The sequence below is a fragment of the Sceloporus occidentalis genome, unplaced genomic scaffold (assembly GCF_023333645.1).
Source record: "Sceloporus occidentalis isolate IW3139 unplaced genomic scaffold, rSceOcc1.0.p SCAF_23, whole genome shotgun sequence".
Lineage (NCBI taxonomy): Eukaryota > Metazoa > Chordata > Lepidosauria > Squamata > Phrynosomatidae > Sceloporus > Sceloporus occidentalis.
Window position 1 is genome coordinate 11,953,047 of NW_028317003.1, and position 209,454 is coordinate 12,162,500.

Here is a 209,454-nt window from a genome sequence, read left to right on the forward strand (position 1 = left end):
CACTTTACAGATCCCTGGTCAGACTAGTCCTAGAGTATTGTGTAAAATTCTGGAGACCACATTTTCAGAAGGATATTGACATCTTGGAGAGATTTCGGAAGAAGAAGAGTTCAGGCTACCAAAATGGTGAATGATTTCTAGGATAAAAAAATATCAGGAATGACAAATGGGACTCAAAATGTACATGTGACAGAATGAGCTGTCATACAAGAGCCCAAGGTACTCAGAGATGGCTCCAACCTGGCTGCCAAACAGGCAGGAACTCCATTGTGTAAACTAATCCCATTAACAGGATGGCTACCAGGGGGATATTCAGTAGCTAAAGGGGATTAAAGGTTGGGTTGTCTACATGTACCTGTTTATCAATGTTGATTTATGTTAATGAAGTTCTGTGTCTATATCAGTCTATGTTTTACAACAATAAACTGTTCATTCCTGCTGTACTCAGTTCAAGGTAGTTGTGTCTACTTATTGGGTACACATAGCAGGGTTCCAAGGTGTGCATGCTGGCTGGTGCTGGAAGTGATTCCGGGGACAAGAGGAGGATACATGTGGGTGATCTCTTGGTGAACCCGTTACAGTAAAGCTTAGAGGAAAGAACATTTAAATAACTAAATGTTTAACAAAGTACAAGATCAAGGACTGATTAAGACCTGAGTCTTACATCACAAAAAACTAGATTGGTTGAATGCTATCAAATTCTATTTTCTCTCTCCATTCTCTCTAATCGCTCTTCCATTTATCGCCTCTTTTTGGTCTCCTCTCTCTCATTTCTCAACTTTCCTCCTTGCCTTCCTCTCTCTACTCCTTTCTCTCTATTAAACCAAACATTTTAGCTTTCACCAATAAACCACACTCATGGTGACACCCTGATAATGCCCTAGCCACACTCACAGGTAATACCTCTCAATTAGTGTTCAGGAACTAGCTCAGCAAAAGGTGGTGACTCTGGATGGCTGACCCAGAGACAGGTCACTTTACCCAGAAACTCCAGGTGAAATCCAGAGTTCCCAGGTATGAATAATACTATAACATTTTATGTAGATTGTATCTTATGTAACACATTGTAACAAGGGTGCACATTATAAATATGTGCAAAACAACATGAAGTATGTATGAATATTTCTACAGTTTGGGCTATAAATGAAGCCCAAATTTTATTTATTTTTTAAAACCTAAGGCATAAATATTGGGGATTCTGTCTTACTATATGGCCATATATTGCTTCACTCGTCACTACGCCAAATCTATCCAATATAGCCATACCAAATTAGATGAGACTTGCCAAATTATGCTTTTTAGATGGCTGTTCTTTTGAATAATATTCGCTGGGTATGCACTGAACAGGCTCCTAAATGTCTATGAGTACATAGTCTATGGCTAGACTTCATAACGTACAGCATAGAAAGGAAAGCAATACATTATTAAAGAGTGTACGCCATGCTCCCATAATCAGCAAATGAAAAAGAAAACATGGTATTCAATCTCATCTCGCAGCTATAAATATTGGTATGGACAATGTTGTCCCTGTTACTCAGCAGTTTCATTAAATGTAAAGACACAAAGTAAGATGTAGTTCTCTGGGTATTGTGGAGAGGTATATATACAACAGACCTATTAACTAGTTAAGAGGTTGAGTTTTAGATGAGGATAGATAGATAGATAGATAGAGACATTCTCCCTCCACTTACATTTACCTGGCAACGTCCTAAGGCAGGCTACCCAGAGCTATCTCTCTTGTGCCGGATAGGTTTCACATGGGGTGATGAATAACCATCTGTTGGGGTGCTGTTAGCCCCAGACAGTCTTAAATTGGCAAGGAGAATTAGCGGAAGTGGCCAGGGAGTGGACATGGTCAAGCATTGCTTCCCTACATGGAGTAACAGGAAAGGGACCTGGAGACCCAAGGAAGGAATGCATCACACAGGGAATCCAGGTCTAACCTGGAGAGTTCGCAGGGGGCATCAAATATCCTAGAATTAGTTTGTCCTGCAAAAGGGAATTTAAAGGCATTTATTCCAATGCCTATTTACAGCCCTGGTTATAAGAATTAAGCAATATTGTACTGTCCGGCACACAGTCACTATCACAGAGATTGGTAACAGGTTTTGCATTACTGTCTCACTCAAGCAACTGTAAAAAATCCAGGATGTTGTTTAGTCACTCAACTAAAATTTTACATTTTGGAGTTTAAGACAATAAATCTTAGTATTGCTGTTTGTGTATCTAAAAGAGTAATATTTTTATTAGAAACCATTTATCCAAGTGTGAGCTTAGGGTTAATGACACCTGGGTACAGTATTTCTTTGGTCCCCCCATAACCAAAACACACACCGTACTCCCACATGTTCACGCTAACATCATACAGTAACACAAACGCTAACAGTAAATATTAACACACACACAGTATGCTAAAAAACACACATATGTGAACAGCATACACTTACACATACATGCTGACACCATATACTCACACACGCTAGCCCCATACACTGACATATGCACACTAATGCCATACACTAACACACCCCATCCCTCTTATCTCACTGGAGCCTGGTCCTCATTAAGCCAGTTTTTCATTGGCAGGCATTGGCAAAGGAGGGCTCAAAATATACAGCTAAAGTGGCAAATAAAGTAAAACCAATAAAGGCACCACAGAAGGGAAGCGGACATCATGTAAATGCTAACTACTACCCCCTTCCCAACCCGCCAACCGTCAAACCAAACCATGAAGCTTAGGTTCTCCTGACATCCTAAATCACTATGTTACTTTTTAGGAATAAGAAAGCAGATTTATATTTTTCATTTTTATGGGATTTTTACAAATGTGAATGAAACACTTTTTGTTTTATTCAGCTGCCAAAAAACTACTTTAATTACACAGACCACTGAGTATATTTTATATGCCAGGATCTATTTATGCTTAATATTTTACCAAATGAATATGCTGAATATTATTTTTCTTTGACAAACATACATCAACTCAGTTGACATTATTCCCTTAAATGTCCTCTGAATAGATTATTTGAGAAAAAGACTTGCGTTGATATTGACCACAAAGATCAAGCTTTTCGCCCTGCAAATGATTTATTTTAATTTAAGGGACTTTAGTAATTCTTCAGGAAGAACTTCATTTGGGTAGACCTTTGGAAAGAAGCCTGAACCACAATCGCCCCAGTCACTCAATGTACAATGTGTTGAGAGAAATTAATTGTTCAAATTCCAGTAAAATAAATTGAGTGGAAAAGTTTGGCACCTGAGCCAAGAAACACCATAGCAACCAGAATTATATTGTGAATTATGTGCCGTGATGTACAAAATTGATATCCCCCTGGCTTGAATTGCTGAGTTTGTTCCACAAACAGGGTATGCAGCATGATCAGGATATTTTTTCAAACACTTGCAAAAAGTACACCATATGGAGTCACATATTTGTTTTGTATTGTGATCGCAAACTCCCATCAGAATAGGTGTTGTAGAGGTTACTGCCTGCACTGTGCAAATAAGCTTCACATTGTTCCGATTTTAATATTGGCATGACGTTAATTTGTAAATATATTAACATTTGCTGTGTTTTTTCTTTTGGATACAAAAATGGCTACTAATAACAATTTTAGCAAAAAGTGGACAGATGTGCAAACAATTAAAACCTACTTTAAGCTAAATAAATAATAATTCGCTAACAAGCACTATATGTGGTTTTATTACTGTTTGCAAACATATAGATACATGCACATTTCTTGTACATCAATTATAACCACAAGGCTTATGACTATACCTGGGAACTTGTGGGCTCCGGCTATCAGGAGCTTTCCCTTGCAGGAAGCGGCCAGGTCTGCCCACTGATGGCGTTCTTGCTGACATTGCGGGAAACACCCTCATTTAATGAGAAAATGGCCAGGGGTTGGGCGACCCAGAGGATTTGAGTGTTGACCTGTTCCCAGGTATGCTTATGCCCTACCAAATACAGGAATACCCCGCTTTAAGGACAGTGATTTTAAGGAGCCTTGTGGCTAAGGACATAGTGGCAGCACAATTATTCCCTTATTCATGTACACTCTCTTCGTGAGAACAGGCATATAACAGCATGACGCCAGAATGTTAGTCCATCTAAAAAGTGCAGTACATGCACTGATATGTGAAAAAAGGTAGTGCTTCACTTGTTCGTTTTACATACATACTCTGGACCCCATTGTTTACGTTAATGTGGGGTATGCCTGTATGCATGTCTCTGCCCATAGTGTTAAACTACATTTTAAGCTCTGCAGCTTTGATATTTGGTGTTATTTTCCACAGACAATGTATATGGAAGTTTGACTGAGAATAACTAGCTGAGATGCAGGAAGATAGTGACAAGCAGACTATAAAGGACTTGGGGATCTTTAGGGGTCTTCTGCAGGAAAGAGATCAGCAAAGATTGAATGAATTACCCTCTTAACCCAGGATAAGGGCACCTAGAACATCACCTGGACATAGCATCAATGGTGCTATCCAATAAACATAGCATCAATGGTGTTTAGTGTGACTCCCTCTAAGGACATTTATGCATGCTTAAGGGGCTGAGCACTTACAAACACTGACCATAACGCATCATAAAAGAAGCTTTGTTCAAAACTCTGAAAAACAAACTCAAAGACGCCTGCGTGAGGAAGTTCCTCCCTTACCACTCCTTTTTGTATGAATGGCTTTCATATGGATGATGCATTGAAGAACCTTGGCATCTAATGTGATGTGTTAAGGACAACTGAAGAGGGAACAGGTGTCAGGAAACTGGGTCCATACGGACGACTATAATGACCCAGCGCGCCCAAAGATGGAGTTCAGGAGTTCAGTATGCAGTAGCGGAGTCTCTGGACAGGGCCTGGTGCGGGACGACTGCACTCACACGGGTGATGAGCATCTAGGGTTGTGCAGCCACACACCAGCGCCCAGATATAGCAGCGGATGTAGTCCAGAACGAAGTTAAATCCTGCAGGCTCCCTGGAACAGGCATGAGACATTACACAAGACTCATGTGCAGGATGCTACAGGCTGGGAGTGTGGAAGCTAAGCAGACGTTATAGAAGAAACATAACAAGCAAGGGATAGGGAGACCAGGCAAGAAACATAATAGGCAAGATATACATGATACAGGGCACTACATGGAACAAGACATGAACAGGACAGGACACCCCTCTACCGGGGATAAGGGACAGACTGATACACAAAAATACAGAAACTAGCCTAGGACTGGTTGATAACTATTGGAGATTCCGTCACATCTTATGGCCATAGAATGCTTAGCCCACCACTACGCCAAAGTACTCCAATGACGGTGGGTCCTAACGCTAATCCCTGCAGACAGAGGTACGAAACAAACTAAACATGTAAACCAAACACATAACACTGAGACATACCTTTAGACTGCAGACTGGGACAAACAGAACGCACGGGAGGGGCACACCTTATAAAGGATACAAAGCAAAAGCAAAGAGCTGAAGCAGAAGCAAGGAATGGGAGATCAGAACAGTGCAAAAGGAAATCCAGGAATGGATTCAAGCAAAACAGGGAAACTGAAACAAGAGTGAGATATGCAGCTCCGCAGCCTGGGTAGGATCATGACAACAGGTCAATATCCAAGACTGTCACAGGGTGATTCTTAGCTTACTTACAGACTATTCCACCATCAAATGTCTTGAGGAGGACCTTGGCATATCTCTCTTGCCCCATGGTGTCTACAAAAAATGTTTTGCTTACTAGGCACTATATTGCATACATTCATGCAAAGGTGCTGTGCAGAGAACACCTAAGTGGATAATAGATAGCATCCAGTCAGCATTCCTGTCCTTGTAACATTAGGCACTCTGGTGGCAATATGTGGAATTGCAATTAACATCAAAGAAAAAGCTTTAGGCAGTGCCAGTGACAGACTTATGGAAAGAAGTCACATCATGAAAGAGTCAGGTATTGAGTCAATGTCAGCTCTCCTGTTTATACTTGGCAGGCAACATGTTTGCTGCACACTAAAAACAATAAGCATCCAGACATGGTGATACTGCTGCCTAAAGTTCTTGTTATTCTAGGACCCCGGTGGCTGTATGTGGAATTTGGCAGTGGCCCATAATTATGTCAGCGCAATACTAGACCTCCCTTAGCTATGGGGTATTTCCCTTCCTTTTATTACAGCTCTCGCCCCATATGGGCATTATTATTTATTTTTACTAACTGCCGTATTTGGTCTGGTGTCCATAAAAGTCCATGTGTTCCAGCCATAAATCTCTACTTATGGCTACACAATGAGACTTGACATGATAAGTTTGTCATGATAAACTACTGCTGCATATTTTTGATAGAAGAAGAAGATTCAGTATTGGGAACTAGGGCAAAAAGCGTTATTTAATGCTTTTATTTTTCTAAGTTAAATGCCAAGATGTTAATTTTGTAAATGGTAGTTTAGCAATTTTAGCAAAATCATGGAACCCGTGTTAATATATGAATGATTTCTGCAGGTCCTCAGAACATGCTATATGCAATCCATTGTAAGATTTCACAAGATTTGTAGATAATGACCACAGAAAATGACAAGAAAATTAGTACTGATGTACAAGCTAGAACATTACAGTGTGAGATCAGATCTGTTGTTCTATGCTTTTAAATTTACCTGAACTACATATTTGATTTTTGGTTTGTTTGAAATGCTTGTTAAGTTCAATAAATGAACCATGTGTCTAGATAAGGTATACTACTCGATGACAAAGCTAGCTAGAGCTCTTAAGGTTTGGTAGCAGTTGCACACTAGCCATAGTGCACATTGTATGGACAATTCCTTCCATTGGTTTGTATAATCAAGATTGTGCTGGAGCTGACTAGAAGAAAATATACCAAATGCAGCGAGGTGTGATCAGGAAGAGGTAAGAGATGGGGAGAAAGGGCAGTGTGTGTGTATATGTGTGTGTGTGTTAGTAAGCTTGTGTGTGTGTTTGTGGGCAGGTGTACGTAAGAACAGTATAGGTATTTGTAAGCTGGTGTGTAAGGGCAGTGTAAGTGTGTGTGTGTGTAAGGGCAGTCTATGTGTATATGTGTGTGCAAGGGCAATGTATGTGTGTTTACGGACAGGTGTGTATATGGTTGGGTGTTGTGTGTAAGGGCAGTGTATGTGTATATATGTGTGTTTATGGGCAGTCATGTGTAAAGGCAGAGTATGTGTATATGTGTGTTTATGGGCAGGTGTGTGTAAAGACAGTGTGTAAGGGTCCTGGGAGGGAGAATAACATTAACAAAAGAATATCTACTGCTGTGGACTACTCTTCCAATGATACTCAGCCAGCATTATGGGGGACACCTGGCTGGCTGAGAATCATGGGAATTGTAGTTCATAGCTAGTATCCGCAGCTTTACTGTTGACTGCTCTTCCCATGAGGCTCAGCCAGCATCACGGAAGTAGTATGTCTGGCTGAGCCTCATGGGAATTTAATTCAATGTGTTGGTTATTTTTAATATGCATGACTGTGCTGACAAAAATGAAGCGCTTTTTAAGTGGCGATGCGAGCGCGATATTGTAAAGTGTAATTGCGAGAGCGATTTAAAAAAAAAAAATGAAAAAAGTGTCCCTCTTTCACATTTTGAAATGTTGGGAGGTATGCGCATACCAACCGATTTAGGTGGGACAGTCCCGATTTCGGGTCTCTGTCCCGCTGTCCCACCTATCCCATCCTCTGTCCCACTTTCCAGGGGCAGAGGAAGGGTGAGGCGAGAGCGATACTCACCTCAGGTGCAGCTGCGGGTGGGTGCACAGACGCTCGATAAGCAGCTGCAACCTGCAGACTAGCTGGGAGATTGCAATCTCCCTGTAGTCGGCTCAACTTCAGACCTCTCTTTACTGCTCCCTAATAACTACGCGCAGTGTATATGTGTGTGTAAGGGCAGTGTACATGTATTTGTGTGTGTGTAAGGGCAGTGTACGTGTATATGTGTGTATGTGTAAGGGCAGTGTACATGTATATATGTGTGTAAGGGCAGTGTATGCGTATATATGTGTGTGTGTCAGGGCAGTGTATGTGTATATGTGTGTGTAAGGGCAGTGCACGTGTATGTGTGTGTGTAAGGGGAGTGTATGTGTGTGTAAGGGGAGTGTACATGTATATGTGTGTGTGCAAGGGCAGTGTATATGTGTGTGTGTGTGTAAGGGCAGTGTATGTGTATATGTGTGAGTAAAGGCAGTGTATGTGTATATGTGTGTGTAAAGACAATTTATGTGTATATGTGTGTTTATAGGCATGTGAAAGGCAGTGTGTAAGGGTCCTGGGAGGGAGGCTAACATCAGCCTTTTTTAATTTAAAAAAAATCTCTGTTGCTGTGGAATACTCTTCCAATGATGCTCAGCCAGCATTATGGTGAGCACTTGGCTGGCTGAGAATCATAGGAATTTTAGTTCACAGCTAGCATCTGCAGCTTTACTGTTGCTGCACTTCCCATGACGCTCATCCAGCATCATGGAAGTAGTATGTCTGGCTAAGCCTTCTAGGAATTTAATTCAATCTGTTGGTTATTTTTAACATGCATGACTGTGCTGACAAAAACGAAGCGTGTTTTAAGTGGCGATGCAAGCGGGACATTTTAAAGTGCAAAAGCTAAGCAGTATATGTGATCATTTGGGTAGGTGCCATGTTGATGTCCAACTCTCAAGTGTTTTGTATGGCCCACATCCAACCAACAATTCCCATATGTACAACTCAATTACATTCTTAATATACACTTGCTGGTATCAATTAGAAAAAATTGTCATATCTGTAAAAAAACCCTACATAAGTAGAACCCCTGATGAAGCCGCTACCTGGGGAAACTCATGTCAGAGATGTTTTCATTCCCCTTATTCACCTGCCACGAATATTACTATCTTTTTAAAGATTTAGCTAGGTGTTGATAGGCAGGATTATAGTGAGTTTTGGTTTTCTGCCCTACAGGTTCTCAATTAGGAGACCTGAACAGGGGAGACATGTTGATGTTACAGACAGGGAGATTGTGAATGGGGTTTTTATCTCCATTAGTTGGTAGTTTAAATTTCCTGGTTCTGCAACACCTCTAGCTTTAGGGTTATTTCCTTGCTTTTTTTCCCATTCACATACATTTATTTTAATATTTATAATAAAAGTTATATTTTATAGAGAGTTGGGAAGACCACATATATTTTTGGTAAATTAGTTTCTGGTATTAATGACGTTAATGTTAACGATACAACTTCTGAATAATATACTGGTATGGCCTATCCAAGTCAAGCTGGACTGCTGTGTGATTTGCAAACTTTTTAAGATAAAGCATTCCCCCCCAAAGCAGATTTTTGTCAGTGCTCCTATGCTTCTGGATGAAATTATATATATATATATATATATATATATATATATATATATATATATCCACAGTGTATGTTATCATACACAATAATCTTATATCAGAAAAGAAAACCCAGTAGCAGAAAGTTTCATTGCCATAGCATTGTGCATGAGGAGAGGTCTCAGGAAAATGATGCAGCTAGCCGTGACATCATAATGCTAAGATGTGTTGATGATGTACCTGTAGTTTAATGGCCTTCTAAATTATGTGACGTCACAATGACCTGTGATACAGGTGAATGTGAAATCCTAATGCATCGCTGTATGTATCTTTTTTATTTGTGGTATAGAAGTGCTATGTTAGACTGTCAGATGTTTACAAGAAAGAGGTAAGGTGATATTAGTTAACACTTGCAATTTCTTCTACATGATTTTCTACTATAATTGTTTTCATCACCAGCAACAGGACAGAGTGGCAGTTTGTCAGGACAGTGAGAAAATGTCTCAAAGTGGGACTGTGCTGTGGAAAACAGGATATTTGGGATGTATATACTGTTGTTTTTACCTGAATAAAATATATTTATTATATTTTCAATTGAACTTTGTCGGAAACCCCAACCTAATAGGAAAAGAAGGCATGATGTCTGTGTGGTTTACACCTGCCCATACAGGGGCTGTAAATATCCTTAGCAGGCTAGGTGGTTCAAGCAAGCAGGGTTTTATTAACTGTGCCTTTTTTTTCTGAAAAAAAGCTGAAATCTTTTGAATGCTATTTTTTTTAAAAATAGATATTTTTAAAAATATTTGTATTAAGAAAGAAATTAATCAATAACTTTACTGAGGTCCATCAGTACTGTTCTGTTTTACCAGACCAATCTGATTTATGGTAGAAAAAACATTAATTTAAATATTAATAGTTAATTGTTGGTTGCAGGTCAACAATTTGCCTGTTAATCTAGAGATTTTGGGGCTGAATCTGTAAAGAGACCTTACCACGGCTAAATCAGGGATGGGACAGTGGGGGTATTTTCTCACATGCTCCTCTGTGTAGGGACCCCCAGCCTCACACACAGCAGAGTAGCACAGAGGCTATCAGTTTTCTCAACGCATATGAGAAAGATATAAAATAATATATGATTAATGGTTTGCAGAATATAAATGATCAGAAAGGGTAAGTAACCCCTTAGATTTTATGCTCTCGAGCGGAGCCATCCTAAGCCCACAAAACTTTGTGTGTAAGTACTAGACTTGGGCACCAGGGGGCTCTTCTTCGTGCTCATCTTCGGCAAAAAAAAAATTCTTCATATCCTGCAAATATTCGCCTGTTCCTGTCTTCTCTTCGGGCGAATATTTGTGGACATTCTTCGTGTTCGTTTTTTCTAAGTTTTTTACGGTTATGGGGTTAATACGGGGTTAACGCGTACCGCAGCAGCTCTGGCGCCAGAAGTTTAAATGTCCGTATCAGCAACTCTATTGGAGGCCCCCTGCTGGCGACCAATGAGTACACTACCATATATAGCTAATATATTCTTGGGTAGAATATTATGCTACTCAATGTAAAACCAACAGAGGGCAGCATTCTGTCCGAAGATATATTAGCCATATATGATAGCGTGTTAATTTTCACTCGCGGACATTAATTCTGTCTAACTTGCAAACTCTTTTTTTTCTATTTATTTTGGGGTTTTTTTGTATTAAACTGTTAGACGAAAGGATCATGGGAATATATTTTATTTGAATAAATGCAAATGAGCACACTGCCACATATGGCTAATGTATGTTCGGACAGAATGCTGCCCTCTATTGGTTATACATTGAGTAGCATTGTTCCATATGCTTGAAATCCAATGTTATTATGCTACTCAATGTATCTTACCAACAGAGGGCAGCATTGTGTCCGAAGTTATAATAAGTTATTATGCTAAGTTAAATGTCCGTACTAGTGACTTTGTTGGCCGCTGGCACGGACATTTAACTGACACAGCGGGGAGACCAGTGGTGTCCCCGCTGTGTCAGTTAAATGTCCGTACCAGCGACTTTGTTGGTCCCTGGCACGGACTTTTAACTGTTGCAGCAGGGTCCCAGGTTTGTTTTTTTCTGCATAGCAACTAGTGGTAAGGGGCAGTGCGAGTGAGCCTATTGGTCGCTTGCACGGCCCTTTAACCTACGGATTTCTGCTCCCGTTATCCAACGCAGCATCGCAGGGGTTAATGGGAGCGGAAATCAGGAGTTAAAAAGGCCGTGCGAGTGAGCCTATTGGTCACCTACAGGGTCTTCCTTTGGCATCAACCAGGCTCACTCTCACTGCCCTGTAACCCCTGATGGCGAACCTGCGGATTTCCGCTTCAGTCAACTCCTGCGATGCCGTGAAGATAAGGTATGCTAGATGGGGAAGGGACCGGGGAAATTAGTAGACGAAGGCGAAGACGATCACGAAGATTCTTCGTGTGTGTGTCTTCGTCTTCGCCTACGGAACGAACAAAAAAACGGACTCTTCTAGACGAATGCACAAGTCTAGTAAGTACCATACGGCTAAATGGCAAGCTCAACGGCAGAGTTCTCAACTCCTGATGTGTTTGCATGTATTAATGTATATTTGTTATGTATGTGTTAACTGATCTAATTCAATTTTATAGCACTGCATTATTTGTTGGCGCTAAATAAAAATTTAATAATAATAACTTACTGCAAGTGATTGTGATTAAACCAAAAGTCCTATCAAATTAACGACAGCCAAATCACATTAGCACTTAAGTCGCATACACTCACCTACAGGAGAGGTCAAATGTGTGCAAGTTAAAAAAGGTATTTATTAACATGCATTTTCTACAAGTTACAAGTGCAGGGTTGGAACTAAATCTCATTCCTGGTGAATTTAGAAGTTAAACTTCTAAATTTCAAATAAAGTCTTGAATTAAATCAGGAACATCAATCAAGTGCTTGAACATAAAGGCAATCTAATCATAATTATGCAACAGAGAGACCCCCTCCCCCAACAAAAAAACATACAATCCCCACTGGATTACAGAAAGTGCTCTGGCTGCTAGTTTGGCTCATGTGGTGCACAAACAAGCCAGCTATGGCACAGAGAGCCCCCTAGTGCATAGTAAGACCAATTACACCACAAACATTCTAACTGGGTACAAAAACCCACAAAATAACTTATTTTCTTTTACTAAGTTCTGCAGAAGCAGTCATTACACTGATTTCCATGAGTAATCTTTTTGGCCACTACAAAGGATAAGGTGGAGAGAGATTAATGGTAACCACCAAGTTGTGCCTAACATCAACCTATAATCCATAAACTCTGCTCGATTATGTCCCATTCAGCAAACCAAGACATTTTGGACAATGCTATGCTTCCAACTTTGTGGGAACAGCTTGGGTAAGACGCTTTTCTATTCCAGCATGACTGTGCCCGAGTACACAAAGCAGGGTCCATAAAGACATGGTTGGATGAGTTTTGTGTGGAAGAACTTGACTGGCCCGCACAGAGCCCCATCAAACACTTTTGCGATGAACTGGAACGGAGAAACACAGAAACACAGAAACACTTCAAAATCTTGTGGAAAGCCTTCCCATAAGAGTGGAAGCTGTTATAGCCGCAAAGGGGGGACCAACTACATATTAATGTCTATGTATTTAGAATGCAATGTCATCAAAGTCCCTGTTGGTGTAATGGTCAGGTGTCCCAATGCTGTTATCTATATAGTGTATCACTTAGATTCTGCCTATGAGGGCAAATTTCTTTTGCACGATGGAACCAACAACCCCAGATGTGCATTTTTCTATTTCCTTTAAGCCTGGGGTAAACTTTCATGTGGTGAAGAAAAGTGAAATGGTGCTCCATATGGTAAAGCCACAGTGGAAACCATGTCCCCAATCGTCTCCTTTCTCTTCTTCACGGGTGTAACGGGTTCACCAAGAGAGCTGTAGTAACTCCCAGAGATCACCCACATGTATCCTCCTTTTTTCCCCGGAATCACTTCCAGCACCAGCCAGCATGCGCACCTTGGAACCCTGCTATGTGTACCCAATAAGTAGACACAACTACCTTGAATTGAGTACAGCAGGAATGAACAGTTTATTGTAGTAAAACATAGACTCATATAGCCACAGAACTTCATCAACATAAATTAACAGATACATGTATTCAACCCAACCTTTAATCCCCAGTCAGCAATCCTATTGATGGGATTAATTAAACAATGGAGTTCCTGCCTGTTTGGCAGCCAGGCTGGAGCCATCTCTGACTACCTTGGGGCCTTGTATGACAGGTCATTCTGTCACAACGGGATATGGTCTTTCATCCCAGACCAAAGTCAAGGGAAAGCTATATCTTCTAGGGCCGCCTAGGGCAAATCCTGTATGTGGCACCCCCCAATTTAAAATGTAAAGACACCCACAAAAAATTAATGTTGGCAAGAATATGTATTTCACAAATGTGTAACCTGTATGTCAGTTCCAAACTAGAAATTTGAAAAAAATTAATTATTAATTTATAAATAAGTTTAAATAAATAGCATTAAATAAATAGCATTTACTGATATGGTACAACATAACTCCCATCACTATATACAGAAATTAATGGTGCTACAGCCCATCATTATACACTGAGCCAGACATTGATGGTAGTGCAGCATAACCCCCCATCAGTATACAATGAGCCAGACATTGATGGTAGTGCAGCATAACCCCCATCATTATATACTAAGCCAGACATTGACGTGGTAGGCCTGTGCCACCTCTCCCCCTGAAACAGCCTTCCTGTGCAACCTCTGGCCCTCTAGCAGCCTGCCTCTGCCCCCCAAAACAGCTTGCTTGTGCCACCTCTGCCTCCACCTAAACAACCTGCCTGTCCCCGTTCTGCCCATAAACAATTACCTATTCATTCACTCATTCATTCACTAATATCACCAAAGACACATGTTCACACACTAACATACCCAGATATACATGCTAACATGCCCAAAGACATATGATCGCATACAAACATACTCAGACAGACACACACTAATATACCCAGGCAAACATGCATACACTAACTCCCTACTCCCAGAGCATGTCTCATCTATCCCGGGGGGCAACAGGGCAATTGTTCCACTCATGTCCAGGAGGCTCTGCAAGCAATGCAGGCTTCAAAGAGACAGACACCCAAGTGATCCCATCCACTCAAGTTCACCCATCCACTTAATTTCAGCCAAAAGAGCAAGCAGAAAATAAGTTACTGTCTCCATGGGCCTAGGCACAAGTGAGACAAGGAGGTCCATGTCTGGCCTCACATTAACACTTGTGTTGGACTTTTGGCTAGGATCAAGTGAGTACCCGTGAGCGAGGGAAAGCTTTGTCCTCTGGCCTTAAGGCTGGGATAGCCTGAAGCCCCCAGGTAGCTTCGGAGCCTGCAGACAAGGTCCATGTCTTTGGCACATGTTGTTATAAGTGTAACTGTGAGGGTCACACAACCTGCTTTTTTAGCCTGGGTGGTAGAGTAGACCTTGCTCTAGAACCTTATGCAGAATCCTCATTATCTCATTTACTACCCAGTACTCACAGACAGGTAATGTCACATAGCATAGCAAATGGGTATATAGACAGACTCGATGTCATTTTATCCATTTCTGTATTCATGTTTCATGTGAAATTACGATGCATTACAGAGCCATTCTATACCACACATTTTCTTGATTTTGTACATCAAACTATTTTTTCTTATAGTCTCAAATGCACGCATAAACATTGTAGCCCTCCTCCTACTAGCATTTAGAGATATTAACTATTACGCACTAAAATCTGTTACGAATTCTGCTGGGTCGCATTAAAATAAATATGTAAATCTAGATTCTGCACCACATTAAGTCACATTTTTGTGGCTTAAACAAGGGTGAAAAAGTTTTTTGGCATCACTCGCTTGTACTGGATGATTTATTTGGTTCTCACAGCAAATCCATGTACGTATGCGTTTCTATTTCATCTTTCTAAAATCTTTGCATCGCCATCTTCTCTGTTATTAAAGTAAACATAAGTGTGGGTTTTTGGAACGTTTTAAGATTGGTTTTAATGCCTTGAAACTACTTGGCACAATGTTCACTGCTACAATTGGTTTCACTTTAATGATTGACATTGCTGCTTTCTGTACAGTCTTTCCCTCCCGTGTTTGGTCACATTCTTTCTGATTAACATAGAATTTGACGGCAGATAAGAACCATTCGGCCCATCTAGTCTGCCTGCTTTATCTGTTGTAAGCACTCAGACTTTAATCATTCATTGATCTTGTCCTAGATTCAGGATAGCTTTATGCCTATCCCAAGCATTTTACCCTTATTTCACTATATTAGCCTCTACCACTTCTACTGGGAGGTTGTTCCGCTCATCTATCACCCGCTCTGTAAAGTGAAACTCCCTTACATTACACGTATACCTCTGATCCTCCAGTTTCATAGAATGACCTCTTGATCTACCACATCTTTTCCTTTCAAATAAATGTTCCTCCTGCACGTTAAGTGGTTAAATAACTGTTTCTATCATTTGCCTTCTCCTTTCTCTCCTCTAAGCTATAAGTATTGACATCCAGTGGTCTTTCCTGATCATTTTTTATCCTGCTGATCATTTACCATGTTAGTCGCCCTCCTCTGAACCCTCTCCACAATGTCCATGTCCTTCTGGAGTTGAGGTCTCCAGACAGGGCCAGCCCGACAATGGAGCCGAGTGGGCGGCACTTTTTTTTTTTTAAAGCGGAAGAGAGAGGGGCGCCGAGTGGTTTTCGCCTACCAAGTTGTCAGTACCCGCTCGGCGCCCCTCTCTCCTCTGCGAGCCCTCTAGCTCGGTCTCGGCTTGTAATGCTGAGCACCGGAAGATTACGTCATTTCCGGCGCTCAGCATTACAAGCCGGCACCGAGACCGAACAGGGAGACTCGCCGCAAGACTGCTGACAGGTAAGTACAAGGGGGGGAGAGAAAGGGTAGATAACGGGGGGGCGGCAGGGAGGGAGAGGAAGGGTAGATAATGGGGGGGGCGGCATTTTAAACTTCGCCCCAGGCGGCATTTTGTCTTCGGCCGGCCCTGTCTCCAGGGATCTATAAAGTGGTGTAATCCCCTCTCTTTTCATCCTGCTTGCTTTTTCCATCACCTGATCGCATGCATTGCCTGCTTACCTTTATATCAGAAAGTGTCTGTTAATGGGTGAACACATTAAATCTGAGCGTTCCATCTTTTCTCCCAGTAACTTGGACAGGGGCCATATCATGCATGAGTGTTGGCCCTGGAGTCCAGCAAGCACCAGATGCCAACACAATGCATGAGAACAGTCTCATAACCCAAACGTCACAGGCTGCCACATTTCTAGAGGAACTTTAAATGTAACCCATAATCTCACCAATATTTGTATAAAAAACTCATTTAAAATTTTTAAAGGGGAACATCCATTAAGAAGCTTACGCTGATAGGCTGTTGCCATAGAAATAGAAATGTTTGTTATTTTATGTGATTAAATAGAGAAAAGGATACAATGATAGATCTGATACAAGGTTTATTTGTTTACAAATATAATATAATAATAATAAATATAATAAATCATGCCCTCTTGAGTGCCCATATTTCTCTAGCAGGCAATTCTGTCAGAGCAATGTATGTACAGTATGTATGTATATACAGTATGTATATGTATGCATGTGTGTATGTACGTGTGCATGTATGTATGTACAGTATGTATGCATGTAGGGGCCACACGCCGACTGTGATAGATAGCGTGGGGTTTGAATGTTCCCGGGCCGCCGCAGATGCTGTGATTCTGCCCCTTTGAGAGGACATTGCCCGGGATAAAGCATGCCCAGAGGCCATATAACGTGAAGGAGCCTGCGCTGGAGACGTATAGAAGTATAGGGGGTGCAGCAGCAGCAGGTTGCAGCGGGGAGAGCCCGAGTCAGGTGGAGGGGCAGAGCTGTCAGTGTCTCCGTCCAGCTGTGAGCGCTGCGCGGGTCCCTCCTCCTGTCCCAGCTGCAGCTTCCCCCTCCCCTTCTCTCAGCTGCTCCCCACCGCCGCCTCCTCCGCTCCCGACGCCTGAGCTGCCTCCTCCCCCTCTCCATCCATCCCTCCCTCCTCCAGCACCGGCTGCCATCCTCTCTCCCTCCATCTCTGTCCGGCTCCCACCCCGCAGCCCTTACGGGACCTCCATGCCCACACCATGATGACAGGCATCGCCGCCGCCTCCTTCTTCTCCAACGCCTGCCGCTTCGGAGGCTGCGGACTCCACTTCACTACCCTGGCCGAGCTTATCGAGCACATCGAGGACAACCACATCGGTGAGTACCCCTATCCGTGCACAGGAGGGACCCTACCGCAACCTACAGCCCCTGGGTGCCCACCTGGCCCCTGCGGGCTGCGAGGTATTCCGCCGCCGGGGTGCACACTTGTCTCGGAGAGAAGTGCTCCAAGGGGGCTGTCATGCTCACGGTACCCCGGTGCCCCTCAGTAACCTGCATCCTCATGACTCCCCCGGGAGTGCGATCCGTGCAGCCCGTCCAGAGCCGAGCAGCGCGAACACTCACCTACCCACCCCCACTGGTAGCCGTACAGCTGTGCACTGCACCCCTTCCTGCGCGCCCTGCTTAGGTAAAGTCTACGCCCCCCAGGCTTGGGGGTGATTTCGGTGCCGGAGCCACCCTTGTTGCCCCCCTGATGGCGGCAGCCATTGGTGTCCTGCGTCCTGTCAGCTGCGTTGCTAGGTGTGGTGGGTGCAGGAGACAGGCTGGAGCTGTCACCTCTGACAGTGGCTGCGCCCTGGGGCAGAGTGTGGGGGCGGGGAGGGCAGCGGCGCTCTGCGGGTCACACATGGGGAGGGGGCACAAGGTGTCCCAAAGCACTGTCGCCCCCCCTCCTTAACCCTTTTGTGGCCAAGCCCTGTGGCACCCAAATGGTTAACGGTAGTGGTGCGCGTGTTCCCTGTGCTGCGCACTCCGTATGCCAGCGGAGGGAGGACGGCGGGTATGTGCGCCGGTACATGTATGCGTGTCCCTATGCACGGGGCCGGGGGCGGCTGCCTGCCTGCCCGCTCCGAGCGCTACAATATCCGCCGTGCCGCTGCCATTAGAGGCTGTGTCGTGCTGGGGCTAGGCCCGAGGAGGAGGAGTAGCAGGGGGTGTGTGGATGCATGTGTGGGACCACGCAGTGCCCCGTGTGGGTGACACAGTCTCACGTGTGCCGATCGTGTGTATTCCTGGGGCGGAATAGTCTAAGTCATGGTGACGATCCGTGTGCTCCGGGGGAGACCTCCCGGTTTGGGGGAGGGGGCTGGGGATGCAGCCCAATGGGCTAATTACTCTTTTACTTGGTGGGCTATAACGGGGACTGTATGTGCCTTTATGTTAAAGGGACACTACAGCCGTCATATGCACTTAATAGCCCTTTATGTCATTTCCCCTTCCAAGTGCATCAGGGGGCATTTGCCTTCTAACCCCACCCCAGGCTATCTGCCCTGCAAGCACATCTCCTGACATCTACCTACAGTGAGCTCCTGCAAGCGCTGCAGGGGCATCTAATGAGACCCTGTGCGGCATTTGCAGCAAGTGGGAGCACTTTCCTGCCAGCGATTGGCTGCTCCAGGAGGAGGGGAGCTGCAGCTTCTTCTAAAACGTTAATACTTATTTTTTCGGGTTTAAAGAATACATGTGTAATTGCTTACAGGGTACCTTATCATGCATGACATGTCGAAGGGTTGCCTGGGACTCTAGAGCGTCCCTGTAACATGTAATAATTAAATGACGCAGAAACAAAGTGATCTTGTTCTTGATAGCGTCGGGGAGCACTTGCACCGCAGACTTCATAAAGTCACAACTTAAATACTTTCTGTGCAGCATCAACACTGCATGTGACTCCCATGTATGTGTATGCGACCGTGGCACACGTGTTGCCAGTTTGCTTTCACCTGTTCCCACCGGAAGCCGTGTTAAGCAGCATGGAAGCCGTGTGGCTGTAAGGGATACGCATCAAACAAACAACAAACCAATTGAACAAATAGCAACATCTCAATTAAAACACAAGAGCTAGAATTTGGTTAAAACAGGCCTTTAATTTAAGTTTCCATAAAACAATAATAAAAAATATGAACCCAACCGTACATAACACTCTAAGCACCCCAAACCTATCATTACCATTTACCCCCTTTTTGGGCAGCAAATACCGGTATCACCCCAATAAAAGACCTGATAATATTTCATTTTATTATTATTATTTTTTTATTTTTTTTGTTTTAAGGGATGGGTGGCATTTTTAAGTGGTTATTGACTGATTTGGAGAGTCGGGATGTTTCATATCGCAGTCAGGACTGGATACCCCGTGAATTTCTCCTTACAGATCAGCCAGTGTGTGACGTGGATATGTAGGGCAGGAAGATCATTTAGGTGGCCGTTTATTTTGTTTTAGTAAATTAATGGCTAAGGCATTTTATTTTTTTCCACTAATTTTAACCAATTATAATTTTGCATGGGTTCCAATGTATTGAAGTTACTTGTGTCCATTATGGTACAGTATATATTGCAGTACTTGCATACCTGTTGGGCGCAGGTTCGGGGTATTTGCACCATTCCATTGTCCAGGTGTTTGCCCTTATATGGTTCTATTTAACTATTGCTGTGCCACTCTTCTTATGTTATAGAATGAGAGAATGAGCCTGGTTGCCTCTACTGAAAGCAGCCAGTAGAAGTAAGTGCGCTTGCTGCACATGCGCTGCTGTGCTTCCATTGAACAACGGAGGCCTCTATTTCTTCAATGGGAATATTACAGCCCATGCGCAGAACCTTATTCAGCCCTTGGTCTTGTCTTTAAAAGTATCCTGCAAACCATTCACCATTTTCTCAAGCCTCAAATTATCCGTTTAGCGAGTGTGACATCACAATGATGACTTAATAATTGCTGGTAAGGCCTGCAAGGAAGATGTGGTGGTTGCAAATGTGGAATTATTTTAAACCAGCCTGAAATATTGTATATAAAATGTTGAATTTTCAAAGATCAGATGCGCCTTAACCGGTTTCAAACAAACAGGCATAGGATGAACAAGATAGAAACGAAGAGTCAGTGGTCAGCCCGTGCACTGGGTGAGTGGAGAAATGGGTAGAGGGACTAAAGAGACAGATTTTAGGTTTGGGAAATGGTAAACATTTAGCTTCAGTTCATTTATTTTAACTACCTATAGATTTAGCTTTGTGTCATAGATATGTGGAACAGCCTGCCAGCAGAAGTGGTAAAGGTTAATACAGTGAGGGAATCTGAACATTCATGGGATACGCATATGACTGTTGCATAAAAACAGTGTGTAGGACAAGAGTAGTGAGAGTCTGACAGCGTCATGCCTCCATCTGGGCCACGCAGGGCCAAACCTAATCAATTTGGTAAATGGAGCATCATAGTTTTCAGGGCCGGCCCAGAAATGGAGCCGAGTGGGGCAACTGCTCCAGACGGCACTTTTGAAGGGGTGGCACTTCGCCGCCCCAAGCCGCTTTTTTTTTTTAAAGCGAAAGAGAGAGAAAGGGGCGCCGAGTGGTTTTCGCTTACCAAGCTGTCAGTACCGCGCCCCTCTCTCTCTCCTCTGCGGCGAGTCTTCCTGTTCAGTCTCGGTGCCGGCTTGTAATGCTGAGTGCCGGAAGATTACTTCATTTCCGGCGCCCAGCATTACAAGCCGGCACGGAGACCGAACAGGGAGACTCGCCGCAGGACTGCTGAAAGGTAAGTACAATGGGGGGGGGGTAAGGGTAGATAATTTTAAAATTATTTTAAAATCCGCCCCAGGCGGCATTTTGCCTTGGGCCGGCCCTGATAATTTGCTCTCTTTTTTTTGTAATTTCAACATCTGTTTCAACATCATCTAGTGGTTACGCTGTGAATAACCACGGGTTCCACTTCAGCGAGGACATACACTGCCGTCAGGCCTATAGATGAAGACTATATATATATATATATATATATTTACTCACAGAGTCCATTGCACACCATTCCAAATATTCCAAGCCCGGTGCTAGTAACCAGCAGTTTCCATGTAAAACACTTTCAAAAAGATGGTCAGCACTCCAGGTCTTTAAATAGACAATTTCATTTTATTCAAAGTCAAGTCTGACTTGACTTTGAATAAAATGAAATTGTCTATTTAAAGACCTGGAGTGCTGACCATCTTTTTGAAAGTGTTTTATATATATATATATATATATGTATATATATATATATATATATATATATATATATATATATGTATATATATATATATATATATATATATATATATATATATATATATAGTGCATTAAAAGGGACACTCCAGCCATCATATATACTTTAATGCAGGGGTTCTCAAACTGCGGCCCTCCAGCTGCTGCAGGACTACATCTCCCATAATGCTCCTTCAGCTAAGGGGCTGGCTGAGGAGTATGGAAGATGTAGTCCTGCAGCAGCTGGAGGGCCGCAGTTTGAGAACCCCTGCTTTAATGCATATGATAGCTGAGAGGTCCCTTTAAATTTTCATTGTATCCCTTTTGCAAATGCATGGGAGATCCATTTAACCCTTTGTCTATCCCCCAGGTATTTGCTGTGCATGTGATATACTTACTGCCAGTCAGCTCCAGCGCTAGGTGTGGAAGTCTATTCAGACCCCATGCATGGAAATGCTTCCATTGATTTCCGTGGGATCACTTTCCTGCCTCTAAGTTGAGACACTGCAAATCAGTGGCAGGAATTGTTGGACCAGGGAGGAGATGGCCGGGTTGATATTTTTCAGGAGTCTGAACGAGGCACACACATAAAGATCATTATAAAATGGAACAAAAAGTTAGGAGCCATGGTAACCAGAATGCTGAGATTTATCAAGCCCTGAAATAATGGATTTTTAGCGAATAGGCATGTTTTCTCCCCCCCCCCGTTTTATTATGATATTCTATATAAAAATGTAAAACGTAAGTGCTCTTTGTGGGCCTTCCTTGAATATAAATCTAGAGTTTATCCTGAAAAAATAACCTGAACATTGTCCTAAATTGAATGATGTTTTGTAATCAGCCTAAAGACCTCATATATGGTCAGACACTAGCACTTCCATACTTTCCTCTGCTGTGGTCGCTGGCACCCTCTGGTCCTCGCTGGAGTATTTGGGACCTTATTGACAGCCCAGACCTCCTCTGCGTTATCCAGTAAAACCCAATCTTATAATGAGGATCACCTTGTTGGGCCTAATCTACAAAGTCTAGTAAAAGTTTTCAGAATTGTATTTTTTATTCTTTTTTTTTTATATTAGACATGAAAAATTCTATTAAATATCTTACCGAGTTAACAAAATGACCTCAGGTTTACCTCTGGTAAAACCGCAAAGGAATGCATGAGGCCTTAACATTCCACCTACTAACATTTTGTGTGCTTAATGGCAAAGAGATACTTGAGGGAAAACTGTGAATATATCACAGATTACCCCCAAACTATTTTCTGCAGAAAGCTTAAAGTGTGGTTTAAAGACTGGGCCACCCACCAGAAGCTAATGCTACCAACACTGGTTGCCAGTGCCCTTCCTTGCTTTGTTGTATATGTATGGCCTGTAGTCACTGGCCCACCAGAGACAGATAACATGGAGCCTATACGCTGGCCACACTCAGACAGGCTGCGGCCCACATGTGATATGACAAGTCAAAGTTCTGGCAAGTTGGTAGTGGGATGGCCATGTCATTGAACCTTTCTACAGTGATCGCAGGACTAATTACATCGTCACCGACACACTAAAATAGTGTAGTTTGTTTGTGTAAAATCAGCAGTTATACAAAAAATCTGACTTTTAGATATTGTGTCCCCTATACTACTATTACCCATGCACCTACATTATTAAATGTAAATTATATCGGAATATTTTCCATAGCATTCACTAGAACATGTCCTTAGCATTGCCATCAGGCTTACATTTAGCTACACTGCTATACATGTTTTCTAAAGCAAACTCATGTATAATGCATGTTTAACTTAGTACATTTTAAAGGAAAATTTAACGCAGATGTCATGTCATTTTGTACTTGTCCAGGGAAGGGCTGACACCTTCTGGCCCAATGGGCGGTTAAATTCAAAGGGCCTTCTGGCCTCCCTTCCCCAATAACTAACATATACACACACACTATAACACACACATTAAACAAGGGATAGAAAAAAATGCCATCTTACGTCTATTTGTTTACAACTACATATATCTAGTTTTGATATTGTGCAAGACTTCGAAACATAGAACTTGACGGCAGATACGAACTGTTCAGCTCATCTAGTCTGCCCATTTTATGTTACAGTTCGGAGAACATCTAAAATCTTACAAAAAACAAAACAAAACAGAAGTTACCACCTCTTTATCAGGAGCTGAAATCTGGGTATCTACTGAAAATTGTGTGTGTGTGTGTATATATATATATATATATATATATATATATATATATATATATATGTTATTATTGAAACCATATTTAATATTTTACATATTTTTTAGTGTCACATTCTACTGCTACAGTTGTTTGCCTAAGGCTATGAATACACAGTGTAATTTGGCACAGCAGCATAATCACTGTGACAAAGTACACGGTTTGGCTCAATGGAGTTTATTCACTAAAGGAAGTGGTGACAGAAGAGTTTGCTGGATAGTTGTGGTTCCAACTCCTTGGCCTCAAAATACATTATGAATAGCAAACCCCAGCGAGCTTCTGCTTGATTTTAATAGAAGAAAAGAAAACAGAAAAGACCTATTGGGCAACCCTGAGATTTTTTTACATTGTTTTGCTAGTACTCATTTCACCATCCGTGCTTCAAATTCTGTAATTCTTATTTGTTTTTCAAACTCCAATACTTTGAGGTATAAAACTTCCCTAGTTATAAAATATCTTTTGCCATGCATCTTACTGACATACTCAACCATAAGTCATTTTCTGTGTGTTGGCCAGGCTTGTGGTTTAGAATGTCCTTTCTTTGGGGGCTATGCTCCTCAAGTCTCCCAGTGTCAAGGATTCCTTGCAGTTGATGAGGCACTTGGTAGAAGTGGCTGTTCCCCAGAAGATCAGGCAGAGATTCCCTAGGCCTGACCCTGGCCCCTCTTGTGTTGTACGTCTTCTATGTTTAGCACCTGGGCATGATGTCATATGCTGGCACCCCTCCCACTTAGCGAGAAAACAGATACTACCAAGGCAGCGCTTCATTGAATAGTGTAGTAACAAATTAGTTTAATATTACTTATTTTGTTGGGATTTCACAAATACACTAATGAGCATCTCTGAGATGTTGCATTGATCGCTCGGCTGCTCCTGGACAAATGTCTCTGAAGCAGACCATGACTCGCGGTATTCTTTATAAAGATAAACATAAGGCATTGTCATACATGCATATTGCATGATAGCTGCTGTGCTGCTAGATGGTTGGCAATTAACAGTTCGCTTCCCACTAGCTCTAAGAGCTAAAAGTGGATGTGTCTACCTCTCAGCTACAAACTACACTTTCATCTATGTAATACGTAGATTGATAGAGTAGATGTTAACTAGATCCCCTCTTTTGTTTGTGAGCCAACGGAAGCAATCAGCAGAACAGGAACAGAAGACTGCTCCTCCAGCCTGGGTCTCCAGCCCATCAGCAGTCAATTGGACAGATATACAAAGTTAAGTAGATACACCTTGTTTTCTGAAGTCCCCAATGGAAAACGTCGGCATCGAACTTATGAGACGTTACTGGTTCTATAATGTGTGACAGATCTGATTGAATATTCCAGGGTCTTATAATGGTTGTAGTCCAGCTCTAGGAGAAAACTGCTCTTCATATTTTTTGAGCCTTGCTGCAGAATAACTTTTCACAGAGCTTTGTGGTCAGCTGCTGATCTAAAGTGATAGACTTCTTAATCAGAAATCTCGTAGCATTTTGAAATCAAATCAGGAAAGTGGTATTGAATCTTTGTAACTAGGTGAGTAACCTTAAACCACAGTGCTTCTGTGACAATTGCCCAAATTTACCAAGCAACATGTCACACAGTGCCAGCTTTGCACACAAACAGCTTGCATGTGCCACCTTTACCCCCAAACAGCTTGTCTATGTCATCTTTGCTTTCAAACAGCTTGTCTATGTCCCCAAAGAACTTGCCTGTGCCACCTTTGTCCCAAGGGAGCTTCTCAGTGCCCCAAACAGCTTGTCTGTGCCATCTTTGTCCCCGAACAGCTTTTCTGTGCTATCTTTGGCCCCAAACAGCTTGACAGAACCCCCCCTAAACAGCCTGCCCATGCCATCTTTGCCCCAAACAGCCTGCCTGTGCCACTGCCCACAGCACTTACTTGCAGGTCAATCTTCCTCCGTGCTGTGTGCACATTGATTCAGTGTGCAGGAAGTGGATGTGATGTCACTTCCTGCCTGCTGGATCAGTGAGACACAGATGCATCACGCACTGGAGGTATTACTTGCACCTAGCGGCTTTAAATGGACGGACAAGGGGCTGTGACCATGTTTGTTATGCCCCTCCTTGTGCCACAGTTGGTGGGGGGGTTACATAAGAATAAGGGCCGGGCACAGAACCTGTACAGTAGTTTGTTATGCAAATGTTTAAAGTGGGCCACGTGAAACATATTTTATGAAAAAAGAATATATTTATATTGGAAACTGAAATCTACATACCAATTCAATTAGCCAACATAATTTTTAGTCTCTTACATCAGAGCATAATCTGATTTTAGAGGAAAAAGTAACACTACAATTACATTGCAGGACTTTTTTTGTGTGTTCATTTTGTGATGGACACATATTTCACAGCACATGTAACATCCTGCCTTGCAGCGTGTAACCCACATAACTGAGTAATACATTCTGCATACAGCAGGGGGCAGCACTTTACATGTGTTGCCTGCAACATGGAAAATGTACTATATGTCCAATGTAGTCATTATCCAGTTTAGTTACGTGTCATTTTTTAACTTTAGTTCAAATGGGGTTGTATTTTTAAGACTGCCTATGTAGCCCAACCCAATACCAATATCTGCTTCTGTATCATCCAATTGAGAAGTCTGCATCTTTTTTATATTATTGAAGTTTTGATTTCAGAGACTATAGTAACTTACAATAAACTTTTGAGTTGAAGAAAATACATTAGAAATGTGTTACTGATATTCAATTCTGAATTGATCTCCAATTGTTGAAATGGCTCCAGTTCATTAAAAAATAATAAATTAATGAATATAAAAATAAGAATATATTAACTGGATACAATATGAAGAGAAAATACTCCTAACAAAAACAATAACCCCTGGCCTTGTTTCTACCTTATTGTGAACCAATTATTTAGGGCTGCAACTCACGATTATTTGGTCGATTATTTTTTCGATTAATGGGATAAAAAAATAAATGTAAATTTTTCATTTAAAATAACTGGATGTTAAAAACAAACACAGAATTAAAAAAGTTTGATAAAAATGCATTTTTTGTTTTTATTTCCCAACCTGCCCCCCCAGTTATGCAAAATAAGTTAACCTTATTTAATTAATTAAATTAACCCTCAGTCCTCAGCATTAACCACAACTGCCCCTAAATTAACCCTAAAGACCCAATCAACCACAACTGCCCCTAAATTAACCCTAACAACCCCATCAACCATAACTGCCCCTAAGTTAACCCTGAAAACCCCATTAACCATAACTGCCTCTAAATTAACCCTTAAGACCCCATTAACCATAACTGCCCCTAAAATAACCCTAAACACCCCATCAACCATAACTGCCCCTAGATTAACCCTCAACACCCCATCAACCATAACTGCCCCTAAATTAACCCTAAAAAAACATTAACCATAACTGCCCCAAATTAACCCCCACCTCCCCTAAGTTTCAGCAGCCCAAATATTAATGTTATACTCACAGTTAGATGAGTTGCTAAACCATGTGGACGGGGCCAATCATCAGAGTGATGGCAGAGAGGGACTGTAAGTAGTAACTGCTGCTGTGAGTCACACTGAATGAAACGGATTATAAAACGAGGGGTATTTTTCAGAGCATTTGCTCTGTACATGAAAATGAAAGGGAAAAAATAAAACTATAATACATATGATTGTTACAGTAGCAAAGCCATACATTTATAATTAGATATCCAAACATAACTACACATAGTATATGATATACCGTATTTGCTCGATTATAAGACGACCCCCCAAATCTGAATATTAATTTAGGAAAAAAAGAAAAAGCCTGAATATAAGACGACCCTATAGGAAAAAAGTTTTACAAATGTTAATTCATGTAAACTATTTTTTTTGAATAAAAGCTTGAGAAGAATATTTTGGTTTTATTTCCTTCTTTTTTCCAACCTGCCCCCCCCCAGTTATGCACATCTGCCCCAGAAATGCCTTATACCCCCTATATGCCACTGTGCCCCATGATATGCCTTTTAACCCTCTAAATGCCACTGTGCCCCGTGATATGCCTTTTAACCCTATATGCCACTGTGCCCCATGATATGCCTTTTGACCCCCTATGTGCCACTCTGCCTCCAGAAATGCCTTATACCCCTATATGCCACTCTGGAATTTAGAGGGTTCAAAGGCATATTATGGGGAAGAGTGGCATATAGGGAGGTTTAAGGCATTCAGGAGGCAGAGTGGCGTATAAAGGGTTAAAAAGGCATTTCTGGAGGCAGAGTGGCATTAAGGGGGTTAAAAGGCATTTCACAGCACACTCTGCCTCCAGAAATGCCTTATGCCCCCCATTTAACACTCCCCCCCCCCCCCCAAACTTACTGGTGCTTCTGACTTCCCTGTCATGTAGCCGGGGCAGCGTGTAGATCCCACGCACTTCCGCTGCAGCAGGAAGGAGACGTGGCTAGCAGCAGGGGTTGTCTGCGTCCATCGCGCAGACCTTCCCCGACTGTCAGAGATCAGAGTTCCCCGCACCGGTGGGCCTCCTGGATCCAGGAGGATCCAGGTCCCCTGCAGCTGCGGGGGATCTGGATCTTAGTCGTCTCATAGTCAGACCTATTTGAGGTCTGATTATAAGACGACCCCGATTATAAGATGAGGGGTATTTTTCAGAGCATTTGCTCTGAAAAAAGCCTTGTCTTATAATCGAGCAAATACGGTATATAGAAATATTCATTACTGTTAAGTCAAGAAAAAAAACGAATACACGTATCTCCATGGAGAAATCTGCATCTTATCGTGTAAGCAACAGGACAGAAAAGAAATAATTTGGTAAGAACACCATCAATGTGACTTTTCATGGAGTAAGAAAAGGAGTTTTCTTTCTGTTGGGTTTCTAAACTGAAAGCCTATTTGTCTGTGTATTTGGAGTTGCACCAGGTCACAATCTATCAGATCCAAAGTGTATTACTAGTTTCAGATCTGCTGCACAAATGTAAACAGAACGATTGTGCAGTTAGCTCTGCCTTCCCCTCTGCTGAGAATTTCATCTCCCATATGGTTGTCATCTTGCATAAGGTAAACATAATTAATCTATACAGAAACAACTCTACCCTGCAAGCCAAATCGTTAAAATTTGAGCAAATTCCTGTTTTAATATTACAAATCGTTTTCACAGACACCAGTATCATCATTAGTGTTCATATGTGGGAACAAACCATTTCTGAAACTCCAGCTGTTGAGAGTGACAACTCCTATCATTCTGATTCAGAAACGTTGGATCAGAATAACGGGAACTATAAACCACGGCAGTGGCGTCTCCAGGTTTCATATTTAGGGGGGGCACATGGGGGGCCAGGGACCAAAGTAGGGGGGCCAATTATAAAACGGTACATATACACTATATATATATATATATACACACATACACACACGTTAGACGTGCATTTTTAACTACATAATATGCACTTATCTCTTTGAAGTAAAGACTGTGATTAAAATATGATTTCAAAATAACAGTAAAAGTTATTTTTCATTCTTTAATATTAGCCCCTGCTGACGATATATATAAATATTAGACCCTGCTGCAGATATATAGAAATATTACACCCTGCTTCCGATATATAGAAATATTACACCCTGCTTCCGATATATATTAATATTAACCCCTGCTGCGGATATATATTAATATTAGCCCCTGCTGCGGATACATACTTATATTATACCCTGCTGCCGATATACATACAAATTATACCCTGCTGCCAACATATATTAATATTAGCCCCTAACTGCCGATATATAGTATTAGTCCCTGCAGCCAATATATATAAATATTAGCCCCTGCAGCCAATATTTATTGATAATAGGCCCTGCAGCCAATATATATTAATATTAGCCCCTGCTGCCGATATATATAAACATTAGTCCCAGCTTCCGATATATATTAATATTAGCCCCTGCAGCCAATATATATTAATATTAGACCCTGCTGCCAATATATTTGCCACACTGACTGCAGATCAGGGGAAGACAGTGAGAGTCAGTGCAGTGTTCCCTCCTTCTGACTGCACCGTGACATTGAGAGGTCCTCTCCCCTGTAATCATCCCCAGAGTCCCTTTGTCCCCTCATTCACTAAACCATAGCGTTCTTTTACTTACACCCTGTAGTTCAGGTATAGATCAAATAAACACATGGAAACAGCACATGCAACTGAATGAGATTAAAAAAAAACTTGTATTTGCAGGTATACATAAATAATGTATGGAAACTTAGCATTGCAGGTATAAACCAACAGAACACACAAACCCAGCATTGCAGGTATAGATCAACTGGAAATCACATGTACACTCAGCACTGAAGGTTTAGATCAAATAATCAACACATGGAAACAGCACTCCAGGTATTGATCAACTGAATAAGACATGCAAATCCTATATTTGCAGGTAAACATTAATAATGTATGGAAATATAGCCGATACAGATGAACAGAATGACACAAAACCCAGCTTTGCAGATATAAATCAATTGGAAATTACATATAAACTCTGCATTAAAGGTATAGATAAACCCCCCTAAATTACAGGCATAGATCACTGGTCACAAAGTGACCCCAAAGCCAACCCTGGTGTCCACGCTGCCCACATAGAACCTGACCAGCACCTAAGTTACACATTATGTCAACTTTGTCCCCAAACAGCTGAACGTACGCCGTTTTTGTCCCATAAAGACCTCTCCCTCCCAATCTATCCTATCTACCCCCTCTCCCTCCCTATCTACCACAACTGCCTCTCTATCTACCACATCTGCCTCCCAATCTATCCTATGTACCACCCTCTCCCTCCCAATCTATCCTATGTACCCCCCTCTCCCTCCCAATCTATCCTATGTACCCCCCTCTCCCTCCCAATCTATCCTATCTATCCCCTCTCCCTCCCAATGTATCCCATCCACCCCCATCTCCCTCCCAATCTCCCACCTCTCCCTCCCAATCTATCCCATCTACCCCCCTCTCCCTCCCAATCTATCCTATCTACCCCCTCTCCCTCCCAATCTATCCTTATCTACCCCTTCTCACTTCCTACCTCTTCTGACTCTCTAACCCCCTCCTAACTTTCTAACCCCCCCTTTGAAGTTCACTTACCTTGGGCTTGTGCAGCGGTGAGATCGCGAGGTCTCTGTATCCCTGGTTCTGCCGGCTTCACTGCTGGGCGCCGGATATGACGACATATACCGGCGCTCGGCTTGAAATGCCGGCACTGCGAACCAGGAAGAGGCCTCGCGGTCGCGGAGAAGAGTAAGAGGCGCCGAACGGTTGCTGAGAACGTATTCCTCAGCAACCGCTCGGCGCCTCTCACTCTCTCCTCCGGGTCTATTAAAAAAAAAAAAAAATAGCCGGCGTTTCAACTGGGGGGGCACACCGGGGGGCACAGCATGATGTAGGGGGGGCCATGGCCCCCTCCTGCCGACGCCACTGAACCACGGTAGTGGTTGCAAGATGGACCCAATCTGTGCTGCATAATCCATAATTGGTAAACTGAAATGAGAAGATTTAAGTGTGCTTTATGCAGAGGCACACGGCCCGTCTTGCAGGAGAAATGTTGGGTCAGATTAGCTAAAAAGAACGGCTCTAAGAACATTGAGACTTTAGTCCCGAATAAGTTTTCCCTCTGGAATGAAAGAGTTATTCATAAATGAGGTATGCAATTAAGTCTGCAATACCACCACCTTGTCAACCACATTATCCCTAGTTCCATGTCAATCTTGGTGAAGTGACTGTAATTAGGACAATTTAAATAATTATACTTAATAGGGCATTACATATTATTCATTGATGAAACGTCCTAACATTTCTATACTGCAGATTTATGTCTCGGTTTAAAATGTAAGCGCATATTGCAGAGGGCTTTTTTCTGGCTTCTCTGATTAATGGCTGTGGCTAACAAGGATGGGCAAAGGAGTATATTTATCGTAGTCCTGTTTAATAATATATAGATAAACCAGTAAATTTAAAGGAAAAAGAGAATGTAACTCAGCATATATGTGCTATGTGTCCTAATTGCCCCGGTTTACACAGAACAGTCAAGATATTCATGCACTGCATCACATAGCTGCCCCGCTGTCCTGCAGTGGGTGTCATGGGCCGGTTAAAGGCAAAGAAACAGACCAAGACTCAGAACTTAAAGTTGTGAGGGGTTTTAATGTGTGGACATTAAAGCACCTCACAACTTGTGCTGAGCCTTCGTCTGTTTCTTTGTCATTAATGGTCCAAGTAGAGCCCGGCTCGTGCACCTGTTGATTAACCACCTCTATTATTGCGGGCCGGTTAAGGGATCCTCTGATCTCCCTTGACTGGACCTTTGGAGATCTCACCTTTTCTGCGCCATGTTGGATCCCAAACAGCTTGCATATATCACCTTTGGCCCTAAACAGCTTGTCTGTGCATATCTTAGCCCCAAACTGCTTTTCTGTGCCATTTTAGCCCCAACTACCTTGTCAGTGCCATCTTTGCCATAAAAGACCTTGCCAGTTCCATATATGTCCCCAACAGCTCATCTGTTTGTGCCATCTTTGCTCCAAATAGATTGTCTTTGCCGCTAAACAGCGTGTCAGTACCCCAAACAGCCAGCCTGTGCCATCTTTGCCACCAAAAAGATGAGTAGGAGAGAAAATTCTGGTGGAGTAACAAGAATAATGTGTTGTTTTGTAAACAAGACTAGTTATAAATGCAGATTCTTTATGTGTTAAGTTGTGGTAAATTATTTATGAAATAAATAAGTAAATATATTTTTGAAAGTAGCCTTTTGTATCAACACCACAGGATTTAATTACTAACAATGGGGATTAAGTTACCCGGTCAAATTCTGCTCGAACCAAAAGCCAGCTAAACACCTCCTGACCTTCTGTTCTCAGACCTGTGCAACTGGTCAACAAGTCTAGCCTGATCTATGTGGCAGATCAGTTCAGATTGTGCCTCACATGGCCGGATTGCCTAGCAAGAAAGTTAGGCAAAGTTCTATCCCTATGGATTTTACTGAATACATAACACATTCATGAATGCATAAGCTCATTCTTTAACTGAGCTCCATTGCCAAAGGAAGATACTATCTCAACTGTGCTTTTTCTAACTTACAACTTAATGACTATACTGATATAGCCTGTATGCACTCACGTGCTGAAACTTGCAAAACTATTTGAATATTCATTATTATTTGAGTTGAATCTGAACAGGTGCAAAATCTTGTAAATGTAAAAGTTCCAAGTCCAAGAAAATTCCCAGAGTTCTACCATAAGTTTTACTCAACTGCATACTCTGATATCCTTTACTGCAATTCTTCCACAAAATGTAAGAAACTAAATGACAATGTGATGTCTTATAACCTATGGAGAAGCATGGAGCAAACCCATTGTGCAGTTTGTAAAAGCAGTTTTTAAAGAAAAAACCCAATCACAGCTCAAGTTTTCTAAAATCTGTCTTGGGGGTTCCCGATGAACTTTGTTCATGTGAAATGCACTTGCGTCATTGGAGCCCGTTTTTTTTTGCAGTTCACATCCGTCTTAAGAAAGTAGTGGGCAAAAGGAGAAAACAGACCCAACAGGGACCAAGACAAAACAATATGTTGAAGAATCTGCTGGTCAGAGGCAGCTTTACTCCCACACCTTTTTTTTGGATGACTTTATAGGGAAGTGGAGCGGAAGACAGGAAATGTTGGGATACTTCAAGATGCCCTAAATTATGATTTGTTGATATTATTTTTTGAGACATGGATCCATTTTAGTTTGTTTCACATCACACAAAATTGAGATATTTAGTAAAAAACACAGCTGAAATAAGGCAACATTTGTAATAAGCATGTTTAAATTGAAAAGAGTTTGAATTACACTATTTAAAATGATGTCCCTGGAACACATATGCTTCACATTTTGCCATGTAGACACAGCAATTACCATTTAATTTCATACCATTTTCTCTCCAATGCAAGTAATGATACAAAATACAGCAAGCTAGATTCTGAAAGCATTGGCAGATAAAAAAAATGTATATAGCTGGTTTTTTGATAGTTCTAGTTTTTGTATAATATAATGTTTGCAGTGAGCTGCATATTAGCCATTTGCATGTGTTCTACCTCTGCTAACTTCCTGCATTTATCCCCTAACAGAATTATATATATATGCATATGCATTATGTTTAACCCTTTCTTTTTTCTCTTAACCCCTTGATGACAATTGACGGTCCGGGCACGTCACGTGAAAACCAGCGGTTAACAACAAGTGACGTGCCAGGGCTGTCATGACTTCAAACGCGTGCAGAAAGTGATCTACATTTGCTTCCTGCACCCAAACGATGCTGCTGTAATGCCTCAATGTCAAGGCATTCAGCAACACCAAGATCGCCATGTCTGGCCCCTCCCCGGGAAGTCAACATCCGCCATACACTGTATGGCCAGCTTTAAAGAAACTCGGTTTGGGTTACAGTACAATTTGGCAAAATTAAAGTAACTCGCATAGGTGTGATTTATAGACCCCCAGGACAAGTAGAAGAACTAGATAATCTACTAGTGGAGGAAATAGCTAAAATCACAGTGAAGGGGGATGTTATAATCATGGGTGACTTTAATCTCCCTGATGTGAACTGGAAAACGAAAGTAGCTGGTTGTACCCGGAGTGCGGATATTCTAAACTCCCTACTGGGATTATCTTTAAAACAAGTAGTTGAGGAGCCCAACTCGTAAGGAGGCCATATTGGATTTAGTGTTCACAAATGGAGATTTGTTAACAGATATTTCTGTAGGTGAAAGTTTGGGATCTAGTGATCATCAGTATGTGTGGTTTAATATACGAACAGTGACTGAGTCACACCACACAAAAACAAAAGTTTTAGATTTTAGAAAAGCTGACTTTTCTAAAATGAGAATATGTATAGAGGAGTCATTATCAGACTGGCACAATTTAAATGGCGTTCAGGAGAAATGGGATTTTGTAAAAGCTGTATTGTTGAAGATAACAGAAAATTGTATTAGGCTGGTCAGTAAGAGTAAAAAATTAAAGAAACCGCTGTGGTACTCTGCAGAAAAGGCCAAAATCGTAAAAGACAAGAAGTTAGCCTTTAGTAGATACAAAAATACCCAAAGTGAGGAAGATAGACAGATCTATAAAATTAGGCAGAAAGAGGCAAAGAAAGTTATAAGAGCTGCCAAATCACATGCAGAAGAGCGAATTGCCCTCTCAGTAAAAAATGGAGATAAAACATTTTTTAGATATATAAATGAGAAAAGGAAAGTTATACAAGGATTAGTTAGACTAAAAACAAAAGGAATATATGTAGAAGAGGATAAAGGTTTAGCTGACTGCCTCAATGAATATTTCTGTTCAGTTTTTACAAATGAAAATGAGGGAATGGGACCTCAGTTGGGAAAAAAGACTGAATCATTTGAAATATGTGAGTTTATCGAGGCGGAGGTTCTACTTCAGTTGTCTAAGGTAAAGACAAATAAGTCGATGGGGCCTGATGGGATACACCCCAAGTTATTAAAAGACCTTGGTGGTGTACTAGCAAAACTGTTAACTGATTTATTTAACGAATCATTGGTAACGGGAGTTGTCCCTGGGGATTGGAAAGTAGCGAATGTTGTGCCCATTCACAAAAAAGGCAGTAGGGAGGAGTCGGGCAACTACAGGCCAGTTAGTCTTACATCTGTAGTGGGTAAATTAATGGAAATAATGTTAAAGGAAAGGATTGTTGAACATCTGAAGTCACATGGGTTTCAAGATCAAAAATAACATGGGTTTACCTCAGGAAGATCATGCCAAACAAATCTTATTGATTTTTTTGATTGGGTGACTTAAGTAATTGATCGCGGTGGTGCAGTAGACATTGCGTATCTGGATTTCAGTAAGGCCTTTGACACTGTCCCACATAGAAGACTTATAAATAAACTGCAATCTCTGGGTTTAGATCCCAATGTTGTTGAATGGATCAGTGGCTGAGTGACAGACAACAGAGGGTTGTAGTGAATGGAGTATATTCAGAACAAGGTCTTGTTTCCAGTGGGATACCTCAGGGATCTGTACTTGGACCCATTCTCTTTAATATCTTTATTAGTGATATTGCAGATGGCCTTGATGGAAAGGTATGTTTATTTGCTGACGACACAAAAATTAGCAACAGGGTTGATGTTCCTGGAGGAAGAAGCCAAATGGCAAACGATCTAGGAAAACTGAAAAAATGGTCAGAGCTGTGGCAATTGGCATTTAATGTAGATAAATGCAAAGTAATGCACCTGGGGCATAAAAACCCAAGGGCAGAGTATAGAATATTTGATACTGTCCTAACCTCAACGTGTGAGGAAGGGGATTTAGGGGTAATTATTTCTGAGGATTTAAAGGTAGGCAGACAATGCAGTAGAGCAGCAGGTAATGCGAGCAGAATGCTTGGTTGTATAGCGAGAGGTATTAGCAGTAGAAAGAGGGAAGAGCTCATGCCGTTGTACAGATCACTGGTGAGACCTCACTTGGAGTATTGTGTACAGTACCGGAGACCGTATCTCCAGAAGGATATAGAAATGTTGGAGAAAGTGCAGAGAAGGGCTACTAAAATGGTTCATGGATTACAAGATAAACCTTACCAGGACAGGTTAAAGGATCTTAACCTATATAGCCTGGAAAAAAGACGGGACAGGGGGGATATGATAGAAACATTTAAATACTTAAAGGGAATCAACAAGGTAAAGGAAGATAGTTTATTTAAAAGGAGAAATACCACAACAAGAGGACACAACCATAAACTAGAGGGGCAAAGGTTTAATGGTAACATCAGAAAATATTACTTTACGGAAAGGGTAGTGGACGCATGGAATAGCCTTCCAGCAGAAGTGGTAGATGTTAATACAGTAAAGTCATTTAAGATAGGCATAAGGCCAAGCTAGATATAGGATAAGGGCAAGTACTAAAGGAAAGTACTCAGAGGTTGGGCCGACTGGATGGGCCTACTGGTTCTTATCTGCCGTCACTTTCTATGTTTCTATGAAATGGGGGAAAAATTACCAGATTTGGAAAAAATGGCTTTGAAATAGCAAAACGCCACTTGTATTTATTGCCCCATAACGTGCAGAGAAAAGCAAAAAACATAAAAACATTGGTTATTTCTAAACTCAGGACAAATAGTGCAATCTATTTAGAAGGTTTTTTTTTCATTTGCTTTTATAGATGAGTAAAAGATTTTTTCAAGTAAAAGTCAGAAAAAGTTCTTTTTTTCTAAATGTTTCACCATATTTTAGTAACTAATATGATACAATAATAATATGATCAAAATAATGACATCTAAAGAAACTTGTGTGGGTTCAGTAAACGGGAAAGAAGAAAATTACACCTAAACACGAGCACCGCAGAAATGTTAAAAGAGCCATTGTCACAAAGGGTACAAAAAATAAAATCAACCATTGTCACGAAGGGTACAAAAAATAAAATAAGCCACTGTCACGAAGGGGTTAATGAAGACAAGTGGCAGCAGCACATGGGTTCCATGTATATTACATATATATACACAAACACCTTGCACACATCCTGTTTAAATGTATTTATATAAATTTAGATTAAACAGGATGCATGTAAGGTGCTTGCGCATAAATGTAATATACATGGAACCCATTTACTGTCGCCACTGCCTTTCTTTCATAAGAGAAAAGAAATGCTGAACATAATGCTCTCCCCATCTCTCCTCATTATATCTTCCCTTTCTTCCGATCTTTCTTATTTTTCTCCCCCTTCTATCTATCTCCCTTTTTATCTCCCCCTTCTATCTATCTCTGCCCTATAGCTTTCTCTTTATCTCACTACCTCTTACTTTTCTTACAGGTCTGAACCTGTAGGTTTCAGGGTGCACTGGTGCTTTAGTACTGACCAGTACCTGGGAACTCTCCGGGTTTGACCCAGAGATAGCCGGGTGAACCACGCTTCTCCGGTTCTCCAGATCAAGACCCGAATTCTCCGGGTCGTGGGAGCGGGGTCTTGACACGCCCCGCTCCCAGCCCACTTTCCCTTTAAATGGGGGTCTTTCCCGCTGTCCTCAGTGGGACTTCACACCGATGTCAGGGGGTCCTCCCACTGACTCCAGCGGGACCTCACGCCGACATCAGGGGGACCGCCCACCAACGTCAGCGGGACCTCCCACCGATCCCACTGGGATATGGCATGTTATTCTAGCGCACATCAGGAATAGCTGGCATTTCGTAAGGGACCACTCACTGGTTAATTTTTCGAATCGGACCAAAATAAAGGGAGCACTACCTTTATTTTAAGACAATTTAAAAAAAATCAACTGGTGAGGCAGGAACTTGGCCGCGTGCCACAAACAGGAGTGATCTTCTGAAGGAAGGGCACGTGGCTGACAATTATCTTGTTCCCTACTCTCAGAAGATCTAGCACAGCTTATTCTGTGCATAAAAAAATATATATATATATTTTTTTGCATTTCCATAAAGCACTCACTTCAGCTAGTTCTCAAGTGAAGTATGTGTGAAAATGTGTTTATCTGTTTTGCCTTTGGTTTTCCAAAACTATGCTGAATGTAAATAAAGAAATCTTACTAAACTAAAGAACCGTGGCTGTAATCCTGACCAAGGACGGATGGAATTCACATTCCTGAGACCCCCTTAGACCCCATACCACTTACATTATTTTACTGCCTGCTTGCCAACTACTGTGATGAGAACAGACTAATGGTGAGTGAACAAACATACCAATGGTCTCCCACACATCAATGACCAGATTTTCAGTTTGAGCAGAAGTACATGGAAAGTATCAGAGGGTTGCTTTATACTTATGGTCTCTCTGAATTATGTATTTTGTTGTGCACTAAGGTCTGCAGCAAAATCATATAGCACCCCCCATGAGGAATTCTGCCAAAACCTGGTGGGGAGTAACATATCCTTTCGTAACTGCTTGAAACATTATTAAGAATAGCATTCAGATTAGGCAAAACATACAATTTTGCCCCGATCTGCATTGTCAACCTTTATATTTGTTTTACAACATGTCCAAAAGTTAAAATGAGGACTGCAGACCATGAAGGAATAAAAGATAGCGGATATCCCCTATCTTGCCAGTAGGTGGTGCTGTGTTCCATTTACATTTTCCAACATTCTTTGTATATTAGACATTAGAACAGAACTTGATTTAGGACACAAATATTTCTTAAAAAACTTACAAAATAATATTTTCATAAGTACAGTTGTAAAATTGAAGGTCACAATTACTATCAGAGACCACTTTTTGGTAGATTTTCGTGTCCAGTGAACAACAAATTGAAATAATAGCAAAGCCTCATCAGTAGTGACCTCACAGCATTAACTACCAATACTCAATATTAATATGATAAAACTGATACAGTTATATGTTATTGCTATTGTTCTCATTTTATTTATATAGTGTCAACTGATTTCCCACAGCTGGTAGGAGAACTAGACTTATTTTTGTATCACACTTCTGCCACCAGTTGGTTTGGTTTGGAAAACAGGGACAGGAGTTTAAATTAAATGAGGTACAATTATAATAAATTTGGTCTGATATATCCCCCATTGTGACTCTAGGGGTAACAACACATATTCAAGAGTTTAGAAAGAACAGATATATTACAACTAGAAAAAAGCCCAACTGTTTCTGCATAAAAAAGTAAAAATGTTTTAGATCCACAAAGAGATAGTACAAAAAGAAGAGGAGATACCCAGAAGCTATGCTATAACAACCAAAGGATGGGTTGGTGAGCCCGTCCATACGCAAGCCACTGTCTAACTCATTCCAGCTTGGAGTGGGATTAAGGATTTTAAGTGCTCTAGTAACGGGTCCCTATGTGTATCTTCCAGACCTGGAAACCTGTGAAGGACTTGGATGTAAAATATCCAGTTAAATCCAGTTTTAAAAGACGTTATAAAGAAGTTATATTCACAGGTAGCAATAAAAGTCTTCAAACAACTTGCAAGTGTTTGGGAAAAGTAATATTCTGCTTATAAAATGTGAGCTGTGTGACAGTGAAGCACGGCAGGAAATTGCAAACATCTATTATAAAAAAAAGAGAGACCACCTCACATTTTCCACTGTTGAGACAAAAGTATTGCATATCATTTCCAACATATCACTTTAAAGACCTGGGCATCAAACATTTATTGAAAGTACCTAACAGAATTCCAAGAAATATACAGTTGCTTACACTTAAATTGGGTTATTTTCTAGGAAAAGTCCTATTTTATATAGAAATCACTGATATTGCCATACTAGCCCAAGAGAAATTGGAGTCTTTGGTTGCAGTTGAAAAAGATGTAACGTTACATAACCGTTCAGGGCCTAAGAAGTCTCTTCTGTAAATGCTTTCCATCTGAAGAAGAGACCTCTGAGGTCCTGAAAACCTATGTACTTTACATCTTTTTCAATGCTCGCCCAATAAAATGTATTGACTTTGAATAAATACCAAAAATTTAAATGTGGTACATCCCAAAGGCATAATAGTTGCCCTCTTCCTTATCACATACTTATGCCCCCTTATCTGGATTTCTAAGTTGCTACTATGATAGGACTAGGTTGAACACGAATCTTCATACTTACTATTACATCTTTTAACTACATTTCCATTATACAAAATAAACAATAACATGATCATTAACAACATACAATATCAATAATGAGATTAACACATGCTAATCTTATTATTAATATTGTATATTGTTAATAGGGATAAGATTAACAGATGTTAATACATACTGGTAGAGAATGAGAAGAGGGTCCTACTCTTATAACTTAATATTCTATTATTAGGTTGAGGAGGATTGAGAAAGAAGGTGTCCATCCATTGTGTGGCCTATTTTCTAAAAGCAATTGTAAGGTTGGCAATACGGTGAATATGCCTGAAAATATATTAAAGTCGTCTGTACTGTTAACAGATTAACCAAAACATAAGAGGGGCAGTCTTTCCCCTTCACTTTTTTACGTGGGAGTGATGCATTCTGTGTAGGCTTCGCTTTAATGTAATTTCAGTAAAACATATTTTCACAATATCTTAGTGTTTACCATACAACCATACAACATACCTTAATGCACATCTAATGCCTTTTTGCACAGAGGCTAAGCGTATGATTGAAAACAGTGGCACCCATTATGATCTCTGCATGGCAGTTTGCTAAACAGGTTTACCACGTCAAATGGCAGGAAAAGAGGATTATGGCAGCCATGAAGAATGTTTGACACGCAGGTCGATTAACCAAGGTTTGAGTTGTCAGTTGAGTAACCTCTGTAACAACAACTTTTGACAAAGTCAACTTCAACAGCAGTTTGTCTACTCACAAAAAACAAGTTGCTGTTAAGTCTGATATGTTGGGAATCATATCAAGTTGCCATTGGACTTGACTGCAGTTGAGTTGAACTTGACAGTTGTCAAGCTAATCAGCTAATCCGTTAGTTGTTGTGTGGTGCAGTCCTGTTGGGTTAACGTAAAATTAAACTTAACTGACAGCCCTTTCAACTTCAGTGAAATGACAAGTTGCTATGATTTTCAGTGTGGTATCGTAGCAGTAGACTAACTTGAGTCAAGTTGACTTTCACCAAAGTCAAAACGACAGTCAAGTTCATGGACGAATTGCTTTGCTTAAACCAACTCAAAGCCGCCCATACAACTTGACTGTCAACTCAATGCAACTCAAACCTTAGAGAACAGATCCTGAAAAAGCACACTGCCGCACGCCCTTCAATACATTGTAGCCAATATATTTAAGTCATGTTTTTATGTCTACAGTGAGCAAAATGTAGGATTACACTTCGTGCTTTATCAGTAGATTAAAATATTTTAAGTATAGTTATATTCTAAAATGTTCCCAACCTGTATTTTGTTACATCGGTATTTGAATTATTTTAAAGCCAGTGATGAGTACTGAACATGCATGCAATTTCTCCGTACATGTTTTAAGGATTGTCCTCTTATTAACCGTGTTATGACTAAGCATGTGCATTGTGCAGCCCAGATCTCAATGCACATAAACACCCGTCTCGGGGAATATGACCCATTGAAAGATAAGGATCAGAACAGGAATGGCAGACATTTATTGCTACTCGTACATAAGTTCATTCAAGAGTCAAACTGTAGTGCCAAGACTTCTGTATGTCCATAAACACACTTGTATCTGTATCCCCCAAGTGATTTCCAAAACAATAGCTAGATCTGCCAAGTATACTGTAGCCCTGACATACAGTGTCACTCAGCTGCAATTAATCTGCCTGTCCGAGAATGGATCTCATAGCATTGCTTTCTAGAGTGTTAATCCTGATAAAGCAGCTCTAAGCTGCCAAAGATATGGGTCAGTTGCCCTTGGAAAGTTAGGGAAAATAGATCGCTTTACATTTTTAAGGATATGATTATAAAAAGTAAAGTAACCTTTAGGGCACCGTCTGCTGGCAGTGACCGTTACATTCTTATACTTAGGCACTCAGGGAGCATTGGAGACTGATAGGGAAATAAATGTTGTTGAGAATACTAGTGTTTGGTGCCAGGTAGGTTATTTTTTAGGTAAAACAAGATTCTTCACCACTAGCATTTTCTTTGATGGAAATGTACCTTCATGCTAAATCTTTTAATGCCCCCCTAGCCACTTGGTGTTTCCCCTTTTTACTTGATGGTACAGCAACATGTAAAGCAGGCTACTATGTTGTTGTGCTGGGTTGGCTCATTCTTGAACCATGCCTCTAGGAAAGTATACATTGGGAGCAAAGAGAATGCATGAGCCTAGCTCAAGGGCATGCTGGCTCGGGGTGCAACCTTATTAACCCCCTAAGTAAAACTGAGGCTGCTTGCACAGCTTAATAGCAGCTATTAAAGAAAAGCCTCCTAACAAGGTATGGGGGTGAAGGGGTAAGAAAGGGAGGGAGAGAGTTTTTGTATGCTTGTATTTTAAAGTGAGTGTGTCTGTTAGCATGACTTTATATGTGTAAGTGTGTGTTAGCATATATGTGTATTTGTGTGTTAAAGGGAGGGTCTGTTAGCATGAATGTGTATGTGTGTGTTAGAGAGAGTGTGTTAGCATGAGTGTGTGTTAATGGAAGAGTAGTGGTACCTTTGCAGTACCTTTGCCCTTGATCCAACACATAGACTTTTTCACTGCATTAAAAAACATGCAGCGCCTTTAAGACACGTAGCACCAGGGTGTAATGTCATATACTAACGCAGTGTATGGAGTGTATTCAATGCCGTCTTATAATCAGACCTCAAATGTGATACGCACAGACAACCTCCACTGCTGCCGGCACTTCCACCGGGGCTTCTATGACTGAACACTGGAAGGTCACGTCATCCCGGTGCTCCGTCATAGAAGCCCCGGCAGGACTAACGGGCAGCAAAGGTTGTCTACTCGCATTGCGCAGACTTCCACCGGCTGCCCCCACTAGACATTACGAGGAACGAGTCTGGGGAAGCATTGGTAAGTTGGGGGGGGGCAGAGTGGTATATGGGGGGATATAAGGCATTCCTGTAGGCAGAGCGGCATATAGGGGGTTAAAATGCCTTTCTGGGGGGCAGAGTGGCCTAATTGGGGTTAAAAGGCATATAATGGAGGCAGAGTGGCATATAGGCAGGTATGAGGCCTATCTGGGGGCAGAGTGGCATATAGGGGTCTATAATGCATATCTGGGGGGGGCAGAGTAGCAAGCCGTGGGGCAGATGTTCATAACTGGGGGCAGGTTGGCAAATAAAAGGAAATAAAAAATAATATTTTTTCTCAATAATAGTTTATTATTAAATATGACAAATAGTTTACATGTGAATTAACATTTACTAGGAAAACATTTTTACTATAGGGTCGTCTTATATTCAGGCTTTTTCTTTTTTTCCTAAATTAATATTCAAATTTTGGGGGGTCGTCTTCTAATCGAGCAAATACGGTAATTGCAGTAATTTGAGGGTTAATGTGAACCACGTACAAATAACCCTGCACTGTTACAAAACTTTGTACTACGTAAGAAAGCAAATGCAGCACTAAGCTACATCATTCAACACTAATGCCGCTTTCATTACAGTGATATACAGGAGGCATGCCATTCTTTTGGCAGTATTTTCCCCTTTATGTCATCAATAATATAATTTAACTTGCCCATTTGACCATTACTATTTGGTAACTATGGGTACATTATTACTAGATATCTAAGCTGCAATTTTATAAGTACGACACCAGGGGGCAGCAGAAGATAAGATTTGGCAGGAAAAATACTGTGTCTTTCTGATACAATACACCATATATCAAGCAGTCTGGCTGTAAAGAATCAGCAATAAAAATAATTTCATTTGTTTCATGTTGTAAATAGTATAACGAGAACATGAAAACTATTAGGAAGTAATGTATTGTTGGTCAGATTCCTGGGTTCTGCTTGACAAGAAAAACATTAATTCTAAAAATGTTTAGCTATTGTAGCTGATGTGGGAACGGCTAAATATTATTGCCCCTGCTTTTGTGATAACTTTTTGTGTTTCATGGTTCATGTTTGGCTTCCAGTCAAGATATGCCATATGCCTGTCCCATGCATGTCCTCACTGTATTGACCTCTACCACCTCTTTTATCACACCTACTTATTTATGCATTATGGAGCATCACACTTGGCAGCCCTCCCTAATCTATAGTTAAATCTCTGAAAAGGTCTCCCAACATTAACTTTTTATAATGCAGGGCCAACATAACCCTTCTTGTCTGGCTCAACATAATGGAATGAATGTAACACATTGGAATTGGCTATTCATCACTAAAATGAATGTTTATAAAAAGCTATTTAAAAAACAAATAAATATATATATATATATATATATATAAAACACCTGTTCTTATTTATATATATATATATATATTTAACTAAGAACAGGTGTTAGCAGCGACTAACCTTGTGCATCTGTGCTTTTGTTTTGATTTTGGAATTAACCATTTTTGTACTAGCAGTCCTTGCAAATTATATTGCATATGGTTTTATAAATGTTATTTCTAATCTCCCACTTCATCATGAATAAAATCAAATAGAAAGGAAAATTAGAGGTATAAAAAATAATTGTGATCACTGCCCCCCAGTGGACAATATTGGTAGTTCAAAAGTTTTCATGATCTAAATGCTTTATATACCTTATGTCAGATGCTAGGTTAGATGCTAAGATAGAAGATGGATTATATATATATATATATATATATATATATATATATATATATATATATATATATATATAGCTTTGTGTAGAAATGCCGTAGAAGTTTGTTGAGAAGTCTATCAGGCCCGGTGCTTTGTAATTCATTAAAAGCCTTTTTGGCAATAAAATATGAATCTTTCCTAAAACACTTGTTTTGAAGTGCACTAACCTGAACTCCTTGGAGTAGAATATGTTTTTTCTCATAGTTATTAAACGTGCTGTCATTTTGTGGCTTTTGGAAAAGTTTCAGATTTTATCCCGTGGTTCTGCCTATCAACAGCATTACAGCATATTTTATTCCTAGTTAATGAGATGTCAAATTTATGGCTGCAGTTTGGATGGATTCGCTGTTCCCGTTTTGTTCAGCAGTGAGTTTCTCGTACATAAAAGCTTCTTATTACAGAAGGGAGTAGGTACTGTGGGACTGGTAATTGCCCCAACGAAATTGCATCTCTGGTCCCAAACAGCTCGATAATAAATGCAGTCTCATGGTTTATGGCGACACAGGGCAATTTGTTTTATTTTAAGCTTTTTATCTGATCATTTCTCCCGTAATGCTACAATTAATTAGGAAATAATGCGCAGAGTTCTCAGACCCATGGTTTTAATCCTGTCTGGCTTCACACAGGGATCAATAGCAACCTGCTAAAATGGATAGTGCTTTCACTGCCGTCATCTGCTTTGAACAGTCTAGCTCATTCTGCCTCAAAGCAACATGTTCTCAAATAAACGCACGATATTCCTGTATAATGATACCTCGCCACTGGGTTATTGAATTGTACTCTGCTCTTTAGGAGAACATACAATTAGAAACACCTTCCCTGATCTCGAGCCAAATTGGTACGCAGCAAAATGCCCCTGAAATGATTAACCTGCCAGCTTCAGATGTCCTTAAGAGCTACAGCTCTGAGCACTGGGAGTTGCATTTTCGGCTGAAGGGTTGCAGGCCGCCCATTAATTAGTGTTATCTTATTAGTTGTGTATATTAATACTTTGATATGCAATATAAGGATACATATATATTAACCATTTTTGACAGTTGGCAAACATTCCATCACAGTGAATTTAAGTAAGGACTGTTTTTCTGTAATTAAGGTTTATTGCCCCAGATTTAAAAAAATTTTGCCCCCCCCCAAAAAAAGTTTGGGTGTAACTTGAGATGCATGATAACACTCAGGCTCATCTTTTGAACAACTTGGTTATTATAGGATATAGCAAATCTGATAAACGCATTTATTCTTTAATACCCTTAGCCCTTTTTAGCATTAAAAGCATTTGCCTTCAAGGGGTTAATTCCAACAACTCTATTGTGTGTGTAGTTGGTTTTATTATTTATTATAACCCTTTGGAGCTCAAAATGGCAATTGGGATAACTATGGTAGGTGGGGAAGGATTGATTATTTGCACCCCACTGACACTGAGACTATGGCCTCCGGTTATTCTCTTTTGGATGAGGTCTGGGTAACTATTTATTATCATGTAACAATGATATAAAAAATGGGATTGTAACAAAATCGAACAAAAAGAAAATTAAAATTATACAGACTAAAGTAAAATATTGTAATAGATTGTTGTTACAGTGTTTCAGTAATTGGGCATATTTGAACAAACATGTACATGTGCAAATGTTTTTTTTACAGATGCTTTGGAAAAAGGACTTTGTCTAATGCAATATATTTGATTATGTTTTGATATTTTTACACTTAAAAATAGCTGTGTTTCCCACCTTTTTAAATTTACATTTTTTTTTTCAAAATAATGACTATATGGTTCTGAACAATAAATAAATATAAATTAAAAAGACAAATTAAATTCTTAAAAAAAATGTTTTTTAACTTTAACTGTTTTAATAAGTTTCAGTTTACATTAGTTCATTATAGGAACAGTCTTTTTAACATTCTGCTCCTTTAAATGAAAAATGTATGAGCCCCCCAGCCTTCCCTTGCTCTTCAGAGCTTTTATGTATGAAACACTTTAAAGGGGTTTATCAGTTCACCTCATTAAGGTTGGTGAGAAACCTACATGCATACCCTGTCTTCCAAAATAAAAGGTTGAAAGATCCTATTTTAAGCTTTGAGATTCTGCAGCTTTATTTCACTCTAGTTTGACAGATAGCAGAAGGGTCGCAATAGATCAATAGAGTCTATCCCAGCTCTTCTATACCAAACCAACGAGAAACCCCAAAGTTACTAAACTGGATACATTTTACAAACCAATTCTTGCTTTATATTGCGAAGCCAGAATTTTCTTGTAAAACCTTTCCAATTTCTTAGTAAGCACCCCCATAATATCATGTTCAATAATACGTATGGAAATGTCTCTTTAACACATGGATCCCAAATCTGCTCATGGGGAACGGGGCTCATGAGATTGCAGTAATGATGAAGACCATTTATGAACATGTTTCCGCTGCAGGTGTGGGCAACCTGTCTGGGGTCTCTGACACCTTCTAATGTGCTGATTCTGCAAATGGCCTTTATTATTACAGGTTATATTGCTTTCTGTGAGCTGTTTGAGATTTTTTTTTTACATATATTCCCCTTCCCTCGAAGCAGCCCCAGATATTTGCACCGGTGTACGGCAGAACCTTCAGCCAAAGAAGGCTTCTTGTAAGACCGTACATCTCAACACTTCAAATGGTTCACGTGCCATTGTGACCTTACACAATGTAACACGTTTTCTGCTGTTTTATATGTTATTGTGACATTTAGGGCCATAGAGCACAGCAAGACGTTCATACCCACCACACCTTCTGATTTTCTAGAAAAAGGGATATTAGGGAAGTAAAAATGGGATTTGGTTTCAAAAGAGGGACACTTGGGAAATATGAAAGGGTATTTTTCCAATCATACTTTCTTCCTTGTCTCTTGATCTGCAATAGATATAGTAGCTGTACCGGGAACGTTCATAGGATCTCCCTGAAGCTACACATATGTACCATATATGCACATATGCATAGATTTCCTGGTGTTTCCATAGTGGATTATTCTTGTATATTTGGATCACATACATACATACATACTTACATATAGACCACTTAAAATACTCAGGCTAGCACCGTTTTTGGAGCAAAAATGTACGTAATGTTTTCATTGAAAACAGACTTCTTCTTTCTGTAGAATCGGATATCTTGCGTCACGTTTCTAGGCGCGTGACAAAAGCTATATGTATTATTTCTGTCTTTTAAGGAAACATGCACTGATGCTAGCATTAAAATGAACGAAGCATCGGGCGATGTAGCATAATTCTTTAAAGGAGATATTTTCCAAATGCCCAATAGGCCACATGGTGTCAGCTTTACTTTTACAGCAGCCGGCGAGTCGATCAGATAAAAAGCTTGTCAAATGAATTGGTTATTAAAAGCAGAAGCAGAAAATGCTAATGTTTTCTTTACTGCCGGTGAGTGCAGGGGAGCCTTTCGCCTGCCTGTTAATTATTTATGTTTCTTAACATTTAGATTTCATGTGGGATTTTGCAAGAAAAATCAATTGTGAGGCTGGATTAAATAACCTTGCAAAAATGCCTGTGATTATTATATCAAAAACGTAATGTGATCTTTTAACATGTGCTCCAGTGCGATGAAAGGGGTTCTCTTGTTTACAGATGCAAAAAATAAGTCTCTGAATGCCATACTGTCTTCTGCAGCTGCTTCTAAAAGGGTTTGGGTTTCTTTAGCAAATTTAATTTTTTCCATAAAAACAAACAAACTGATGTAACGTTACTTTGTTCACTATGGAACATACATATTTTGTTGTTGTGGTGAAAATGTGAATATTATTATTAAAATTAATGATATTATTATTTAGCATTGTATACATAACTGTTAACACCAAAATTAAGAAAACAATAGGTGAGAATCCTAAATTTTATTTTTTATTTTTTAGGATTGATATAGTGCTATCGTATTCCACAGCACTGTACAATGATAAACATACATATAAACATACATATAATAATAGGTCTGGTACATTTCTTTTGATGACATTTATGGTGCAGATCCGCCTTATGTGAACCAGGATCTGCGCGGAATCTACATCTCCTGTGATTCTTTAAGTTGAATTATGGGATTTGTAGTTCACCAACAGCTGGAAAGCTGCATTTTGAACCCTTTCTCTAGTTCAACCCAATTTTAAAATCAATTATAAAAATATATTAGGGTATATAACATTTTTGGCAATATTATCATATAATGGTGTATTTTATTATAAGCAGTTTTCCATATAGAGAATCAAGAATTTAGGTACAGGTGAATGATACATTGGAAGGCAAAAGGGGTTAAAACATAATAGAGCAGGTGAAAATTCAACATATGGAAACACAGAAGTATTAACTCTCGAGAACCTGTTACCTCTCTAACAATGCAGGGTGATTTGATCTTGTAACAGATGTCTGCGGAAAGGAATTGATGCAACAAAGTTTTTGCCTCAACGGTCAGAATATGCAACAGCTCAAAACATGGAAGCTAATTTCCTCTCTGGGCTTGATCGGAGTGGAACGTACCCCCAAAACCCAAAACGGAAGTAATAAAATTCAAAAACTTTTTATTTTTATTAGCACCCACAACAGCTGCACCTGGCCATCCTAATTGCATTCACCCAAATCATTATTCAATGGCCTGAAGTTTAGCCACCGACAGCACTTATTAATGAACAATTGGAATTTACTTGTAAAACAGAATTATTGGAACAGTGTGATATCATAAAGAGCGAGGTGCTGACATCTCCCGATCGCTAGCATGCATGCACTTTATTGGCTAGATAATCCATCAGTCATAAATCAACATCGATTTATCAAAGTTCTAAGCAATATTTGGAAGGATTCATTAAGATGTTTTTTTTTTTCTTTTGAAGAATAGCATGATATGTTTATAGGATCCTTCTGCATTAATAAGTTGCACAAAACTGGGAAAAGGCAGGCGACGCGGTTGGTTTAATGGGTTGATGCTTTAGCCAAGTTGTTATCGTTGGTTTCTGGAAAGATGTCAAAGCTCAGGCCGTAAAAAAAAAATCCAAAAAATTCCCTCTTTGGATCAATTGTGTGAAAAACCAAATGCATTAATTTCGTAAGACCTCAAACTTTGTGTGTGTCAATACGATTCAAATGATTAATGGTTACAGACTTTTACCAAGCTCATAAAGCCAACCTGATTTATTATGTTGATGATGACATGATGTATTTTAAGGACAGTGAATTTAATGCGTTGTCAAAGTTATTTCTGAAGCTTGTTTTTAATGTATTCCTTTCCATTAGTTTTTAGCGCTTTTCCAAATGTGAGCACAAATGACATTTAAGTTGAAAAGAACAAAAATCTTGGGCTTTTAATGCCTAATGCTTTGATCTGTAGTAAGTGATTGTTATATTCGGTTTTATCTGACTGCATCGCTCTTAATGTTCTGAGAAATTAATAATTTATTCTGTTACTTAGTGAAGCACCGATGTATGGATTCTGCTGTGTAAAATGTCAAAACTCGTTCTGCAGCTATTGTTTTTCTCTATTTTTTTTATGTGGCCACAGTTAAATATTAATAGGCATGCTGCCAACATTTCAGGTGTCCAAACTGGGAGACCTTTGTTGAGGATGGGACTACCTGCCCATAATACCCAACAACCATTTCGGCTTCAGAGCGTTGGCAAGATGGCCATGTGGGAGCTGCAATGGTGATCTCAAACCTCCATCAATTTCACAGCTCCCTTGGCTGGTCTGGGGAAATATAAAATAAATGATAACATTATTTCATTGTTATTACTAGTTTGTGACATAGTAGAGACTAGCAGTGACTCTCCACTTCATGTAATGTAGTAGGTTACCCAATACTTTTATAATGAAGTCAACAAGCTCCAACCATTCACTAGTGGAGTCCGGTATAGTAGCTGCAGTCATCTGTAGACATAAAATAGACTCACATTTTTTTCAATGCCAGTGTAGTCCTTGCTCTGATCACCCTTTAATAAACGTGTATATTTTCTCATGTATCTGACTCTCTCCAGGTTTATAAGGGTACACATTCTAGTTTTTTTCTCCTGGGACAAGTTATAGTCAGACTGGAATTACTATCCGATCCTGTAGACAATCATTGAGTGTGTGTTACCATCCTGCAGATGGGAAATAAAAGCTCCATACGTCTGGAACTGTGCCAAGGGTTTAGAATTGCAAACATTCCACCTCGGAATGCTGTTGCAGGCTGGGAGAGCCACAGGCTACCACAAACTGCCATGAGCAATGCCATTGAAGTTTCACGCTATCTCCATAAAAGAGTGGAAATAACAATTAGACAAGCAGTACAAAGACATTCAAAGAAGGCATCCGGCTCGTGGGTTAACTTGGCTAGGTGAGTTTGAAAGCATCCATTTAAAAGTCATCTTGCACTTCTTTTTAATTGGCTTCAAGGCAGTTGTTGAACATTTGGCCTGATAAGAAGCTTTCTTGGCTTTCCCAAAAGCCATAAAATCAGCAGAGCCAGGCATCTGTTTAATGCAACAGTGGCGATGTGGGTTCTGTCACCGAGGTTTACGTTAGGCAGAGTTTGTCCCTTAAGGCAGATGTAGCACACAATAAAAAGGGAATTCCTAAAACCTAGGTTCCTGAGACTTGGGCAACCTACAGCTCTTCAGCTCTTGTTTGATTCCAACTCATACAGACCCAGCTGGTGACCATGAATGAAGGCTGTTTATGAAGGTTACAACCAACATGTTGGTTGGAAATGATGGGCTTTTCAGTAACACTGTGCCATCATATATGGCACTGAGGACCTCAAGTTTTTAATAGTAGGTCCTCTATTTTCTAGTAATTTAGGCAGGGATTAGTGCATTCTTGAAGAATTAATATTCACTAGAAGCACTTGAAGAATGGGGGCCCCAGTTGTGTCAAAGTCCAAATTACCTACTAGGTAACTTGTGATGTCCATGATACCATAGAATGTTTTTTGATACTTGAAATGTTTTGTATCTAAATATGAATTAGTATCAAAGGCACAGGCTCTCTGTTTGACAGTAAAAGGTCCATATTGATTATAAAGATTGTAAAGCTGACGTTGGAAGAAGTGTCTATTAGTGATTTGAATTCTGAGTCAGGGTTAGCGTGGGTGTTCTGTAATAAATGTTCGGCAACATGTAGCACACAGACAGCTTTTAATTAGTTTTAAAGCTATTTGCTTTATAGGGGAGAGCTGGAGATTTCTAAAATTGAAATGAGCTTTGGAAATGTCCCCACAGTGTCATAATAGAATTCACCTGCCCAACATGGGATTCATATTGCTCCACATAACCACTTTATTATTCTCAGAGCCTGCATAACTCAAATGTTCAAAACAGACTCATAATGCTGCACCTTTTCAGAGGAAAACCTCTAACCTCCTGGCTCTGCGTTTTTATTTCAGAATATGCGCATGACGCTCCCAATGTATATGTATATTAAACATGCTGTTTCACTACTGCATTTCACACGTTTATAACTAAACGCAGCATTAGGAACATCACTTTTTTTTATGGAGGGCAGAAACACAGAAATAATTCTTTAATTAAGAAAAACATTCCAATTTTTTTCTGGGAATGCTTGCCATACAATACAAAATTGGGCACTGATAAGCTGTTGCTACATAACAAATTCTGTGTTGTTCTGTGTGATTTAACCTTTAGAGGAAATAACATGGTGGATCTGCTAAGGTGTTTAATGTGTCTGAGATCTCAATTAATGCTTTGTCTAAGTGGACAAAAAGGGAAATGGATGATTAGGTTCTGCAGATCTCTGCTTTAAGTCGGGGCATTTCTTCAGGGTATCATTCAGTGACTCCCCAAGTGGTCCTGAGGCACTGCAGACTTCTTGAGCAGGACAGTTTTCATGCAGTGGGCAGATTAAAGGATCTTCCCTGACCAGTCCACCAAGCTGATACTAATATGTCAGGTGGCCAAATGGGGACACCTGTGTTGAGGTCTGTGACATAAGGTTGAGATTGGTGGGACCAACCCTGTAAGTGGCAACAGCACAGACCTCCATTGATTTTTCACCTCCCTGGACTGGTCAAAGGGAGATCAGAGGATCTACTCAACTGGCCCATGCGCCTCACTGCACTTAAAAGTGGGACTGATGGAAGGTATGGTGAGTAGGCAAGACGGGATGTTGGGCATAAGAGAAATAAAGGGATTACAGGTGTAAAACAAGAGAAATTCAATCGAATAAATAAAGGGAATTGTCCTTTTTTTGAGGTCTCCAAAGATTATGTAACTTTACATCTTTCCAGTGGCATGTTGTTACTGCACCTAGGGCATCATGTCTGGGTGCTAGTTGCCCCTGTGCTTCCTTGAGGAGCTACTTTGTTCTACCGCATGATCTCCCTGGTGTGCCACTGCTACATTCCCATCTGAAATACACAAATATCCCTTTTTGTTAGCAATACTTTCAAATTGCTTTGATGGGAAAATCCACATTAACATTAAATAGATGATAATTTGAACATTCCATTTTCTAGAACGTTATGTTACTTCATTGTTGGTAGCCATGTAAGACTTACAAACCCGTGTGTGCTTTGAATGTGGAAAAATTACTAGTAATGAGGGGTAATTTACTGAAGGCCAGTACAGAGTTCACTGGAGACTAGCAAGGTACAGTTTGTAGGTTCCCATGTAAAGGTAGTCTGTTCAGCCCTTCATCTTTCCGAGGTCGATAAATGAGTACCAACAATTGGGTAATAACAATATCTATTATTCAGCTGCCGATTCGGTTAATTCCGATAGCATGCACTAAAAAAGAGCTCCACAGGGAGAAAGGCGCTGTATAAATACTAGGTGTTACTAGCTGTTATGTTCATGTTACTAAAACTATTTGCTGGCTGTAACGTGTATAGGTGTGTACAAATAAAACAAAGTCTATTTCTAGCAAGTCTATGAAAATAAGTGATTGTGTGACCCCCATCTTTTTAATGAGGCGACCAGTTGTAGATCTTTCCGTTACGAGACACTTCATTACTATGCGTGTGCTTTATGCATTTTGCATTAGAAATTGGATCTTTGACCCTCTCGTCCGTAAGTTTTATGGCCACGGAGTCCTGACAGTGTTGTATTACCATTAATAATCTGTAATTTAGGACCACAAGATCCCCAAGAGAAAAAATTTGCAAATAGTAAGTTTGAATAGGCAAGTCAAGCCAAAGGTATTGCACATGGCCCACAGCTCCCACATGAAAAGATCCACTTCCTGGGTGGTTTTAAGAGCTAAGTGGGATACGACTTGGGTTAGATAACATTTGCACTTCAGCGGCTGTTGGGCTATGACCCCCAATAATGTTTAGCCACCCAGAAGCATAAATAAATATTAAGGACCAGTTTTCAGCAGAAGGCTTGAGAACGTCACGTAGTAGGTAGACACCAGCTATGCCAGGGATGTCCAAATCTGCCCTCTTTGCCCACAACACAGTATTCTTCAATATTAGACAACACAGTGGCTATCATTTATAATGATGCTTTTATCCCACATCTCTGTCAAAGTGATGGAAATTTATGCTTGCAACAATTTCTAACAATAAAATCTAAGAAGATTAGCAGGTCAGCGACAACAGTGTCAACCCTCTAAACACGTTGGATTTCTGTGTGTGGTAGCCAAAGCACAGCCTAGTTCTAAAAACAATGTTGGCAAACTAACACTATGAATTGTCATCTGGCGGTATCACAACTCAGAACCAAAAAGGTATAAAGGCAGCACACAAGTCTTAATAGATTTTTATATGGTGGTTACCCTAATGCCTAGTATCACAAGCATTGTGACTGCCCATGCTTTATGCCTCCCTACATGAAAGTAAGTTGATCTGAGGCTAGTAATGAACAGCCCTGAGCTAATCCATTATTCTTTTATGTTCCTTAAAAAATTCAAGATAACAATTATGGTTTTCCTTCCACTTCTGGTTTGAAAGCCATACTACATTACAGCTATTGCTTTTGACACTTATATATTGATTATTAGTCACTTTACATTATGCATATCCACCATTGTTCTGCAAAGTCAAGACGTCTTGACATACAGCGTCACCAAGCCACGTCTGCATTAATCAGGGTTTAACTACAAACAAACAATTTTGCGAGTGATTTCTCCGATGCCCTCGCAAGCTCTTCCAGTTTTATGAGAGTCTCCTATAATCACAACTAGCATAAATAATGCATGGAATGCATGTGCATTTTAAGAAGAATTCTAAAGAATGGGGTGTCAGAATTCTACAACAGTTTCGATTTTATCATTTGTATTTCACCCTGAACTTTTAGCCGTAGCACCAGTGTTACGGGTGGTATATGTTTTAAAACTGATATGCGAATGTTGAGTTTTTATTGTCACGGTTTTCTGTTTGTGTTGCTTTCAAACCGTTCATTTATCTGTTCCTGTGCTTTGGATATCGTAAAAATGTCACCAACGTGGTTGAACATTAAGCACCTTTCCATTTTGCTTTGGGCCGTTGAAATAAATGCAGACCAGGTGCTCTTCTTGTACTAGGAGGCCTTGATGTGCTGCAATAATGAGCTGGGAGGCGGAAGCTGTCAACTTTCAGCTGGCTTGGAAAATGCAATTAGAAAACATTTAAAGTCGCCAAGGGACCACATCAAGTAGATGCACTTTTTGCAAACCAAGGGTGCCATTTTTACCTGTATTGTACAGTAACAGCATGAAAAGTATTCTACAGACGTTTTCATTTTTAATTGTCATAAAAACTGGATGCCTTTCCACATTTTACATGTGTTCATTAACATTGCATTTATGTCTACATTAAAAAAGTTGGGTATACTACCATCGACGTGCATTTATGTTGGGCCCAGACGCCAGCAACCCCCACTCAATAGTCTCCATCATTACTGCTGACACTCTTAAGAGCGACAAGTATAGCTTGCTATAAAACACTATGCAGGGACATTACCCTTTTTTGACCTTAGTATTCCAGCCTGCATGACCGTACCTACGAACTTCGTGGATCAGAATATCAGGAAACACTTAGTCTTCGGGGGGGAGGTTTGCTTAGCGGGGTGGCTAGCTGAGTATGCGTGGGTGGGGCTAGTTTGTGTAAGCGGCTTGGAGACAGAGCATGGTGGCCCGGGGAACCCAGAGACTCTGGGGGGACCCCAGAGAATCCCCAAGTGCGTGTATTGGCACCAGGTACCTTTGGGTTCATTAATAAGTTAGGAAGCCACCTGTGGAGAGGACAATGAAACTGCATATAACTGTAATAGTATGTTGGGGAAATTTCCTCAGCAGATCTGACATTTTATTATGTCTATTTCTGAATGCTTTTTCTTTCAGTTTCTATGGTAACAACCAATCAGGCCTTGCTCATGAAAAACTATGTATGAGGCAAACATGTATGAATACATTTAATAAGATGATGGAAGAAGTGACCCTATATAGGATTCTTCAAGATTTATCACAATGTTACATGATAATCCAAATGAACGTGTAGAGTAACAAACCAAACCATGTTGTCACTTATTGTTCCCACAACTATCAAAAATGCTAATATGTCCAATTCTGTTTTTTTGTAGCTTAACTTAGAGTAGAACAGGGACATGTAAACAGGTTTTTGACATTTTTGTACATGGCACTTTGTGTTTCTTTTTTTTTTTTTTTTTTTTTAATGTCTGTTCAAACCCGAGGGCAATTCCAAAATGGAATGTTAACCTGATTCAGCCAATGGCCTTCAATGTTACTTGGCCAGTCTGTAGAGGGAGGCCTTCCTTCAGCACCCTTAAGAACATGTCCTCCTATCATTCCTACCTCTCACCTGCTGGTGCTGCCTCTTCATTATTCAGCTCTGCAGGACATGCAGGTCTTGACTCACACAGATATTATCCATGGTACTCCAGAGGAAGGCTTTTAGCTGAAACGTTGAGGGTTTGTCCTGTTTTCTATATGCCCTTGTCTCTATTCTATACGTGACCTTTTTTGATTGCGCATTTTGCTTTGTATTTGTTCAATGTATGCAATTGCTGGCTTATTTGACAATTTTGGTTTTGGTATGTATATTTTTGGAATGATAAAACATTTTCGTATAGTTTTTATGGTTATGCAGCTCATCTTTTATTATTTGATATTGATTTTGCAGTTATTGGGGAGAGCTAGCACCCTCTCTTTTTGTTAAATTGTGTTGGGATTGCTTTACCATTATTAATAAATAATTATTATCTTCGGTGCTGTCTGGGCAGTTTCTGTATACCATAAATCCTTCTGTTTGAGTGGAAATTGGTAAAGTCTGATATAATTGATAATTAAACGATAATTAAACAAACTCATATGTTTTATAAATAGGAAAAACATTAGGCTTTTGGCATATTGGAACATAATTTTGGGTAAATGAAAAAAAACCAAAACAGCTGACAAATACAATTACTTACAGAAGGATAGTATGATAGACACAAGCTACAGAAGCAGAATTAATAGCCTTAGAGGCCAAAGGGGTAGACACATGAGGCATGGGATTCTCAAGGGATACTTAAATTCCCTGATGCAAACTGTACTATTTTTCAGCGGGATCACTCCAGGTGACTCAGTGTCTTTCAGGGACATGTCTGCATGATAAACAATTGAATGATACCACTGCCTTTTCATGAGAACTCTGAGTGATCTCAGTGGGCATAGTCATCAGTGATGTCATAAGTACCTTGCTGCAATACGGAAAGCACAGGAGCCTAGCACAAGACTCAGTGACAGCCACAGGATGATATAAGCTGTTCCCAGTGGCTACAGACTGCATAAAGAATAACAAACCATGGTTTGAAATGCCTTGTGTAACATCTACTTTAACATCATAAAGTGACATCATAATGTAATATTCAATAGCTTTGGTATTTAGTGAGATGCTGTGGTTTATAAAACTTGTTTTAGTACTATTGCTGTTATTAGGCATGTGATTTGGCTTGTGACTAAAATATTTGGTGCGTACATTTGCATTATAGTGCTCTATATACCTCAAATGCACAATATCTATATAACCAACAGGACGCTGTGTGTAAATTGTGTACTCCAAACACATTCTTCCGAATGCCTTATTGGGGTGCATAAACCATGTAACAAAACCACGTGAAAAACTCTCCCCAGACGTGTCTGTAATCAAATGCCATAAAACTAAAAGTGTTCCTTTTTGGCCAAATGAAATGTTGGAGATACAAAAGTTATCTTTTATTATTTCCTCAATTAGCTGTTGATCAAACCCCTCTTCTTTTCTAGTTGGTCTATAAATCGCAGGCCATATAAGCCTCTAGGTTTCCCAACAAACTTGGTGGTATTGTGATTTTTTCCAGCTGCACTGTTGTACTGTTGGACTACTGAACTTCCGTGTATTTTTTTTTCTTAACATAGATATATATACTAGACATCTTTAAGCAAACAAATTAAGTTGCAAGATAGTTTTTATGTAATTTCTATGTGCTAAAGTCAGACAGACCTTTGCACAGTTTGAAAACTCCATGAAATACTGCAGGACCTGATTTTACTCTTGCTGGTGTAAAAGTTGTTATTTTAAACTCATCCTAATCCAATAATAGAATGCCAGAAGTAATATAGTGTGCGACTCCGATTAAGCCTAGATTTTTGCTCTACAGCACTAGTGGGGATCAAACACTCATTTTTGTAGGGTCCTCTTTACTTTTTGTTTCTGTGTGTCCAAACATGTAATACACTACTTTTGTCCTTGCACCTATTGTACAATGCTGCAGAAATTGAAATAAAATGCCTTAAAAACCTTTAATCATACCTTAAAAACTATATCAGATGTTCTAAGCCTATAGTATGTGTACCTCCTAGAGTAGTACTTCTGAGGACAGGTGGTCTTTCGGTTTCTATTTGATTTCCTAATTCCATTGAAGGGTACTTAATGAGTAAACTATTTTTTTTATAAAATTTCTTGCTAGTGGTACTTGCACCAGACCACCAACATTGCACAAGACCACCAAGCATTAGCTAAAACCATTCTTCGTTTTTCTTTTTGGGGGGTAAAGAGGTGTGTGGTGGAATACGCTGAAATATACTTCCATAAACCCCCACCCAGTCTCCTTTTCCATTTTAGATCTTCTACTGCCTTTGTTCAGGACTAGCCCAATATATGATCAAGTTGCCTGCCTTGACATACCGGAGTACCCCTAGAATGCACAAACCCATATGGCCAGTTCTGCTTTTGTGTATCGTAATCCTAAAATCAGGACAGATTTCCTGAAAACAAAAAAACATACCAGGTGACCCAGCTTTGATCATTGGTCATGGTTGGATAGTCTTAGGTTCCCCACTTGCTAACTGTTGTCCTGTGCTCTGCAGACATCTGATGCATGCTTAGGACATTGATGTTTATGAGTTGCCTCCCTTGCTATACTGTTCCTAAAAGGAGCTTGGCTGGCAACCATACCTTCACATTTTATAAACGGCATGAGACTCCTCAAGTAACCAGCTAATGGTTCTTCACAAAGATTCTATTGCAGAGACTTGGTGACAATCAATTGTTCCTACTTGGCAGGTGGTAAAGAGATTTTAATTGCCACCTCCGTTTATTGAGTGATTTCTGTATACCAGTGAGAAAACCACAACAGCCGTGAGATTAAAAAAACCCTGAATCTAAAAGTGAAATCTTTAGAATTTCCAGATATGTTGCAAACTGGAGAGACACTGTTAAAAATCACCACTGCTGACTTACAAATATATTCTAAACCATTTATGATGAAAGGACATCTTTGTGTTCCGTGTGTGGTGCTGGACATAAAATTTAACAGTAAACAAGCGTTTATGAAACAGCTTAGGTGTAAGTGGTAGAATCATAAGTGGGATGAAAAACATCAAGTGTAGCCAGAGTGCTCTTTGACAACCGGTGTGGTATTTAGCACATAACAAGAGAGTGATTTTTGTGGTGTTGTGTGGATGTTTCTCTCGTTACACTTTGTCATGACATGGTGTCTCGCTGGAATCCCTGTAACTCAAGACCCGTAAACTCTGAAGTGTTTATTTTTAATAACGCCTATACTTTAGAAAAGGAAATTGAATTTTTTTTATAGTGAAAAAGTGTCTGATCATAAAACATTATGTTGGCACCCTGCTCATTCTCGGGTGGTGCGGAATATAGATGTGTGGAATTTGCATACCCTGTATTTATTTTGTAGATTAAACTAAAAGTTATTGCAAAGTCGGAACCACGAAAGAAAAAAATTAAATCATTGGTTGTAAAAGGAAACCTGTTCAAAAAATTATTTCTTGGGTCAATTTTTCATTTGAAAAAGCTTATAATGAAAGGTCTACATGTAAATGTTAAATGAAATTTAAAGAAATTTTAGCGATACAGATTTCCTTTCCAGCCTACCCATTCGAAAGCAAAACTATAACTGACTTTTAATATTTAAAGTTGCGAAAAATACAACTCTATTTCTACTATATACCGTATTGGCTCGGATATAGGCCGCCCCCGTATATAGGCCGCACCCTAAAAGTTTGGTGCTTTTTCAAAGAAAAAGTTTTTTTCTTTAAAAAAGCACCAAAAAAACATGTTGCCACTCTTTTACCCCCCTGAGATATGCTGCCACTCTGACTCTCCCCCGAGATATGCTGCCACTGTCCCCCCCCCGAGATATGCTGCCACTGTCCCCCCCCCGAGATATGCTGCCACTGTCCCCCCCCCCGAGATATGCTGCCACTGTCCTCCCCCCCCGAGATATGCTGCCACTCTGCCCCCCCCGACTTACCAGAGCAGACTCCCGGGTGTCTTGCGGGGCCGGCGGGGGACATCTACGCAATACGCGTATACAACTTTGTATACGCGTATTGCGTAGATGTCCCCCGCCGGCCCCGCAAGACACCCGGGAGTCTGCTCTGGTAAGTCTTGGGGGCAGAGGTAAAACGCATCGTGCGGACGGTCACCGGGTAAACAACCTCCGCAGCCGGTGCCCGTCCGCACGATGCACTTAGACAACCTCCCATGCCGGCACCCCACCCGTGGAAAGTGCTGGCAGGGGAGGCTGTCTGAGCGTATCGGAGAGTAGGATACGGGTCCCCTGCACCGCTGCGGGGGATCTGTATCCTAACCCCGCTGCCCGGCTTAAAGTGGGGGAAAAAAGTGCGGCCTATATTCGAGCCAATACGGTATATATATATATATATATATATATCTTGAGATAGAGGTGTTAGTCCCGTAGTCTAAATTAAAAAAAATGAAACGAGTATTGCAATATAAAATAATACCTTTTTATTGGACTAACATTCCATTTTAAGGACGAGCTTTCGAGAGTATAAACCTCCCTGTACTGAGCATTGCTTTTGACTTGACAAAGAGGGGCTTATACTCTTGAAAGCTTATCCTTAAAATAGAATGTCAGTCCAATAAGAAGGTATTATTTTATACTGAAAAATTTATTTTTATATAAATATATATATATATATATATATATCTTTATTTACAGAATTCTGATACGTGAAACCCCGATCATGTAAATATAGTATTCTAGGACACAGAAAATAAAGCCTCCTAAAAGCTGCTGTTATACAATAATACTATAACCCTGATTATTAGTAGGAAACCATTATTCATGTGTGATCATGGCGGTATAATTTCTGAATGTAGAGGTAAAATGTGCACATCTACAAATGAATAGTTATGAGTACAAAAGGCGACAGGGGATGACACTGAGATAGTTTTATGAATCCCAAACCCTAAGCAAAGCGAGGATCTGCGAGACAGACTGTCTGCCTGTCTTTTATGTTACCGACAGGGCTTACTTGACTGCAAGGCACCAATGTGATTCATGGCCTCTTCCTGGGATTCTCTCTGTACCTGAACATACATATTTGATGATATTAAACTAATCTGTTTTAGAAGGGGCTTTACTTCACTATAACACTATTATTATTATTATTTATTGTTTTATATAGCGCCATTAAATGCCGTAGCGCTGTACAATGGGTAGACCTAGGCTCATGACTATCGTTCTGATCTCCTACACAACTGGGACATCAGGGGATGAAACAGGGACAGGGGGATTAGGGACTGTCCTCCCTAAAAAGGGTCAGTTAGAAGGTATACGCAGAAAGGTCTGATGGCCTAAAGGTCACATTTATTAAGCATATTTTGTAAAATCTTAAGAACCATCCGTGATGACTTACATAAAATCTAGGTATTCATGATTAAAGGGCAATATTTTGTTATTAATGTTCTATAATGATGTTCACATATAAACATATTACTTTGTTTATTAGCATACAAAATTCATCATTGATTGCTTAATTCTCTGCCTGAGTTTTCATTCATATTGAAAGGAAATCAAAAGATCGCATTAACCTAGTCCTCTACATTAATTTCTTACTTGTCTGCTCTGCTTTTTATGTAGATATATTAATTCATTTTTATACATCTGTTGTGGTTAAGGTGTGGATCCCCCACCAAATAAATAAAAGGCTATGGTTGTCCTATTTGACCTTGTTCTGCCCACCAGCAGGATGCTTCATGTGCACCTGGTGGTTCTGATCATCCTACGGGAGTTGGTTGACTTTTTGCCAGTCTCCTGTTGCAGTTTACAGTTTCAAAGCAGAGTCTCGAAACAAATGATTCATATGACCCATTATAGATCCTGATATTTACACTGGAATGGTTGTCAAGGAGGTAGCAAAATGTTTTAATCGCTGTAGGTACTATAATCCACTAGTACAAATGAGGAGGCTAGTCTGCTTTAGGGTCATTTATACACTAGGCTTGAGATCCCTAAACCTTTTACCAGGCTTTTGGATCTGATAACACTGACATTGTTAAAACGGTCTCAGACCCAGCACTTACTGGATAACCATCTTTAACGGTTCCCTGCTGACTGAAGACTGCCTGTTTGCCAGCACAATATGTTTTATTTTGTGAGGCTTTAACAATTTAGGAACTTGGCCACCAGAGAAATGCCAGGAGGCAAAAACCAAAAACAAAGTCACAACTCACATATACAACTCCCATTTAATTTTGACCCGACTCAAAGACCACCTAAAGGGAAAGGCTTGTGAATCACACTGCTGCCCTAATTAAATATCCTCTTCCCTCTCACCAACAGAATCAGACAGCATAATTCTCCTTTTCTTCTGGGCGGCATATTCACTTAACCTTTTGAACAAAACACATAAAGTATTACTTATTACTATTATTTTAACATACTTCCTAACTGTCCCTCTTTAGGAAGGATATTTTGTCCCACTTTCCTCCCCTGGTGTCCTTCTTTTCTAGAAGCTCAGAATATTTTCTGGGTACATGTGTATGACAGTGTTCTACACCCCTAAAGTTTCTCCACTCATCCCATATCACCTCAGTTACACATCATGATTGATCACATATCAACTGTGTTTTTCTGTTATGCGTAGGATAACTGTCTGACTATAGAAACCTCTGATACTCTGATCTCCTACCTTCTACCATCAGTGAAACCTAAAAGTCCACATGAGTATCAGAGTTCTGGAGTGTCCACTATTACTGTGCAGCGGGTCCCTGTGAATATACAGCAGTGGTGGCACCAAATAGATGGTCTGGTGCTTGTGTAGAAATGTTCCATGAAGTGGATGAGCTCTTTATTCCAGCCAACAACACTGGAAGTAAGAGACTCATCTCTTGAGAGACAGCCAGGGGCAGGGCTAGGTTCTGGCTACAGCCAGACTAATTCACTCCAAGAAAACGGAGGCAGACAGTGGCACATCACCAGAATGTTTTAGTTATTTGTGTGTACTTATTGTATATTTAAAAGTATTGTTCTGCTTAATCAAAATGTTAATTGAGCTGTCTGGTATGTTACGCGAGATCTTCTTACTAAAGATCTGCTTTTTTATTTTTTTTACGTATAAAAAAAAGAACAGCAGATTCTATAGCAACAACCTATCAGTGCCTGCCTGTGTGTCAAATGAAAATTGGGAGCACTTTCCTGTCACTGATTAATGAGTGGTACGATCCATTGGAACATTGGCTCAGGTCAGCTCTTCTGCTGCCTGCTCCTTTGCAGTCCTCACCCAAGGCTTGCGTCTTAGGCTGGGAAATGGTGTCTTACCGTGTACTCAAACTCAGAGCACGGAATGCCCGATCAGGGGGAAGGGGATTCAGCGGGGTTTGTTGAGCACTGGGTTAGTGGATAGAAGGAATTACGATTGGACCGTTACTTTTACTGAGTCCTGTAAATTACAGAGGCTTATTACTCAGCTATTTACAAGTTAGTCCTTACTGAGATAGCCTATGTTGGAATTGTGTCAACATATGTAATGTACAGCATTAGGTTTGACTCTTCACCTAGTGTGATGATTCCCTATCACTTTTTAATGAGGACTCGAGGTGGAAACCGGACTAGAATGAGGTTGTTTCCTACCAGGAAAAAGGCACCGACAACCCTGTGATGGACATTTGACTTTTGACGAAATGCCCCATATGAAACAAGGCATGTGCCAAGTTAGTATTTATATGGAGGTACAAATTCCACTGTTGTGTACAATACAGAGATACATTGGCTCCCAGGGGCCTATAATATATTCAGGGTGGTTAGTCATGTGGCAAACTTAAATAGTTCAAGCTGAGCGTTTGTGTTGCTTGTGTTGATACTTTAGTGGTAGCCGGATTATGGTTCGGGCAGCCATATTTTTTGTTGGCTCTGTTGGCATAAACTGTGCCTGCCTGGATCAAAAAGGCATTTCTTCAGTTTGTTGAGAAAGGGTTTATTTTGAAGAATTCTGGCAGCCGCAGGTTGCAAGAAAACGTGTTCCAATTTTTCATAAGGGTCCTTTTGATCTCGGGCTGTGCAGCTGCGTTTTTCACCCATAATTAAGCTTTTATTAGTGCCTTTCTTGTGCTTCATGGTGTCTTTAGTGATGTGGGAGGGGGTGTTGTAGCTGCCTTTGTAAATAAGACTACTATAACCCTACCTTGAAATTGTTTCTGTGCTTCCGTTATTGATTTTGTATGTCATCTAATAGCTGAGCAGGAAACTGAGTGAAGTAAGGATGGATTGTGATGATTTGACACAGGAAGGGTTTTGTTACGGTCTGTGCATTTTTCATGTAATGGTCTACCATAGATATCAACAGTAACAAGAATGGAAGCGATGGTTAGATTACCAGACGGCTCCTTTAACTTTTCTCTGGTCGTCCCAAACAACACAGTACATTTTTCTTATCAAGATATATACCCAGTTCCTTTCCACACAACATGCTGATTGACCTCCTCCTGCAGTTCAAAATGAAGTAGGAATAAGAGGCCTGGTGAAAGAGAAAATGTAAGGTTCACTGCGAACCCTTTTGTCTAAAACTCATTCTTTTCAAAAAAATGTTATTGATCATTTCTGATCTCATCCCTACCACTGCAAAAACATTAAAATATTGGGAGAACCTATAAACATATTAGCTAAATGCTATAAAGTGCATTTATGAATCAAGTTCATATTGAATGTTGATAAACTTGACTCATATCTGCCATAACTGAATAGAGACTCAACTATCCAAATTCAGGTTACTTTATTCACAAAACCAATGGCCAAGAAGGGCTGTGGCCTTTCCAAATCATGGAGCACAGTAAAAGATGACCTAACCATGATACCATATCGATCTCAGTTTCGATCGAGCTTTACTTTTATTCCTGTTATCTTAGCCAGTACCTTTGGCATGCCTAGGAACTGAGGTGTTCATTATTGAGTCACCTGTTTTTAAGCAGTAGTTTCCCTCTAAAACTTAGAAGACGTGCGGGATTTCAATGTCCACCGATTAATTCTGAGGTTCAAGGTCTGATCTTGAGCGTTTACAGACGTGGCTACAGGCGCTAGGCTGTCATGTTGATTGCCAAGTGGCTGACCCAGCTCTGTTCCATGCAAACCTCATATAACCTCTGGCAAGCCCACTGGTGCAAGTCTCTTCCCTTTCCTTGCGTTTACCACCAATTAATGTCCATACCTATACAATTTTATGACTCATAAATACCTTTATTTACTGACCAGCCATAAAACTAGAGTGAAGAATTACGCAGCTCAGTAAACAGGCTGAAAACTTTGATGAATTCCCTCCCAAATTGCTGTAATTTATAATATATAATCAAGCAGGCGCACAGGAAAGGAAGCGTCTCAACATATGGATTCACTTGTAATAAATTTCATAGAGAAACAAGGTCTGTTTTAAGTCTTGCAATAGATGTTCGGCTGTTGCCTAACAGAGGCCCCGCTATGTAATGCCCTGGCTTAGTGGTCACGCTGATGTGGGTAGGTTGTGTCTGCAAGTTCTCTTTCTTCTAAATAATCCAAGTATAATAAGCAGAAACACACGTGTAACTCCAAGGAGATACACACATTCGTACCTCAATGAGAATATTATATGTATTACTGAGCTATGAAATGCTTAAGGATTTAGTCTACTTTTTACATAAGCATTGGCTCCTCCAAATATCCCTATTATCTGCTCGGAGCTATCTTGTGTTTCTGCAACTGTCATAAAATAAGGCAAAATAAATTCTAACAAAGTAATGGTTTGTGCAGTATTGCATCACCGGTGAGCTTGAAGCCCAAATGCTTTTCCTTTCTTGTACTGTATCAAGCAGGTCCGGAATACTAAATGACGTGAAATCAAATAATCCAATCAATGTTGAAATCAAATAATCCAAGCTCATAGTCATAGTTATTTGGTAAACAGGTATGCATGTTGTCTTTATTAATGTTGTAGACTCCTTATAACATCAACGGGCGCCACTTAGATATTCTATTCCTCTTGAGATCTCATTGGACCCCAATTATTATCCTTTAATTCAGATTGCGAGATCTTATAAAAGTAGCAGACAACAGGAAAAAAAATAACTACTGCTGACCATAGTTTTTGAGCTTTGGCCATAAAAATAGGGCCAAAAACACTTCCCAACAACAGTATTTCGGGAGCATTTTTACTCGTTATCGTTGTGTCTGGCTGTAATTATTGTTTCACACATAAAAGTAACATGGGCTTCTAAATTGTTAAGAAAAATGTTGTATCTCCAACTGTTTCAGTTCTAAAACAAATAACAGTCATGCGAAGTGGTGTACGCAACATACATCTGTCTAATCTCATTCCACGTAAGCGATTAGGTGTCACGCTAAAAGGAGCAACTTGAGATGTACTCCAAACTTTACTCAGTGCTTTTCTATAATCCAATAAGTACCATGTAAATCAGTAAAAAATAAATTATCCTAAAATAATAAATAAAATGCATAATAATATCTATACTAAATTATCAATTCTAAGCATATGGTTTTCCGTGATGGCCTCACTTTATTAATTTATTGCCCTTGTAAAGATTTGCAATTTTAAAGGTTATCATGCTGACATTATAGCAATTTATGCTGCGTTTTGTGGACCTGCTTATGCATTTTACTTGGATTTTACTTTACTTCTAAATGTTTACTGATATTTTTTCAGTAAGCATGTTAAAATAACAGTGCCACTATGACAATATATAAGAACATGTCTTCACTTGAACTATGCATTATGTAGGGTCAGCTCAACCCTTCAAGAAATTTGCCCTTTATAGTGTGTAATGAATTTATGAAGTTCAAACCACAACTCTCCTGGAAGCTCTACTGGCAATGTCCTCTTTAGTGAATAAGCCCCACAGTCATATCACTGCCTGTTCTTGTAACTTGAGGGTTAAGCAGTGAACTTTGTGTTGAGCAGAAGTGAATTCCATTAAACTGGAAGCCCCAGAGCCCTCTGCGTGTGGATAGTGTGGAGAGGGAGTTGGTTTGCCTTGGAAATGTTGTTGGTTACCAACCAAAGTAGACATAGCAGGGTTTGAGGGAAATGACCAACGCTGCAGGGAAAAGTGTGTGTTCCCTGCTTCATTCCCAGATGGGAGCGAGCACTTCAGTTCAGTTCTTGCTTCCTGGTGGCTGGCAGAAGAAGCAGGCACTTAATCTACTTTTAATATACATGTGTGGCTCACCACAAGCTGAAATACATAAACCCGAAGTAACGCATTGTAAGGGCAGAAACATTTGGCTGTGTTCCTTTTTGGGTTTTAGGAGTGAATGCCAGGCCTTTGCCCCGACAGTTCTTATTGTCGGATACAGCCTTTGAAAGTGGTCCCGTTAATTCAGTTTGACGGCACTTTTCCTTCTGTCAGCAGCAGCCGTGATATATTATTGCCGTCAGCAGGGAGAGCGTGTCGTGGTTCCCTGTATTCCGTCAATTCTTTGCTGTACAGACACATTAAATGCAAAACTGGCAATACGATTTACTTTAAATGATAGAAATGACAATAGAAGGGCAAATTAACAACGGCAGATGAGTTTGCGGGTGGTGTGGTTACCACCATGTGGCCCTTGTTATCAGTTGGGGGATATGGTGGCAGCTTTAAAAAGTGTTAACACAAAACCCAGGCAGTATTTTAAGGTCTAATGATGAGTAAAAGGAGCCAGAGGCCACAGTTCCATTCTACAAGATTGATAACACAGCTGTAGATCAATGTATATGTGGGCGATATGTATAGATTTATGGCTACTCATGGTATATAATAGGGTAATAAAAATGCAACATTATGCAGAAGTAAGATATGACATGGTGAAAATGGACTAATATAAGTCCAAAGGGAAGCAAAACGGTGACTTAGAAAGCATCTTTACAAATGAATCACATTCATCCACTCCTAGAAAATTATATATATATATATATATATAACAAATTTGTATTGTACAAATTTACCACAGGCAAGAAGAAATGGAGACAAAATATATTATTTGTATGTTGAATATTTAGACTTATCAGTGGTAAAATAATCAGTTTTTGGGATTTGGACCCAGTTAATGTGTATGAGAGTTTATTGGGAAAGATCGTCCGCTCCTTCGTAAAATGAAATCTATTAGAAGAGTGGAGGAGCTGGTACTCAGCGCAGGGAGGGTGGTCTACAGCATGGCCGCAGCTGGAAACAGATGTCTGACTTACCTAGGGGCCCCTGGTCTGCGTGAGCTTAGTGTCATCATTTTAGGAATCCAAGGTTGCATCTAGTTCTGTTATAATTTCCTAGGTCCAGCACTCCCACTCTTTTACAATCTTGAGTAGTTTCAAGACTATAGAGATTGGTACGAGTATTATGGCTGGGCTATAGTATCTGTAAATAAATTAAAAAGTGTAAAAAACAGCAAGTTCCATCGACCTGTACTTCAGAAGTTTAAACTAGAAGGCATTTTAAGGCTGGTGCGTTTAATATTAATGCGATCCCAATTTATGACCGAGAGACGCTCCAAGCAAATGTCAGATGTCTGTGACAATACAAAACACGAGTGTTAATCTTTTTCTTGGCAGATGATCTTTCCCCAAAGTGCAGAGGAATGTTTTGATGGGCGCATCGGCCGGTCGGAATTATTTTACTACAAAAATTACACCTCTCGGTGAATATAAAGGATGAATGTTTTCATGCCTGGTTTGAGCCTATGGTTCAAAGGAATAAAAATTGATTTGCTAGCGAAAAAAATGTATGATTTTGCCATTCATATATTGGTATTGACTACATGATAGGATTTATTAAATGAAGAGATTTTTCAATACCTGTTTTATGGTTTTCATTTTTTTAATAATGTGATGTGTTTAAATTGGATTGCTCTAATGATGTAGTTTATATTGCAAGCTATGGGGGTAATTCTTCATCATAGAGTGAAGGCAAAGGGTTAACTAGGTTACTTCCTGTAACATGTCGTAGCATGTGTTGTAGGGTCCCTATGGTCCAATAAAGGTCCGGGGGGGTGGGTAAGGTTGCGTATGGAGCCCTGAATCGGTGCCCAGAATAAGCTTAGGAAGAATTTAAAATTTTGCCTATTTGAAAAAAAAATCTATATAGTTTTTGGCAAGTTAGTGACACGTTATCTTGGTTTCTTTTCCAAGTTATGCTTAATTTCCTGTAATTTATTTCCAGTGTATTTTAAACATTGTATATAATTTCCTCTTATTATTGTCTTTTATTGCATATAATTTTCCCTTTTTACTTACCTGCTAGGTAATCATCATACCTGGGAACTCTCTGGGTTTGACCCTGAGATTGCCGGGTGAGTGTTGCTCCTCCGGTTCTCCGGGTCAACACCCGAATCCTCCGGGTCGCGGGAGCAGGGTCTTGACACGCCCCGCTCTCCGCCCATTTTCCCTTTAAATGGGGGTGTTTCCCGCTGCTGACGTCAGTGGCACGCCCGCCGACGTCAGCAGGACCGCCCAGTAATGTCAGCTGACGTCAGTGTACAGTCCTGGCCGCGTCCCGCAAGGGAAGGCTCTGGGTATGGTAATCATTGTTTCTATTTTACTCCCTTGCTTTGCTTTCGTTAAGCTTTTCCATAGAGCTCAGAAGACGGCACATTTCTACAGAGCTGTTGCCAATTAGAATTACTTATAGTGGAATTGTTATCTGTGTAAATATATATTGGAAATTGAGGGAGTGTGAACCCCTATAATAAGAATCTATAGATTGTAAACTCGTTTGAGCAGGGACCCCCTCGCCTTTTGTTTCAGTATGTCCAAATTGTTATGTCATGCACTACTTGTCCCGTTGTACAGCGCTACTGAATATGATGGTGCTATATAAAGCAATAAATAATAATGTGAGGGTCCTAAGGAGGTATCCCTTACCTCATTTCCATTGACGAGAGGACGAAGTCATCCAAACGGTTGGTATAAATAATGTCCAATAAATGGAATGAAACCTTTCAGGAGGATATCATCCTTTTTGTCTGCGGCAGTCTTTTACACATCACAATCAATCAGCACGCCTCGGATCACTTAGTCTCTGAGCTGAACTTTCCTGCTTTTGACTATCCAGGTTGCTGTAAATCATAGGTTTGCTTTCAAGCCAGGATTCGTTTGAACCGTCGTGTCAGATCTGTGAGAGTTCAGCATTTGCGGTGAGTGACATGAGGTGTACTTGTGCCAGACATATCATATATATTAACATTCTGCCTGCTCTTTTCAAATGAGATAAACGGAGAGGTGAAGCTCTTTATTCAGGACATAAAAACAGACTGTCTTGCCGGTATTGTTATCATGAAAAGCATTCATTTAACTCCTTTATAGCTGGTTTTCTCATTCAATCTATTATTATTATTATTATTTATTGTTTTATATAGCACCATCAAATCCTGTAGAGCTGTACAATGGCTAGACAGGACATAACAAGTAGCATGTAACATAACAATTTGACTTATTATTTATTGATTTACTGTATTGTCTTGATTATAATAAATAGAAGAGTATTTTCTCACTCTCTTACACTCTCACTCACACTCTTTCGCAGTGTGCTCTGCTTCTTCTCTTGCCTCTTCTTGTTCTTCTGTCTTCTGTCTTCTTTCTTCGTCCTCTTCTCCCCAGTGTTTCCACAAAAGGGCCTCTCCCATGTTCCTCCAATCATGTTCCTCCAATCATGTTCCTCCAATCATGTCCCTCCCGTGTTGTGCACCCTGGCGCCACCCTTTTGTGGAAGTAATCCAAGAAGCTGGAATACGGCGGACAGATTGACCGAGAAAGAGAGAGCGTTGTTCCTGTGAGACCTGAATGATTTTTTCTGCTTTGAGCTTTCCTGTTAACACTATTGGCGATGGATCGATCAACTAAGTGGGATGACTGCTTACTACTTCTAAGAGGATGTGTTAGTTCTTACCAGGTTAATTTGTCACAAGGGACATCTGTGGGACGCTTTTTCTCATACGGAGAGACTGAACTCTTAGAGGGACTGAGACCATGTCTTAGTCTTCTCTACTCCGTACTCTTTACGGCAAATTTATGTAACTAAAAAGCTCAAAATCCGTTTTGGTTCTATTCTGAAAACCCAATAATTTATTAGAGACTTTCTGGAGCCCCTTTATCCTCAAGCGTGGATCAAACTATTATCTTTACTGTTAGACCTAGTAGCCGTTTAGTAACTTAGTTAATTCTAAGGAAAGCATTTATTATATATAAAATTATAAACTTTGGGTTTTTTATAGCACTAGATGTTCTTTCACGTGCCAGTCAGGACACTCGACATCCTCCAAAAAGAGCTGGCACAAGAAGCCACATAACACCTGGCAGCGGTGCGTGTCTCTCCCAGCTCCGCACCAGATGGACAAACATAAAACGGTCAGAATTTTCCTTTAAGCTTCTTCCCGAATGAGCTCACCACAAGCTTTTGTGTGATATCCCACAGAATCCTGTTTATGATTTCAGGCTCTCACATTCATATTTACTTATTTCCCCAATGCTTCCAAGTAGCCTTTTTACGACTCATTCCAAATGTAGATACTTGCTTTTTATTTTTTTAAAGCTAAAGTTCCTTTGATTTGGTAAAAAGTCGAAAATTCGTACAAATAACAACTTCTTTTACAATTTATAAAGACACACATAGAATACATTTTATTTTTTCCCCTTCCTTGTGCAGTCACTTATTATATTTATAACACTGCAAATAGTAACTTTTACACCTTAATACCAAGATTTGCTGGTGTGCAGACAGAAATGTTATTTCAAGTTTTTTCCCTATCATATTGAGTACTTTCCAACATCTCACTTGAATGAAAAGCTACACTTTTCAATTAACCCCTTCACCACAAAGCAGGCTCACAATGCAATGTCATTAATGGGTTTAAGGGGTTAAGGAAGGGGATGTTACAGATAACTTTCCAGGTGACTTATTTCAGAGCATGTAAAGAAATAAATATTTGTAAATCAGAAAAAAAGAATACAGCTATAGACCGTATATGTGATTTTGGGGAACATTGGTGCTGTCAACATTCAATCTTGGTTTGCGACATCATATAGCGAAATACTTTTTGGTGGCGCCTCTCACACCGAGTATCTTTTAATACAATCCATTAACATCCATTTATTGTTAAACTGTTTATAGTCGTCAGAGTCAGATAAAGAAGAAACAATACAGAGAGTATATTTACAATGTGCGATCTTGGTGAGTTATGATCCTATTAGCTGTATAAAGATGACAGAAAGCAGAAACATTCAACGTTTTAGCCTTCCATTATTAAGCGCAACATAGATGGCGCGCAGGAGGTTAAGGCTCCTTTTCCCTTGCTGCTTTCAACATCAAACACAACGTGCACTCTGATTGAACCTGCAGTGTCTAGAGTGCCTTTCTGATACAGAAAAAAATGACAATATTTTTTCTTTACAACCAGCCCACACCAAAGTGTTTATTTTCTCTTAATAAATCACACTTTGTTGCCACTCACCCTTTTCTCCAGTAGATGGCGCAATGGTTTTTCCTTAAGCGTACAGGCAATATACTTCCTTTTCCATCTTGTCCATGGCATTTTTAAATGCGTTCCTTATGGGCGTTGATGGCCATAAAAATGATCATTTCAATCTGGTCCTCATGGAATTGAACTTGACCTCTTGCTAGGCTCTGGAATTCCAGCTCTCACAAACACACACATATAGCATGCCATTTGAATCTGGGTACTAAGTGCTTTGCCTTTTTAACAAGAATGAGTCAAAAAATAGTGTGTGCAAATTCAATCTGGAAAATAAAGACTAGAAAACAAATGCTCCACCAGGACATTGTAACCATAACTATGCAGTGTCTTCTTCATAACATCCATTCTTCAATATGACTTAATATAAGAACCACTCTTAACACGGAGCTGTTTTTTTTTTAAACGTTGTAGCCTTTTTAAAATTTAGCCAGTTTGGTTATTTCAGTGTCTTTACCACCAGTCACCTTTCTGCCAGCCACATCTACCCTATGAGAATATATTGCCGATTGTGAGACATGACATAGCAAGATAAACTTTTATTATATTGATTTATAGAGTTGTTTTCCATGAATATATTTAAGAAATCGTAAAAGCGAGAAATAGCTGTGTGTTGTATGTAAGGGCATACAATTTGAGGGGAACTGGAAGAAGTTTCAGCGCAACGATGCCAGGTAGTTCTTTGTGTTCTGTTAAATTGGTTAAATGTTAACTGTGTTCCATTAAATGAGTTAAATGGAAACTGCCGGCATTGCATCTTTTTTTAAAAATTTTTTTAGCATAAATTGATTTATTTAAACTACTTATAGCAAGCACTTTTTTTTTCCCGTGAATGCAGTTATTTGGAGATGTTCAGTTTAATGGTTCGCCACAGGGAAGATAAGATCTGCACCACAATGTGGCACAACTATAATTAATCATTTTCGACATCAATCACCAAGTTAACAAAGGTATCAGAGATAACCTAATGGGGAGGAATAATCGTGCAGTTCCTGAGGACCTGGGGAAAAGTAACAGATCTGCTGTAATTACTTAAGAACTATTTTAGGGATATTTTCTTGTGGAAATGCTTGCTGCTGGTTAGCTTTATGTTATTTTACCAGAACTTTTACAATAGCTAAAAAAAATGCTTAAATTGTTAAACGATAAACTGACTTATTGCTCTTATTGTAGGACATGGCTTCGTATTCAGTGTTGATGCCCAAGACATTCTTTCCCAATGATATTGCAGCAGCCTTTCCTGCCACGCGCATTATATTTGACTAAACTGGAGGCTATGGTTTGTTCTATGCTTTGTTCAGTTGCATTCTAGAATAATAGGGGGCCGCAGGTGACTTGGTAGGTTTGTGTTTTGAAGAACACTGTAGTTCATTTAAGCTTTATACTTTAAATGCTTAGGAGAAGTAACCGCGGTTTTGTGCCTAGGGGCACCTGGGATATTAATTCATCTCGGCAGAAATGGTTGGGCCACCTCCACTCAGTGTGTTAACTGTACCCTGTCTCATCAAGATGTTTCCTTTTAAATCTGCAGCGGCATAATGTTACAATTACATGCTGCACGGAATGATGAATGTCTTCTCTTAGTCTCCATAAGGGACTGCTCCCCTCCGCAGGTGTTCGACAACGTATATAACTGGAAACGTCAAACTTTCTTCGCTTTAGGCCGTTCGCCTCGATCAGAAAAAGATAAATATGGTTTTACTTAAGGAGAATAATTTGTCAATATAGGATAAAATGTTGTAATTGCTGTCAATGTATCGTCATGTGCCTGATGTTATCATAATGAAGTACAATTTTTCTTACGGCTTGAGACTTTTAGTACAAGAAAAATTGTCAGAGAGTTTTAGAACTAGTTGTCCGCACCTAATATTTAATACGTTTTTCTAGCTGCGCCTGGAGCTGTCTTCGCTTGAATGTTTGGTAACATGCTTTTCTACAATTTATGTTCTCCAATTTCCGTGAGTGATTATATGGGATTGGTATTTCCAGTTTCTTGAAAGAGTTGGGCATAATTCATCAAAGGTGATACACCCTATTTACCAGCCAGCTTCAGGAATTATTCCAACACTTACAAGCAGTTGGTAAATAAGAAGTATCCATCAACCTTTCAGCCGCTCAGAGAAAAAATACACTGTGTGGTCCGCTTAACCTTCCCAGCGCCACATGGGGTTCATAACCTACTTTTGGTGAACTGAAACCTACTAAACTGTGAAGAAATCGCTTAATACATTGAGGGAATTGAAACATTCAGGGGATAGGCATAAGGTTGTCCCATATATAAAACAAGAACATATGCCAAATGAGGTTTGAGGTTTTTACAGCCCGAAAAGTAGGGCAGGGATGGATGGGCTGAAGGGTTTTCATCAGCCGGCAAATAAAGGGCAATACATGCCTTGTTCGACATTAGTACATTTAGAAAAGCATGGTACATGCTCTGTGGCTTTCTATGTATGTATTGAAGGTGAAGGAATTAAGGTAACGTCCATTTTCTGCTTGTAGAAATCAACACAGCATCAACACATGTTATCATTATGTCCATGGGAATAGTGATTAGACACAAGTGCATTGTCCAAGAATGACTTGACGTCATGCATGTGTGTCTGATTGTCAGTCATAAATCTGGGGGAAAAGTGGTTTGATTTACAATGTCATGCAAATATAAAAATATTTGTTTTTTCTTTATTCTGTAAAGTTCTGACCTGATGGGCTAGTGTGTGGAGACAATTGGCTGCTCGTATGTGAAGATTTTGGCCATTTGTTCAATCTACGTAAAAATTGGCCAATTCCTTCCAGTGTTTCTACAAGGCTGCCTGGTCCTGCTCAGTCCAGCTTGATGACGTATTATTGTGTAGGCATAGGTTGGTCCTGAACTCTGCTACAAGGGAGACAGAGACATACAAGTGCTTCCAATGACCATGCCTGGGAACTCCTCAGGTTTGACCCAGAGTCTCCTGGTGAAGCTATGCTTCCTTGGGTCTCCCAGTCACTTTCCTTTTTCTCCAGCCAAGTGAGTGGCATTTGGCCACATCCAGCCCAGTCCACACCCACCCCAGTCCACACCCACCCCAGTCCACTTCACCCCTGCCCACATAAGGTTGTCCAGGGCCACATAAGGTTGTCTAGGGCTAGCCCCACTTCAATGCAAGGCTACCTCTGCTGCCATGCATGTCTAGCTCCACCCCCTCATGAAGCCACTCCCCCAGAAAAGGAGAGCTCATGTAGCCTACCCTGGAAAGCTCCCAGGTACTCCCAACATCTGTGCACCTGCATGCGCAGTACAGTAAAGCATAGGTTGTGTAGATGAACGGCATTAGTGAGGCAAACACGTTTAATAAATGCAACATTCTGCGGTTGATTTTATTATTTGTTTTTATAAGTGAAATGCAATCACCTCTCCATTAAATACTTCTTTTCGACCCTTCACAATATTTTGCAGCGTGTTGAAGGTTTGGCATAAACCAAGGCCTTTCTCCACTGAATTCATTACCCTGATGCTGTTATGATTATGCCACCCATACTATCCTGATGTCAAGCAGTAAAAGGGATAGCAAAATGTTGTAAGCCAATGAAAACTTCTGTATTTCAAACAAACGATGCCTCGTAGTGCAGAATTCTATTAAATAATGTTAAACTCTGTTCTTAACGGTAATTGTAAATACTTGTTATTAAGCCAGTTATGGAACTTCACCTGCATAAGTAATTTTATCGAACGTTCGTGTGCCTGTGGACCCCCTTATAGTTATTGACCCCCACCTTGCCACACATCCACCATACGCATTGCCACGCCAATCATATCCACGCCTTTGTGCAGGAGCTGGAACTGCTGCGTGAATACATTTAATAGTCTGCTTCACCTTCTACAAAAGGGCGTCAAGACCTTATATGACACACAACTGTTCATTTTCCTAAAAGTTACAACATGCAAATAACCCATTTATCCTGGTATTTGTGGACACAATTCAAAGCAAATGTAGATAGCAAAGAATAATTATGGGCTACACAAAGTTTGGCGTCATTGAAATATTGTTTATTCATATATCTGGATATATAAACTAGAATTATAATACAAGACAAAAAAAGTAAATTTATTGCTGGAATCGAACTTATTATTTATATAAATTTCATAGTATAATAATACCCTAGAGCAGCACTTATGTCATGCTGGAAGACAAATTTGCTCTGAGCATCCGGTTTATCTTACCCGTGAAGCGTCTTCTTTCTGGAAAACTTGATACACTGACAGTAATATGTTACCATCTTATCGTGAAATCACTTTTTTATGATAAGCTAAAGAAATTCCCTTTAAAAGCTGAAGGGGTCTCTTCTGGCTGGTCTGGCATAGAGTTATCTTTATTCAAAAGCCCAGGGCATTTTAACCGCATCATTGAGGAAAGTTCAATGAGGACTCATTGAAGGAAATCATTGAGAAAAGTTCTCTAACCGCCTCCTTCTGTGTTGGATATTTTTGGACTTATTTGTATGTTGGAATGACTCAGATTTCAGCTGACCTTTATGAGGTTATGATGATACCACTGAATATATTTGTTGATTCTTCTGTGTAGAGCACGTAGTCACTGTATGGGTGAATATCTTAAAGGGACACTCAAGCTATCATATGCAATTTCATGTAGTTCCCGCTGCAAATGCACAATGAAAACATAAGAAATAAATGATCAACATACATGCTCATAATGAATGTATCTACTGGGTGTAATAACACCAAAACACAAAATACAATAAATCAACATACCAATAGGATATGCAAACAATGCAAACCTTTGCTGCGGTAGGATCCCTACCCAGCCAAAACATTGGAGGATCTCAAACTGGGTGTCCGCCTATTCTGTCTTTGTGTATATCATATTTGTACACTATATGGAGAAAAGTATTGGGGTACCATTACACCAACAGGGACTTTGATGCTGGAGGGGACATACCAAGACATTTTGGAAAATGCTATGCTTCCAACTGTAGGAACAGTTTGGGGAAGACCCTTTTTTATTCTGGGATGACTGTACCCCGGGCCACAAAGCAAGTTCCATATAGACATGGTTGGATGGGTTTGGTGTGGAAGAACTTGACTGGGCCACACAGAGCCCTGACCTCAACCGAACCAAACACCTTTGGGATGAACTGGAATGGAGATTGTGAGCCAGACACCCTCCAAAATCTTTCCAGAACAAAATCTAGCTGCAAACGGGGGACCAACTACATATTAATGTCTATGTATTTAGAAAGTCCCTCATAAAAGTCCCTCTTGGTATTATGGTTAGGTGTCCCAATACGTTTGTCCATAAAGTGTATGTTGGAAACCTTTTTTGATTTATTGCATATTGTGTTTTGTTGTTATTACACTATTATTATTACACATGTTGATGTGTTTTTTGATTGAAGCCCTATACCTCTCTACATTACCATTATATGAGGTGCTTGGAGGGCACCTTTAGGCTTTAGCACCCTTTTTATTTATATTAGCAACAGTTGGAATGCAGTTCTGCCTTTGATAAAAGATAAACATAGAACAGTAAGTAAATAGTACTAGAAAATATGTATAAAGGTCCTAGAGTACCTGTTGCTACATGTACCGGTTGAAGAATTGAGCATCACTCCGTATTACAAGGATCTAATGGACCTCTGGACACAGAGCAGTGGGAGATATCAAGTCATACCTATCTACAACGTTATCAGATGCTGCAAGTCAAAAAGATATGAAAGCTGCATTTTATCTTCTCAACTCTTCTAGGAGTGAATGTCTTCCAAACAAAAAAGGAGGAGATATCCACAGTATCACAAACATCATAAAAGCAGTTAGAACTGGGTAAACCGGCTGGGCTTAAGGTAGAGCCATGTTGGCTAAATAATAACTATTCTTCTGTCGCTGGTATAAGCTGGACGGCTCAGCCGCCCATAAAGATAGTTAATTTAAGGTGTTGGTAAACTATATACCCCTTAAAAACAAAAGTGTCCCTTCTTTCACCATCATGTTTTTAAAAAGTAGTATTGGCATGCAGCATTCTTATAATATATATGAATGGTGAGAAATCTGAATTATGGTGACTGGAAAGTGAATTAAAATCTATTGATTTAAAAGTCAATTAAGCCATGCTAACAGAAACACACATTGCTAAAATAGCAAAGTTATCTGAAATCTAGGTTTTAAATTAGTTGTTTCAGATCTACCAAAAAATCCATTGTAATGTATTACCGTATAATTTTAATATTATCTATAATGTGCATACCACCCCAGTGGTATAAAAGTGCTTTGTAATTCATTTAGTTTGCAAAAAAAAAATCTAATTTCTTAAGGAGAAGCTGCAGCATGTTTGCAGCCTGAAGTTTGGCCAAACACATCTCCTACACTGCAAATAGTTGGAAGGGGGGCAGCATGAAAAGTTAAAGGGACTACTCAGCTTTTATATGCATTAAAATCCATATGACGGCTGGGGCGTCCATTTAATCCTTTTTAACTAAAATCTTTATTCAGTAGCAACGATATTACAAAAATAATAAACAATAATAAAAAATAAAAAAAATCTCCCATCTAAAAAGAGGGTTAAAGCAATCACATTTTCAGCATTTGAAGTATGCATCCGTAGTGTACAGTAAAGAATTGAAACATTTGGCGTGTGCAGAATTCAGTTTAGCTTTGAACTGAGTCACAATCCCAGTATTAGCCGCGGGCCTCATGTTTTCCTGTAGAAGCACACTTTGGGTGTAGTGTTGAAGGAAATGGCCACGTGTGTTCGGTTCTCAGGAAGATTATGTACTTGAATTGTTATACACACCCAGCGGGAGGTGCTCTGGCTTCTAGACTTTCTAGTGCGTTATAAAATAAATCTCTGGAAACCAGCCCTTTTATAAATGAACTTGCCAAAAGAATGCGGCCGTGCACGAGAACTAACGTTCTTATGCGCATTTGCTGTTTCTCTTTGAAAGGTTACTTCTCTTGAGAGTTTGGCGGTAATTCTAAATTATGCATAAAAATTGAAAAATTATACATTACATAAACAATATCATTTTATTCAACTAAAGGAAGTAAATGGATGTCCCATGCCCAATGCGGACAGCATTTATGTGGTTAAACCCTTATCCAATCTGGGGGAACCAGAAAGGTTTCAGTGAAGACTTGAGGGAGATTAGTCAACTTTAGACCTCTATCCTCTAGTCGATATTGTTAACTTTTAGCCCAACTAAATTAATTTATTAAAGCTACCCATAGCTTTTGAATGGTAATCGATTTGTATTGATTTAAATATGGCTGACTATTTGTCCTAAGAGTGGTAGAAGTAGCATGCCATTTACTGTCCTGATGTCATCCCCTTTTCTCCCTTCCACCCTTTTAAAGGCGTCCAAAACGAATCAGGTTCTAGCAAATGTGAGGAGAGCTTTAACAAAGTGGGAGGAGTTAGCCCCAGCAACAGGAAGTTAAGATGTGTGATGTCAGTATAAAGGAAGAGGCCTTCTATTACATAAAGAATTAGCATACATTTATTTACTGTACTGACATGCTAATGTAATTTTTGGCAAAGGAGACAAATCCAACCATATATTTAGCAAAGTTCAGCAACAAAAACATAGTTATAAACATCATTAACCATAAATTAAGTACAATATCAGTATTTAAGTATAGTGTATATTAAAATGACAATATACAAAATAATATATATATATATTTATAAATTCAAGTAACCCTGTAAATCAGTGTTCTATAGATTATTATAGGCTAGTGTAGTCTGATACAGATACCTATTAATAAAGAAAAAGTGATACATACATATGAAAGATCATTTATAATGAACAATGTTTTAAAAGTGTTCTTATCAATATATCAGCCAATTGAATGATCTAATTAGGATTATTCCATTGTTACAAGTGTTCAAAACTTTGTTTTTTTTTATGTATGTATAATATATAATATAATATAAAGTGAGAGTTGTTGCTTTGATTTACTGTAAAATATATATGATGTATGACTCAACATAACTGGCTTTACCTTGATTATCCCTGACAATTTACGTTCAACTTATGTTCAGGTCTGCGTGAGTAAAATACTGATGTGACTTACCACTAGATGGCAGTATAGTACTGTGGGCAGAATCATCACTAAATAATGAATATATGTATATATATAATTATAGTATATGATATCTTTATAATATTGCGCCTAATATGATAAATTGCGCCTTTGATAAATTGCGCCTTTGATAAATGTAAGGTTTTTGGCCTTCAATATTTAGTTCAAAATGTGAGAAATTCAAAGCATAACTGCATCATACTTTGCATTAACAACACATGCGAAACCTGCTCCTGACAAAACCCTGAGAAATTAGGATTACCGGTACATGACATTCATAACAGCAAAGAGAATAGACCTGAATTTAGTTGTTTTGGTTTTCTTTCCGGCAAATGGTAGCTGTTTCTCGAGACTTAGAAATATCTGTACTGTTGTACTTCACCTGACAGCACAATATACCCATTGCTGGGAGATGTCTCTTTGAAATGTAATCACAGCAAAACACTTTTTTTTACAAAATATGCATATTTGTTTTTGTTTTATTTTGTTCATAGTGCCCATGAAAAATTATATATTCATAAAATCAACAGGAATATATGCTAAGCATACTACTAGGGATGTAACTTTATTTCAGTAGTCACATTTTCTATAGATTATTGCTTCACTATAATACATTTAAAAAGAAAAATTGCTAATATTTTCCGAAAATAAGGAAAGCGTTTATTTTTTTAATGGGTTTATTTTTTCTGCTGATGCTTGTCTGTTTTGAGCCAAATTATCTCTCTGCCGCTAATTAAAATGGAAAATAAAGATACCTTCCTCTCATGACTCCACCTGTTATATCCTATGTTTTTAGGAACATCTATATATTTGAATACATTCTTTAAAACAACATAGCGCAGAATATATAACAAAAAAAAAAATCTGTAATATCAAAGAATCAGGTACTTTTAATAACCATTGGAGCCTTAAAACCCACTACCAATATTTTTTTCTCATTTGAAATACTTCAATACTTTGATAGCTCCTTAAATATATGTTTCTGGAAAATTTTACATTCCCCTCTATAGATCCCATGCTTGTTCAAGTATTAGAATCGCAGAATTTGATGGCAGATAAGAACCTTTTTCCTGATGTAGAGAGCCCTTAATCGGTCCTTGGTCTTGTCTTAGATCCAGGATAGCTTTATCCCTACCACTTATCAACCACTCTTTCAGTAAAATAAAATATCTTTCTGGCAAACCAGCATATAAAAAACCTAATAATATTAATGATAATAATAGTAATAATAATAAACATAACATAATTACCAGCAGATACGGGGCAAGCTCCTACTAATATGAATGGCAGTAGGTTTAGAAATGTAAGCCTAAAACCTATCCTGGTGAATAAAATAAATATATAACACATTTAAAGCCTTGTGTATTTGAATATTTTTATTTATAAGTAACATTAAGTTATTTGTTTTTGCAAAGCCCTAATAAGTTTTTTTTTTGTTTTGTTTTTTTTTTTAAAGCCGAACAAAAACATAAACAACCTATAAAAGTTTGCTGACTGGAGTGTCTTTTAATTTTAGTCCCGTAAAATGACAGCTGCCATAAAACTTACACTGTCAATCTATCTGCACCTGGTTACCGCGATACCCTGCTGCGTGCACTAAGCTATGTAGCAGAACACGGCTGCTGTACATGGGAAAGACATACTGTATTACCAGCTACTTCTCTGCACACACTGGGCCATTGTATCCAGCACAGAATTCCACTTTAAACATGGAATAGAACTGTCGGCTGAGTCAGTCTATTTAATCTGTGTACTATATTTAGTGAGCGCTCGATCGTTTCGCTTAGTATAATAATGTATTATATTTGGGTAAGAAGCAAAATCTATGTGTGCATTATACAGCATTTCAAAATTACCCAAAATACCCAATTAAACAAATTGTGTGGGTTGAATGACTGGTTAACCAAAAGAAAAAAGGAAAATGATATATGATGATGCTTGTGATATGAAGGTAATAAGCAGGACACTATAGGATACTTATAAAGGAACCTTCAAGCACACAAACACATACACACACATACACACACACACAAATATTTATGTGTTATTGGTTTACAGCACACATGTTTTAATACATATTTGAAATAAAATTACTTTGGAAGAACATGTGATCTCCAGAGAGCTAATTATGACCAGTTTCCATGTCACATGCTAAAATATTTGTATTTAAAATATGTGTCGTTGCAAAAATACAATTCATTTAAAGTGTATGTTTTGCTGAATTGAACATTGAGTCTTGTTAAGTTTCACGACGCTACAAGTATCCAAGTGATATCATATAAGTAAGTCAGGTTTGCCTAAGTCTTAATTATTAATTCAGATGTTAATACCTATTAGTTTTTATTTCGCAACATCTACCAACCAGGACATAAAGCCTTGGTTACCTGCAGGTAATATTTTTATTTTAACAGCAGACTGGTCAAAGGAATTACATCCAATAAACTAATATTAAGCAGCCATATTCTTGGAATCCATTTTTGCCATGTGGTTTTGTTTACTACCATTATCTCGCCTGTATTTCTAACAGATTTCTGAACAGAACTCTACTAAATGGGAGTTTATTTGCCTTTATTTTAAGTTTCATATACTATAGAAGCCATCATTGTGGCTAACCAGGACATTGCCCATACTTCACATCCTTTATTGTGTTTTATATATATATATATATATATATATTATATTTTTTTTTGTTAGGTGTTGTATATATCTTATGCTATTTACAATCATATGTTCTACTGCATAATAATGAATACAAAAATAATGTTATGTTTCAAGTGACAAAGAAAAATATGTTTTCTTTTCTTGGGTACATTGTAGGGGCTAAAGATCTAAGCTATATTAAAATACACAGATGATTTACCCGGCTTGTTATTCCACCTTAGTTCTGCAGGTCTTATGTTGCCTGGTCTGATTAATGAATGTTTTGCCAAACTGAGTTGCCCATTAATAAAAGCCATGGGCCACGGAGATAATTACAAACTTTAAATCAGCCTATATTAACATAAGCTACAAAAACATTACACCATGTAAAAAGCCCTAATGATCTCCTAGTTAGCGACTTACATGTTTCATTCTCTGAGAGCCGCGTTGGCTTCCGTTCAGCTTTTGACCTTTTATTAAATTTGGTTTACGTGTCACGCAGAATTATAACGATGTTGCTTGTACACTGAGTACAACTCAACGGGGAAATTTTCTTTATCTTTTTAAGAACTGTAGCCAACAGAAGAACATTTATCATGAACATAGTAGATGAGTATGTGCATTGTGTGTGTGCTTTCGGCATAAATTGAAAATTATATTGCGTTCCACAAATAGAAAATACTTCATAGTTTAATTTGTGATGTAACGCATCACAGTACTTGACCAACATTACATCTTTAAAAGTGTTTTAAAATATTTTGCTCTTTTTTTTGTGTATTATCTATTTCTCTTTTTTTCCTTTTAAAGACATGGAGGTATTTTTCCAGAAAACGCCCAAATTTTCTTTAAAAATAAAATTGTATGTGTACTAATCAGATATCCACTGTCCCCGTTGTGTTGTGTACATGATGATGATCTGTCTATAGCACCAACATGTTCCATAGCACCACATAATGGACAGACACGAGATGCGGAGGCTTCTGTGAGCTTGGAGTATAAAATGAAATTATACCGCAGTGTTCCTGGCTAGTCAATACTGCCTTCATGCATTGATTAATGTTCGCTTGCAATGCCAGGCTCTTGCTGTTGTCTTGAGTCCTTGTGTTATTAGAAATAATATGCACGGGTTTCCCTAACACACTTATATTTCATTTTAATTACATATTTGAAGCAGCAATGACAGCTGTAAAGGTTATAGTTAGGAGGGATTGTTCTTACGTATGCAGCAGCTCATCTCATTACAGCCGGGTAATAATTGATATCGAGAAGTCTTGTGGAACAGCGTGGACGCACATAATTTGATATGATGAAGAAATTTTTCTTATCATTAAAGTGACAGAAGATGAAAAACCAGTGAATGATTTACCGAGCGTGATTTAAATAATAGCATAGCTCACGTAGACTTAGAATAATTTATAGAAAAAGTCCCGGGGATTTTGTGTTTCGTCGGGCTGAAAAGTGCAGCGTCAGGCTGTTCCGCTGTAAGTCAGGAAATCATTAGAGATAACTACATTTATCATTATTAAATTAGCTCAACCCAAGCGTGTGCAATTGTTGTCTAGAGCCGGATTTGTAAACTACACCCCCCCGTTCATTTGCACCTGTATATCTAGAACAGGACAGGAGAACCTGATTCACTTGGATGTTGTAGGACCACAACTCTCGTTGTCTCCTTGGAAGATGGGAGCTGTAGAATCGCAGCAGCTAGAATATCTGTGCTTAACATATACCCTGGCTTTTTGAGTAACTGAATGTATCCGTCATGTTGCTTGTGAAAAGTTTTGAGTATCACATGGAGAAAGCATTTTGATAGGCTTTATTTTTTCAATTAAGCTTATTAATATCCAGAGGATATTGAAGATGCTACAGCCCATTGCTCCAATGGCATTGGCAGATATATGCTATCTCTCTGTCTCGTTCTCATTATTTCTCTCTCTCTCTCTCTCTCTCTCTCTCTCTCAGCAAGCTAACCTCAGCTCAACTTGTAAAGCCTGACCTTGTGAAGCTTAGACAGCAACAATACTCAAACCAGAATACCACTTAATCGCATTAAGAACCGACGAGAGTTTGTAAAAACTCCATTGTGAGCCAGAATATTATTGTTTAATTGATGGATATAGCTTCATCGCTATTCCACTATATTCCGAGCTACAAGATCAACCGCTTTTAGCCAAATTGTTTACAAACCTTCAGCATGGAAGGAGTAAAGTCATTTGGAACCTTGGGCAGGGAACAGATACAGCTCGACAGTCAATTTCAGGCAGTAATATATGGACTTTGGAGCCCGGTTGGCAGAGTAATAAAACAGACTGAACTTATGAGGAATATGTGTGATTCAGATGACATCTTTTTTCTAGGTAGCTGGATTTAGAGGCAGCAGTCCTGCAGCACCCTGGTACAGGGCACAGTTTGATAAAATGCTGAATGAACGTTATTTGCAACTGTCAGAAAGCACAAATCAAGAAAGTAACAAAAAATGTATGTTCTAGAGTGCACATTATTCGTTAGCTTATTTTCCATTGCTGATATATATATATTTTTCTTGCCATGGTGTAGACAAAAGGGAAAATATACAATGGGATGCAGAGCCGTATTTAATCAGGATTCTAATGCAGAATTATTAGGTAAATCCAATATTGCTGTAATGGATCGTGTTTGGGTGAGATTAAATGAAAAGTCCCCAACCTGTACATTTGGATGAAAACATAAAAAAAGGTTTACAAACTCTGTTAAAGGTAGAAACCAGCAGAAACGAGATATGTTAGCATGTAACCCGTTTTATTGCATGGAGTTGATGTCCATTGACATATAATGCCATGCAGGGAGATCTGTGTTAAAATGACTTGTTCATCTGGGTCCTTTCAAGACTATCATTTTAAGTGTACTTGTTTAAAAGGTTACACCTCAGTATCATTTGGTAGGATTAAACTGAACAATATATATTTAACCAAATGCAACAAAACGCACAAACTGCAGCTAGTCTTAATAAATAAATTTAGGTATGCTAAAAGTTCTAAAGATGATATTTCACCTTTAAGACATAAAATGAAGACCTTCAACTGTTCAGTGCCTAAAAAAAGAATGTTGGTATACTATACTTTGTGCTTAGACCTCTTATATTGTCAATTAAATAACACATTATTAATAGAAATGACTTAAAGGTAGTGTCTTCAAAAAAACCTGATTTTGTCCAAAGGGTAATGAAATTGAGGGAATGTGACTTGTTAACAGATGTTAATATGCTTACTTTCTTTGTTGTCTCAATAGAAACTTAGTAAGAATTTTCTTTTCCGTTATAGACACGGATCCGCGTGTGCTGGAGAAGCAGGAGCTACAACAACCAACATATGTGGCTTTGAGTTACATCAACAGGTAAGGCATTCATAGTTTGGAACTTCCCATGGGGCTTCCTGGAACTCTCGCTCTTCTGGGGCAGTTGCTTCACAGAGAAGGAAGAATAGCCACATGTTGGGGTAGGAGTAGCCCCATACAGCTTTCAGTGGGTGTGGAGTGGGCATGTTGTGGGCAATTGTTTAGTCCAAATTTACAACCTTAAAATGCCATTCCTAGGACTGCCAAATGCCCAAAGCTTTCCCAGACATAATTTTTTTATGGGACCCATACAACCCCACCAATAAAGAATACATATTAAAGTACGCTGTAAGTACTTTTATATGCATTAATGTATGTATTGTATGGAAAAATATTAAAAGGCTTACCTTTAGAAGAAGCTGCAACTTGAGAGCTGCAGCACAGTGTCCCCTCCAATGACCTACTTTGTGTCACTTTTGGAATCCATTAAAATCAGTGGGGAGCACTTTATGTCCGTGTGAGGGAGAGCGGTCTTGTAAGAATCACTGGTGTGCGCTGAAGCTGGTGGACGGTGATCGTAGCATGTAGACAATTGTCCAGCAGGAGATGTGTTCAGTTTACATCTTAAAGTGTCCCTTTAATCTGTAACGTTTTGTTTTTTTATTTGAATAAGAGAGCTGCATAATTAAACAGAGCCCTTAAGACTATTTCTATCTATGTTACTGTAACTATTGTACTGGACAAAAATAGATAAAAAAAGGAAATGTTAGCCATATATAAGAGCTGGACTGAATTTGTTTGACAAGAGGCAGAAACCGATGGATCAAAGCCACGCATCCCTCATCACACCATAATTCTTGCTTCTTCCTATTTCTATGCTTATGGTGACCATGCTGATCGTGTGTTTTTATTCACAAACTGAGATTTCTACACTGTGCTATCTGAGCTCTCTCTGTAGACATGGCCGTAGACAAGCCTTAGAAGATAAATTTGAACAAGATGTGCAAAAATGGATTCTAGGGTTAAGGAAAAGTGAAACAACTCATGTTCCAAAAAGATTTATGTATATGACTTTATTTTCATTTTTTAAGACAATATGAAGTCTACAGAAATGTATAATTCCTGATTTTTTTTCATCTCAGTAGTAAAGATCAAAACAAGATTAAATTGGGCCTAATGGAGAAAATGCTATATAAATATTGTGTAGTAAGTACAATGGCCTTTTTATCACTTAATAAAAAAACACATGGGGAAGGTCCTGTGTTCTTCAAATAGTAATCATTGATGTTTTTAGGTTTCATTATATGATATTTGTATGTGTAATCTGCCAGTTATATTTTACATCACACATAAGCCACATTTGTAGGGTCTCTGGGAGATATTAAGGAAGCGCTATTATTATGGATTATCATTGTAATCTAACTATATATATATATATATATATATATATATATATTTATCATATCTAAACGGATGTCCCCTAGAACAACATGACATACCTCCCAAGTATCTATCTCTCTTTAGGTGAGACTTTTGGTCTCTTTTGGTCTTCTATCCCCCATCCATCTTTCCTCCTCTGATGTCCCTATTTTCTATTATCTCAAAATGTTTGCAGGGTATTGGCATATCCCAGTGAATTTGAATTATATGGTTTTATATATCAGGACATAATAACATTAATCTGTTCCTTACCAGGTCTAAAAATTAGTTAAATACAACCTGAGATGAACAACAACACATGACATATTACATATTGTCATGATTTATTCCGCTCAAAAATAAAGCCGAAATGCAGAAGCCATGGGCAAATGTGTAGAAGCTGTTGTAGCTGCAATGTAATACCCATTAAATTACATCATTATTTTTTATTTATATAGCACCAACAATTTATGCAGCAGTTCTTACAGTACATACATTCAGAGCATATGATAAAATAAGAATTGACAGACTAAAACAAAGAGTGTCCTGCTATAATGTTATGTATGTAAAATACATGGAAATATTAAAACTCTAAGAATCTTTAGGTCAAATCGCGACACTAGTTGTTTTAGAATGCTACTACTTTGTAGTAACCTTTTGTATAAGTATCTGCTTTTTTATTTTATTTCTTTCTTCTTGAAACGCACCAACCATACCATAAAACAGATTACCAGCAATATATGGATCATAACATCTTTGGAAACAGAATAATGTATATTTTAGTAAAGCATCTTGGAAAATGACAATGCTGATTTCGATAAAACATTAATGGTTAGAGTGCACTTGGTTTGGTTGCCCCAGTCTTACTTCTGAAAGTTTAATTAGTTAATACCCGAGGGCAATGGATGAAATCTGTTTCAGCTCAAGTAGAGACTCATTTAAACTTGATAGCAAAAATAATAACTTTCCATTAACTTTAACATACATTATAACATACATTCTAAGCCAACACAATGGCCAGACTTTTATAAAAAAAACCCAAAGATTCAATGCTAAATAAATTTTCAGCCACATTAGTCATCTTTCTAATGCTTAGCAAATTTCACCAGTTAAATGCGCAAAATCGGTTCCATGAGCTTTCTGGAATGAATATGTGTAATGCAGTAATATGCTGTTCATTTTGTTAAGGCAAATATGGTTGTAAATCACAGCTCTGTCCCTGAATAAAACCTTACACAATCCTAATTGCTGAAGCTTAGTCGAAAGAAGCACTTTAATAGCATTAATTAACCAATATCTTGAAGGGATAATTACTGCTGTATCTTCAATCATCTGTTTTGTGTCCACCTATTCAGCCAGGCCACTTTTGTTCAGCACCCAGGCAGTATTATCAAGGTAAAGATTCTTTAGCGCTCGTATCGGCTTAATTTACTGTAGAAGAGGACAGAGAGCTGGAGTGACCAGATCTCACAGGTACCACCTAACAGTCTCAGTCTTTGTGGAACAATCCTGATTACCAGGTACTCTCCAGCTTTTGAGGGCAGTGGCAATCACAGGCCAGCCGAGGCTGTCTAATCAAAGGAGGTCCGTGCTGTCTTAACTATAAATTTTAGCTCTATAGGAGACGTTTAGTGTCTCTTTAGAGGACATTTGACTCATTCAACCATCAAAATATAGGAATGACGTTTATGATGGCTGAAGTGACCCAGCATATTTGGAGAACCGTGTCCAGTCCTGCCAAAATCTTAAACTAGACATGCATATGTTGTTCTTTTGTATAGACCATAGTGCTGAATTTAGAAACTTATTCCACTTTGGAAATCCATGTACATCAAGCAATATGAGTCATTAAACGAGCTATGCCACCAATGATCACACAGGAAAGGGACTGTGCCAGCGCTGGCGGCCACACTCAAAACATTTAAGCTGAAACCGGTTGCCAGGGTACAAGTTGTGTTAATGATTTCCCAGTTGCAGTGTAGTAAATAAACTTATACATGCTGAAAGTACTTATTAGTATAAGATTGTGTTTAAGTGAAAGCACAGCTGCTAAATTCTAGAGCTTGGTGGAAGAAAGTTTGAAACAATGGCTGTATTCACTAAGAGCTGAAATAACCCAAGAATAGTCCCAAGATTCGGGATTCGCCCCTGAACTCCCAACAGCTTGTTATGTCAGGAGATGCTCGTCAGCTAGTGAATTTGGCTAGTGCCTAATTTTGTCAAAAGTTTAAAGCAGGGTTTTAGTAAACACACCCCAAATTAGAAATGTAGACGCTGTAGGGTACTACCTGCACTGATGAGCCAAAAACAATATACAGTGGCTATGAGAAAAAGGATATGGGCTACTTTGGAAATGCAATACATAATACACAAACTGTTAATAAAGATGTATTTTCAGAATGTGAAAGTATCGTAAGAATGCGGCAGTTGGCCATTGTGTAACCCAAGACCCGCAAGGCCTTGTCCTTCTGACCCAAACTTGTTAGAGAGTGTCCTTTCCAATCTAATCAGAGAATGTGTTCTCAGCAACATGGCCCCTATAATGTATTATTACAAACAGTAAGAACACTATGCCTTTACAGCCTTGCAGATATTTAGGCTCTGAAGGTTAGCATGAAGGCTGAGACCAAGGTAATATTATGAAAGTCCATAAAATTTTACAACATAGATATCTGAACTAAGTATATGCTGTATGTACAAACACGTGGAGGTTCACCATTTAATAATAACCATACCTGGAAACTCTCTGGGTCTTATGGTTATTACTCAAGTCTCAAGTGGAAGGAGCAAAGTCTCATTGACACAGTCTGGATCTGACTCATTAATACTCTACATTATGATATCAAAGACTACTAATTAGTGTTTTTGCTACCAGTATGTCTTGGTTGATATCCCTCGTTGATGTCACACAACTCATTGTAGCTTTAAGTAATGACAAAGTTTCCATGAGAGCAGGTATTATATTCATCTGGTTAACACATTTGATGAGTCTCTACATAGAATCTGCATGACTCACCATTAAATGGTTGATAGTTAAAGAGTCTCAGAATACCAGTCATTACATTTTGCCATGTTTGTTCAATGGCCAGTTCGGGCCTGAATGTAACATCCTTTAGGTGTCTGCTCCTCTTTAAGTCTATAGACACGCATGTTAGAACATTTCAGTGATAGCCTTCATGGCCAAATGGGTGTCCATTGTATATGCCTGTGCCCTGGAATTCTCCTTAACGCTGCTGTAACTGGCAAGGTTTACACTAGGGTTCCACGAGCAGAGTACCCTATCTAGGACCCAAATCCCTCTGTGCCTCTTTCGTCTCCTAACATCCCTCTTTTCTAGGAGCTCAAAATGTTTGGCTTATGAGTCTATGGTAGTGTCGTACATCCCTAAAACCCATCGTAATCTGTATATAAACTATGTAAAATATGGTTATATATTAACATGTGTAAGGAACATACATCATTCTTCTTAGAACCACAATAATAGGCCACAATGAGCATGTAAAAACTCTTGACTCTGTCCACTAGCCATTCCTTTAATAACACTCCTAAAACAAGAGTGCTTCAGTAGGATACCTGATTACTTAAGGCTTCGATGGTTGTTAATAAAATCATAAGGTTGATAAATCTGAAGAGAATCTGTAGAATCTATATGATGGTCTGGTTAAGGGTCATTATGTTTAAGCAGTGGCGACTCTAGAAACAATATATAGGGGGGGCACACAAGATACCACAGTCAAACTGGAGGGGCATTAATAATTTCCACCATTAAATCATACCACTGAAAAAACACACACACATATATATATATATATATATATATATATATATATATATATATATATATATATATATATATTGCATATAATTTGTTCTCCTATATAAAATCCCAAATAAATTCATTAGTATAGATCCTTATAGCATGTTATGGACTCATATCTGGGATTTATATTTCCATGGCAGTCTGTCTTCAGTGTGCACATTCTCCTTGAAAGGCACATAAAATATATTTAAACACTGCAGTGCTTCTTGTAATATTTTACTATTTCCATAAATTGTATGGCACTAAAGTATAAAACAACCCTTGGTTTTTGTAGACTAGCTGTAGTGGATCCATATAATCTGTACACATTTATAAAGTCCAGTTGCCTGGAAAGGATATAAAATAAAAGGTCTTAAAACACAAAGCACTCCTAAGGTCAAAGTGCTTATCTAAAATTCACATTATTACGCTATATAAACTGGGAAAAGTAACTATCAGGTACTGTCTTATCGTCACGTCAGCCGTGTCCTCACCAAAACTATATCGACTGAGAGAGGCAGGCTTTAAAAGAGATCTGTCCCCATTAGAACTTTTAGCGTAACCAAGTTAATTTATTTTATAAAATGCGCCACATGGAAGCTGACATCTGTTTCTGAAACTGACACCAACAGCATTATCTGATCAATTCACTTAAAGCATTGTAGACCTTGAGGATCTAACCCTTTACCCTGAGACTGGGGGCGAAAACCCTGAGACTCAGGGTCAGACCTTGAGGGTTCCCAGGTATAAAACTTTGCAAAGCACTTTTGGGATTGTATGAGGTGACAAGCAGATAAGGACACAAAGTATGTCACTTTTTGATTCATTCCCCGCTGTTTGGATATGTCCCTCCATACAGGAGCTGCGTAGACCGGAGAGCTCTTGCTGGATCTCATCAGTGCATGATAGGAGCAGCTCAGGCGCATGCTAGTTAATGAACGGCACCTGGTCACATATTTATGTTTATAGCTGGCAGAAAAGTGAAGACAGCTCTACACAGTGCAGCAAGCAAGATAAATAACTTTTATGCCAATATGGACATGCCTGAACCAATCCTGCTCTAAATTCACCATTACATTATATGTGCTTAAGTAGCGTGTACAACTGTAGGATCTGGGAAAGCTGTGAATGCAACAGTTTAAATAAAGCCCTTGGGATTTAGTCCTGAGGAGGTCTACTCCTTCTTGTAAGTGGCACCATGAGGACAAGCAGACAGTGCCAGCTTTTCCATACGATAGCTCAGGCATTTGCCTGCAGTGCTATTTTTATGGGGGGGACTGAAAACACGTAAACGTAATGAATCAAACAGCCAGCGTTCCAAGCTCAAACCCAGGAACTCCGGCAGATTGACCCCGACGTTCAGCGTTTTTACTATACTTTTCAAAGCATGAGGATGAATAAGCGGTGGCTTTGTTCACGTTCTGCACTGAGCAGATACCTTTGCGGTTTATGTCGCTTACTCATGAGCCTGGCCTGTTGGCATGAGAGCCACAAGGCGTAAAACATAAAGTCATTTGCCCAGCTTGTGTCCTGCCATGGAGGTGAGAAATCAACAGAGCTCTATGCTGTTGCTCAGATCTCCACTTCAGATCCTGCTTCGGGTGTCTCCCACCAGCTCACGTCTTGGTATGGTCCTGCCCCTTCCACCTCATGCCACCCCCCCAACACAGGTATCACAATTTATACACCTGAAATATTGGGTGAGATATGTGTATTTTTTTCTCCGCTTTGGAAATATGTTGACTAACTACAATTCTATATTTTTTTTTTGCTGTGTCGTGTGAGGAGTGGGTCAGAAACTACATGTAACTTTAGATTGTAAGCTCGTTTGAACAGGGCCCAAATTGTTATGTTTTTTACTACTTGTTATGCCTTGTCTACTCATTGTACAGCACTACTGAATATGATGGCGCTATATAAAACAATAAATAATATGTGGCACTGGAAATAATACTTTCGGCTGTAGCGTGACAGCCATTTTGTTTTCCTGGAACAAATACATTTCCTGTGTTGCTGGCCAGTCTCTAAGCAGGGGGTAGGAAAAAATAAACCACGAGGGAGAGTAAATGTGTTACTGACCTCACTGTTCAGCAGATTCACAATTTAATGCAAATGTCGCGCTGCGTTAAGCTGTAGTTATTAAAATGGCGGTGGCTACGCTGATGCCGACAATTGGCTTTATCGTTACGTGATGGTAATATTAAAAGGTCAGCTCAGACCCACACAAAGCACCTTATTTATTTGTGCCAGGTGCATTATAGGAAATTATGTACAGCGATAGGCTCTTGTTTTTTTCCGCGCATGTGATAAAGCGCTAATTGAGGAGAAAAGCTTTTTTTTATTAACTAGCCCTGTTACATTAATTAGCTCTTTCTTTGCATTTTTGTACTGAACTTGCATAAGGCAATTAATCATAGCACTAGCAAGCTGTCAGGGTCACACAGAATATAAACTATGAATAAAATATTAAGTGCAGCTTCTTCCTGAACTGTGCATTATATCTGCTAACAACGAGTAACTAGAAGGCAGCGTAACTTAAAGGGGAACTGCCGCCATTGCTTTTACTAGTATCAAAATAAAAATCGCGCTCTTTTCCATTTAAAAACTGTTTGCAGGCATCTGCGTATTAGTCATTTTTTTGTGTATTCCAAATCTGTTATCTTAGCCCTATCTACAAACACCCTGACTCCTTATCATACTGCCTTATGATTAAAAAATAGAATGGGTCAGTTTTAATCACCCAGCCAGACACTTTGACTAATGAAAGTCTATGGAAGAACGGACTTCATTAGCACTGCCATAAAGAAATTACTGTGTGTGGTGGTTGAACTTTAGCATGGCCTTCGTGTCAAACGGATATGACAGAGCTTGTCTTCCATTCAGTATTAGTACTGTGGTAACAAAAGTAGTTTATTGTCAAAGTAGTTTATTCATTGTAATAACAGCTGTGAGAGGCAATGGCGCAATGTATAGTGTAGCCAGAAACTCCGCTATCAAATACCTTTTAGTGAATAAATCCCAATGGAGAAAAACACAATATGGAACCAGAGACACACGGTGCATACAGAAGAATAATGACATGTGTACATACAGTCTAACGTTGTTACCATTATTAAGAAGCCCCATACCTACAAGTCTGGATTAGATAAGGATAGTGTATATATATATATATATATATATATATATATATATATATAGAGAGAGAGAGAGAGTTATATATACACACCTGTTTGGGGAGTGTCCCTTTCCTGGGACAGAATGTAGGCTACGTAATGAAGCAGTTGTTATACCCAGCAGTGATTTATGACACCTATTAGACGGTCACCTTTGTTATACTAGAAAGATTTTATAGAATTAGTGTGAGTGTGAGTCAGTGTGTGTTAGCATGTGTGAATTTGTGTATGTGTGTTTACATATGTGTCCCAGAGTGTATGTTGGAGGTAGGGCAAGGGGCACAGACAAGCTGTTTGGGGGAAATGATAGGAAAGACAAGCTGTTTGAGGGCATGTTTTTTTTTGCCCCGGGCCCTATGGTTTCTGCTTATGCCCCTGCATGTAACTGTAGCCTCTCCATTATTCTTTTTTTCTCAGCTTCTCTTTTTCTTAATTTTTTTATATTTTCTTAATTTACAGCCAAGCAAAAAATTGGGTTTTTTTTTCTAACTTTGTTATTTGTACCTTGCTATTTGTGATCTTTGGGATTTATGTGAAGCCATGTTAATAAATTCAAAACAGTTACTGAAAATATGACTCGGAGTAGTTTCGGGATGCACCAAATTAAATTCTTTCAGTTCTAGAACTGAATGTCAAGTCCACAGACTCATAGCTTTTTGGTTGATCGCCAGGAGAATTTTTACCTTAAAATATGTCATTATTGGAGAAATCTGGAGGAGCTCAATGTGGGGAATTTGTGGAGACCTCAAACAACAAGACAGCAGAGTTTTTGCTGACGAGACGTTGGGTTTGGGACTGTTTGGGTATTGTAGATAAATGTTATGTTACCAGGATAATCAGACTGTGTGGCGAAGGAGTTTACTTTTCTTGGCCACATTTTGCTGGGAAACTATGGGCAGAGAGAAAAAAAAGAAAAAGAGCAATGTTTCAAGGTTTGTCTGTTTTGAAAAAGAAAAGCGGACATGTAGTTTTAGACATGAAAGTCGACTTTGTGCTCAAGCAGTGATGTGAACAGCAGGTAGTTAAAGTAAGAACAGGCACAGTTTGCGTCCAGATTGTGTTAAATAAACACTAACGCTTCAGGGCTACAGTGCAGAGGAAATGTTGCTTAGTGTTGTTAGTTACTATATATATATATATTTTGAAAGTGTTTTATATATATATATATATACATACATACATACACACACATAAATATACTTAAATATATTCAGCTAGCAGTGCTTCGACTTTCCAATATCTATCTATCTACTCTTACAATATTTCTGCAAAATGAGGCCTCACAGGTCTTTTAAAAAATCACAAATAATTTGCAAGTACAGATTAAAGTTTCAGTTCACACAGTAAATATATATATATATATAAATCTAGATCTTTGAGCCCCTTCTTGAGACTTTTACCAAGAGAACCTGATTCTCTTAATAAAAATCCCCAAGAGGAACTGAAATGTTAAGTTCCTGTATACCACCATTATGTTAATGTAGATAATTTCCACTTGAAGTCACTGGTGCGCTATTCTTTTTGATTATATATTATATATCTATATATACAAAATACTTTTCAGAAAGGACTTTCTAGCCAAAAGTCTCCATTTATTCAAAAACGTGGAATAACGTAGTTACAATTTTGAATGTTATATGTACTTTGCCACCATTCTTGGTTAATTCTGTGATCATTTGAGATTGTAAATAAAATCTTGCTTCGGAGACGGCTGTTTTTTTATAACATGGTGTGTGAGGCGCTGTATTGAACTGGGATTTTAGCAATATTGATAATCCCCTGATTTATACCATTTTACAAGCAATATGTGATCTGCTCGCTAAGCGATAAAGCTGGATCCCTCTGGTCTTATTATGTTAATATACCCCAGAGGATTGTATCTGTACACAGGATTAAATAATTGTGGCAGGCGGGATTACTCACTTTGAAAGGTAATTAAGCACACGTTCATCTAACAGAAGAATGTTTTCAGGCTTTCTACCATTAAATGCATGTATAGACGCCATGCCTGTTTCTCTACCTGTCTCTTCCAGACATTCCTTGTTCAGTTAAACCCATTCATCTCATCTAAAAGAAAATCATTAACCTGCCAATGTTTGCTAAATATAACAAATCTAAACTAGTATAAACCCATAATATTGGACTCAGCTCTTGTCCAGAAATACAACAAATAACGTAATTCTATTTATTTATAGGAAGCTATCATTATACAATATACACATTTTTGTGTAATTTGTGGGGATTTTCTTCCAAATTATTTATAAACTTGCATCATTTGATACTTCATTTCATTATGTGATTATTTTTAATAATCATGATGTAATAATTAGAATAATAAGCACGGGGAAGCAATATGCTGATGCTACCTTCATTTCCTGTCATGATTCATGCAGCAGCAGGCTCAGAAATTGACAGGTGTAAATATATATTCCTTTCCCCAGCAGGCACTGGACACATGCATCTGTATGTAAAATTCTAAAAATAGTATACGTTTATATATTTTTAGGAACATTCCTACATATGTATATTAGCTTTTTATCTGTTTTGTTAATTTCGTAGGCAGAGCTGTAACAGTTGAATCTTTTTGTCTCTTTGCTAGACTGCATGGCATGCACTTTTTGTATTTGCTGAGTATTTATTTCTTTGTCGCGGACAGCAGAATTATTTATTTTTTTCATCTGTTAAGATTTGTCTCCGTCAGACAGTAATGAATCCACTTCTCACACTATTAGTTGCTTGTTAGGAGTAAAAACGCCTTACAGTCGCCCGGAGCTATTATTTTGGCTGATTGTACATTGCTTCATAATTAATTTACACTTTATTTCGACGGTTTAAGACAAGCTATTGGTGCGAAGAACTGGAGTAATTGCAGACACGGCTTGCGGTACCCAGCTGAGATTACAGAGAATCGGAGAACAATTCATTATCACACTTCCTTTTGTAGGCACTCTGTTTTAGTTATTGTTGCATTAAAACCTAGAATGTACCGTAAGTGAATAGAACATTTTAACAATAGCAATCAATGATTGCGCTGAATTATACAATAGCAGGAAAAACACTCACTAACAAACGAAAGACAGAAGAAAAGGGATGAAAGCCCGGCACCCCAAATATGTGGGTAGTAGCGGACGTTGCTTTATTTAGAGAACGACCTCATATTTACGCATCAGGGTAGTTGTTCCTGAGCAGCTGTAGAGCCTCAGACCGTTGACCCCTGTTTTAGAGTTTGGCCCTTGTTAGTAAAACGTATTAGTCTTTCGGCCATGCAGATTAAGTTACCACCATGTGCTGGGGTGTTTACATACAACAGTGGTATCCACATGCAGCTCTTGCAAATCCCATGATTCTCAGCTAGACATTTAATATAGAAAGCTGAAACATCATAAAAGCAGGGGGTACTTATAATTGCAATATATTGCAAGCGCAAATAGGAAATTATCTATCAAGATTATTGATACATCTACTAGACAAAGCTGGCCTATAGTATTTCTAGGTAATTATTGTGACTTCATTACCGAAGAAGATGTACGCATTCGGAGGAATTACGTGTCTCGTGACAATCAGCCGGATCGGTCCACCCAAATATCTTCTCAAACAAGTACTTGATTTGTAAGATTTTGAGAAGCTCTGATTCCGCTGCCCGTGTCAATTTAAATGTCAATACAGAATTCTAATGTCGGTATGAGTACATCAGGGATACGTATTTAAATAATTCTAAACAAACTCTCTATATGCTTCTAAGATATTTAGCTTAAGTAAGGAAGAGAATGTGGGAATGTAATGTGTCCACCATCTGCCATCAAACAATTTAAATGCAAGTGGGGTAAGCGATGTGGCTAAAGGCAGACCTTTGATGTGATGCTGTGACCTATTGATAACTATTTGGAAGAAGAATGTATTTTATTTACATTTCATGCTGTCTTATGTACATGTAATTGTGACATTTAGAGCTGCAGATCACTGCGATACACTCATACCAATCAATCCTTTTGAGTTCCTAAAAAAGCTGGACAGAGGGATTTAGGTGCCTCCAAAAATTCTCCATTCCAAACAGGAAAACCTAAAAGGGATGTCACTGTGTCCAAAGAAAACGGGACAGAAAATTATGTATGGCCAATATCTTAAAAACTGCCATATAAAGAGTTAAACGTATCACAAGGACATGCGCTCTATTGTTAATTGATTTTATTTCTTATATAACAGCTTATGTATGCAGTGGCTTTTAGTCCCAGTGTTGGGAGTCCATGACGGTGACCTGATGTCATACGCATTGTGGCCTGCAGGGGGCACTGTCGTATTGTGTTATGCATAGACATTTCCTTCAGGTTGGAAGGGGGAAGGGAATGGTGCCTCATAATTCTTCTAGCAGTCTCGCTTTAGTCTGGTAAACAGCCTAGAATTGTGGGCAGTGTCCGTTCTCTAGGCTGTGCACCAAGTATGAAATCATATGAGTCAGTCTGGGCTACAGCTGTCAGATGGTAATGGTTTTGGAGCAGCAGCAGGAGTCTACAGAAATAGGCATTTAATTGTCAAAACTAAAACCGCTGTATTGTAATGTTGTTCTATTGCTTTAATTTCAATAATGTAGCCGAGTCGTTCATTACGGCCTCGTCCCTGAGCAGTTGCATTGTTGAAATGTTAATATCCTTAAAAACATAAAAGATCCAGTGCTGTGTACCCAGCTCCAATTAATGTTAAATGAGTCAGATTATATTTTTCCATTATTCCTGTCGCTGGGTTCTCCATTAGTGTTTTAATAAAGATTGCCGTGCATTGATTTTTCCATGTCTTAAGCCCTTTACTGTATTACTTTGTGTGCCTTAGCAATCTGGCTTTAAAAAGTGAACGTGGATTACTTAGTGCCCCTCACATAATGAAAAAAAATTAAAGAAAGAGAAGCAAATGAAGAGCTGTAGATCCTGCTGTCTGACTAATAGAAAAAGCAGACTCTATGAAAAGAAAGATCAATCCAGCTGCTGACTACAAGTCCCATCAACCTACAGCGCAACTTCCGCTACCACAGATGACGTGAACTATAGCTCCCATCAACTCATTTTTGGCTGATCTGATGTCCCTCTTTAAGACACTTGCGCCACAGGTCTTCCTGAGGACTTGATGGGAGTTGTAGTCCTGGAGCTGCTAGTAGGCAGTATTTCGAGTGGCTTCTCTGGTGTAGATCTTCTTATAAAACAAGTGATAAATATGTACCCTAATGGTGTGTGTATCCTTGAAATATAAACAGTGTACTATCTGCATTATGAATAAAAGTGAAGCTTGAAACCAGTTTAATACCTGTAAAGAAAGTTAATTAGTGCAAAACGCAGCCCGGGGACCAGCAGAGTAATAAGTCTACCTGCTAATGCCTGCCTACATTATCTCATCTGCTCCCAGACATTGCTCAGCTAAAACCTTGGGATAATTGCCAGAGTCTCGCAAAGGCTTTGCATCGCACATCAAACAGCGATCGGCGCGCTATTTTCTCTTTCAGTCTCTGCTTAGATAATAAAATAGTAAATTTCATTTAATTAGGATCACTCGTCAGGTACACGGAATCAGAGTGCACTGACACAGTCAACCAAATGATAAGCCGCTTTTAACATCATCCCGATGGATGAATATCAATATATCTTTTTTTTACGCTAATATTTCTTAACTGCTCTAAGAATTCCACCACCAATCCAGTGGCATTAAACGGAGTGAAACAAACCTGCAAGATGAGAAAGAAAAGTTTGTGGACGATTTACCTTAAAACTGTGTTTATGGAGCCGTTAAATCTTAAAATTATTTGTAATTCTCTGAAAGAAGCCAAAGTAATTTTTTTGAATTACTGGAATTTTTTTTTTTTGGACTGATCAGAGTTCAACAAACAGTCTGTAGATTTATTTATATTGGTAATATATCTCTATTTTCACCTTACATTATTTGCATTTTTTTCTTGCTTTAGTAATAAAAAAAATAAAACACTGCCAGCTTCGCCAAGAAATGGAGACGGGTTCGAGGAATACAAATTCTTGGTTGCACCTGCTTTGCAATATATATTGGTTTATTTTTAGGGTATCGTTGCCAGAATCCCTCTGTCCTTCTGCAACCTTGCTGTGTCTACACACCAGAGATTGGTAGCTCTCCAACTCTCCAACAATGCTTAGTCAATGCCTCCCAAAAAACACTGTGCCGATGAATACCGTTGGAGTAATAGTAATGGAAGCGCACGTTCTGCCCCTGGACTAAGCTACTTGAGTTTTTAAGGTGTAATTTGCCTTTTTCCTGTATTAAGGGTGCTGTTCCACTTGCACAAAAAGGGATTGGGTATTCTGCACGTGGATTAGGTTTCTAATGCTATGTTTAGCAATACTTAGTTTAAATCCAAGAGCACCGTTAAGTGTTTTTATCTTAAAAAGCCATAAAGAGTATTTTTCTGACATGTTTTATGATTTTTTAATGTGGGGAAATAAAATGAATTGCATTTGCGATTGTTGTGGCAAATTCCTTCAGAGCTGAGATCCCATGGACAGTTTTCAACTTACCTTCCATTAACAAGCAAAGCCAAACTGGATCCATGTTAATGAACATATCAAATGAAAATACTTGTTGTTAAAAGTCAATAAAAATATATCAAAGTTATGTTGAAGAGCTTTAGAAAGGAATGAGAACCTTGACACCGCATGTCTTAGTCTGAAGCCCTGTACCAAAGAGCTGCGTAAATTGTTGGCGCCATATAAATAAACGGTAATAATAATAATAATACTATATCTTTCTGTCGTAGATTTATGACCGATGCAGCTCGCCGTGAACAGGAAACCCTAAAGAAAAAAATTCAGCCAAAGCTCTCCCTGACATTGTCAAGTTCCGTGTCCCGTGGGAACATCTCCACTCCCCCTCGCCATGGAAGTGGCAGCCTTACCCCGCCAGTCACACCACCTATCACTCCATCATCATCATTTCGCAGTAGCACCCCCACAGGTAAGGCAAAAAAAAATTACGAATTCTCTGCCGTTCCGTGTGAAATATTCTGCTTAGAAGAGCTGCTTAGATTTCTTTTCAGGCTAATTGCCCTCTATAGCAAACTTGTGTCCATTGGCACATATGACCGCCGGCAGGGTTCAGGGACATTAATGGTAAGAATAAAAACCAAACACATCAAAATCAAAACTTATTTGATTAGTAAAACATGGATATTTTTACTTTGTGACTCAAATCATTACTTCATTACAAATGACACATTTGTACACAATGTATGAGTGTGTATATATTGTGTGTATATATATATATATATAATCTGTTTGTAGACAGAAATCTAATAAATCAAAATAAATTATAGTGTCGTTATAATATTTGCCCATTTGGTGCATAGCCTCCCTGTATTAAAATGGGAGATTGAAGAAATCAGTGAAACTGACAGCTACGTTTGTGAACACTGCTTCTTACCTGTATGAAAACAAATGTAAAAGTAAGATTTCGCTTTTCCAGTTAATATATTCATAAAGCTAGAAGCATAATATAACTTGGATTAGAACTGGTTGAAGTTAAAGTTAAATTTAAAGTATATGCACATAAACCTGGTTTAAAGCATGTAGTACAGTAGCCGTCTTCAATGGATGGCAAAGCTTTTATTTCCCCAGCTTTTATCTTTTTATGTTTAGCAGTAGCTGAGTTGTTATATTGTTGCTTTATAGTATTTAATAGTCCCAATAAATGAAGGTTAGTGTGGAATGCTGAATTGGCAGTATATGACTGAGTGCCAAAGGTAAACTGTATTTCTCAACCCTACAAATATGTTTCTTTAGAAAGCATCCTGATGATTCAGTTTTTATGTACTGAAGGTGGAAAAAGAATTGTCTTCTTCTAACTTACCTCTAAAGGGAGCAGCTAACTGCAATTCTTATATATTTGTGATTAAAGGAACACCCCACCCGATTCTCCATTGAAAGGGAATTTTCTTTAAAAAAATATTTTTCTTTGAGCATTAAATACAGTATTGTATACAGTAACGTGGCTTAGCACTGAAGTAAAGTAGGTTTTTTTTCATTTTGTTCCAATAAACGATATGTACCGTATTTGCTCGATTATAAGACGAGGTTTTTTTCAGAGCAAATGCTCTGAAAAATACCCCTCGTCTTCTAATCGGGGTCGTCTTCTAATCAGACCTCAAATAGAGGTCTGATTATGAGACTAAGATCCAGATCCCCCGCACCGCTGCAGGGGACCTGGATCCTCCTGTCTCCCCCCCCCACACTTACTTACCGGTGCTTCCTGCTGTGTTGCCGGGGCAGCGGGTTGACGTCTACGCGATGCGCGTAGACAACGTCCGCTGCAGCCGGAAGGAGGTGTGGCTAGCAGCGGGGGTTGTCTGCGTCCGTCGCGGATACCTTCCCCGACTGTCAGAAATCAGAGTTCCCCGCACAGGTGCCGGAACTCTGATCTCTGACAGCCGGGAAAGGTATCCGCGACGGACGCAGACAAACCCCCGCTGCCAACTCCACCTCCTTCCGGCTGCAGCGGAAGGAGACGTCAACCCGCTGCCCCGGCAATACAGCAGGAATTTGGAAGCACCGGTAAGTGTGTGTGCGTGTGTGTGTTAAATGGGGGACATAGGGCATTTCTGGAATGCCTTATACCCCTATATGCCACTCTGGCACTTAGGGGGTTAAAAGGCATATTATGGGGCAGAGTGGCATATAGGGAGTTATAAGGCATTTCAGGAAGCAGAGTGGCGTTAAGGGGGCATTTAATAGAGCACTCTGCCTCCTGAAATGCCTTATAGAGTGCTCTATACAATGCCTTTTAACTCCCTTAATGCCACTGCCTCCTGGAATGCCTTATACCTCCCTATATGCCACTCTGCCCCATAATATGCATTTTAACCCCCTAAATGCCAGAATGGGATATAGGGGTATAAGGCATTTCTGGAGGCAGAGTGGCACATAGGGGGTCAAAAGGCATACCATGGGGCACAGTGGCATATAGAGGGTTAAAAGGCATATCATGGGCCACAGTGCCATATTGGTGTGGCAAGCCTGGGGGCAGATGTGCGTAACTGGGGGACAGGTTGGAAAATACAAGGAAATAAAAACAAAAAAATATTTTTCTCAATCATAGCTTTTATTTAAAAAAATAGTTTACATGAATTAACATTTACTGGTAAAACTTTTTTCCTTTAGGGTCGTCTTATATTCAGGCTTTTTCTTTTTTTCCTAAGTTAATATTCAGATTTGGGGGGGTCGTCTTATAATCAGGGTCGTCTTATAATCGAGCAAATACGGTATTTTCAGGCCTGCGGTCACCATTGTTGTCAGTTATGTCATATATAATATTTCCCTGCTCAAACACCGCACTGAACCGATTTTGTATGACAATACTAATGAAGTCCTTTTCTACATAGAACATTTTCCACCCTCTGTGTGACTAAGACTGGGACATTCTGTTTACAACAAGGCAGTAAGATAGGTCTATTCAATCGATAGCAAGTTGGCAAAACATTGCCAAAAGTTTGCATTGCAAGACTTGAAGTCCAAGTGGAAGTCCAACTTGCAAGTTTCCTAACACCAACTCACATTTGCACTTGCATGATCACACATTTATACACTCTACCATAGGAGAGCTTGCATATTCACAGCGTTATGGAAGTGTTTGTTCCTGTTTGATCAGTGAAATACCACACACACATGATTTAGGTTACAGAGAAAGTCGCTTCTCCTGTCCTGGATTCAACAGGGACCAGGTGGTCAGCCTGAAATCATCCTGGTAAAAAAGTTGTCCTGAGTGCACTCTTTAAAAAAAACAAATGATCTTTTAAGTAAAGCCTCCAAATAAATATAAAATATGCAAGTATGCAAGATAATTGATGGCAATAGTATCAATAATTGGTGCAATTATGTTTTAATAATTAGAATTTATACCCAGTTCTTCTTTATGCAAAGTAGCCAATACTAAAAGGGATGAACTTAATAGAAATTAGTGGTCTGGAGTCTTTTAGAAGTCTGGACTGTTTTGTACATTTTTCGTAAAAGAATATGATAGTGGTAGATAAGGGTTACCCGTGTTTGCAAATCTTAACAGAGGTCAGTAAAAGGTCCATGAAGAGAATCAGAAGCCAAATCTAAACACTCACAGCCACTGTTTGCTCCAAGTACGACAATTGCATGTATCAGAACTCAGGGATATCGCCAGATGTCCACACAAGGCTAATGAACCCACATGATTATTATTATCAAGTAATTTATTAAACTCCTTAATGGGAGATGGTGTGTCCAAGGAGTAGTTGGAATAAATGAGGCTTCAACATGAGTGGTCAGGATGTACATGAAGACATGAGACAGAATTCTTAAAAAAGGGTAGCGTAGTCCCTAACTATTAATCCAAATATCTCTGAGGACATTACATTGTTCTAAATAAGTGACTAAATAATAATAAAAACACAACTTGCATTGTTATTTTGAAGGGGAATATAATGAGGCAACCTACAATACACATCTTAAAACCTGGTACTTGTGTTAGTCGCTCTGGCTCTTTAATCTATAAAGATTATACCATATTGTTTTTGGGTCATTCTACCAGTGCTGATCAAACACTAACCTGAGATTCCATAAGGAATAATCCAAAACCTGCATTGCTGGGGATCCGACTCAGGAATGTTTAGTGTAAATTCTCTATTACCAGTGAACCATGCAGTTTATTTCAATTTTAGGAAAAAATATACCGTATTTGCTCGATTATAAGACGAGGTTTTTTTCAGAGCAAATGCTCTGAAAAATACCCCTCGTCTTCTAATCGGGGTCGTCTTCTAATCAGACCTCAAATAGAGTCTGATTAGGAGACTAAGATCCAGATCCCCCGCACCGCTGCAGGGGACCTGGATCCTCCTGTCTCACCCCCCCCCCCCCCATCATACACACTTACCGGTAGTGATGTCCGGATCATGAACGAATCGTTCATTTGATCCGGTTCTTTTTAGTGATCCGGATGAGTCGGTTCACTAGACTGAACGATTCGTTTGTAGCGGTTCAGTCTGTGAATCATCATGCAGCTGTAACCTGATCCTAGAGCTGTGAGTCATCTGCAGAGCACTCTGGGGTCAGGTTACAGCTCATTAATTCTCACAGGAACGATGACTCATAGAGTCAGAGATTCGTTCAAAGAGTCGAATGATCCGAAGAGTCGAATGAACCGAAGAGTCGAATGAACCGAAGAGTCGAATGATCCGAAGAGTCGAATGAACCGAAGAGTCGAATGATTCGAATCTTACAGGGATCCGGATCTTACAAGGATCCGAATCTTACAGAGATTCGAATCATTCAGAGAAAATCACTGATACCATACTTTTATAAATAAATACATTAATAATGTTCACACTGCCCCCAGGATTTAGATTCCCCTGAGTTTACCCCCCTTTACCTATAACTGCACCTACAGTTAACTTTATTAAATTAATTAAATTAACCCTCAATCATCAGCATAAAATTAACCCTTATACCCCATCAACCATAACTGCCCCTGAAATTAACCGTAAAGATCCCATTAACCATAACGGCCCCTGAAATTAACCCTAAAGACCCCATTAACCACAACGGCCCCTGAAATTAACCCTAAATACTCCATTAACCATAACTGCCCCTAAATTAATTGCATGTACTCCAGATAAATTACCTAATAAATTGGTATGGTTGATGGGGTCTTTAGTGTTAATTTGGGGGCAGTTATGCTTAATGGGGTGTTTAAGGATAATTTAGGGGCAGTTATGCTTAATGGGGTCTTTAGTGTTAATTTAGGGGCAGTTATGCTTAATGGGGTGTTTAAGGATAATTTAGGGGCAGTTATGCTTAATGGGGTCTTTAGTGTTAATTTAGGGGCAGTTATGCTTAATGAGGTGTTTAGGGTTAATTTGGGGGCAGTTATGCTTAATGGGTCTTTAGTGTTAATTTAGGGGCAGTTATGCTTAATGAGGTGTTTAGGGTTAATTTGGGGGCAGTTATGCTTAATGGGGTTTTTAGTGTTAATTTAGGGGCATTTATGCTTAATGAGGTGTTTAGGGTTAATTTGGGGGCAGTTATGCTTAATGGGGTGTTTAGGGTTAATTTGGGGGCAGTTATGCTTAATGGGGTCTTTAGTGTTAATTTGGGGGCAGTTATGCTTAAAGGGGTCTTTAGTGTTAATTTGGGGGCAGTTATGCTTAATGGGGTCTTTAGTGTTTATTTGGGGGCAGTTATGCTTAATGGGGTGTTTAGGGTTAATTTGGGGGCAGTTATGCTTAATGGGGTGTTTAGGGTTAATTTGGGGGCAGTTATGCTTAACGGGGTGTTTAGGGTTAATTTAGGGGCAGTTATGCTTAATGGGGTGTTTAGGGTTAATTTGGGGGCAGTTATGGTTAATAGGGTGTTAAGGGTTAATTTTAGGGGCAGTCATGGTTGATGGGGTGTTAAGGGTTAATTTTAGGGCAGTCATGGTTGATGGGGTGTTTAGGGTTAATTTAATGGTGAGGGTTAATTTAATTAATTTAATAAAGTTAGCTTAAGGTGCAGTTGCAGGTAAAGGGGAATGTAAATCCTGGGGGCAGTGATTATGAATGTATTATTTATAACAGTATGGTGACATTCTCTGAATGATTACAATGCCAATGAAGGCAGAGAGTCGTTCAAAGATCCGGATCTTACAATGATCCGGATCTTACAATGATCCGGATCTTACAATGATCCGGATCTTACAATGATCCGGATCTTACAGTGATCCGGATCACTGTAAGATTCGGATCCCTGTAAGATCCGAATCTTTGAACGACTCTCTGCCTTCATTGACATCACTGGAGGCAGGGGGGAGGATTCATAATGAAAGGGGCGGGGCCAATCGTTAGTGTGCCTGCACGGAGTTACTGGAAAACAGTAACTCCGTGCAGACACACTGAGTGATCCGAAGATCCGGATCATGAATCGGATCATTTCAGTGAACGAATCGAAATGATCCGATTCACTTTAATGATCCGAACTTCCCATCACTACTTACCGGTGCTTCCTGCTGTATTGCCGGGGCAGCGGGTTGACGTCTACGCGATCCGCGTAGACAACGTCCGCTGCAGCCGGAAGGAGGTGTGGCTAGCAGCGGGGGTTGTCTGCGTCCGTCGCGTAGACCTTCCCCGACTGTCAGAGATCTCTGATCTCTGACAGCCGGGGAAAGTATACGCGACGGACGCATACAAACCCCCGCTGCCAACTCCACCTCCTTCCGGCTGCAGCAGAAGGTGACGTCAACCCGCTGCCCCGGCTGGAAGCACCGGTAAGAGAGGGCTGAGAGGGGAGAGAGGAGAGAGGAGAGAGGAGAGAGGAGAGGGGAGAGGGGAGGGGAGGGGGAGGAGAGAGGAGAGGGGAGGGGAGGGGAGGGGGAGGAGAGAGGAGAGGGGAGGGGAGGGGGGGGAGAGAGTGTGTGTGTGTTAGTTAAATGGGGGCATAGGGCATTTCTGGAGTGGCGTTAAGGGGGCATTTAATAGAGCACTCTGCCTCCTGAAATGCCTTATACCTCCCTATATGCCACTCTGCCCCATAATATGCCTTTTAACCCCCTAAATGCCAGAGTGGCATATAGGGGTATAAGGCATTTCTGGAGGCAGAGTGCTCTATACAATGCCTTTTAACTCCCTTAATGCCACTCTGCCTCCTGAAATGCCTTATACCTCCCTATATGCCACTCTGCCCCATAATATGCATTTTAACCCCCTAAATGCCAGAATGGGATATAGGGGTATAAGGCATTTCTGGAGGCAGAGTGGCATATAGGGGGTCAAAAGGCATACCATGGGGCACAGTGGCATATAGAGGGTTAAAAGGCATATCATGGGCCACAGTGCCATATTGGTGTGGCAAGCCTGGGGGCAGATGTGCGTAACCGGGGGACAGGCTGGAAAATACAAGAAATAAAAACAAAAAAAATATTTTTCTCAATCATAGCTTTTATTAAAAAAAATAGTTTACATGAATTAACATTTACTGGTAAAACTTTTTTCCTTTAGGGTCGTCTTATATTCAGGCTTTTTCTTTTTTCCTAAGTTAATATTCAGATTTTGGGGGGTCGTCTTATAATCGAGCAAATGCGGTAATATTCCATTCTTCATGCATCTTACACCTCTAAAAACCCACAGGAGCTGGTCTGTGACCTGTTGGGGGGACGAGGAGTGAGAGAGGAATAATTGAACAGTCTTATACCAGACATGCTAAGCCCTGCAGATTGGAAAGTTTTATCCCACGTTGCTTCCCCTAGAAACTGCTACTCAGTCTCGCCTTTTCATATCTGAATATTTTCGTCATAAATTCATCTTTTTTTGGCCTCTAAGCATCGCTACGAATCATGCTCATTCAGGCCTTTGGTATTTTTTTTTAATGCTCTGTGTGCGATATATAATGACTTTCATATTCCAATGTAAACATTTCCTTTCCTGTAGAATGATTAGAATTTGGAAATTGTTAATCATGCAAAGAAATTTTAGCAGGACTCCAAGTAATATTTGCCAAAATGTATATATTTTACGACCAAGACCCTCATCGGATAGTTTTATCAGTTTATGCAACATAATTAGGAAAATGTTATATGTTTTCACTTTACTGCCAACACTTGATATTCCAGTACCACATAGTGTAATCTGAACATAGTGAAAGGGCCAGAGTGTAGACATAAAAAGTGATGTAATGCTTCTTTGAAAGAGTAGTGGATTGAAATGTGGCCTCTTTAAAGAGTTAGCATGTATCAGTGTAGGAAATAGGGTTATTTATAACAGTACAAATCATACAAAGGAATTGCATGCCATATGGAATCATGTAATAATATTACTTTATATCCAATGCTAAACATATTCTTTCCTTCTAATGTCTTCATACTCCATATATTACCCTGAGGAGTATTCAGAATCCTCCATATCAGTTTCTTTAATCTCCAGGGAGGGGAATGGTTTTGGTCACGGCCACTCCCTGCTCAGGTTCTACCTACTCCCTGCTCAATCAAAGTTAAGTATCGCTAGTCCTGGTCCTGTTGCTACATGTAGCTAGCCCTATCTCTTGAAGGATTCCACTATGCTAGAAGTGGAAGCGTTCTGGGTAGCCTTCAGCAGGAAGCACCCTGGTATACCCTGAGTGATATTGGGACCACTGGTGTTCCAGAGACCTCAGACTGAGAACGACTATTTTATAAACCTTTTATAAACCTTATTCTAAACTTGATGGTTAGGCTTGGAGTTGAGGTACTTGAAAGGCCATCTTGGATTCACTAAGGTATACAATGTATATTGGTAAACTAAACAAGACTTCCTAGAACCTTTTTTTTGTCATGACATCATACAAGTCTATTGTAAAATAATATGGCTGTCTCTTCAATGAAACACACGTGACTACAATAAACGCATTAAAACAAAAAGATGCAATGGCTGATAGTTTTACTGGGTGATTAATGGAAGAGTCATATAAATTAGCGTTTAGCCTCTCATTAACATTTTATTTATAGTGTCTCTGCTTCTCTGAATAATTAATTGCCTGGCTGAGGAACTTACCACAATAAATGAGGAAGCTTGACATATTCTTTCTATTTTCATGTACAAACAGTATATAATTCTAGCTCTTCATTCTTCATTTTATGCAAATGATCTAAGCTTCCTTTGCTTATCATGTCTGTTGAGACATTATATTACAGCTGGTGTTCTAGCTTCCAGTAGCATCATCAGTGATGGCCCTCAATACTGATGCATTTGTCCCACGCATTGAAATAATAACAATTGTGTGTTTCTATCCACATACCTACATCCTACACACACACAAAACATGTATATGTGCTACTATGCACAATGCACATTTACTTAGTACAGCTTTTTTTTAAATCTCCATTAGATAAGCCCATTGTCTATAAATTATTAGTAATTGTCTTTTCCTTGTTGATAAAGAAGTTGGAGGTGGATTTAAATTATGCTAATAAAAGTATTATTGAAAATTGAAAGTGCCGGTATATTAAATAGAAGAGTGAAAGACTCCCCCTCTCTGGTTCTTATGTTATAATTTGGATGGTATGGGTCCTTCACCAATGAGATTTAGGAATGTGTTTTGTGTGCCGTTAAACTTTTTTTTAAGTGCATGAAGACTTAACGTTAATTCTTCTTCTGGGTTACAGTTATATGAACCAACAGAAGAGCAGCTGAATTGTCTCAGCACACTCTCTGCTCCTTTACAGAATGAGGCCACTTTTTTGTTGCAAACTAGAAATAATAACATGTCAAAACCACCAGAAGGCTAATGGAGTGTAAAATGAAAACATCATAATTCTGTCCTGGAGATTTAAAGTTCAAGTCTTTATATAAATGTCACTTTATCATTTGTGCCAGGGAACCGTCTGCCCCTTGTTCTTTTAACCCCTTCTTTAAAAGCGTTCCTAGCAACACTGACATGCATATTTTTGCAAATTATTTTAAAGTGCACTCTGCCTAATCATCTAGTGTGTCTGCTTCTTCTCTGGCAAAAGTATATATATTTTTTTACCAGTGCTTCACATGGCCAATTTTAAAGGCCTATTTAGTCTAATTCTGAAATAACCTTTTGCTAATATTTTGTATGTAGTCCCCTTTTTTGTGCACCTGCTTCTTGCGTCATGAAGGGATGGTGATTTAGTGTCCTTGGAGGGGCTGAGAGTAAAAAAAAAAAAAAGGTTTTATTGATTACAAACTACACTCAACACCCATGAAAGTAAAGCTTAAAGAAAAGTAAAAATTGAACTGATGGCACTCACTGGTACATTGTATTGTAAAATACCGTATTTGCTCGATTATAAGACGAGGTTTTCTTCAGAGCAAATGCTCTGAAAAATACCCCTCGTCTTATAACCGGGGTCGTCTTCTAATCAGACCTCAAATAGGTCTGGCTATGAGACGACTAAGATCCAGATCCCCCGCAGCTGCATTTGAAAGAAATGTTAACAGAAATAAATAATGCATCAACTAGTCTTTCCCCATCATCGCTTTTAGAATTGGCCGTTATATGTCTGGAGTGGTTACTATTAACCCTACTGATCAAGACTGGTATTTAGCTTAGAATAATATGCTGTTGTTCATCTTGTTCCAATATAGTTATTCTAGTGAACTAACAACCCATTTATGCTACGGGAGCAAATAGTGTACATAAGAAGTACGTTTTTCAGCCTAGTTGGTGTTTTAATCCATGAATCACTGTTTATATGGCCTCTAAAAGCACATGATTTGATGTCCTTTGGGATTAAATAATTAATGGCACTGATTGTGACATTGGGTGGTGGGCTTTGGGCAAATAATGAATGGATTCCACGTTCAGAGGACCATAGTACCAATACGCTTGCTGTAAGGGTGGAGAGGAATTCAGTACCGACTACTGCCTCATTCATCAGCAGGCAGCTTCATATAACCTAAAGAGGTTGTTTTCGAAGAGATGTCAGTTTAAGCTCATAGAGTCTGGGTAACACTTGTATAAGTGTTGGTACAAGATAGGGAACTGAAAGTTTGGGTTTAAAGCCTTTTGTTTATTGTAGCAATATAAATGTGTACACATACACCGTGGAAGAAACTTGTGGAGTCCAAGACCACCCAGGATTCTAAGGAACATTTGGCATGGTCACATTTTCAAATGCCTTTCAAAATAAGTTGTTTAAACGATCCAAATGCATCCATAGCAGCACCAATGGGTGCCAGACGCCAGCTCAGTACTAGAGTTTAGATGCTTTGAAAACCCTTAAATGATAAAATTAGAAAAGGGATCCTACTGCTACTTGAAATCACCCCTTATTAACTGATTAATGTTAAAACCTCTACATTACTCATTTACCTCCTATAATGTCCTTCTAATCATCATAACCACTGGAATCACCTGACGATAAGAAACAAATTTCACCAAAAAAAAAAGAGTTCAAGAAAAAAGTGATTTAGTGGCTGGTTTATTTGGAATATAAAATATACTCTTTGCTTCAATATATTTATCAAATTAAATTATATCTTATTATGATTTATACACATATCAGAAGTATATCCCACACATGTGTCCTTTGTAAAGAATAAAAACAATAATTCTGCATTAGTGTAGGTCATAATCCAAACATGTTTGGGATACCTTTTTATTGGACCAGCGTTCACTGTCGTGAATGTATATCTTACCCTATGAATACTGGTCCAGTAAAAGCTATAACAACCTCTTTGGGCTATCGTATATGGGACATATATGATGTAAGATTATTTTTGTTTCTTTTGAGATTGTATGCCCTGGAGTAAACTCTCCTATAAACCATTAGATAGCGGATATATTTTAATATGTTTCTTACCATGGTGTATTAATTTACCATGGATTAATATAAAACATTTACAATATGATTAGCTGCCATTCATGGGAAAATTCCGTTTGGCCAACTATGTCGTATAATGTAGTTACCAGTCATTCAGAGGCATCATATGAGCACTAAGGTATGGTAATCACAATTTGTTGAAAGAAATATTGAACTTGGCACCACAAGTATTTACTTCTCAGTTGACTGCTATTAATTACAAGCATATGTTCTGCTGTACTAACTACATTACTACATGAATGGATTATTCTCATGATGTTCCCATAATTCTTTCCTACAGTATTCTGCTCAGTCTTTGACTATGACTATGTTAAATACCAGAAAAAAGAAAACTATATACGGTATATACTTACTCAAGCATGAGGAAAAAAAATGATTAGACTTGGAAGAAAATGAAGAATTCAGATCATTCTCTATAATGGTTAGCTGATAGCACAACGACATGTAGCTGAGACGTTTACTGTTATTACATGAAGGAGATTTTTTTCCCACAGATAACATAATAACAACCTCGCTTGTTATTAATTGTAATTAACAGTGAGAGGCATTATCATTCTACTACACATTTATGGGTGTATAAACGTTATGGAGAACCCATAATTTATTTCCTGTAATCGCTTAGTTCTGTATAATTGTATCAGCAAACACATTTAATGGCAAAGACGGTTATGACCAGGCAGTTAACATGTCCTCAAAATGTAAGCGTACTAAATATTTAATAAATGTAATAAATAAGGCAACTTCACTCTACTGTTGAGCATTTAGCGTGTTTACAAATGTAGAGGAGATCGTTGAACGCATTGCAGTACTCCAGCATATAAAGGGTTACTGGACGCACAGTATACACTCTACAGCAGTGACGGGGATTCTCAAGAAACACTTTTAAATCTCCAGCAAGTCTGCTCAGGCATTATAGGGGGCTGCTTACACACAGGTTTATTGGAAGAAGAAGCTGCATGCGTAACATACCAATATATTAATAAAGAGGAATGCAAACCATAATTGAGCCTGAAAACCATTTTATGTATGTATTTGCTCTTTATTATTTTTTTATGTTCAATTGTTAAGTTATAATTTCTATTACATTATATCTGCCGTCACCAAAAGGGGCGTTCCGTGCGGTTTCCCCCTCCGTTTCCCATGATCGTTCGGTTACGATTGCATTGGAATCCTAACATCAGACCACATGGGATTCTATCGTACTTCCTGTGCTCTTGTTTTAGCGCGCTGCCCAACAAGTAATCCCAAAATAGCACAAAAATAAATCTAGTATCTAGACAGAAATTATTATTTCCACTGAAGTCCAGAAATACAACAATGCACTCAAAAGAATGCTTAAAGTGACATTCCTTTTTCATTACCATTTTCTCCCTCTTACAAATGTAAGGAGGGATTCTGCGGAATATACCCCCATATATTTGTCTCTCCCCCACCCCAGCCCATAGGCCTGCAGGAGATGAGCTCAGATGAACACATCTCTTACTTGCCAGTAAGCACACGTAATATGTCACCACCAGCCAACTCCAATGCATTCTTGCATTGAGATACTGTAGAGATAGTAGAGGGAACAATATTTTTTATTTTTGCCCTACAGGTTAATGAATTGTGTACTTTGTGGTTTAGTGAGTTGAGGTAACATGATGTCCCAATATTGAGAATGTGTACATAATTCACTTATGACACCATGTGTGAATTATGATTATCAAGTGCCATACCAGGGGAAAATAGAATAATACGGTATTTGCTCTGGTTTAGGGATTCCTTCAGAGCCCGTTGTCGGTTGTTGTGGTTTGGGATAGCTATGATAGGCTAGTGGTGTTTATTCAGAATATTTTTTGTATAATCGTGTAACATTTAGGTGGTATTCCATCTAGACAGAACATTAATTCCACGCTCTAGTATGTTACGCAAAATTTTAATTTGAATCTTTTCTTTGAAGGTTTGATCACTTATAGATAGCTTCAAAACATATTTTTGGAACAATACCTTTGAACAAGTTTTCGAATCGTCAACCAGCATTCAATCGCTACAACATACTCCAACTTCATGAATTGGAACATAATTTGTTCAAGATAATTCCTAGGATGCCATTTTTTAGGGTGCACCATGCCATAAAATCCAATTTATCACATGATCCAGGGCTACCCATGCTAAGGAATTCCTTACAACACAATAAAGTGATATAGTGATAATAAATCAATTTTGCTGAAGGCACAACCAGTGGGTGAGATGTTGGTTAAGATGGACAAGTTGGTTGCATATTAGGATCTGTACTAAATATTTGGTTTAAACCGTCATTGATAACTCTGTTTATGTTTTTTCTTCTATTCAGATTATTTAGCATTTTATTGATTAAACTTGGTTTTGTACAATATTACATCTTTAAAAGGAAACCGTCAAGTATACATTTGGCCAAACTCCACAGGTGATGTCTCATTGCCACAGTAGGGAGAATCCTTGTAGAACAGACATCCAAATCTCTAATTAGTGTTTCCAGTCATATGCAGCACTGACATCAAAGGACTTCAAGTAGAATTCTACTTTCAGGGCTTTTTACTTTCCACTCTTTATGTTGTGCAGGATACATAGAGCATATGGACCTGGCTGCTTACCCGTTACACAAAGACATGTTTTTTCCCTTCGTTTGATGAGTGTTTTATTTAAACAACCTTTGAACAATGCAGAAGTTAGGACAATGTGGAGAAAAATGTAATCATTACTTTGCTTATAATACTTTTCCTTATATTCATGTAAATTTTTAGCCGTGGCGCTAGGTTTACATACAGTAGGATTTAATTTCAATGTACACCTATAAAAAGTGAAGTTAGTTCTTGAAGATGCTTGGGTTTTGGGGTCAGGAGATATGTTAGTGCGGTTGTAGGGGATCTGCTAGGTACACTGTTGAGATATATAATTTAAATTGTGGAAGATATAGTAGTTATAATAGGAAAGGTGATCTTTGCTGTTCTATTTAGCCCTGGTCCCATACACATGAAACCTATAAAAATGCACTGTTATGACTAATGTGCATTAAAATGCTGCATAGCACAAGTAGCATGCAAACACGTGTATATATCCATTTGTTAATATTATTTGCTTTTGCTTGCCTGCCAGTTAAGTAACCTGCTTGCTTATGATATGGCACCCAGACGTTGTGAAATATTCTATATATTTTTCTGTAGAATTTCAGAAACCAATAAAGACACAATTTAGACACAACATATTTGAGGATTTAAGATTTTATGAAACTTAACATTTGTATTAATCTAAATATATTTAAGTAAAAGTGTAGTGTAAGGCGCTCATTCTTCCCCAAGCTACATGTTCCCATGGCCACATAGCAATCTTAAACCAGTAAATGTAGTTACACCAAACCACCTAGCCAAATGCCATTGCAGAAAACCAATTGTCATTGACGTTACCAAGAGCAGGGTTTAAATTTGACTTTATTACACTGGTAATATATTAAGACCTGACTGGGATCACTAGCTGGTTCCTGTTTACGTTGATTATTTTGGAACAACGGCATGAGATCGGAGAGAGAAGCCAATGCATAGTGGCACAATTACCAGATTATCTAGAACACGTTAAACCCAATCCGTGCATTCCTTTGTCCCTCTCATCCCTCTTATATTGCCTGTAATGTCAGCTTCATTTTAGATCTGGCCAGATTAAACATACAAGAGCCCTATTTTCTGGTAATAATTAAATGCCCAGATCCATGTGCACACTTGTGGGACCTGTGCCATACTGAATTGAAGTATTAGAGCAGCTGACTTTCTTATGGTAGCACCAAAGCGGTTAGATTTAGCATATCTTCTCCATCTGATTCTTATTCAGAATCTTCTCACACAAGCACAGGTTGATCAACAGGTATTTCAGACATGTTATATATCAACTATTGCATAACATTACATTTATTCATAGAGCACCAGCAGATTCTGTAGCGCTGTTAAAATAGAGGGACTGTGAAATCCACAGACCATTAAAAATAACAACATATAAAGTTGACAATACCACGAGAACAACCGGTACAGAAAAAGACAGTCCTGTTCATGGGAGCATACAACCTACTACAACTATTCAAGCAAATTCTCCCAACACCAGTTTCAGTGCTACCTGAGCATCATTAATTGCTGGAGGGACTACATTGGCATTTGCTCCATGCTGTGAGCTAAGCTAGGTATGTCATAATTTCTTACTAAAAAAGACACGTAACATTTAAAGCACACCTTTTATATAAGGATGTACATGGAAGAAAAATTATATCTGCATATAAAATCAGAAGACTGTAGGGGGCAAACACAGACGCTATTAATTTCCTTGTGGACTGCACTCATGTCCATCGCAGATGATCCAGTCTGCCCAGTCCTACTACTTGCTTGCATGCCTCAAATCCAAGGTGGGCAACTGTTCTTTTTGCTAAACAGAAAAAAATTATTAATATAATTACAATAATATTTAATATTATTTTCTGATCTGTGATCATTGTAGAATCCTAGTAGGTATTCAGCAAAACCAGTCAACGCACCGTGCACCGTCTGCAATATGCCTCTTCTAATTGTTTCTGCGGAGTCTGGTCTATTTCAGTCATACAATAGTCTTCCTCTGAATTTCTGCAAATGGTTGAAGACGTCCTCGTAGTTTTCTAAACAATTGGACGGCTTCTTTATATGAGGCTGGGGAGTTTGTAAATAATCTTATTCAAAACTGTGTTTCTGTCTCATAATTACACTCTCCAGTAACAAATGCCAAAACCACATTAATTAGGGGAGTGCTTCATAGGAGCGTACAGTATAAGCTTGTAACAGATGTTCATTTTTCTCTTCCCCAACTGTTTTTAATTTTTGGTGAGTGTTTGATGGAGGGGGTGGACTGGGGATCGTTTAAACATTTGCCAGAGTGCCATTAACATGCCGTGACTGAGGGTGGAAAATGTCCTTCTTTGTTTTTCCTTAGCTATACCATGTTTTTTTCCTGCTTATGCCATAACGTGGACAAGGGATACATTACACTGGCATGGATTTTATAGCCACAAAGTTCAATTTTCAGAAGGGAGAGGCCTCCTGTAACTTGTGTCTCCTGATTTTATGCCTGTGAAATAGAAAATCAAGCCACTTAACACTAAACAGCAGCTTAAGAACAGTAATAAAGTTTTACATTTTTATTTTTACCATTTGTTTAAAGAATCAGTATATTTGTTGTTATTGCACTAAGTTGTAAAACCTTTTAAGGTTAACACTTGGAAAATGTGTGTTAAAAATGGATTGTTATATAATATATATATATATATATATATTTATACATTTCCTTGTTTATGAATGAAAATAATATCAAATGGATCAGAAATACAGTGTAGACGTTGTTAAAGCTGGAATATCTTCATAGGCGTACAGAGGCCATTTATCACTCTCATCCATCCTGTGTTTCAATGGCACCTTGTGATGGCTAATCCATCGACAACTGTAGAGCTTTGATTGGGGAGTAATGAAGCACTGCAGAGTATTACTGGAGGAATCTTTTCCGCAAACTGCTCTAGCCTGGGTTGGTTCACCTGGTAAACAAACCTAGTGATGATCTGGGTAAAAATACAATAAACTTACTCCCCTCCACCCTGTTAAGCAATATTAATGAATAAGGAAGTGAGTGGTGTAGTAGTGGTACCAGTAACATGAAAAAATCATACTAGGAAACCAGGAGGCCTGAATTTATCTACGAGGGGACTCATTTACTCGAGTAAAAGTTGTTTTATGCTACCATAGACATAATTGTTATTTTATATTCAAAAGAAAAATGGAAATAACAATATTATAGTGGACCAATGTGGAAAAGGATATAAAGTCACATCTGAAGAAGAGGCCTCTTAGGTCCTGATAGCTTCTATAACTTTATATTGTCCAATGCACAACAAAAAGTCCCAATAAAAGCTATAAACTTCAACTAAAGACTCTATATTCAGAAGAGCAGGTAGAAGGGAATTCTATGCCAGTAGAGCATAAACAAGTATTGCATGTGATAAAGTGCAACATTTTTAAATGTATAGCTCAAAATTATTCACATCCTTAAGCATGTGAAAGAAGAACCTTGCAAAACAAATTATTTCAATTTATATGGGAGTGTTCATCATTAGGAGGTTAAAGCCATTGCAAAAGTTGTGTGGCTGCCAGGAAGGAGATGTAGAGAAATGTTACTGCCTCATGCTGTGAAAGAAATGTTTCAGGAAGCAATTACAGACCAACCCAAGGCTTACATCTGAAACACTCCATGTCATCATCAAGATGCAATGTCTCAAAGAACACCATGGAATGCATTTGTCTGCTAGGAAGAGTCCCTTTCTGAAGGAGCCGCAAAAGAAGTGTCTATACTTTTGCCAATTGTCAAATCTCAAATGTGGGACTAATTTGAATTATTATATAAGTAAATAACTGTTGTGGCTACCAACTTGTTAACTTGGAGATGGACCCTATCTCAATGGCCTAATATATTTTCTAAATCTAAAACCTTGTTGCTCACCCAGCAAATTCAATGCATAGTGATCAGTATGGTCCACCAAATAATGAGCAGACACCTAAATAGGGCGGATCGCTAGGTGGTGGGAATTCTTCTTAAACACAAAGATATATCGGCTCTCTCTGTTGTGGAATCCTTCATTGTCCTAATTTTGTTTAACAAAGCAGACATGCAGTAGTTCATGGCCCCACTTTCCATTGTGAAAAGCGAATTTATCGCATGACATTTTACATCCCTGTAATATTCATAGCCCAGTGGATTTACAAGACCGTGTGGTGTTACTGAGAGTATGATTAACAGCATTTTAATTCAATGGTAATATTAATTCATGCAGAGGCTGAAACAGTATGTTTGCTTAGTGTGAGCTGTCTGTACTCGGTCCCAAAGACAACGGGGATGCAGTTGTACAAATTATTAATTTATAGTAAATGAACAATATAAAAAATTACAAGTTTAACACACATTAAGACGTATTGGTACAGAGGGAGACCCTGTGAGCTTACAATCTGTTATTATTTATTAGGAAACACTTCTAGGATAATGACCCTCAGGGGATGGCTTAAGTATTCCTGACTGAGATGATGTTCAAACAAAGCAATACAGTCATTTTTTATGATTGGACAAATTAGCATTCAAAATAAGTAGAGATCGAAGATTAATTACATTGGCGTAATTACATAGTATTACAATTGGGTCAGCATGTCAAGGACTCTGCCTCATCCACGTCACCTGCCGCTGGTGTTGGTGGAAGGTTAATACTCAGCACACAATTTATTTAACCCTTATAGATTATAAATATATAACTCAGGGCCCTACTTTAAAGACTACCCTGGATTTTCATTTTATGGTTGTGTATCCCCATCTCCAAGTTCTCATAAAAAATCCCATGGGTGGTTCACTAAATAAGGAGTTGGCAGGAGAGTTACAGTTTCAACCCCAACACTTCTATACCTCTATACATTATGAAGGACCGACCCTGACAAGAAGGGTTGAGCTGGCCCTACGTAATGTATAGTTCTATTGGGGAGCAGACTTTGAAGGAATCTCACCAAGCCAAATTAAATGTCACCGAGTTAAAATGTTCACCTCTCTTTCAGACTGCCTTGCATTCTAGGTTACCTAAGCTTCAAATAAGTTGGCAATGTAATGTAAAACATCATCTATTTAGGATCACAAACATTCTCTGACTTTCAATTAACTCATTTTTTGTGATGTGAACCATATACTTTTTTATTAAGGCTTCTGTTGCCACATTACTGTTTAATCTAACTCTGAGCCATACACAGACAGCAGGACTTAGTGTTTTGATCCCTGCATTGCTTTTGATTACAGCGCAGTAGTAAAACACCAGCATTCCCAGGCCTCCCCCTCCGGCTCCCTCCTTCCGACAGTTTGATTAATTCACTTAAACACAAATTGAAATGAAAAAGAGAAATTAGCTCCAGGTGTCTGAGCACCTTATTCTGTGCTCTTTGAATAAGCCAGGGCAGCCATACAATGCCATTCATTGCCACACCTGAGGGACTATGCGAAGCAGCCATAATTGCAGTAACTCTTATTAATGTTCTGCCATAATTCCTATTAATTCCAGGGGGCTAGTAAATGCATTAGGACTTGTCAACATATTATTTTACACGGTTTATGATCTGTAGAATTATACTCTTCAGGATTGGCCAGTGCAGGGGGAAAGCCTTAAATAATCAGCTCTGGTCTTGTTAGAGAGAGAAAAGCGCTTTTCACTGTGGTCAGCTGCTGTTCCCAAGGTGTTGAAGTAGCAACTTTAATCAATACCCAGCACTGTCTACAGTGTTTTACACAGAGGAATGATTTTATGCAACTTATGCTTTTGCTTTAAAGGTGCTGTTCCACTTAAAAAAAGGTTATTTGAATATATTAAGCAAATAAACGTTAGCAAAATTTGTCATAATCATATACAAAAAAACTACACAGAATTTTTATTTTCCTGTGGCAGCAACCTACACTATATGGACAAAAGTATTGGGACACCTGACCATTACGCCAACAGAGACTTTTGCATTCTAAATACAGAAACATTAATATGTAGTTGACCCCCCCCCCCCTTTGCAGCTATAGCAAATACTCTTCATCTAGGAAGGATTTCCACAATATTTTTGGAAGTGTTTCTGTGGGAAATTTTGCCCAATTATCCAGTAGAGCATTTGTGAGGTCACTGATGTTCGATGAGAAGACCTGGCTCGCAATCTCCATTCCAGTTAATCCCAAAGGTGTTCGATGGGGTTAAGGTCAGAGCTCTGTGCGGCCAGTCAAGTTCTTCCACCCCAAACTCATCCACTGTCATGCTGGAATAGAAAAGGGCCTTCCCACAAAGCATGCATTCCATTAAGTAGCGTTCATCTGCCAAATCCAGAGCCATCCACCAGATGATGAAGCTTGATTGATCACTCCAGAGAACACTTTTCCAATGCTCCAGAGTCAAATGGTATTGTGCTTTATACCACTCCAGACAACTCTTGGAGCGCCTAGTGATCTTCGGCAATGAAAACCCATTTCATGAAGCTCACAGAGCTTGTGCTGGTGTTACTTCCAGAGGCAGTTTGGAACTTTGTAGTGAGTGATGCTGCAGAGGATTTCTACACACTACCCTCTTCAGCACTCAGCAGCCCTGGTCTGTGAGTGTGTGGGGTCTACTGTTTTGTGGCTGAGCTGCTCCTACTACCAGACATTTCCACTTCATAATAATAGTACCCGGGTCAGATCAGGCAGGGCAGAAATTTCACAAACTGACTTGTGGCAATCATATTCAAAGTCACTGAGCTCTTCAGAACAACCTATTCTCCTGCCAATGTTTGTCTATGGTGAAGACTGCCTATATGCTTGATTTCATACACCTGTTGACAGGTGTATAATGGGTTAATGAGTATGGCTGAAACACCTAAAATAAATACAATTAGGAGAGGTGTCCACATATTTTTGTCCATATAGTGTATTAGTGTTTGGTTTTCTGTCAGATTTTAATTAACAGTTCCATTAAAAATATGGCATGTCTTGTCAGTATCTTGGTCTGGAGCATTTTGACACAACACAGTTAATGCATCTACATTGTTAATGCATGGATACACACTTTTCCACTATAAATATTCATACACTTGTGTAGCATATATACAAAGTGGCTGTCACGTGTTCCTTTTGGGACACTGGATATTGAGTAGACTTCTCATGCCTTTGGGTGTTTTAGAAAAGGTAAACTTGAATGTTGGTAAGAATTTACTGGTTTAACCTTTAAAAATTTGGTAGGGGTATGTAGACTACAACAGCAAGTGCAATCTATGAATATTTTTACCTAATTACCTAAGCATGCTTTACAATATGCAGTATTATAGTCATCGTTGTTGACTTTACCACTTTTCCTGACTTGGTCTTTTCTTCACCAGGAAGTGAATATGATGAAGAAGAGGTAGACTACGAAGAGTCAGACAGTGATGAGTCGTGGACAACAGAGAGTGCCATTAGTTCTGAGGCTATCCTCAGCTCCATGTGCATGAATGGAGGAGACGAAAAGCCATTTGCCTGCCCTGTTCCTGGATGTAAAAAGAGATATAAAGTAAGATGGATAAACAGATAAACCTCATTTGAGGAGCACATTTGTTAACCACATTGGGAACATCAACAGTACTGAGTGTTGGGTCAAAGCAAATGTATTTAAAACCCTTATGAGTATTTAACTTCCAACAAGTTGCTGATTGTTGTTAATAGGTTCAAACAGTCTTTGTAAGTATGTGGTGTGGAGAAGGGAGATAACTTCCAGACAGCAACTTGATTAGCTAATGCTTGCTGTTTGGTCCTGTGATCTCAGATTCCATGAGGTGAAACTTTAATGTAGAAAGGTATTGCCATTAACAAGGGATACAAAGTTAATAGAGAAGCAGATATTTCCGTTAAAAAGAGTGTATTGCTAAATTGGATTCATTTATTTAGAAAAAGACACATACAAGTGACTATCACAGAATATAAATAGGTCTATATAAGTCTTAATTTAGGAGAAACCTTTACCCCAAAAACAAAGCAGGTAACCACAATCTATTGTAAATAAAGGACCTGTACTTTCAACATAAACTGAGAAGGGCATCAGGGCAACAGCTCTACCAAATAGACTATCAAGAACACTGAATGCAAGGGGTGTAGGGAGTTTTGCTGGCTTCTATGCCTCATTCCAGAAAAGGAAGTTTAGCTGACCACATGCAATTCTATAAGGGGGTTGCAGATGCTCTAATAAGCAAAGATCCAAGTATTGGAGCAGCACCACAGACCGATATATGTCTCCTTACCTTGAATGAAGGGGTTCTACGGCTGCTGTTCTGGCAGTAAAAGAGCGCCACTGGAGGCAGATCATAATACTTTCATGAGTCTGTGGGCAACTACATGATATAATAGCAGTACCACTGCGTTTGCACTGGGTAGTAAACAGCAAATGAATATATCACTAAGTAACAGTAATATAACAGACTTTAGCATGTACCTTACTATAGCTGCCATGCGTAATAACAATCCGGCGGCACTTGAAAATATGGCAATGCAGTCCCTTCCTGGTTCAGCCACATGCCCCTTAAACATAGTCTTTTCATACTAGTGTATATTTGTCTGGATTTCAGGATTATTCTTCTACGATTATTAATCTCGCTTCTAATTTAATGAAATACTTTTTTTGTGCTGGGAATGGGCTATTGGTTTTACTTGACATTGTAAAAGGCGCCATTTGTTTTTTCTGCTAGGACAACGTTTGCAGTTGTCCCTCTTTTACCTAGAGCGAAATTGTATATTTAATATACAATATATATAATGTGTAGAAGAAAGAGCTTGCAAATAAAAGCACATTAAAGCTGCAATTAAAACTTTTCCCTGAGCCCCTCCGCCGGCAGAGCCGCTGTATGTGTATAAGCCGCTTGCAGTCTCTTGACTCTCTCACTAACACTTGTGTCTTGCACCGTGTTTATTTCTGTCCGCAGAAACCTGTTAATAGTGTGAACATATTTATAGTGCAGGCAGATACAATAAATGAGTGTTAGCCGGGTATCACATGGCACACCCGGGCACTCTGCTCTATAGGGCTAATTATGCCACAATCGATGATTCTGGGGGAGCTTTTCCTATTTAAGAGCCTACGAGCCCTATAGACATTCTGGAGTTTAAGATCTCCAGAAGAATAGGGCTTGTTTATGAGTAAAGTGTTGTCAGTGGGAGGGTGTATTGTAAAAGCTGCAATATCTTAACTCAGGAAGCAAACAAGCCATTGTGATTGCAAGAAGGGTCCATTATCCCAGGGGGCATCACTGCACCACTGAGAGTTTCTTTAGAAGAGAAAAGCGACCAGCGGAGGCCTGTAATTTGCTACATCCTGTCTGTTCTCTGTTTGATTGCCAGCCGGCCTTTTATTGCCCAAATAAGCGCACTGTTCCTGCCTGCTTTTCCTATCACACCACCTTCATCTCAAATGTGCAAGGACTGTCTCAAGGATATCTTGCACGCCACTAAGTCAAAAGGGAATGAAATTAATGACCCACGGGAACATAGAGCAAGAAGCAAATAAAAAGTAATGATTCCGAGACTGGAATAAATAGAAGGTGCCCCTCCCCGCTTTTTTCTCTCCCCCAAGGCTTTCATGTGAAATATCTTGTCAGATGCCAGATACAATATTCCGGCTTTTTTTTCTGGCATAAATTATATTAATGCCTCTGCCATTTGGAACGACATGCCTCTGCCCACCAAATATTTCAGATTGTGTAGTGCCAGGAAAAATCTAAAAGGAATGGTCATGTCAAAGTGTAAATGCAATATGACCGTTTCTTCATGCTTAAATCAAGCAGTCCCCTCCCATACTCTGTGGAATGTTCCTGATGCCCTGAATCCTGCCATTAAGGGAGAAACCATTAGGCACATGGAGGTGCCGTCTGCCAGGAGTTGAGCTGTAGCGGCTCGACGCTGTTTCTGTAATCACCATAGAAATGCATCAGTGAAACACACACACACAACCACACACACACACGTATCACTGTCACTTGTATTAGTATTATGAATTTATTTATTTTTATTATGACAGTCATAGACATTCCTGATTCACATAGGATAGGCCAGTGAAGGCAAACCCCAGCATTTACAAATGGACTACGGCATTCCATCACCATTCTCCGTCTATATATATATAATATCTTTATTGTGACTCTGTGTTAATAATCTGTTATCGTATGCAGGGCTGCAGTTCCTGCATTAAATTCACGTTTCCAGTCCTAGAATCAAATGTACATGGTGCTGCAGCTATTCCCATTCACATCACTGTGTTTCATACTTGGCCTGATACGTTGATTACAATGCAGTATTCATAGAAACATAGAAAGTGACGGCAGATAAGAACCATTCGGCCCATCCTGTCTGATCAATAAGGATTACAGTAAACCCAGAGAGAATTTGCATGATATGCTCTGGCTATACCCTTGGCAAAGGTAAAATCATTGCCGGGAAACATCTCTGATGAACACTTTGCTTATTGTGGGACGGTTTCCTACAGGATAGGTCCTGACCTCAGTGACACCATCAATACAGTTTTGTAGGATCCCTCTTACAAAGATAGATGTGCCAAAAATTTACAGACACTAGACTAATTTTTTACATTTCAGTTTTGGCATTGCCATAAAAATCAGCTTTTCACAGCATGTAAATAGTCTTTGTGATCAAGCAAAACTTCACTGAAAACTGATGAAGTTAGTTTGCGATATTTCCAGAATGAAAATCTGCAATGTTATCATATTCACCAATTTATCTGGTAATTTATCCACAATGCCAGCTGCAGGTGACATCATAATATGGCTCCACAAGTATTACTTTTAGAGCTGTAGGTCACTCCAATACACTCATACCCACCAATCATCACGAGCTGCAAGAAAAGAGGGCGAAAGAGGCAAGTTCAATAGCCATTGAATTAAAGATGTCTGACAGTGAGCTTGAAGAGCTAGGTTTAATTACTCATGTCCTGTCTCGAACAGTTTGGTTATCTTTTTCCATTCATTCATAATTCCTCCAAAGATAGGTCCCGGGCATTTATAGCATAAGATAACAACACCTAAGAGGAACATGTGATTCCCTGGGTGAGAGTTTTGAATTCTTCGTTAATACTTTATATAATATCATGTATCCCATTTTTTTTTATTGTATCACTGATATATCTATATGATATAAAACATTAAAAAGCAAGTGACGCTACTAGAAATATCTTTACCTTCAAGAACATTTCCCATGTGGGTTAGTGTGCTGTCAGTGTTAAGGGCTCATTAATCTTTGTTATGGGTCAACTAATAAGGTGTCCAAAATGTTATGTGGAGTAGGAAGAGATGTTATTACAGTTATTTATGTTGATTATATATACATAACTTAAATGTAGTGCTGAACGTCGAGAAATATTACACGTTTAAAGTATGTGTGTTATTATAGATATAGAAATGCTGGGAAATGGCCTGTTGCTAAATGGAGATACAGAATTCAAAAGGAGAATAGAATGTGTTTTATTGAATAAAGAAAAAACAAACTGATATATGCACAAAATTCTACAAAAAATAATACAAACAAAAATAAATGTTTAATTCTTCGAGTGCGCACATATGCATGTATCTTAGAGAGGACTTATTTATTGATGATATCATGGAATCTTGTTTTTTTATGTTTTTCCCCTCAATTACACTCAAGCAGGGGGATTTTGTATTCTGTACCATTTGTCCAGGTCATATGTAGTTTATTAAGCTGCTTTTTTAACCCCTTCGAGACAAAGGCTGATTTTACTTTTTGTACCCTTTGTGACAATGGCCTTTTTAACATTTCTGCGCTGCTTGTGTTTAGCTGTAATTTTCTTCTTTCCCGTTTACTGAACCCACACACATTAGATATTGTTTTTTTCAGGACAAGAAGGGCTTTCTTTAGATGACATTGTTTTGATTGTATCATATTATTTACTATTAAAAAAATTATAAAATATGGTGAAAAATTTAGAAAAAAATGACTGTTTCTAACTTTTAGTTGAAAAATCTTTTACTCATCTATAAAAGGTAATGAAAAAACCTGCTAAATAGATTCTACTATTTGTCCTGAGTTTAGAAATACCCAATGTTTTTATGTTTTTTTGCTTTTTTCTTCCCATTATGGGGCAATAAGTACAGGTAGCGTTTTGCTATTTCAAAGCCATTTTTTCCAAATCTGGTAATTCTTCCCCCCATGTGCCATTTCGGGTATCTTTGAACCCGGCCAATGCAATTTACCCCATCAAGTCATATATTTTTGAAAACTAGACAGCCCAGGGTATTCCAAATGCTAGTATTTTAACTCTTTCCATGCACCATATCTACCACCAGTCTTTGTCAAACTTTATGGTAGTCATTTTTTTGCATTTGTTTTGTCATACACATTTTACTTCAGGTATGAATTAAAATGTTCTAGTTTATGTCACTATCACAAAACACCCCAATATGTGTTCAGCAACATCTCCTGAGCGCAGCGATACCCCACATGAATGATTTTGCCTGGCTGTTTGGGGGCAAAAGGGCCACATTTGGGGCATGCGCATTTTTCAATGTTGAACTTTGGCATTTGGGGATCCACTGCCCATGCCCTATTTGGTACATCTTTGAGCCGAGCCATTTCAGTGTGCCCAATAAACCCATATATTTTTGAAAACTAGACACCCCAGGGTATTTCAAATGCTAGTATTTTAACTCTTTCCATGCACCATATCTACCACCAGTCTTTGTCAAACTTTGTGGTAGTCATTTTTTTGCATTTGGTTTTCCACACACATTTTAATTCAGGTATGAATTAAAATGTTCTCGTATATGTCACTATCACAAAACACCCCAATATGTGTTCAGCAACATCTCCTGAGTACAGCGATACCCCACATGAATGATTTTGCCTGGCTGTTTGGGGGCAAAAGGGCCACATTTGGGGCATGCGCATTTTTCAATGTTGAACTTTGGCATTTGGGGATCCACTGCCCATGCCCTATTTGGTACATCTTTGAGCCAGGCCATTTCAGTGTGCCCAACAAAACCATATATTTTTCAAAACTAGACACCACAGGGTATTTTAAATGCTGGTATTTTAACTCTTTGCATGCACATATTTTACCACCAGCATTTTTTCAAAGTTTGCAGTAATATTTTTGTGTGTGTATTTTTCCCACACACACCTTCTTTATGTATGAATTTACAGCTCCTGGTATATGCCGCTGTCACACGACACCCCATAATGTGTTCAGCAACATCTCCTGAGTGCAGTGATACCCCACATGCATGGGTGTGTCATTTTTTGGGGGAACTAAAAGGCCACATTTGGTACGTGTGCATTTTTCTAATTGGAAATTAGATGTGTGGCCATCCTTCCCCCCGTGTTAATTGGGACGTTGTTGAACCTGGCCCATTCAATTTACCCCATCAAATCATACATTTTTTAAAAGTAGACACCCCACGGGCATTTAATATGCCAGTATTTTAACTCTTTCCATGCGAGAATTGTTTTAAGCTAATATGCTAATTTTAGGACTTGCTCACAAAAATATATTTTTTATATATATATATTTATTTTTTTTATTATTTTTAAAAAAAAAAAATGTAACATTTTTTTTCAACTTGGAGGTTCCCCTGATAGTGACATCAGTGGGAAATGATTTTTACATTTTACTGTTTTTTACTATTTTTTTATTATTAATTTTATTTTATTTTTTAATTTATTTTTACTAATCACACTGTGATTAGAAAGCTGGGCTCCATTGACTTGCATGGTGAATGCAGTACCTGTATTCAACCTGCAAGTGGAGCCAAAGTTCTCTAGATGGTCTGGACCATCTAGCGAACTTTTAAAATTTGTGGTTCCTGTTATAGGACGGCGGCCATCTTCCTTGATGGCGAAGATTGCCGGCAGCTGCGGCTGTGACCGCTCTCCGGAGCGGTCACAGCCCATCAAAAGGTTAGTGTTTGGTGTCGCTGGATGCCTCCTGATCGAGGCATTCCAGCGACACCATTTAAGTTTAGGAGGCGATCGTCGATCGCCTCCTAAACGCTTTTAAAACGGGCGTCCGCCGCCATACAAAGTATGGCGGATGTTGACGCCCCGTGGAGGGGCCAGAGATGGCCCCTTCGTGCCGATCGCGGCGTTGCTGAATGCCTCGAGGTCGAGGCATTCAGCAACGCTTTTTGGGTGCAGAAAGCGATAGTAGATCGCTTTCTGCACCCGTTTAAAGACGTGCCGGTCCTGGCACGTCAATTGTCATAAAGCACATGCTTTTCCGTGCCGTGCCAGGACCGGCAATTGTCATTAAGGGGTTAAAGCAATACCTCTACCCTCTGTATTTTGTGGTTCCCATTGAGGCAGAGACGATTCTTAGGTGTGCCATTCACACTGTTGCCACGGTCCGGCAATTATGGTTATAATTTGAGGAGGTATGCTTTATGAATTAGGTCTTCCATGAATTAATTCTTCGTGTTTAGTTTTAACTGGATCTAGTTATCTCACTTTTTCTTCTATGCATGTGTGTACTTATATTCTTTATACCCAGCTCTTTAGCCATCATTGAATTATGAATTTACTATTCTATTCAATATGGAAAAAAAGAAACTTTTTTTATGGCTGATTGACATTAGGGGAACTTTAATCCTACCATGAAATTTTCAATGTACCAGTCCAGAGGAGTAAAACCATCATTCGGGATTTCCAGTGTTTTATCCCTGTTTGGTACCTTCACACCTTGGCGAACATTAAAAGTTGATGTTAGCACAGTGGAAAAAAGAGGTAGCAATTAATTACAGCGAGGGAATTTATTTCTCTGTTACTCACATAGATCCGGCCTCACCTTGACTGTGCTTACCCCCTGCCTGTTACTTGCATGCTCTATGGCTTTTATTAGGGCTGAACTAAATCTTGTCTTTAGTCATAATTCATTTTCACCCCTTCTCCACAGGTGTGGCTTCCATTGGCAACATGACCCACAAAGACTCACTCATATACCTCTGTTTATTTATTACCACATCCGAGTTTCTAGACTTTCCCTTATGATGTTTAATTTGGACACTGTTGCAGGAGTTCTTATAAGCCACGGGAAAATGACGAACGTTTAATATGTTGCACCGATTTTTATACTTTTGAGTCCTACTGGGCTCAGATGTTCAGTGGGTTAGACAGGAATCTTCCTTCTTATACCCAGTCAAGGGCATCGCAAGGACCCACCGCCAGTGTGGGGAAAAAGGACTTAAGCCAGTTGTGGCCCAGATCTGGCTCGTTCTGCTTTTTCTCTGGTGGAGCTAGACCAAGCCAGTCACTCAGACAGCAGGCCAGAGAAAGAACAATGAAGTCTCCGGATGTTTATGAGTCAGAGGACCATGTGATTAAAGCAAGGATATGGGCAAATGGCTTAACAAGGACAGAACAATAAAACAATCAGCACATGTGGTGAGAGGCAAGTCTCAAATGACTACCTAAAATAGAGAGCTCTTCCGAATAACCAGTAACATGCCAGAATTGCTGCAGACTTTCCTGTTTGACTGTATCTGTAAAGATCCCCCTCTCCTTGAGGTCCCTGTGTAGGTCTCCCTGCATCCGACCACATATGTGCTATCAGCATGCAAAGTGATCAGAATGGGAAGAGAAAGCAACAAAGATGGAACCACCTGGTGACATTACTATGACATCATCAGGCGTGATCCTCTGGGGTTAACAAAGGCCCCAAATGGGATCTTAAGTCATGATGTCCAAAAAAGCTAGTAAAGAAAAGTGTCCCCAAAGACCCCACACCCCTAGAATAAAACGCTTTGTAAAGGCCATTTACTGCTCACCAACCCAAATGTACTTAACAAGAACCGGCTCTGTGTGTACAGAGTGGAGGGGACAAACGTGGGTCCCCTCTTGTGGGACTTCACACCCCGTGGAGATTTTCAACCCCTTCCTCCATTCCTTGGCCAAAAAGTTAACAGGGGGGCCAGGTCTTCTTGTCATAGACAAATCTTCATGAGTATTTCTTCTTTAAAAAGAAAACTGTAAAAATCTGAATAATGGGTGTTATTTTTTTTTCCTTTAGCCATTTTTCCTTTTTAATAGTAACACATATGATTGTGATTTTCTAATAACCTAAAATGCTTTTGCCTCCTAAAAATTCATATTAACGCAGTTCTACTTTGGAATTATTTGCATTTACTTCTGTTTTACTGTTTTATGTGACGTGTCCATACATTTGCTGCAAAAGTTAAACACTTTTATTTCAGATTTATGTCAGTAGTTTCGTATGCCATTTGGATATATATCGTTTTAGGAAATAACAACATAGTATAATAAATACCCGGGCTGACTACCTGCCAGGAGGATGCCTCCAGCAGCATTAGTGAACATATTGCACTAGTCTAGCCTGGTCGTCTTGCTTTTATGAATTATTTGAATTTTTGGCTTAGCACTGACACGTATGGCTGCGTTCATCCTGTATCATCACTGGTATCATCACTGGTAATGATTAAGCCGCATCTCGACAAATTCCTATATGAATGGTGTGCGCAGCACATGATGTGTGAACAAGTACCCTTTCACAACCAGAAACAAACAAATAAAAATCATCGCATAGTTATATAAAAAGGACAAAACGTTCTGCTAATGTGACATTATGTGCAATAAACTCTGCAGATCATAAATGCCACTCGCTTGTTAAGTCTGCCCAGATGCAATGATTGCTCAGCTCAATTATTTTACGGCTCTTATCAATTGTGGCCTCTGACTCAAAAACAATTAAGTTCTCCTCTAAAAAGGAGAAAGGGGGTTGTAATAGTGGCTTGATTGTGTGATGATGCTTAAAAAAATGGGTTGTTGGTTAACCCCCTACTTAGCTTTAGGGTTACGTAGGCTGTGGAACGGCGTCCCTGCTAGAGAAGGCATATGTATTTTTTACATTTTGCAGTTCTGTGCATTGAATAAAACAGGCAGACTACATTGGCCACATGGTTCTCGTCTGCCGTCAAATTCTAGGTTTCTGAGCAAACCTATGCAAGATTTAAACAAGTAATATATGTGTATGCCCACCTTATGTGTGTAACGTGGATAAACGTATGTTAGCTTTCAGTTCTCAGGACTGGCATGATTGCTCTTGCCTATTCACTTATCTCTACCCTGTGATAGAAGTTGCAGGTTGCTTTTGATTGGTTCAGGCAGCCCTTTTAAAGTTGGAGAACTTCAGGACAGGATATTGATTAGATGCTGGCCATAGATCTTCTATGATGCGAACAATGACACGGATTACCGGATGTATTAATTAGCATTGGTTATGCTAAAAACACCCCTTTAACCCCTTAAATATATGTTGAGACTGTAGCCTTATTCAAAAACTACCCCCCTCCCAAAAAAAGTAAGCTTCTGAAAAGAGCATAGAACCTAGGCTGTTTCACGAGGGCTATGACTATTCATGCATCCATGTGTGCATTATTCCAGCCATTTATTTATTTATTTTTTACTAATAAACCTGGCTTAGGCACAAGTAGTTGAAATAATTTTTACACTTTTAAAAAAAAAAATTACTTTTTTAAAGTTTTTTCCCCCTGTTTTTGAATTATAATGCAAGACTGTTTATCAACATGCCTAGAGACGCCAGCTGTAGAAGTCTATCATTTAGAGATGTAGTGTTGTATAACAGTTGGGGTATAAAATGTCCAAAAGACATGCAGACTATGCTATATGACACATATTTAAAAAAGGACAGCTATACCTTCTGTTTAATGCTATCCTTTATCTGCAAGTCATTTTTTCGATAGCAGGTAGAGACAAGCACACTCTTCTAGCAGTTGGTTATCTTTTTGGTAACTTGGTTTGTCATTAGTACTAAAATCGTGAAAAAAAGGGGTTTAGTATTTCCAACCAACACAAAACACAGAGACCATTCCATGCCAGTTGTTTTTTTGGTTACATATCCATTTTAAGTGCAGGAAAAGGAAGCAAAGCATCCGAATGAGGAGGGGGTAAGAAAAGAAGAATGTTCCAACTTTCTGCACATCATTGATATTGTGAACGCTGACACAAGGCAGCAAAATCTCAATGAGAAAGCATTGTGCTTGGTTCTGCTCATTTAATTGCGTTATAGTTGAGGGGGGATTTCTTACATGGTTTTTAGAGTCTTCTGGAGAGGCTAAGAAAAATAAAAGTTCCATAAATAGTATCCCACCACTGTCCCAATGACGTTTTCTTTTAAAATACTGCTGCTCTTTCCAACTCAGAATTTCAAAACTGGTCTTGATAAGTTTCTTGCTAAAGAAGAACTGTAACTATCACATCTTTGAACATAAGTAAGTTATTTTATTGAAAGGACCTATAGTTTTTTTCTCAATAAGTAGAGTTGTTTTGTGATATATTTACATGAAAAGTTTACCTTGTGGTATGTGATAGGTAGCAGCCAGCTGCATTATCTAAATTTACATTCTGTCTTAATATTTTCTCTCTCCTTCTCACCCACCCTTAAAAAGGAGACTGAACCAAAAATATCAGCAACTTAGGGCGTAGATACATTAATTGGGCCATAATCATGTAGATCCTGAGCATGGGAAGCTGAAATACCTTTTGGCCATATTATACTTATTAGGCGGCTTTTTAATAGATATGTATTGTTTATTTTAATACGTAAACACCATTACATGGGTTTATTAAGTGTATAAAACTGTACTATTTGGGAAAAGAGATCCGCATATAACATTTTGCGTAATGATGTGACCACCTAGGACCTGTTCTTTGTAAAGAATGTTACTGTTAATTGGTCTCACGGCCGATTCAAAGCTCATAATGTTAATCCTCACTCGAATCTGACAAACATCTGTATTTTCTCTTCTCACCCACAGAATGTAAACGGTATTAAGTACCATGCCAAGAACGGCCACAGAACACAAATACGAGTCCGTAAACCTTTCAAATGCCGCTGTGGAAAGAGTTACAAGACCGCTCAGGGTCTCCGGCACCACACAATCAATTTCCATCCTCCTGTCTCCGCTGAGATTATCAGGAAGATGCAGCAATAAAAGCTGAAGCTGTGCCAAGAAAACCTCACCAGCAGAAGCTGATTTTGAAAACAGCCACCCTTCTTTTTTGATTTTATTTTTTTTTTGTAAAGAAAAAAAAAAGAATTTCTGTTGTATTTCAGGGGAAGCACTCAAGTCCTACGAAACCCGAGTTTCAGTGCATGCTTTAATCAAAGAATTCCGGTTCTTTGGAATGGTGTCTGTTCATATAAGTCATTCTTTTGTACATTTGCACATTTCTGATCACCATACCCATTAGATTTTTGAGAAGGTGCTAAAAACAAAACAAAACATTAAAGACAAGGCGTACGCTTTGTAAGGGGGGAAACAATTGTTGCCTTGTCCCCACAACAGACATTATTAACCCTTACAGTACCGAGCAAGAGAGGGCAAAACGGTTGAGCGGTCACACCCAGCCCCCCCCCCCGGCACTCAGAAGGTATTATAGTAAATTAGGTTGAATGGATGTATTACTTAGTTGTGATATTTCGTGAATGGGAAGCAATCCTGGCATGGATATCTGGGCACGAGCTCTTTAAGGTGGCCTAAGACCGCCTTATTATGAGAGAGACGTCTGCTGAGCTTCACTAGCTGGTAAGACTAAGCAGCGCAAGGGCCGTGACGTTCATTTGCTCGAGTTCAGCCTTTTCTATATCGATCGTGCAAGCGTGTGTGACTGGGAGTGTGGAGCCTTAGCACCTTTGAGAAATCCAGGCCTTGTTGTCACTGACCGTTTCGTAGCACATTAATCTCCTTCGTTGTGAGAGTCCACTGATGAAAGGAACATAATGTGCATTTAATACCAAATTACCACCACTTTCAGACTCGTTAACCTGCCTTACTTAATAAACTTAGTATGTTTGGTAGCAGTTGCGTAGGTAATGGAACTATAAATAAGATTGTTTTAACATATAAGAAAAAAAAAATATTTTCATACTTAAATAACATACATATAAAAGGTTGTGCTTGCCGTATTTCCTATTATCTTGCTTATACTATTTTTGTTACCAGCTTAAAGTGCTACAATTCTTGTCTGCAACTAGCAAAAACAGAAAAAAAAAGACAAAAAAAAATAACTTCAGTGTTACAACTGGTTACTGATTTACAGAACAAGGTCTAGTAATGGGTTACAGCAAACTTTTTTTTATTTGTGGACCAGGTCGCTAGGTATTTTCTCTTTTTTTTTTTTACCTGCCCCCCCCGAATACGCTACAAAATAAGGTTTTCTGACTTTATGCATCCTTGCAGGTTTCGACCAAAATTTCAATGTGAACTGTACCATACTTGGTATTTTAATCAATGAAATCTGGAGGCCATGTTTGTTATTCAGTGCCAAACTGAGCACACCTTACCGTACATAACCTTTTTCTTATGGTAAGGTGTATACATGTGTAGTTAAAATTTTAGCTTTTTACCGTTTAAAGCATTTTTGAATGAAAGTGAAGCCTTTGGTAGGAAGAAGCTGGTCGAGCCCCTGCATTGTATTTCCTATTCATCACACAGTAACACAACACACCCTTTTATACCACAACCTAAAATCTCCCCTGCAATCACAGGGATGAACTGAACCAATGACTCCAGCAAGAGTTAAAACTAATGGACTCTGGAGTCCAACAAAGGTTACAAGTTTGCCAGCATCATGGCATATTAAAGGGATCTGGGTAAGTTTGACGTGCCATTTTCAGGTTACCTAGTTAGTGATGACAGCCCGAGACGGGGTTATAGTATCTACGCCCTATCATACTTACCGATGGCAAAAAGTATAGATCCTTAAGTACTCACATTAAGTATTTGCAATGGTATGTTTACAGTTCAGAATAATGTATAGGTCACGCTGGTTCCCCACCCCCCGAGATCCTGCCTCCCAATCCTCATTGGGTGAGGGATTGCTCAATTACATTAATGAGAAATAACATAAAAGTCATTGAATAACCCCTAGGCATTCGGTTTACTGAATATCACAAGTAATATCATTTTGGAAGCAATCAGTAATATTTATTTGTCCTCAGCCACAATAAAAGTGGAATACTTTACATTTTTTTAATTTAAATTATTAAAGTTAGCCTAAATTTGTGAATCTTTTTGTTACGGATATTTTTTGCTATTTACGACGTGTCCACTTGATGCAAACCTGCAATGCTGCTTCAAGTGTAAATTTCATTTTTGTTATTATTGGTTTACCTTATTTGTAAAAATACAACTCTTCATCCTAGGATGGGGCTTTAAACGCACTTTGTAGTTCTCTATTGCCAACAAAGTAAATGCTGCCTGCATTGTCAATAAATGCAAATATTGTGTTGTACATGTAGGCTGCGTCCCAAGGGTCTCAACCCATTGAATGAAGGCATGGCAGTTGGAAGGGAATTTAAAGTGGTTCTCCTTTGATGTTCACAGTCGACTTTTTTAAAGTCACTTTTTGTTATTGTACTTTCTTTTAGACTGCCCTGTAATATTCATTTCATTTATCTGTTTAGCCTTACAGGCCACTTTGGTGAAATGACAAACCATATAGTTGAGCAAAGTGGTGCCTGCCACAGGTGGTTGAAGCCAAGGGTCACCTGTCTTGCGTTAACATGTCTGGATCGTGCTCTACACATATAAACGGAGCGTTCTGAAAACAGCATTAAAGACCATTCTAGATGTGGGTTAACGGAGGGGCTCTTCTGGAAGTTGAGCAGAGCCACACTGTTATAACACCTACTGAAGGGAACCTAAATGAAGGATAAGCAGCTGAGGAAGACCAGTCTTATGATGATGGTGTTGAAGATGAATAGCTGCTAGGAAAGACAGTATATGTAAAAATAAGTTGTGGGCAGGTTGACCCATTTTCACCTTTTAACTGGGAACCATTAAGGAAAATGTGTAGTTACATTACAGTATTGCATTAAACTTATTAAAGCTCTACAGGGTGCATTTGATTTATTATTTCCCAGTTACAAGAAACCCCAAAACAATATCTACGTAAATAACCTGCTATTGTGTTTTGAAAGCGGTGTTCTCTCATCATTTTAATGGAGCAGTCGGCCATCTTTCCAGGACGCACATACGTGTCAACCTAAAGAGCTGCTCTGCAATGGGTGGGATGTGGCCAGTCGGCAACAAGTGAGATGTATGTGTGTCCTGGATAAAAATGACCAATGTGGTCATTCTAGTTATCTACCTAACATATTTGCCAATTTCATACAGAGAAAGAGAGTCTGGCCTCTGCTAACAGATATTACCTGTGAAACAAACTTTAACCAAAGTCAGCGGCCGTGTTGGCTAAATAATTGGTAGATAATACAAGATTAAATGATTACACTAGAATAAGTATCACTGTACCTGTATCTGTTGCCTGAGAAAATCAATATTTAGACAACAGGGGAAAAATGGGTATTTTTTGAAAGAGGTGTCTGGGTGTAAATCCGGCTATGGCAATTACGCTTACACGCAGAAGGAAACCATACTTAAGGCCGTGCCTTAATAGTTCTTTTATTTGCACAATTCCTTCTTTGCTTGCAAGTCGGTTCCAACAACTAAAACCTTAAATACGTGGTGATACGCGTACCCACCTCTGTAAGCGTATCAGAACGCTAATTTTATAAACTAGTAAAGCCGGTCTGAGTGTTTGGATAAAGAAACACAAAGCAGGACCTTGGCTCGAGTAGAACGATCCAGACGTGGATGAACGACTCACAATGCAACAGGCCCTATTTGGCTATTCACTATCTGCTGCAGAATTGGCAGCACTTCAGAAACAACAAGTATCTTTCTTGGCTATGTTCTTTATATTCAAGGCAGGATGTTAGCTCCTCGGCTAAACAGTTGTAAAATAATGTCATTGTTGCATGTAAATTCTTTTCGGCTATAAAACTGAAACTCCATTTTCTATTTACCTACTCATTGTGACAGTATTATTAAACAGGTAAGGATGGGACTATTTTGTTATATGGTGTATAGTGAATGTATTGTACTGTGTCTGTGAAAAGTGTGCTTAAATTATATTTTCATATGTTGTTTTTTTTTGTTGGGGATAGAGTACATTAAGTCTGAAGGTGACAGAGGTTTTATGTTTTTGAATGGAAGGCAACGTAATGAATCAAAGCTCCTGTCGAAGCTGCTTATAAATGTAAATCAAAGTGAAAATAAACTGCCTCTGACTGAGAACTGTATAAATGCCTCTTATTTTTGGATGTATTTTTTGTTTGTGGTCTTTTGAAGATGACTTTGGCCTGCACATGGTCTCAGAAGAAAGACTGAAAAGGAAACTAAACACAATATAGTATATAGTATGTATAGTATAGTGCATGACAAGCGACCGCATACATTGCCCACGTGTTATAAGACAACTGGAATCAAAATCTTCAAGAAACACCATAGGTGGCTCCTTTGGAATTGTTCCCGCTCCCATAAAAATCTTGATTTATTCACTATGGATAGAGTTGGAAGGAGAGCTGTCGTTTCATCCCCTGGATTTCACATTACGAAAGGGCAACCCAGGTGAGTTTTGGGACGTATAAAGCACATTTAAAACTGAGAATTCTTGAAAGCCACTTCACTGATTGAACCACGTATAATGAATGCAGGGGGAACACTTCCTACCAACTCTTGCCTTAGTGAATAAACCTTAACATGATTTTATAGACTGGTTGTATTTACTCAAGTCAGAAATATATGCTCAAAAACAGGAGGTCTTAAAATTGGCGTGGTGTGGGTTGCTGAAGTTTAAATTCATATAGCATTGAGCGAATATTATGAAAACTTGCTTAATGAATGAGGGCAAAAAAGAAGGATGACACCAGAAAACAACAGCTATCACCCATGGGTTTCTACGTCATCATCATACAAACTTAGGATATGGCAACGGAAGCCTTACCCCACCAAACATAGTAATGATCTGTAGCATGGGCGCCACCATTGTCTGTAATCTATAGAATGTTTATTTGAATAGCATGTAGAGTCAGACAATCATATTGTCTCCTTATAGAACTGCAGCTTCCTTGCGTCATTAGCGGTTGCATTTAAAAAAAGTGGCTACATAGGTAGTGTGTATACTTCCCAGATGCCCTGCAGCCCATTGTGTTGGGTTAACTCATCATGACTCCAGGCAACAAACAAGTGATTAAATACACAGGGAATGTCTGCCTTATGAATACATACTCACTGCAACTATTCAAGACAGGTAAATTTTACTAGGGCTGCAACTAACGATTATTTTAATAATCGATTAGTTGGCCGATTATTTTTTCGATTAATCGATTAATCAGATTAAAAAAAACAATATGCAAATTTTATTTAAAATTTAATGAACTGGATGTTAAAAAAACTTAAAATTTACATTAACATTCTTATTTTGTTATGATGTAATAAAAAAACAATATGTTCAAAGTACAAAAACCCAAACACAATATTTATGAAACAAAATAACCCCAAACATTCTGAAAAGAGGTGGACTATTACTGTTCAAGAAACTTTGCCCCAGCCCTGGCACTTTGCACCCAGCACTTTGCACCCAGCACTTTGCACCCAGCACTTTGCCCCACCCCTGGCACTTTGCACCCAGCACTTTGCACCCGGCACTTTGCACCCAGCCCTGGCACTTTGCACCCAGCACTTTGCCCCAGCCCTGGCACTTTGCACCCAGCACTTTGCACCCAGCACTTTGCACCCAGCACTTTGCACCCAGCCCTGGCACTTTGCACCCAGAACTTTGCACCCAGCCCTGGCACTTTGCACCCAGCCCTGGCACTTTGCACCCAGTACTTTGCACTGTGCCCCTGCACCCAGTCTCCAACTCTGCCCTGCACCCAGCCCTGCCCCCACATTCTGCCCTGCCCCCACACTCACGCCCTGCACCCACACTCACACCCTGCACCCACTCTGCCCTGCACCCAGTCTCCAACTCTGCCCTGCACCCAGTCTCCTGCCCTGCCCCCACACTCACACCCTGCATCCCCACCCCCACTCTGCCCTGCACTCAGTCTCCTACCCTGGCCTGCCCCCCCACCCCCACTCTGCCCTGCATCCCCTGAAACCCCACCCCCACCCCCGCGAATCGCTCTGTGCGAACGGAGCCACACGCAACTAAAAGAAGGCGGAGAGTGCAGCGGAAGCGGGGAACGCTCGTGGAGGTAAGTAAAAGGAGCCGAGTGCTCCAACAACGAATCGATCACTCGATTAATCGATAACGGAAATCGTCGACAACGATTTCCGTTATCGATTATTATCGATTTTATCGATTCGTTGTTTCAGCCCTAAATTTTACCCTTTAAAGTTGCATTCTACCCCCACCCCCTACTTGACATCATATGCAGTTTCTTGGAAGGCATTTTAATGGGATGACTTCATATCATACTATTACAATAAAAACAGAAACAGACATATATTGATTTTCCTTTATTGAAAACAGGATTGCAACAGAAGGAAAATTTGAAAAGTAAAGAGATCATCAAATACAGACTACTATTGTAGACATGTACTGTAATATTGATGCTGCCATGGAACACATTTTCGCACTAAAATCTGAGACAAAGCAAAGATTCCTTTTAGAACAAAAACACGTGAAAATTTAAATAATTTCTAATTTATAAGCTGCACGAAAATGTATTTTGTATTCTCCAATAACTTGCTTATCGGGGGTACATCATACTGGGATTAGGTTATTAATCAGCCACCAATTCCAGAGCGTTTCTCCGGATTTTGGCTCTTTCAAGTGCTCGTGATAAAACGATACTTTGCAGACCGTTAAGGTTTCTTTGCAGGTAGTTAGAAAGTACATGGTCATGGAATCCCATGGGGGTATATTATATCAAACGTCTGCTTGGCTACTAATGTGTAACACAAAGCTGGAAAGAGTTATTAGTGAAATGCATGCTGCAATCTGCCACCACTGGGGTGAAAATAGAGCCTTTCTACCAGTCCCATGCAATCTGCTGTAAGGGCTTAAGCCATACAACCTCGTGCAGTTCTGTTAATAGAAAGCCGACACATACCGATAAAATCCATAGTCCGTAGCATGTGAGATTACAAGTGATTTACTTAGGACTTGCAAAAAAAGAAAAGATTATATTGCTAGGCTGTTCCAATTATTTAAGGTGCACTTCTTACAATCACAAAGCTACTCAGACACTGACTAGAAATTTAAGACGCTCCCATCAAAGTGTGTCTGAACATGCCTCTCGAAGATCTGCTGGTCGCAGTCTGGGGGAAACTGCTCACTGCACATGGGGCAAATCTTCCAGTGACTCTCCACATGAGCTTCAAACTGGGTCTGATCATAGTTAGGAGGAAACACCACAGAGCAAAGAGGACACTTCTTCTGCATGGTAAATCTGGAAAACAGAGAGTTACGTCACTAGATGAACATAAACATAAACAATCGGTTTCATGACACACTGGGCTGGACTCAATGCTGGAGATAAATATATAAACAGAAAGCAACTACACCAGAACTGACAAACGCTTTTAAGTGAAGGCGCACATCTAACAGAAGTTACAGGGAGCAGCCCATGCCTCCATAGTCACAGTCGATACTCGAAGAGATCTCAGTTTAACTGTAATTACCTCGGATCAAAGCAGAAACCAGATTGTTCCTGTCCAGAAAAGCTTGGAGGATCCTGGTCAAGTTCAAAGAGGACATCATCCTTAAAAGAAAAAAAAAAATATTGAGGATATACACATCTGTAAATAAGAACACCATATTGTCACTCTACTTCGGTGGACACAAGACTCAATACCCAAGAAATGATGTCTTAGTTTGAGACAATATATGTTTTTGGAACTTTGAACTGCGTGGCATACTGTTGCGTGTGGATATGAATCCATTTTTGTTTCCTTGCTCTGCATTAGAGCTGCTGGAAGTCTTCGGTTGGCACTAGTTATATGTTAGCATGTTCTGGGGAGCACCTAGCTATCCATGTACCATGGCCAGGTGACCTCCAACTCTTTGCCCAATGTTTTTGCTTCTGGGAACAAAAGTATTGAATATAATACTATTATAGTGACAGAAGTTCTTTTGCTCTGAGCAATAATGAAAGTTGGAAAAAAAGACTAAAAGAAACAATTATTTTAAAGACTGGGCTGATTCCAGTAAGTCTTATTCCTGTAGACATTGGGTCTACATTATTTTTGGCAATGTAGGGGACACGGAATATTGAGAAAACAGCTTAAGCCACAAGCCATCTGTGTTATATCTTTGCATGTGATACTTAAATGATGCTACATGAAAAGACTGGAAGAAGAAATGGCTGGCCTTTACAGAGGGAAAACCTAAGCATTCAGTCGTAAGACCTAACTGTAAAACGGATCATGTCTTGCCTTAAGCTAGCAATAACCTGTCACATCTCAGTACCATGGCATGAAACCGTATAACTCTAGTAAAGCAACATAAGACACACAAGCATATAGCATACCTCCCAACTGTCCTAGTTTCCCTTCCCAGTTTTTAGCCACTGTCCCAGATTAATGGCCCAATTAGCGAGATCTTTTGACCTCCCCTGAGTGACATTTCTAACCTGAGCATCACAAAGCGGTCCTTCAGGTAGCAAAACACACCACCAGTGGCATGACGTTGGCAAAGTCTTTGGACATATGAATGCCAGCAAAAAAAACAAACCCAAAACCAATCCCTTAAATGCAGTAATTATTTTGTTAGTATTCCTTAAATTCAGTTGATAAATTAAAAACACAAAGTTTGCATTTATAGAACAGTCTAAGTGCCGCGTCGGAATAAGTTTACATGTAGGTGTATAGTTTATATGGATTAACTGTGAACCTAATGCGGCTGCCATTATCTCCCTGCCCATTTCTACTAATCTTGATATAGGACAAATACTATTATTAATAATAATAACCCTTGTGTTCCTTTAGCACTGTAGTAGAAGTAGTAGAGGGGTCTTTATACGCGGCAGGAACAGTAGAACATTATGCTTGTACGTATCTGCCAAACACATCTGTTTGGCGGTGTTTCTTGCAGGAGCTTCACTCGCTCCAGCTATGGATGCGAAATAACGGTGTCTAGCTTCGCACATCCACCAAAAAAGCAAATGCTTTCATAATGCTTTATAAATCAGATTGAGTCCCTGACTCTGTTAACCCCTTAAACACCAGGCAGTTGAACAAAGCATTGCTTAGCAATATAACCTGTTATAACCTGTTAATGAGAAAACCGTCATCTTAAAGTCTTAAAGCATAACTATATTCATTAATCAGAAATATGCGGCGCTTATGCGTTCTGTCTAAGAGCTGTGTTAAATGTTTTGAAGATATTTACTGTTGCAAGTCTAAGGGAAGCGGAGATCTTTGGGTGTTAAGTGGCCAAACCACCATAGTTAGATGATTTCTGTCTTGGCCTTCTTTCTCCTCATGCCACAAATAATCAACTCAATGGCAAGGAATATTCATGCTAATTAGATACAAAAAGAAGCCTGCCTTGTACAACAAGAGTGTCTAATTTGTGTATATATATATATATATATATATATATATATATATATATATATATATGCGCTTTTTAAATCTGTAAACTCTATTACATATACTTATTTAGTATTCAGAGTTATAAATTGTAGGATCTGTGAGAGAGTAAGTTGTGTTCTGTTTTTCTGCATATGCTGGTGCTGTGTACAGAAGAAAAGCCTTCTTTTCTTATTCTTTCTTGACTTATTACACTGCCAAAGCGGTGCCAGCACAGGAACGCAGACCCATGGAGCAGTTTCGCGAGGGTTTTTCTGAGAGCAAAGCGTACAGGTCAGAGAGAACGCTCCGCTAATTATAGTGCCCCAGATGACTAGGAGTAGAGACTGTCTGCCATATGTAGTCTCTGCCAAAAGTGGCATGATTAGGTATGCAAACAAGAGTTACAGGGTTAGTACTATCAGGGAGCTAACACTTTAGAGGCAGCTCTAAAACTTGTGACAGCTTCCTAATTATCTTCACGGGGACTCGGAGGAACGAGGGAGGCTTTTTTTCCTCCATTATGGCTGCTAAGTACCAAAGCTAAAATCCTGCCTGTCTAAGCACTGTTCGGTTTCTGCAAAAGGTTAATAGCAATTAAATGCAGCAAACTAGAGTAAATGAGAAGCAGGTCATGATACTGCCGTACTGCAAAGAGCACAACGCTCAGAAGATAAGGATTTTTCATCGGGAGTGTCTAGTCAAGACCGTGAAGCCCTGCAGCAGAACACAATGACATTTCAATTTGATCCAAAAGTACTACTCTTAATCTAAAAAAGAAAAGACAAAAAAACCCAAAAACTACTTGTCCCATGTTCCCCACAACCAGGTCGCAATTACCAACTGTGTCCATATGACAAAGGGAAACTATTTCACTAATCGTCAAAGGGATTAAAGATCTGGACATTTGCAAAACATTGAGAGCTCTTATTTAAAAAAACTATTGGAAAAGTGACGGTTCTAAAAGTGGTTTATTCTCCTAGATATTAAACGAGTCATTGATCTGTGGCTATACTGTAACCAAGAAGAAAGCTATAAGTTAGGAATGTTACATTATATGGATTTCATTTGCTCCTCTTTTTTTCCCCAGACACAAGATAAATGCAAGTTTCATTCTTTGACAAACTACATATTAAAATACGCTGATATTTGGGTGTCACTTCTTTCAACCCCATCCCTGGACTTGTGATTTAACTAGACTCACATGCTGTCCGTAAGATGAAAAACATCTGCTGGGCAGAGGCTGGAGCCTCGGCCGTCGTCTCCTTGCTAGCAATAGGATGAGCTCTGGAACAGTCATAGTGCTTTTGAAAATTAGCTACTTTTCCCTTCATGGGATTTTGAAGTCACTTCATAAATCCTGTTACTTTAGCCGGCAGATCAAAGATTTTTGGACCATAAGTTCAAGCAACAAAATATGAGCAACGTCTACAGAAATAGCAGAAAGGGGAATATTTTTCTTTTCACAATCTCTTATCTGAAACTGATATGCACTAATACACTAATCTGATAAATATAATACAAATCTAAACCTCACGAGTTGGCAAATTTACAGCCTGCTAATGTTTCTCATTGACCAGGCTTACGTTATTATCGTCTGGATCTTCCAAGCCATCCGGACGGCTGAGGTTGCGAGCAGGTTGACTACACACAACTCTGCCTTCCAGACTCCATGAGGGTGGCCTTGCTGGTGGTCCTACAGGTTGAATCTGGATTTCATCTGGGTTAAAAGCACCATCTGCTCCATCTGAGATGAAGGAGAAATAGAGATTTTTTTTTTTGAAATAGAAAACATTAAATGGAACAAAGTTGCTAATGCTTTTAGAATGTTTTTTGGTGTTTAACTCCATCACCTCTATAATAATCCCGATAATCACAAAGCATTTAAATAATCTGTGAAACACAGCAGAAACTGCCCCAAAACTTCCTCTCCACATATATAGTGAGTAGGTGTCTGTCTGGCATAAGCTCTACTCCAATAAATCCTCAAAAACAATGCATTTTTACTACAGATATATATAAGGTCAGAGTCAAAGGGTAGTTTAAACGTTAAAGATTTGGATTCTTTTATAACCAAAGGCTAGAAATGACTATGTTAATTTGCTACACATTCCCCCTACCTCTTGTTGCCTGCGTTGCATAAGGATTTCCAAAGTGCAGAACAGGTCCCTGGACAGGGATGACGGGCGCATCTCTGTGTTCTTCACACGAAGAGTTAAAGAACTGCAAAAACTGAGAGCCGCTTGGTAAATTGTGTTCAACTGCAGCTCTTTCCGACAGCTTCTCCAAATTTATTTTAAGCTCCTATGGAAAAGGCAATAGCACAAAGAAAAAGAAAACACATTAGGGGATGTACGTGATTTCAAGGCTTTAAACTGCATTTCCTAGAATATATTAAATGGTTCTGCACGATTCGGATACCGCTAGGATACCATACGTGAGAATAAACGGAGGCATGGCGGAATATATAGTAACAGAGTCTTGAGTTTTGTGTGACGTAGCACGCTATTACATATATAAAGAGATTGGTCTCAATCTGCAATGTACTTTTTAAAAGTAAAATAATTCAAAATCCAAGATTCCAATATCTTACCGTAATAGAGTTCTCCAGCCTTTTCTTTTCCGTGAGGAGTAGTTCAACCTTACTTGAAAGTTCTGCTATTTCCCGGTCTTTTTCTGCAGACTGTATCTTAAATAAAAAAAGACAGCAAATAGTATCTTACTAAATGGTAAAAATATAGAATTGCATTACAAAACTATTTGAGGTAGAACAGTGCAAAATGTCTAAGTGGCAAAGAAAAGGTTAAAAAAAAACAAACAAAAAACATGCGTTTGATGGGAGCGCGATTAGGCCACATTAATCCGTGCCTGACATACACAATCATCATAATCATATATAGGTAGGTATAACACTACAGCACTCACAGGACAAGGCAATAGAGCATAAATACATTAAATAAGGGTTTCTTTAACAACGCCATCTGAGTCCTGTGCTAACTATCAAGGGCCTCTCTGGTAACATGTAGTCCTTCATCTGTTACTGAACTACAGTTCCCATAATGCTCAGCAGGGAGCAGCTGTTACTATCCACACAAAATACAACACAGAATGTAATGTAAGAGTCTGCGTGAGTGTCCAGGTCAGCGGTAAACTGAACAGCAGATCCCATGCCTACGCCAAACCGAGAAGCCCTTAATAAATGATAACCTCATGTGTAATGACATGCGCAGCCTCAAAAACATGACATCGGCTGCTTTTTTTCTGTTTAGGACTTATATATACGGCCTAAAAGTCATGGGGTTAAAACATACCGGAGTACGCAGGAGACAGATTTAAGATGCATGTTTGCTCCATCTGGCCTTTGAGTCCTCGCAGTGTCCCACAGAGATCGTGCTCAGTGTGAAAGGGAATACTTAACCCGGAGACTTAAAAAGTCTTCACGGCAGAAAATGTGATAAGATTTAACAGAATAGAGCTTTGCACTTCTGCCACCATGACACAGAAAAGAAATAGATATGCCATAAAAGAGAGGCAGCTTCGTAAACAGCACAGAACCAGACGATCTATTCGGAGGGCACGGAAGTACGTTCTATATTTTACCTATTTACCTCTTTTTTAATAGAGAATAGTGAATCCTTTCTTATTTCTTAAAGCAATATCCTACATAACTATACCCTAGCTCTAACCTGCCTTCCAGAGGCAGACATTCCAAACCAGATGGACATTCGGATTATAACCCGCTGGTAGAAGACAAAATTAAGATAGATGCCAAAACTTCAGCACACCGTTTACTGGAAGACTACAGAAAATATTTAAGCGCTAGATGGAAATTGCAATGATATACATGCCAACCATGCTATAACTGGTCATAAAATAACCACCTACTTTATATTGGTCTTCAATAGCTACTAATTGCAGCTTTATGCCTTCGTTGACTTTCAACTGTTCCTTCCATTTCAGTTCCATCTTGGCCACGTCATCAGCATAAGCGCTGGACCTTGCCTTCTCCTCCTAATCAGGAAAGAACACACACAACAACATTAAACACATCTTTGCTCCGTATGGGACAATATTCTACCATGCACTTGGGTAGGTCTATATATCAGGAGACACATGGGGATCTTTATAGCTCGGAGGAGTAATCATAGAGACATTTCAATACCTAAATGTTAGAACAAGGTCATAATCCAGAACTAGAGAGTCAAGGGGTTAGATGCAGTGCTTGGAAATGTTAGTTTACTAAAAGATAAGTGGTAGATAAGATTACTGGTAGATCAGCCTCTCAGCAGAAGTGGTAGAGGATAATACTATGAAAGGATTTAAACAGGACAGGCATGGAGCTATTCTGTATCTAAGGTGAGACTATGGCCTGATGAAGGTTTTAGTCTGCGGTCAGATTATATGGTTCTGTGTTCTGTTATGTAAATGAAGCATATCAGTGGCAGATCTGCCTATGGGATTTATGAAGCATCTGGAGGTAGAAGGAATCTGTGGGGTGTGATATTTCTACAGGCAGGAAGCATGTCGCCACACAATGCAAAACTTACCGCCAACATCTGTTTACACTTCCGAAACTTTTCAGTTTTTTCAGTGATCTCCCTGTTCATTTGCAGCACTTGCTCTTTTATGACAAAATCAGGTACAGAGTCTGATGAATATGGACTCGCTGTGAGAAAAGGACAAAAAAATGACAAACATTTTATCCAATGTCTACAAATATATTACCGTGGCAAATATATCGGGCAGGATATCATTTTTTTTGGCCGATATCATTTGCCTAATTTTAGACCATTAATGAAATAATATTTATTATTAAAAAAAATACCCGATATGGACCGGTTCTGCGAGGCTTACCTGGTGGAGTAAACGGTTGCACGTCAGCTGCTGCTATTGCTGCATTGACACTTATGTCTGTTTTTTTCTGTTGGTTTTCTGCCTCTTTCTGAAAAAAGCCAACAAGTGCGATAGAGTTAGTATGAGATTACACACCACACACGGTCATCGGATACACGCCTGAACAATGCGTGCGTCCGCGTGTCAGGCTGGCCAGGAATCGGAATGTTGCAGGTGCCTGTTTACCGTGCAGGCTATGCCGACCTCTGACAGGTATTGTATGTAAAGAGGAGCGATTGTCACATATATTATGCACAAAGTAAAAGCAATGATCTCAAATGGTAAGCCAATTAGTCAAAGGGGCTAGATTGCTGCCTGGAGAAGACCAGCAATGGGGGAGAGCGGGCACTAGGCTGCGATGAGGTATAGATTCGGGTATTTTAGCTGCAGTTCCACACACAGCCACCGGGGTGCCTATAGCAGTAATACAGCATTTGGCTGATGAAGAGAGCCCTTATGTGCTTTGAATGGGTTTCACTGACTGTGCTCACATTAAAGGTACACTCCAGCCTTCATATGCACTAGAAGTGTTAATATATGCAGAGTGCTGAGAGCTTCCAAGAATCCTTTTAGCCTGTTTCCCGGCTCTCAGCTCCCATCCTTGCAGGAGATGCGTTCAGCTGAAGATATCTTCTGCTCACATCCTTGGACAGCATTCAGTTCCATAAGCACTTGCTCATACAAGCTTTCTGGAGGGTCAAGCAAGACCCCCCACCATGTATGCACATCTGGCGCTCCCACTGATTTCAATGGGAACCCTTTCCAGCCCAGTGATTTGCTGCATCATGAAGAGCTCTGCAGCGCTTGACTAAGGTGTGTGATTTATTTTCTAACTTATACAGTAAGTCAAATGCGCGGGTTAAAATTAAAATAAAGTTACAATGTAATGCTGTTTGGCGACTGTGTCTTTAAGAGCCTTTACTTGTAAGAGCACGGGGTACTGAGCTGGATCCTTAAATGATAAACTTATCAAGAACAAGAAACCCACACAGCAGGTAACGGTCAGACGGGGTGAGGTTAGGGCATCTCACATAAAAGTTCCTTTTGTTCTTTATTACTGTATGGACACAATCCAATAGATCAATGAGCAGCTCCATGGATATTTACCGGCCTTCCAACAAATAAATATCACAAGCAACATTCTAAAAAAAAGACAGTATCTGCAAATAAGGTAAGCAGGTACTAAACTACCCATTTAAATCGGGAGTATTCAGCGGGGCATCATGTACCACCAGTTGAGATTCTATCATCTGCATAGTAAGCATTTTGCTCCGCTCCTGGGCTGATATCCAGCCGCACAGTTAAATTCGTGTCTCACAGCAGGAGTGTCTGGCTTGAGTTGCAAAACAAATAATAAGAAGCCCAGTAATTATTAACACCATATTACTGTAGCACACACTGCACATTACTGCAGTCATCGGGCCAAGTCCCCACGTACGGCGAAATCAGGTGATGTACTCCGGATCTGCGTTCTCACGTTCTGGAGCAGGGCAGAGTCGCAGCGGCCAGATTAAGAGCTATTGGTGTTACATATGTCATAATTTAAGCAAAAAATGTAAATTTTACCCCCCCCCAGAAAACGAATACTTTGATGTTGCACTAATTATAGTGATGTAAATATTACATGAAATGTATATTTGATTATTTTAGGGAAAATCGGTAATAATTTTAAATTCTAGAGCAACAATGGAAGAAAATACAAAATAAATAAAATCAAACAAGATCACGGAGCGAAAATAAATACAAGTCACGTGGGAAGGACACAGTTTAAGTAACGGTGTATTTCTTTAATAAGAGAAAGCTAAGAGGGGAGACTGCGTCTTTACTCAAAGTCCATTCCAAGGGCCTGACTAAAGGCTTCGGCACACCTGATGGCATACCATACGGCACATTTGCCGCAGGTTGCAACTATTTTACATCATAAGTATGTATAATCGTTTAGAATAATAGTGAGGGACACAAGCAAGAAAAAAGTAGTCAAACAGGCACAATGTATGGGACATGTTTTTTTAAAAGTAAAATAAACATTGTCTGGCTGTTAGTGTTCTATGTAATATTTAAACATATATTCCATTTTACTGTTTAGTATATTCTTATCTCTGACAAGTAGCATGTCATAAGGTGTTAATAAAATACATTGTATGATACTTACAAGCCTATCTGTGAGTTGTGTCACTTGCTTCTGGAGTTTCTGGCTTTCTTTAAGTTGTTCCTTACAGTGTTCTGTTGTCATTTGCAGTCTCCGCTTCAGGTCCTCAACCTCTTTGCGAAGTTCTTGCTCCACTATTGTATTTTCTGAATGCTGGCAAGGATAAAAGGTGAAAGGAATTGGCCATCAAAGTAAACTTTCTATGGGCACCAACCCTGGAGTCCCAACACATTTTGAAAAAAAAATTGCAAAATGTGAGAAGAGAATACATAATCTAAGCAAATGATATAAAAAGGCGGAGATTGGTTGCAAGCTTACCGGTTTCGTTGGTTCCTTTTTCACAGACGTCGTGGAGGATTTCTGTAAGTGAACATCCCGTAAGCTGAGCTGGGCCAGCGCATCAGACAGCTGCTTTCTCACACTCTCTGTCTCAAGGCGAGAACTGTGTAGGTCGGCCATGGTCTTATCGCGAATATTAACCGCATCGCTTAGCTCCTTAGACATTAACGAGACTGCTTGCTTGCTGGCCTGGTGCTCATCTTCTAATTGGCGTAGCTGGTGCTTTAAAAACATTGTGTTCTCCTGTAGAAAACAACAGGCAATCCATCAGCACATAGATCTACATATTTTCAACATGAATCCTAAAAATCTACACAGCCATCACAGAAAACAAAACACATTTTTATTTTCGGGATGATCCAAGTTTGACATTAGAATAGTCATATAAAAAGAAAATAGAGTTAGTCCTTAGGCATCTAATTTGGTATTACATATTCTTATTCTTATTTATATGCATATAGAATGCATATATATATATATATATATATATATATATATATATATATATATATATATATATATATATATATATATACATACACACACACACATATATATATATATAAATATATATATATATATATATATATATATATATATATATATATATATATACATACACATATATACATACATTTGATTTTTAAAATAAGGCAAGAGTTGGCAGGAAAGTTTGGTTTCAAGTCCTTGAGTTCATCCCTGGCAAACTCAGCTGCACGAATAGCTCAGGTAACCCTGCATAATGCATGGTTCAATCAGCCAGGTGACTTTAAAAAGCCCTCACTGAATTAAATATGCTTTATACAGAGCTAGCCAAACTTTTCTTGGAACAGAAAGCCACTAGGCTTGGCCCTTCATAATGTATGATGAAGCCAGAGAGAAGAAACTGCAACTCTCCTACCAGATCCCTCTATAGTTGCCATGTTATGACTCCTACAAGATGAAATGTGCAGTCCTCACTTTTTCTGCAGAATTCTGCAGAAGTTCTCTCTGCAGTTTTTCCTTGTCAGACAGGCAGATCTTCAGTTTGCTGATCTCCTCTTTGTAGTGCGATATTAGGTTTTCCTTGCTTGTGTCCAAGTTCTTTAACGTCTGCAGCTCCGTGTGTAGCTTAGTATTTTCAATTTCGGTATTCTTTAAATGAACCTATTAGAAGATAAAAGTATAATCTATTATTTTCAAAGCTGGATAGGATATTTGCCTGTACAAGACAAACACAGTGTTATCACAAAACGCAATCTTATGCAAATACAGGGCCAGGAGAAACTGGTATAGAGAAGTAAACCAAAAATGATTGTAATGAACACACGTGTCACTAAAGCATACGGTTATACAGTAAGAACTAATTGGAACGGTACTACGAAAATATTACTAGATCATCACAACCCCAAAATGTTTTTCGAAATTTTGATCCTTCCTGGAGTGAGAAGGTCATCATTTGTTGTTTTTTTTTTTTATTATTTTATTTAATGCAATTTGATTTTCCAAAGAATGTGCTTTCTAATTTAGCTTAGTACAATATACTGACAAAAAGAAGAAAAAAAGCTGGAACTCACGATCCAAACACACTGTGTCCTTGGGTAACACGTTCCATATGTTACCCGACCTCTGTGTGTAGAGCCCTGTTCTTACTGTTCATATAAACCTTTCACCTTTTAATTTTAGGTCACGACTTTTGGTTTTAAAAGTCCCCACTGGAGAAAACCTTTAGCTCTTAAAATCGCAGTGCGTTTATTTCTCTCAAAACAGTTTAATAATTGGACTGAAAAGAAAAAGAGTTTGTGACGGTGTGATGAAAGGATAAGCGATGGTTAAATTTATATTATGAAACCAACTAATGGTATAAATCCTGCCAGGGGCAAATTACATAGCTGGGTGGAAGGACATTCATAATACTCACTAACAAATAGTTTGTTACATACACCCATACAGGGATCATAAGGGGTACTACAGTCCTGGTGCAATGGTGATTTAGTGGGACGCAGTCAAGTCTGTACCCCCACCAGCTCCGTCTACGGCTCTCGCGTAGCAATGAACTCACTAAGCAGCAGTTACGACTTTGTTAGCCACCATGCCCTTTGTTTTGACTTCGCAAAGTCAGAAGTAGGGTTGCCAACTCTGGACAAGTCATTAACTGGACACTCTTTGAGAACTTGCATTTGGGTGGTCATTGGTGTTGATTTACATGTGACAGCTAAAATGTTTGACTTCGTGGAGAGAACATAAAAGGATCGAGAGAGTGAAAGAACGCAAAAGGAGAGAGCAAGAGAACGCAAAAGGAGAGAGCAAGAGAACGCAAAAGGAGAGAGCAAGAGTGCAAGAGAGCAAGCGAGCGAGCGTAAAGGGGAAAGATAATGTAAAAGGAGAGGGGAAGAGAAAGCGAGCGAGCAAGAGAACGTTAAAGGAGAGAGAGAGCGAGGACGTTAAAGGAGAGAGAGAGAGAGAGCGAGGACGTTAAAGGAGAGAGAGAGAGCGAGGACGTTAAAGGAGAGAGAGCGAGGACGTTAAAGGAGAGAGAGAGCGAGGACGTTAAAGGAGAGAGAGAGCGAGGACGTTAAAGGAGAGAGAGAGCGAGGACGTTAAAGGAGAGAGAGAGAGCGCGAGGACGTTAAAGGAGAGAGAGAGAGCGCGAGGACGTTAAAGGAGAGAGAGAGCGCGAGGACGTTAAAGGAGAGAGAGAGCGCGAGGACGTTAAAGGAGAGAGAGAGCGCGAGGACGTTAAAGGAGAGAGAGAGCGAGGACGTTAAAGGAGAGAGAGAGAGAGAGAGAGAGAGAGAGAGAGAGAGACACGGAGGTCGATAATGTCGATAATGAAAATCGAACGAAACGAACGCCCCTTTCCTTATAGCGTCCTCATGGCTGTGACACTCATCTGAGTATAAAATTTATATTTTAATAATTTAATGCGGAGGACTGAGGGATAATTTAAAAAAGTTAACTTAAGGTGCAGTTAGATGTAAAAGGGGGCAACTAAGGGGAATCTAAATTCGGGGTGGGGGGCGTGAAGATTAATCCTGTATTTATTTATAAAAGCATTGTGTCACTCTGCTGTGAACGGGTCTGTGACTCTATGAGGGGACTATGACATATCTGGGGGGTATAAGGCATATCTGGGGAGGACGGAGTGACATATCTGGGGGTATAAGGCATATCAGGGGGTGTAAGGCATATAGGGTATATAAGGCATATGTGGGGAGGACGGAGTGACATATCTGGGGGTATAAGGCATATCTGGGGAGGACGGAGTGACATATCTGGGGGTATAAGGCATATCAGGGGGTGTAAGGCATATAGGGTATATAAGGCATATGTGGGGAGGGCGGAGTGGCATATCAGAGGAGGACAGAGTGGCGTATCAGGGGGTATGCGGCATTTTTTTATCCAATAAATCGAAAAAATAGTCGGCCAACTAATCGATCATGAAAATAATCGTTAGTTGCAGCCCTAATTGGCAGAACGTCATTTCTCTCCTTCACTACATAGAATGAAGGTCATCTCTCCAGATGCGTTCAAGTGCATCCTGCCACAAAATCTTCTAAGAGAGAAAAGGCGAACCCGGAACATGGAACCTCTTTATTCTGCGACTCGCAGCTCATACTGTTAGCATATTATAATTATATAAAGCCAGGTTTTTGTCAACGCTAACCTGCATTACCCACAATGGTATTGGATTTTAAGATCCAAGAGAAAAATATTTTTTTTACATGGGACTTCCCCTTAAATTATGTGTTGACAATTGATGACTAAGCAGTGAGAAACACGTTATTTTAAGAAATTCTGTGATGAAGAGGAGTGAAGGTTAACATGTTAGCACAACCATATTTTATTTCCTGTCGCTTGGCACGTACTTAGAAATAATTCTTAAGATAGAAGTCCTATATCAAAGAATACATTTTCTGGAACAAGCACAAGTTAGATAATATTTTTCCACCACTCCAGCATACACAACCCAAATAAACTATTCATTTTGTGTCTAAATCTTTGCATTTGCCGTTATTTAACAACAGTTTCAGATTATGCAGAAAATGCATACATATATTGAACTTAAATCGTCCACATCAGCGTGACTAAACGGTGACCTCTACACAGAACATTTTAAACAACACTACTAAATATTAGAAACAAGGGGAAAAAATGCTGGACTGTTTCTAGCAGTTAGATGTAGGTGGGTAGCCAGCATGTACCTCAGGGGCACCGGTACCCCGAAGCACAATCTACCTTGTAAATGTGCCACAAGAAATAAAACCATATTTTACCATTTCTGTAATTTTACAGAATCATCTATTTTGGTTTCTTAAAAAAAAAAAAAAAAAGTCTTCACTTTTGTTACTCTGACATCCGTATCATCTATAACACATACATACTTATGATCACTTTCTATTACATCGTTTCATTAGTTTAGTATTTGCTCCAGTATATTTATATCTCATAAATAACAAGTAAGCCTTAACATGTTTACCTTGTACAGTTCCTTCTCATCCTTCTCATTCTTCAGTTGACATTCCAGTTGTTCTTTCTCTAGCATTACTTTACTCAGCTTATCTTTTACACTGAAATGTACACAAAGAGGAGAAAAGTCTTACCGTGTTCTATTAAAGGGAGATACAACTTGTCCTGGATACAAGATGTCAAACATATCACACATAATACAGTACCTGTCCAATTCAGTTTCCTTTGCTATGGCCTTCTGAGTGACAGCCATCACGTCCTCTTCAAGCTGGAGGATCTTAGTAGACATCTCCTTACATTTTCTCTTCAATTCTTCACTTTCAGCTTTTAGCACTTCAGACGTGTGATTTAATTCCTAGAATATACAAAGGGACAAGTCAGTTACCAGTTATTTGCCTAAAGAAGGTTTATGCAAGAATTGCTCAAGAAGATCAGCTCAAGCTCAGTTCCTATATTCATCAACCTAAAAAGTCTACCACCGTGTAGGGTGGCCATCAAAATCTCCATGGGGTTGTGAGTGCTCCGGGGGTCTGTTGAGAAAAGCGCTCCCATTGATCTGAATGTGATCACTTTCCTTAAACCAATTGGCTGCTCCAAGGAAGAATTGTCAGATCATAGAGGAGGAGGAGGGCAGCTGCAGAGCACATCAAAGTACACACAGAGCATTTTAATATGCAGTAAACTGCCCCTTTACATTTACGTTAACTGGGGAAGGTCCTCAAAGTAATAATAGAAGACTATATTCTATGGAAATCACAAGGACTTCATAGGCTCCTACAGAATATGACGACATAAAAGGATGATATCAATATGCTGAATTCAGTCCCGTGTCATTTCATTTAGCGATAAGGGCTATTGTGCTGGAATCATTTCAATGTAAAACTGGATAAACTGGTCGAGCACTGCCTGTTACGTGAAGAACTTCACTGGGGAGATAACATAACTTGAATAAAGATCTTGTATACTAGATTATGTGAGCTGGAAACCATAAAGGGCTGGTTAAATCTGGATTGCGCTGGATTTAAACAAAGCCATCACGCTCATTTGCAACCATACGGTCAATGACGCCTGCGAAGGAAACAGTATTTTGCATAGTGATATACTATGACATGGAAAGGGTTAAAACGCCGCTCATCTATAACATTGACAATGAGACCAAGCTACAACCAGTACGCGTTCTCACTCAAAACGTAGCTGGTCTGCAGACAAATCAGTCTGAAGCGATAGCCATTTTCTGGATGCATGTGAAGGGTACACTAGTAGATTGCATTGGATATCAATTTTACCAGATATGTTAATCACACATCGACGTGGGAGGTCTGTACTCAAGACATGGAAACCAGGAATTTATTTCCATAATCACCATTCTCAAATAGAGAATTACCCTGATGCTCGACTCCTTGAGGACCTCAAACACCACCGTTCCCAGGTTATTCTCCTCTACCCTCTATCACCTTGTCCTGTTGAGGGAGGTCCGCTATACTTTGAATTGACATACTAGCTGAATATGATAAAAAGAGCTAAATGTTCTGTATAATATGAAGCATGTGTAGGGAGTGTATCCTAAGTTTGTCCCGACAGCATCTGAGGAGGAAGCAAAGCTACTCATTTGTTTCCCTTTTTTCTGAAGACATGAGAATTGGGGCCACAGAAGGGCGGTTAAAGAAGTCTGATGGGCTGGTGGCTTCCAACGTATGAGAAAGCAAGTTATATAGCACACTTCAAACTGGGTAGAGAAGTATGCAGCAGGCCCATAGGTTGTGAACCAGCTTCCTTTGCCCACACCCTCTTGTGCGTTTATCTGAGGCCTATGGAAAGAGTCTATGGAACCAACTCAGAGCATTCTCTTTCAGTGATAAGCTGATGGGGATTTTATTGGCCACCTGTAGAATTGTGGACCATTGCAGTCCATTCAAACCAGATCAGCCTCCCATTGTTGGATATAAGAAAGACGGGTGGGGGAGGCAGTTAAAGTATTTATTGAGACATACAGACGGGTGATCGCCTGCTGGGTCTTCCTCCCTCCAAACCAAAGAACTTCCAATGTCGTGGAACCCAACAGACTGCACAATTTTTTATTTTTTTTTAAACAAACAGCTGTTTAAATTGTAGTTCCAGGAACTACAGGCTAGTGTCAGCAGCCACAATTAGCAACTGCGAGCACATCTGGCACTGAAAGGGTCAGACTAACCTGCCGATTTCCCATACTGGACAGCATCCAAGTTGGCTCTCAACTATTTGGGTACAATAAAATATAATGAGGGCTGTGTTTACCCATTAATTGTGAAAATCATGCTCTGAGCTACAGTAATTAAGAAATCAACTTTTACAAGCAGCCAGGGGTAGTACTCAGACACACCGCGTAACAAGTCTTCTCTCCAAACTTGCACTTTCAACTTCTAAAAGCAAACATCTAATGACAAAGAATGTGACTCAGGACCACAAGCAACACAGTTTTGTTCTAAACCAGAAAAATCTTGGACCAATATCCACAATGAAAAGTACAGAACCCATAGATCCCAACAGTGCCAAGCTGTTGCTGAACAGTCCCAATTCCAGGCACCGTAACCCTGTCTGGGTAGCATAGGCTGGTTGCACTGATGGATCCTGAGGAGAAGAAAAAAATCAATGGAGATCTGCTGCAGAACCATATATGTGTTCTTCTACCTACGCTACTGTAACACTTTATCTAAATGCAGCATTAGAAACATAATTTATATGGATAACGAGCACCCAAAAATCTTTAATCATAAAAACTTTTGCCGGGCAACCAAAATGATCATGTGACACTTAAGCCTAGGATGAGGTCATGGAAGGTGGAAAAGCCTCTGAGTTGTTTTTTTGCAATGAAACCTTCAGAAGAAAATAAAACATCTGCTTAACCTACTTTAATCGCACAATTACAGGACATATACAACATGCCGCACAAAATGAGATTCTATTAAGAGATTCCCAACTCTAAATGTATTAGACTGTAAGACTACAAATAGGTTTTCAAACCCAATTCACTGGGAGAGAACATTATGTAGCCGTAATGCACATTTTTTTCTTCTTTATAATAATCATTAAAAAAAAACAGCCAGGCTTATCACCAGTCAGGATTATACGAAAAGAACAAAGATTTTGATGGTCCAACTACAGAGCATTGCAATAAAGAAAAATTATTACCTAGATTGCATTTCAACTAAAAAATCTCACATATTTATACTTCAGGTTCAAAGCAACAATAATTAATCTGACACCATTGTAATAAAATACCCACTTAATAAAAATAATAATAATATTTGGCAGGGCATTAGCAAATAAATCACAGGTATTCCTTAAAGTTGGCTTTAAGACATAGAAACATATAATTTGACAGCAGATAAGAGCCGTTCGGTCCATCTACTCTGCCTGGCATGATCCTCACCACACCAAACATCACAACCATTTATTTATTTAACCTTGATGTTGCCAGCATCGCTGATGAAAGAAGATAGATCTGCAGTCCTTTGAAGATTCCTTTATTACGGCAAAACAAGAATCTGTTAACCCCTCAATGCGATGCTCTACAATAATCATCACCGAGGTTTCTGCTGAAGAATATTAAGTACGCGTTGCTGTAGACTCCCTGGCGCCTATATGTGAAATTGCAAATAAAACAAAAGGAGGATTGGCAACATTCAGCCCAGGGGGCAATTCTAGCCGATTGGCCCAATACTATAACAGGCCACAACGACACACTAGCCAGGGCCGGAAAAGATGAAGTCAAACCTAAATTTTGCCTGAGGTTCTTGTTGCTCTAGGAAGCCCAGTGGAAATATATGTAATAGCAAGTTAAAGATACAAAGACTTCCGGCAGCGGCCCTAAACCTTCATTAGAGCAGCCAGGGGCGAGCTGTGCCTGACATCAGCATTTACGTTTCTCGTTACATACCCCATGTTGGGCATTTGGATGGGACATGGCCCTAATGTACTTTGTCACTGGGATTGTCCCCTTGATGGTGTAGAATATAGAACTATAGACCAAACATATGGGAACACATTATTCGAGGAAATTGGAAGTGGCAGCCCCTTAGCCTATGCAAGTCTTGAAGCACTCTTTGACCACTAGAGGGCAACATAAGCTCACAGACTTCTAAACCCCCCACCTCCCCCACCAATAAAATCTGATGTGCATGTCAAAGCCAGGCTTACTGACAATTCAATGATGCAAATAAAGCAATATGACTCTTACCCGCAACCGAACGGCAGCATATCACACGTGTACTCTGTTGCTTTATTAGAGAGAGGCTTTAAACCGCTTCATTGCAGGCACCTAATGTATCAAAACAGCACTATTTTTGCTTTTCTTTAGTTACATTTATCTCAAAGCCCTGAACGCATCCGAGTCTCCCTCGTCTTGATCTGGTTTCATGGTCATCCAAAACATTAGACCTTCTGCTTAAAACTAGGCTACGATCCGATAAACTCACTTTCCATACTCGCTTCCGTATTGTCAATCGAGGAGAGGTCAAACGGCTTTAATCATCCACCAACGCTCTACATTTCTCTTTCATAATTAGGCAAGCAAAATAAATTGCCGTCTAACGCTGTCCATTTTGCTGGCACATATAGGTTGCGCTATATTTTACATATAAAGAACCTTTAGACCAGCACAAGTCCTCCAGGGCCACATGCAGACCCCAATGTTTGGGTAACCCAGCTTGGGAACAGGTACCTCAGTTAAAAATGTACTAAACTATGTGTTTCCAGACAAGGGTACACAGAATTCCAGTCTCCTCTGCGGCCCCAAGGACTGGAGATGTGTAGATCTCATTTAGGGCGTCATATTCTAGAAAAACGCTTTGCAAATGTTAACAGGATTTACCTGTTTATGGCCACTAAAACACCTTCGTTGTCCGTTGGAAACAATAGTCCTTGGGGCAATTAGCGTGACTCATCCTTCCAGGGCAAATTTACCTTTCTACGCAGTTAAATATAAAGCTGCTGCCGGAAAGGACATAACGCTTTTTGAATCCTGTGTTTTATCACTTCTGACGTCAGCCCGGATGTCAGTTAAGTTTTAGATAAGTGCTGAAATGTTAAATTACCCGATTTATTGCATGCTACTCCACTGTAAACAAGGACGTTAAAATTGCTATTTAGAGGCATTATGCCAACAACACGTACAAATCAAAAAAATAGCATACGACCAAGACGTGTTTGTGATAAATAATAGATACCTTAGTATGATACACAGAACTTAATTACCAGACACTGTATTCAAACAGAAGTAAAAATCTGCAGCTGAAAAAGTTTTTTTAAACAAAGCGCGTCCTGCATTTTGGCGCCCAGCCTGGCCAGGCATTACTATTTCTACAGTGAGTCTTATTAGGTTTTTCTTTTATTGTTTATTGATTATTATATGTCTTTTTTTTTGCTATTTGTACTTATTTAAAAAAAATTATATATTTTTATACTTATACTTTGCCGGAGCATTGTCTTCTTTTAGTTATATTCTCTGTAATCATAGGTCTTCCCTTGTTAGGCGGAATTCCACATCTCTCCGAGGATTAGCTGCCCTGTTCACTATCACTTAAATATTGAAAAATATTGCTGTCACGGAGCTGGCTAGTCCAACCGACTACCTCCGCTGTCTTGTGCTCCCTTAGCCTGGGACACCACACTTTCCCCGGTTCCCCAGTCACTAGCCGAGACTCAGTGTAGGGTAAAACCAAACGAAGACTGATTTATTTCTCACACACAGGACTGGATATATCCAGCAAAACACATATTTACATAAAACAAGATATTGGGACACAAACCGCCGCCTTAATCTGCCTCCCAGAGACAACAGGGGCAGTAACGGGATTAACAATACAATAGGTGTGTGTGGGGGGGGGGGGCTGATTTATACAACATTAAACTGAAAGAATGGTGGTCACTCCCTGGTGGCAGATCCTGGCTGTCTGCTGGAGATAATCCCCTCAGCCAGTGATGAGATGATACTGCTGGGGGTAGCCACAGAAGTCTTTACAAACCCAGGGCCGATAGTCAATAGGGAGGAGGCTGGCAGTCAGGCCTCTCCAGTGATGGAGGGTTCCGTCACAATTGCATCACATGATTCCACTCAGTTCCTGTACGAGCAACGCAGAGGGAAACAACGGCCACCACGGAAGTCTGCGAGTGGCAGCATAAGATCTGCAGTTCACGTAAGGTGGGGGAGTAAATGAATGTGTGTGTGTGTGTGTGTGTGTGTGTGTGTGTATGTGTGTGTGTGTTAGCATGGATCCATGTGTAGGGGGCACAGGGAGGCGGAAAGTGATGTGCATGTACTGGCTGCCTGAGCATGATAGGAGTGCGATTGCTAGCAGCTAACATCAATCGCACTCATATCATGCCCAGGCAGCCAGTACAACTTTATGTAATATTTTTTTTTATTTCGGCCCCCAAAATTAAGGAGCGTCTTATACTTGGGGAAATATGGTAAATTTTTTTAGTTTCAGATTTAAAATAACTCTTTATAGGCAAATCACAATAAAAAAATGACTCACAGTACAGCTACACAAACTAATAAAGCAATACCCAAAAGGCAGACTACCAAACAGCAATGTCTCCGCAGGCCGTCACGTCCTCGCAGCAACACATCTGGAAATGGTTTTGGTCCGAAATTGGTACCAAAATCCTGATGCTTTCTAATCGTTTCACAACATAAAAGCCAACGTGTCAGGAGGTTAATAGAATTAACCTGCACTCTGTAAACACACACAGTGCATGCACTTTATACTATATGGCTTGTCATCGTACCTCTAAATCTGGGTCAGGGCTTAGAGTTGCTAGCGTGCCATGAGAGCCAATACCATAGTCGTGAATTTCATTCAGATCTGAACACTATGAATATGTAGGATTAGAAATGAAATGTAAGAATATGTGCAGAGACTAACTACGGCTGACCTGCGCTGCTCGGAAGACATGCAGTTGCAGATACAGGCCAATGGGGGTCATCAGGGAGCACGTGTTAGGATTATTGTGCAACGAGAGGATGTGCGTGCAAACACATGCACTACTAACAAATGTATATCGGATGTCTACTTATTTCCTAAATGATTTCCTAAAGGTAAAAGTATATAACACTTTGCCTCTAATATAAACTTCCCTCCTGTAATTTGTTAAGTATTTAAATGTTTCTATCACATCTCCTCTCTCCCTTCCTCCAAGCACCAGATCGGTGCTTAGGATTGTGATGGTCGAGTTTTTATTTGTGGTGGTGAAGCATATAAGGCGCTGAGTATCTACGGCGCTTGCGGTATATTCTGTAGTGGAAGAGGAACTTGTCGCTTTTTTTACCTCTTTCTCCAGAGCCAGTGCGGCCGATTCCTCTCTTTTCTGTATAAGCTGATTCTCCAGAGCCTCCGTTTGTTGCCTCAGTTCGGCCGTTTCCCTTTCCAGCACCGCAGTCACCTTTAACAGTTCCTCCTTTTCTTTCATTGTTTTTTCAATTTTTAACTAAAAACATAAACATTTTGTTTGTCAAAGCTATGAAGAAGTAATAGAAGTAATGCAAAGCAAACATGGAACAGTTTTTAGATTTGATATTCGTTTTTTCCCCCATGGATTCCACTTGCACATTAACGATACCCTGTAGCATGCAAAGCAAATAATAAAATTACAGATCTGGTTTATTTCCTCTAAAGATTTAATCACATAAAAAAAAACATAAGAAGCTTTTTCTCTGTAGCTGCTTTTGTCACATGACAATTAAGTGATTCCAGCAAAGTATGAATGAGAAAGTTTTACATGGTTAAAAAACTATTTTTGTGGACTGTTTGGTCATATTGTTTAATGCTGCATTTGGTTGTGAAAGTGTCGCTCATCATCTTAATAGACAGTCCACAATCCCTTTAAAAACACATTAAAAAAAAACTTGACTGTGAGGCTCTATCCTTGCAGTAGTGAAATAGTTAAATGAGAATTTTAGATGAAGGTTTTCTATACACTGCCATGAAAGGTAATTTCTAAAACATTACAAAATGTCTTTGGTTCCAGGTTTATAGTCTATACTTAGACTCCCGGTGCTAGGATACAATTTCCATTTTTAGGTCATAAACAGCGCGTACATTGAAACGTTACGGGAAATCCACTAAAGAATAACATTTGTTGTGAATTATTTTTTTTAACTACCAAATGTCACCTTAAAAACATGTTAAAGCAGAATTTTTCCATTAATAAACGTAATTATGCCGTCTCACAAATTACATTCCTGCCTGGCAATGTAATATACATAAAACAGAAAAACCCAAAATAGTATAAAATAACACAGGTTAAACGGCAAAAGACTTCACAATAGTAATCAGTTCATCCACCAAGAAAGGACATGCTAGATATTATGAACACATATTTTGTTCTTCCTTTCCATCATTCACCTCTAAAGGCAAACTTTTATATAAAAAGCAAATATTAGTGCTTAAAAGTTCTTTACAACTGACATTTTATGCGTAGGATGGATGCGCTACACAAAAACATAAGGAATTAGATGCAATGTATATATCTACAGGTACATAGCAATTCACACAGTAAATATATAAACATCATTACCTCCAGGAGTCCCGCTTTAGTAGTCACAACCAGCATATCCGAGTGGCCTTCATCTTCCATGGTTAGAAGTTCATCGACTGGAGAAGATGTCCGAAACTGGAAAGGTGTACTTGCTCCACGGATCTCCCCCTTGTGCGTCACATAGCAAAACTGGTAAAATTCCCCATCATCATTGGGGAGATAGTATCCTAAACAATTACAGATGCGTTAACTGTACTGTTCACATCCAGAAGAAACCAGCAGCTTTGCAGATAAGCCTTTAGGTTCTCAGAGCAGGTTTGGGAAAACACTTGACAAAACCCAGACACCAAGACCACAGAGGGGCTTATGCTAAGATAGCAGAACAACACCTCTTGATGTTAAGAATATGGGGCTCTCAGGGCTTGGTAGCAATAGAAGCATTCTTATGGGATACTTGGTACTCAATGTAGCCAACCAGTGGCAGGAAAGCCTTACCAGCTTGAGGCAAGAACCTTGCGCAGGAGACGCGTTCAGATCAAACGTAAAGCTGAGGGGCAGGGAAATACCCCAAATTCTGATGAACCTCTCAATGTATTTGGCCCCCAAAAATATATAATAATAATAATAATAATAATAATAATAATAAGTACAGGGTAACTTAGCCATCCAATTCATTAAAGTTCATATGATGGCTGGAGTGTACCTTTAAAGATGAGTTTTATGCAGTAACCCAAACATATAATTTATTATACATTATATTTTTGCATTCACAATATTATTGATTGCATGTATAAGAAGCACAAATGCATGCATATGTTATATGTCCAAGATACAGAGCACAAGCCATTTTGTCGGACGAGGGGAATGTAAAATTGTACTGGCTTACATAGAAGGAGTAAGGTACTGAAAGGTATTAACGCAAATATTTTCTCTGGAATCAGGAAAGCTTTTTAACATACCTTAACATTGGTAACTACTTGAACATTCTCTAGAAAATATTACCACCACTAACATTCTGTGCAATCCAGAGGAACAGACTCTTTAGTAGCAGTTATTTAAACAGAAAAGTTTTTCTATCAACAGAGTATCAGGTTCATAAATTCAATCGTTTATTCTGCGTACTTTCACAAGCACTACACTTGTATGTGAATGCAGGACCAGGTTTAGAAATTTCACACCAGAACAGGGTCATCGGTTTAGACACACAGCTGGGCCTTCGTCTAACGGCATTCATTTCAGCGAAGGCTTCATAAAGAGCGCTCACAGAGCTGTATATTCATTGTATAGACCATAGCCAATATGCTAATACAGGGCTTGACAAATTTGTTATAAATCTAGGAGCCAGCTAAAAAAGTTAGGAGCCAGGACTTTTTTTTTTGCCCCTGCACCTGCACTTTGCCCCAGCACTCCGTCTCACACTTTGCCCTGCACCCACACTTTGCTCTAGCACTTTGCCCTGCATCCACACTTTGCCCAGCACCCACACTTTGCCTTAGCACTTTGCCCGAGCACTCAGTCTCGAATTATTGATTGTTAACACCAATCACAGTCCTGCCCAGACATACCCAGGTTCCAGCATGTACTGGCTGACTTGGCATGATAGGAGTACATGCTGAAACCTGGCTTGCTGCCCCCCCCCCCTTGTGTATTGATGCTGCACATCACTTAGAGCCCCATGTGCCATGCTCCTCCCCCCACTTACACAACCATGCTATCACACACACTCATTCATATACTCACTCATGCACCCTCCTTCACCCCCTTACCTGCACTGCAGATCTCTCACACGCAGACTTCCATAGGGGCCCTGCTGCTTCTATCTCTGTCTCTCTGCACAAACTTCTCTTGTCCCGCCCACCGGGAGGAGGAACAGAGCAGTCATGTGACTCCTCTGGCTTCCGGCTTCCTGGCCACTCCAGCACAAGAGACGCTGCTTTCACATTAAGAGCAACGCACAGCTAAGCAGTGCGGCCCCTGCGGGGATTATTTTCGGCCGTGTTTTTTTTTTATTTCGGCATTTTGCCGAATGTGTGTTTAGGCCACCGGTTTGGCTCACAAACACCTAGGCGCCAGGACAAAACTATTAGTCGCCATGGCGACCTGGTGCCTGGGATTTGTCAAGCCCTGTGCTAATATCACACAAAAAAGAAACATTATGGAGAGGATCTAAAGCGTTTCTTCTTTTGGTTGAAGTACCTGATTGTTTCAGCTGTTTGATCCATAAAAGAATGGGTTTTCTACAATAGTTGTTAGTAATGCATTCCAGTACCTAGCAAATTGGGCACCGTATGTAATGCCTCAACACTGTAGCCAATGCCCGAGAATGGCCTAAATAAAATATACAATGCTGATAAAACCCGGGTCAATAACTTTGGCTCGAGGAACAAAGCAAAACCCATCTGTTACTTTGAGCGGTCTCTGAAATGTATGGTTTGTAAATCTTTTTTCTGTAATATCATGCTAAGAGCATTTTATATGATACAATTTATTAAGGAAGCAAATCGACACTCAATAATGGTCTTATTCACCAAGACTATGAGGACTATCTGTCAACCAAATGGCATGTCCACATCTGCTATACATTTTAGTTCTACTGTTTGTAGTAATAATAGCGCTTGTCCTGTAATAAATGTAAATGTATATTTTCTAAAATACAGTTATAATCACTGTGACAGAATGACCTGTCATACAAGGCCCCAAGGTAGTCAGAGATGGCTCCAGCCTGGCTGCCAAACAGGTAGGAACTCCATTGTTTAATTAATTCCATCAATAGGATTGCTGACTGGGGATTAAAGGTTGGGTTGAATACATGTATCTGTTAATTTATGTTAATGAAGTTCTGTGGCTATATCAGTCTATGTTTTACTACAATAAACCTTTCATTCCTGCTGTACTCAGTTCAAGGTAGTTGTGTCTACTTATTGGGTACACATAGCAGGGTTCCAAGGTGCGCATGGTGACTGGTGCTGGAAGTGATTCCAGGAACAGGAGGATACATGTGGGTGATCTCTGGGAGTTACTACAGCTCTCTTGGTGAACCCGTTACAATCACTTTAGAATTTTTTTTAATGCATATGTAATAATCTGTTTTGAAACCAGTCTTGTGGTCTCCTGATTTACTGAATTAGTCTCAGATTCCGCTACCTTAGTGACAAATTAGGTCAACGTGCCAGTAGCTCTCAGAAAATAAAAATCTGGCATAAAAAATTCTAATGTAGATAAAAGCCAATGACAGAGAAAATAATATCACCATAGCGCAAAGGCTTACCTTGAAAAGTCACCACGCAATTACATGTGGATTCCAATTTATAATTTTCTGGCATAGGAGACCAAAGGAATGTGTAATAATCTCGAGCGGTACTCCATCCGACCTTAAAAAGAAATATACAAAACATTAAATGACTGGCAAGAAGCATGAGGAAAAGTCTTGTTGATGTCAATGGTGAGTGGATAAGGTGCTCAAAGAGTGATCTGTGTATGTCTATATGACACCATGGTACAGAGCCTGGCACTAGTGTTCACCTACCTAAAACTTTTCCAGCTTGACCATGCTAAAACACCGAACGAGTACAAGATACATGAAACAGCCTCCTAGCATAAGATAACACAGTAAGGGAATTTAAACATGCACACAATAGGTATAAAGCTACCCTGAATCTTAGTCAAATCCATGATTCAAATAAGGTTTTGGACCCTTACGTTTTTAGGATTTTCAGTGCCGCTCTGTGTCTCTAGGATCACTGTCCTTCTTGATGAAGAACTTCTAACACTATTCCCGCTGGCACTCAACTTGACGTGGTAAGCGCGCTTATGTGCTTCGGCCAAGATAGCGTACTAAAATCTTGTTTATTCAAAGTTTGTATTTTTAGGATTGGACTGTATACTGGTAGTATGTCCTTATATAATAAATATATAACTGAATGATTATAATATCTCTAACTGGTCTATAATATACGGCAATTGGTATGACCAGCTTCTCCTAGAGGAAATTCCAGGAAGCTGAACACTTTCATCACCGGCTCCCAGTTGGAGTCTATTTGATGGTAGCTTTCCAAGGACATGCCGAATTCTGTTAGATCGGACCTCAATAATAATTAATATTAAAATATTATAATAATAGTAATACTATTTAGAACAGAATAACATTCACATAATGCAAGATTTATATAACTTTATAAAGCAGCATAAATATAAAAATATATTCAATTATAAAATAAGAAAACCTATTTTGCTTGTGTATCTTAAAACCATAAACTTTTTCAAAATATGTGCAACTGATCCCCTGTGTTGATCTAGTTTCTGGACAATTTTTTTATAACATGTAAATAAATTTAACATTTTCCTTTAATTAGCACAAAGCTGTCAGGGATTCTTTTAGATGATGTCACAAAATGAAATGGTGTTGGTAGCACATAGGGCCATTAACTAATTTTATAACACCGAATTGAGACATTACGTTGACATGAAATCTTAAACCCCTTCTGTCTATGTTAATGTGTTTGATCCCCATCTGTTAATAGAACAAATAACAATATGATACAATGAAAAACTGCACTGAAGCTAAAACAAAAAAAAAAAAAAGAAAAAGACATTCTTGCCACAGAAATGGAAAATCCTCAAAGAAAAGCAATAAAACTGTCTATGTAGCCACTATGTTTATAATTGAGATAAAGGCTTCAGGCCACCAAGATGAATAATTGAAGCCATATTGAAAGTTACGTAGATAAAATGTTTCTCCTGTTCACGTAATAAAACCTCAAGACGAAACAGAGCTCATTATTAAGCACACATCTTCTGGACAATGCTATGCTTCCAAACTTAGTGGGAACAGTTTGGGGGAGACCCTTTTATATTTTAGCATGACTGTACCCACAAAGTAAGGTTTATAAAGACATGGTTGGATGGGTTTGGTCCGGAAGAACTTGACTGGCCGCACAGAGCCCTTACCTCAACCCCATCGACCACCTTTGGGATGAACTGGAACGTTGATTTGGAGCCAACATCAGTGCCTGATCTCACAAATGCTCTACTGAATGGACAGAAATTACCACAAGCACAAAATATTGTGGAAAACCTTCCCAGAGGAGTGGAATCTGCTGCAAAGGGGGCTAAATATTAATGCACATGGTTTTCAGATGGGATTTCCTTACAAATTATCCAAGTGTACAGCTTTATTATATATGGACTTCACAATAGCTACAGATCTCTGATGTCACTAGGATCAAGTCCTTTAACCCCTTCGTGACAAAGGCTGATTTTACTTTTTGTACCCTTCGTGACAATGGCCGTTTTAACATTTCTGCGCTACTCGCGTTTAGCTGTAATTTTCTTCTTTCCCATTTACTGAACTCACACACATTATATATTGGTTTTTTTCAGGACAAGAAGAGCTTTCTTTAGATGACATTGTTTTGATTGTATCATATTATTTACTATTAAAAAAAGTATAAAATATGGTGAAAAATTTAGAAAAAAATGACTGTTTCTAACTTTTAGTTGAAAAATCTTTTTCTGATCTAATGAAAAAACCTGCTAAATAGATTCTACTATTTGTCCTGAGTTTAGAAATACCCAATGTTTTTATGTTTTTTTGCTTTTTTCTGCACGTTATGGAGCAATAAGTACAGGTAGCGTTTTGCTATTTCAAAGCCATTTTTTCCAAATCTGGTAATTCTTCCCCTCATGTGCCATTTCAGGTATCTTTGAAGCCGGCCAATGCAATTTAACCCATCAAGTCATATATTTTTGAAAACTAGACAGCACAGGGTATTCCAAATGCTAGTATTTTAACCCTTTCCAAGCACTAATTCTACCATCAGCCTTTAGCAAACTTTATGGTAGTAATTGTTTTTGCATTTGTTTTTTCACACACATTTTACTTCAGGTATAAATAAACAGGTTCTGGTATATGTCACTGTCATAAAACACCCCAATATGTGTTTAGCAACATCTCCTGAGTACAGTGATACCTCACATGAATGATTTTGCCTGGCTGTTTGGGGGCAAAAGGGCCACATTTGGGGCATGCGCATTTTCAATGTTGAACTTTGGCGTTTGGCGATCAACTGCCCATGTCCTATTTGGCACATCTTTGAGCTGGGCCATTTCAGTATGCCCAATAAAGCCATATATTTTTGAAAACTAGACACCCCAGGGTATTTCAAATGCTAGTATTTTAACTCTTTGCATGCACCATATCTACCACCAGTCTTTGTCAAACTTTGTGGTAGTCATTTTTTTGCATTTGTTTTGTCACACACATTTTACTTCAGGTATGAATAAACAGGTTCTGGTATGTCACTATCATAAAACACCCCAATATGTGTTTAGCAACATCTCCTGAGTACAGCGATACCTCACATGAATGATTTTGCCTGGCTGTTTGGGGGCAAAAGGGCCACATTTGGGGCATTCGCATTTTCAATGTTGAACTTTGGCGTTTGGCGATCAACTGCCCATGTCCTATTTGGCACATCTTTGAGCCGGGCCATTTCAGTGTGCCCAATAAAGCCATATATTTTTGAAAACTAGACACCCCCACACACCTATGTTATGTATGAATTTACAGCTCCTGGTATATGCCGCTGTCACATGACACCCCAATATGTGTTCAGCAACATCTCCTGAGTACAGTGATACCCCACAATCATGGGTTTGTCATTTTTTGGGGGGAACTAAAAGGCCACATTTGGTACGTGTGCATTTTTCTAATTGGAAATTAGATGTGTGGCCATCCTTCCCCCAGTGTTAATTGGGACATTGTTGAACCCGGCCAATTCAATTTACCCCATCAAATCATACATTTTTTAAAAGTAGACACCCCATGGGCATTAAATGCCAGTATTTTAACTCTTTCCATGCGAGAATTGTTTTAAGCTAATATGCTAATTTTAGGACTTGTTCACAAAAATATATTTTTTATATACATTTTATTTTATATATTTTATTTTAACATTTTTTATCAACTTGAAGGTTCCCCTGATAGTGACATCAGTGGGAAATTATTTTTACATTTTACTGTTTTTTTACTATTTTTTTCTAATTATTATTAATTATTTTTTAATTTATTTTTACTAATCACACTGTGATTAGAAAGCTGGGCTTCATTGACTTGCATGGTTGAATGCAGTACCTGTATTCAACCTGGAAGTGGAGCCAGAGTTCTCTTGAGGGTCTGGCGACCATCTAGCGAACTTTTTCATCTTTATTGTTTTTTTTTCCCCGGGGTCCACAGTCCATCCCGAGGTAAGTGTTTGGTGTCGCTGGATGCCTCCTGATCGAGGCATTCCAGCCACACCATTTAAGTTTAGGAGGTGATCGTTTATCGCCTCCTAAACGCTTTTAAAACGGGCGTCCGCCGCCATACAATGGCGGATGTTGACGCCCCGGGGAGGGGCCAGAGATGGCCCCTTAGTGCCGATCGTGGCGTTGCTGAATGCCTCGAGGTCGAGGCATTACAGCAACGCCGTTTGGGTGCAGAAAGCGAAAGTAGATCGCTTTCTGCACCCGTTTAAAGGCGTGCCGGTCCTGGCACGTCAATTGTCGTAAACAACATGTTTTTCCATGACGTGCCCAGACTGGCAATTGTCATCAAGGGGTTAAGGTGGGCATTTTGAAACAGGGGCCAGGTTGCTCACCTTTGCGTTGGTCGCACACACAGTACGAGCAGCGTCTCTTGTACAGGCCAGGAGAAGCAGAACCCAGCAGTCACGTGAATGCACGTAACATGACTTTGCTCTGTACCTTCTTCCTCAGGGGCAGGACAAGAGAAGTTTCAGAGGGAAGAAGCCGGGCCCCTGCAGAAGTCTGCGAGTGAGAGATCTGCAGTTCAGGTAAGGGGGTTTGGGAGGGTGTATGAGCAAGTAAGAGTGATTAAGGGAATGAATGAGCGAATGAATGTTTGCGAATGAGTGTGTGTGATAGTATGGATGTGTGGGGGGAGGATAGCATGGTATAGGGAGCCTGTAATCACACTCCTATCATGTCCAGGTACTACCATGTACTGGCTGATAGGAGTGTGATTGCTGTTAATATATATATATATATATATATATATATATATATATATATATATATATATATATATATATATATATATATATATATATATATATATACCGTATTGGCTCGAATATAGGCCGCACTTTTTTCCCCCACTTTAAGTCTTTAAAGTGGGGGTGCGGCTTATATTCGGGGTCTAGCGCCCGACGCCCGGGACATGCAGTCCCGGGCGCCGGGCAGGCATCGGGGTTAGGATACAGATCCCCCGCAGCGGTGCAGGGGACCTCCATCCTACTCCCCGATACGCTCAGACAGCCTCCCCTGCCAGCACTTCCCACGGGGGGGGTGCCGGCACGGGAGGTTGTCTAAGCGCATCGTGCGGTTGTCTAACCGCACGATGCGTTTTACCTCTGGCCCCCCGCCTGACTTACCGGAGCAGACTCCCGGGTGTCTTGCGGGGCCGGCGGGGGACATCTACGCAATACGCGTATACAACTTCCGGTGTATTGCGTAGATGTCCCCCGCCGGCCTCGCAAGACACCCGGGAGTCAGCTCCGGTAAATCGGGGGGCAGAGGAGGACAGTGGCAGCATATCTCGGGGAGGGAGGAGGACAGTGGCAGCATATCTCGGGGGGGGGGGACAGTGGCAGCATATCTCGGGGGGGGGAGACGGACAGTGGTAGCATATCTCGGGGAGGGAGGAGGACAGTGGCAGCATATCTCGGGGGGGGGACAGTGGCAGCATATCTCGGGGGGGGGACGGACAGTGGTAGCATATCTCGGGGAGGGAGGACAGTGACAGCATATCTCGGGGGGGGGGCAGAGTGGCAGCATGTTTTTTTGGTGCTTTTTTAAAGAAAAAAACTTTTTCTTTAAAAAAGCACCAAACTTTTAGGGTGCGGCCTATTTACGGGGGCGGCCTATATCCGAGCCAATACGGTATATATATATATATGTTATTGAATTATTTTTGTCCAATTATGGTGTATTACTTATTGTTATTTTAAGTGTGGTTATTTTATGTGGGGGGGGGTCATTTTTGGTTTTGGCCAAGTGAATCCTGAATTTTCGGTTTTGGTTTCGGTCCAGAATTTTTATTTCGGTGCATCCCTACAAACCGTATGAGAATACACTTAAAAACAGCATAAAAGCTGGCACAGTGACATTTTGGAACACGTAGCACCGGCTAGTAATGGGCAGTTTCCACCGTGTATACGTGGTTAATGTGTATGATCTACAGGAAGCTTGGAACTGCAGCTAGATCCGGAGATTTGTCTAGCCATACTCTTCCAACAAAAGAAGAGCGATCATATAATACTCCAAAGTCACGTTTTAGGGATTTAGCATCAGGCTGTAAAAAGAATAAATATGAGCCAAACAATAGGAAACACATTTTGATCATGTGTATCTTGGGCATTTTAGGATTTCGAAACCTCTTGCTTAAAGTGTGCGAGGAGCTGTTTTGTAGGCTTTCAAAAGCAAGCTTGGTTCGTCTAGAACGTTGAATTAACAAATTGCATTGAAATGATTATACATTAGGGAGTTTTAGACCATTTCCATCTGTTAAAATGAAATAAAATTGAAAAGACACAGCAACACAAGATTGTCGTCCTCCTGGATAGGACAGCTTTGTCTGTACTGGGCTGTACTGGGAAATTGGCTCAGAGAACACACACATTCTCCAAAACACACTGCAATACGCAATACGAATGTATTCACAGCCCAATCGGCAGATTAATTTTCCTAATATAACGTTTACCACGGGGTCATTGCACCTGTAACGAACATTGAAAGCAGATGCACTAGGGCAGGGGCGTCCAACATGCGGCCCGCGGGCCAAATGCGGCCTGCGTGACCTCGAGGTGCGGCCCGCGTGAGATCGGCAGCCAGGATCACATCATCACAAGCCCTGCTGCTTACTTGTGGGAGGGTCTATTCTCTGCTCCAGTCCTGCCTCCTCTGTGGGGAGAACACTGCTGAAGTCTGTGAGCGGCATCGAGAGCTGTAGTAGGTAAGGGGGTGGGGGAGGTTGTTTGAATGAGTATGTGTGTGTATGAGTATATGAATGAATGAGTGTGTTTGTGATAGCATGGATGTGTAAGTGCTGGAACCAAGGCATGATGGGACTGTGATTGCATATAGCAATCACACTCCTATCATGCTAAGTCAGCCAGTACATGCTGAAACCTGGCTAGCTGCCCCCTTGTGTATTGATGCTGCCAGCAGTATGGGGTCTGCACTTACAGCCACCCTGTACCAGCATGTACTGGCTGACTTGGCATGATAGGAGTGTGATTGCTAACAGCAATCACAGTCCCATTATGCCTAGGTTCCAGCATTTACTGGTTGCCTGGGTATGAAAAAAGAGTGTTTGCTGTTACAATGCCCAGCCAACCAGTACATACTGGAATCTGGGTATGCCTGAGATTGCTGTTAACAATCATAATATATAATTTTTTTGTACAATTTTGGTGTGCAACTTACTTTTATTAAAAGTGTGTGGGGGGTCATTTTCAGTTTTGGCTAAGTGAACCCTGAATTTTTGGTTTTGGTCCAGAATTTTCATTTTAGTGCATCGCTAAAATAAATAGAACTATTTCATTTTAACTTATCCAGAATCCTGAATTTGTAGTCACAAAACTTTCTAGGCCCAGAAATCAGTGAGAGGAAAAGTAAAATTTTTGTGTCATTTACTTTAATTTAATCTGCATATTTTATTAAAGGCCATATTTTCACACAGTGAAAAATGAGTGTGGCCCGTGCACGTATACAATTCTGATGAAGTGGCCCACTGCAGAAAAAACTTGGACACCCCTGCACTAGGGCCAGGTACATTTGTTTCCATCAATATACAGCTGCAGACATGCTAACCCAAGTAAAATCTGTCTAATTGTAAATAATTAATTTGCATATATAAAGCTAGTATCTCAATATATTTCTCTGTGTGAAAATACTAAACAAATAAAAAAATAAAATAAAAAAATCAGCACACACACAACAAAAAACAGGACCTGCAGCCCCAACAAGGATTTATTCCAAGTCTGTGCCATTTCAATTAATATTGACCTAAAAAAAAAAAAAAAAAAGACAAGTGGTACTGTGTAGTACTAATTACGGGAGATTTCCAGCCATGCAACCCGTTTACCTTACAGTACATACTAACAGTAGCCTTTCTTCCTGTACTTTATTGTTCCCCTTGGGCCATCTCCCAGCTAAACTAACACATACCTTCCTTTCTTTGGCAGGCGCAGCTAAATAACCCCATCGGAACCAGGAAAGACTAAATGCAATAAACTACCCTCCAAGCCATTCTGGCATTTGAGTTCCTGCCAAAAATGTCAAATTCACAAAAAGAAACGCTGGAGATTTTTTTTTTAATTATTATTCATTATGGAAAATCACTTTAATTAAACTAAAAATACAATATTCTGGATTCTAGCAACATTAGCATTTCGTTCAGGAAATTAATTGTTGATGGCTTATACTGGACGCCTTTATTTGAACGGTTCATTAAAATGAAAATAATAGGCGGCATATCTGTAAAAGATAAGAAACGGAATTTGTTCTACTTTCTTTTTTCTCCATTGGGGACGAAGGTCATCAATAAAAATAAACAAGGCTTGTCACCTGTTGAATGTTGCACAGGGTGCCATTATCATTAAAGGGACACTCCAGCCATCATATGTACAATAATTCATTTTATAGCCGAGAAGTCCCTTGATCTGGTGTTCCGCTTGCAAATGTATAGGGGGAATTCTGCAGAATCCCCCTATAGGGACTCCCCTGTCCCTGGCTATTTACCATGTAAGAGATGTGTTCGTCAAAAACACGTCCTTGCACGTTACGTACTTCCTCCCCGTCACCTCCAGCGTCGGCTCAGCAAACATTGCAAGCTGGGGTCCACCGAGACCCTCATGCGCACCCATGGAAATCGCTCCTATTGATTTCATGGGAAGCACTTGCCTAACACTGATTGGCTGATTCAAACATCTGAGGGCAGCAGAGTGTGTGGGGAGCTGAAGCTTCTCTGAAAAGGTAAGCGCATTTTTTTATAACTTTGTACTTGCATATGCATTGTTTGCTTAGGGGTCTTCTTTTGGACATGCGTGTGTTCCGTTAAAGACAGACACTGCAAAGCTTAGTACACAGAAAACAAGGCCATTTTGGCTACAATAAATTAGACACCTGATACTATTTTTTGTATACTGAATATTGAATTTTAATATTAAAATGCAAATGATTATTGACTTACCTTGAAAATGCCAACCCAGTCTTTCTGGTGTGGATGGATATACTGGGTTAGCGTGTAATGACACTCCAGGGGGGCATTTGGAAGGTAACTCTTTGCCACATTCTGAAAGATCACGTGGGCAAAATTAGTTGCCTGCATTGCGCTGTCTGGAGAGGGTACATTGTGCACCACCGACATATTCACCCTGCAACGGAACGTTACTTTTAGTATACTCAACTGAAACATCATGTACCACGCGGTACCATGATATAGTGTGACGCAGAAAAACGCAAACAGCAATATTTTAAGAGCCTGAAGGCTATGCATCCATCTAGATCAGCATAAAACAGCAAAAGTCAGATGACAACAGCTAAGATTTGTTCAACATTAGGTTTTATTTACAGGAGTTTGCAGGAGAACTGTGGTTTCAACTCCATCGTTTACTGATCACCATACCTGGGAACTCTCCAGGTTTCTTGACATGCCCCACTCCCCGCCCATTTTCCCTTTAAGTGGGGGTGTTTCCCGCTGCTGTCGGTGGGAGGTCCGCCCCCCCCCCCGACGTCACTGCGCAGCCCTGGCCGCATCCCACAGCTATGCTGATCACTATGAAGGGCCAATATTGGCAGGTGTTCTCCGGCGTGAGCTGCAGTCTCACTGATGTAAGTATACATTACACAGGGACAGCCAAGCTCTTCATGCAACAGAAGCTCTTTGACGTGGACATTCATAATGTATAATGACATTAAGCTGAAAATACAAATCTCCTGCAAACTCTCCCTTTAGTGAATAGGAAGCTCAGGAGTTTGTAATTCCTGCTTATTATGTGACGAATCTATTTATATTATAGTCCAAAATGTCACTCTGACCTTTTCTCTTACACAATGCGAGGAATGCAATTGTGAGCAATGGACTGTAAAGAGCTTTTTGAACAAACCTTAAAAAAAAAAAAAAAAAAAAAAAAACACACTAGGAACGTGGTAGGAAAGTTGGTGGACGTTAATATGTCTAAGCTCCAAAATTCTTAATTTAACTGTTTTGCACAAGAGGATTCTTTAACCCCTTCGTGACAAAGGCTGATTTTACTTTTTGTACCCTTCGTGACAATGGCCGTTTTAACATTTCTGCGCTGCTCGTGTTTAGCTGTAATTTTCTTCTTTCCCGTTCACTGAACCCACACACATTGTATATTGTTTTTTTCAGGACAAGAAGGGCTTTCTTTAGATGACATTGTTTTGATTGTATCATATTATTTACTATTAAAAAAATTTAGAAAAAAAATGACTTTCTAATTTTTAGTTGAAAAATCTTTTACTCATCTATAAAAGGTAATAAAAAAACCTGCTAAATAGATTCTACTATTTGTCCTGAGTTTAGAAATACCCAATGTTTTTATGTTTTTTTTGCTTTTTTCTGCACGTTATGGAGCAATAAGTACAGGTAGCGTTTTGCTATTTCAAAGCCATTTTTTCCAAATCTGGTAATTCTTCCCCCCATGTGCCATTTCGGGTATCTTTGAAGCCGGCCAATGCAATTTACCCCATCAAATCATATATTTTTGAAAACTAGACAGCCCAGGGTATTCCAAATGCTGGTATTTTAACCCTTTCCAAGCACTTATTCTACCATCAGCCTTTGTCAAACTTTATGGTAGTAATTTTTTTGCATTTGTTTTTTCACACACATTTTACTTTAGGTATGAATAAACAGGTTCTGGTATATGTCACTATCACAAAACACCCCAATATGTGTTTAGCAACATCTCCTGAGTACAGCGATACCTCACATGAATGATTTTGCCTGGCTGTTTGGGGGCAAAAGGGCCACATTTGGGGCATGCACATTTTTCAATGTTGAACTTTGGCATTTGGGGATCCACTGCCCATCCCCTATTTGGTACATCTTTGAGCCGGGCCATTTCAGTGTGCCCAACAAAACCATATATTTTTGAAAACTAGACACCTCAGGGTATTTTAAATGCTGGTATTTTAACTCTTTGCATGCACACATTTTACCACCAGCATTTTTTCAAAGTTTGCAGTAGCATTTTTGTGTGTGTATTTTTCCCACACACACCTACTTTATGTATGAATTTACAGCTCCTGGTATATGCCGCTGTCACACGACACCCCAATATGTGTTCAGCAACATCTCCTGAGTACAGTGATACCCCACATGCATGGGTTTGTCATTTTTGGGGGGAACTAAAAGGCCACATTTGGTATGTGTGCATTTTTCTAATTGGAAATTAGATGTGTGGCCAATTCCCCCCCGTGTTAATTGGGACCTTGTTGAACCTGGCCAATTCAATTAACCCCATTAAATCATACATTTTTTTAAAGTAGACACCCCATGGGCATTTAATATGCCAGTATTTTAACTCTTTCCATGCGAGAATTGTTTTAAGCTAATATGCTAATTTTAGGACTTGCTCACAAAAATATATTTTTTATATATATATTTTTTTTTTTGCCTTTTTAAAAAAAAAATGTAACATTTTTTTTAAACTTGAAGGTTCCCCTGATAGTGACATCAGTGAGAAATTATTTTTACATTTTACTGTTTTTTTACTATTTTTTTTCTAATTATTATTTATTTTATTTTTAATTTATTTTTTCTAATCACACTGTGATTAGAAAGCTGAGCTCCATTGACTTGCATGGTTGAATGCAGTACCTATATTCAACCTGCAAGTGGAGCCAGAGCTCTCTAGAGGGTCTGGAGACCGTCTAGCGAACTTTTTAGACTTTATTGTTTTTCTTTATTGAATTTTCCCGGACCGCCGCCATCTTGCTGATGGCGAAGATCACCAGCAGCTGCGGCTGTGACCGCTCACAGTCCATCCCCAGGTAAGTGTTTGGTGTCGCTGGATGCCTCCTGATCGAGGCATTCCAGCGACACCGTTTAAAACGCGCGTCATACAAAGTATGGCGGATGTTGACGCCCCGGGGAGGTGCCAGAGATGGCCCCTTTGTGCCAATAATGGCGTTGCTGAATGCCTCGAGGTCGAGGCATTACAGCAACGCCGTTTCGGTGCAGAAAGCGAAAATAGATCGCTTTCTGCACCCGTTTAATGACGTGCCGGTCATAATCGACTTGAATTTCCGTGACGTGCCCGGACCGGCAATTGTCATCAAGGGGTTAAACAGATTAAAAAAGGTATAAAGCAAGCACTGTTGCATTAGAAAAGAATTATGGTCAATAGCTGTGCCGTGTGTGTGTCATTAATTATGACATCATAAAACTGTTTCTACATATATGTTTATTCCGAGACATATTTGGGGTAGCGAATGCACAAGCAACCTACACCCTAAACGGTAGTGAATTAGGGGTAACGACAAACTAGGCAACAATGTGCAATGTCAGTCTCCGGTTGCTAAGGCCAGTAAAGTAAGGTATTGTCGGTTATAAAAAGGGGCATCAAGTCGCGGGATAAAAATATAATGTTGCCTCTGTATAAATCAATGGTTAGGCCGCAACTTGATTATGCTGTGCAATTTTGGGCACTATCATAGCACTAGAAAGGGTGCAGAGGCGGGCTACAAAATTAATAAAAGGAATGGAGCACTATAGTTATGAAGAAAGGTTAACTAATTTAAATCTGTTTAGTTGCCTCAGAGGGGATATGATAACATTATATAAATATATTAGGGGCCAATACAAACCATTGTGTGGAAATCTGTTCATAAACAGGACTATGCATAGGACACGTGGTCATGCGTTCAGACTGGAAGAAAGGAGATTTAGACTAAAGCAGAGGAAAGGGTTTTTTACAGTAAGGACAATAAGGATGTGGAATTCTCTGCCTGCAGAGGTAGTTTTATCGGAGTCTGTACAGACGTTTAAACTGCAACTGGATGGATAGCTGGAAAAACATAATATTCGGGATACAATCTTTAATTATGGGGAAACAGCTTATTGATCCAAGGAGAAATCTGACTGCCATTTTGGGGTCAAGAAGGAATGTTTTTCCCTGGTTAGTGCAAAATTGGAAAGAGCGAAACCGGGGTTTTTTTTGCCTTCTTTTGGATCAACGGCAACAAATTAACGGATATAGGAAAGGCTGAACTTGATGGACGCATGTCTTTTTTCAGCCTATGTAACTATGTAACAGAAGAAACAAACATTACTTGTAATTCAACAATACTTCCATATTGTCCCCACTGACGGCTGTGTGATTATTCCTTTTCCACAGACTCAGATGGGCCGCTCGTTCATCGAACGGTTAAGGGTGCTTCATGCAAGAAGATGACTATGCAATCACTGGTCTAGCCATACGGTCATGTACGCACAGTTCATATTTACAAAGAGCAGGGGGGAAAATTGCATAAACCCCCAAAATTATCAATGATAGAAGAGACTCCAGTTCAGTTTTTCTTTGAAATTGCTGCACGCGTAGCAGGACTGGTTATCTGCGCCGCTAGATAAGGTTATCTTTGCAACACAGTAAGAATGCTAGAAACCGGGATGCGACGCATACACAAAGATCGATGTGCATACACTGCATTCCGTGTTACGGAATGGAAAGCTAAAGGATCACACACAGGTTTCTGCTCTCGGACGGCTCCCTCTCTCGTCCTGCCCATGTTACGATAACACGCATGCAAGGTTTCTGTTTAGAAATGACTCCAGCTTGTGTAGTGTCCAGGTTTCCAAATCAGTCATCGCGTTCCCTTTTATTGGTAAAGCATGTGATGTAGAGAGCCATTAGGAAAGCTCAAGGCGACTGGGCTTCGCGATGATGTCATTTCCTTTACCCTGAAAACTATGAAATTCACGGGAAGAATTAAAGTTCTGGACTTTTTAAAAACAGAAGTAGCACATGCCGGTTACAGGGAGGTACATTAAATGCAGTAATGGTGCAGAATAATAATAATAGTTGCTTCATTCAATTGAAGTAAAGTTGTCTTCTGATACACTATTGTTGCTTTGTTTACGGTACGCCATATGTATACACTGTTTGTTAACAAATATTGTATTATCTAAGCCAGATCCCGTTAACATCATTCTCATACGGTCTGCCTCCTTCCGGCCCATATGATGTGTCTTATCTGATGTCCTAATAGTTGTTGATCTGACCCTTAGGCCGCTTGACACGGTGATGAACATTGTCGAAATGCCATCTGTTACATAATTAAGATTTATTGTTCATGTGTATGCTTAATGCTTTGAAACCTGTATAAACGGTTTGCTTACAAGTATTATCCTCTTGCAAATAAACAAGAAAAAGTTATAGTGACAGGCAGTGACACCAATAAGAAGGTCAAGAAAAAAACACAAGTTCATTTACTTTGTCCAGGAAAATCCATCACGGACATTCGAATTATTGGAATGAATAATTTTTACGGCAAACAACCGCTTCTCTATGACATGGAAACACTTAATCTCCAGGAAGCAGGTGTCATGTCCGTCTGGGCATGGCTGTGTGTGAGCGCACACACAAAGATAATCGGATTCTTCTGTGCTGAACAACCCCGGGCGCTGAAATGGTTAAAGAGATTAGTGGATCCCGCAGTTAATTCCAAGATCCCAGCTCGGTTTAACAGAGAGGTACAAACACCACACCGGAACTATAATAATTCTACGGAAACTCTGATGAGGCACAGAACGCTGAAAATGAAATAACCTACAAGTCACAAAAACAACGTTGTGCTTTAAAACATCACTAGCTCCGCAGACATCGAGCAGCGATAAATTGGTTTGCTTTAATGGGATATTCAGCATAATCTAACAATCTTTTATTAATGAAACCAGATATTTAAATATCTGTTATGTGCAATAAACATTTTATTGTTACATTTAACAAATGTTCATTGTGTTTATCGTGCTAGATTCTACAGTGAGTGCCATCTGAAAAATGATCCCTCCTGGGCCATGCCGCAGCTGGCCGTTAAACACTTTATGCATCAGTAACTATGGAGAGTCTGTTGGTGCTGATGTCGCATCAACTGCATCAAAACTACTGGGGATTATTTTGGTCCACAGGAAAAACCCTCCAAGAGACATATTTGCACCATCATATGTGCAGAAAATTGGGATCACATATTGGTACAGCAAGGCGTATAAGTGTATTAGATCATCATCATAATAATAATGATGATGATGATACAGCTATTGCAATGGGTGTATTTCAACACCCCCAAAGAATGGTACAGCTCCTACTTCTCTCTCTCTCTCTCTCTATAACATACACCATAGATAAGTAAACAATTATGAAAAGTACACCTGGCCTTACAGTTAATACAATTCTATCACAATAATGACACACCTGATTGCTTCAGAAGATTGATTACATTTTTACTTCTTAAGAATAAACATTACCTAAAGCAGGTGACTCGTGCCTCATGATCCAGAACACAGTCATTCACCAGACACCAGTAGCTACACTGTGGCTCAAACATGTTTATATTTTTATAAGCATGAAATTAACAGCGCATGAGCAGTACTGCAATGACAAAGTCCCGCCCCTATTACCTGACAGACAGGTGGCAGGAACAGCCACGCATCCCCGCCCCTTCCCCCCCACAACCAAGACTGAGCAGAAAGGTGGAGCTAATAGAAGGCTGTAGTTCTAGCCCGGCCCTCACAGAGTTTTAACGACGCCAGAGAGGCCTGCAGTGACCTTCACAACCCGGGGGGGGATTTACCGAGACGCCGCTCAGCATAAGCCAGGGCAGGCGACCGACAGTCTTCACGGAGTAACGACTTATTCCAAAACCACAACAGTACCCGTCTCTCACGGCGCCCGGCTCTTACCTCAACCTCGCTGGCAGGGAGCTTCTTGTTTTTTTAATCGTCGGGGTAACAATCGGTGTTTTACTGGGACCTGCTGCGTCACGAGCGACAGGCGACACGGGGAACGGTCTGTTGTGAACGCGCAAGGAGCTGCTGCTTCCGCGTGTCAGCCGCGGCGATTGTTTTCGTTTCGCTGGGAGTCTTGGCTACATCACTTCCGGTGCAAAGACCACGGAGTTTTTTTCGGAGGCTGGGTGGAATGCTGCACATCAGCTGATCGCAAGTGACGGCAGCGTTGTGTGCGTCACCGTCAGACTATGTTACCGCTGCCTGACGACGTTTCCCTTAAGCACAGGGAAGGAAGGCGGTATGGTGAAAGGCGTGTTAAGCAAGAATGTCTAAAGAAAATAATCTAATTGTATCCAAGTGTCCCTCTGTAGTAGAGGCAGTCCCTATGCTTTTCTTTCCTCACCTGATATCCTGCACTTGTAGGTGTTCAGAAGGGCTGGCTGGGTGCGCGACACTGTTACAGCCCCAACAGTTAAAAAGTTTTATAGAAATAAGGAGCTGTTAATGAGTGGTGCTGGCCATACTTTTTAATTTTTTTGTGCATCCGCAAGGGAGCACTGACTGACGCTTCCAAGCTCTCCCTTGCATTAGGAAGGGGAGGAGAGAGAGGGGTACCAAGGGATCGCTCATGAATAAGTTTTCAGCAACTGCTCAGCACAACTAAGTCTCCTCCGAGAGGCCTCGGTCGCGGTACCGTTTCATGCTGAGGGCCAGAATATGATGTCATATCCTGCCGCTCAGCAGTGAAGCCGCGCGCACCGTGGCAGAGCAGCAAGACAGGGGCTTCACATTCCCGCCACAGGACTTCGCCTGGGTCAATGCACTACAAAGTGGGTAGGGGGGGGGGGAGAAAGCGAAGATATTGAGAAGTAAGAGAGGGTAGATAGCAGGTTGGGCCCCCCAGGCGGTCCTAAAGCTAAACTAAATGGCTGTGTGGCCTTCAGCAACCGCGATATGCTGCTTACCCGTGCATTGCTCGCACACTGAAGAAGCGGGAACCAAGAGGAGTCAGGTGGAATTATGTTGCGTCACATGACTCCGCCCTGTTCCTGCTTTCCCCAGGACGTAACAAGAGAAGTTGTTCGCGCAGAGTGCGAGCAAAACAGGAAAGCAGCCTCCACTGTGAGTGGCACGAAGAGATCTGCAGTTCAGGTAACCCTGTGAATGCAATCAGGGTTCCAGGGATGACATTATACCAAAAGAGGGGGCATCAAATAATAATAGGTAATCAATACTAAGGGGAGGGCTGGGTGGTGAGATAAATACGTGGGGCTAGCTGGGGGCATTAGGGTGAATACATAGGCCGTGTTTTCCAGGACACACACGATTTTTACGTATTGCTGGGGGTTGGGGTGTTTGTGTGTGTGTGTGTGTGTGTGGGAGTCGCTGTGACAGAACCTGTCCTGGTGTGTGTTTGGTGGTCGGTGTGGCAGAGCCTGTCCTGGCACTTTACTTACTGTAGGAATAAATTGAACTATTTATTTTTTTACTTATCCAGAAATAAAACACCTTCTTGAATTTGTTGTCAAAACTTTCTAGGCGTAGAAATCAGTGAGAGGAAAAGTAAAGTTTTTGTGGTATTTACTCTATTTTATCTGCATGTTTTATTAAAAAGATTTAGTGACACTAAATTGTTGCTTCAGGCATCCCGTGTATGGTGACTGTTTTTTTTGTTTGTGTACTGATGTTCTTACAATCCCATTGCATTACATCAATATGCGTTTGAAAATCAGGAAAAGATGGGCATGAATGGTGGGCTGATTCGGTGGCGCAGTGGGCCACTTGACTAGACTTGCCCCCCAGGCCTTAGGCTTCTAGCCCCCCCCCGGTAGATAAAGAGTGAAAATGAGTGAGAGAATGAAAGGATTAATGTGTGGATGAGTGAGTGACCGTATGTGTTCATGTGTAGCAGATGTATGATTGCTTTGTGGAAAGGCAAAGATGGCTCACATTGGGCTGTTTGGGGACAAAGATGCCAAGTCCTATGTGTGTAATTTGGGTGCTGGTCAGGTTCTATGTGGGCAATGTGACACCAGGTCTGGCCTTTGTGGTGATATATGCCTGTAATTTAGGAGGTTTTATCTATACCTTTTTAATGCTAAGTTTTTATGTGAATTCCAGCTGATCTGGGTTTTTGTGTTGTTCTGTTGATCTATATCTGTTATGCTATATTTCCATACATTATGTATACCTGTATGTCTTATTCAGTTGACCCAAGACTGCCATTCTGTTTCCATGTGTTGTTTATTTGATCTGTATCTTCAGTGCTGCGTTTGCATGTGATTTCCAGTTGATCTATACCTGCAATGCTGGGTTTCCATACATTATTATTGTATACCTGCAAAAACAGGATTTTTATGTCTGGTTCTGTTTATTTAATCTTTACATTCAATTCTGAGTTGACATGTGAATTTAAATTGATACATGCAAAACTGGGTTTATGTGTAATTCTGTTGATCTATATCTGGTATGCTATGTTTCCATTTATGTGTGCCTGCAAGAGTCTAATACTTTTTATTGGCAGCAGGGTCTACTATTTATATACACTCCCTAGCCACTTTATTAGGTACACCTGTTCATTTGCTTGTTAACACAAATAGCTAATCGGCCAATCACACGTCATCAACTCAATGCATTTAGGCATGTATATGTGGTCAAGACAACTTGCTGAAGTTCAAACCGAACATCAGAATGGGGAAGAAAGGAGATTTAAGTGACTTTGGCGTGGTTGCAAATCTGCAGCAACTAATCTGCAGCAACAAATCTGCAGCAACTGCGTGATGCCATCATGTCCATATGGACAAAAATCTCTGAGGGATTTTTCCAGCAACTTGTAGAAAGTATGCCATGAAGCATGAAGGCAGTTCTAAAGGCAAAAGGGGGTCCAACCTGGTACTAGCAAGGTGTACCTAATAAAGTGGCCAGTGAGTGTGTAATATATTATTATACATCGTGTATATGTATGTACACAATAGCATTTTATAATTGCCCCCCCCCCCCCCTTAAATATGAAAGATGGAGACACCACTGCTGTTAATACATGTAAATTGTGTTAATAAAACCCCAAAATCCCCTTAGGAACATGTCTAACCAGACCATCTAAAACATTTAATGTCCTGATTTTGAAGTGTGTTTGTCATAGGAGATGTCTAAATATTTATAGAACTGCATCATACTGCATGGAGATGGTGCTCATATTTAATATCTCTGGTATAGGTGACACTGTCCCTTAAATGTGTCCCTTTAGTGGCAGTAGTGCACGATCACGCACTAAAGGTTGAGATCAGCTGCAGAAGCAATAATAAAGGTATGTGGAGGCTCTGGGCCACTGGTTATTTAGCGAGTTTGCCTGATTTCAGGTTTGTATAGCTGATTGTCCGCTACTTAGAGAAAATAAACAACGTGAAAGCTCGCGTTCAATATGGGTGCCAAACACAAGTCAGTGTGAGACCATGGCTTAAAATTGTGATGTATGGTAGGTCCCTAATCTAGAGTCTCAAAATGTAATTCCAAGTTCCATCTACTCAGTCAAGATCTCAGCAGGATGGCGGGATCTTATTGTTTCAGCCACTCCTGTGTGGTTCAAAAGGTAGGTGTTGCTTTAGTAGACTGAGGGATGCTAAAGAGCTGACCCTTTTGATTAGCCTTCTGGTCACAGAAAGGAGAATCATTTGGTCCCCTGACCCCTCAAGGTCATCCCCTGTTACTGCTTGACATGTTTCATCGTATTTTTAAAAATACCGTTACGGGACTTTGGTAATTGTTACACATATATTTAAAATGTGCCGCAGTTCATTTCATACATGGCAGGTTTCATAATAATCACAGTGAGAGGGATTTGAGTGCCACCACATAAGAGACTCATGGTTGCATGGATGGACTGGTGGTCTGAATTGGCCCTGAAACATTAAAGCCAGAGGCCAATACATGACATACACACTCTGCTTGATGAATACATGTGGTCACACTCTTACCTCATAACATGACATATTTTTCAAAGGGGGACTTGATTTATGTGGCTTCAATTTCTGTCCCAAAAATATACATACCAGTACAACACAGAAATACATATGAAATTACAAGTTGTAATATTTTTGACATTCACTCTTGGTTCCAAGAGAATGTCTCAATGTCTAGTCTACCTTTAAGTGTTACCTCCCTAATCCCTTCACCTCTCCTGTATTTGCCTTTGTTGAATGTGTCAGGAGATGAGTAAAGTGAGGATGCCTGCATAATCCCATGCCATTATGTTGCGTGTTAATTATATTATGGTAGGAGGAAGGTGGAAACCTTGGCCAGGGATATCACATTAGACCACCTGGTCCGCACTATGCCTCGGTTTTCATTACATAGAGACCATCTGATTTATCTAAACCAGTTGGAATCCCCTGACCAAAAGTAGCGCCATCCAGGCATACGTTAGTTTGGAGTCACAGTAGCCAGTCATACTTGTGCATGTCATTCATAACGTGTTTGAGTCGCTGTGTAATGTCGCTGTGTAATGTAACGCTTATGATACCATAAAAATGTATTGATTTACTTTCAGAGTTTCACACCTGTTTTCAAGGCCACATTTTTTAAATGCTCCTAGTCTGAGATGTACATGATTGTCTTGCTTTGGAATTTAAACAATAATACAGTTCAATCAACAAGTTATAGTTCTCTTCCTTGTTGGTTTCCACCCTTTTGTTGTATGGTAAATAAAGTGAGTGTAAAGGTTATCTTTATATTAACCCCTTAAGATAACCTTTTTTCACTTGCTTGTAGTACACTTTGAGACAAAGGCTATTTTCACATTTTTGCGGTGTACTTGTTTAGCTATAATTTTCTTCTTTCTCATTTAGTGCATCCACACATATTATATACCATATTTGCTTGATTATAAGATGACCCTGACGTAACACCGGTGCTACTTCATAGAAGCCCCGGTGCAAGGTTGTCACCGCACAGACGTTCATCAGCTGCTAAGGAGGAGGATCCAGGTCCTCTGCCAAACCTGGTGGCAGCTCACATGAGAGAGACTCGTCCTTCCTAGGTAGGCAGGACTCTATAAGCAAAAGGTGCAAATAATCTCATCCCTTAACAGTACCTCTGTGCTTTTCTGCCTATCTCAGGTAGAAGGACTCTGTCTCTATCATTCCCTCCCTAGGTGGGGTTTTAAAACTGGGCTAGACCTCTAGGTTGAGGTTGCTTACTGACCATGTTAAGCCCTTGGTCGATCTTGTCTTGCTTTATTGTGCCCTTTGGCTCTTGTTAGAGCATTTGTTCTCCCTTTCCACCTCCTCTGTAACCTCCCAGATATGCTCCTACGTGATGGTGATCCTTTTCCAGTGCTGTGGAAGTCACGCTGTCCGACGGCGTGCACTTCTGCCCATAGTGTGCGTCACTTCTGGTACGACAAGAGGCGGAGGTTTTTATAGGAGCTCAACCAGGTTATTGAATCCAGATGAGCTTTACAACTTGATTTCCTGCTGCCACTTCTATGTTTTATTGTACTTGCTGCCACGTCCACTTCTGAAATGCCTGACAAACAGCCTAGGAAGACTTCCTCCAAATATAAACACCTGATAGGGCCTGGTTGTGGCAAAACTATCCACAGCTCAAGAAAAATTGTGTCCTGTCTTGCATGAAAGCTTGACCCTGACCCTGGAACGGAGCACTTACACTAACAAAACACATTCAGACACTAACACGCATGCTCACACTCAAATATACCCAGATACACACACATACTTGTTCATGCACTAACCTAGCCAAATACAAATGTTCATTTGCTAAAATACCCCCTACACACACTAATGCACATACCCAAAGACCCATGTTTGCACACTAACAAACCCAAAGACACATGTCTACACACACTCTTTTACTAACATACCCAGGCACATGTATACCCACGCGGACACATGCATATTCACGCATGCACTAACACACACACAGAGCTCACTTATCCCGTGAAGCCTCAGCCTGTGTTTGATGTAGCTGGCTCTGTAAGCTGCCTGCTACCCCTGCAGGCTCACTCAAAGCAATGTTGCACAAACCTACATTTTACTGTAATGTTTGGCATGCATTTGAGCTAAAATGATCAAATAAAAACATTTAAAATCCTACTAGTAAAATATTTTGGGATGTCAACTTCAAAGAATATATACTTTTGTTCAGCAGTTTTGCTTTTTCTAGCCACTGTTGGGGCACGGCTCCCAGTAAATCGCATTTTAAAATAAAATCTACTTTGGAAACCGTGTCATATTTAGCCTCTTAAGTACCAAAATAAATTAAAATACCAGACATTTTGAGGTTTCCAAAATCAGGACAAATACTTTAATATATTGTGCGTGTTTATCTTTTCATTTGCACTGGCACTGTGTAGTTTTTATAGGCGAAACTGTGAAAATGTGTATTTTCCCTTAATTTTTCCATTTTTCTTCATACTAAATGATGGTTAAAGTATACAATTATTATTTAAATTAGAAAGCTCCACTTGTCCTGAAAAAAAAACAACAAAATAATAATATAATTTGTGGGGGTGCACTTAATGAGTTAGTGAGAAATAACAGTTGAAAAGAGAGATGGCAAACACATGAAAGTTGCTCTGGCTGTTTGTCGAAAACAATGTAAAATGACCCTTGTCCTTAATGGGTTAATGAAGAGTATTGTTGTGCAGGACCATGGACAGAGCCTACATTGGCTCTCTGCCCAATTTCAAACATACGGTGGACAAGGAGATGGGAAGATTCACAAAAGAGTAATAGACATGAAAACTTGAAAATGGTGATTTTTTATTCTTTTTTGCAATGCATAAATGATTTTGTTACATTTTCCCAAAACAGACATTCTCAATGGTAGATCTGTGAATGAATAAACAGTTGTCAGGTTGCTAATTATTTTGCAAATTGTGCTTATCACTCCATTTTATTTTTATGACAAACAGTATGTGGACATCTCTCCTAATTATTGAGTTTAGGCGTTTCAGTCACATCCAACGCTAACTGGTATATAAAAGCAAGCACGTGCGCAGCCATCTCCATAAACAAACATTGGCAGGAGAATGGGTGGTACTGAAGATCTCAGTGACTTTAAACATGAATCCAACTTTGCCACAATTTCTGCCCTGCTAGATCTGCATTAGTCCACTGTAAGTGCCCTTGTAAGGTGTAAGTGTCTAGGACAGGGGTTCTCAAACTGCGGCCCTCCAGCTGCTGCAGGACTACATCTCCCATACTCCTCAGCCAGCCCCTTAGCTGAAGGAGCATTATGGGAGATGTAGTCCTGCAGCAGCTGGAGGGCCGCAGTTTGAGAACCCCTGGTCTAGGAGTTACAACAGCTCAGTCACGAAGCAGTAGACCACACACACTCACAGAGTAGGGCTGAGTGCTGAAGAGCAGAGGGCATACAGATAACCTGTCCACTCAGTACAGGGTTCCAACCTACCTCTGGAAGCATCGTCAGTGCAAACAATGTGGGTCAGAAGCTTAATGAAATGTGTCTCCATACACACAAGCTCAAGATCACTATGTGCAATGCCAAGCGTTGGCTGTAGTGGTGTAATGTCCACCTCCACTGGACTCTGAAGTAGTGGTAACTTGTGTAAGGTGACTAATCACGCTTCTTTTGGAAGTGTGATGAATAAATCTGGGTTTGGGTGATTCCAGGAGAACCTACTACTGGAACTCATTGTTCCTACTGTAATGGTTGGTGAAGGAGGGATAATGGTCTAGGTCTGTTTTTTAGGGTTTGGGCACCTTAGTTCCATTGAAGGGTTATGTTAATGCTACAGCATACAAAGTCATTTTAAACAATTGTATGCTTCCAACTTTCTTGAACCAGTTTGAAGAAGGTCCTTTCCTGTTCTAACATGACTGTGCCCCTGTGCACATAGTAAGGTCCATAAAGACATGGTTTGGCAAGCTTGGGGTGGAGGAACTCAAGTGGCCAACACAAAACCAGGCATTATCATCCAACATCAGTGCCTGACCTCACAAACGTCAGGTGTCCACTTGCTTCCGGAACCATTTAAGACATATTATGTAAACATACAAGCCCAGCCAATGATGTAAAGCCATAGTCGGTGATATCTTTTTAAATGCCATTATTAAATAAGCATACTAACAATATAGTACTAAAATTAAAGAATGCTTCCAGAATATTGAGAATATCACAATATTGTTAACCAGAAAAGTGTAAGTTAACCTAGAAAACGAAAGAAAAAAGCTAAGTAAAAAGTTAAACCTAAACCATCATAAATCACTTACATTAATTAGTACTTTTTGTTTTTAATGATGGAGAATTACATAAAACCATGCTCGTTGACAAAATATCTATGTTTTGATTTCTTCTTGTATGTTCATTTTAGTAATCTGCACAACATGCCTCCCCTTACTTGAATATCAAAATACTTAAAGTGCAACAAAAAAAAACTTTCCCATGTGTTTAATTATATATGGGTAACACACAAAACTTTTGTATACTACTGCTACTAATGCAACATTTAAAACAAGGAATACAAGGGCGGAGATGTGAATCCCATTTGTGTATAAGGCTTTAGATACTTTAGACTCTGCTCTCACAGACAATGATAATTATTAATAACAACCCCACAGTTTAGGCAAATCAAAAGACAATCTTAAGTAAGTGACTGAAAGAGCTGACCACTTCTTGTCAACCAGATAAAGCTTTTTTTTCCTGTGGTTGCCAACAATTATTTCTAGAATGGTTAATATTTCTATATTGTCCATTAATGTAAGATATAGATCTAGAAGGTAGAGTATTCTCACTTCTGTTCTTGCCTCTCAGTGAACCTATATCTACATATTAACCGGATGCACTATATCGTTTTGTTGATGATCATCACTTTGGCACCGAATAGTCCCAAAGCCCATGGTTGATCATGTCTAGCTAGACTGCAGGCTAACCTCTGATCATACATTACGTTGCACTCGTCATTGGACAGATTGATTACCTCAAGGACGACACAGTCCAGTTCTCTGGTCAGTCTTGACTAGGGAAAAGCATTTGATCATTTGGCCAATTAGTTTATTAGGACCTAGCTTTTTTTTTTCTTTTGGCAAGGTGCCGGGCTTCTCTGTGAGGGTGCTCTGTGTGCTCAATTAAGAGCCGCAGCAGAAGCCTGATCCTCTGTAAATCTTCTGACAGAGCACTCCCTGTAGGGATATGTCCTGTCTTCCTTCCCGGACAAAAGGCCTGCAGGAGCGCTGGATCTTCTTGGTCCCACACCCAAGGAGGGGGACCGCTATAACCACAAGGCATCCACCATCTCTCCCACTGAAAAATCCAAATTAGTGTCGAAATCAAAATCCGTGTCAATTTCCATGTTCCATTCTAACGTGTTATCAAGGTAAAAAAAAATTAAAGTACCATAAGGCTTATTAGCTCACCTGAGCTATTGTTGTATATGTGTGTGTTTTAGTGGGTTTTTTATTATTAAACCTAACTGTACTGTTTACCTTTATGTGTACATTTTATAGATTGGTGCAGAATATAATAAAAGATAATAATAAATAATAATAGCACCCAACTACAAAAAACTTTTTTCAGGTCGGGATCAATAAACCTGTTCTATCCCCCGTGTGGGGCAGGGGAGCAGATGCAGCTTATTAAGTTCCACTTATAAATCCCCCTTGAAATACCATTTTTGGGGATTTCCAGTAGAGAAATGTGGATTCTGGAAATCTGGACAAGGGCCTCAAAAACTTTAACTTCAGTACCCATTTACCTGCAATGATGAGGTGACCAAGGACACTACACATTGTAAAATTTAAACCTTAAAAGGGCTCGGCTTCATATAATATAAGGGCTCAGCTTTATATAATGTTTAAGTTTGTCTTAGTTCTAGTTTTGTCATACCCTTGCATGTAGCGAGAGGCGCTACATGAATTGGTGTAATATAAATAATACAGAATAGTAAGTCGATAGAAAAAGTGATACCCGCAATAACTGATGAAGCCTTAACAGAAGGTTGCCCTCTTTTCCACTACGGGGAAGCCAGCCATAACCCTGTACCGAGAAAGATATCACAAAACGCGCATTAACAAACTGTCAGTAATTATGCATTGCGCCTGCCTGCGCTTTTATAATAAAGTTTTTTGCATTGACACAATTTTTAACGCTGCCACTGGGCGAGCAGCGATTAGGGGCGAGCCACGGTTCAGCCAATCTAGCGTTGCCCACAACAGGGCAGATCCCAGCCAATCGTTAGTTGGAGGCGCGTCGTCAGCCTGCCTTCACGCCCTCTCGCTGTCGGCTCTGCGGCCGGAGCTGAATCACTGATTGGCTGTAAGAGCTGTCAGTCGAATGTAACCCGCACGTCACAGAAGGCGTCTATTCAAGGTGCCTAGAAGTGGAGGTCAGCGGGAGGAAGAAGTATGGCAGCCCTGATCAGAAAGTCTTGCAATGTTCTGCACAGTTCTGTCAGCAGGCATGTACGCTTTACAATGGGTAAGCTTCCGCCTGTGCTATGCTTAATGCTTGTTATGCTGATGGCCCTGTGTCGGGCAAAGAAAATGCTACAAAGTGGTTGCATAACCATTTTATCATATTGAAAATGAATGTTATTCATTTAAGACCCCCAGGCCATTGCAGCTTTCACGCTACCTTGCAATGTTACTACAGGTGTGATGGCTTTATGTAGCTTCCAGAAACCCAATGGATGGTTCCATGCAGGTGTCAGGAGTCCTTGCTTCCTCATGACTCTGTTACTCATTGGCTACCTGCGCTACTTTGACAGTAGCACAGGTAGCCAATGAGTAACAGAGTCATGAGGAAGCAAGGACTCCTGACACCTTGCTTGTAGGACCCCATTCTTATAGGCTGATGAGTGAGCAAGGTTAAAATCACCTACACAGACTGATCAGTGAGTGGAGGTAAAATCACCTACACAGACTGATCAGTGAGCGGGGGTAAAATCACCTACACAGACTGATTAGTGAGTGGAGTTAAAATCACCTACACAGACTGATCAGTGAGTGGAGTTAAAATCACCTACACAGACTGATCAGTGAGCGGGGGTAAAATCACCTACACAGACTGATTAGTGAGTGGAGTTAAAATTACCTACACAGACTGATCAGTGAGCCGGGTTAAAATCACCTACACAGACTGATCAGTGAGCAGGGTTAAAATCACCTACACGGACTTATCAGAGAGCTGGACGACCTCAACATTTTTTACGTTGCTAATGTATCTCAAAGGTTAATTATAATGTAAATAAATTAGCTCTGACACGTTCTGTCTGTAAGGTTAAGGAGCACTTTGGTAATTTAGTATAAGTCTAATCAGATATACCGTATTTGCTCGATTATAAGACGACCCCCCAAATCTGAATATTAATTTAGGAAATAAAGAAAAAGCCTGAATATAAGACGACCCTATAGGAAAAGAGTTTTACCAGTAAATGTTAATTCATGTAAACATTTTTTTTTAATAAAAGCTATGATTTAGAAAAATATTTTGGTTTTATCCCCCCCCCCCCCAGTTATGCACATCTGCCCCAGAAATGCCTTATACCCCCTATATTCCACTGTGCCCCATGATATGCCTTTTAACCCTCTAAATGCCACTGTGCCCCATGATATGCCTTTTAACCCTATATGCCACTGTGCCCCATGATATGCCTTTTGACCCCCTATGTGCCACTCTACCTCCAGAAATGCCTTATACCCCTATATGCCACTCTGGCATTAAGGGGGTTAAAAGGCATATTATGGGGCAGAGTGGCATATAGGGAGGTTTAAGGCATTCAGGAGGCAGAGTGGTGTATAGAGAGTTAAAAAGGCATTTCTGGAGGCAGAGTGGCATTAAGGGGGTTAAAAGGCATTTCATAGAACACTCTGCCTCCAGAAATGCCTTATGCCCCCCATTTAACACTCCCCTGCCCCCCCCCAACTTACCGGTGCTTCTGACTCCCCTGTCATGCAGCCGGGGCAGCGTGTAGATGTCTACTTACGCTGCAGCTGGAAGGAGGTGTGGCTAGCAGCAGGGGTTGTCTGCGTCCATTGCGCAGACCTTCCCCTTCCGGCTGCAGCGTAAGTTGTCTACACACCGGGGACTCGGAAGCACCGGTAAGTGTGTGTGTGTGTGTGGGGGGGGGGGGGGACAGGAGGATCCAGGTCCCCTGCAGCTGCGGGGGATCTGGATCTTAGTCGTCTCATAGTCAGACCTATTTGAGATCTGATTATAAGACGACCCCGATTATAAGACGAGGGGTATTTTTCAGAGCATTTGCTCTTGAAAAAACCTCGTCTTATAATCGAGCAAATACGGTAATTGTCACCTGCTGTTACGTTAGGTTCTTGGCTGAAAAAAATGTTATTTTGGGAAAAATACACATTTATTGTTGCCTGTGTTTTGCTAACATATTTAAAGATATTCTGTAAACGGTAGCTTTAACTTAACGTCATTTACATTTTGTATTAAAATCAATCATATATAACACCTTTTGTTTTCTTGTGTCAACCCTGGTATTGCTATACGTCTCATATCAAGGTTAACTCACAGCTGCTGGGAAGTGGAAACTCAAGATGGTGCTGAAAAACCAATAAATACAGAATATTATGTGGCTGTGATATATTAATAATTATATTAATTATTATATTACAATTCTTATCCCTGTGTCTTCTGTTTTACGTCCGGTCCACTGAAAACAAAAGATACGTCCTGATAACATTAAATGGAAAGCAAGGTACCGCAGCTGGCAGCAACTCACTCTGGATGGTTGGCAGCTGTTTGAGAGCCACTATGATCTTGCCTCTTACATCATAATTATCACTATTATCTTAAATCTGATGCTAGGACCCAGGAAGTGATACAGTTATGTCATAGAATATTGTCAGTAGAACACCTAGCAAAGTGTAAGATGTTTTGTGTTGATCAAGCAAGTGACTGTTTAGCGCCAAAAATAAGAAATGAATCTGCAGCACCTCACTTGCTCCATGGTCAACCCATAAGGGCTACACTAATTGGTTGCCCGAAGGGGCCTAGCTTGGCTTTCAGTAATGCATATAATGTCTTATGAATCTGTCTTTAGCAATGTATTCCAAATCTTTACCGTCCTTACTGTATGATTAAAAAACCAAATAAAAACCCACTTTGCTTTGCAAGAAATCTTATTTCCTCTACCCATGAAACCAGAGAGTAATACACCTCCTGCTTTCAGATTGTTTTATATATATATATATTGTCCTAATTTCTTTTAAATCCAAATGTTTTTTGGTGAGTGTGGAAAAACAGCTGTAAAGTAAGAATGCTTTTAAGAATAGACATGTTATGTCTTTTTTTTTTTTTTATCATTTTACTAAAGCAAAATGAGTTAACAGAAGAAAAATCAAATCAATTTATGGTGACCACCCTTTGCCTTCAAAACTGCACCAATTCTGTTTGGTGCGCTTCTACGCAGTTTTTTTTTTTTTAAGGAACGCCCGCCTAAAGGTTTTTTTTTACAGTACTGTTTGTCTTTATACTGTTATAACAATACGGCCTGTGTACCTTGCAACAGCCACTGATGAAGGATGCAAGAATCTTTCCCAACAGACATGCTTCAGGCTTTAATTGAACATGCTTTTTTGGATAAGAACCTAACCTTGTTCCACTATGAACAGTTATTGGCGAGTCAGCCAGCAGTGTCGTTGCATGAGCTGAGCCAAACCTCGAGCTGGCTTCCACATCAACAGACAAAACCAGCTTGCCCTCCTCAGATACAGGTCCCTATGTATGTCTAAATGGAAGGCCACTCTTCATCTTGCCCTGAAGTTTCCAAGATTGAATCCGTTTACAATCGACACAGCTTTGTTGCCATAGAACTTGGAGTGCTTAAGTATTTTTATTTTATGATGGTAAAATGTTTCTGTAATCAAGGTTCAGACCATGCATCATGAAGATATCTGCATTTGTTTTGGAAAATATTTCACATTATTCGCCTCACTAATCCCTCAAAAATGTCTTCCCTGCCCTCTTTCATAGCTGTTATGTTGTAAGACACATGTTCCACGCTTCTTACATATTCTATACTTCTGTTTAGCAATTGTGTACAAGACTAAAGCAGCCATATTCAACAAACACACAAAAGTTAGATTGATGTCTCTTTGGCCATTGTACTCTAATTCGTATACTAAATTGTATTTTTTTTTATATTCAATTATTGTCCGTAGTACATTCTTTATGGGGAAGTTAGGGGTTGTTTGGACTGCATGTAATTCTAGAGCAACATGCTTTTCAGTGACAGTAATTTTTCTGAGCAATGCTAATGTTTTGAAGTGAAGTGACTTGATGTTACAAATATATGTGTGTTTTTCTTTGTTTCAGTATATAGGTCAATGGCCTCCAAAACATCAGTTGGATTTGTTGGACTTGGGAACATGGGAAATCCAATGGCAAAAAATCTACTGAAACATGGCTACCCTGTCATTGCATATGATGTTTTTCCAGAGGCCTGCAAGGAGTTCCAGGATTCTGGTGCTCAGGTACGTCGTTTGACTGCTGCCTTGCTTTTTTATTAAATGATTTTAGTGGTGATTGGACGTTGATCGCCCCCTAGCAACTTTATTCTTAAGGGACTGTAGTCAGGGCCGGCCCTACAATGGAGCCGACTGGGGCAGAAGGGGCGGCACTTTGCCAAGCGTTTTTTTGTTTGTTTTTTTTGAAGCGGAGGAGAGAGAGAGAGGGGCACCGAGTGGTTTTCGCTTACCCGCTCGGCGCCCCTCTCTCTCTCCTCTGCGGCGAGTTTCCCTGTTCGGTCTCGGTGCCGGCTTGTAATGCAGAGCGCCGGAAGTGACGTGAATTTCCGGCGCTCAGCATTACAAGCCGGCATCGTGGCAGCACAGGGAGACTCGCCACAGGACTGTTTAAGGGTAAGTACCGGGGGGGGTAGATAATGCCGCCCCCCCCCCCCGGCGTCGGCGGCATTTTAAACTTCGCCCCAGGCGGCATTAAGTCTTCGGCCGGCCCTGACTGTAGTACAACCCAGTAAAATAACTGGAAATAAAAATTAGATTAGATTTAGTTGGGGGGCAAAAGTTGATGGCGTTAGTGCTACCAAAAGTAGGGAATGTAGTATATGTAGTATCAACATTCTTGGGGTGAAATAATAATTTTGTATAATTGTTATTCAAACACTTCTAAGTAGACGTGGATATAAACACAATGAAATACCTTCTAATCGTTTAGGAAGGGCAGTCATTCCTTAAGATTGCAAATCCACTGTTCCTCCCCGATGTCCCTCTTTGGAGGATCTTGGAACATTTGTTGGGTATGAATGTATCAAAAAATTGTGTAATTACATTATTCTTCCAAATGCCTTGGATACTTGGTTACAAAAATAGCTATAAATAGCTCACAACTACAGATAAAAAGTCCCTTCCAAGCCACGCTTCTAACCCCACCCCACAATCATTGTCTCGAAGACCTCTGCATTTATATAAAACGCGGGTACCCTAAGAAAACAAAATTCTTGTGGAAAAAATGAAGTCAACCAAGAAATAGGTAATGATTTACTTTAATAAGTTGCTGGTAAAATAAATCTTTTCAGTGCGCTAGACATCTGTGTCATTAATGTTCTTATTTGTAACGTGTACAAAAAAAATCACCATTTCTACTTTTTAAATAATTCTAGGCACTTTATTGAAACAAGTCTAACAGGTTAATGCAAAGTAATATTGTTATTCATATACACACCTTCTGCAGTGATCAGTAAGAAGAATACAAACTGATGTTTTCTCTTTATGCCATCTTATTGAAACTTTTATGGGTTTTAAAAGAAAAAAAACACTTCACACTTTTTCTTATGTTTTGTAGCTAACATAATAAGGGGTTTATAATGTTAGCTACAAAACATAAGACGTCTTCTGCATGACTTGGCTTCCTATAGTTAACTGAACAGAGACACCTGTCTTTTTTTTTCCCCTTATATATTTTCAAAGCCCGTGTCCTAACCGATGTAACCAAAAAAAAAAATAGGTCTAGCGCGTTTATTGCCGTTCTCCACCTGCTTATTGTGGCTATCGTACCCTATAAGTCTGGAACGTTGTGGACAGATTCCAACAGACCTAATTAGCAAGTAAATATTTCTTTCTTCTATTGAACATGATGGTGGGATTAATTGGTAGTAGACACAGCAATGTTCCTTTTCAGTGGATTCAGAAAGGAACTCCCTGCTGAGCCTTTGAAGCGTAGTAGGCATTTTTGTGACTTAAAACCGTGACTTCCACACCGTAACTCACTTGGTAGGAACGTGTGAAGGCCTTGCCACCCTTTTGTCCCAATAAAGCCTTTTCCCAAGACCCCCCTTTCTTCATACCTTATCAACAATATCATTTTACTTTTTTTTTAAAATTAATTTGTATAAGTAGCACATCTGGAATTCTTCTGTATCGACTTAGCAAAATATCAATTCCAAAATAATTTATGTGCTCGTTTTGTACTTCATACGAGTTACTGTCCAAACTTGTGCCGTTCTGCATCCCCTGCTAAATTGTCAGGTTTGTAGCTGTATTTCTATTTGTTTTACTGGATATGCCCACTCCTGCCTATTGCCGGGCAGGCTACACTCTATTAATAATAATATAAAAAATAATATATTTTTAAAAGGCATTGCTCCGTTCCAAACTATGCTTCGCTTTCAGTATCCGTTTTAAATTTTGTTTTGTTATGTTGGCTTTTTATTTTGAAACGCTTATTCTAACCCACTTATTTATTTACTCTAGATCACAGATTCTCCAGCTGATGTAGCAGACAAGGCTGATCGCATTATTACCATGCTGCCATCAAGCGCCAATGCTGTAGAAGTCTACACTGGGTCAAATGGGATACTGAAGTAGGTTCATGTGGAGCAAATTAAAGGCGGTTAGGGTGGGTTTGCATGCAACATACACCCCATAGCAGCCAGGATCAAGATTGAACCCTGCCGAGATGACACACTAGCCTTCCATACGGGCAAATCAGCCAGGTGGCTCTGCAGAGGATTTCACACGAGTGCATTCTACGTAGCATGGGGAAGCTGGAGGTGATGGATTTAGGAATAAACGAATATTGCTGTGAAAAATAAAACTGCCACCACTTTTTCTTTTTAAGAAAGCATGAAAACCGCTCTTAAGTGACGGGAAAGCACTTCAGTCTTACTAAACTCCCTGCTACTTTTGTGCTAGCCTATAGAGGAAGTATAGTGTGTGTGTGTGTGTGTGTGTGTGTGTCTGTGTGCGCGTGTGTATAGCTGGGGGTACAAAAAAATAGGGAAAAAGCATGGGTGGGGGTTCTGCTGAACCCCTCCATTTATTTGCAAGGTAAGATGTTAATTTATAGGGAGACACTAAACTGCTCAGTTAGTACTTTAATATGAATTCTTCTATATTAGGGCTGCCAGGAACATTACATTGTCCCTTTAAATTTCATATGATGGCTGGTATGTCCCTTAAACATTCTGGATAAGCATTACCGCTAAGAAGCATTTAATGTGTATTTCATTTAAGCTTTTAAAAGATAACATTCACCTCTAACAAAAGTCCATTGTAGCAGGATATCGAGCAAAGTATTGAAAGCAAAACGTGTGTCTAAAAATCAAGGTTAGTTGAAAGGTATGCTGCGAAGATGTGCAAGGAATTTATGACTCGTGATTCAAGAAGCAAGTTTAAGTTATGGCTGAAAATGAACCTGAGCTTTATGACCCTTTAGTTTTCCTTATGTTGGGCATTTTAATGTGTGCGTGTTTATAACGGAATTCAAGACAGCTTGGGATGTGTATAAGGCTATCCTACAGAATTCATTTAGATTCAAAATGGGCAGACCAGATAAGATATTATTATTAATAATAAATAATACTATTATTATTAATATCCTTAATTCAGTAAGGGCTAACATTGGACGACGCTGCATAATATTTAAAGATGGGTGGGTAACAAATGCATAACAAATATACACTTACACATATAGATACAGCGGAACACGCTAGCTATAGGAATCTGTGTATTAACTCATGGATAAAATATATGGTACACCCCACATTTTAATTAAAGCAAGGTACATGGTTTCTAGTACTCGCAAGAGTCAGTATGTATATAGTTACAGATGATATACAGATACATATTATACACACAGATGCAAATATTATATCTTTACATAACATCAAGTCTTTCACATAGACAAAAATACCACCTGAAATTACAAAATATTCGCCTAAATGGTTAAAGCAACATCATTTAAATGTACTAAAAAAAAAAAAAAATCCCCATGATTATCTAATTTGTAATGTAATATTCTTGTGATTTCAGGAAAGTGAAGAAGGGTTCTTTGCTCATTGACTCGAGCACTATTGATCCTGCAGTATCTAAGGAACTAGCAAAAGCTGCTGAAAAAATGGGAGCTGTGTTCATGGACGCCCCGGTATCTGGTGGTAAGTCTGGCGTTTGGACATGTGTTTAGCACAGATCAGTTTGCCTACCTCTGCCATACAACAGGTTTTTGTTTATGCTGGTGTGCTCATTTATGCTGGTGTGCTTGTTACATATATTACATATAGTTACATAGTTCATAAGGTTGAAAAAAAAACCAAAACCTAAGTCCATCAAGTTTAACCCTTCTACCTAACCTTCCTACTCTTGATCCAAAAGAAGGCAAAAAAAAAACCCACCGATGAAGCTACTTTTAAAAAAATTTTTTTTTTTTTTTTTAACATAAATATAGACAAAAACATTCAATAAGAAAAAAAAAAACGCACAAGGAGATAATATCATAAATGATATCGTGAAGCGGAGAGATGCAATTTAGGTTAAATCAACTCTTCAGGAAAAAAATATATAGTTGGTACTACTTATTTAATACCTAGTTAAATATCTTGTATTTCCCTATCATCTTTGAGATTATACCAATGAGACCAAATACTGTCAAAGGTATCCATCCCTTTATTCATATTATAGTAAATAGCTTTTTCTGATTTAGCTTGAAAGTCTATTTGTGCTCTAACCTCTGGCCATGATGGTAAGACCTGTTGTCTCCAATATCTTGCTAACGAAAGTTTAAAAGCCAGTAGAACATTAACACGTAGGAATTGGTCGATTAAGCTACTTTGAATTCTGCCATCAGGGGAAAAAAATCGGATTTCTTCTTGGATCAAGAAGCTCTAAAATATTAATTGTATTCTCTTTATAGCCCTGTATGTAATGCCTTTCTAAAAAAAAATAAAAAAATATCCAGACTCCTTTTGAAGGCATCTAATGTATTAGATAACACCACCTTCCTTGGCAGTGAATTCCATACCTTTATTGTCCTCACTGTAAAGAATCCCTTCCTTTGTCGTCTATGAAATCTCCGCTCTTCCAGTCTCAGAGGGTGACCTCTTGTTCTTTGTACATTTCTGTTATGTGTGTATGCACATCATATGTCTATTATGCAAAAATAGGCTGGTTGCTATAGCAACTGATACATATGAGACCACATTGAAAATACTATGATACAGATGTGCTGGCCAATTGCAGACATTGCTACAAGTCCCTGTAGGCCCCACATTGACCACTTTTCCTGCATTTACGTTCTGTCCCTTCAATTAACTTACACCCTTTGGTATCCTTTCTTTCCAACCACCTGCAACACTATATATATCGTTCCCAAACAAACTGCTTCAATATTCCCCAACCTCTTAAGTTCTTTGATATTAAAAAGCTTCACTCAAGGCCTTGCAGGGTAAATAATCCCTTCTTGCAAGGTGCTAGAAGCTATCTTATAATCGTGGGCGTGTGTGAACAAGTATGTCTGTGCATAACATACCTAAATGTGCAGGAAGAGCTATGGGGTAAAGCCCCAGGGTTGGTGAGCACATTGTGTGTACTCTCAAGTGCCCCACTAAATCAGTGTTCTACTTTAAAAGTCACAGTAATATGTATGAACACAAGTGTCTATAAATGACTAAATAACACACATTCTTCTCCTAAATGTCGTCGTTCTCGGTTATATACAATAACTGTGAACAGGTCTAAAAATGACATACAATATATTACAGCCCACTAAGCATGCCTCTAGCCACACCCTTTCCCCCGAACCGTGCCTCTAGCCACACCCTTTCCCCCGAACCGTGCCTCTAGCCACACCCTTTCCCCCGAACCGTGCCTCTAGCCACACCCTTTCCCCCGAACCGTGCCTCTAGCCACACCCTTTCCCCCGAGCTGTGCCTCTAGCCACACCCTTTCCCCGAGCTGTGCCTCTAGCCACACCCTTTCCCCGAGCTGTGCCTCTAGCCACACCCTTTCCCTGAGCTGTGCCTCTAGCCACACCCTTTCCCTGAGCTGTGCCTCTAGCCACACCCTTTCCCCGAGCTGTGCCTCTAACCACACCCTCAGGAGAAACTTTCTACCTGTACTCACGGGTTTCCGTGGGTTTTTATGTCTTCTCTGTTCCACACATTCTTCATCTAGAGGAGTGAACGTGACAAACGTGCATTGCAAGCTTTTCTTTTTAGCTAAACAGTAACTTTGGATCCCTTTCAGATATATTGATAAACTTGACAAGAGTTTTGTTGTCAGAATAACAATCTGCAGTGGTTAAAAACCAACCAACAATGGTTACATACCAACCTTTTCACTCGAGAATCATATTTTTATGCCTGGCTTTACTGCCCTGTAAATAATTACTTTATAACCATTATGGAGAACATGGTATGGCTCTCCTGCCAGAAGGTCCAATGATTAAGATTATAAAATCACTTGAGCATGGGCCGCCTTACTTGTTGCTTGTTATGTCCTGTTTCCATATTGAATTTGATGGTTCTAGATGTCTCATCCCACCCAAACTCACTTGTGCCTTTGGTGAATTTATCCCCCATGCTTACAGATTGTTGCTTTTCATTTGAGTCAAGTGTTGTTGAAGAAATAGTTATTAATCACAAATAATGAGAACAATAATGTGAAATCAGCCCTTAAAACTATACGAAGGTGCAGGTAATCCCACAGCGCCTTTGACATGGACTGAATCTCTGTGATAAAGCATTTCTGTTTTGATGTCTCTAGTTGCTGTCTTGTTTTAATGAAATGGAAGTAACCTCGGGTCTTCTGGGACCAAAAGAGATAATGATGAATTTACATTTCTTCTTCTGCCACTAAGTGAGGCAAAACACAAAAGGCAATAAATACTCTTGACCAAAACCATTAAATTGAAAAGCTGGGATTTCTCCTGGTCTTGACTCGAAGCTGTTTATTTATCAGCTGGCGCCTAGTCTGGAGCTGAGAGCTAGAGATTTCTATCTGCCTCAGAACTTTGGAGAATTTCGCAAGGCACTTTCATTTTAACTTTAAGGTAACTTGAGTTTATAGCTTTGGCTTTAAAGATTACTAATGATTTACTCATTTCCTTGCCATTTAACCAAAGTGGACTTTTTTCCCAGGAAGGGATCTGTGTTTATTTAGGGCTTTTGTCTGCGGAGGGATTAAAAGGCGGCCCACCTACATCGTGAACTTGATGGCAATAAAAACCCACCAAAACACACCATAAAAACATTCTTACCATGGCATTAATTATACAGTGTTGAACTGCTAAGAAGTTTTCTTCATTCATATTGTGTTATTGAATTTATTTTTTTATAAATTTTTCTTGGAGAGCCATTACATTTTAGTGGGCTAACATTTTTATTCTGTGGGCTTGTATGCATTTTTCCTCTGAGTACTAAAGCCTTCCCAGTAGAATAACCCTTTATTGGGAGAGGGGTTGTGATGTTAATTAGTAATTAATTTTCATTAATATATGCACCGACATAAATGCCTTACACTAAACCTAAAACTTAAATCATATCTGATATTTTCTTGGGTTTTTTTTTCTGTTGATATTTTAAGTGAAATGGGGGGGGAGGGGAACCCATAACTTTGGTTCATGTCGATTTCCTGAAATATTTGATGAATTTTAGATTTATATAGCGCTGTCATATTCCGCAGTGCTGTAGAGTAGATTAATGGGGCTAAGAATTAGTGCGCAACATAACAATTTGGAACAAAACGCCTTCCTCAAAAGAGCTTACAATCTAATCTACATAATATGTGTATATATTAATATATAAAAATAAATAAAATGTCAGGTCAATGTCAAACAGTTGTATGCATTGCAAGCTCTTCTGCTAGAAATATAGATAAAGCTAAGCATGTTTGGAACCATGTAATCCAAGCGTGTTAGTATAAAGCATTACACCACAAGATGGCAATACATTCAAACATGCTCGGGGCAGCAGACAGTGTAAAAACATCCATCCTCCTGTCTGATTCACAGTGCAGGTACTGAGCTTTATTGTGTATTAAACGGGTGTTATAGCACATGTATCAGCTCATCATATTGTTCGGCAGGTAATGATCCCTTTGTTACCATGTAATTATTTTGCACCCCGGTTTGAATTGCTGTTTCTGTCTGTAAAACTCCGATTTTAATAATTTCATTTCAGAGTACAAGATAAATACTCTGGGCAGAGGCGTTAGTTGTGGATAACAAGACATTCTATTATCAAAAGTCTTTCGGTACCTTCCTATAACTTGAGTTGTGTTGCTTAGAATGGCATTTTTTTTTATTTTAAAATATAATAGAAAATACACATACATGCATATATATATTTATATTATATTATAGATAAATTGAAATAGGACGGGGAGAGACCATTTGTTTTTTTATGTTTTGTTATATATGTTGAAACTCTAAAATCCAATGTGTTCTCCGTAAAGTATAATGAAAGGCAATGTTTATTTAAAACCTAAATCTTAAATAATATTATGTAATAATTAGATAATATTAATTGTTTTTATTCCCTTTTTTGTTACTATTTTAAATATTCATTCTTTCACCTTGGCATTGCTGTTTTTTTCTGTCATGTAATAAATTTCACATGTTGCACATCTATATTCGAAGTGTAAATGAAGCCATTAATTGAGAGCCCTATAAAGAAATACAAGTTACTAGTGCATGGCTGGGACACCTTTTTATTACACAATTAGCAAATGTTTTTTTTATTGCATAATTATTACATCTTAACTAGTTAATGCACAAATGGATTTTTTTTATACCTTGTCAGTTGTTTAGGATATTTTTTCTGTAATTCATTTTTCTTTCAAATTTATTTCCTTTAATTACCTGCAAGATTTGCTCATGAAACTTCAATGTCTGGCAAACTGAAGTCTTACTAAGGAATATGTTTATTAACTAAATTTAATAACAAGGAGCTGAACTACATTTCTAATTGTTTATGCAATGCAATTTTTATTAAAGTATCTCAATTATCAGGTTTTTAATCTTTTTTAGCATATACAAGCCACACAATTTTAAATCAATGTATAATATCATACTGTAAATATAAGGATTTATTGAAGTAGCATTATTTCCAATATATTTATTACTGGTATTATTATTTAACATTGTGATTTTAATATAAATGTGGCACATCATAGTATAAATGTTTTTTTCCTGGAAGAGTTGCATTGCAAGAGAATTACGCTGTACAGATAGAACGTGACAAAGCTAGGCACTCTGTTCATTATAATTCTTTGGGTTTAAATTAGTTATTTATAAATATGCTTTTATTCAAGTACCACATGCAATATTTTGAAGAATATTTATTTGTCATATAAGTACATATATTTTCTCAAAAGTTATAAAATAAACACTAGCCGCCAAAATATTATTGGATATACAGTTCATGCCATTCCATTATGCGTTGTGATTTGAATATATAACTAGTTTTAACCTAAATAGGCTTATATGTGAGAATATGATGTAAGATCAACTTGGAAATATACATTTACTATAGTAGTTTTTCATGGATTTATTTTACATGGATTCTGTACTTTTTTTTTTTTTAATAGACTCTAATTTGAATATTGTGTGATAGCTTTTGGTTCTTTTTTTATTTGTATTTTTTTCCTTGAAGGAAAGATTTAAACAGTTTGAAATCTCAAACAGACACGTTGTAGCGTAACTTTAACTAGCAAAACATGGAAGCAAAGGAAATGTTTGCATGGAAGCAATGTTATAATTTTGTGAACACGTGTGTGTATATAGTATTACTATTTTAGCTCACTATAACTTGATACACATTAAAGCACACTAAACTCTGATCACTAATAAAATACATGATCACAATTTATACTTTCACTGTTTGTTTTTTTTCTCTTTTTTTTATTTTTTTTATTATTTTTTTTGTACATTTTCTTAGCCAGTTATATTTTGAAAATGTTTCCATATAAAGAAAACGATATTGTGAATTTTTGTGTTGCATGTGGTGGGTTTGTGTCGAGGAGTGGAGTCAAACTGTTTGGTGTAGAATAAAACGTGCTACTAAGCTAACTGTAGGTAGTTGGAGCACTATAATTCTATTTGTTTTTTCTCTTTTGTGTTGTATTATTTACAAAAACAAGCACAATTAAAGCCATACACGTTCCTGCTTTTATCTCAAGGCAAAATGATTGTATTTTTATAAACTGGTTGTGCCCGCTCTCGGTTTCATAGGTTATATCGTAATACCACTGTTCCTTTTTTTTAAAAAAAAAAAATGGAACAGTCACGTCAACCAACTTTAATTGATGCATACTAATTATGTTTTATAACTTTTACATATTAAGCACTTCAGCTATTTGCCTTATTAAGGAGTTATACCAGCACCATTTATGGGACATCTCTGATTTACCCATTCATTTTTTTTTTTTTTAGATATTCTGTTTAACAAATTTTCCAGTAGGCTTTTAATAATCCAAAGTAGGTCCGATAATATGTAAATGTATACCTTCGATAACATTTATTTTTGTTTATTAAAGAAAATATGTCCCCTTGAAAAGCTATCCAAGAGCAATAACAGCACAATGCGATGTCTTTCCGCAAGAAACGATGAACGATTAGTCAATAATACACCTGGTTTTCCAGGACACCTGTGCTTTTGATGTTCAGGATCTGTATGTTCAACACTTTTTGTCAAGGCAGCTTTGATTGGTCCTAGACATCTAGTTTATATTATCTAGGTAAGTAATTGCTATGAGCTGGAGCTGAGCAGCCTCAGTCGCCTCTTTCATTTTATTGCTTTACTCTTTGAGTGTTTGTACTGACTCTTGTGCATGCGAGGGCATATGAGTACAGCTTGGCTCAACTACCCACAAGTGCCACAGACTGCCTTTGAATACTTCTTGTTACGTAGCTAGTGATAATAAGCTTTAATTCACAGAAACATAGTCTGTCGTGCATAAATTTCCTTTGTCCCACTTTATAAACGTCACTGCCGTATGATTTACTTTCCTTTGGTTGAGTTTGAAATGGGCATTTACCTGCTTCCCAGCCATCCAAAGTTACAAAGCATAGGCACACACCCTTG

The 209,454-nt window shown here is 39.5% G+C and overlaps 3 protein-coding genes across 3 annotated transcripts in view; 2 read left to right on the forward strand and 1 right to left on the reverse strand.

The window, feature by feature from the left end:
* Positions 1-17,490: 17,490 nt before the first annotated feature.
* On the forward strand, positions 17,491-135,321 carry LOC149300806 (juxtaposed with another zinc finger protein 1-like). The gene is made up of 5 exons (XM_089484929.1): positions 17,491-17,605; positions 87,043-87,115; positions 102,210-102,406; positions 123,688-123,857; positions 135,145-135,321. Exons 1-5 carry the CDS (start codon positions 17,491-17,493, stop codon positions 135,319-135,321), a joined length of 732 nt encoding a protein of 243 aa, XP_089341055.1.
* A 7,111-nt stretch (positions 135,322-142,432) lies between these two features.
* LOC149300807 (tax1-binding protein 1 homolog) lies at positions 142,433-177,530 on the reverse strand. Its single transcript, XM_089484876.1, is given in 17 exon segments — positions 142,433-142,631; positions 142,864-142,943; positions 146,307-146,500; positions 146,874-147,057; positions 147,347-147,442; positions 148,639-148,764; positions 149,301-149,419; positions 149,608-149,695; positions 151,799-151,952; positions 152,127-152,377; positions 153,095-153,280; positions 156,594-156,684; positions 156,790-156,938; positions 163,892-164,050; positions 165,140-165,327; positions 168,369-168,471; positions 177,354-177,530. Coding segments are annotated over 17 exon segments (2,544 nt in total).
* Positions 177,531-194,518: 16,988 nt separating this feature from the next.
* LOC149300808 (3-hydroxyisobutyrate dehydrogenase, mitochondrial-like) overlaps positions 194,519-209,454 on the forward strand; it is a 45,051-nt gene continuing 30,115 nt past the window's right edge. The window contains exons 1-4 of the mRNA XM_089484926.1: positions 194,519-194,591; positions 198,453-198,610; positions 200,849-200,958; positions 202,409-202,530. Coding sequence (XP_089341052.1) covers positions 194,519-194,591; positions 198,453-198,610; positions 200,849-200,958; positions 202,409-202,530 — 463 coding nt within the window. The remainder of the gene's footprint in view (positions 194,592-198,452; positions 198,611-200,848; positions 200,959-202,408; positions 202,531-209,454) is intronic.

Bases quoted from the DNA above. Each gene is read 5' to 3' on its own strand.
- LOC149300806 (XM_089484929.1), top strand. From the start codon at position 17,491: ATGACAGGCATCGCCGCCGCCTCCTTCTTCTCCAACGCCTGCCGCTTC. The intron at 102,407-123,687 runs GTAAGGCAAAAA...TTTCTTCACCAG, and splicing joins TCGCAGTAGCACCCCCACAG to GAAGTGAATATGATGAAGAA. The intron at 123,858-135,144 runs GTAAGATGGATA...TCTCACCCACAG, and splicing joins GATGTAAAAAGAGATATAAA to AATGTAAACGGTATTAAGTA.